Below are 233,215 nucleotides of genomic sequence, written 5' to 3' on the forward strand. Positions count from 1 at the left end.
GCTAATGAAAGGGTACAGAAATATGGTCCCATGGGTTATGGTGAGTCCGAAGGGTGTTATGGCTTTCTCTAAATCTTAAATAATTATCATATTTGTTTTGCTTTGTAACCAATTCTTTTGGGGAACTTCATGTAAAATTAATTCACACCCCAGACAACAACTAATAAACAATTATATATGTCAATATTTGCCTTGAAAGGCTTGAATTGACATGTGCCCTTAACAATGATTCATTCAACATAAATGGGCTTCATGTTATTGATAAATGATAGGCTGCATTTTCCTAGATATTTTGTGAAAATCGGTATGAAGCAAGAAAGTGATGTAAGCCAGCCTACATAATCATTTAAACATCCGTCTGAGAATTGGATTCTTGTAATGTAAGCATGAAAACTATCATCAATTGCATTACTTTGTGTAATGGGGGTCATGATGTGCAGAGAATTTTTTAATCTTTTTAATTTTAAAGATGAATTGAAGTAATCCTTGAGGACTCCTCAAGGATTATTTCAATTCATCTATAAATTGAAAATAGGAGTAAAAATTGTCATTGAGGAGACTTATTTCTTTGAAAGAAAAAGTAAGCTAGTGTTGCAAAAGTTTGATGGATGGCAAGATGGGACATAAGAGCCCTTATTTACTGCCTTTTTAGTAAAATTCTGAGCAGTAGAGAACAAGAGGGGGGTCCTTTTCAAAATATTCTCCGCTGCGGCACGTTATTGTTCGGTTTTGATTATAGAGAAATAGAAGAGATTTTTTCATTGCTTTTCCAGTCTGATGATTTTCATTGCTTTGCCCACAAAGTTTGTTCAGTGTATTCAGGGAATTTCTCTTCTTTTCTTCCCCTTCTTTTTCTTACTCTTCATTTCTGAGCTTGATAAGAGAGGGCATTTATGGTTGGAGACAGTAACTATCCACTCTGAATATATTCATCCTCATAAACAATACATAACACACCTTTGGAGTGATTGATGAGGCTTCAGATCAGGAATTTTACAATTTGTCATTTCAGAGCTGAAATGGAAATCTGTATGCATGGAGACAATCTGATCACCTTGCTTTGGTTTTAAAGTAAACAAGACAAGCCTTTTCTATTCAAATACCCGTTTTTTCAAAAAACCATCTCGCAAATACCAGTTTCTGATTTCTGGTTAGGCCTAGTCCTTGCACATTTTGATTTGACTCTTACAATGATTTAAACGCCCCCTCCATGGATCTTCGATGTCTCAGATATTCTTTGGATGAGCAGAATAAATCTATTCCGTATTGATTGAAAAGTGCATCAGTCATTGCTCTATCGACGACCCATTTAATTCCTGATGGGGCAACTTTCGTTCACTAGAGAGGAGGCTAATGGGCTTGAATAACCCTCTCAAGTCATCTGCACCTTACCATTTGCCTTTCATCTACCCCAGGTGTAATTTTCTAATTTCATTCCAGAGGCTAGACCACAAGTTCATTGATTAGATAATTGCTCTCATCAAGGGATGGCCATTTGCTCTTTTGAACTCCTCGCCACCAGCCTCCATTCACAACCTCCGAATGTTATGTCCAACAAAAGATCTCTTATCCCCGTCCCTTTCAGTTGACTCACCTTGCTTCTATTGCTATTAAATTATCATTATTGGCTTATTGATCTCCCAATGATAGATTAAACTTTTTTTTTCATGTGTTAGTCAATAATCTCAAACAGCATTCATCATCTAAGTAATCCTCATCAAATAAAGTCGGGTGTTTTGAATGAAACTATTAAGGTATGAAAGGGTTAATTAGCCTTAGAGTTTGCAGGGTGTCTAGACCAATATGTTGCATATTTGATGAATCTTGGGAATAATTGATTACTTTCGACCTGTTTTTACATCTGATTAAGTGGAAATGGGCAATTAAGGCTCAGACATTTTGCCGTGGTGTCTAATCATTCCCAGTGCGGCTGATTGTGAAAAACATACTCTGCACAGTGAGCTAAACAACTTATTAGCACTCCTTGAGTTGCCATCTTGTCATCCTGAAAAATAAGTGAAAAATAGGGGTACAAACAAAATTCGGGTTTATGTTTGTAAAAATGTCAAAAGTTTATGATGAAATCTCCCATTAAAGTTGTAAACATAAGAGAGATGTGTGTAGATATTTAGGGAACCAATAATTGATTTGCCGGACATGAATAGGGGAATAATCACTGATGTAATAAAAAGGTTTTAGGACTTTATTTACATGGTATTGAGGGGCATAGAGCAATGGAAATTGATTTATTGATTTATCCATGGTGGATAGTTAGTGCCTTTGTTCATCTGTCTTCAATGTGTTTTGTTAAAGCTTTCTTTATGTCTGCTTGATTCATTGTGTGTTTAAACATGTAATAAGGATGCTTTTTTACATTTCAGTCAGTCTGCCATCTTTAATCACAATTGTAAGTGCTGTGAACAAGAATGAAATTACTAAAGGACTAAAATCAAAATTTCTAAAAAAACATTCTAAATGAGGATTGCAATTTTTCATATTTTTTCTAGATATTAAAAAACATAATGCAGAATGCAATATTGAATTTGTTGTTCATAAAAAAAGGTGTTTTAATGCTGACAGATCCAGCAGTATCTATGTTTTTTTTTTATCTAGATGTAGAAAACATGTAGTACAACCAACCAAAATTAAAGATATTGCTGTGCCTTTGAGCTGGATAAGAAGGGTTGTTTGCTAGCTTTTGGAAGACGGTAAGAGAGAGAAAGAGATAACAAAATAAATTTCCCAGACTTAGTGAAAATAAGAGAACGTGATGACTCATAATGGATTTGCATGAATTAGATTTACATTAGAAATAACACAAAGAAATGCAAACTGTGGAGAAAATAAGAACATTGAGTGTTGGGTTCTTTCACAGGCACCTCTGTTGGTTGAGCCAACTTGACTTCAGGAAGACAATAAGTTCACCCTATCGGTTTCAGCTTTTCGTTTCCCTTGGTGATTAGATGTCTTCCAAAGGCCGGATATTTGATTTTATCCCCTTACACTTTTATCCTCTTGTGTTGCCAGGATGACTTGCTCCTTTTGGGAAGTGTTTGTCTGCAAATATGTTGGTTCAGAAGCGGTCAAGTGTCCAGTTGAGGTTGCTGCTAGGGTTTGGACAGGTCTTGGTGGTCAGTTAGAAGGGGATGGGGAGATGGGACACAAAATGATTCTAGTCTTGTGAATCGTGGCCATCTCATGCCTCTCCTTAATCATTTTGATGTAGACTCCCATTAAAACTCTCAACTATTCAATTAACATACTTTTAAATGTGGACATACGAATCAGAACTATTCCACTTCTCCTTTTTAAATCTGTTTGAGATCATTCTTATGTTGATATACTACACCAACTGAGAAGAACTTAGTGTCAAGTGTTTGTTATGGGACTTAAAACTGGGATGCAAGTGCAAAAGCTGAAACACAATTACCCCAAGCAAATCCTTTTTCAAACGTATGTATTAGATCCTTTATTGAATTCTTCCCTTGTTTTCAGATCAATTCACATGAACATGTCAAAGATGGCTTTTGAATTATTGGTATTAAGCTTAACATGGTGAACTAATAGGGTAGGGTTTTAAAGACACAGAGATGGATAGATGAATGAAATGGTTTAATGCTAATAGCACATCAGACATGCAGACCCCAAATATTCATTTTACCAAGTTAAGGGTAAAAGCAAAATATTACAGAATACCAAACTTGTTGTCAAGAACATACATGTATTTCAATTACAACTTGAGTTGATCTGTTTAACTTGTCAATGAATATAGCATGAAGATTGAAGAAAAATATGAACAACCAAATTCATGCAAAAATGTTAGAAGTGAAAAAAATAGCTTAAGGCCTATCTTCTTAAGGACTGGTGTACTAGGTGCTTTTATTTTCCTCATTGAAGAGCAAATATGATTGAAAAAGCTCTGTAAATGTTGGATTGATGTTGTACAATGAAGAAAGCTTTTATCCCAGACAAAATGGCATTATGCAAGTCTTCGTCTGAAACTGTCAAACATTTTGTTTTCTTTCATACCTCAGCTGGACAAATTGTGCTTTACTTTCCCTCAGATTTGTCAATTTCTTTTCATTTGTCTGTAAGTGAAAAGATCTATAAATACCTCGAGTGGGATATTTAGAGAGTGAGGTTCTTGCCAATATAGGAGTGACAGACATTTCAGATTTAAAGAATGGTGTGGATTTGTGGTCAAGAATTGACGTCATTGGTTTTTGGGAGTGGAGGAAAACACAAGATTGGCAAAATAAGGGATCCTTGATGTTATTTTGCATGTACATTCAGGTCAAACTATGACTTTAGAAGAAATTAAATTTGTGATTGATTGTGATTGTCATATTCCGCATATATATAGTGCTTAACTCATCAGAACGACACCTCTATATGCGCTTTACAGATATATTATTACCTGGTCTTCGGATCCTTGTATGCCTGCATACAATGTATGCACCTTCTCCACTCCCTGGGGAGCATTCCAACAAGCGTTCCTAGACTCAATTGCTAGGCATACTACATAGGCTTTCGCATCCTATCGGGTACCCATTCAACACATGGGGGAGAATGGCAAATTGTAGACTGACGCCTTGCCAAAGGACGCTAGGCCATGGTGGGATTCGAACACTCGACCCTCTGATTACAAGGCAAGAGTCGGAACCGCTACACCACAGAGCTTCCATGGCACTCACATGTTGTGTAGTCTCATGATCTCATGATCTCATCCCCCTTTAGAATACACAGAATTATTTCAATGTACTCAGGATTTAATCAACAAACTTCATCAACTTCATTATCTTATCTTATGCAAGTGAAGTATGCATGAATCACTTAAGTTGTGCATTTATTGGAGTTTTGGTGCTTATTTAAAACAAATCAATGGCCCAAGAGCCAGGACCATTTTATGGGATGACTTTGGCATTATCCCTTTATTTCGTCTTTCCTCCCTAATCCCAGATTCGCCAGAAATCCTATAAAACCCTCCCTGCTCACATTTGTTCTCTAGTTACATGTGCTGTATTGTTGAACTTCAAAAGCTCTTAATCTGGTCTAGGCCAATTGTTTGGTCCATGATATAGGACTAAAGGAGGATTAATGCTGGTCTAGGAATGACTCCTGACTTGAAGTGGAGGTCTTTTCAGGAGAGGGAGATATTAGGAAAGATTAATGGTATTAGGTCTAACCAGTTGATATATTTTTGTTGCAAAACAGTAATAAAGCCCTCTCAGGACTATTGAAAATTTAAATTCATTAGGATACTGGATGCCATCAAGCCAGATTTGCATAAGGAGAGAATGTTACATAAAAGAAGGCTATACATAATTTCATTTTTTTTTAAATTTTATAATTTCTGTCTCTATTAAGTCCCCTTTTTTCTTTGGTGTTTAGCATTCCACAAATCCCATATGGGTTTAACTTAAAATTTACTGTTTAATCACACATAATACTTAATTATAACTGTATGATATTTTTTTGATATTCTAGATCATGAAATTATTTAGTAATGGGTGCTCCAAAGTCAAATGTAGGGATATAGAATTTGCTCTTCAGCGCAAGGGGAAAAGTAGGCCCTGCTCCCTTTTTTCGGGGGGGGGGGGGGGGGGAAGGGGGTATGAAATGTGTCTCTTACACCTTGTTCTCTGTAAATTTGAATAAGGCGGCAGTGTATCCGATCAGTAACCTCTTGTTTGGTCAAATAGCATAATGTAGCCATAATTTGAGATATATGCCTTCAAGATATGTCCTCAGCAATTTGGTCAGCTGGCTGTAGCTTGAAAGAAGTAAGGAAACACAATAACGATCTTCATTCTGGTCAAGGTTGAACCACAAATGGACTCTTTGGTTGAGTTTCTGAGGATTAAGCTCCATTACAATCACACTCTGAAAGTCTGCAATAATTAGAAGTCTGAATCGCATTATGAAATATGATTAGAGATTGTAGTGGATAATAGGACCATAACTATAGAATGGATGATTCAGTTGGCCTTTCTTATGCCCTCTCGAGGGGGCCATATATGCAGTGTAGAAACATTTATTTCTAGAGCTTCTTAAAATAGTTTCAGGGTTACAGTCTCTTGTCCATTTAATAGAGCCACTATGAACTTGTTAAGTCTTTAAAATGGACAAAAGAATTGTGGCAAAATACATAATATGCAGTATGGCATGGCTCCACAGGGTTCGTTGAATAGTGTTTGTACTTTCATAGTGAATAAAGAGTATCTGAAACATATCCTAACCTCTTTGTGGTGAAGTCTTTACTGGTCATTAATTCAGATAGTTCAGTAGAATTTTTATCTTGGTGGTCCATGCAGTCTGAAATCCTCCTTTGCTTCAACCAAGGATTGTTTTAACTCAACATCCAGAGAAAAAAAACTTCATGAAGAAAACTCGCCATGGTCCATGTTTCTCAAATTGTGTATTGCAAATTCTTTTAGGTTTTCAGTATGTTGATATACATCTAAACATGAAACCAAGAATGTTGATTTATTTTGTTTTCAGGGTATATACTGACAATTATTGAAAGAGGATAGAGTTTCCTTAATTCATAAGAAATCTGTCCAAATTCAAAAGCTTGCCATATACTAAGTAAACCTTGACATTTGATAATGAAAGCCCTCAGGTTAGGTGACATGAATAAGTTTTTTTCTAGGAAGGTTTGCAGTAAAGTAAAGTTGAAAAGTTCACAAACTTCTATCAGTGTTTGTAGACTGACATATTCTCTCCATTGGATGATAAGGACAGAACATAATCTAGATGCAAGAGGAAAGGGTGTAAGGTTTGAACAAATTTATCAGACTTGTCAGCAGTGACAGCGGCGAAGTCATCTTCGACTGAGCAGCGGACATGTCAGTTAAAACTCTGGGTCTGCCCTGCTTTTCTTCCTTTTCTCAGTCACCTCCCTCCCATCTTAGCAGCCACTGAGAGTTCATGGCCAGTTTTCTGACTGGTGCATGAAGCGGCAAGCAGGTGGAACATCAAATTCATTTGCCCTGTTGACATATTAAAAAAAATGAAAATAAGAGACTATTTCCACCTACAGATCTCCCTTCGAAAATGCTGTGAGAATTTTAGAATTTGTAGTGTCAGAATCCTTGTCCCTTTTTTAGTCTTTTGTCTTGATGATCAATCTTTGTTGTGTGGGAAATGTCAGTCAGTCATGGTTGGTGCCTGTATAGTTTGGCGTGAAGTTATTGTCACGTTTAATGCTCTCATCATTTGTTTGAGTATAGCTAATAGTAATATAGAGATTAATTTTGGTTGTTCCATGCCATGAAGAGTATAACTCAGTTGTAACATTATATGATCCAATGCCTAGTCATAGTTGACAACAGTAGGTGACAGTTCCCAGGGAGGGCCACATGGCTTCAGATCTGACTAGATGTACCTGGGTTGTAACACCAGACCCGAGGCTCTTATGCCCTGCAGTAGACATGGTAGATGACACATACGTTTCAGGGACAGCCACATGGTTCTTGCCACTACTGATTGTACATTGTTTGCACCAACTAATTTTATGTGTCTGTCATACTCATAAACAGACAGTACAATGAGTAGAGGGTGAATGCACTTTAATGAATCAGTTTCTTTCAAGAATCTTCATTTAATAAGTTAACTTGAAGCTGTGGCTTAACCAATACACCTTTAAAACTGTAAACACTGCTGCCTTCTTTGGAAGGATGTAAGATTTGCTTGTGTATGTGAGTAAATGTATCTAGTATAAAGCGTAACAATTATTGGGGTCTTTAGGATTGACGGAATTTACGGTGAGAAGAGAAGAGAGAGAGAAAAGGGAGAGGAAGTATGGTTGATGCTCCACAACACAGCGCTCACAAAATCAATTGCCAAATGACAATAGATGATAGTCCTGCATCATTAGATGGGTCAGTTTCAATTGGTCCCAAATCCCACTGTAAGCCATAGTCCCACTGCTTCTCCTTCCTTAACCCCTTTCTTTCTCCTCTCGCTCTGTTACCCCCGTTTTCTGATTACTGTTCATTTGTGACATGGTACAATTCATGTTGCAAAATCAATCATTGCATGGTTGACTATGAGGCAGAAATGGATCTGTGGCACTGCCTTGCTCGGAAGTATAAGGATGAAAGTAAATTGAGGCAAATTTATTGGTAAATTGCCATCAGTTTTGTACAAAAATTTAGTAATATTGCATGTATTGATTCATAATGACAAGCTTAGTGAAGTATAAATAGGGGGTTATCCTGTAGGATTGTTATCTAATGAAGTGGTTTTGTGGTTAGGTATCTGTATAACTTCATTTAAATCCTCTTAACTCATAGAGTCTGGAGATTTGTTCAGTTTTGTAGAGCCAAATTAAAAAATAAGATAGTTTGTGTGGCAGTCACAGCTATTGACATTTTCATCTTCCTCTGAGGGAGGGGTGGCTGGGAGGGGTGGCTGGGAGGGGTTGATAACCAGGAAGGGTTCATTGGGTTATGTTAGAATAAATGAACTCTCAGTCCCATACCATATTGACCATTCGATTGAGTTTGTGCAGTAGGTCTAAGATACCACAGACACAAACAAAACGGCTCACACAACAAGAAAGATCACAGTTTCTCACATATTTACTAGAAGTCTCAAGGAAACCACATAAAGAAAATCCCAAATCAGAGACATGAATTCTTCCCAGACAATGCTCAGATTTTGAAGGCGGAGCAAGTGAACAAGGTGAACATGGGAAGCCGCCACATTTTATGTCATTTAATAGAATACATGCATGCCCACATAATCCTAGGTATTGAAGGTTGGAGGGAGATTTCATAAGATTAAAATATGACTCCAATTTAAGAATAATTTGATGTCTTTGTATAACAAGATTGATTTGGCATTGCATTTAACGGTCGTTTTTATAGAATCGTATTTTATGTTCTATATATTGATGCAAATCAATCCTTTTAACAATTTACCTAGCTCTTTTCAAAATCTGTTCCCCTATTTTGTCCCTTTAATTGAGATACAAGATTTGTGTTTTTTTTTTTACCTTGTCATCGCTCAGGAAATTTCACCAGGCAATACCTGTCTAAATGAATTAAGTGAAACTTGTCTGCAAAATGTAAAGAACAAGAAAGCAAAGTGCCCTCTATTTCTGTTGTGAAAATACAGGTGCATTGCTTCCTAACCTTCCTCCTGTAATATCATGGGATTACTGAAACTCCCAAGACAAATTATCGAAAGTCTTTGGTCTAATAAAAGAGAAAGGACTGAAGCATGATTCTTAGACAAACCCTTGATTCTCTTAAGTTTTCCAGAGATATTCATTGGCAAAATGGCTGAATGTCTGAGATGTGAATATTCAAGGAGTTTGAGAGTTGTGCTGAGAGCCAGGAAGGCATTACTGCACAATCCTTTCCACAGATTGTATTGTAGGATGCATGCACAGAATGAAGCCTCTTGCCAAGTCTTGTGACTCTGCAAGGATGGTATACAGAAGAGACAAACAAATGAACAAAACTTACAGTCCATAGGAAACATAGCATAAATGTTTGAAACTCAAAGCTTGAATGAGTATTCTGAAACCTACTGCTCTCATGAATTATCCTTGAACAAATTCTGGGTATCCTGGTATTGGGCGAAAGCTATAGGTCTGAGTGAAGATTTGGTGGGCTAGTAGCTTATACCATGTTAGGTAGTGCCTGCATGGAGATTGTCTTTATGATTGGAAGGTTTTGGGGGTGGGGGACAGAGTTGTGGCAGGGGACGGTTGTCCAGGAACTGTGGCATGAATCATTGACGATTCTAGGCTGAAAATGTGTCTGTTAATCTGGGAGCAGGTGTTGAAGACTGTTACAGGTCAAGAAGGGCAAGATAAGAGTGCCTTTCTAAACGAAACATTGGGAGTGCCTTTGCTTTCACCAGATCAAGGATTTCATTCCCATATTTCTCTTATAGTATTATCTTAAGTCAATTTAATGTCATGTTTATTTTGTTTCTTTAATCAGAATACCTTTGGCTGTACCCCTATCATTGACATAGTAACCATATCCAGTTTACATTCAAAACTTCAAAGGTCATACTCATACTATGTATTGTTTTATTGTCATTCACCACCACACCCCTCCCAATGCCCCCTTTCAATCTCTTGACACCATTCATGAGACCTCTTTACACCCCTGCAATGTGACCATAGTTCCCTTTCTTCTCTCAAAGTGGTATCAATACTCCTCCAACCCCTTTAAATACTAAATAAATCAGTACTCTAAACACTTCCCTTACCCCCATTGAATGGACAGAGATCAATCTATTCCCAATAATCAACACATTTATAGATTATAGACAATGACTCTGCAAACATTGCTCTTTCATGGGACAGAAATGTGCTCTCTGTATCCCCATGTGTGCATTTCGCACCATTCCTGGGTCTTTTGTGTTAACCCCTTGTCCCAAATCTCCCACCAAAAGGCATGACACTTTAGGCAAACAGGCCTTGTGTGATGTATTATTTAGGTTTGTAATTGAAAAAAGATTGAGGTAAGGTGACAAATTGATATTGAAATCAAGTCTTGTTTAGGTTTATTCAAGGCATGGCAACCAAGGAATAAAACACCACAGTTTAATCTGGGATAGTTATAGATGAAAGCTTCTAAAGGTTTGACAAGACAGTATCCTTCATACCTTGGACCCTATCATCAACCAATAGATCTCTAATTAAATGTTCCCAGATTAAGGGTAGGAAGTCAAACATTCCAAGTTAATACTTTAACAAGTAATTAGATTTTATCCCTACCCCCAAAAGAAGAAAAACATTGACAACAACATCTTTCCACAACTAAGCAAGTTTTATGCCAGTCATTCACAATTCTTTCGTAGCATTTTGTTATGTTATGTATCCAACGTAAACTTCAGCCATTCTTTCTGTTCGATGAGTTAACCTGTCACTGCTAGAAGGCTCTTGCCATCATTGATGCCACAGAATCCTTACGGCTTTCTTGCAGGCATCCTTATTATGACCACATCTTCATTTGTCCCCCTGCCCCTTGAAGAGCCCTCCACCTTGGGTCAATATTGACCTGCATGTATCACCAGTTGGTTTCCCCTTCTCACTCCGCCAGGCACTGGGGAAACACTGCAATCTGTTACATGAATTATTTGAAATGAAATATTGCCCGATGAATGGTATACGATCTGTATAGATGATATGATGGGGTCAGCTATGGTTGATATGTATTTTAAGAGCCTATCACTTTATACTATCTGTTTCAGCCTGTATACCAACTCTACCTTTCTGTAGTAGCCTTTCAATATCATATACTTCTAGAATATAACACTCGCTTTTTATATCAGAAGTCTTCAAGCTCTGTAGGCCAATATGATTAAGGATAATTTCACTGGCTTTAGCAGGGAAGCTTGCATGTAGGTTTAAGTGATTAATTATGATTACCATAAGATATTGAGCCCCTATCTTTCATTATCTTATTGAATGAGACAAAGTTTTGCTCAGGTGTGAAATGTAAAATTATCCTGAGAGGAACATCAGAAAGAATATGGTTTATTTCTTGAAACTTTTCAAGTTTTACAGAGTAATTGAGGGTAAATAATAAGCAGTATTCTTTTCTGCTAGGTTTTGATATGAATAGCTACCCCCCTCCTATCAATCAACATTTTGCTTAGAGGAAGAAAGCAATGAGGTGATACTCTAGAAGGAAAATGTTCAGTAGAATATATATATTTTTGAAAAACCATTTACAGGTGCCGAGAGGCAAGAACAAGTCACACTCCCACTGCTTCTGGGGCTTGGGGTGACTTTGTTCTCTGGGCAGCCAGTTAAACGCTTGACTGTGGTCTGTACCCTCAGGGTTTGTATAACACTGTAAATGAGGACTCGTTAAGATCACAACCTCCTGCTTTAATGAGAAAATTATGTGACCCAGTTTGATTGTGAAACAAGGGAAGGACTGTAATACATAAGGGACCAGAAGGACTTGGCTAAAGTCACAGGTTTGGCGATGGGAGTTTGTAGGGGTGTGGCTGATGGTGAAGAGAAGGGCAGAACTTCCATGTGATATGCATCACCAATGATGAGTTAATCATGTCATGCATCAATGATAGTTACATTGTATTATCATATCCTCATGTTAAACCTATCCATCCAGAGATAAGACTTCTTATATTACTCTTAATATGATTTAAACCTCTTTTATTGCAGCCTCTTTAAAAATAATCTCTAACAACATTTATATATGTATCCCCTCTCTTCAACAATCAAGGGCATTATCTTCCTCAAAGCTTTGTCTAAAAAACTACCAGTAACTTCTCAATTGCATTATTTAGTGATCCCACTCAATATATAAATGGCATAAAATCCACACCCTTTTGCTTCTTTGCTTTACCTTGTTCCGCATCATAACCTTTAATCACTCTATTCGGAAGCTTGGCCAGTTTTATATGTATATTTTGTGCTTGAGATTGGGCTGTTACTCTGTTAATTGCTCCCTTGATGACAGTCTTTGAATCACAGTAGGCTCTTTTGAAGTTCTACTGCACTAGCTTTTTTTATTGAGACCCAAGACCAAATGCCCATTTATCTTGCTTGTTAATTGTTGTCAAGGATCATTCTCTTTACAAGTGCATAAGATTGATATCTTCCTTTAGCAGATTAGCTTTATCTAATAAAAGAGAGAGAAAGAGGTGGTGCATTTATTCAGGAATCGTAAATAGAGCTGAAGTTGGGGTTTGTGTCAACATGAGAATGTTGAATTTTGGTAAACACAGCAACAATGGACACAAACAACACACTAATAAAAGACATATAATGAGTGTTCCAAAAATACACAGAGCTGTCTGTGTCCGCTGTCTCAAATACTGAAAATGTTCTGTCTTCTTTTATGACTGGTATCTAGATTGTATAGGAATAGATTTACATGGGTCTGACTGTTCTTTACACTTTTATAAGGTAACAAATCATTATAAAAAGGAATAGAATTAGACAAGGTTTGAGTTAAAGTGATAGACCTTAACAAGGCGGCTTTAGAATTAGCAGAACCTTGCTATTTCATAGAATTATCAAGGTTATGAGACCATACAATAGATTCTTACTGGAAAGAATGGGAAGGCTTTGTCCTGATGAAAAGTGATTGTACATTTTTGCACTACTTATGGTATTATGTGACTTAAGGAAAAATACAAATAACTTAATAAGGGATTGAGAACAATTCTCCACTCATATCTAGGTTGGGACCACCACTTGTGCTTTCTTTGATCCTTTAAATCAATCTCATGTTTTAAGTCTGTCTATGTTTATAGTATCTTGAACCTCATTTTCAAATATTCCAAACTTACAGAAGAAGGTTTGTAAAATGTAAGCTAGTATTGTCTGATCATATCTGTAATAGCTATATGGTCTGATGCTGTGCTACAACCTGTTGTGCCATAACCTGTTCTGCCATTTTCAGCTGCTACCTGCCCCCGATTCCCTGCAAACAAGCCTAATTGACTGGTTTAGACCCCCTCCTAACTTGCAATTACTCTAGTGAGAATTGCATCAGGAGTCTTACCTAGCGCTTCACTGGAGATCAGTCTAATCTTCCAGACCGTCCAGTAACAACACATAAATTTCTGTCCATGGAGTTACAAATAACCTCCATGTTCTATCTACATGATGCAAATGTTCATACGGCAGCAAGGATATGATTTCATGTAATCATGGAAACTTTAATTTGAAAAAAAAAAATATCTGTTTGTCATCGAGTTTCAAATCTGTGTTGATTGATGGATGGCTCTGCGATCGGAAGCTTTGATGTTCTTTATTTAGAGCTCCAACACGACAAATCACAAAAGAAATAAAGATAGAAGATCTGTATGATATTGTCAAGAAAAGGATAGGTATTCGTGCACATGCCCATAAAATGCAATTTTTACCATGCTTGCTATTCTCTCGATGCACAAAAAGTTCAAGCCATCAAAATGAGGAATTCTGATGAAAAGTAAACGATTCAACTCGACTGCCAGACAAATTACCACCTGCCCCTGCATAGACAATACTTGATTACAAGCTGGTAATGAAGTAATTGGACCAAATGGGGTAAATGGGTTACCTTTCCATATCTGCTCCCCTTTGGCATTGGCCCCTCCAAATGGGTAAATTGGTTTTTATTTAGACCCTTTTTGATCCTTTCCTACCAAATTATCCTCATCCACCATTACATGGGGTCTGTTCACACAGACAGGATGTGCCTCTTTATAATTGACTTTTATTAAATACAGTATAAGAAATTTCTGCATGCAATTGTATATGGTGGTAATCAGTATCTTCAATTAAGTTATTTGTATTTTTTCTTAAAGTATCTTTGCACTTGCAGCTCGCTTATTCTTTTTTGCAATTTTTCAACCAAAGGTATGTTCTGTGTTCTTGCTTGTAGAAGCTTTTGCGAGTTAAGGTTTTTATGTAAATTTTGGAAATTTGGATCAGATCTCAGTGCATGTGTTGATCGATGAAAGTTAGCTTTATATGTATAAAAAAACCCGCCTTCAAAGATTCACAATTATTGAGAATTATTGAGAAGTCCAAGCGAGCTTAGTCCTATTTATGCAATATAGCATCCTGTCATCATACAAGTATTGTCACAGCTCTTTGGTCAGCATATGAATAACCCTTTTTTCCATGGGACAGTGTATCTTTTGTATAGCAGACTTTGTGCAGTCATGTGACACGCTTGTTTGTGTGCGAGTTTGCTTGGATGAATTTCCTACTTGTAGTAAGGAGTGGCCATTCAAAGAGGGGGCGGGCTGCAATTATTACACATAATGCAAGGAAAGAGTATTTGTCCAACAACCTCAAGATCTGTGGTATCCCAAAGCTTGACCACTTGGTATTAGGAGTGTTTTGCAACTTAAACCAAAGACACTCCTTAAAGAGTGAATACAGTGGTTAAGAATTGATCACCAACATTGCCTACATTTCTCCTACCTTTCTTTTCTCTGGTGATCATTAAAAACGGAAAAGAAAGATGAAAACTGCAATACCGAGCATGTTAATAATCTTTAATGATATTACCATAACTTCATAAAATAAAATTCCCCAAAAGCCTGAGGAAAAAAGACAAATAAAGCAGATGTTCATACATGTAGGGAGCCTATAGATAATTTCACTAGATTTTTTTCATATAGAAAAAAAGGGAAATAAAGTGAGAAAAGAACAACTGAGAAATGTCTTTAGGATGATAAATTCTAAGCTATTCTTGTGCAACCCCACTCCCTCTTTTCAAGTTGTAAGAGGGAGGATTTTTTTAAGACCCTTGAAATACCCACTCAGACACCTCAAAGTGTGCTGTTTTCACCCACATTCTGCTAATCTGGGTGACGGAACCAGCCATTGTGCGAGGGAAAAATAGAAAGGGATCAGAATAAGAAGAGGCCCACTGTTTGTTACAAAGTACAACCACGAAAATAAACCCTGAAAATCCTTTTATTTAACCACTGAAAGATGTCATATTTGGGCTGAACATTGCATGTTGTCTCATAAAGCAGGGTATTACATCCGTGGTGAAGATGATTCATTTTGGTGTGAGACATTGTCTCTGTATTTAACTCAATTTTGGCACAAGAATTTAATTCATTTCAGTTCATTCATGATTTCCTTATATAGTAAACATGTTCTTGAAGTCAATAAAATTATTTTGAAAACAGAAGCACATGATTATTAAACCCATCATTGTCACAGATTATTTCCAGGATGTCCTATGAATGAATTGCATTGTTATATTTTTAGGGGATATTGAATCTAAAATCCTAACGTTTATATCATTTATTTTCGAAATTTCTGGTGATCATTTAGTTATAAATAATGCAAATTGAAAAATAATCAAAATTGTATAGGTAGCCATCAGTTTTATGTAGTAGTCATCAGTTTTATACAGTTTTAGATTGTCTTGTGCCAACTACATGCCCAACAAACATGTCAGAACGAGGTCTTGCAGTCTCAGTTTTGGTAATGAGCTTGTTGGTTCTAGTGGTTCCCTCCCACTATAGGCGGTTTCAAACCGCCTCGATCACAAGAATCCCCGTTAAATTACGAGAACTTTTTAAGGCTAAAAAATACCCGTTAATTATTCCTGCATTCAGACCGCCCCGAAACACATCCTTCGGGATAAGTTCCCGAAGTTACGAGCATGCGCAGTGTGGTCTGATAAGCAGGCAAGGCGGGAGATTCAAAATCACGAGCCCAGCAGCCACCCACGCCGCCGCGCCCAACGACACGCTGGGATAAAAGTTCCCGTAATTTGCTTTCACATCGCCAAAATACCTGCGACCTTGGAAAAATCCCCACGAAAGTTCTCGTAATTTCGCCAAGTACCTACTATTTAGCGGGTATTTTCTTTCGGGGAGATTACGCGTAGTTTGCTTTCACATTACCAAAATACCTGGTATTTTCTGATCGGGGTAAATTTCCCGATCAGAGAATACCTGGAACTGGCGAACTTCGAGGCGGTCTGAAACCACCACTATGTTACTACATCAATAGAGTGAATGAAACTGGTTTCATTGCTGAGAGAAAAGGATGAATTAGGTCATGTACGTGACCCAAAACATCCCATTCACTAAATCCGGGATCCATTTGTTTCATTGATGGGACCAGTAGATTCACAGATGTAGTGGTGCTTCTTGAACTGGGTCAAAAATTCAAGCAGAGTTGAGGGAGAGGTCTGGCCTGTTCTTTCCTGCCTCCAATCCAATGCTTGAGCAGAAGGGAAGAAGCATACATGAACAAAGAGGGAGGACCTCATCTCGTACTATGAGCGTAAGATTTTAATCTAGGAATCAGGCGGCAGTAAAAGAAAATCAGCCGACTATCCCATGCTGTGTTTGATGCCTCCCACACAAATTTGCAAGTGTGGGCAAAATTTCTGTTCCTGGTAGCAATTCAACCAGTTTCATCCCCCAAATCAAATTTTAGAACTCTCCTGAACATTCCATCCCATCTTGTAAACCTGTCTTATCATTGACAGCGGACCTTCTTTTATTTTGATAGAATTTGCCAAGAGTCGGTATCATCTCCATGGGTTACAGGCGGGTGCGAGGGTTGGGCAGAGTCTGTCCCGAGATGTTCCTGCGGAGTTAGGTTAAGGGTTTAGAAAGCGCACCTTGTCACTGGAGTTCAGCGCCAGGGTCAACACCAAATGCATGAATCCCTATTTGTGACTTGACACCACCATGTTGGGTACGCCGTAACCAGGGGAGGTGGATTTTTTTGCAGCATGTGCAAATATTTGTCAATGAGTTGTAAATGATATTTCGATGTTAACGCTTTATGTTACACTTACATGTGGAAGGCATCTTCTCTGGGGGTTCATTCATTGATCCAATAGAAGAATGAGTTCTGTGAAAGAATTGAGGGGAAAAATGAGGATTCCTTTATAAACACTGGAAGAGCTTTTATGATGGACATGTTCTCTATCTGCTCATATTTTTATTACCTTTGCTCATTTTTTGTCCAATTAATTTAAAGCAAAATTCCTTTGGATCATTGGGCCATTAGAACTCGTTCATGCCATCGAAGCGACTTTGACCGCATCCAAATTTCCAACCATCATCCAAACGAAAAAAAACGCACCTTCTCTTCCTTAGAAAACCCTCACATATGGAATCTATAATTCTTTGACAAGGCTCCCCTTGCGCAACTCTGGCTGTATGGTCAAGTGGGATTAATTTAAGGGTGTATTTCAGTGTTTGACTGGCTTTGTGAAGGACATTATTGGCTTTAGGTCAAGGTCGTTCTGTAGATTTCCTGAAAGATAGATAGGGAGTGTGATGATCTGGTACTTCAGATAGATTTAGATGGTGTCTTCAGCCAACTACCCTCTAAATCACCAGGTTAGGTTGTTCCCTGATTTACTGTACATCATTTAAAGTGAATGTCACTGGGTTTTGTCTTTGTGATGTAATTTAAAATAATACCAGATTTGTTGGTAAAGATTATTATTACTCTGTTTATTATTATATAATCTCTCAGTATCACCATGTCTCCTATTTGCTGAGAGGTGAAAAGGGCACCAAACTAGGTTTTTGAAATAGTTTATCCTTTTGTCTTCATGGTCATATAATTGTAATTTTAGTGCCACCATGAATTCTTGGTCAGTCTGGGAATGCCATTTATTGCTTCGAACTAAAATCCAAGTGGCCCTGATACTTCATGTTTAAAAAATAGCTGGCCGTTTGAATAACACAGGAAAGAACGCCCTTTTCATGCTTTGAAGATTTCAAATATAGAAAATCCAGTAATAAATGACTTTCCGTCAATTGGTTAGGTTGGACCTGGTGCCAGGTTAGATTGACATATTAAGCCCCAAATCCTTTAAACCATTAAATTCTTGACTTAGGATCATCATCATCTCACCTGACTGGTGATATAATCTTAATCCAGTGATATAAGCCTGTGTAATGGCCATCCTCCACATCACATTATTTAGGAGACTGCCAATTCCATGACAGATGAAGTGGGTTGTAGATAACATCTTTTGTTCAGTGTTGTGGGAATTAGTAACGATAAAGAAATTGTCTGAAAAAGTGACAGGTTTTACAATGATAAAATGATTGGATAGTATGTGCAGAGTTAGAATATTTGCAGGGTGTAGAATATGTAGAATATAGTCTCTTGATGGAGTTTTGACAGTTGGGTTTTCTTTGTGGGTTTCTTGAAATGGTCATTTATTACAGGTCTCTAGTAAAAACTCGCCAGTGGAATCAGTTCAAGAATATTTCAGAATGATTTGACCATATTTGAAATAAGTTTGCTTGGGAAATAATGTGGTCGTGTAAGCTTCAAACGAGAGGGGCTTCATGGGTTTTTATTTTCATATTGTTGATAGAAACCTGTAGAACCTTGGGTCTATGGAATGTCTATAGCTCCTGCTGGGGATTTAAGGGGTGACTGGGTATACCATTCACTGGGCACTGTGGGGTGAGGATTTGCACCAATTTACAAAATGAGAAAGCGGCAAATCAGTAGGAGAAAGCAGTGGATCACAGAATAGTGCATTTGGGCAGGTGATTGCATAGAACTTTGTTGGAGCATGGAATAAAAAAATAACTCATCGCTTGGTTTGCATATGCAAGCTTATTTATTGTGCCCCAATTGTTCAATTACTGCCGTGTGCATCCTCTCCATATCCATTGTTGGCATCACCAAAAGATGATGATATAGGATTGGCATTTTGCATAAGTTTTAAGCCTGAGAGAACATTGGACATATACACAACAAACCAAAATATGTAAACATTCAGTGTTTGTGATTTGTCTGGTGACTTAATTTTAAAGCCCTTTTCTTTTTTTCTGAGACAATTTTGGCCTCCCAAATGGATCGTTAATATTCCAAGAAAGCTGATCCATAGAAATAAAATGCACCCAAGTAGTTCTAATCACCAACTGATAATCCAAACTGTCTGGTGATTAATGGGGGAGTGGTTCAAACAATGATATCTTAATTCAGAATATTCTTTGGTCCAGTTCCTAGGCCTGAATAGGCAAGCCGTAGATTCTTGGCTGTCTGGTAAAGGCCCATGAAAACTTTTTTATGTCTTTATTGTCTAGTTTGATGGGTTTAAGCTCAGCCATTTGTGAAAAGTAAATTAAAGCAATTAATTCTTTAAATATTCTCAATGTTGAGATTGGAGGGAATTGATCCGTACATACCAAAATAGATTTATGTTTTGTGTAGATCAAAATGTCCGAAGCTTAAACAGTCAAAATCGATTCGTATTGAGACACAGTATTGGGATTTTTTTTTACCCTGTGATATATAGCATTAGTTCCTCGAGATGGTAATTTTTCAAATGCAGGAGAAAGGGAGAGGGTTAAGTGAGGAGAGAGAAAAGAAAGAAACTGGCGACATCGATTAAGGGATTTAGCTAGTGCACTAGTGAGTAAAAGAGGCTGGATGAATAGCCGCAACTTTTTAAAATCTGAAAAGGAAGTGTACTCTTATCACAGCTTATTACTCACCAGCAAAGGATCTTCACGTCTTGTGGAAAATGATTCTGTGTATGTTTCATGTGTGGTATAGGAATATAGGGATGGGATGGGCTTAAAGGGGTAACTGGGTGGGACAGACAAGAGACAGACAGTAAAGAGAGAGGGAGACAGACAAGAAAAACAATAAAACTGATGGAGAGATCGAGTTAGGAAGGGGAAGGGGAACAATAAAGAAGGCCGAGATGGATAGTCTAAAAGAGATGGATATATTTTAAGGAGGGGAGGGGGTGGCTTTTTTCAAGCATAATACATTAAAATTGAGTGAATAAGGAGACATATATCAGACATTTATTAAATGGCTCCAGACGAGTAACAAAATTCAGAGAGAAGGTCAAAATGTACAGATGGGAAATGACAGTAGCCTGTCCGTCTCTGTGGAGCCAAAAATGATGATTTATGATGAACAAAGAGTTGAGGTTTTGAACTTCTCAATTACATTGTTTTCTTAGAACATTGAATGTTCCTGTAAACAGTCATGAAGACCTCGATTCTAAACTCACATTTCAGTACAAAGCTGCAGAACAAATTTCTATGTTATAGTATTTGTTATGAACAATATTGGTGTAATTATTTCATAATTGTAGCATTACGCACTTGCATTGAATATTGCAAGTGATGAAATACCTCATACTGCACAGGGCAAATACCTTGGTTCAGTTCCAAAATGGCGACAGTTGTAATGAAGGAGTAAAACAAAAATTAGCCCAAAATGGGTGCTTCCTCTGAGGATGTGCTGCCATTTAGCCTGACCATACTGAGGACAGAAATAGAATCAAATCCAGAAATTTGAAGAAACACTTCGCAGAATGGATGATATGCAAGAGTCACGCTAGGCACTGCATCTATTTTCACTAATTTTGGCTAGGCTTCAACAGAGCTCAATTCTGCTGTTGAAAGACAGGTCTATTATTGTGACGTGCACATCCGATCATGGTTATACTCACATTTTGCCCGATTTCCGGCTTTGCTTTTATTTTTTTTAGTTTTAACGACAAATTAAAGAAAATTCATCACTATTTTCCCTCTGTGATAAACTTATCCTTGATACTTTTAATGACATAAGAGTGCAATTCTCCTGAGAAATTTTGAAATGTTAACTTGGAAAAAGTGGGAGAGGAGGCCCTTACATTTTTTTAATTTCATTTAGAGTGTAGTCAGTTGTACCTCATTTTGTTTTTCAGCACTAATCTACATCTGATTTTGTATTCTGTGGTTGCCAAGTAGTGAGATCAAATAGTGATTTTCAAATGTTCTTATGAGTAGCATGCATGTCTTTAGTTTTCAACGGCCGATGACGAAGAAAGTCTATTTCACAACTCGAATGTTACCTTAGATTTATTCTTGTCACTCGTCACTTTGAAATTGAACTTCCTAAGTGAGCAACTTTTCCCGCTTTCTCGTCTCCAATCTTTGTGACGGCTTATGGTAATGAGCCCGGGGCCCCTACTTAGATCAGAATGTTCTGATCAGAAAATCTGATGGAAAAATGTTAAAGAGCTGCTCAATATCTTTTTTAGTATGAATTGATATTTTTTTCCATTAGAATTACCTGAAAAAGTTAGATCTATGTTAGGTTATCAGAATTTATTCAAGATACATTAGGGATGTGCTCCCCAATACCCAATCCCAAATCAAATCAATATTCATTATCAAGCCTATATATCGCAAATGATAAACAGATTTGAACACTGATTTCTGTCTCTATTTTCAGTATTTTGACATCTCCAGCCAGGAAACTCCAATAACTGCTCATATCATTTCAATAATCTCTTGCCTCAGAAACGGAAGGGCATTCGGACAAATCATGTCACGAACTTGAACCCCTGTTTTTTTCCCCTCACAATGAGTGAGAAAAGATCAAATGCAAACAAGTTCTAGTTTTCATGGGATTAGGCTCAAACATTCATATAGAAAAATAGTGGCCAGGAAAAAAACCCAGACAAGTGATTTGTTTCCAAATTATAGTCATTACAACATTTACCATAATGCAGCAATCGTTCTGGGTTTATCAGCTAATTTGAGACAGTTGAATTTTGAAATCAAGTGATTATTTTGAAAAGTTTCTCAATGCGGTTTGCCTAAAAAAGTTGCCCATTTAAAAAATAAAAGAAAGGATTTATGCAATTGTTCTTCCTGCTGTAACTAATACCCCTTACATAAACCCAATTATGCGGCTAATAGCAGCATAATTTGGTCGTAAAATTGGAGGAGGACAAGAGCAATCCACATTATTTTGATGCTGCTATTATCCGCATAATAGCAGCATCGGGACAAAATTTTGAGTTTATGAACGCATTTCCAAATAATGCGGATAATTGCCATGGTGCGGTCACAAGGTCACCCTTTTCCAACACAACCGCATCGGAGGGGGCGTGTCCAGTTGTCATGATGATTATCCGCCTTTTTCAGGACGGGCGCTCGTAAAAATAATGCGGCTTATTTTCGGAGTTTCTGAACGCAATTTTTATTGAATTATCCGCATTACTCTTAGGCGGCTAATTGGAGGATAGGTTTATGAAAAGGGTATTAGGCACCTTTGGATGTTGAGGAAGGGGGAGGTAAAATTGAAAATCAAGACAAATTATCATGTCAGAAATCTTGATGTATGTGGGTACAACGACCTAGAATATTATCAACATACATATCCCCAAAGGTAACCCTATCTGGAGTGGTAGAACCTAAAGGTTTCTATTAACCCCCTCCTTACCATCCTCATACACCACAGTTTGGAGTGATGCGGTTCCAGGAGGGCATGGGTATACTGGTATAGAGTTAGTGGTGGGGGTGACTGTAAGTCACCCGCTAAGCTCTCTGTGACTTCAAGAAATCCTCTGAGCTGTCAGATACTAAGCCTTTCACCTGTCATGCATGGAGAGATGTTGGTATCACTTCTGTTTGAGATGGATTGCAATAAGAAGTCCTCAACTCCATTTTCAAGTTCAATCTAAATTTTTATAAATCAAATAAAACCCTGAGTTGTGGACAAATTCAAGATTCAGTCAACAATTAGATTCCGGTAATTGCCTGACAAATTAAAGTTGCCTGATTATTTTCATTTAATCTATAATGAAAGTCTTTTATTTTATTTCAATAGATTGTATTGCTCGTGTAAAACATTTCAGAATTTTCCCCTCAAAAGAAGTAGCAAATTGGATCTCACCATGAAGCTTGATAAAAGTATAGGCCTACTTGGTGCAGTACTCATCAAAGCTGACTCTCTTTTTTGCATACTATCTTTTTTGCATGATATCATCTATCTCTCCTCTCTGTCACTGAAAAACATGCTTAGACTGTCTTATTATCACTGGCATAGCAACATAAAGGCCTCATTCTTTTCCTGCCGAAAATGGCAAGAATGTAACTCAAGCCCAAGAATCCGGCTTGGTGTCAAGAATTTTCATGTTTTCCCTGAAAATATGAAGCGCTTACAAAGTGGTTTACAGAGGCAACATCATTTCACGGTTCTTCTGCTGCTGAAAAAACAAAATATCAGATTGAAAAAAAAGTATCCATGAGTTTTCACAAAAGCTCTCGTGGGACAACATAGCAATATGAAAAATGTGCAAAAAAACTATTTTAGTATGCTGAGAGCGTAGATATGTTTTAAATGTCAATATGTACACATTCTTTTGAGAAGTGGGTGATAAAAAGTACTATTTCGAGTGGGCGTTATGAAGGAAGGGGGGGGGGGGTGTCCCTAATGCGATTGTTCATTGTTAGGTCCTTGACAATGCATGTTAGTACAATTGATCTATTTGTTACTTGGGAGAAGGTATCGAGAAAATGACGAATTTGCTATAAAATGATTGATTGTCAAAATCCATGCCAAATTTGCCTATTTTCAGGTATTATCAGTCATGAAATTGCCAGTAGGGTCTACACCTGAAAATCATCGTCAAAAATAAGGGGAGGGGGCATGAAATAAGTTTCAAAACATTTTACACTATCATGATTTTCCTCTATATCATTATTTGGCCTTTAATCTCTGCTCATTTTAAAAATCCTTTGTTTGGTACATTTTATTGGCTAGCCAATTTATGAAGTTCTGCTTTTTGTTCACTACAAATTGACAGTCCGTAGAAGTGCCAACCAAAAGGAACAGACACTTATGAGAAGGTTAAATGAGGTCATGTTCATGAAATTTTTAGATTTTGTGGTAATTTACCAAATGCCAAGACTGTCTGTAACCCCTCTATCCTTTTTCAAGGGACTTGTATATTGTCCAAAGGATTGGTTTTGTTTGCCTTCATTTGAAAAATTAAGAAGATTGACACATAATAATATACACCAAATTTCTTTATTAATGATCTGAGATATTTTATGGAATAAGTGATTGATTGATTTAATTTGGCAAGAAACAAAATACATAAATTTTGATGCATCAAGTACTTTGACACGTTAGCCCATGAAAGCCAAGATAAGATTATTTCCCTTGGGATTCTTGTAAAAAAATGCCTTTTGCACAAGTATTTTTATTCTCAATAAGTTCATCTTGCAGAAATTTTAATAAATGTTGAAAATGTAATACGGGACATCAAAATTTCAGAAAATTACTTCCATGTCTGCTGTATTGAGCCAGTTATCAAGCTCCAAAGTTTGGCTACAATGTCATTACCAATAGAGAGGAAATATATCTGAATTATCAAAAACATCTGCGCGTGCATTAGTTACATCTCATTAATCATACAATCAGGGGGTCATTGTGAGGTCATTCTTGTTACCTTCTCCCTCTGTACAATCCACTCGAAAATTGAAACAATTTGCAACGGATAACAAGGAAGAAATTTCATTTACCGTCAATATCCTTAAATTCGCTGCCATAACTTCACGGTGTATTTCTCAAGCAGTTGAATGTGAAATTAATTACAATAGTTGCTCAGAATAATAGCACTGTTAATTTTCCACCTCTGTGATTCTGGAAAAAGGTATTGCTGTCAAATTGGTGCTTGGAATAGTTTTGAATAATGAGTCTTATTCATGTTGGTATTTCAAATGTGATAATTTAAGAAAAACAAATCTGTCTGCCTCACTTTTGTGACTGGTCCTGGAAAGGGGTCCATTGATTCCGAAGGGGAGTGTTTGACCTCATTATTTTCATTGGATGAAAAATATCCAGTGAGAAGCGGGATAACAAATCGTTGCGAAAGTGGGTTGCATAAATCTTGGTAGAGTGTTTGAAGAGCTTAGTGGCAAATGAGCGTGAAATCATCATTAGATCCTGAAGAAATATGGGAAACTTCTGACCTTCCATACATTTGTTCCATACAGTAGTTAAGAGGTAGGACCTGGATGCAGTGTAGGCCTACATACTTGTTTTGAATTTTAACTTACAATTTGTGTACCTATGTTGTACATGGCAACTTTGAAATGAAAACAGATGGAATATGTTCTCATATCTAATGTTTAAAATGTTTTCTCATAACTTTTGTTAAAGTTTTTTTTTAAATAGTGGCACTTTATAGGACCAAGGAGTTGATAGAAACTCCAACAATAGGTTTTAATAGTGATTAGAGCATGCACCCTAGCATTATGTAGGAACTATGGTCAGAGTAATCAATTGAGCAAATCTGTTCTCTGTTGAAACAATTGAAGAAAAACTAAATGGGTGATGATGAAAGATGTCTAATCAACTTGCACATCACTAACCTATTAGGGCACAGTCATTGTAGGTAGATAAGCATAATAGCATGCATCGAGATGGGCAAAACAGACCTTACACTTCTGTATCTGCCAATCATATTCCAGTCCAAACCATCCCCAGTCTGAGGCAAAACACTGGTTCATTGCAAAAGTATTGGTTTCCATGGCGATGCAGGTAGATCCCTGGCATAATTATGTCCAATCATGGTAGATGTCATCTCAGATCTCGGGTCAGAGGTCGTGTAGTAAGGTGGCCGTCCAGTGTTATGACAAGAAGTTCACTCACCTCTGTTCTTGTTGAAAATTTGGCTCTCCTTCGCTAAAATACACAAAACCTACTCTGATGTCCCCATTGGTGGTTTATCCTGGAGGATAGTGGATTATTTAGATTTTCAGGAATGATTATGGCCTTTTATTCTCCTCTCAAATGTCCTCCATGTATATTTACCTTTTTGGCAATATTGGAGTCCATCCTGTCATAGATGTTGATGAAATTATCATGAATTGACAAACACAGAGGCCGCAAGTGAAGCTAGTTTACATAAACACTGCAAGGGGATAATTATTATGAAAAGTGAAGCAGGGACAACCAAACTAAGATAGATTTTCATTGGAAGAGGTCATTTAGTGGATCTAAAGAAGTGTCTTGAAAACCATACCTCAGATTGGCTCGAAGGGTATATCAGAATTTGTAAGCGAGGTTAATCGCTGTGACTGCTAAACAATGTCTTTGGTTTTCAACTGTAGGATTTCTTTACACTATTACTGCAGTGTATTTATATTCATTGAAAACTACGCTATTGATTGTGTATAGAAATGGGTGATTACAATCTCAGGTTTTGACAAATCAAAGGAAATTAGTTGAATGTTGATTTGTTGATAAATATTTACAGTGGGATTACCTTGGTGAATATTTTAGCTGTAAAGAGTGGCAGTGTAGAAGTATTTGTAAATTTATCATTGATGAATACTTGATTGTATGTTCGGTTCTAGTCTGAACAATGTTGGTACTGTAGATAAACAGGCAGCATTATTTTGTGTGTAGTGGAATGGCTGAAACTATAACTGATTTATGATGTTGCTTGTGGTATAATAGCAGCTATACTTCACTCTTTGATCCCATAATGCACAGGGGAGCTGCAGAAAATAAATTGCATTGTGAGTGGGCCTATGTGGTTTTCATCCGCTGAGAGAAATTCCATTTCAGAAGCTGACTCCCAAGTTCAATTTCACAATGCAGGCTCATAAAACTTGGTGGGATACATACAACAAACTCTATAGAAGGGACTAAGGACCGACAATCTGTATATACTTACTAGAATTGCTCACACCCTGAGGGGTTTTGAAAGAAAAGACACTGGAGCGTCTTGTTCTCGGCTCAATGTGTGAGCTGAAAAGGTCACAAAGTCCCTGCGATTAGACCCCGAAATGAAGAAAAAAAAGAAAGAAAAATCTCCAAAGCCCATACTCTTTTTCAGAGTATGTTTGAATATGAGCGAAACCTCGGTTCAGAAAAAAGAACTTGTATTGAGTCTAGACCATTTCCAGTTGGTGATTCACCTTTTGAGCATAGTATAAAGAATATTGGGATGGTTGTAATGGCTGATATATATCGCCTCAAAACATATGACATCACATTCAAAGAATTCTTATTATTAGTGGATTTTAGTGGAGGGAACTTGTCCTCTATTTTTATCCCCCATGTGGAAGTGCTATAGAATTCATTTTCTCTTTGCCTTTTTTTACAAGGGATCTGTGCTGTGGTTTAACCTTACTTTGTTATGAATTTTTGCCTGAGTGGGCTTAGAGTCAGACAACCTTGTAATGTGAAAATGTAAATTAATAAGAGCTAGGACATGTTGCTTCATGACCATGTTTATTCAGCCGTTAGTCCCCCGCATATACACTTGTAGGCATATACAACATTTTGATTACCCAGTACTATTCTTTTATCAAATTCTTATGAAATTAAAAAGAAGATATACAAAACACATTAAAATCAATGAAATTCCTGAAAAGGAGACATAATTCTGTCATAAGTAACATTAATAGAAATGATTTATGATTTTATCATCTTCACCAGTTGTCTGTTGTATGTCAAATACACAGTTTATTGCCTGTCTGATATTATGTCCAGGCAATTTCTCAGATATATCCGAGTATATATTCACTTTTATTGATCATAATATGTGAGGCCCATTGGCACATGTATTTCAAGATTCAGTGGTCCCAAATGGGCAGTAGGAATATTTGGGTACATCCCACCATTCACATAAAACCAGAAGTTCTTATTTTATGAAGTGCTCAGACAAAATTGAATAAGCTGCATAACTGTGCAGAGGTATTGTGTGGGAGGTAAACAAATAAACCACCCCCTTTTAACCAATTTGTTTGAACATTGTGGCAAAGAAAACTGATATGAAAATATGTTGTTAATACAGAGACTTATTAAAACTTTTCTAAGGGATAAGTAGACCATATTAAACTCCTGCTGGGGATGTGGAATGGATAAGAAGAAAAGAAAGGGGATTATAAATATGTGATTGTGGTAGTAGTCAAATCTACAATCCAAAATGAATTTGTAATTGTGAATAAATAGAGGTTGGAGATTTGAAAATATTATGACATTTCCTTCTTTACAAGCCTATGCCTTCTTCAAATAACATAATTTGTTTAAACACTGAACAAATTCAATAAAAGAAGATTTCACCCCTAATTTTAATTTTACAATTCTATATTGTCCCAAGAATATCTTCAAATCAGTAGAGGATGTAATGTAGGTCTCCATGATGTCTTCCAGTTCCAGTTGTGTTGCTATATCATTTTGGACATTCCGATGGAGCCAAGGATTAAAAAAGCGCTTCAAATAGCGATCATTCCTGCTCAATTTGCCTGAGATGGTTTCAAAGAAGGGCAACATTGACTCTCGCTCAAGGAACAGCCCTTCTTTCTTGTCTGGCCAGAGTTTATGGGTTTTATCCCCGGCTCAGACTGGGAGGGGATTCCCAAGTACTTTTCTTCGATGAGGATCGTTGGTTTGGGTTGTGGTAAGCTCATCCTCTCCTGAGGTCTGTTTTTGAACTTGGTCAGGGCGTGGCAGGAACATTAAGGTTTTATTGAGCTGCAGAGCTTGTGTTAAAGGGGTCATCGTCATTCTCTTGGAGCTCAAATTGCATTCATAGTCATTAATCAAACAAGCTTTAGTAATGTCAGATATGAAGTTTTTTGTTCCATATTTTGCCTCAATAAAAAAAGAAGAAAAACAAGCCAATTTTTTTTCCATCTATACATCATTAATGGTTGGCTTGTTACATTTCCATCTAGCTTTTTAGGTCTATATATTTTTTAATATATAAAAAAACTCATTGATGCTCCGATTTTAATTTCATAAGTTTTTTTTTTTAATTTAAAGTAGAATCTTTATGAATATTGTGCTTGCCTGACATGTTGCCCATGTTGAAAGGGTGGTTCCTCTTTGTTCAGGAGAGCAAAATCTGTTGTCATTTACTTTCTGTAGCCTAGAAAACCAAGGTGTTCTGTTTACTGCAGGAAGGTTGTAGAAGCCATCGGAAAGAAGACATGGTTCTCAAAGGTATTGTTTCATGTACAGCAAACACTGATCAACAAAGAAGGTCTTCCTTGACATGATAAATGGGCAGTTTTACCAGTAGAAGGATTCATCTTGGAACAGCTGATGTCTGGAAACCTAGTGGAAATGGTTGCCATGGAGATGCCACCTCTAATTTCCACTTTCAAGGGAGTTACGTCATGGACCTACTGGTCATATAAACCATTTTAACCCTGGCCGAAGCATTATGTCATGTTGTTAATCCCTATCTGGTTTGATTCATCATGGTTTCCATCTCATCTGTGTCCTGTAAATGTAGCAGTAGAACTGCTTCTTTGTAATTAAATTGATTTTGGCTGTGGTCATACTAGGAGCATTATATCTAGCAGGCCTTGGTCTTGAACTAGGGTTTTGATTTATATTTGGTTCGTTTAGGATATTACTTTAACAATTAAACAATAATTTTAATACCAGTCTTTCCATCCCTGCAATCCGTCTGTCTCTCTATCAATAGTAAATCCTCGTTAAGGACTGCGTAAGTACATGAAAGATAATGTGACTTGGGCCTTCATTTTATAAAAAATACATTCACGGGCATGGCATTGGATAATACTAATAAGAAAACAAATATCAGATTCAGCATTGAAGTTCACAGACCACCCATCCAGGTACCTGCCATGGTATCGTTCATGAAGAACATTTTCTTACGATATGTTACTTAAAAGAGAAACACAGAATTACAATAAGCATTTGTTTATAAATCTGGCCAACACGAATATCATGAAGTTTGAAGAATGCGATAGGTTCTTTGATGAAAAGCGATTAGAGAACGTATCAAAGGGCTCATTTCACTGGCAATAATGCTCGCCCAATTTGAACTTGGGATCACCTTGTATGATAATAAAAACTGGCATTTTAATGGGATATTTTCATCAGCCTGATGACACATGATCAGTCGTTGGGTAATAGACCACGATATGCTCTCATACAGTGTACTTGAGCTGTAATAATTTCATTATATAGTATAGAGCTGAGGGAGAGACAATGTTTATCTTTTTGCTGGGGACCTTCAGACAAAGTTTGCAAAAACAAGCCAGTCCCTCCTACGATTATAGAGAGGAAAAAATATTTTCTCTCACTTTTTTCAGTATTTATTATTATTCTCTGTATTGATGTCTTCAAATCTGCCAAAATATTTTGATTTTTGTCTTGATAAAGGGGGATCATGGGTGGGTAGGTTTTGGGGGATTGTTGCTGAAAACTTTGAGCTCGGTTCCTAAGCATGCTTTCTCAGCTGTGTAGTGGCAATGATAGCAGCTAGTCTTCAACATCAGACTCTCACCTATATTTTAAATATATTTCATGTTATCACTATACTCTTCTCAAAGCATAGGTTGATGCATGAATAAATAGTACAGAAGTATCTTTGAGATATTTCGAACGTTTCTGTGAAAGAGATTTCTTGACATCTAGACCCTGTGCGATTGCAATATGTAGGCCTATAGAATAACAAATAATGTTAATAACACAACTTATGTATGTGTATCCATTCTGTAGCATGCACACTATGATAATCATCTTTTTTCCCCCCTGGCTTGCAAATTTTGTAGTGGTGAACAAAAAAATTGAATTTTACTGAGAGCTTACTGTATGAGAGCAGACAGTATATTGAGACTGCTTGAGAAGTCTACGATTTGAACAGCCCACTTTATTGAAATTCATTTGCTGGAATAACATGATTTTGAATGGAGCAGCCAAAGCATACAGAATTGGATTGAAGTATTGCCTACCAGTTAGGATACCCACCACCCAATATTGCTACATCCCCTGAAAGAATCTGAACAAAGGAAAAAGCAGTTCCTTCAAGGGGTGTGAACTTTTTATCAAAACTTGGTGAGACGCAAGATTGAGTGTCTCATTCATTCTCATGTTGAAATTCACCCCAATCTGCACTTGTACTTGTATGATCATGTTTTCATATTTCTTCATAAAAAAAAGTTTTTAAGGACGTCTTAACATTTTTCTTTAATTTCATGGCTTGCATTTCCCTACTGGGTTTGAGGAATGCTTGTTTTCTTTTTGAATAATAACCTTTCGTATGAATTACAAGGTTACTATGTTATGTCTCCATGGCTTTGGTTCATATAAGTATCACCCGTACTCATAACAATCACAAATCATATTCAGTCACATATGTTGACCATGATGTATTCAGCCTTAAGATTCATGTTTTTTTCTTTCATACCCATATGTACCTGGCAGTCTTATGAAAGATTTGTAACTTATAAATCATATATAGAGCAATGCATACAAACTTTGTTTCTGTGTGCCATTGTCTGGCCCGAGGGTATGAAAAGCTTGTCGTGTTTGAGGTGGGAGATTTTCTGCCACACTATGGACAATATTCATATATTTACTCTGTAAACAGTATTTCTACACTTTTCGTGGTTCACTAGTAGCATGTGCAGTCTTGTTCGTAGTCTTGTTCTGTAAAAAAATGAGTAAAATGCCTACCCCTCTTTTTTTCAAGAATCCTTATTTTGCGATAAATTCTATGAAACAGATCTAAAAGTATCACTGTGTTATTGTGGAATCTTTTTGAAAACAAAAGTACACAGTGGTGTAGTTTATGATTTTTTGAATAAAAAAAACAAAGTCAAGGATTTGAGTTCAGACTGCTATGTATGATGGCCCAGCCTTGATCAATATTTGAGAGGTTGGTTGAGGACTATGATTTGGACAAATATTGACCTTTGTAACCTGAGTACATAAATGCAGCACATTATTTCAAAAATTCAATGAGAGTTGGCAAGTTTCACCAAGTTTCAGTCTAGTGAGCGGGGAAGAGTATAAAAAGGATTAGGCTGCCTATGTTAAATGCTTCCCTTAGTCCCTGACAGCTAATGTGCAGGAAAGTTCTCTAAAGGCGGTGTTTTTACCAGCCCGAGTTTGCTCAATCTCGAGATTTTAGCCTGATCGGCCCTCTTCGCGATAAATCTCAAGATTCAAGAAATCCGGTCTCCACCATCGCAAGAAGAGCGATACCTGCTCAAGCGAGGCATCGATGCATTATGGTGTGACGCCGTGAATAAATAATCCTGAGTGCGTGTGCACCTGCGAATTAGCGGGATAATTCGTAAAATAGCGCGCTATTTTGCAAATAATCCCAAATTGACTTGGGATTGCAATCTCGAGATTAATCCAGCGTACTAGCGCGATAATTGCATCTCCATTACAAATAATCTTGAGATTATTCAGACCGGTATAATTTGCTGGATCAGAAATAGCACGCTAATTTTGAAAACTCCGGCTGGTGCAGACGGCTCTTAAGGTGCTCATTATTATTTTTAGCTGAACTGTTTTCCCTTTCAATGTTCTCCAAGATACATTTCCCAATGCCTTCTTTCTATTTTGGCCTATTGTTAATTTGTCAGAAAGTTTTGTGGTATGTTTTCAAGTGCATGTTTTTCAGATTATGTGATCACTTATCCTTGACCTAATGTGGCAAGAACTCATGCATCAAATAGTTTGATTAAACAGCCACCCATTCTGCAAGAGAAAAACAACGGTCTGCAGTCACCAGCATAGAGAACTTTTCTTTAAAAACAATGCATAACCTCATTAGGGGTCATCCAAGCCTCAAATGTCTTCGGAAATTGAGGTTGATTATTGGGAGGGGAACTGAATTATTTGGCTTGCAATTGATATTGAGTGGTTGACCCCGCCTCTTTTGAACGCTGGAAAAAAGGGGATTATGAAAAGACGGATGGAATAGCGAAGAGACAGAGAAAGAAGGGCAGTTTCAGATGGAGTTTGATAGAGAAGGGAGAGATAGATAGAGAGGAAGAGAAATATAAATGAAAAAGGAAAAGGAGCCCAAGTTCCTGGAAGTGATTCACTCCTCACTGGAGACCGTTACCCCTTCTCATATCCTGGTGAGCTGAGTCGAGATGCATTGCTCTACAGGTCTCCATTGCTAAGAAGGGGTATTAACTCAGTCTGACTTATTTCTTACTGAATCTCTGTAAGTTAACATGTGGTGCAACTTAACAATTTTGACTGGCAATGGTGTAGATGAGAGAAAGAATTTCTTAGATTAATGTTTTCCACATGCCCCCTGGCTACACCCATTTATCATACTTTTCAGAGTTATAGAATGGGGACCAAGGATTTAGTCTTGGAAAGTTGAATTTCATTGAGCTTAAATACCCAGTTTTCTCAAGTTGATGTTTATTGGTGAACCCATTTGTTATAAATTAGGATTTTTTTTGACAAAGCTTAATCAAATTATATTCAAGAAATGACTGATTGCCCATTATTCATTCTCCTGTGTAGTATTTCCTTATGATCCTATTGACAAGTTATGGTGTTATGAGCTTCATCAATGACCAAGTTCAATCATGAAGTTACTTTTTTGCTTTGAGCCAGAGGGGTGCTATATTACAAGCATTTAAACACCAGTTTTGTTTCACTTTGAAACAGATAATGATTCCATATTCTTGTGAACCCTAGGACTATTGTTTCCTAATCTTCTACTGATCTTGCTTTCATGCAGTCACTGTGCTTGGCATACCAAGGGGTAATTATGATATTGGCTTTCAGCATATCAGCAGCTGTAATCAGGGCAATTACAAATTACACCGGTCAAGTATAACTCTGACCATATGCTCCGAACTTGGTCTCCCCTGTGTCTCCCCACTGTGGAGACACAGGATGGTCCAGTTTGATGCGTGACTTGCTTGTGGATACTACTCAGCCAGCTCTGGACAGTGTTAGGGGCCCATTGGCCGGAGCCTAGAGGGACGTTACTAAATATCTGTCCTCCCCCTCTCACCCATGGGCTCCAAAGTGGCGGTCAGGGTCAAACGACACCTTTGAAGTGACCAAGCCTTTTTCCCCTTTCCGTTTTCCAAGAGAGATGGAGAAGAGAGAAGGCAAATTTGTATTGAAAAGATCCTCACCTTTGCTAGAAGTATTTTAATATATTTCTTCTCCATAATTACAGTAATTTTGTGAATTTCCTTTCCTCGATAATGTTGATATGCTACTGAGTTAAATGGGAATGAAACCTTTGGAACAAATAGGCTTGTGTAGAAACAGAAAAATCAAAGAATAAGAATAAAGAAAGTTTGAGAAAAATCGGACAAATAATGAGAAAGTTATGAGCATTTGAATATTGCAATCACTAATGCTATGGAGATCCTCCCATTGGCAATGCGACAAGGATGTGTGATGTCACTGATGAACAACTTTCCCTTTGGTGGACTATAAAATACCCTCAAAATGTCCCTTTTTGCTTTTTCTTACGATGATACAAACTCTTTATCCATTATGTATTCTTAAAAAATATGTATTACATGCCCTCATGTAGAAAGAACACATGATCTATGGATAGATGTGATAAAAGAGGCAATTCAAGTGAAATATATACTAAAGTAATGGGGAGAGTTGTTCATCAGTGACATCACACATCTTTGTCGCATGGCCAATTTGCTATCTCCATAGCAATAGTGATCGCAATATTCAAATGCTCATAACTTTCTCATTATTTGTCAGATTTTTCTCAAACTTTTGTTGATCTGTTTCTTTGATTTTTCTGTTTTCACACAAGCTATCTTGTTCCAATGGTTTCATTCTCCTTTAATTGCTCATTGCACTTGTCTGATCAAGAATGGTTCATATTTGCCTTATTCTACACAAAATCATTACATCTCTCAACTTGGTTTTGATCAAAGTATTGCAACAAAAGCCAACTTTGGTAGATTTTGGATAGTCAATATTCCATGTGCGTGCACAATAAAGGTGCCCAGTTGGATACCAATGTTCAAAAGCCCTTTTGTACTAATGCAAGCTGCATTACAATGGGATTGAATGTTAAAGGCAGATGGGTACAGTTACAGATGAACATGTAACACTATGCAGTGATTGTTCTTTGCAATGGTTGGGAAGTATGTACAAAGGTAGCGGTATCTCATCTTTGTCTGAACAATCAATCCAATGCCTTTTCTTCTTTACTTCCTCGCATTTCATTCTTTCCCCTTTGACAAAAAAAAACCACCATCCTTTTATCAATCTACCTGGGAGCCAACATTGATATTCAAGAAAATGAACTCCATGGAAGGGGAAAAAAAGAATAAAACATGGACATAATGTTGGCCTATGGCTGTTCATCTTTCATCGTTGAATCCCTTGTGGCTATGTGTATAAGCAATGAATGCTTTAGCAGGATAAGGGATAAAGGAACATTCTACTTGGTTCTTGTTGAACCCAATTTGCCCTCTTTTCATTTTGTTGAATAGATGGTGATGAAGTCTAAAGTCAAAATCCTGATAGGTTTGAACACCCAGTCAGTCTGTGCCACATGTCAATGTGTGTGCAAATATAACATAGTTATCACTTGCAAGAAATTTGTGTATTTTCGTGCCACCATTTTGATGAGCAAGTTAGAAAAATGATTGGTCAAAGATTAGAATCTTCAAAAATGTACTGAAAGAACAAATATAAAAGTCACACTTTGCATGACTTTGTGGTGAAAATGGGTTTGATTCAATTTGTTAGCTGAAACCTGGCTCCATTTTTTGCCTGTTTGCTCCTTGCATCACAACCAAGAATATATGCTGAATGTTGAAGTCATGTTTGCATAAATGGAAAATATTGAAACATGTTTGAACAGTTGGTGATGATAATCATTTCGATGTTGGGCGCTGACATCAGATCTTCCATGATGTGTTTATTTTCCTTGATTGAAAAACTTAGGAAGCAGACCTGTAGTCATCAATGCCTGATCTGAACTCTCCCCAAACCCTTGGCAGCCTCTCTGAATGTTTAATGGAATGTCCTGATGGTTTCTTGATATCAAAATATAGCAAAGACATGAGGCTAGTTTATGAAATACAGGTGAAACACTGAACACCAGCCTTGGTAGGTTGGATGACTTCGCATGTTTAGGTGTTAAGTCGATTCTGTGGGTATCTGAAATCAAATCCGGGCCCAAATCCACCCCAAATGCGGCAGACGGCTATCGCCTTACGATTGACGTGAGATGGAATCCGTTTCCTCCCCCGTCTGCCAAAAACCAAGCTCTAATATTTTCAGACCAAATCCTTTGTGTGACAATTCTTTGTAGTCTCTAGGTGTGTTTGGTAGACTTTTGGAATTGAACACTGGTCCTGGTAATGAAATATATATTTGCCTGCAATTGTTGAAATGTATCTTTCTGTATTGATTTAAAGTCTACAGATCTGCTAGCTTGTAAACCCTTTTGCTAAAAAGAAATCTGTTGTAAACAAAACATGATGAGTAAAATGTAAAATAAAACCCACCAAAACTAATGACATGTAATTTTACATGAGTGGCAAATGATACTTTTGACTGTTTATTTTAGAGTTTGTCAATGAGGCCCTTTTTCAGAGTTTTCATTTAATATCTTGTAATTGTGGTAGTTGAACCAAGCGAATGGAGAATTTAATATGGACTGAAGAGAAAAATGTTTCTGCTTGCAGTGTATGGTAAAAATGGCAAAGGGGAATTATCCATCTTTCGGCACCAGATGGAGAAAGCAAATGTTCAAATTGAATGATTTGTAAATGAAAACCTGCTCAATCGTGGTAATGCTGTTCATCTGTCTTCGCTCACTCCCTGCCATCCAATGGTACACATGATGACAATATCTCTCGGTGAAGGAGGGAGCGTGAAGCTTTGTAAAGAAATGGACAGAAATTGTCAAGTTTGTTCTGTGAAAACAAATACAGTCATAAAGAGACGGTATGATGTTAAACAAGGCATCCTCCCCCCAGCTGGGAAGATAACATAATGTTGACATGTGACATGGTTTATTGGATCAACCTGGGATCATGATATCATTGCAGACCTGCTTTATGAACCCAAATTTGGATTGGAATCGTAGAAAAAAAAGAATATTATGCTTTTGATTTGAAGGAAGTCCCTGTAAGATTTATACAAGAAGTTTAAGGACTGATAAAGTTGTTAAAAACACTCCAGTCAACTATGATACTGCATCAAAATTTCATTCAGTTATGTAAAATCATTTAATATATTAAAAAAGAGGGAAGGAAGGTGACATAATAAATGAAGGGGATACAAAAAAAATATTGCTTTTGGGAAAAAAGTTGTTGCTAGCCTACAAGTCCTCAAAACAAAATTCCCTCAGTAGACAGTAGTAACATTTAGAATGAGATTTTTAGAATTTCCATCACATTAATTTAGAGGGATTTTCATCTGGTTATATCTAGCTTAAGAGTGACAGGATCTGTCAGTCTGTCTGACAAACTTTCCCATGTATGCCGCAGGCAGAAGAGCAAAAGAGAAGACATACAATTCAACAAATCTTCGAGAGAAAATTGTGTTTTTGAGACTTCACTTGATCTCCATTCTGAACTTAGGATTATCTTCAGAAACTTTAAACTGGTTTTCTCTTGTAGAGTATTTCATTCTCTAACTACTGCTAGTTTCACCTTCATATTATTACTTGATAAATGGCGGGGTTGGGAACTTGGGATAAGGATGAGAGCAAGGAAGTCTATAAGTAAAAGAAGTTTGCTGGTATTTTCCATCTCTTCTGTTTTATGTTGATAATTCCAGTTTTCTTCCCACACTGGGCAAAGTCCATCTAGAATGGCAGTTGATTGTAAACATTAAGATACCCAAAATAATACACCAAGTTGTACCTTAATATGAAGGTCAATTCATATTGATTTTCTTTAACCTATATCATGGTTGTACTGAAAAAAAGGGGTTGTATTGTAAATGACCTTCATAGTGTATTTAGCTTTCCATTCGGCATCTTTTGATAAAACTTTTAATCAAATTAAGTTTAATATCATTTGTAGCTTAAGCGTTTTTATCTTTTATTAATACCTAATCATTTGCTGTTATTTAATTTTAGGATTTTTAGTTAGAAATGCATGAAGATAATCAACTTAACTTTGTTTATTATTTGGTTTTTAGACACTCTGTAAACATTTGTTTAATTGCATTTAGTGATTTGCATCACTAACATTTTGTTAACAAAGAATATCTGTTGACCTGTTGACCGTACCTGCCAAATTTTATCAGAAGTGTCTCAAATCCAGGTTTAGCTTTTAATCTTTTTGTTGCTGTTTAGAAATATTCTATTTTGTGTAGACTGAAAAAAATGGCTTGAAAATCTGGGCTAAAACGACAAAAAATCATATACTGAGTACATCCCATAAGTTACAAATTAAGGCCTCAAAGTTTTTTTTTTCGTTGCGACTGTTTTGCTGGCTTGTGACTCCCCCCTATTGGCCCAAACTTCTGGCTTAAAAGGCAGTGAAGACAGTTTTTGTGTTCTAGGTAGATTGCCATCATTAGATGGAAATAGAAGAAGATAAGGCCAAGATTTTTGATCTGATAAATTGTTGTTGCCATAACAGAAAAGCTCAGTCCCACATACTTTCAATCTGTGTTAGTAATTTTGTGCCATTCATCTGTAACCTATGATGACGGAGACATCTGTTGCAAATGTCATGTCAAACACACTTCAAGATATGTAGGAAGAGAATGCTGACCATGTCTGTTCGCCATTGTTGGTTCTCGGTAGTGGACTGGACTCTTGTGTTGGTCAGTGCTTGCCTGCATCTTGATCCAAGCTACTTAAAGGGGTGGTCTGGGCTGAAAATATTTATATCTTAATGCATAGAGTAGAATTCACTGAGCAAAATGCCGAAAATTTCATCAAAATTGGATAACAAATAATAAAGTTATTGAAGTTTAATGTTTAGCAATATTTTGTGAAAACAGTTGTCATGAATATGCATTAGGTGTGCTGATGATGTCACATCTCCACTTTCCGTTTTCTCTATTATGACACAAAATCATAATTTTTTCATTATTTCATACTTGTGTGAATAATATGTCTCCCTTATAATGAAATAAGTTGCTGCAATAAATATCTAATGCACTAAATCAGTTGCCAATCCAATTTTTCTAGTTCTTGGAGGAAAAAAATTGAATAAACCTAATTTCATATCATTAAATACAAAAGAACAAGTTCAGAAGAAAATGGCCAGTAAGTAGGGTTATGGAGAAGGTTGATAGCTGTATGGACTATGGTAGGCAGATGACCAAAGTCTATTGCGTGGTGACTTCTGTTGGTGTTTGGTATATTTCCCCAAATTTCTCTTGGCTTCTCTTTGACTTTTTGTCTATAATATCCCTACTCTAAATCATGTGGCAGTTGAAAAAAATAGAGAGGTGTATAAATCTGACCAACTTTAATAATCTTGTGAGAACACAGAGATGATCTTACTTGAATGTTGATAGAGGACAGATATTGATCTGTAATTTCAGATAATTTTTCATTCTGCAGTTTGTCCTTCATGCCAATTAGAAACGTATTAGCTTCTGTTTGTCGATGCCGCATTTGGCCAATTCCTGAACCATCTTAATGGCCTTAAGTAATCACGATTGTAATGTGACAAAGATCAGATATACAGATAAGCTTTATATGCCCACTGAAAAAGAAGAAGGCGCTTCTTGTTGAACAAACATCGTAGACCTCTCATCAGTGGTTTTTCGTGATCAGTCACCCTTTGCACTAATGCCTGAGACTCGTTCTTTTGCATCAGGCCAATAATTAATACTTCCATGTTTGAATGTTGTCATGTCGGTTTAACTAAAAACAAACCTATCATCCCTGAGCCGTGCCGGGATCTGGTTATATTTCGCGTCTTCCCCCTCTCTATCTCCCATGCACCTCTTGACCAAGGATCACGTCTGCAGTGCAGACGCAGAGTGGGATAATTCAATCAAGATTTCCCGCCCACCCAAAGTAAGATAACCAAAAAGAAGTAGAGCTCGAAACTTCTTGAGATGTCTTCCGATGTGGTCAAGGAAACGCAGCCTGACATTGCAGTGTCACTTTGATTTCCATTAACTTTGATTTGAATTCATGGGACTGAATAACAGCCAGCAGGGTCAAAGAACTTTTACTGCCTCTTTAGATTTTGTTTTAAGAAATATTTGTCAACAAAGTACCACCTCTAATTCTAATGAATTAAAATGTAAATGACAGTCCTTATCAATAATAGCCACTTTCCACTTCTATTTTCTCTCTGTTTCATGTGTAGACCCCTATCCATATATTAGTGTAAGGCATTTTTATGTATCTATTAAGTATGATTACATTTAATCAATTGCTTATGAAAATTGAATCCTTTTAGTCCAGTGGATCCCAGGAGAAGTCAGAAATGGACCTCTTAGAAGTGTTTGTAGATTCTATTACATGAAATATTCATTGACTTTAAATGTGGATTGCGAAGATGATAAATGTTCCCTTGTGCTTTCTAATCAGCTTTATGTCAGAAGTTATATCAGTAACTTCTGGTGATATGGAAGTTTGTCTGTCGCCCCATGTTTTCATCATGCAATGTTGATATGGAGCATTGAAAATAGAATCATAGGTATGTTCATGTTCATGTATGGGGGGTTAGGACAATTTTTCTACACCTGTTGTGCTGTCTGCTATCCAAAAGAATAGCAAGAAGATCAATTGCTCATATGTTGGATATACATGTGAAGGGTGCAGGGGATAAGGTAGCAATTGTGTGTGATTTGTCAGAAATTAAGATTTTCAGAATTCTTGTCATAGCATAGACCTGAGTTTTCTTGGAAGTGCTTTTTGATTCATTCCTGAATAATTAATCATTGTTTGTAGTAAAACATATACAAACAGCCATCCCTTAACTGTTTTTATGAAATAACATTTTGAAATGACTATTAACAATTAGTACAAAACTCTTTTCTCATCAGATTTAAAGAATGTCGAAGTAGGAATTAGAACTTTAAGATGATTTGACAGCATCAGAGAATGAAAATTACGAGATTGCGTGCAAACTATTTTGAGTAGGCAGGAAACACCAGTTGTTACTGATTACACAAATAGTGCACATCATTATAGAATACATCAGACTAAGAAATACTGAGATGCTGAAATCCCCCAGTGCTGTTTAAACCTCTCACGTGTCATTCTGAGTTCTTCAAAATACCTAATTTCCATGGCTCATTTATGGGAAGGAGGAAAGACAAATAATTAATAGAGTGTGCTGTTACTCTAGAGCTAAAAGGGCATTAAACTGTATATAGTTGGTTTGATAATTATAGCAATGGATGGGTTAATGAAAATTATGATGAGTAAAAAAAATAGATCAATTTTTGTACCTCCTTTATATTTGAGCAGGCCTTTAGGGTGAATTATTTCTGTATGTGTTTCATGATATTGCAGTATCTGAACATCATTTCTAATCCAATGTAGTCAAACATTTTGAACTTATTAATAATTTATTAACAATTTATGCATTGATGAATTACTGCTGAAGACTAAACTTGAAATTATGATAACAGGGCCTGAAAAACATCTATTTTTCAGGTTAAAAAAACCCTTCATTTTTTTGTTTCATTCTCATCATTGAGTGGTTAGTGCATTTTCATTTCCAACAAGACCTGTAAACTGTGATTTGTTTCTAATGTCATTCATTATTTCACAATTTATCCTCTGTATACCACCCATCAGTAAATCAAAATAAAGTGGATTATCACATGAGCAAATTTGCCATGCCACGGTGTGAACCATGATAAAATGTCCTGTAATTATCTAATCACCCCAAAATCAAAGCCATCAAGTTCACCTGCAAACGTTTTAAGAACAGAAATCATAATAGTTATTCCCTGGGCGAGATCGAGGTTTGATAGGAGGGAGCTGAAATTGGAGCGTAAATTTTTCATATCCAAGGTTCGTCGAGATTTCTAATTTGGCCTAATGAATGGAGTGATTAGAAGTTCAAGTTGCGCAGTTGAGATAGAGAGAAAGGTTTATTTATATCTCCTGAGAATAGTAACATTCAAGATCAGTCAAAGGAGAGTAGCATTGGATTCTAGAAAGTTCATGTAGACTGGAAATTGTTCCTTTAAACTTGTTCAAGTTTACTGTTGATAAACTCTTCCTGCTAAAACTTGATCAAGATAAGTCATCTATCTTGAGTGATTTGCTCATCCCTTTTTTTTATTTAGAAACTCATTATTTAGCACACGCAATGGAAATAGCCGGTGTAAAACGACATTTGGGAGTCGACAAATCACTGGCTTATTTTACACATAGAACACAGATCTTGGTATGAATTTAGATAATGTCCTCTGAGCAACAAGGGACCATGTACAGTTCTGGATCAGACCGCCCTGTTGCTTTAGAATGGTTCACAGTACATTTGGGGTGGTCAAAAGTCATGGACTTGTCTTCCATGCACTCTACCTGACTCCATTACACGACTTTCACCTTGTCTGGCTTGTTAACAAAGCCTAATAGGGGGTAAGGTGGGAAGGGGAGGGGGGTTAAGAGTTTGTTACAGGTGTATGACAGTCATAAGAGGGTCCTGAGCTTCTAATTTGATAACTGCTTCGCAAGAGAAGGTCACCGGTGACAGGAAGATGACATTATCTTCATTCACGTTCTATACGAAACCCTTATGGAGCTCAGTCTCCAAGTTCATTTTGTAGAGAATCAGTCCTGTTAAGACTAAATTGTGATGATGAATCAGGAAAGGACAGTGCTTTTGATCGATTTGTCTGTCGGATTTACAATCTGTGATTTCATAGATGTTTAGTAATATATAATCATAGTGGTGGTGATGGGGAAAGTGGGGGGGGGGGGGTATTTTCAAGGAATCATTTGCAAATCTCAAGAATGATTGTCAAATTGAAAAATAATCTAAAAATCATACATTATGTTTCAAATTTGTTTAGATGACTTGTCAATCTTCGTCATTTGATTAGGAACATATCACTAAAATGATTACCATGTGTATCTACTGGTATGTCCCTAAAACATACCAAAAATATCTATTCTTGCCATTCTAGATTTCTGTGAATGCTGGAGTCTTTCCCCCTGACTACTCACATATTACTCCAATATCCTCCTTTTTTGTCTGTGTTTGTTTTGTGAATCATGAAAATCAGAAAGGAAATTATGATTTTGTCCGAACTGACATCCCGCCGATCCATGAGTGACATCTGTTGTCTGCGTGGCCAAAAATATGGTTATGTACAAGGTTCTTTGTGCTTGGGTTTTGTGAGCCTTGCTGAGTCTGTGTGACTTTAACCACATGAATGATTAAACTATTATCACATGAAAGTTGTTGGTTTTGTCATGTGATTGGTGCGTCTGGTGTGAATAATCTTGATAAGACAATGACTGTGTCTTGTGGGACAACTACCTTAATTATGTCGTTAGAGATCTTTTAATTTGAAATTTGTGGATTTTATGAAAATCAGACTAATTCCCATTTTCACTATTCTTTGTTTTTTTCAGGTGATGTCAACAACATGTACATCCAATATATAGTCTACCCCAACGTTGATGCTACTAGTGATACCTTCTTTGTTGAAGTTCGCGATGCAGGTAAGAAAACATGGAGATAGAGAAAGATAAAAAGAGAGAGTGATATAGATTAAGAAAATGAGAAAAGAAAAGAATGGAAAGTTGTCAGAATAGAAAATAAAAGAGCTTTGTTTCAGGGAATTTCAAGCTAATACAGGAATTTATGTAATCTCACCATTTTTTTTTATAATTGATGCAAGATATTTTTTAATTTTCAAAAGTGAGCTATTAGTAAATTTCCAGAATTTATGAATGACCTTACTTCTACTTAAATTTCTCCTTTGGCTTATTAACTCCCAATTAATGTTATCCGTTTACCTTTCAAAAAACTGGATCTCGATCAAGGGAATGTTTGACTCACTTTCACCGTCAGACATTTTGGCACAGACTTTTGCAAATTTGTCAAAATATCAAAATTAAATTTGTTCTTGTGTGTAAATTCTGTGGGTGTACTTGTAGATTGATTTCTTCTTTAAAAGTTGAAGTGGCTTGCTGACAGACATGCGTTCTTATGAAAGGCCTTAAATATTATAGGTTCATTTGAACAGTAAACAATAGAAATAGGAATTATTAATATTTAGTTGAATCAGCTCATAAAAAGAGACATATGAATTGTTCAAACATAAAATAAACCTGTTGTCCGAAGTAATCTATTTTTTAACAAAAGGAAATATAACGCAAAGATTATATTTCAGGACCTTAAAATATAGTGGTTTTGATTTCAAAATCTTTTTAATCTGACATTTTTGGGTCTGAATGTTTAAATTTTCACGCTCCCAATTTATTTTTTGCTCTCAAGTTTTGATATTCCTTTAACTAACAGTTTCCAAACAGATTCAACATCCTTTCTAGCTTTCAGTATGGATCCAAAATGTGTCTTGTTCTTTTAAATGGCTTGAAGCGAACATGAACAACACGCGTCGCACCTGGGTATAATGTAGAAGGGGATCAATTCATGACATCCTGTTTTGTGGCATTTAGGATGAAAATGTTTGTCATCGCCCAGGAGCCGGGGTATTTTTTACTTCTGATGAAAAGGTCGCGGTTTCATTAATCAAGCAAGAAAAGAGAAAGTCTTATACTATTTGATCTTAATAAAATTCAGATTTCTTCCAAACGTGAATTGCCAAGATGTGGGTTTCTTCCCACATTGAGTGATTACAGACTTATAAGGAAGCCGCCAAGTTGATAAAATTAATTTTTTTAATCCGTTTGAGGCTAATTTAGATTCCTTGTAATCTTTGTTTAATCACATTCACAAAACAGTAAGGGAATGTTTCAGTGCCAAGGTAAAATTGTTTTGTTTAAATGCCACTGCAAAAGTAAATAATGTGTTGCAAATAGGCAGCTAGATACTTATCTTCAAAGAGACTGTGCATCCTTTTGAGTAATTAAAGATGCGAGGATTTAGGATAGTCTGTAGGAATATTCTATGGCAATCACCATCTAGTATTATATTTTAAGAATGATCACAATTTAAATGGATAAAAAACAAACAAATTAGATATAAGCTGTTCAATAAATGCTTGTGGTCTAGTGGAGAAAGGAAATCACTTCTTTAAGGTTTTAATGATACTTGTCTGATTCCTCTGCGGAGATGGGATCCCTGATTCAACACAGCCATTGTGTGTATCCCTGTATAAATGGAGAGAACCGCATGGAAGATAGGTCAGAATAAGTCCTACTTAGTATTGCTCCCAGACTGTCCAAATGAATCGAGGCAAAAAATAACCATGAGCTTGTGATATATTTTTTTAGAGCATTTTCCCTAATTTGTTGAGCAAACATGTGAGTTGATGTTCATAGAATACCCATCAAGTCCCTTGTGGAACAGAAAATGAGCAACTGGGAATAGTGCTTGTTATTTATCCTGTTTGTCTGAAAAACATCTCGTCTAACTCATCCTGACAACTAATACCTTGAGTGATCGTTCCCACTAACACCGATATCTTGGGATATGGTGTCTTGCCCAGAATATGCATAAATTTAAAAAAAAATTGATATGGGAGTTTTCTTGGTAGGAATGCAAATTTTTAAGGTAGTGTGGACTGTTCCTATCAAGCTTGACCATCACTTTTATGAAGGTGGTAAACCTCCTCCATTTTGAATTGAGCTAAAAACCTTTTAATGGAAGGTGGAAATTACATACAGGGAAGGAAAGAAGCTGCAATGATGAGCATGCCTTCAAATTGACTTAAGCAACATGGGAGGCCAAAAGCAAGGGGAAAGGGAAACATTAGGGTAAATGATGATAAGTTAGGGGTGTGGTCTTTCCTGCATATCAAGTTATCGCCTAACTGTGCACATGTCAGAGTCATCTTTAAATAGATTTCTTCAGACTATTTATGTTAGATAGGTCTTCAAATAGGGAAGCAAGGAGCCCTGTTAATGTTTATACTATCACAGGGGCAACTGATAATTTGGCCAAATTGGTGGTGGGAAATTCTCTTTAATGACTACTAATGCTAAAAAAATCTCTGAATTGGTTTACCTAGATTTACTAGCTGCTATGAAAAATCCTAAAACTAGATAATAAAATGCTGAAAGTCTATTGAAAATTTAATACAAATATTTTAAAACATTTTAGTTATATCTAATATTCAATCTTTGACTGTGATCAAAAGATGCCTACATTCAACTGTCTAATCTCACTTGGAAATCTCGCTTGGTTATGAAGAATGCCAAATACTGTCCAAAGGGGTAAATTTTTGCTCCCCTAGGTGCTCAGATAAATCCCCTGGGGTGTTCATTTGAGGAACCATATGCCCACCTACATCGAGCACTTCCGCTTCTCTTTCTCCCAAAACTGATTTTTCATTAACAACGTCTGGCTACTAATTAGATATATCACAAATATTTTTTTTCCATAAATTTGATTAGTCAGGTCCGTGCCAAGCCAAAAAATGAGACAGTGTTAGCCATGATAGTGACATTGTGATAAGTAACTTCTTCCTGGATTTGACCCAAACCTAAATTGTGGCACGTTCATTATTTCGGAAGACTAATTTGATTTTTCCTCAATTTTTCAAAAGAGGGTGCTGTTCCACAATTAGTTTTGGATGAAACCAGATATCAATTGTAACTTGGAACTGTCTAACAAGTAACCAGTGCCCTTTATTACATTGGATTACCAAGTATGCACAGGGGAAAGATGTGTTTTGCGGTTTGACTGATATGATGGAGTCTGACTTAAAACGTGTCATTAACGTGACCCCAAGAAATGACTGGGGGCTATCCTGGAAGTTTGCAACAAACTGATGGACAAGTTGGCGCAGTGATTTTTGTTGTAGATCTCAGGCCAGCTGACGTTGCTTGTCCAAGTCTTAGCTCAGTTTCAATTTGTATTCAATTCTTTGGCAGAAGATTCGACTTCTATCCAGCTGGGAATTCTGATTTCTTTTCATTTATGATCCTGATTTGTAGGATATTGTACTTTCTGTCAAGTCAGATTCTTTCTCAGGATCTTCAGAATCGATTTTTTTCATATGATACAAAATTTGTATCTGACAAGGTAGTACAACAAAGATCATCCAGTTATGTAGATACAGAGCTAGATAATGATTTCACCATTTATAGCAAATAAAAGAGCATGTGAATGATAGAACCTGTAGATACTGTAGATATCCAATTAGCATAGGGAAAATAAATCTGACCAAACTCAACTTAATCAATTAATTTACTTATTGAAACTCAGAAGGTATTAGTAGTAATATGTCTTTTGGCTCATGAAAATATAGTACACTGACACCTAGACCGTGAAGATGTTCTTAAAGCCCCCTACCAAGATATTGAAAGTTGTGAACTCACAAGCTATTAGATAATAGAAGGTCAATAAACTTGTCATCCATGCATTACATCATCTGGAATATCCTTGTAGCACATGAAGCACCCAGATGAACCTCATTAATCAGACCATTGTCACAGCTCTGTCATTATACATACATGTATGTGTAGCATTTAAGTCCAATTAAAATGTTGTAATGAATGCTTAATGACAGGAGTTCTTTTGACAGCCCTGTTAATCATCTCATTCATAAAGAATTGCATTCAAGAAGTTAGGATATAGGGTACTGATCTTTATCATATTCTTTTAATTACAATAAAATCAGACATAGATCAGATTATTATAAGTTTATTTATTTAGGCTATCTTCTGTAGAAAGCATAGTAGTCAGTTAACCAGAGGACCAATGTCTTTTAAGTCTTCTCTCTGGGACCCAGTAATTAATGCTAACAAGGCTTATGCTTTCTCAATAGGTAGAAGTCTGGTATATTGTATGTTTATTGACCAGATTGTTATTTTATTTTTATCAGAAGTATTTTCACTGCCAGATTGCAAAGAATAATCACAGTTTGTCGGCTAATGGGTAATCATAGGATTTTTAATGTGGGCTAATGTTTGATTGCTTCAAAATGTAAAGCTGTACTTGTCATTTCATTGAACATGACTTTAGGCAATACTACCTATCATGAAATAGGCAGGTGCTTCCTCTGAAAGGAAGTAATTAAAAGCAATTGAGATAACAGGCCTGTGCCCTCAATGACATTTTAGGAGCCTGTACAAAAGTTATAAAAAAATGAAACCACAGTCTGTTGTGGTAACATCTAAAATTTGCAAGATGAGTTCATACACATTTCATGATTTCCTCTAGAATCTAAAAATAATTAACACAACATAAATATAGTTAGATTACAGATGCAACATAGAATTTAGTGAAGATTAAGCTGACTAGATAACCCAAAATGGTCTACTGAGGTCTTGCTTGGGATAACAAGTAATCTTGATATAGACTGAGGATAAGGGATCTTGATAGGGACAAGGAACAACATATGCCACAGGATGTTATGGTAATAATTAGATAATAAAGTCATTTATTTGATATGAAGGAAGATGAATGGAGTTAAAGCTGTTATTTAAGCCTATAGGTATTAAGTAACTAATTTACAGGGGTAGATGAATAAATGTCCATTTAGTTATCTCCAAGAATGGTGCTTAAGATACCCTGAATGTTTATCAAATCAATAAAAATGATTTTGGAAATTCAATTTGACTCCAGGACCTGGATGCCTTGCATTGAAATTGAATGCTTGAATCAGAGGAAGGTACAAATGCCATGTATTGAGATGTATGATGAATGTTATTTTCGTGGCACTTGGGATTTGCTGATTGGTTCTACGTGAAGGCACCATGAAAATGTGATGCTTATGATTTGGGCGATGATCTGCCCCTGTTACGCAGGCATGTCATTATTCCTTGCCATTTCATTTTTTCTTCATACTCGGAAGGATTTGCCTGAAAACTCGTCAGATCAGGCTCGATGAAGAGTTAGAGCCAGAGATTCCAAATGGCCATTTTGCAGAGTAGGACCCCTGTTACATCTGAGAGATTCCCTACCTCGGGCCGGCCCGGGGCCTACCTCGGGTCGGAAAGAAATCAGATGTAAACATCCCAAACCTACCTCGGGCCACCTTTTAGCGAACCTACCCGAGACCACATCCAGAGGTAGTCTCGGGTAGGTATCGGGCCGGCCCCGGTCCACCGATTCGTAGATGTAAACGCACACAAGCTTTCAAACCTATCTCGGTCCGTTCGCCAGCTGTCAAATTACGTCATAGCGCGCGCTATCCCCTCCCCAGCCCCGTCGTTCTTCGAATGTTTTTGCGGCATCATGAATTGTGATTGATAAAGTCTTTGATTTGAGTGAAAAGAAGCATTTTAAACGTATCTTTTTCAAGTCGATCATATCTTCAACGACTGCTGAGATCATCAGCATTCTTTCAGAATCTCGGGTAACTTCAATTAGCGCGCGCGAATTATTCGGAGCCTAGATCGAGAGCGCCTTTTAAAGGTGTCAGCAATCGGATGCCGCTCGAAACAGTACAGATAGGGCGATAGGGGAGGGAATGAACACTGTGATGTAAACAGACCACATTTCGGACTCGGTCCGTTCGCGAAGCTAATCCACCAATAATCCAGTCAAGGTTGCAAGTGGACTCGGTCGGGTCTCGGGTAGGAAACTTTCAGATGTAACAGGGGTCTAAGTGGACTGACTAATCATCTTTCTTTCTCCAAATCTCCAAATTTTTGAATGCATAAATCTAATTCTACAGTTATGGATGATATTGAAGATGTGGGTTGAAGAGTGGACGTTAATATAAAGAGAGAAAGAATGATAGAAGGGAGGGAAAGGGTGGGAGAGAGAGAGAAAGAGAGAGAGAGAGTGGTAGATGAGAATAGAGGGGAGGGGGATCACAAGAGTAATTTACAAGGGAAGAGATCACTTTCTACAGATACAATTGAATTCTCATTTTGCCTCTTGACCTGTCAATAGGTTGCTGGTGATTCTAAAGATAGAGTGAGATGTAGAATGGCCTAATAACCCTCTAATATCAACCACACACCCCTTATTAGAAAGTAATTATGGGGATGACCTATGGATGAATAGTTCATTTGGACCAGCTAACAGTACAAACTACTCTTGTGTTCATTCCCCTCCTGTCTTGGGGATCTATTTTGTATTGATTAATGGTTTGGGCTCATTATAGATTGAAAGGGATCTAAATGAAAAGAAAAGCTGATGGATAATTGCAACTATTGACCAATTGCTCCCCAAGAATACAATATTGATACAGTGTTACACACAGCCTTTCTCGTTTCTGGAATGGGGGTAATAAAAGTCATTGCACTGTGTATCAGCTTGATTCTTGTCGGAAATGGACCTGCAGTGGTGTAGTTACAGTATTGTGTGCTATTACAACAATGATTTTGATTTATGGAATGAAGTGGACTGCCTGGAGACTAGTTTAGTGCCACTTAATTGTGATTTTCAAACAACTCACAAGTATTAGGTTGGAAAGTAAATAAAATTTCCATTCATTGCAAGATTGCTTCATTTCTGTTTGAATTACTTGATCTGAAGTTATTGCATGATGATGATCACTTTGGTCCCACGTTGGGGTTATTCAGAATGGTTACAATTGCTGGTTCACCAAACTCTGTTAAGCAGGAGTGACTTGAGTGGGCCAACAAACATGGCAATCATTTGGGCACCCCTGGAAGCCCCCTAAAAGAACTTTCAAAATAGACAGCAGGGTTTCTACTGATTAAACCTAATTCATTTGATGAATACAACAGATAATGGCCCAGATCAGTGTAGGGTGCTTCTTTGCGGTGTCTAAAAGGCACCATCTTTCAGATAACATTTGTCAGATAAGGCTTAAATTTCGAGCTCCAACTGAGAAAAATTAATGAGCATGTAATCATTTCATGCAACAAGGCAACTTTAAGAGAGATGCATAGATCCATTAGACAAATGAGAGGAAGATTAGAAAGATACCCCTCTAGGGAAAATCTATATGCATTTTCCATCAAGAATTTGTCTGGCACCATCAATGTATCTCTATTGAGAGTTCACCCTGTTGACTTCTGTATACCATCATACATGTGAAAGCTCTAAATTGATGGTGATCACATATGTATCTTTTCTAAGGTTTCATCTGTAATACCTTCTGTTGAGTTAGAAGAAGTGGATGTTCTCCCGCAGTCTGAAAACTGGAAGTTGAATTGGTGATATGATTGATACTAACAATTCATATCAATCTAAGTATTATCCATAAGATTCACCAAAGCCAGACTGTCCACAGGTAAATGAAATATGAATATATTATCAAAATATTACTGAAGACAAGAAGCATAACAAAGATGGCTCAGGTGATGGTAGGGGTAAGGCCTTACTAGATAGGAGGGCACAATGTAATTTAATTTCTCTGATTTAAGCAATGCAAGGATTGCCTATATAAATTAAGATTCCATTTAACCTTTTGTAAGAAGATATTAATATACATACAAGTGAAATATTTTTCTTATGATATTAAATGTACTTTTTTGGAACTAGAGGATCAAGAAGTAAAAGAATGAAAATCATGTCTATGTCAAAATAAACAGCCTATGCACATTTGAGATATATGAAAATTATCTTTAACAAAGAACCAGATGTGTTTAAACAAACATTGCTACCACACCCCCTTTTCCAGAGATTTGCAAAATTCAGCATAAATACAATACATTTAGAGAAGAATACATTCCAAAATCTGTTTTCGGAGCCATTCTTGAAACATTTTATCACTTTAGAAAAATAGAAGTTCTTTCAACAAGGGTTCTTCATCTATCATGTCCTTGCTTATATTATGTCCACTCATATCTTAACGGTGGATCCTTTATCCTGACTCATCTCTTAAGAAGAACATTCTTTCAGATGAATGAACTCTTGAATGTTACATAATAGAATCACCCTAGACTACTCAAGGAGAAACCGATTTTGAGCTTATGCCAAATACTTATGTCAAATACTCTTCAACTGGTACAAATGTCTCATCTCTTTTAAAAAAGGCTGATCACTGAAACATCTACGAAGAAGTATTTGTGAGGCAGGGAGTAGATTTTTTTTTGATAAGTATCTCCTTTTCTATGTCTTCCCAACTATATATGTTTAATCTCTGAAAAGTTGGCTCTGAATAGAAGTGTTATGGAATTGATAGGGTGGAGAAAATTGGAATAATTGCCTGCAGTTGTCATGCCCAACAAGCACTTACAGCCATCAAACTGCAACTTGGTATAGATCTTACACACCTCTCTTTTTGATTTCTTGTAATCAATTTGATTAGTTTGCAGCTTATGCTTACATTTTATTGACATAATTACAACATTTTCTAATCCTTAGCATTCAGCAGTCACGGACCGATGTACTTTATTTTATTCAAAGGTTTCGCCTGGTTACTTATAGTAGGCTAAAGAAAGTTGCATGAGAAATATGGATGTCAAAATTCATGTTATACTTTGTCAATAAACATAACTAAAGCTGTATACATATTTCTTCCCCAAGTTTAAATTGATGAAAAGGGCTTGGTCCTGACAGGCAGATACAAATTTCTATTTGGGTGATCACGTGATACGTCTTTCTACGTTCTTTCCAATAACTTTATTGTAGAACTTGATAATGTCCAGTCCTACAAATAGCCTTCAGCCTTTCAGCTGTTTGTAGAACACAAAGTATATTGAAGAACAAATTCAGTATCCACATCCAACGGCATTTTTAAAGACCCCCTTTTGAGTTAAGTGTATAATAACATACGCTGCCCCCTTTCCGGTAATTTACACAAACCAGAAATTGTCCCTATTAAGCATGGAGACTCTGACCACCCCTATGTACACCTGTAGAAGGATATCAAGAGGAAATCAAGTCAAGCGGTGAAACAAAACCGAATGTCTCTTCCATCCCAAGATCATGTAGGTCGATACAAGATCCAGTTTCTGTCTCTTCCCTCAATGATATTTGTCTGTTTTTCAATACTATTGTGAATGGTTTGCTGACCAAAGGAAGTGAACAAAATTCAGTTGAACAAAATGACTCATTTATCATAGAATCTCATTGTTGATTTGAGGTTAAAGATGTCTGCTAGGTTAAATCCTGTCATTCAGATGTCAATCCCTTCAGTATTTTCTTTATTCCTCTAGTCATAGAATAATATATATTTTCTATTGGAGGTATAATATATCTACCCTAAGGGATAGTAAAGACTGGAGAAGTCACAATATTCTTCCAGTAGTTTATTTCAGCATTTTTTTCTCTTTGATTTATTTTTTGACTGAAAACACAATGTTGCTTTATCAATGGATGCACAATGAGAATCCTAGTGAATTTGATCCAATTATTATTTATTTGATTGATGTTGGTGTTACCAATCTTCCATGATAAACATTCTAAAGAAGTGTAGATGTAGCTTTTGAGGCACAGCAGCAGCAGGTCCTTACTTGACCCCAGACAACAAAGGTTGCTTCCTCCTATACTTCCAATGCACTCTCAAAATAATATCCTTACCAAGAGAAAGTCTTCACCCCTCCCTGTTACCTTCTCCTCTTTATTATCTCCTTTTCTGATCTGCTATCATCAGTAAGGTATCACTACTCCTTGCTATCATCCCCATCTTTCTATTCATTTAGCTCACACACCCCTAATTTTGACCATATGTCATGTCCCCTTACCCCTGGGGTCAAATGGTGTCCCCATCAGGTCACTGCTGTATTTGAGTAGCTGATCAGTAAAGGTCAAATGGGGCTCCAGGCAGGTAGGGCAAGAAAGGTACATGTTACAGGTCACTTGCTTCTCAAAACATGTTTAGATTACAATGCAGATATAACAATTAGATAAAAGAGAGATGGGGGGGGGGGTGTTGTTGGAAAGAGCATGTATTTTATTCAGATTCATTTGCTCAAACTTTACAATGATGTCAATGTACAAATAGTACTACATGTATGTTGATTGGAGTAATAAACTTGAAAAGAATAAGAGTACACTCTAAATGTTATCTTGATATTGATATAAAAAGCATCGTTCCTTGGTAAAAGCCCATTTTCCTCAGTTGAAGCCACTGTTCAAATGGACGTTTCTAGAGACAGTCAAGCAGTATGGAGTATGTTATCTGAAGCCTCTCTTGTGTCATTTCCTTTGCACCTTTAGAAAAGGAAGGTACTGATAAATATCGGACTTCCCCAGCCTCAAGCCTTGAGATTCTTTATAGCCTTCCTTGGAAACTTTACCCCTTCCCCGTACCCTCTGTGTACCCCCTCCCTTCATATGCTCATTCTCTTTTCAATGGTATTGTGAGTGTTTGGTCTTTGAAATTGTGTGTGATATTAGTCGATTGTATCTCACTTAGCAGCTTCATGCTTTTCTAAATATAGGCGTACATTTAAAAATGTTTCATGATTATAGGACTAACCTATCTCTATGTCTTCTTTACTTGGTCTTTAAAGGTTTCGCAGTTAATTTTTTGGTCATGTTGTGTCTCTCCTCCCATCCCTGCTTCTTCTTGGCCTCCTTCCATCCTCTATCACCTTCCCTCTACCACAACCCTTTTATCTGGAGGTAAACATGGAGAGGGAGGTTAGAGTGAGGTCGTAAGATTTATTCTGTATGGATTGACTAATGTCTGGGGTCCCAGAAACCAGCCAACACCACCATCTCTTGTCCAAATACAAATTTATCATTTATTCCCTCTGTGGTATTCAACTCCTGGCTTGAGCCTAGTCCTTGTACTATGGGGCATTTATTACAGGTGCATGTGTCCATAATTTTCCTGTAGAGTTTTAGGCCTGCCTTAGAATTGTGGTTCATGTATACAAGTATGCAAGAATTTTCTGGCTTATTATTACATTAACTACTGATATGGCTCCCTCTTATGGCCATCATATTTATGGATATTTTCTCTCCCCATTTTGTCAGTTGCTTTAAGTAAGGGATGGCTTTTAACTGTTCAGCCAACCTCATTCATCAAAAACTCAACAACCATTTCTCATGTTCTCTTATCTCAAACACTAAACTTATAATCAAACAAATTTGAATGATAGGATTTGGTATTTCGGAACTCTCATTTTCAATGGCCCAGATAAACCCAAATGCCCTTCCCTTCAAAGGCTTTGAAAAATAAACATCACATATCCTTTTCTTATCTCTTGAAAATGAATGCTTCTGTCTTAAATAAAAATCGGAATAAAGAGCGAAAAAGGATCGTATGCCAAATGATGAAATCTACTCAATATCTCTTACATTTTGTTTTGTTTGGATGAATAAACTTTAAAGCTTAATTGTATAGAAAGGTTATTTTTTGGTCTACCATTGTTGTCAGGCAATATTTATTTTATCTATTCTACCCAAAAAGGTTATTACTATGAATTTCACAGGGACACAGGGTTGATGCTTTGTACAAAGATTGACGGTCCTCTGGCAATGGCTATGAAATTTCCCTTCTTCATTTGATGGATGTTGAAGACATTTTAACCAACCTAGTGGGAGTAGGTCGTATTTTCGTGCAGCCAAATTTGTCCTATTTTCTGACATGACTGATTTGGTCTCACTTCCTTTGAAGAAGAATCCCTTAAAGTGCTGCCAACTACCGAAGAGTCTTTCAAATTGATATCATCTTGTAAACACTTTAAAAAGTCACTTGAGATTAAGTCCACATAAGATATCAAATTTATATGAAATCTGAAATCCCAGGGCTACAGGACAACAAGTTTTATTCTAGTCGTCTACACCCCTCTCTTTCAAGCAATAGTTTGAATGAAAAAAAGATTTAAAGTACTTTCATTGATTGGGACTGACAATAAGAAAGTTAGCACAAAAGAGGAAAACAACCTGTTTGTCAATGCATTCATGATTTCCCTTTTTAAAAGTAGGTGTAAGGAAAGAAAACTTTCAAATAAAACATGAGAAAGGAAAAACTTTTTTTAGAAGAAATTAGACACTATAAAGAAAGATGACCTGAGGCAGAAAACAACTTCTATATCTGTTCCTTTTCGTGTATAATGGCGAACATGAGAGAGTGCTTTCAAATGTGAAAGCGCTATGGTGATATGTGGAAGCTTGAAATTTAGGATGAATGTATTATCCATGGTTGAGGGAAACAAAAAGGACCATGTTCTTTTTTATTACCTTTCTGGAAAAAGAGGCAGAAAGAAAGCATAATTGTCTCTCAATCAGCATGGACCTACTTCGTGTAGTAGGTCCATGGAATCAGCAAATAATCTATATGTTTCAAGACATATCCATATACACTGTATCTGTCTTTCTGTTTCCCCCTCTCTTTCTCTGTTTATGTATTTATTCATTTGCTTGATGCCCACTGGAGAATACTGTCCCCATGTCTATCCCTCTTTCCCAGAGATATAAAGGTGTTCTACATGGACAAAGGATCATTTCTAATTGTTATAATGGTCTAGATTTGTGGCCTGTATGCTAATAAAACTCTTTTGAGGCTAAAGTCATGAAGTTTGAATGTACATGTATTATAATTTTAATTAATGAACAACTCGTTTATTATACCACCACTTACTGCCTCTGCTGTAATGCTCACCTAGATGGCTATTGGGGAGGGCATATCAATATCTTAATCTGTTATCACTTATAGCTTGGGGATGTTTTAAGTGATTGGTTACCTGTCTACCGTGACACCATTCCTGATGGCTTAACCAGACCTTAGGAGCTTTCTCCCCCATCCTCTGCATCTCCCCCTCCCCTCTTTTCACCCCTTGCTTCCTCTTCCTTGGTCACCTTCTTTCTCTGACATCATCCCTTGATGCCTAAACCAAACATTTTCTTCAAGAGATGTCATCCACTACCCCTTCCCATCCTCTCTTCCCTTCCGCTCGCTCTTCATTTCTTCCATCCTCCCTCTCATCCGTCTCATGTGTTACCCTCTTTATCTTTTCCTCTGTGCCATATATGTCTTACAGATTATCTTCCCTTTCTTTCTATCGTTCTTGTCTTTTGCATTGTTGGAAAATTATATAATAGCTTGCACCATAATAGCTCCTTGCTTGCACCATGCAGTAAAATTTACATTCAGTACTTGTGTGACAAACACAATTTTCATATTTCTTATTATGGACTCATAGATGATATCTGTCAACTTTACCCTTTCCAACTTCATATCCTGTTTACTTAAGGTAAAGAGAATCAAAGTAAAGACAACTTTTCTGGTATCTATTTCAAGACATGTAGAATTTTCATAAATTTGGTGGGAGAGGGGCCCAACCTAGAAATAGAATTGATGAGATATCGCTTCTGTCACAAGATTGTTGTCTTGTGTTTTGATAAAAATATCTGAAAATAGAAAACCATGTAGAATAATTATCTCTTTAGAATGTACATGTATATCTTTTTTACATCACCCCTGTAGAATGGATATCCCATTTAGCCCCCTTTCTTTTCTTTTAGTGATATTTGCTAGGCAGAGGAAAACATCTTGCGGTAGTCACCATCAAAATCTGATATTCAACAGATATATCAATAGCATCTTAATAAATTTTCTAAACCAAATGTAGAGGAGAGTCCAACATTCCAAAGTTCTTCTGTTTCCATCTATCAACATTTGTGCCATTTCAAACATACCTATAAAAATTATTTGTAGAAAGAATGGGGGAGGGGGGGGGGGTAGACATAGGTAGGCATAGGTTACATATACCTTCTGGTGAGGTGCAAGAAAATCGGAAATTGAGCTGAAATCAAAGATGCAAAATTTCTTGATTTGTGGAACTTGCTGAGCTTATGGAAAGTAAAGAACTTGGTGAAATGAAATTCTTTGACATCTCTAGGTATAACAGCGACTCAAGGAAGGATCCTTCCAGCTGTTATTTAGACTGTGATGAAGGTTACATGCAATATTATATGTCACTTTTCATCAGTGTTATCTTTAAAAATGCAAGGCTTCTTTACAGACTGTTATGATGACGAGACATAACACTGGAGCTCACGAGTGCTCAATGAATAATGCAATCTTACATGAAAGATATGGCCATCATATCAAAGATGAAAAAAAGTCAGTTGTTCAATAGGACAGTATGAACAATTACATCCATTTGATACATTTGTGAAGAAACGTAATGATCCACAACGTATCATACATGCATTGAATAAATAATGTAAAACTTAGCAATGAAAAGGAATGTGTTAACATGTCTTCCACACAATGTATAAGACTAGATACTTGGTGAGTCACCTACTCTCTTAGGAGAAAGAAATCCTTTTTGAACCATCAGAGAGGCACAAATCAGCTTCTGATATCCCCCATAAGTCTCTCCCTAAATTCTGTTAAAGGAGTTATCCATTTTTAGCTTTCTGTAAAGGTTAGTTTCTAAAGATGTTCCCTGGCACTGTCTGCTTTGGTCAATGTTTGTTTCATCCGGGAATAGATTCAGTTGTACTGGTGTACCCCACCGGTAAATTGCTTTTCACACAGTGCAAAAGGGGCTTTGCAATCCTGAGTGACACTCTATACCAGCTATGGGAACAGACCTAAGGAATAAGGATCCTCTGTCTAGTTTTCGTAAGTCCTCCAGAGACGGACATCCAAACTTGATCACTTCTGGGGTACTATTTTAGACCAGTCTAGTGGTCATGGGAAGGAGACTTCCCTTCTTGTCATTTCCATGTCTAGTCTACAGGGATGTTTAAGCTTATTTCTGTTATTCAAATGATACTGTTTTTATTTCTGTTCGTCCAACCATTGACCATAGATAGAAAGTCCTATCCAAGCATTCAGGATGTTTTTCTTTCATCAGCACATGGAAAGAGCTACAGACAATATTGTGATATCATGAATACATAAGATTTGCTACCAATAAAAGTAAAAGAAGAAAATAGAATAAAAATAAACTAAAAGGGGTCTTTTTTCTTAATGTAGTTTCCACATTTTTGACAATATCTTTGAACGAATGACACTTTGTAGAATGGGGAAAAAAGGAAATGATAGGGAACCTCATATGGCCAACTGTAGTGCTGCTTTGGTGAAAGTGTAAATTACTAGTTATGATAGAATGACTGCTCCTAGATCTTATCTTGCTATCCTATCATCTGTTAACTGTTATTTTGGCCTATTTTCTTTCTTTAACTTCAAGGGATGAAGAAAAGTAATGCTGAGCTTCTGTTTAGTCTAGATGCGATAAGGAATGCATCATGATTAAAAACAGAGGCCCGGAAAGTGAAATGATGTATTCTATTTCCTCAGTTGTGAGGTCATACTTGAGGGTTAGCTTTGTATCAAAATTTGACCTTTTCATAAAATTTATAGAGCAATATACCCATAAAAAGAAAAATATTATTTTCTCTGAAAGTAGATAGAAAGTCAAGATCAAAACCACAGACCAGATGGTCTTCTGAGTGTTATTAGGTGTGAAGAAAGTACTTATGTTTCCATGGCAATATTGGGAGCAGTCACATACATCATTGCCTTCAATGAATCATGATGAAAGATACAAATTGTGGTTTTTACGGAAATTTATGTGTTTGAGTCTATTTGGAAATCTTTGCTTATTGTATATAACATTTTTGGTGGGTCAATGGGCAATAAATGTGCATATTTTGATTAATTTATTTTGTTTAATTTCTGAACTCCACAATGAATATCATTAGGCGAGAAATGTCTTGTTGAATGCTTCCTCTAAATTATGATTGTGTGTCATTGATAGAATAGTATTTGGGTAGTTTATTTTAAATGAAGTTCTTTTGGAACAACTTGTTCAATCAGGATGTGATTTTGATGGAAGTCACAGAACATTGTTATTTCCTCTTTGTAGGATGTTATGACAGTAACTATTATTTGGCCCGATTCACAGACCATAACAACTGCCTACATCCATGACAGTAAACTTGACTGAATCATGAGGAAAAATAGAGATAAAACAAAACTAGATAAAGAAACTTGAGATGCGCGCCCTTTAGGCCGTTCTTCCTCGGTAAGTCAGGAACATAGTCTAGGAAGGATATCCGAAGAGATCTGTCATTGGTTGTGTCCGATCCTATTCCTGTTGCTGTGTCTGTGATTCCAGTTAGTAGCCACAAAGTAATTCTCGGTCTATTACTTCCTCTGCAGGATTTTGGAGGCTTAGAATAGCATGAAAGGGAAGATTGATATTTATGAACTACTGCTATGCAATTAAGAGTTTTTCTTTAAGCGTGTATTCAAACTGAACAATGCAGAAAAAGCTATCCCATTTGTGATTTGAATTGCTAGGCCTTAATGGATTAAGGGATATTTTAGTAAATTTATGCTGATAAAAGTTTTAATTCAAAGGGAAAAACTGTCTGTCCCCCTTAAAAAGTAAAAGAAGGATTGCCCCACTTGAACTGAATGGAAAAAAATCACAAAGAGTAAGGAAAGTAGTTAGGTCAGTGATGTCGAACCCCAAATTTCTGCATGATGCTTATAAATAGAAACCACTTACAGTAAATGATTCTGAGATCTATTCAACATAAATTACATTCTGCAATCTAAGAGAGAGGGCATTCTAAACCTGAATCAACCACTGAATTGATCTAAGTAATGAGGTTCAGTTATTAGATTCATGTTATTATTGATTAATGTTTTTTAAGGTAAAGCAAATTAACTTATACACAACCTAAAGGTATATAACAATCTCACTTGCAATAATGTCAACATGACTTGAATCCTTCCAATTGCAATTGCAATTAAATGCTTGGGCCACTAAACTACACCCATTCACCATTCCTATTTATTCCTTTTATGCTTGCAGCAAATCCAGGTATATATTAGGAAAAGTTTTTTTTAGTATAATGTAAATAAAACCCCATTTTAAGACTCATTACATTGTCTGTCTAAAAGGCAATTTTCTCTTGCTTTTACCATATTCATGCCAGCCCTGTAACCTGCAACCATTTTCTCCAAATAATAATGGATGAACAGAATAGTTGTAGAGCTGACTATGAGTATTCAGTAACAGGCCGCTCTAGGGAATCAAAGTGCAGGAAAATAAAGGGGAAAACAAATGTCCAGAGGTGTTTCGCTCAAGCCGCTTAGAACCAATGACCACTTTGCATAGTTCAGCCTCTCAACAGTTTCCCATTCTTTACTTGAGCTTTTTATTCCAAAGTGCCACTTTTTGAGGCTATAGATTTATGCTGGACATTGTTGTGGATGGAGTGGGATCTTCTGCGTGTTTGTTGGTCAGAAGTGGGGCTTACAAGCACCTTGGTGAATCAGGAAGGTGGCTGCAGAGTAAATAAGAACAATTCTTCTCCATAAACAGGGTGGAAACAACCACTTTACCATAACCTTTCATGTCAAGGTGTCTGCAGTAGACTGTGAAATGCCCTGTGGAAGGAAATAACATCAGCTTTCCATAGGAAGACTGTAAACTATGGGCTGCCATCAATGACAAAATCATCCTTTTTAGCTTTGGAATATTCATTTAAAGACAAGCACAACATATCACTCTTTTGCGGTTTACTGTGTTATCTGTCCCAATCTCCTAGAATTGTTCTAAAGTAAACAAGTATAGTTATTCTTGTAGAGAGGAAGCCACCATTTGCATGTCTTGTTGTGAAGAAGGAATATGGTATCCCTGCCAGTACAAATAACATTTGAAAATGTGGTTTTGGTGAAAGAGCTCTGTTTTAGTGGGATGGGATGGGTGGGGTCAATAGTCCCACAACTTGTTTTGGTCTTTGGTGAAGGATTAGGGCCTACATGAGAGTCTTCTCACAACTTTGTGGAGACACTTGATTTTCTTCTTCAGAGAGGAAAATGGGGACGCTGTCCTTATCAATACCCATGAAGTATAGAAAACAGCTTTGAAACATTTGTTGTAGGTGCATGTTTGTGAGAACATGGCAAGTTGACTTCCCATATGAATTCCTACAGAGAGTGCAAACATTACAACATAATGCTAGTAAATACACTACAGTAGCTTCTTCAGAAACCTCTGATGATTCTATACAAAAGTGCATCAAGCATCATGTATATTTTTTTTACTTCAATGTGGGGCTCATCATTCATTTGCTTTTGTATCAGTTCTTCTTTTCTGTGACAAAATATTTGTTCAAATGATGTTTCGTTTCCTGTAACCAAACCACAGCATCAATCAATTGTAAAAGAAGCATTGTGCATCAATGTAAATGGGCTTATTTGTCAGTGGTATCTTCTGTATTGTGGGAGTATATTGTAGGGACTGTTTCACAAAGGGCGAGACAGAGACTGATAGTTATACTTAAATACGCAGCTTTATACTGTTTAACAAAACAATATTAAAATTAACCAGATCATGAAGTCTGCGTAAAATTAGACAATTCTAAATCTCAAAGATGTATGATGATGTATGAAATGTACCCATTTCCATCAATAAGTGATTCATGTTAGCTGTCTTCTTTCATCATGGTAGTGGGGTACAAAAGATACTCAGGAGAGGTCTAACTTTAGTCTAGTGCTTTCCAGTAAAGCCCTTTCTTAGCCCTATGGGACTGGGTTAATTCCTCTCAATTCCCCATGCTATTTCTCATTGCTATTATTCAGGGTCCCAAATGCCCTTTGTAATCTGTATAAATCATTTCTATTCTGTATGGCTGTTGTGTTATATTGGCTGGAAATAATAGGATGTATTTAATGTTGTAGGAATACATCTTCTGTGTTCAGAATCTTGCTGAATTGTGATAAAGATCTATGTTTAATAGATGATTAAGAAATTAAGATTTTTTTTACAGTTTTTGAAAATATATCATTCAGTACTTAAAGTTTGGTAAAACTAAAAGCAACATGAAGTTTGTTGATGTTGATAGTGACCGATCTGTGTAAATTTTTACTGAGCTTGAAGCAGTGACTGAAACAAGAAAAGACTTCAAAATGGAACTGAAGTAATTAGCATGATCAGTACTGTTTTCTTTGAATTTAGTAGATTCTCAACTCTTTCAATCAGAGATTGATTCTGATATAAGGGACACACAGGAGGCCCAATTCCCCTGTAGATTTGATTTGAATTTACCAGCAAATTGACACAAATTCAGCACATTTGTGGTTGCTTAGCCTCAGGCCTGTTGTAATATACAGAAGACATTTTTGCCAATATAGAGGCAAAAATTGCTTGAACCACTTGAATGCAGCTTTAAATTGAAATTCTATTTCACCCCCTCATCTGCATCAGTTTATCACGAATGGGTAATTTATGGTTTGCAGTGTGTGAGAGGTGTCTAGCAAACAAGTAATAAAGCGCTCTTTTTGAAATATTTAGCTTTATTATATTTTACATCCTGGTAATGTTTGAAGGATTCACTCTTCGTTTGAAATAGAATCTTTTATTGAAATAAACTCATTCATCTTGTAGCTTTTAAAATGTGGAAACATGAAGCCATATGTGAAAGATTATGATTTCCCCTCAAAGTTTCTTGTTATGAACTGAATGACGTTAATGCATGAATGCTGTAGTAATTCAACCCCAATACACAACTTTTACATCTTATTTTGATGGGATTCATATAATCCAAACCATCTAGGGAATCAAGTGTAAATCTATGTCAAACAAAATAAAGAAGGGAAACCAAATTACATATGTCTTTATTCCTGTAGGGCATACTTTAATCGTCTTATCATGGGAATAAATTCCTTTATGAAGGCAACTTTTTAGAGCTGCATCTTTTCTGCAAGAATCCCATATTGCCTCCTTATCACTAAATCTTTTACAGTATTTAGAGACAAATAATAGTTGACCAAAGGAAATTGTAATGTCTTTATTCAAAATAATACAAACGTTTAAATGAATGAGAAACTATGATTGTTAAACCGAAATGAAGTTAAAAGCATCATTACAAAGAGCCTCCATTGGTACAGGGGAATATATGTACATAGCTTGTTACAGCATGAGAAGGTAGGCCTACTTCTACTAGAAACCCTATACATTCAAGGAAATTACGATGGGGGGGGGGGGGTAGTGTATAACTTAGAATGTCATGTCAGTGTTATAATAGAATTTCCATCTTAGTGAATATTTCTTATAAAAATGCATGTGAGTTGAAGAAAAGGGAAAGGCATTGGGGGAAAGCATTGTCAAAGGAGGTGAAAATGTCTCGTAAATCATGTCCACAAAATCACTCGCAAGTTCAAAAGGGCAGAGATTCTTGTTCCATGGCAGTTCAACATTGAAATCTTGGTGTTCAGGTACTGCCAGACAACAGTAATATTTACAAAAATAGGATATTAATTTTCTTGCTTGTGTTTTAGGGATAATGGTGTCTGAAATGAACAGGAAAATGGATTTGACTGTAAGTCATTGCAAAACAAGATAATAAGTATTATAAAGAACAGTTATTTGCATGATAAGCGTAGAACTGATGTTTCCCTGTCGATTGCCTTCAATAGATATGAAGAAAGCATTCACCAGAGATATTGAAGATATACATTGCAATGAAGTCTTGATTTGAGACCATTTTCATGTATCAACAACACCTTTACAAGTGGCAAATAAACCACTGAATAAAAATGAGCTGAAATTAATGTGACAACTGTGTTTTTCTTTCATTTGAGCATTTCTAATATTATTCTAACCTTGTCTTATAAGATCCCCCCCTGCTGAGCAGTTTTAAATGTTATGTTTCAGGTGTAGGCCTACATGATGAGTGGAATCTTTTAGAATGTTGATATCCAGATTGTCACCCTTTTAGGGACGTGGGAGTGATTACATATAACTTATATTAGATTAGTCACAGCCTTCTTTCCAATTTTTGCTTTCATGGTTTCTTCTCGTTGTTTCACACCCCCATAATGTTTTGTAACAAAATTTGTGACATGAATTCATGAAATGTGACTTGCAATCAAATAGTAGGCCTACATTGTGTTACTTAGAATTAAGAGCTTAATGTGGGCACATCCGAATTAGCGATAAAAATTGGTCCTTTGAAAAACTATCTCCTTAGAAACATCAATGTCTTTGCTGTAAATCCCTGTGAGAAATAGATTATCCATATATTTGCTCATTCAGTCTAGACAAGGATTATAGAGGATAATTCTTACAATATGAAGACAAATTTCACATTTTTTGGGGGGTATGCTGATAAGACATTAAACCCATGTTCTTTTTGAAAGCAAATGATATATCTGAAGGTCTGTAGGTCAAAAGATTGAATTCTTACGACCCACTGCCCATCACTGAGCATTTTCTGCCAGGAACTGGGCTTTTTTATTCAGATATTTTTATTTAGGATAATTGAAGTTTTGAAGAATTCATGGTTAGGTTGTTAAACTCTAAAGGCATGCTGAATGACAGCCGTTGCAGTATACAGAGCAAAGGACAGAGCTGGATGGTGTTGAGTTGCCTAACCTTGGCACATCTATTTGTGGATGGCTTATAAGAGTCTTCAATACACTGTCTAATCCACCGTGATAAGAATATTATTGGTGGTTCGATAAGCGATCAGTTACTCCCATCCTATGTTAAATGTTATAGTTATATTGTTCGTTCTGCAAAGAATTTTTAGTGCTTTTGTCATTTTAGCCCGGAACTGAGAATTGAGAAAGTTGAATGATTTTTATATCATCCCTGTCTGGAACTGTTTGAATTTTATACGAAATACTTCAAGATTGGTGGCGTCTTTGATAATTATGTTTGTGTTAGGACCTTCATCTAGTTTTTTTAATACTTTTTTTAAGTATATTGTTGATCGAAATAACACAATTTTTAAGAAACAAACACTTCCAAGAAATTTCCTGTGCTTGTTCTGTGACTTGCAGACAGAAGATTGTGAAACCACTCCAGATAAGTCCTTTCACATATACCTGGCTGCTTCCACTGAATGATTTTCATCAGAGGTTGTTTGACTACTGAAAATGCAATTTTTTTATTGCCGTCATTTACAGCCGTCTGTTGATGTCTCTATTTTTAAAGAATGGATATAAAAGAAAAAGGAATTTTAAATTTATAATATATACAGACACATTCATTTTTCGGAAGGTACATTTCGATGCAGTATTAATATAGCCTTTTACCTAGTACAAATTCCAAGCAAAACATCAAATTAAGAGTCAGAAGGATGTAACTCCCTTGCAATATATGAGTTACCGCCCATTTTGCTCTCTGGATATTAGCAATAAGGTATTAATGACCTCCCTGGCAATTCAAGTTTCGTGGAAGTGTTTGTGATTGCAGACTCTTGAGAAGTCAGTGGGCAGTGGTCTTCGAAATAGTTTAACTTATTGGGTTTTCTTTTTTCTGCATACTGTTTGCTTCATAATTTCTGCAAGATTATTCTGATTTCCCTTGCAGAAAACTCTGTTATCCAAGGTTTTCTTTGTCTGTCCTTTTGAGAATGCGCTGAAAAACCCAGTCCTGTTCACAAAAAGTGACAATAACTGGAGGATTGTTTCTTCATGTTCTGCCCTTTTGATTGTAAATATTTAGAAAGCAGCCATGTGTGTATGTAATCTTATTCAGAACACCTCGTGCATGGTATATGGAAATAGATTCATGCGGAAAGAAAAGAGTAAAAAGGGAACAGGAAGAATTTTGAATTGCCTTTAAAGGACACCAACAGGTTCTTTTCAGATTTTCGCGAGGGAGTGAACGGTGCACCTTGCAATTAAAATATGATTGATAACATGAACCACAAGTTTGGCTTCATTTTCTGAAAAAGGGGTATTGCAACTCCTCATGGAGGTAGATTTAGAAAGTTCACAACATGGTCATGCATGTAATGGAACTAAATTAGAGGTGGGAAAAGTCAAATGCGTGGCATGAAACGCACACCTGATCCATTTTTGTGAAGGCCAAACGTGATCGAGACAGTTATTTTATTACATTTCATTTAAGATTCATTCCCATTCGTGCTTTAATCATGCTTGCAAAATAAATAAAGCTGATTTGTTGTATGAAAAGATGTCATTTATTTCTAATGTGGCTTTAACACCGTTTCTCTCTTTCTCAAGTAGTCTAGTCATTTCATGAACTTTTGAACCCTGAATTTGATTTTGAGCCAAAATTTAGGATTAAGTTTTGTTTAAGATTCCCATCTTACTAGCTTTAAGTAATGTTTACAATTGACAATTTGAATGTCTTCATAAATGTGTGTAAGGGTTTGATTTGTTTATTAATATATTTGTTAACAAATTACCAACTACATTAAAAATGACATGAAATGTAAAGGGAATGTCACAAAAAAGCAGAAATTTGATGGTATTTAATGTTATAGACTGAATATCTTGATCGCGCAAACTTGTGAGCTTTAATTCACAGTGTATCAAACATGCATTGTAGACATGGAAGTCTGCAGAACACATTCAAAATAGGGCTGATTTGGGAGGAATATATCAGTGCTCGCTGTTTTCCTTTCCGCGTACGTCACTCACCCAAAGCCTGAGGACTGTTATTAAAAAACTCAAATTTACAAGGAACTAGACTTTATGAAAGGAGTTGGACTCCATGCCAATTATTTATGAAAATTTAATCTGAAACCTGATTGAGCTATTTTTGGTTTGATCCTGCCTGGAGGTAGCAGGAACAATCTCTGGGTTTCAGTGGCTGTCATTTTAGGAAAGGTAAAATATGGGGTCTTGGGGTACTTATTGCATGAAACATAATTTGGTAACTTCAAGTTTCGTTTGAATCTAATCTTTCTCATTTTCAACTGTAATATGATTTTTTTTTAAATTTCATACCATTTTCTTTCTGATAGTCGTTTTTTGCTATGCTTCTCTGTGTCATTTTGCTCACTCTTTCTTTGTATTTTAACATGACCTCTATACTGACGGGCATGGGGCATTATACCGCCATTTTATGATCTTTATACAGAATGCTCCTATAATGATTTTTTGTGGTTTTTCGGATTTGCTTCTCAGAAAGACACAAAGCCACCTTGACCTGTATGAGTCATGTCAGATAAGAATTAAAAACTTACAATAGGTCTATGAATCAGATAAGACCCAATTAACAGTCTAGGGGCCTGGGAGAATGAAGGGCTGTAGGTGTCTTGCTGTGATTGTTAATGAACAGTGCATTCACATCTTTTAAAAATCAATCATTTATTGTAATATCTTCCTATTCATATTACAGTTCCACTGCAAATATAGCTATTTAGGCAGAAATAAAAGCTCTTTGATTTCACCTATACACCTATTTGGTTTTTCCCTTACCCCTTTCAACCCCAACTTGGACACTTGTATCCAGATGCCAATGAATATGTGCCTTATTTTGAAGAATCTAAAAATATCACTTACAGAAATATTTATACAGCTTTAGTAAATATATATATTCAGTGAATGAATAGAAATAACTGTGGCTTGTGGGAGGATATTGTTGTGCATTGATTTGTTCAGATGACAAACATACAGATAAGTGCTGATGCACTTGTTTGCGAGAGATATAGCTGGATATTTTTGGTCGCCCATTCATGAGTCAGTCGATAATGTTTGTCTGGAATGATTAGCTTGGCCACAACAACAAAAAATATAAATACAAATGTGTAGAAACGCTGTATGACCCATATTTGTCAAACATTGCAGGATGGAAGGCTAGTGACTTGTGGACGTCTAGTCTGTATCCCTCAACTATTTCATACCATATTTTTGATCTTTGGCTTTTATAGTGAAATATATTTTCTTTGCTGGGACAAGTAGGTTAATATAGTAGGATTCAGATGTGGTGTTCATCTGTAGAATGTTGCATTTGTTGTTCTTTGTGGAATGTTTTAAGATGGAATAGAATAATTATTGAAGAAAGAAGCTTTTGTGGGTGGAAGAAATCTGTTGAGGGCTGAATTTCAGACTAAGTAATGAGAAGACAGACTTTCCTTCAGCAAAAGGCATTTATATTGCATAGCCATCTGCTCCATAAGTTTTTGAACTACTTCCTTTCCTGTGCGCTGAACGAGGGCGGTATACTTTATGACAAGGAGGGAAAAAAGGAAAATAAAAATATTTGATGAAAAGAAAAATGTAAATAGGATTAGGAATTGGATATGCTGTATTGATAAGGGCAATTTGGTTATTTACCCAGTGAGAAGAAGGGGAAACCATTATGGGGTTAGAAAAGAAATAAAATGCCTCTAGATATAGGAAGGGTCTGGTATGTCGGGAAGGTTCATGATAGTGTAGTAATAAAAGCTTGTATTGATGAATCCAAAGCCATTATATTTTGCTGAATGGATTCATTGTGAAAAATCTATTGATAGTTTGAAGTTCAAAGTAAAAATATGATTTCCCTGAAATTACATGCAAGCTCTTTGTGTGTTTTGATGTGAAAATGACAGGAGAGTATGAGAGATCAAAGAGCTATTATGGAAAGAAAGAATATCAAAGCTGAAAAAAAATATTGTTTGAATCAAATTATTCAGGCATAGATTCAAAATTACTTATTATTTGTTTATCTTGTTTTGTGCTTGATTTTGTGTTTTATTATGTGCTTATTTGTGTCTTGCTGATCCTTTCACTTGAAAATTGGTTTATGAAGGGTGCATTGACATGAAGTCATTTCATTGCATTGGAAATATTATTTTATGAAGTTTTTTATTACTTGGGTTAAGAATGTAACATTCTTAGAGCTGATGATCTGAATACTTTTGATCATCATTGTTTATTACTTATCAAAGTTCTTATTGTCTATTTTTCTTGTCTCTTTTCATATTCCCACTTTACATTTGGATTGATTTCCTGGCATCTTCAACATATCAGGTATGTACTTGTCTTTCATGCATTAACACCATTTCCGTGGTGGGCTCCCTGTGGTATTTGCAAAGTGCCCTGATATTAAGGCACAAAACAAACAATTTTTAGCTTAAAATAATAAATGGGCATTCATTTGAAACTTTGAACTGAAGTGTAAGTGTCAAGTCTATCTCTTATCATTTGAAATGAACCAAGTTGCAGCAAGATATTTGATTTGACAAAATAATGTTCTGGCTTTCGGCAGAACACATCCTTAGTTTTATCTTTTGTAATTTACCTTGTATTGTTCAGATTCATATGTATTTCCACAAAATCCATGTGTTCATGTTCGAAATCTCAAAGTTTTCCCCTGTCTTGGATAGAGTTTACCCATGACATTTGCCCCTTCATTGAGAGAAATAAAATAGTTCTTAACCTGATGAAGGATTTTATTCACTAGTACTTTGCAACAGTGCAAATTGTGCACGTAATGAATCTGTTTATGGAGACACCTTTGTATTGTTCAATTCTGATGTGAGGCATGTTCCGTGATACTTGCTCTCAGTTTGATGATAGAGATCTTATAAGTATCATGAAGAGTTTAATGGTGTATTATTATCAGGAGGAGATAAATCATTCCTGCAGCACAAATACTCAGACAAGTTGTTAAACACAGCACCAATGCAATGAAAGGAGATTTTGTATTCGGGCTGGCGGGAGGGGAGCGGTGTGAAGTCCTTAAAAACAAATTAGGATCAAAGAAATCTATGACAAGCCTGGTTGGAGCTTATCATAAGGGGTATTATTGCCACTTCTAAAGTATTTCTAAACAAGAATATTTCTACATTAAAGATTATTTTTGATGGGATTCATGGGCTATGGGGTATATCACCTCCAGGGGAAATATGCTGAAATTTTCGTTGGTAAAATTAGAAATTTGAGTCGTTTAATTGAAAGGGATTATACTGGTGACACAGATTTATGCCAGACCTTTAAGGATTTTGAAGTAATTTGTCAAGATTTGGCGGTATGCATATAAAACGATAATTTTTTTTCTGTCTTTTGATGCTAATTCCTAGTGCTTCGGTGTCTGGGAGTTTAAATTAAGAGAGGATTTAAGTTTGAGTTGAGTAACGATTCTTATCAAAGGAGAAAGAATGTTCAATCATGTAATTATGGAGTGTTATTAGGTCTTAATAGCTTTCACAAATGGATAAATACAGTTGTATAATTACAATATGCATTTAGATACTTTCAGGACTTTGATCAGCTGTGTATATCATGATGGCATAGACAAAATTAGGAAGAGAAATCATCCAACCTTTTTTATCAAAGCAAATTAGTATCCATATTCCATGACCAAATTATGGTTGAATAAAGCAAATCAATCATAGGCAAGGAGGACGCTCCTTTTTCTTACCATTATTGAAAAATTTACAAAATCATAAACTGAAATATCTGACAAGGAACCTGTTTCCTTTTTTTTTCGTTTGTGTACAGATTTGCCAATTGTCATATAGTTGTCTATCATTATTTGATTTTTATTAATAAATTTCATGCATCTCGGGCAACAAATATTAATACTTTCCGGAAAAAATATTTTTATAATTCAATATTTGAGCAAACAAATTTCTATTAATCATTTTGCATTCTATCATAATTTTCCAAAAAGGGAGTGTTATTTGAACTGCATAATGTGTGACTCCTCGCCAATGATTCCTTTGTATAATTACATGCAGATAATGAAATACCTTTTTAAAAGACCATAACTTGTCACTAGTCATGCCAGTTGAGGTTTATTTGTTGCTTTGAGTAATAGCATGCTCAAGTGATTATGATCCTATTATTTTGTTGACATGCATGCAAAGTGCATGCTTTGTAATTATGCATACAAGTTGGGTTTCATGGGGTACTGATATAATATTTGGCAACTACTTCTGATGAAAGCTACTTCTGATAATGAAATACATGAAATTGAAGGATGAATTGTCTTTGCATTGGGGAAGGCCCTATGTTGTCCCATAATTGTTTTGTAAGATGGTGAATAGTTGAATGTCACATTTTTAATTGATATTTTATCTCATTAGCCTAAAGCCAGTTGAATACATTGAAATGTTTGCAGAGTACAATTTTATCTGGTATACTCTAATAATCTTCTATTTGGAGTAGACCTACAATTTAACATCTATTTTCATACGTAGCATGCATGAAACTGGAAAGGGTATAAGGAAAGAGGTCCTGTTTAAAAAAACGGGGATGGCGGGTCAATTTTTTGGTTGGTTGCCTTTTGGTGATGATGGGAGCAAAAAAAATTGATGGCCTTTGTAATATCAAATTAGCAATATCCTGTGTGGAAGAAAAATGGGACACGAAGGAAAAAAAAAATGATTAGAAAGATGCAAGTCAGCTGGTATTTCATTCAAATATACAGAGGGGACGAAGGAAGGGAGGGTGGGGGCAGGGTGGAGAGAAGGAATATAGGGGAACGTAGAAGGGTGGGGGGGGTCCAGCTCAACAGACTATTAAGAAAATATTGACATGATCTGATTGGAAGAAGTGTTGATACTAGTTTATTTTCGAGTTGTACCTACCAGTAACTTACAGTCTTGACCCGAGGATGAGTAAAAGGCCATGAATATTCATGATTCACCCAAAGTACTTTTTGAGTATGTAGGGACATTTCAATCCCAAATAAGCTGTTTTCAGTGAATATCGAGTGTTACAGTCAATAGTAACAAAGATATTTACAGTTCCGGTCAGTAGGCAGTGGAAGTTAGTTCAGATATCTGGATCTGTAGAATCTGTGTACATCAGAATGAGTTCGTAGATGAACACCTGTAGATGGGAAGGGGCAACTTGGGAGGGGGGTCGGCCAACTCATTCTAACAGATATCAACCTACCCATCCTAATCCTCTAGAAAAAGCATTAAAAGGAAGTGTTTAGTTCTAACAAGCTTCGATGGGACTGGGAGGGCTATGGGTCATTGCTAATGATGGTTTCGGAGGGGGACCGACTTCCGAAAGTCACCAACTGTCGATTGTACTGACAGATAATGATAGAGTACTTCATGCCCCAAGGGCTCTTGGCATAGTTCTAAACATCCAATTGAATATATCTTTTGACAGTATTCTGTTTCCTGATCATCTTCAATTTAAGGGAAGGTATTTTAGGGGAAAAAATTCAGTAGTTCCACACACTGAAGTTCATGTAGGGTTCCTTGTATGCATCCATAAAATTTTCAGGTTTTCTATTTTCTTAGATCTCTCTGTAAGATTGATCAATTATAATTACTTTGGAGTTTTAAGAAGATAACTGATTTCCCAGCCAACTAAAAAACAACAGTGTTAGGCTAAATACCCAAGGCCACCTGTCATGGGGTATTGAGTTTGCTATGAATTTTTAAATTTCTTTGAAGGTCTTCTTCAGTCATTAAAAATACTACAGATTGATTTAAAACCTATCAAAATAATAAGTTCATGATGTCTGTTTTTCACTGCTTGAAGTTATAAATATCCAGACCTATTTATTATACTTATAGGAACCATTTTCTTGGAATGATTTCTATATGGTTATTAGTTCTAATTTATAAGAGCACGAGGCTTCTGGATTCACCATCCTCAGAACCTTCATATTTGTGTATTTTCTCAATGTATTATGAATCATACCTAAATAAGTGAGTATGAGAAATGAGGTCTACTTCAAATTGAAGGCTTTTTCTCTAGACAATTATCCAAATAAAAATAGGAACTGATAATTTTCAGAAAAGAAAGCCCGGGGGGTGAGCACACGCTCTCAATTGGTCCTGCCCTTTGATGCTTGTCCAGTGGAAAAGAGCCATAAATTGATGGTTTATCAACCGAAAAATTCAATTTCAAGTGTATTCTCTCCCCTCACAATATCCCTGTTTACGATGATGAATTGGAGATTATCAGTTTAGAGACAAGGGGGGATGAGCCAAGGCAGATGGATAGATGATACAAAATTGATTTTTTGATTCTTTATCATCATTTAGACCTCGTAAAGATTATTTTATGGCTTTCTCATCGATTTCCAGAATCAAACCAAAGCTTAGAAAATTACTTTGGCAAGGGATGCTAATAGAAAAATATTACTGTCTTTTTTAATCATAATACCCGAGTTCCAACTTACAATTCATAAAGATTTTTATTCATTATAATAGCCTAGAGCAACCGTACATGTACATTTAGGATCTATATGTCAAGTTGATATACTACCCTCTTGGGAAATTATATATCCTGATGTAGAAAATTGCATTTTTCATAGTTAAAATGTTTCGACATCTCAAATATTGCTTCTACATGTCTAGCTAGCATTTGCCCTTTTAATGACACCATGAACGTTGTCAGATCACATTCTTATCCATTCTCTCATATAATACATTTTTTTTGTCCTGGTCCTCCTTGAATCTTTCTTTGTATTTGCTTTGTTTGGGTTTTGATACTGTGCCAAGCACTGTGAACTGGACCTCGGAATCTAAGGCTAATAATCACCTTATTGTGTCCTAATGATGTCTGAATGCCACAATCACTACGCAGAGCCAGTCAGTCACTCCTATGTACTGGTATTAATCATACAATGATTTGTAGTGAATTGAATTTTTCTGGCATATTGTCTACCTTTTGTGTCCAGTGTTTATAGAAGAGGTCTTTAGCGCCGACAATCCAGATTTTGTATTTCATATCTCTTGATATACTATTAATATATTTGGGGACATTGATAGCAGTTTAGAAATATGTGAATTTCCTGGAGCTAAATTTGACTATTTCTCCAGTCAGACATTTTGATATCTACAGAGTAAGACCAGAAAGAGAAAGGGGGTTATAGTTAGGGGGGAATCAAAAATTTTGTTGTATATTGAAAATTGTTCAGACTTTCCTGTGTTAATCAACAATTTGATAAAAATTTGTATATTTTGAGATTCTCCTGAATTCTTGAAAATATCATCTGGGCTCCGTAACAGAAAGGTTTGCGATGGATTGTAAATATGAAAGAACAGCACTGATTGGTTCCCGGTCAGTATTTTAAACAGAGTGTGCATGTAACGATGATCTTGATTGGTCATTGGTATTTAGCGATTGATTGCAAACCTTTGTCAGCGCTGATGTTATTTAGTCTATAGTTGCAGGCTTTGGTTGACATATAGCTTTGATAACAATGCCTTGGAATGAGATGTTTCTATGGGAATTTTCATGATTTGATAATCAGAGAGCATGGGTAGATTTTCTTGTCATTGGTAGAAAGAGGTAAGTGGAGCCACTCGAATAGTAAACAGACACCCTGTTTGAGTTTGCTAAACTTTCTAGGGTGACTGAATGCGAGACTAACTATGGTCTATCATGACATTGCAAGTTGGAGCAGTTTCCTCCAGGGTTTGACCCTGACTTTGAGGCTTTTCCTACTCCATGTCAACCATTAATGACATGGCCTGAGGAGTAAAAACAATGAGGGAGACAGTCATTGAAGAAAGCCGCCAAGGATGACATGAAGAAGAGAGAGATAGGAGGGGTTAAAAAGTGCAACAATGTCAAAACATGGTCAAGAATGTGGTCTATAGCAAAGCTTGTACAGTATCACTGTAGTATGATACATGTATTGGTCTTCATGACAGAAGAAGGTTGCCCAATGGCTTCCCTCTTGGACATTTCTTTTAATGTTTGGAACATTTAAATTTCCTCGATTTCATTAGGATTTGTAGTCTCCCTTATCTTTTTTGTTTTCTATATGTGACTATTCTGTAAATCAGGCTGTCTCAGTAGGATTGTTGATATTTCGAGCTAATTTTTTTTGGCAATAAAATTTTGAGATAACACTTTAACAGGAGACTGTACGGACTTCATTGGTCTTTCTTCCTTTTGTCTTTTCTTTCTTTCCTTCTGTCAGTATTTTTATATTTTTCTTTCTTTCACTCGCTCTCTACATGGGACACCTCTGGTGCTTTCCTTTTCTCAGCTCAACAATTTTGTCACTGAAAGATTGAGTTAGCATATAGGCCTGTAATGGATTCCTTAATTCCAACCTAATCTTCTCAATAGAAACATGCCTCAAACCAAAATACCAAATACCCAGACGTTACCATACTCTGCATACTACAATTCCTGTGCTTTTTAAACTGTAGAGTGGCCTTCTCGTCGTTCCTTTGCAAATCTGGGGATCTAGTTCAAATCCAACCCCATGTCAAGTTAGTGTGGAATTTCTCTCAGATTTAGGTCTGATCTGCTCAAGGAGCGGAGGTCAGCCAATGGGTTAGAAGATTTCAGAAGTTTATCCCTCCCCCTCTCTGAAATTCCCCCTTTTCCATCCATCTTCTTTTACCAATCATTACAAGCAACCATTGAAAATTGGTTGACATTTGGTGACCTGGCACGTTCCGAGAAACAACGGTTCATTTTGCTTTTATTTACATTTATCCCCTTTTCCCATTCTCGACACCTCCCTCCTCTATTTTTCTGTTTCCTATCTGATAGCAAAGATCAGTGAACTTCAGGGTGATTTTGCATTATGAGGATATCTGAAACTGATCTCCCCCATCCATCGTAATGCATTTAGAAATATGGGGGGGGGGTAATATTTTGGTTTCTACGTAGAGATTTCTTTTCATTTTACTTTTATCTGTTATGGTTAATATTACATGTAGTAATTTGATGTAATTGTTGCACCCCAAACCATAGATTCCCTAGAATCTATCTGTATTCAGATGGCGAGTAGGCCTCTAACTTCAGCCATTAACTTTCTGCTCTTCACATTTTCTTTATACTTCTGAAATTGAAAATGGAGGAAGCCTGTCTGGAGATAAAAGCTAAGAACCTTTCCAGCTGGGTGGGATAAATTTCTCCAACAGCTGACCAGAGCATCCAATTTACAACAGTGTAAATTTCATAATTTGTCTGTAGAGGAATCCCTAGGATCCCAACTGACCCGCTCTTAAAAAAAATCTCCATACTGAGCGCAAGACAATCGCCAATCTCATTTTCATGTCTTTCGGTAGCTTTTCACTCTGCAGGGTCTTGTCTGTTTGGAATTGACTTTGTCTTCATAAGGTGATGATGAAGTGACAAAGAACGAAAGAAATTGTTAAGGATAGACATGCTTGATATTCACGGGTGGTCGGTTGACCCGTTTAAAATTTCTGTCCTCAACTGGGTCATTTTGTTTGGGGTTGTTTGAGTTTTGTTTGGAGTTGTAATGAGTCTTTTTGGTCAATGATTTGATTTAGTTTTGATGTTAGGGAGTTTCCAAGCAAGAAACAGTGCCGTAGATTGCCAAACCATTTGTGGACTATCTTGCAACTTTTCTTGTCTTAAGAAGTTTCTAAGCGTCATAGAAAATAGACAAGGGTTTGCTCTCATAGGTTTATGTTCATTAATAGTTTTCCCTTTCTATCTTTTGATAAATAGAATAGTGTAAATTTTAACATTAAAAAAATGAGTAATCAAATTGATTTTGTATTCTCTTTGCACCTTGTTGATTTATGTCACATATTATTAATGTCATGTGTTCTAATCTATGTTTTACGTGTTCATTATGAACCATGTGATTTTCATCCCCTAACATGGCTTTCAAATCACCAGGACCACATTCAACAATAAGATCAAAGAGATATCTTCCCAGGGGTCTACTTTACGTGGACTAAAATGGTTATCTGATGTTTCAAGTCCTTCAAATTTCCTTCACAATAAATCATTACCATTCGGGCATTTTCAGCGTTCAAAGCTACTTCGGTTGTGAAACCATTGTATGCAATCGATTAGATAGAGAATTGGTCCAGTTTGGATAATATCAACCAAATTCTTGGTATTAAGGTCTCTACTTTCAATAAGAACCTGTCAAATCAAGGTTGATAGTATGATCTCAACTGCAGAGGAGTTAAGTTCCCTTAAAGGAGAATGAAACCATTGGAACAAGATAGCTTGTGTGAAAACAGAAAAATCAAAGAAATAGATCAACAAAAGTTTGAGAAAAATCGGACAAATAATGAGAAAGTTATGAGCATTTGAATATTGCGATCACTAATGCTATGGAGATAGCAAATTGGCAATGCGACAAAGATGTGTGATGTCACTTGTGAACAACTCTCTCCATTACCTTAGTATATATTTCACTAGAATTGCCTCTTTTATCACATCTATCCATAAATCATGTGTTTTGTCTACATGAGGGCATGTAATACATATTTTTTAAGAATACATCATGGATAAAGAGTTTGTATCATCATAAGAAAAAGCCAAAAGAGTCATTTTGAGGGTATTTTATAGTCCACCAAAGGGAAAGTTGTTCATCAGTGACATCACACATCCTTGTCGCATTGCCAATGTGAGGATCTCCATAGCATTAGTGATTGCAATATTCAAATGCTCATAACTTTCTCACTATTTGTCCGATTTTTCTCAAACTTTCTTTATTCTTATTCTTTGATTTTTCTGTTTCTACACAAGCCTATTTGTTCCAAAGGTTTCATTCCCCTTTAAATATTATACATCCAAACTATAAAAAAAACCTGTTTTGACAAATGGGATAATGATATCCGACAAGTGCTGAGATGCAATGTAGGCCTGAATATCACTATGCAAGATGCAGAAAATTATTTATTAATTGATATCCATTAGTGTGGACCTAACTGATCATTTTTCTTTTTTCTCTTTTCTCTCCTTTCCATGTGTTCTTTATGATGTCTACCTTCTTGACCGATGTATCATGTGCATTTTCTTCAAACAGGTGAGTGATTTATGTTGGTAGAATTCCAACAATAGTTTATCTCTCAGGTAATGGATATCTTGTAAAGTATTTCAATTTCTTTGAGCTAGAAGGGAGTTAACATTATTATAATAGTTTAACACTGTTCTTTAGCTTTGTTATTTGGACATGAAAATGGAAAGTGATACTTTGGCGTATACAAAACCACAAAAACTTTAAAATTCAACAAGAAGGCCTACAAAAAGTTTTTAAAAGATTGAAAATAAAGAATCTAGTAAAAATAGTTAATAATGAATTTAGAGAAAAGGAGGCTACAAGTTTACTTGATCATGAAGAAATAAAGCTATTGGGATCATAAATTTTTCCAGCAAGTTTATGATATTCTTTTTCATATAGAAAAAGTGTATACATGTACTGTATTATGAAGATGTTTTCAAAATGGCAACAAGTAATTAAGTAATTAAGGACTTGGACATGAAATGACGTGTAGCGGGGTGACTAAGGCTACTATTAAACCAATTAATTTTTCAAGAATATAGAGAATCATTCGCAAATACAATTACAGTCAAAAAATATGTCAAGTGCATAGCAACGGTTGTATGACGGATGAAACGCTAGAAGTGGCATGAAGGTCGTGATAGGTAGCGCCACCAGAAAGGAAACAGCAAGTTTACCTGCCCTTGTAGTCAACTATCCACCTGCCGATAGATGTAATCAAGTCCACCTGTTGGTACACCTACACAGCAGCATACATGTACTTGGATTTGCCGGGGGGGGGGGGGGGGGCTTGTTGATATTAATGTTAGTGTACTTGTTAATGTTAATAGTAATAATAGGCCTAGATGTGTATGTCATGAATTGATTACCCAATGAAATGTTAGTAGTTGTCTTAAAAGTGATCTAGGCCATTTTAATTTAGTTGGGGTGGTATTTGCTTGCAAGTAAAGTTTTCCTGATAATTCCTCTACTCTAGAACATCAAGGCCATCAGAGCAGAAGAAAAAAAAACCCTAGAAATATTGACTTACCCTTGCACCTGTATGATTTGCATCAACGTCTTACTGATTTGACATTTAAACATGGTCTTATCGTTAACCATAAATCTTTCAAAAAATTGTTTTGTTTTGAAGGGTAGACTTGAAGTTGGGTCAAAGCCATAGTAAACATATATAAAATCAAATTACCCCCACCCCCAGGATGGAAAAAAAAGAAAAGAAATCAGGGGCAAGATAAATTTTGTTAAATTCCTAAACAACAATTTTCTGCTTTCATTCTCGGGCTTTCTGGGAAGATTTCGATTTTTGATTGGTTAAGTAAATTTTGGTGGGAACGTGACTCCTTGAGATTGAAGTTTGATTCTACTCATGGGGATGAGGTTGAGTTTACAGAGATGTTATGACAATGTCTTACACACTCATATTGAATTTTCTTAGAAATGAGGTAGCTTTGTGATTCACCATAAGTTAAAAATATCATATCCTGAATCAAATTATTGAAAGAAAGATAAAAAAGGTTATATGGCATGTTGTAGCATATTCCCCCTAAAAGAGAATATGATAAAGATCTGAATTAGTAAATAGACCAGAGCAAATAGAATAAATGAAGCAAGATGGTCCCAAGGTAGAGTAGGAAAGGAAAATGATATTTGCCGGATATTTAGTAGGGTGGAGAAAGGAATCGAAATACAGTAGTGGGAGAATAAGAAAATCATTTCCGTTCTACAGTGAAGGACGGGAACCCTTCAGCGGTTTACATATAATTATTGCCATCGTCTTACAAGTACAAATGGCTGAGTATTAGGCGGAACGTTGCTGCTACCCTGGCTGACTTTTGTTCCAATTTTCCATGAAGGACAATCTCCTTGGGCCTGTTTCCTCTGCAGCCTCAACCGGGTTATAGGCAAATATCCATGAATTGCATAAATTGTGGACTTTACATTGTAAGTGTTCCACATATTTGAGAGGAGAACAATTCAGAGTTTTGAACGAGACCTTCTGAAATGGGGATTATGGATTGCAAGCAGGCCATGAGATGTTTGCAGTAGTTATAATATCTTGTTGTAATCCGGAGAAAGCTTTGTGCAAAATGGTTGGTAACAATTGCATTAGTACCTGAAGAAATATGAATTTATTATGGGTAATAAATGACGAGACAGTCTTAAAAAGAAACTTCATTCACATTCTTTGGGAAGGGAAGCAAGTTGGGTCAAGCATAAAGAATATTTATTTTGCAAGAAAAAGTAAATAGTCAGAATTGTACAGTCTGGTTAAAAAGGGAAGAATTTCTTGACCTGTTAGATTTGTTATATTAGGCCCTATAGATTGCAGATTAGATTGATACTAGTTGAACTTGTTTGGCAGATTCTTTTATTGAAAAGACTGTTAATTCTTTTGGAAAGTTTGTTATAAATTGATTTTGAAATGGGGAACAAACATAAATGACCAACCATAAGTTGCCCTGTAATTCCTGATCTTTTTAATAAAATGTATCCAGGTCGTATGGTGGTATTAATTTTATATTATTAGCTACCTACTTCTGTATCTGTTTCATTTTATGAAATTCGGCTCTCTAATGCTCTGTAGTTTTCTATGTGTAGGCCCAATTTTCTATAAAATTTGCAGCTTTGTTTCCTCACACTATTCCCTTTTCAAAAGATTTAACGAAATAGAATATATTTCTTGATGATCAGTGTATTTTGATCTTTTCAGTGGAGCAAATGTACCTCGCCTGATGCACGTTTTCTTATCTGAAAGTGATCAAGAAATTTCCCCCTTTGAAGAAGGGAACAATACCTGTTAAATGACCATGAAAGCCCTTGCAAAATCTTTGAAAGGGGTTCATTACTTTACCCCTTTCTTGCCCTGTCCCTTAAAGGAGTTACTGAGCTTGAATGGCAGAAAGTCAAATTCCTTTTGTCATCCAATTTGAATAGTTGATTGATGGTGGGGAAAATTAAAATAAACATCAACGATAAAACGAACCTGTGAAGAACATTACATGGAACACATAATTTGGAGAATATTCAGATATTTCACTTATTGTTGGTGATAAAAGTCCTATTTCTGTGAGGATGCCCATGTTCTAGCTCATATAATAACCTTATTTTTCAGACATTAGTCTTGACAAATAGATGGCTTTTCTGCATGGCCACCTCGAGGATGATATGGATTGATGTCGTACAACAAAGGATTAGATCTCATCCAAAATTTTCTAAGGATCATTTATATGCACAGATAATTATAGCACCGGATATTTTCAAAATTGAGATCCAATATTTTCTATATTCATAAAAAGGACCATTACCCATATACTAGCTAAGGTCATTTGAGTATAGAAAGGAATCAGAAGAAAAAAAATAAATACATGGAGGTGACATAACCAACCTTACAATTTGAACATCCAAGGGTTTGGGAAGGTGCATGTTTGGACAGTTCATTTGAAGACTGTCTAAACTTCAGCTTACCTAGCACTTAATTTACCCTCTAGTTGTATGCAGTTTGGATCAATTTGGCAAAAGAAAGCACCTTGTATGGTGTATTTCTCCAAAGAATCTCCCTGCAAGATCATGACCATGTCAGTGTCCAGTTTGAGGAAGAACTCAAGGAGAAACAAATACAAGACTCAAGGATTCCCATGGTGGTGTAAGGACCTAGAACAACGGGGCAGAACAGAGAGGCTTTCTGACATCATCATATCTCTGTTGTCCAAATATATTTGTTTAGGAATACAACTTAGCATGTCCTTGTTGGTTCCTTAGCACTGCAAGGTCTTCCTCTAGATTGGATGATAGCATCTCAAACAATGCTTCAGTCTCTGTTGATTAAAGCTCTTTTCAGCTCAGAATTAGCTCTCAAGTTGGAGTTGAAGAGTATTGTCATCTCTTTAATGACATTCTAAAGAATTCTCATCAGGGAACTTTGGCTCATCTTGGGTGGCAGTTAACAAATTATCTTTGAATAATAAAAATGCAATTTTGGGGATATTTGCCAAATATGTTTGTTGAGAATAATTGATATATTACAGAAAATGACAACAGTTTTGCCTTATCCATACTTTGGGATTGAATTTGATCTTTGTACTCACCCACAAAGAGTTAAAAGAATCCCTTTTCCACTCCCAGTGGGCTCATACCTCGAATTGCTCTAAAGCTTTACCTGGGATTAAGAAAATTGAGGAGAACATTCATCACCTGCATTATTATTGATGATATTAGTAGAATTCCAGGTTCAATGTATTTTTTTTCTACCCATGAAACAGCAGGAATGCTTCTTTTTCATTGACAGTCAAACTCCTGAATATAGGTCAGTTCTATTTTAGCAGCCATGCTGGATAGCCTCTCCCTATCCTGAAATACACTGTGACGAGGATGCTTTAATTTACAAGTTGAACAATTGTTGCATGCTTAAAGAGCATTTCTCAATTTTTTTCATACAACATAATCGGATGTTAATCCCTGAAAAGCACTATTTGCAGTATGGATTCGGCTGCCTTTTTGCAAGGTATGCGCTGGCATGTAAAATCTGAAATTGTATGGGTTGAGCATACTGATCAAAGGTAGATGAACTCACTCAAACCCTATTTTGAGAAGTAAACTTGCTTTCCGTAGTCTTCCCAGCACCAACAATTAAAACTTGCCTGCTACTTCAGGAGATATTTACAAACTTTATGAATAATTGGAAGTACACCATTATGCACAAAAGTTCAACACCTTCACTAGAGAAGGTATTGATTATAATGTTAACCAGAATCAGGAACCTGTATAATATCACTGGTAATTGGATGTAATTACACTGGCCAATGAGTGTTCCAAGACACAGTGTGAAGTAACCCCCTCTGTTGCAGTTGACAGTATTGTAAGTCTGGCCGTGGGGACAGCTCCTGGTGGTATGTGCCCTCATTTCCTCATTCAAGAATGTGTAAATAGTGACACAAGAACATCTTGGGAATATGTTTGCACTGACAAAACTGATGATATGATGATGACCAGGGATGACCATCAGAGCAATGCTCGGTCAATCAAGATGACAATATCAAATGACCGTTCCCTTCTTGGTCCTCCATTCCACATATTGTAGCCTTGATATCAGTCTTGACCCATCTCATTCAGAGTGTTCATAAAACTGGGAGAAGTGTGAAAGCATATTTATGATCATTTACCCTTTTAAAAAGTTACTTTTATGATAGAACATCCCAAATTTTGCCATAAAACCTGATGGTTTAATGTTCCGGGGGATGTAAATGAGTTTGAAAACAAATTAGGGAGTTGGCTTTGAAGGCAGGCTGTGCAGTTTATCTGTGATGTCCAGGTCATCTCCTGGGATGTGTTGATGTGGGTCCTTGTCTGTTGTCACGGCGATCACTGATAGAGGTGATGATGAGACTGAGGGAGGAGATGAGAGGAGTCTAGATAGCTGGCATCCTCATCAAGGTCTGACCATCACAAGCTACAAACCCTTGAATAAAAAGATAACAAATTACAAGCATTTATTGAGTCATACCGCTTTGATAAAAACACGTTTGTCCTGTCTATTTTCATTGCAGCAAACATAATTTTCCCTACCATTATCAGATTGGAGATTTAGATTGGATAGAACATGAAATGGGGATTTGAATTGATATTATTGTGTTTTATTCAGTGATCAATCTACTGTTATAGAATTAAATAATTTGGTGTTCTTTTTCCTACCTGAGCCATCATCCAGAGGTCATGCTTTTGATGCTCCAGAAAGGTTTGTTTGACACTGTAAATATCAAGATGCCATGAACTGACATTGTTTCAAAAACAAAAAATCGAGAAGTTGCCTCCAGACAAACCTACTCGGTTCTAGAGCATGGCAATCCTCGTCCTCATCACCAAGTTTGTTTTTGTGGGTTGTGTGCATCCCAGGCTGCGGTATGCATTTATTTGAATAGCGTGATTTATCGGCAATGACAATATGAATGATTCCTTGTTCATGTCTCAAAATGGACCAGTAGATGGGGCGTTTGCTTTAGGCTTGCAAATCCCTATAGAATATTTTCTGATCATTTATACTGTATATCACTGCCCTTCTGCCTCTGAGTTGATGGAGATGAGCGGAGAGAAATGTCTGCTTACTAATTGTGATCAAGTCCATTTAGAAAATGCTTCTGTTTGTTTTTAAAAGTCTTCCCCCTCTTCCTTAGCCTCCTGATAGGTGTGCAATGTCAAAGGTCATCTGAAGATGATTTCATATAGAGGTCATGTCTATAGTCTAAACAAACCCTGCATCTTCCTATCTATTATGCTTTTACCCATCATCTTTTAAAGGTCCTACAGGTGTAGACTTTAGAAAATTCTTACCAATTATTTTTTTTTGCATACAAGTACGTGTAGGCCTTTATATATTGCAATATAGACTTCTTCATGTCTATTATCGGAAATATCCTTGGGAGATGTTCAGAGACATTATGTAATTACTTAGATGGACATATGGAGAGATAATGTCATTTGAAATGAAGAGAGATAGATATGTAGGCTTTATAGGGTGTCAATATAGGCCTGATAATTAAAAATATATTTAAACATAATATGAAGCTTAAGATAAACTAAGCACATTTGATTGAAAAGTAAGAATTCCATTGCTGTGGGTGCCAATGCAGAGTGCTTTAATGCACACGAACTTGTTATTAACAGTAATTTCCATTCTGTGTTTATCTTTCCAGAAAAGAGGAATTCATATGATTGAATTATTACTTTGCAATAAACACGCAACTGAACTACGAACTCTTGGTTCTTTCTATCCACCTTTTTGCGGTGAAAGGGAATTTGATTCAGGGGGCTGTTATAAATCTTGTGGAAACAGGGAGATAACTAGTTTGATGATTGTAGTGTTCTGCAGGTCAAAAACATGGGGGGAAAACGTTGTGTCTGGTGCTTGTATGGTACTTGATACCAGCTTTCCTAGTTGGGAGTAAAATTTATGTACACTTCCCTTTTGTTGTGCATGTCATCTTATGTCAAAACAAACAAATGCAAATCCAGTGTCAAGATTGGCTTTTTTGTTGTGCAAAGTAGTTTTAGCTGAAGAAAGGAAGTAAGCTCCTTGACTGAAGCAAATAATTACCTTTTTGATAGTTCAGCTTCTTTTGAAACCTTTTTTGACCAGTTTTGAAGTTGAACAGAATACCCTGCTATTTCAAACAATATTTTGTCAGTGGAACATTTCAGTTAGCATATTATTACATCATATCTCTCATTATCTACATTGAAACATCTCAAGCAGGAAGCAAGCCCTTCATACTTTTTTCACATTTGAAGGTGAAATGTTTGAGAGGATGAATTAAAAAAAATCTTTGTGATATCCTTCATTTATATTTATTTGCCGCGTTTCAATGAAGCTCCTCATTTTAAATCCTGAAACCAGTAGCCCATACAGGTTACTTGGAGATTAAAAGAGTGATTTAACCTTTGATGAGGAAGGATTAAGTAGTAAAATGGCCTTATACCTAATCTGTTATTCTCAATATTAGAACATGTGCCCCCTTGGTGAAATCATTCAACTTTCACTGTGAGTGCACTGCAGAAGGTGTGACCCTTTTCATGCAAGAAGGGCATATGTTTCTGAAATGTTTTCTTTACAATAAGTCATCAAATGCAAGTACCCAATAGAAAATATGACCCTTTTTATTTAGAAAGGATGTGTGGGTGTGATATAATACTTTCAGGAAAGTAAGACATTTATACATTTTACAAAATGGAAATAGACATATCTTCCATGACCACCAACTTATTAGAATATCATGAAAGTTTTCTCTTCACAATTTTTTTTTAAATTCAGGTGTAACTGATCTGGTGCTTTTTCAAATGATAATCACCCCATATATATCAAGGGATAAAGAAATTCCCTGAGCTGTCAAGGGTAAAGTGTATTAGTTCAGGGGTCCTCCCAAGATCAAGGTCAAGCCTTTTGAACAGGTCTTCAAACTTAGAGTCACTATTAATGGTATGCAACCTTTGTCTCTATTTTGTTTTCAGTCCACTTCATTTCGTCCCTTTCCCCTGTACTGCTTTCACACCAAGCAGATCAGAAAAATATTTATATAAGTTACAAGAAGTGTATATCCTTATCTTGTGCACCTGTACTCACCTGAACCAGCTAATTGCGCCTTGTAAATATCATGAATATAGTAATAGTATTTTGCTTTCACCCTGTGGCAATCCCAGGATGTCCTTTTTGAAAGTTATTGTAATTATGAAAAATACCTTAAACTTGGATTTTACTATGCTTACATACTGTCAAAATATGTGGTATTACCACTCTAGACAGAATTCATGGTTTGATCTAGAAAAATACTGGATTTTTTTGTATTGGTTGGGTATGAAAGCAGCTATCGAGATGTCAGAATCTTGGAAGACATCCCATGAAGCACTGTTTAGGATGGTGGGCCAGGGTTCACCATAATGTTTATATTACTGGGACATCCTACTTGAGTAACATCCTCCTAAGATCCCCACTCCCAATCATGAAAATTATGAATTCACAACAAAAAATTCACAGAAAATATGGTAGCGGTACAAAAGTTGATTTTTCTTATTTGAACATTTTTCATATCTTGAGGAAGTCTGAATGTCAGTGAACCATTTTGAACCAACTTGATTGTTCTCATATCTCATGATACATTTAAGGGTGTGTATGTTGACTCATGATGTGGAAATAAGGTCCATTTACCAGTCTCCCACTCTCTTTCTTATTTCTGATGTGGTTAAGATGTGCACTTGGTGAATGCAGTAGACAGAACTTCCTTTTTTGGAGGCAGTGCTCCTAAATAGAAGGATAAATGTTTGAAGAACGTGAGTGGTCGATCTCAACTCGTCAGTTTTCAGAATAGTTTATTGACTTTATGGAGATCTAAATCTGCATTATGATAGTTATGAAATGAAAGTTGCTTCTATTCAAATAGAAAATTATCAGTTTTATTTTACATCTTGCCTGGCATTCTCTGTATATAATATAATACAAGCTCACCCTTATGTCCTCCGTTACTTTTCACTGCTTCTCTTCTTAATACCAAATCCCTTTATTATTATTATTTGTCTGAAGGTGAAAAAGTATGAAAAAGTTCACAAAGTCAGTGTTCTCTTTTCTTTTCCCAGATAAGCAGATTATCAAGACAGAAGTATAATACACCAGTTTTAGTTAACTAGTAACCATATTGATATCATGGTCACACCAATCCCAAAACCTAATTTCTTATCCACCCTATGATCTTTAAATTCGTCAGGCTTCAAGTATTTGGAAAGACTAAGCTGGGCAATTATGTTCTTGCAATATTTTTTTCCTGCAAGATAGTTTGGGTAGAGAACTTAGAGGTCTTCATATTAGCCCCCCCCCCACTCCATTTCAACGAAACAAAATGAATATTGTTGAATGTGTCAACGAAATAGGATGGTTTCCCCCTTCTAAGCTTGACTAATGATATCATGAAGCTGAAGAAAGAGCCAAAAGTGTGAAAGTGGACATTACAAACACAGCTATGTTTCACCGACACATTTCGTCAGGTGAAGCTCTATATGTTAAACATTATATAATTGGAAACGATGGGGGAGAACATTCACTGTATGTTGAGGGGAAGACTCACCGACTGTAATGCCATAATTAGTGAATCCTTACGGGATTTTTTCTTCTTCAGAACAATTATGAGACGGTGTTAACTGACTGACCATGAATGTTTGACCCACAACAATAATGAAGGAAGTATTGTTATTACACATGTTGTCCCAAAATAAGTTACTGCATAAATGATCTATGAAATGAGAAGGAGATAGGGATTACTACTATTCATGAATGTTATGTAATGCATCATTAAATGTTCTGATCATTCCAAGACTCTTTGAACTGCCCTTCTTTGGTTTGGGACAGGGAACATTCTTATTTCCCTCATCAAGAACTACCCAATGAAGTTGACATTATGTTTGGAACATAATATCTGCGAGGGTAAATAAAAATGATCTGTTATCTATCTCTCTACGATCCATTGAGCATGACTATGACCATGGCGGTGTTTTGGTTGTGCCCTCGTTGACCGGAATTCACGTAAGCCGTTAAGTCTTTATGGGATTAGCTTGATATATGCTGAATGCTCAGCTGCCATGGATCTCAGATTTGTTACCCAGGAAAATAGAAGAAATGGGGACTTCCGAGTTCATCCTGTGGAGCCACACTTCCAATAGATATTTTTTTTTGTTCTTTTATTTTATGAAGGTTGAGTGGGAAGAGAGGGAATGGTGTTAAGGTATGCTTTGATGTTCAGCATGGTTAGCCAATCGCATCATGAAAGAAAGATTTTTTTTATAGGGAGAGTGCCAATGGAAGCATGCATAGTTATAATAGGGCATTAAAGAGGGTTAATTTATTCAGCACAAGTTATATATACCAACAGGTACTGCTTAAGTTTCATAAAAACCAAGAAAATGTAGTCGCTCTCTGCTTTCTGCAGAATGTTGCCTTTTCAGTGGTCATGCCAGCCCCAGTTTCCCAGTCAGAATGATAGTAGATAACCTTGCATTCTTTTTTTTTTGGGGGGGGGGTATTGAAAGTTTCATCTAGATCCATCGGTTTTAAATATAAGCTACCTCAACTAATTACAGGGCGCCACTGTTTCACATCAGTGAACTCCATCTTTAGAGTTGGAAAGGATATAATAGACAGTGACTCAAACAAGGTTTGCAGAATTACCAGTACTCTGAACAAACTTAAAGAAAAAACTAAAAAGAAAGTTAGACAGACTGGTATTTGTGGTTATCTGTCCTTTTTGTAACCAGGTAGCATGGATGTGCAAATTCTAGCACTTGTTCTTGGGTGACAATGGCTGCAGAAACAATTATTGATGGTGGATTGGGGCTTTTTTATTCTGCAACCAAGGGTATAAAAGTACTTCAAACTTTGGAGATATTGGGACCACTGTGCTCCAACTTTGTTTGTTGTTGTTGTTGATGTCATTTGGGTGGATTAAAGATGGACAGATTTTTGTCAGGATTTCAGTTGTGGTTTGGGTCATTCCCTTGAGAAGCTTGAATTTTTGATAATGTTCATGGTGGTTTCATGGGTCTTGAGTCTGGTCATTTGAAAGCTTTCTGAGAACCTTTTAAGAAGTCTGAAACACCCAAACAATTTTATAAACATCCTTTATTTTCCACACCGCAAGGTGTAGAAAATCAATGCTATTCAACAAAGAAATTTATTTATTTGTAGTATAGAAATAGCCTTCTTGTGGGTGCTTGGTCAGAATACTGATGATGAAGACTGGAATGTGATGCCTGTTCTTGGTTTGCAAAAGGCACTGGTCATCACGTATGGGGGTACATGTACAATTGCTCTTAGTGGCACCTGTAACAAAATTATCTCTACCATGTATTGTAATGGTATGAAATGCATACAAACCATCCACTGGATAAAATACGTTATTGATGATTAATGCTGAGAAAGGGGAACAAAGTAATTGTGTCTATTCAAATCAAAGCTAAAAAAATACCCTTAGTGACCATATGGAGACAGTGCCCTTACTGTCCTTCTGGCCCCAATGTGCCAAAGAGATGGTAATCATTATCCCATTCCATCATTATCTACTCCACACAAAGTCTGCCCATTTAATGATATCATATATTGTCCTTCTAGGAGATAAAGAGTATGTTGGAGAGTAAACCGTTGAAAAGAACAGTTGGATCTCATCCAGACTTCTCAAGAGCCTTCACTAATGGGACACCCACCCAGTGATACATAACCGATGATGTAGGCCTACCTTATTGCAAGACAGATAATGTTCCTATCAATAGTTCAGGGATTTATACAAGATTGCCAGGAAGATAATAAAATTAACGAAATTAGTGAAAATAGATTGATTGTTCTCTCCTTTACCATATTAGGAAGATGCGGAACATTAAATTAAATAAGACATGTTTTTATTCTTGCCCCACTGCCCAATCTTGTTTGCGAGCCTCACAATATATGCTATTTCACGTCTTTTGATTTGTGTCAATTGATCTTACCTTGGATCACTGACTCATCTTCACCAATTTGATGAATTATACCCTTATTTCATTTAGTTTTATTAACTTCCCAAGGTCATTTGAATTTACACAATCACTCTGATTGATGTGAGTTTAATCAAAGGTACTCCAAAATGCTTCAAAAGCAGTGCATCATGTTTATTTACATTGAAAGATTATCAAACATTTGTATGTTTGGAATGAGTACCAGAAATTTACTTTTTGTGTTACCCAATTAGACAATGTGAAAATTGCTTCAGTCCAATAACTAATCTGGTAATTGGGATAATTTTTTTTTATAATCCCTCACCAATCTCAAACTCAAAGGAAGTAATTAACTGTACTGTGGAGCGTGGATGACCTGTCTGAAAAAAAAGAGCCAACTGAATTTTCTGCGATTACTGGTAGCCTAGTGCAAATAAAAGCTAATCATAGCTTTTCCAGGCTTCATGGCTGCAGCTACCAACACAAATCTGAACCAGATGGGACTGATGAGGTACAACTCTATAATGGTCACATTCACATATAAGATCTAATGGGCTCCCAGTTGGATAGTAGATCATAAGTCATGACCAAAATCTTCACCAAATACCCGTCTGCATGGAAACAAAGCGGGGCACACCCTAATTTCAGTTGTTTTTTTTTACAGCAGTATTATTTGAGTGAAATTGTCAGGTGTTTTTAATAATCCAAAATTACCTGTTACTCCAAACAGGAGTCATACAGGAAACCCTGGTGAGGCCTTGACTTTGACCATGGCAGGTGTTTTACAGTTCCTTAGTCCCACATGTGATTGTTTTCTTCTGGTATGTGAAGTTCAATGCCTCAGTTCCACTTTGTGCTTATGCATGTAATTGATAACACCTTCACTTTGTTAATAACCAGCTGTTACATCAGTATATGACTTGGTTGAATCGATCATAATCCTTTGGAGACCTATTATTAAGGTGACTTTTTTGTTGTTTAAATTTGAAAGAAATGCTTTTTGTTGCTATTTGTATTATTTTATTGGTTCCTGCATGTTGAAAAAATGACTTTGGGAGAATTCTCAAGATCCACTTTCAATGCTTTTTTCCCCATTACTATATTTCAGATAGATACATTCTAATAAAAGGTATGATAAAAAAATATATTGTCTGGGTTACCTGGCCTATCAACAATCATGGGATTCAGATAAATCATTAATATCAGGTTAAGAGAATCCACCTCACTCACTAGTCATGGCTAGGTCCAGGGGAAAGAAACCTACGTAAATTGTGGAGAGATTTGTGAACTACTCTAGAAAGAATGTATGCCCTTTGTAGAGACACTTCATTCACAATAACACTCTAAAACATCCTAACATTGTTCCCTCAGGCTCTGAAAGAATAGAACATGTATTAGGAGAGGTATATCTTGTGGAGCTCATGAAAGGAAACATTTGTCATACAATGTTTGATCAGGAGTCTACTGTTTCCGAAGTTGTTCTACCATGTCCTCGAGTGTTTCTTCCTTGGAAGGTGAAGAACTGTTCCAGCTGTTGATAGAGACTTTCATTTGTTTTCTGGGTGGGATTGTTGGCTGAAACTCCACAAATGTGCTAACTTAGAGGATATTATGTGTGAATTTTCACCTTTCTGTCATGTCACCATTTGACTTTTCTTGAAAGCGATACGAATGAAGTCAAATTGGAAGGTTAATTTTGTAAGAAAATATTGATCACAGCTCCATACACTATTTAAAAAAAATGGAATAAGAATTTTTGTTTGTGTGGTTTGTTGTTGAAATTTTCAGTTTATTCAAGGACTATCTTGGGGAATATACCCTTCATCACAAATAACTGGGGACTGTATCACTTGTTAAATTATTGCAGAGTACATGTGTAGGTCAATGAATAAACGATGTAGGAATCATTTATAAATCAGGCATTGGCATCCTGTTGTCACAGGTAGGTATGAAACATAAATTCACTCTTGAGGCCATGTACAGGAATTGACTTTAGGAGTTAATGTCAAAGGTTTCTTTCCTTTTTGAGCATTCACTGCAAGGATTCCAGACACTGACTAAGAGCAGTATGACAGTCATGCATCCCTGAGGAGAGAGAAAAGAAGGGGGAATTAGACAGTATTCTAGATAATCGGGATCATTACCCTGTCAAACTCTTCTTCATCTTATATTAAACTTCCTATTTATGTTCTGTTTATACCATTGTTCTATCCGACGATGGGTTGGCATGTGAGGTAGTATTGGCTTCGGAAGCAGAAGGGTTAAGATGTAGCAGGATTCATGCTTGTGTGACTCAATTCCTGTTTGGAATAAGAGATCATTGGGGGAGGAACAGTAATCTGCAAAAGAAGACAGTATTTGATATCAGTATTTGATATTTCAGCAGGAAAGTCAGCAGACAGATCCATAGAGGCAATGTTTGCAAAATCGCAGGGATTGTCTTAGAATGTATGTTCTAGATGGAGAGGTTCATGGTTTATCAAATTCTGTAAGGAGGTAATTTACTGAGATTTTCCTTGAAACCATGCTCCCACATTCCTTTGAAAATGGGTTCGCAGTTAGATCAGATGGCAGAGTTCATGTTGAGATGTCATCATATCCGCAAAGATTGCTTTGGATGAAAGCATTGTGCAGAGCCTAGCTCCGCAAATTAAATTATAGGCTGAGGAAAAGAAAGTACCTGATAACATCTTTTGGGGGTTTACGTGCACATCAATACCTCATCATAGTGTGAATACTTGAAGACAGCTTGTAGTGCATTAGCACACATTAGATCAATATGCTGTCAGTTTAGATGACACAGGTTGAGCATTATGGCTTAAAACATGCGTTTGCCCCTCCATATTACCCATGTATCTCAATTTTTTGATCAGACATCGCACTGTCAATTTTCATTTGAATGCCAGATATCTTTGCAGAGTTGTAATTGAAGATGGCTTCTCTTCAGACACACCGTACATGTTAGCCGCCAGAGCTTTCCTGTTCTGCCCAAGGCGATAGATAGTCGCTAGTTTGCATCATTTCTTCTTGCACCCCATCTCAGTAAGCCCCATTTCCAAAACTTCAAGATGGTTTGTAGGTTTCTTGAAATCATTCTTGAGTTTGATTTACGTGGGAGACTCTGTATAGGACAATTTGGTGAATGATGCCATGATTGTCACTGGGTAGGTCAAAAGTCCTAGTTGATTACACTGTGCTTGTCGAAGCCCACAATCTTTATACATGTCCTCTGTCTTCACTTGTGTACATGTTCAGACTTCGCTCCTGACAGCTTGATGAAGGCTTTGTATATAAATATTACGCTGCACATCTTATAAAATAATAAGTTTTGAATAAAAGATGATGATGTGCTATAAAAGAAAACTAGGTGCGTAAATGGACGGTCTGTTTCCAGTAAAAATAGCCGGCTCACCTGGACATCTTTATTAGATGTCTAGGTCAACCTGCTTTTTCCAAAGGAAACCTGGATGTCAGGTTATCTGATGTCTTTGAGGGTCTGGGGATACTCTCTGCATAGAGGAAGTCTTTTATCTTTCTGTCTTTCTGAAATTGGCTATGATATTGCAATAATCTTGTCTTGAAGGGAGAATCTTCCTAGGATGGAATCAGTTACAAATGTTTTATAGTTTCCTTCAGGAAATTGTCTTAATGATGCCTATTAGTAATTTAGTAATGGTATTGACTGGAAGAAAGACAATTTGTATTATCCCTAAGGGGTGGAAGAATGACAGCACAGTTTTCATTTGAAGTTGTGTTGACTAAAATCCATATCTTTAAATAAGCTATTGAATAATTTCCCTTGATGAAGGATTCATAGCCTGAAATGATGCAATGATTAAAAAAAGGTTTAAACTGAACAATAACTCAGAATGGAGTCAGTAATGAATGTGCTGAATTGCTCATTACCTCAAGACTTTGATCATTTCAGTGGGTATCCTGGTAGCAATTTATCAACTGATAAAAACCACATGTCCCTGGGTGACCTCCATTGATTTTGTAATTGTGGCAAGTTCATATAATTCTGGGCTAAAAAGAAGTAAAATTCAACCTGGCACGTCAAACCTAATTCTTCATCTCACGTCTTGGTCTATCAAACCTAAGCCTAGATGGCATAAGTGAAACCCTGCTGTATTTAACAAGCTATATGATATACCCCTCTGTCATAAGATTGCAGAAAGACTTGTCTGGGAATGGGGACATTTTGGGCTGAACTTGATAGGGAATCTTGTATAGGCCATAACCCAAACCACATGGATGTTTTAGTGCGCAAGAGGAACAAAGCACAAAGTACCTTTCACTGTAGCTGACCTTAAACTACCCGTATTACCATGGCAACAACATTTGTGGGTTTGTTGATATTCTCAATGATCATGAAAGAACAGTGATGACCTAGAAATAACATTTGGTTGCTGTAAATTTCTGCCAGCATCTGGAAGAGTTTGCCCATTAAAGATTTTATTTTTCTGGTTCCTCACTGGTTTATTCTTTGTATTCAGTTTTGAAATTGTTCTCCAATTCTTGTTGTCACTCATTGCACATGAAAGAAATTAAAAAAAAAAGATTTTGATGAAATTACAACAATTGCTTTCTTATATATTTGATATAGAATACTTTTTTGTAAATGATAATAATACTTTAACATTTAAATTTGTTGTATATGAGTATATTTATTAGAATGGAGATTTTCACGTCAGATATGAATTTTAAACCCCTTATTTGTCATATGTAGTCTAGACCAGATGAGAACTAATCATAATTAACTGGTATCCTGTTCACTACCTCGACTCTTCCATTAATTCATAGGGGAAGCTTACTCTTTTTGTGAAGTTTCTACTGGTTTTATATTTGAATGCTTTCAATATAAACCCCTTCTCAGATATTAAAATGCTTACATGTAAATCTACTTCAAATTTATCTAATTATAAAAGTCATTTTATTTGATAAGTGGATTTGTTACTGTACAGCCGCAGAACAAAAAAAAATCTGTTTTCTGTAGGTTACCTTGTGTTGGGTTTTCATGCATGAATCATCATATGAAACAGAATTTAATCACTGACTTTTTGAACTAGAGGTTAAGGATTTCTTCTGAAAGAAAGATCCCACTACTTTTAGCATGGTAACAAAAATTTGAATGAGACAGAAGACGATGAGAGGGGAGAGAGAAAGATGTAATTTGAAAAATTGTAAAATTGGATTTGATTCAGCATCTGGGGTTGATTATGTTATGATTTATTGATCAATTTTGTATACATAACCCCTGAGGAATTGTCTGAGTAGAGTAGTTCCAAGGAGACAAAAGATAAAAGAATCCAGGTAAATTGGGGAATGTGAATGAAAGGATGGATCCCATTTTTTTCTGTTTTGATGAATGGTGTAAGAGTCAGTTGACATGGATAATTTTCTCCCATTATGAGCTACCATTATTGCAAAGAATATACAAATGCAAAATTCAATATACGAGGGAATCATTTGATAGACCACCAAGATTGTATGACTATTTATACAAATCGTGGCTTGTGATAAATTTTATGATTAGGCTAAGTTAGATTAAACACAAGTCATATTCCAAGTAAAATAAAGGAATGGGCAGATAAAAGATTGTCATGCTTGCTTTCCACATTCCCAGAGAATATTGCTCTCGGCCAATCAGATTCAAGAATTTCAGTAGCTTTTAACAAATAGCAAAATCACAGACTAATATTTCATGAAATGCTCCCCTGATGGTAGTCTTTTAGTCAGACTACCTGGTACACCTAGATGATCAGATCACCTTACGTTTGCATTAAATAATGGACCATCCCCCCTAAATGGGGGGCTCTGGAGGAAGTTAGCTGATCGATTTCCCCTTCTCGTAATTCCCAACGCCCTTGACATTTATCGCTTTCCCTGGCTGTCTCCCCCAACATGATATTAAATTTAGAGGTTAAAAAGGTTTATGAAGTCAGAAAGAGGATGTTTTTTCCTCTCTTCAACTTTGCATCTTCCCTTTTTTGTATTTCATACTTTCTGAGATTTGTTTATGAATACCACCTGAAATTCAACTTCCTGGTTGAATGTTATTATCCTAGTGCCCCTACAATGTTTTTTCTCAACTATTCAAGTGGCCTTCATATATATGACTATTTTTGTCTACTTGACTACTTCAATCATGAATCCAGATATCTTTAGGAATGAATACTGAATGAAGATTTTATTTGTCAAGCAATTATTATAGTTCAAGTTGATTCCTACTATTCAATGTTTATCTCTCATGAGCAGTGCCCATGATGTTGATCCCTTTAATGCTTACGTCAGTTGTCCATCCTTAGTTACCCTACATAACCTCTTACCAATCCCTTACCCCTACTTGTTAACATGTTATATTCACACCATTGTTACAAGTCCCAATAAGCAGGGGTATTATTCCTTCTAATTGTCCACTAAACTTATTCTAAATTTGCAGAAGCCCCCCTCAACTGACAAACAAACCAGGGCAAACACAGCCTCATGCAAGTCAAACCAGCCCATAAGGGCAGGAACTATATAAATAGAAAAGAGTAAGGAAAAGAAAGGAAAACTTGCATTTTGTGTATTTATGTAAAACTCTTCATTCTGCTTGCTGTGAAACGTAGACACAAGAGTTGTAAATAAAAAGGAAAACGGGCTTGTTCTTCACAAATGAGAGTTAAAAATAAAACTTTCCCTTTATACTCAACACAATCGTTGTGGTACAAGAAAATCATTATGTGCACGTGGTACATTTGTTTATAAACACATTATGATCATTGAACCCCCCCCCCCAAAAAAAAAGGAACGGAAAACGAAGAAGAATTATGTCTTATTTTGATTTTAAAAAAGGTAAAGAGTTACTGCCCCATTTTCTATATGGGTGTGTCTAGGAACTACCACTGGATCATCAAAGCAACTTTTAATAGAAAATCTATATAATTGTAAGGACAGAGGTAAAGGCATGGAATTTGAAAAAAAAAACAACTCTGACATAATCAAATACAATATTTTCAGATCTTCAGTAGATCTATTTTTAAAACATAACCAGTATTGCGATTCTGGTGAAATTTTCTTGATGAAAGGTGGTGTGGTCTTCCTGAAGTGGATGAGGGGAGGAGTCAGTGGACCTTGTTTTTCACGTTTTGCAGTACCCTTTTGAGTTAGTTTGAATGTTTAGGATGGTGGTAAGGGTATACAGATTGTGGTTGCTTAGCAACGGGGGTATTAAGTGCAATATTGGTCCTGCCCTGCAACCATTGCTTTGATCAGTGCTGGACTATCATGATGATGATGATACTAAGTTACAAGATTAGTCCATGAAATAGTTTGTAGAACCTTACAACAGAAAGAAAGTTGTAATGCTGGCTAATATGAGATTTCTTGTGTACCTGTTATCACAATAGCTAATCATGATACCATTCAGCTACACAATAACTCCGTAGAATGTCACACCGATGCTTGATATTCATCTGGTTTGAACAAGAAAGAGAAAAAGCAAAATGGTGGATTACAATGCTGTAAGAGTGTTGATTTTATCTTGCGCAATTGAACAGCGTAAAATGGAAAGTTTGGAACTTTCAATAGAAGCCGAGTTTAGGATCTGTCTGGGCATGAATTGGAAAGGATTTGTAATTTTGTTGGTTGTGTGTGATCCGCAAGTGGCTAATTGAATTGTTGTGTTAGTGAACCAAGGGGCATGGTCTCTCCTACTTCTGGTTTTATTTTTCTTTGGGAAAGAAGCGGTTGCTCAAAGTTATTGCAAAACATTTTGGTTTGCTTCCATGGAATTAATTCTCAGTCTAAATTTTCCTATTCACCCACTATTATCTTGTTTTATTTTTTATTTTTTTTTTATATATCTTCAAACTTTATATTTTCCCATATCATATTATCTGTTAATTTTCCATCTCTCTTGGTATTTATTACTATAGTTCTCTGTCAATCACTCTTTACTGTATCCTATACACTATATTCTCTCTGTATTTCTAAATGTGCCAGATAAGTTGTAGCTCTATGGGACTTATGTGCATTATTTGGTATCAACTGGCGACCAAGCAGGTTAACTCACTCACTACTAAATTCTGGAACTCCCATAGACTTTGTATATGGGCCACCTGGTTCAGGACGGCAATGGGTTTGGAGATGAATTTCTTAAAGAATTACTGCTTAGATTGAAAGGTGTGTCACTGTTTGAGTATCAGCTTTTTCTCAAGTCCTTGAGTTTTCTCAACAACCTCTGTTCCATGTTTGTTGTTAGCATTGGCGAGAATTGACAGATCTAGCCTTGGATAGCATAGCCCTAGACCCGATTAATGCACCCCCAACATTTACCTGCAGACATTTAAGAATCCATCTGAATTTTGGAAGCACTTTTTAAAAAGCAAAACTCAAGATGTATTTGAATAGAACAGTGTTATTGATTTTGGGTAACTTATCTGGTTAAAGAGGAAGATTATGTGCCTCCTCTGTTGTAATATATAAACATTGTATCTAGGGAAGATTTTATGGGAGACAGAATGTTTTTGTAAGGAAAAGAGAATGAATAGGCTGCTTTATAGAAACAAAATTAACTGACCTCTCAATAAATATTGACACCTGACCATTAAGTAACAATGTGTGTTAAGATCCATTTTAAACCAAATTGATGGGAAAGGCATTTATCTGATCTACATAAGGATTTTTTTTAGTAAAAGACTTATTATTTTTAAGGAAGAAAAATAGATCAGACTAGTATTATTTACTTGGTAACTTATACCTGCTATATCTTTTACAACTATTTTTGAAGTTCCACAATTTATTGTCTACAGTGTTGCAAGGATATAGTTCAAGCAGTAGCCTAGGGACGGTCCATCGTATAATATGACAGTTATATAGATTCACCAATTGACCATAATCTACTTATAAATTGATTTATATGATATGGTTATATGATTTGTATCCATTCCACAAACAAGCAATTTCATCCTGCTTGTTTTGATATTCTTTAATTTGTACTCCGGTCCATTTTATTGGCTCCATATGGGCTCCTCTGTCATGACCCATCCTCAACGCACTGTAATGTAAACACGGAGTCGCCACCGAAATGCTTGAAATTGTGCCGGTCACTTCTACGGCCAGTCTTGGCATGGTGGCAGTGTTCATCCGTCCACTTAGCTGTCCAGTGAGGACTTGTCATCACTGTCTTGAGACAAGGGATAAACTTTGGGGAGAGATATCAAATATGTTCAATTCCTCTTCAGTCTGTCTTCGCGTAGGATGAGAGTTTTTGTGCTCCGGATAGCTTCCAGATGTACCCAGGTCAGTCGACCATATTACTCTGGCTATCATTGTCATCAGTGGATCCCTGCAAAAGACAAGTGAGAGGAGACAAATTTAAATTTTGCCCTTGGTATTGGGAAAGTTAGATGATAGATTTGCAGAATCGTTGAAGGAATGACTTCCAGAATAGCTTTTAGCGGCTGGTATCTATCTTCCAGTTTTTAATTATGGAAGATATCAAGGTACTATAGATTTTGTTCTGTTTTTCTTAACTTTAAGAAGACAATGTCATTTCACAATGTGATTTTGACAAATTATGAATGTATTATGAAATATTATTTTTCTCCATCAGGAATCCTATTTCGAAGTGTGTTCCCACCTAATCTTGGCTGCCATTTAAAATAGGTAAAAGGCAGGTGAAAGAATAGTTGTATGCCTATCAAGGCCTGATCTTTCCGTCGATTCCTAATTTTGATATTGAGTACAGATGAGGACTACTTCTGAATCCCCTTGTGGTTCCTAGTCCTTCATATCAGTTCCCTCCTTCCCTTAGCCTACCTGTCTACACCTAGACTAACAAGTTGTTACTGTAATTGAACTGACTGTGGTCTCAAGTCGAGCCGGTAATTGCTTACACTTGAACCTCTTTGAGACACAGTTTGACCCCGACTGGACACTAGAGGGGGTCAAGATGACCACCGGACTTGAGATGGACAGAATGACCTTAACCTAGGGATGACCATCTATTTGTGGAGCTTCCTGAGCACTTTTCAAATTGTAAGGGACAGAGAAAAATGAACAATATTTGTTGCCTGATATCTATTAAACTTTTGGATATTGCAGTTTTTTCTTTGCCACATTCATACTTAATAAGCCTCCTTTTCTTTATTTTTCACTTGATTCACAATTTCTTGCAATGTTTTAGAAGTGTTTTAAACATCAATTTTTTTGTTGATACTTGAATGACACTTCCTTGATTTTTTTTTCAAGACCATTTCCATAACCCTTCCTCTCATTGGTCAATCCCATTTCAGGAGGCAACACTCTACCCAATCAGCCATTCCGTCTGAACTGGTCATGGATTTCACTGGAGAAGGAATACTATGAGGTGAATGAGACTGAGCGATACCTCAACATCAAGCTCGTCCGACGTGGATACCTTGGAGAAACCTCATTTGTTGGTAGGTTTAGATTAAGATTGATTTTGATAGATTTGATTTGTATTGGAAGAAACAATTAACAAGAGTAGTAAAATATACAGTACATCAGTCACTATGCATAAAACTCTAATGATTATTGATTTTTTTTGCCTGTAGGTCTTTTGAGTCCTCTTCCATTCATCCTAAAAATGTTAAATTGCATTGTCAGAAAATATCAATTATTTGATAAATTAGTACATATATCCAAATAGCTGTATAGAACTGGTTTTTAATGGTACTGTGCCCAGTTGAAAACAATTGTATTCTAATACGTGATTTTTATGAATGATTTAAACAAGTTAGTAAAAGAAAGTAGCTTAAATTTGTTTCATTTGTTTTTCCGCAAAGTTTCATCATCTTGTATTTTATATCTACAGGCATCCAGACTGCTGATGGCACAGCCATTGCTGATGAAGATTTCCGTGGCAAGTCTGCCCGCCAGGTGCAGTTCAACCCAGGACAGACCGAAGGATTCTGGAGAGTCCGCATCCTCAACGACCGTCTCTATGAGCAAGCTGAGGTGTTTGAGATTATCCTCCACGATCCCGTGATGGGCGCGTTGGAATATCCCGACCGTGCTGTCGTGACCATCTTTGATGCAGAGGATGGTAAGTGGCAGTGGAGATGGTGATGGTGATGAAGGTGATGATGATGATGGTGATGGTGATGGTGATGGTGATGGTGATGATGATGATGATGATGATGATGATGATGGTGGTGGTGGTGGTGGTGGTGATGATGATGATGATGGTGGTGGTGATGATGCTGGTGATGATGATGATGATGGTAATGATGATGATGAAGATAAAGATGATGGTGATGATGATGATATTTATGATGGGTCTGACTTAAAGGAAGAGAACATGGAGAAGGAAGAAATAAACAATAAAAAGAAAGTTGATTTAAATCATACAAGCAGATAAAACTATCATGGATGGAGAATTTAACCATTTCTAAGAATGATAAAGGAATGATGTATGCCTCACATAACAAATACTCTGAAGTTTGGAGCATTTTTCAGAGTAGGATATGAGATTATACTTTTCTGTGTAGAGCTGTAAGGATGAATATAGATTGACGCAAATGAATGAACGAGTATAGAGACTGGAGGCAGTTGCTTTTCTGCAATCTTTAACATATTTACAAAAAGGCATCCATGCATTCTCTTACGTAAAAAAGCTGTTTGTAATTTATCTTGGTGCATTACTTTCAAAGGGGTAAACAATAATATACAGAAAATGGAAAGCCATCCACATTTTGGCTTTTTGAATATGAAGTGTTTCAAATCCCATTTGGATAAGCTCCCCATTTTTGGCTTCCTGGGACAGTCCGTGCTAAGTCCTGTGATTTATGCAGCCTGAGCTGTCGGCCCAGTGTAAAGTCAAGAGTCAGATAGGATTAAAACCATGCAAATGCAGCTGAAAAGCGGTAGAGCATTATGAGTGATGAATCAACAGATTTTGGAAGAAAAATTGGTGAATATTGTTAAAGAGTGAAAGTGCTGTGGCCTTCTGACTGAGAGGAATGATGGAGGTATATTGGAAAGTTGAAGGGAGGGGGGGAGGTTTGGTTGATAGGGGGTTGGAGCTCGATTCAAACAGATATAATGGCCTATCGAAAGCAAAGCTGTAAGATATTGCTTTTTCTTGTGCCATTTAAAGGTAACATGCCATAAAAGTACTGTAGGCTCAGGGGAAAATATTGATCTGTATAAATGACTTAAAATTAATTGTGTTAACTCGGTTTGTAATCTAAATAGTCTGGCATTCAAGTTTCTTTGAATTAAAAAAGCAGTCAATGATATCTAGACTTCTTCAATAGCTTCATTTCTTAATCAACCAGCCGAAAATGGATGTTGGGGTGGGGATGCACTTAATACTAAACCCACTATAAGCCATTTTTATTTAACCATGGACAAAGGGGGCTCAGAATAGAAGAGGGCCATTATTTCATGCTTGGGGGACCCACAAAAGAGGAGTTCTGGACCTTCTTTGAGGTTCTTGGTCAGAAGAAGACAATCCAAATCCCAGCCTGGAGGAGGCAATTGATCACTATTAAAATAGACCTTAGTTTTCAATAGGGGGTGGGTGGAAAGAATTTAAGGAAGAAGAATTGATCTGTTGGTGCTCTTGTGGGTGCAGGGATGGTGAGCCTGATTCTGGAAAAAAGCACCCCTTCTTTAGTCCTGATGAGCAGGTGAAAGGGAAATTTTAAGAGGAATTTATTGCATCATTGGAAGTATTGATGGTGGTAATGACTATCTTAAGAGATAGAGTTTGGTGTATTGTGGGCTGATTGAATGGTGGAGGATATTTAGATGAGTGATGGAGGATGGTTGTAGTAAAGGGTGGTGGCGCTGGTGCTGGTATCTAAAAAGTATGAAATTAAGAATAAACTAGAGGAATGCCTCAAAAGCAGAATCTTGTCTTCTATTTGCTACAAGATGCTACAAAGAAACAGCTACATCATGACTGCTTAGGGAACATGAAGGGTAGATTTAGGGCAGAAACTGTTCTAATTTCTGTACTGACCTAAAAATTATGAATGCATAACATATTTCTCAATGATACACTGTTTTTTTATTTCAATATGTCTGGCAAATAGAAATCTGATAGCTAGGATGGCTGCTATAATAACATCACGAAAATTATGAGTCCATCGGGAAATCAAAAAAGGATAAAGAGTGGCGACAAGTCAAAAGTATCTCTGTTTTAGGGGTTCAATGCCCTAATACTTTTTTTCAGTGAAGAGGCAGTGAAAAGAGAAATGGGGAAGAAATGAATCGAAAGTGTGTTAAATGTTTTATGTTCATGTTCTGATGAGGAGAGAATAAAGAACATGATCGTAATGTTAAGGTAGAATGTCCCCCAAGATGATGCTTGTCAAAAATATTTTTGAAAGGGAAGGGGTCTATTTTAAGGAAAATTGGATGCCAGCTGTTATAACCTAAAACATTATTTGTTGAGAATATGATTGTTGAAAGAAGAACATTTAAATGGAAAGTAATGATATTTCCTACTTAGTGAAAGTATGAGTTCAAGAACCTGCTTCTTACGTAGAGTTTGGATGTAGAACTTCTTGTATTGATAAATGTAATAAACAAAATAGGATGAAGAGAAATATGTTAGGAATGTCCACATTTTACAGTCCAATGTTTTTTTTTCTCTTGGCTTTCTCCAACTGAAAAGATTTAATTCTTGATATTTCTTTTAGTCAAAATCTTTTGCTGATCGAAACCATGAAACGAGAAAGAAGATTTAGGAGTAATTAGGATGTAGTGATCACCTTATTTGAGCCTTGTAATCTAAATTCTTTATTTGAAGAAGCCCAGTAATATAGGGCCTAGGTGTTCAATTCCCTCCAAGGTTTACAAATTGAGATAAGTGTGTTGATTTTAAAGACTTCCAACCTTGCTTCATTAAAAATGTAGGAATCAAAGTTGCTTAATTCTACTTTTGTGCATTTGGATGATGATACCATAGTCGTGATAAATCGAGTGCCAATCGCAGATTATCAGATTTCAGAGGTCAGATGGTGGTTTTCTGGTAAAATTAAATGAAGAAAAGATGTCATAATGATACCTAAGGTAAGGTACAAACTCTTGATTAATGGACGAAAGAACTATTTATAGGTCTGCAAGGAAAACTTAGCAACCAAAAGTTAGGGAAGACCATCTCTGGATTAATCTTGCACAGTTATTCTTGTACTTAGTGACACCCCGCTGTTACTCAACTGAAAGTGCCCCTTTATCTTGACCCTCTTTCACAGTCCCCTTTTCAACCTTTTTTTTGAGTAGCTTACCATCCCATCTTACAAAAAAATTGCTAAATTCTCACGTCCCAAAATAATTATGGAGTGATTTGATTTGACCAGTCGACAAGTGATGCTCTTGTCTGTTCAAGAATTGGAGATAATCACACACCAAAATCATCAAGGATCTATCCAAGAGGTTACAAGTTGACTTCTTATTGCTGAAATGGGATACCCAGTCCTGCATAATAGTTACGAGGGCTGATAAGTTAAGTGTAGGACATTACAAACTCAAACGCCTGTCTGAACATTTTCATTTGGAATCTGAGTTGGTGTGATTACCCCTTCTTGGTCCTATTTGAAAGTGATATTGGAATAGAGAATGGAAAAGTCATTGAAAGTATAGGATAAGGATGCTGGCCTGGGAATGTACCTTGGAATCAAAGAAAAAGAATTTTTAGGTGGGGTGCAATATCTGTATGATTGCATCGTATCCATTCAAGAAAGAGTAATAGTGGATTTTGATTTAATGTATTTATTTTCTTCATACTATTTTTTGTATTTTTCCAAATCTGATTTAAAATATACTCATTAATTGATAAGTGAAATGCAGTAGTAAGTTTTATCAGCTGTGAATTATAATAAATTAAGAAGAATCTTTTTGAACTTTGTGCTTGATCTAAACAATTTCAGTTCTTATGCTACAACAATTTCAATATTTTATCAATAAATCATCCTTGAAGTTCCGGTAGCAATTAGGGGTGTACAGTTCAGCTGTACTATCAAAAGAAAAGTTCAAGCTGAATGTTGCAATTCACAATGAAGAAAATTTTTTGACTGAACATTAGGCATTCAGAGGTGTCATTCTGAGAGGTGTTGGTATGGTGTCTTGGAAACTTTTTTTTCTTGTATGATCTAGGTTAATTTTGGTGACCATGAACACGTGGGTGAATATTGTTTGTTCAATTCCACCATTGTGACTACTGACTTCACCAGAGTGAAACAGAATGTATGAGCACTATCATGGATGATGAGCAAAATCAGCCAAGTTGAACCATTTGGAAAACATTTTTTTTGGCCCTTCAGTGGATTCAATGAAGTTCAATTTCACCAGTGAAGTATACAGAAGTCTGATTGAAACTAGTTTTTAAAATAAATTTATGTGAATATCCTGACTGAACCCACATTTAGCACATACTAAATATGTGGTTTTTCTTCATTGGGGTTGACTGCTTTCTCAAAGATAATATGAATGGACAAATATGAATGGACAGCTATTTATGAACAAACTCAAATTTGCTTAATGGTTTGCTATGCATACAGAAAAAAAAAAAAAACTTAAATCATTGTTAAATTTGTTCTGGCAAACGTCAAAGTCTAGAGATCTGGGCTAAAGATGTAAGCAAGCTGTAGTAAGAAAAGGATTCAAAGTTTGTGAATGTAATGATGACTAGAAAAGTGTTAGTTGTGGTCGTGGTAATGTAGTAATGATGATGAGTATGAATGTAATGATGATTGCGATAATGCCATCAAGTATCGGTAGTGGTGGTGGTGATGATTTGTTGATGTTGACAGTAATGTGAGATTTGTTATAAGGTGTTCATTCAATTGACAAAAGTTGGACATAACCAAAGTTTTTGTAGGATTTGTGATTTTTTTGAAAGAAAGGCTCTAGGATTGCTTTTTGATAATTCTTGTATCATTTCTTTTCTTTTCAGAATCTGGTGTATTTATTGACCTCCCTGACAACTATGTGATCGAAGAAGACATTGGAGAGTTCCTTGTTCCTATTAGGCGTACTGGAGATCTCTCACAAGAACTCATGGCCAGCTGCTCTACCATGCCAGGTAAAATATAAAAAAAGAAGAAAATTGATCAATAAATATGAATCAACAAACAACATGTTACTGTCATTTTATTAAAATTTTAATACCCAAAGTAGAAAATGGTCATAACAAGTAGGGTTCTGGTGAATAATAGATATCAAAGTCTTGCACCCAATATGACCTTAAGTTAAGCTTGTATGCATAAAAGTTAGTCATGTAAGCATGAGTTAGTCACATAGGCAGAAAAGTCAGTCATGGGGGCATAGTCTATCGGCTTATTCTATTATGGTTGTATAAAATGGGAGGAAACATTAGATGGAGAAGAAGAAGGTTGTTTGAAGTAGGGCAGCTTGCAGTCATTCCATCATTGTATTAGTGACCGATGTGACACTTCATTATCAAATGGTCTGGGATGGATGCGGATTCTCTAAAAAAAAAACCTTTGTGTCGGTGAATTTTATATTTAAAGGGTTGGTCTGTGCTTTTTCATCTGGAATTCATTGGGGTTCATGAAATAGTCATCTAGAAAAAGAAATAGGTGTCATTAAAAGTAGATTTTCATTTATAATCCCATTACTCAAGCCACTATTGTTCAGTGTGGCAGTTCTTCAAAGGCACAGTGTGCTTATTCATATACCCCCAGTATGGGACCAGTTTTATTGCCGAGGAATAAAAGGGTAGGATAAGCAGAGTGAAAATAGAATAATACAGAGTAGAATGTTGGAAGATATTGATGCAGTATTTTTGGCTCCTATCACATTCCTACGGCTTCAGTTAAATGATAGCAAGCCCCACTCTATTGTTTTGGGAGCAAGCTTTTTGTTCTCTCTGTGGTCCATGTCTGCGAGACTTCAATATGCCCACTCAACCGGTACCTTTAAGAAGTCATTCACCCTGGCTATTTCTATAGGGATGAATCTTAAAAACTTTTCTATTGCATCACAATCTTATCTAAGCTTGCATTAAATCAAACTTTACTACAAACCCACTTTCATTCCCTCAACCGATTAAAGGGTACTGTAATCACCCCCTAAAGAACTCCCAAATTCTGTTTGGACCTCAAAGCAATCGCCTAATATAAACTTCCCTAAACAAGTCAATATTTCTCCTAAATATCTTTAAAGTAAGTTCTAAGGTATATTGATTATGTATATTGTTCTGAAAATCAATGAATTAGAGGGTTAAACTGATGTTTATGTCAACCACTTGTTTGTGTCATAAAGCTTAAAATCCAGAAAGATCCAAATCAATAGCATTCTTAATTCATTTCTTCTAAACTCAGAAGATGTTTTAGTAAGGCAGTCACAAAACAAATAAAAACCTATTTGCTAATCAATCGTATTATCTGTCGAACTTGAAATCAATATATTTACAGGATTGAATACTGTCTGGGAGGAGCTAATCTCATTTTGCTAAAGTCCCAAACATTGGTTATCAAATTTTATTTCCCCCAAATGACCACCCTTTTATTGTCCATTGAACAAGTATTTGACTTCTCATCCTATTCCAATTAGAAATGTATTGATCTTTTAAAGATGGGGGCTGAGAACGGCCAATATTTTGGTGACAGGTTGGCCTCCAAAATCAAAGGTCAAAGACTGAAAAGCAACTATACTTGTATGATTTTGATTGATATTATTGGAAAAATTTATTAATTCATATGTTCATGTGAGACAAAAAACCCCCATAATAATGGAATAATGCCATGAGAAGAAAAAAAATCTTTGAGTTTCATACCTATTTATTTGTAGCTTTGGATGTAATGAAATCTGAAGAATATGGTGCAAAATTGTTTGATACCATTCTTCTCACAACATGCACAAAAACTGAAGCAAAGATCACCTCAAGAGAAAACAATAGGAGAAAAAGCTCTGGAGATATAAGGATTAAATTGAGTCCCAATCTTTTGGTTGCCATTTTGCTTCTTGGACTTGGTGAATACCAATAAATGAATGATGATATAATTCTTATTCTTCCCTTTCATGATGACAGGCTCTGCTACCGGATCTGACCCATCCCCAGTCCTCTCATTCTCTGACTACATCAGCCGTATGGAGGAAGACCCAGACAACATGGTAGCCTTCGACAAGGGAGAAGACCTCGCCTACTGCCGCATCCTCATCATCGATGACTCCCTCTACGAAGAGGATGAGACCTTCCAAGTCAAGCTCAGCAACCCAATGGGTGGCAGGATCGGAAACCCCTCAGCAATCAATGTTATCATTGCTGGCGATACCGATGATGGTAAGTATCTGCATGGAACATATACCTGCTTTATATTACTCATACAGAGTATTGACAGTCAAAAGAAACATGGGTTCAACTGGACAAATGAAAGAGAAACAAAGAAAGACATTGAGAATATGAACTTAAAAATAAAACAAAATATCTGAGCATCAAAATGACAAATGATTAACTTAATCACTCAAGAAAAAAAATCAACATTAAGCTAGTAAAAATAGAACACCTTTTTACAATTTTCTGTTTTGCTACACTTTAATAAAAATTAGAGTAGGCCTATATTTTTTCCACTTTCCTCATGACATTGCGTGGAATAACCTGTTAGCAACAGTGAAATGAGGGATTTTCTAAGTTTGAAATCTTCACATATGTTAACATTTCTCTGATGGGATATCATTCCATATTGACAGGATAAAAGTCTTTACCTTAATGTTGAAAGATCTCGTTTGATCATGAGAAGTGATTTTAGGGAGAAAACTATGAAAACATGGGCTGCGTTCAGAGGGCAATCTCCGACTTCCAACCTGGTTCCAAAATGAAAGCCAGGCGCACATTATGTATTGGATCCTGACTCGCCATGACAACATAACACAATCCACATGTTAGGGAACAACATTCATGTTGTGTGGAGGCCCTCATGTGTCACGATTCCACCAACGGCAACCTGCAAGGCTCAATGTGGGGTTGTCAAAATATGAGTCGGCCACCGCTCATGACGCAGGATAGGAATAATTAGACTGACGCGCTGACGCGCTCACAGCAATATGGGTCCGTGAGGTAATATTTATAAGGGCTTTGCAACATAAGGGTCCAAACTTGTTCACACGTTTATTATCTTCCTCATATTAGTTACAATATATCCCATGAATCAAATACATGTACATACAATCGAAGTGACACATTGTGATTTGCCCCCTTTTGGATACAAGGATAAAGTCAAATCAAATATTCAATAATTTTAACTTTTTGTTCAATAAAGTCAATATAGAACAATTATATAATGACAATTAGTAATCTATGATGTTAAACCTACCATTAAATTCAGATTAAAGTTCACAAATTATTGAAGTTCAAATAAAACAAAGACAAATTTAAAATTTTTACAAGTAGATTAATAAAATCATATAGGACTGTAAGTTTTTGACTGAGGAAGAAGAGTTGGATTACGAAATAAGAAGTTTGATATCTGTATTAGGCCAGAGTAAAAAAGAAAAAATGATATCCACGTGTCTTAAATGTAAAAAAATACAGTTTATGGAGGATGTCAACACTTAGATGTGGCAGAATACAATAATTATCCATTGCTGAATTCTTTGAATTCAAGTAAGTTTTAAAAGTAACAAATTGGAACTGATTAATTTCACATGTAGGAAATACACATACCCTTGACATTGTTTTTCTTGTTACAAATTATTCTTTTGAAATAGGTTAAAGGTGATTGAAAGATTTAAACACGTTGGTCAAATACAGCATCCCCCTGACACCCGCTTAATAATAGAAAAAGTGTTTCTAATTTGGGCTTTATGACAGAGAAGGGAATTCAGTATGAGGGATAATCTGCTGCCGCTGGTGACCCTTTAATGCTTCCCCCATCAGAAAGCCATTGTCCCTTCTATCAATCCTATGGATATTTCCATATATTTCATGGCCAGCCACAGGTCTAGCCTGTATTATTGCCCCTTCCCCTGTAATGGCATTGGAAGTTGAAGTTGAGTGACCTCTAAGTTGCAGAGAACAGAAGTGTGACATCAAAAAGTTTTGCCCCACAAGTTATAAAGGCTCAATTTACATGACTCATGAAAAAGGAATTTTAAAAATGACCCCTGAATACAAATGATTATAATTTTTCACCTTTTATTGGTTTATGAAAATAAAAGATTGATTGATTTTTTATTATTAAGCTAATATTATAAAACTTGCCTCAAATGAATTATTTTTAAGTTCTCCACTAAACAATCACTTTGCTGTAATGGAAACTGCTAAGGGTGACGTTCATTCTTTCTAAGAAAGTTGTCAGACTGATATGGAATAGGAGACCAGAATTAAAAAAAAAATGGCAGTCCCATTCCTTTCAAGCATTATATGACAGAAAATACTGCTGGTATAGAAACTCAAATCATTTTGTAAAGTAATACCAAGCAGCTATATTCAAAAAAATGTTGGTATACCAAGTCTAATTAAACAGGATCATGAAATAAGTATAAAATGGGCCTTCCTAACAAAAATACCAACCACTGAGGTCTTACTCCCTGAACAAATAGACTTCATTCAAGATGATAAAAATCAAGCATATTCAGTCCTTTTAAAAAGAATAATACTTGGAACAAAAGGTCCATTTATACAACACTCTAGAAACACTTTCTGCATTGACTTGGTCTATAATAACACACATGCTTTCTCCTCCAATGCTAACCCACAAATCTATCATCAGAACCAGCTCTGTTTATTGCCCAAAGAACATGAACTCCCATACCTCTCCTCATTGTTTATTTTCATGCTGTCTCTTCAGTTAATGGGCCAGACACCCTACCTGCCTTTATTGCTGGAGCCCCTCAGGTCATTCTTAAGGTGAAAGGTCATAGAAGGTCATTTGGTAGCTCTACATTCCCACTTGGGTTCAGAAACATAAGGAATGGCATGATATATATCTCCAAAATGAGCAATTCGATTTGATTTTATAAGATGTTGAGATGTGAATTATAATTTCAAATTACCCTTTTTCGAAACAGGCCTTCCTTCGTTTTTTTTTTCAATTTCCTGATTTTCGAATTTATTTGAAATGATCACAGGTTAGGACAATTTGAAGATGCGCAATATTACTGAGATTAAATTGGTATCCATAACAATTCTAATGAGTACGTCTTATTAGGTACATTGGTTAGTATTTCAGTGTTTATAAATCAATTGAATTTACAGATAAAATGCTTTTGCAGAAAACAAAAACTTGTGATCACAAATTTCTTTTCACAAGCAAGAAAATAAATCATCACACTGTTATTTTGACACTTTGTTCATTCATTATTTGTACAACTCTGAATTATCATCACAGCTACACAAATAGCTGATCTTTGTTTTTGCTCCCCAAATAACATTGCTTGTCGTGACGAAAACCTTCCTGTCAGCTTCCCGATAAAAGTCTGCATCAGCCGGTTGCTTGCCGGTGATGACTGCATGAATAACAAGTGCAAGATATCCACATAGCGTTGTAGACAGATGGAAAGATAGAAGAATAAAAAAAAAATATATTAAGGGAAAGGCACGTGAGCAAAAGCTACCAACCTGCAAGAGGTCAAAAGGAGAAGAAAAAAAATTAAAAGTGGTCAATAGTCGAAACATCCTTGTGCATTTCCCCTCCTGAAATTACCCCGTTAATTCAAGGTGAATTTGTTTAAGTTGGAGAGTTAATGAATAGATGAAAGGTATCGTTTGTATTTTGCCTTTCCTATTTCAAAATGGAAGCACTGAATTGCAGGAAGCAATAATATTTTCTTTTCAGCTTCTGCAGGTTTCTCTTGCACGCTTGAAAAGAATAATATTCAATAAAATCAAATTTATGAGTTGTGCTTCTTTGTAGAGAAAAAAAATCAAATCACCATTAAGCTTAGAATAACTTAGAGTACAGATAAATATGATAGGTTTTAATTTATTTGTTCATGGGTTAAGGACTTTCTCATATGAATCATGAATGTTTAAGTGATTGATGAAGCCATTTCTACCACTGGTCAATCAACTTTATATCTGAAATTAACATCTGAGAACCAATCACCCTACATTTGCCAGACATGTCATGGTAAAAATCATTTTGTGAAAATATTCCTTGTTTAACTGGATCTACCTTTCAAAAGCTTTTTTGAAAAAGTATGAAGAAATAGAATCACTTTTATGTTGTTAGAATCATAAACACGAGTTGACAGTCAGAAGTGAGCTGGTGCATCATATTTATTCAGATTTTGAAATTTGCTTCTTGTAAATGATCAGGGATCTTTGAAAATGGAAGACTAAATTCAAAATTTATTTCTTTAAAAAACAGACAAGCCATGCTTTGATTAAAAAAGATAAAATGAAGACTAACTGTAAGAAGATACGGTAGCAAAATACTCCTGTCAAATTTCACATCCAAAAACACAATTTGTGAAGACTCGACCTGAAAAAGCGAGCATCCTTGTCCCCTGGGCATGATGTGAATTTCCTCGTCCGATTCGCTCATCTTCCCTAATCCTTTGAATGATGCTTTCCTTCCTCAAATTGACTACTTTTTGTGACATCGTCATGGAGATGGGAGCTGAAATTGACAGTTACAAATACACCCATGTCTAGCACGGAAATTGGCAAGTTAAACTTTTCTTTGGAACCCTCTCTCACTTTGTTGATCCATGATATAATCTTCAAAGCATTTACAGAGAACATCCCAAACAAAATTGTCTTTAGGTATTTGTGAGTAGGCACATCACCATTTATCCCTCCTACACGCTTGTCTCCCCCTTTGAACATCAATTAACGTTTGAGGCACATCTGTCAAACTATAAACATTTTACCAAAGCAACATGCATATGTAAACACTTCTAGCCCTTAAATCGTCAAGTTGATGATTCCTTAAATGATAGATAATATCATTCAAAAGTCAATATAAGCAAAGCTTTTGGATTGTCATTGGTTCCCTGAAAAATATTGCCTATTGGCCTGGGTTAAATTGTGGCACAACCGCCTCCACCAGGCCACTTCACCAGGCCACCTTCCCCCTCCTCCAGTCTGCATGCAACTTCATAACAACGAAAAATATCCTTGATGATTCATAAATGCTTTTCTTCCACCCCTTCACATAAATGAAAACTTCCTCTTGATTCTTTTTCTCTCAACCCCCACCCCCCTCTATTCATCATGTCTACCTTTTGGGTTCAATAGTTTCATTTATTTGCCCTTGAACATGAAATAAATCACACAGAGTTATTCATAACCTGAACTCTTTAACCGCCACACCAAACCTTCGACAGTGACACCTACAGACAGTAGCCCCAGTAGCATAACCTTTGAGAGACTCCCCAACTCAAGCTGGGGAGCCTTGGGCGCCATTTCCCCCTCAAGATCCCTTTTAAGTCACTTATTCATTCTGTTTGAACAAGGTCTTAGTATCAAGCAAAATCTTTTGACATTTTGCAGTTGAAGAGGAGAGATATTATATGCAGCAGGGGAAGCAACAAGGGAGATAAGCTAGGATTGTTATCTCAATGTAAATCCTCCTATATCAACAGATTGTAAGAAATATACTTGTTTACATAGTCCATTTTCATATTTTCAAAGGAAATCATAGTCTCCTGAAATGCAATAGGGCATCGATTTCCAAACACTGAACAAGGTAGTAATCATTTTTGGATTTGAATAATCATATGTTTTCATATTTCTATCTTCCTTATAAAACTGGAAAGATTGCAATACGTTTCAATGAAGATTAAAAAGATTCATTTCACAAATTAAGTGAATTCAACAAATTTTGTAGGGAGTATGTACATGAAAACATCATTTATATATATCATCATCAATGCATCAATTCCAAACAAAACACAAGCAGTATGGTAAAAAGGGCTAGATTATGAACAATAGTGAAATGAATACCACAGCAAATGATACTTTACGCGGCAAAATTCTACAAGTGGGATCGCTTCACAAAGTCTCTTTTTCAGTTTAATGACATAACCACTATATGTATGTCTGAAGTAGATCACACTCAACCCAAATTGGTAATGGCTTTTGGTTCTGACAATGAACTTATCATTCAAGATCTGTCAGATCTATTCCAAATCAAGGACCCTTGGTAACCACTTCCAGAGGAGGAGGAGGGGGGGGGGGGGGTGTTGGAGGGTTCTTCCAACCAGCCAGTGTCCCAAATTAGTTTATCTGCCCTAAAAATCGCATCGCATTAGGCATTGGTAATAAGTTCTGCAGTCCTTTTCAATCAGTTATTTGAGGGGGTGATTGGGGTCCATAGGGGCTCATTCCCACCTTCATCACACCTACTGCTATGAACTTTGACCTTGCTAGTTGACCCCGTGTCGCATCCCAGCTTGTCTGCTCACTCAGTGATGAGATGAAAAGGATAAAGAGCGTTGGGAAAAGAGTTTCAAGCAAGTACATTTTGCATTATTTAACTCGATGCAGTTTCTACATTACCATTAGATAGAGACAGATGTTGATAGGAAATACACCGGTCATAAATTGTTTTTAAAATATTAAGTTTTCCAAAGCAGAAACAATTTTTTTTTTCTTCACAGAATACACAAAACAATATTTCCAGGTGACAGGAAATCCTTGAAATTGGTTTACACAAACACATTCGATTCATCATGCATGAAATTCAATGACAGATTAAGAGAAGGAAAACTTTGATCAACAATTTTTTTTCACCATTGATCTGATAATATGACCTTGTACTGAGAACAAGGTATCTCTTTGCAATATTATGATAGAAATCCAGGACAAAAGTGTATCCCCAATCTTCTGGCCCTTGGTATTTTGGGAAACCTCCACATTGGTAACCAAATTCCTTCTTCAAGAGACCTAAATACTAAAGAAATAAACACTTAAGATTCATGATCCTTACAAGATATATCCTTCATGCTATTCCTTAACAGAAACCTGTTGATCTATGAGGACATTATAATCTAAACTTGAGTCTCAAGTCTGATTTACGGCATGGAGGTTGATACATTTTGCAGACACTTGTTAGATAGTTTACAAAATCCACCTTGACACTTGAAGAAGATTCAGTTTCGTTCTGGAATCTTTTCTCCATCATGCTTAAACTATTAGGTCGATTTTGGACATACAAATTGATTCGTCAGTGTGGTTGACATTGACTATTCCAGGTGTCAAATGTGAAAAACTGTTGGTGCATCTGTAAAGTACATTGGTTTTTACTTTTTGCTTTTAAGATCCATATTTAAAATCTGAACTCTCTTTGACATGGCTTTATTCTCATGTTTTCTGTGCCTCTATGTCTGACTGTCTCTCCGTCTGTATTGCTTTGTGTGTTGTCACTTTGCTCTCTCTTACTTTATTCTCTCTGCATTTCCCTTCTCTGTCTTTTTACATGTTGTAGCTCAACAATCTGTCTTTCTGTCTGTCTCTATCTCTCCACATGTAAGTCTAGACATCGGCATACATTGCTTCGCATCTACCTACCAAGTCCTGACTCTAATTTACATTGGCAGTTCCTATAGTCCTGTCCACTTGCTACCCACCACTTTGTTTGCATTTAATTTCTAGACATGTATTGGTGACTGTCATACGAAGGTCAAAGTCCCATTATGATTATGACTAATTTGGCCTGAAACAAATTGGATTATTTGATGGGAAATAGGTCATAAAGCTTGTCAAAAATGCTCTTGAAACAAGTGGACAGAGAGCTTTGTATGTAACATTCACCTCAGACCTCGCTATAAAGCAGATTTGGTTGGGAATTTAAATAAACTACCAAAATCTTTCCAAACATAAAAATCATATTGTTTGCATATTTCATTTATTTTCTTAGAATGAGAGAGAAGTAATAGAAACAAAACAATGCAAAGGATATAGTACAACTCCAAACGTGAAAATGTATGTGTTTTTTTTGCATATTTGTTCTGGATTTTTTTGTAAATCTACAGGAATGAGAAGATAGGAAAGATTTTATTTCAGATTAGTTCTTGTTCTACCCCATGCTCTCCACTTCCAATATAGGCTAACTCTTTGAGGAAATGTTAAAGTTGATTATTTGAAGATTCTATTTCCATACTTTAAGATGCAGAGTGACTTTGAGCCACAAAACACACAAAAAATTGAGCACAAAACACAAAGATTTAGGCCCAGTCACAAGTCCATTGTATTATTTTGAAGGAATATCAATGCCCGGTCACCTACACTTGTTTGTTGTTTGTGTTTTGTTTATGTAAGGTACTCCATCGTGAAGTGGTGCACACTCTTTCAGTCTTTATGTCTCATTTCTGTGGATGTGACTTTCAATAGTAATGGGCATGAATACTGAACAGTGTCGGGAGGTTCAAAGTAGCATTGTGGTTTTCTTTCCAGAACAAAAATAAAAGTTTCTTGAAAAAAAAAAAATGTTTGCACAGGGGTGGCTGGTGAAGAGAGGGAACAAAGAATCCAGAAACCTTGCAAAATATTGGCAGTAATGAGTTGACCATGCCTACAAAAGATAGGTGTGCATTTTGAGGCTTTAGTCAGTGCAAAGAAACAATCGGAAGTGTTCTGAATTGCCAAAATAAGCAAGAGAAATGGCACACAAATACCAGAATATAGCTTTTTTTACCAACATGTAGCTTTGTAACTTAGTGAAAAAAAATGAACTGAATGTGCCCTATATTGTAATTTTTATTAATATTGTCATCATAATACATTATTTGGTGGATTGAATAATGACTGTGCACATTTAAAATGTAATTTCCCATCATCTAGGTTATACTTAAATGCAATGATTTTTGTTTCATCTATATGACTTCTATGATAATCTAAAGAGTATGCAAGAGTGCATCTCAAGTTCAAAACCCCTAACATTGCACACAAATACGGAGCACATGGGCGGTATGTTTGTAACTTGATATGATACCGTTCTCTCATCCCTTCATAAAGTCAAGAAATTTGATTATTTTTACAGGGAGCTGGAAGTATGTAGGGGTCCTTTTTTGGGGTTCCAGGTGGATGAATTTCAAATAATGAGGTTCCCCCCATACCTTAACCCCCATCGGGTTTAGAATCCTAGGGAGGATGCCTGCCAACCTGTTTAACATTTTATTGGAATAAGGGAGAACATTGTCCTCCTGAAAATAGGATGATGTAGGTTTAATTGGGACCAGAACTACATAATGTTTCCCTCAGGGGTTCAGGGGCCCCCATTAAGAGCACATAACATGCACATTCATCTTGGCTCCTCAAAGTGAAATTAGGTGTTCTTCCTAAAGGTTTGGTCCAAATTTGTTCTAGATTTCAATTCAGATTATTCAACCTTCAAATGTTGTTACATTCTCCCAATTTGATGATATCATGTGTGGTCTATTAAATTGATATAAAGCAAATTTTTGAATGGAAATCTTTTAAACCTGTATAATTTAGCCTTACTCATTTTAAGTAATTTTGGATAATCTATCCCTACACTGTAATAGTAAACATTAACAGTCATTGTAACCACAAACTCTATTATGTCTTTAAATTGTGATAAAAGTGTTAATATAATGGCTTTCACAAATAATATGTCATCCAGAATGCAGAGGAATGCATTGAAAAGACACTTTAGGAGATATAAAACCTTGCAACTAAATCCATAAATCATCCATGTTCACAAAATTCCTATCAGAAACTGAATAATATCTCCTTTGTGACAAATTGAGCAGACACAAACAGTTATTGTGTTAGTCATTGATATAGATAGGCCTGTCACAATGTACAAAACCTGATGGAGACCTAGAGATTTTGTAACCCCTTTTATTTGGGTAATTCTATGACTGGCATCATGTTGGTGACCTCCTTTAATAGATGACCTAATGACATTGCATTCAGTCATCTGTAGAGTCTCTGCTGGACTTTGATGTAGATTTGGTGTAAATTGGCAGTGCAAAGCTGCCCATTTCATCAATGCCTACACATTCAGCCTACTTAAAATACATATTACATCACACTTTAATATATCATGCTGTTTTATGAAGTGAAAGCTTTGTGTGGCTGTTACTTTATTTTTCTTTTTCATCTTTGCCCCCAAATGAGCAACTTCTTGACAGTAGGGAACATGACCCACCCCCTCCAAAAGACTAAAGGGCCCCCTCTAATGGTCAAGTTGTGAATAGGCAGGAAACCATCTGTAACCAATCCAGTCTCCTCTAAAATAAACTTGTTTCCTTTATACTCCCTCTCTCACTTCAACCCCCTCTTCCTTTCCCCTATCCCTGACCCCATCAAGTAGTCTTGGCAAATAAGCTCAATTTAAAAATGAATTGTGAAATGCTTATTACCAGAGTAATAAACACAACATAGAATTAATTTCATCAAGCACCTTGAACTAAATAAATTTATTAATTCAGATACATCCAATGCTTTTCATTGTGATTTAGTAGTTTATGAAAAGTATTTGTCAGGCAGTATCGAAGTAAGATATTGCACATATGTTATTATACTTGTACCAGAAAACAGCAAAATGTAAAAACCCTATTAACCTGCTGAGGTCAAATTCTTAATTTGCCAATTAAAAATGTTTAAGCTAGTATTAGATTTTGAAAGAGGAAGGGGGAGCAGACGTATGGGGTTTGGTTGAGGCAAACTCCTGATGTTATCCCGAAATTAGACCTTTCCTAGATGAGCTTCGTAAAAATTTGGGTTAATTAATCCAATAGCCGAGTCAGGTGATAACTGCTTCTATCGGTCTAATTCTGAGCCAATGTGGATGCATACATTCACAATATTGGTAAACATATTTGAATTATCACCTCATAACACCTTGGGTGTTCAATTATGCAATGTTGTTAGTTTATTCTTATTGCCAATATATGAGCTATTCTGAATTGTAAATAGTAAGCAACAAAAAATTAAAGAAATTGTTGCCTATTAGGAAGATGCAAAACATTGACAGTATAATCATCAAGTCCATGAACACAAAGGTAAACAATTAGTGTGATAGTCATATGTTTTTATATCAATGTCATCTTGAAAATGTTCAGAAGTCAGTCATTCAATTGATAAACATGGTTGTGAATTGTAACTGCAGAATTTATTTTCAGAGGCTAAATGTACACATGAATATTGTAGAGCAGATATATAAAAAGGGGATATATTTTAGTCCTCACATTTTCAATAACATAATGTTCATTGAAAATGGAGGACAAACACATCCATACACATAGATATCAATAGTATCTAAAACAATTTCTTTAGGAACAACTTTAAGATTGTTTAGGTTATTCAGTTTATTTGCAATAATTACAAACTTGTATGTCATATGAGTCTTGTCTTGGACAATTTTAAGAGGATAACCATTACATTGAATGTCTATGGTTGATTAATCAAAACCCTACATCAACACCCCCTACCTAGACAAATAGTTATTTGACACCTAGAAAATAATTATGATCAATGAAGTTACTAATGATTCACTTGGTATTAAAGCCAAAAATTTGCATTTACACTCTCTTCCCAATGACAAATTAAAGCTGAGAAAAAAGGATCTATTTATAAAGTAGTTGTGCTAAAAATTACCTGCTTTTCCAATTTAAAGATTGAAATTGATCCCAGACTAAATAATGGCCCCTTGGCAAGTTGAATACTCCTAAAATCTACAACTGTTGGCAATTATTTACTTAGGGTTTGTTAATTTTTCCAACTGAACTGAAGCCTGTATAACTAAAAAGAGGTGATTTGCAAAGATCTTTTGCTTTCAAATCAAAAGGAAGACCCACCAATAATGATTCCTTTCTTTGCCTCATAGGATTTGTTTATATCTAAGGGATAATAATAATTAGTGGTCCCCTGGCTATGATTTTGTGTTAGTCAATATAGAAACACAAAAGCAAAAGCAGAAAATCAGTGTTGATTCAAATTGGCAACCCTTCAAATGTGGAGTGTGATTAATCAGCCAATTAAATATTTTAAGGGGAAGCCATTTTGTGGAAATGAAATAGGGGGGGGGGGCTCTATGTGATTTTTAAAAGCACATGTTAGGTCTTAGAAAGGTGTTTTTTTTACAGTTTAGAAAACATTTTGGTAATTTCTATATTGGCCTGCTTGTTTGCAAATCCATAAATGTCTATGCCATGTCAATAAATTTGATCCACATGTTTTCTTTTCTTATCACCTTACTGCACACACAAACAGATCAGTTCAAATCATTATTAGTTACAAGCATATAACATTGTTAATAGAAAAAAATCAAAACACTTGTTGCTGTTTTATGACACTGTTGATTTAAGATATTATCATGAATATCACTTCGTCCATTGTCTTTTGTCATTTCAATCAATTTATCAAGCGATAAAATCTTGTGAAATCCATACCATGTCAAATTTGGGATCACCTACTCTTTGATGAGCACCTGTGCACTTGTAAGTTATTAATCTCTGAAAACTGTGAGTTGACGTAAATGTGCAATTGAAGCCTTGGTCCCACATATGCCTTTGTACGTTGTCCTTTCAATCAAAATCTCACTGGGAGAGGTCAGTATTGGGTCAGTAAATCTTTGGAATTGATGTAAGAATAATAGTTGAGTGAGATGAGATAGCATACCAGTGAATGGATCGCATCATTGGTGCATGTCATCCCTCTGCTAGAGGCCACTGAAGAGAAACCATTAGCACAAAAAAGGTGGCCTTCTGGCCCAAATTCTGAAATAATGTTAGAGTGAAGTCACTCACAGTTCATCTGAATATTTTATGTGATTCTGATGAAAAGAGGAAGTTATAAGGATAAGAAGAATGGGGTGCAATGCATGGTTTCTGGTTTAATGAATTGGAATGGTCTCTCTCTTCCATGGATGATAAATTTACACCAAAACCCATAATTTTCTCCCTCATTTGATGACATAGAATGCATAAGATAGATTGAAGCTTCAAAAAAGTGTTTTAAACATGTTTTCTAAAAATGAAAGCAACTGTTATATAACAAATCTTTCTTGTAGTGAACATATTATTCTACGTACACCCTCTTTTAAAAGAAAGGTTCAAATATGATTGAATCCTTCTCTATTTTTTTTCTCCAAGAGTATTTGTTTTGTCTATATCATCCATATAGAGTTTACATGTTTAAAATAGTTTGTTTCGTTTCTTTTTATCATGTTAACATTACAATCACATTTTCTGACATCAAGAGATTCAGATAAAAATATGCATGTATTCACATATATTGTCTAGTACAAAATAGAGTAAATGCTGAAAGGTACAAGCAAAAAAGTTCTAATGGAATCATGTTCTTCTTTCATTTTAGTTCCATCATTCTACTTTGGTGAGCCAGAATACAAGGTTGATGAGAATGCTCCATTTGTTGAGGTCACCGTCTTCAGGACAGGAACCGATGTATCCAAGATGGCCTCCGTCACTGTCCGATCCCGTGCCTCCAACCCTGTCTCTGCTGTTGGTGAGTATCCATTGGTTAACCCTTCATAAAACCATTGCTTTTTCGTTATCCATTATGGTATAAGACATGAAAATGATATGTTGCAACAATTTCACTTATACAGTATAAGTATTAGATGTGAAGTTGTGATGGTCACTTGGCTACAATGATATAAAACATCTGCCAACCTGCAAATGTCTTCATAAAGATGTTTATTTAAATAATGTTAACATTCTGATGGTAGTGAAATAGTCCTATGGTTTCAGAGTATTCTATTTTAGAGTCCTTAGGAGTGGTATATATTTTGACATTCTGAAACCTCAGGAGGAGTGAAAGCCTGTTATTCATAGACTATAGAGGGCTTCCTTTTCATTTGAAATGCATCCTGGGAAAAAAATGTTGACATCATTATAATTCCATTACCTGGTTGAGAGCCCACTCCTTAACCCCTTCTCCCATGGGTCATTTTGAAGGATGTAACTTTGGAAAGAAGCTTCATAATGAGATCTAACTTAATGACTTAAATACAGAAAGCCATATTATAGTTTTTAGTTGATAGCAACGCAAACTAATGAGATTGTTTGTTAACTTTAAACGCATCTGCAGGATCATCAAAAATTTACCCTTTTTTGTCCTGTTTATAAGCTTCATTGATCATTAGAACTTTTGAATTGTACTTTCCATATTAAATACGTGATGAATGAGCATTTATATGGGTTTCATGATAAGGGTAAATATCACTTCTGAAAAATAGTGAACAGCATACGTGGCAAGAATACAAAATGCACATTATTTCTCCTTTTGCATAATACCAATTGATAAAGTAAGAGTGCAAGTCTTATTGTTATTACACGATTCCAGACACTCTGCATAGCATCTTCAAAATACTTGCTAAAGTAACAACAGTAGCCCAAAATCCACTAAAGACGAAATCTTTTTGGCTTGAGAGATCTTGGCTTCGAGATCACTTTGAATCAGGGTTGATCTGAAAGTGATTTCCTGCCTAGATTTAAAGGGATTCCCATCACATTATATCATCAAAGAGGGATGTCCAGATCACTATTTCCTTCAATTTTCAATTTTATTCCAAGATGGACATGGTTAGATTGAGGACAAGTGATGCACTGGGATGCATTTTCTAAAAGCTATTTGTCAGTGAGTTTTGCTCACAGCTGTTAGAAGCTCCTGAGATTGTAACCTCTGATTGGTTAAACCAAATTTGTTTTAATTGTTCAATGTCACAAGACATTTTTTTAAAATGCTTTCGTGCCCCTGGTTCTACTCCATTATAAATTTCAAGTGTATAGTATATTGATTGGATAACATGGTACATGGACAGTTGTTGGCTGAATCTAAATTTCTTTCTTTCCCAAATTGATGAACAAATATCCTCGATTATAGAACCATATATTGTATTCTTGGTCAAGTGGGAAATTACTTCATTTATAATTCATAATGTTTATATGAAAAAAAATAATCATGGTGATAATGATAAATACAGACCAAAACTCAACAGAATGGTAGGGTCTAATAGAATATGGCCTTCAAGATTCCTGGGATGACTTGATATAATTTTGTTCATTTCATATCAAATTAATTTCAAGAATGAAGGCATCACTTCCTTTATCATGTTATCCCTTGCCAATAGCCTTCACAACTCAGATACACTGATAATACCTGACAGTTCAGTTCCTTAGTACTAGGGTCTTGACAGACGAGTGCCCCCTCCCATCCACTTTCTGAATTTGGGGCATTTATACTGCTTTATCATGCGATATCTGACTTAAATGCAGAAGCTTGCATATGTCTAGATATTACTGAATATAAATGACAAAATAATATATTTGCCAATTTCATTCATATGGGAATGATATAAGTTACCTGTTTTATATAATGACAATTTATATGTTAAGGTTATGAAGGTTACAATATTTCTCATCTCTTTTGATATTTATAATGATTACCTTACCATCTCATTTTTTATTTCAATTTCCTGCTTCATTGAAAGAAAATTGGTAAAATTACTAATTAATATGCCAGTCTCTCTTTTTATTTCATTGGTATTGTGCTCTACCAGTTATTTAGTATGACGTTGATGCTCTTAGTTCATTAGGGCTTATGCATGAATATGTTGCATGTAGTTTTTTCCCTGATTTTTTTTGGGGGGGTTCATTTCATTTTCATATTGTCTTTCATTTTGCCCACTTTTGTCACTACTATTGTTTTGTTATTACATATTTTTATAAGTGTTGTTTTTGTTGCAATTTTATTGTAAATTTTTTTTTTGCTCATTTTGTCATAATGATAAGGATTTAAGAAAAACTTTCAAGCACTGGGCAATGCATATTATAAGCTTTGAAATCTAGGGGGGGGGGGTGATCATCAAATAATTCCATGTGATATAATGGCTTAATGCCATATGACATTTTGTCATTATGTGGTTTCACACACCTGGGACCTATGTTATCATACTCATTATTACTAACAAGGTGTAATAATTGATGTGATCCATGGAAACAAACATGTGATTGCCCGGAAGCAAATTTGTGGTATCAAGAATCCTATGCCTGATGTTACATGCTCTCAAATAGTAAATTCACCCTGGTCCCAGGTACATGATATCCATGTAGCTTTGAATTAAAGATGAGTAATGCATTGTTAATTAAGAAAACATGTCTAGCAAACCTTCATCCTGATGTCTAATCCATGAGAATCATATTTTTTACAACATACCTGGGAGTGTGTCATGTAGGATTAATCAACACCTGTTCTCCTTACCTCTACTTGACATTTTCCAAAGGTGTTAAAAGGTATTATGTCGTCTTTTAAAAGAATCACATGGGAGTTTAATCTGTACAATTTGAATCATATTCAGAGGTCTACTACTGTATTTTCAAACACTGGTCAGTTTTGACAAAGTTTGATACCACCATGCAATTTGAATTTATTTGGGGGGATTTTTTTTTGTTCTTATTGAATTTGGCCTTCATTTTATATTTTGCAAAGAAAGTCTTTTAAACATTTTCTGTTGTTAATTACAAGGAACCCCCCCCACAGTGACTGTCTATTTATTTTGCTTTGCGTCCATTGTTTACGTGTCAAAATGTTTGGTTGTGAAAGATTCAGAATATGAAACAGGACAGTTGTTAGACAGGCTGCTGATGTTCCTTCATTTAATTTCCTTTTGTTTTCCAAGAAGATTCATGCATGCTTTGTGTTCTAATGTCGCCATTTTGCTGACAGTGTATCATGTGTTAGATTTAGTCAGAATATGGTAGATTAGATTTGTGAATAATAACTTTGAAAGGAATTTCTTCTTTATATTTCAATTTTCAAATGTGTTTTGAAGTTTATTTATGATTGTGTTGGTCATATCTATTCAGTTGTAATCCAATGAATAAATGAGAGATAAAATTTAGTGTTCTTCAGACAAATGATGACATTTGATTATTTTATTTCTTCTGACATTTGATTATTTTATTTCTTCTTTTCAGCTGGTGAAGACTACGCTGGTATCAGCCGCAACCTGGACTTTGCTCCAGGAGTCAACCAGCAGACTGTCAAGGTCTACATCATCGATGACCGTGGTCAGCCCCGTCTTGAGGGACCAGAGACCTTTGAGCTTGTCCTCAACATGCCCATGAACGGTGTCCTTGGAGCCCCATCAAAGACAGTCATCACCATCAATGATACCATCTCTGATCGTAAGTGGAGAGGAATGGGAAGGGGTCACAGAAGATGGGCCGAATGTGTAACAAGGAATAGATAAGAAAGAGTCATTATGGTTAACCAGTTATGGCACAGGACAGTTTATCAGTTGAAGGAGTTGACCATTGGGGGGGGGGAGTCGGAGAAAAGTTATGAGACGGTGAAATTTACTTGTTGTTCTTTCAGGTTACTTCATGTGTAATCAAAGTATTCAGGCTAATTAATGAAGAAAATGACGTTGACTTTTCCTGATCAGTCACCAAAGTACTTGCCTCGCTTCTGATGAAAACAAATATCACTTGTCCAGCCAAGATACCTGTATTCCAGCATGCTACTTGATCAAAACAGTCCCAAGTTTTATCAGGTTGAAAGTGTAGTTGCAAGTATATGAATACTTGCCAGAAATGATCAAACACATTCAAGTTATTCAAACACTGGCAACTGCCCTTTCCTCCCCTCCTAATATTTGTCTTTATTAGATTATGTAATTGCACATATCTGAAAGGCCAGGTGCAATAATGGCGGAGAATCAAGAAAGACAACCTTGTCTTAACTCTTGATGTCTTAAGGCATGAAGCAAAGACAGGCGTCACATCTTAAGTAATGTCAGAAATATGAGGTGTAATACAGGAAATGTTTATTACGCCACATGTTTCTTTTGGATATGCATTAGATAGAGGGAAGGGGGGGAGGTGAGCTGAATGCCACTGTTTTTCAGGTACTTATGATGATTCATGAGTTAGACATAAACACTTGTTGACAGTAGCATCTAGATGATATCTTCAAAGAATGTCAGAGGCATCCATGTTATTTGAAAACCAATATGGGCAGAGAGGATCCAATAGCTCATCTTTATCTCAATTTCTTACTCTAACAATTCCCCAGCCCACACACTATCTCATATCATGTAATTGCAGTCCCCGAAACAACCCTCGGAGACGGAGAGTTCATACAAGAAATTAACCTCAACCACCTAGAATTTTGAGTGGGAGGGGGGTAAACAAGACAGGAGATAATTGGTGGAGAAATTTGAAACAGCTCCAAATTTCCGTCAAAAACATGAAGCAGTCACCTCCTTCCTTCGCAGCCAAACAGTACTTCTATTGGGAACAAATGTGTGACACCTATCATATCGTCCTGAGGGTTAGAATAAGATTTTAACATGAGATGGATAAAGATCTTGACAATGACATGGAACCAGCTTTCTTGATTCTAGTGAAATCCTCACAATCCATTAGGGTATACAGTATTTGAAGAACTATTTAGTCATAGAGCAGTTGGTATGTCACAGACATGTTTTGATATACAGGATTTCCTTCAAATTGCAGGTGCAACTAATTTAGTTACTTTCTGTTTTGAAGTGGAATTTGGGGTAAAATGAGGAATACATACAGGGTAGAAGGGGGTTACAAAGGATATTTTTATGGGTATCTAGTTGTGTTTGCATTTAGGTTATATATTTCAATCAAGCCAACATAATGAAGGCATGTAGATATGTATCAGAGTTTGAGGGTAGTTTATTAATCAAACATGATAGTTTTATAGGCTATTTTTGTCAGGTTGCAATCAAATGATTTTTCATTGTGGGGGATACAGACAATTTAATTTCAACTCGTCACAAAGAGAAGAAAAGTGGCTTCTGTATCATGCAAGCCTTGAATTATTTGAGATGATTATGAAGTAAATACATTTGGTTTTATCTTGATGCTTCCATTAATATTAGTGTTGATCTGCTACCCAAATAAAGTTAACCTCTTGTTAGTAAGAACTTTCCAGACTCTAACAAATCTATGATTTTCCTTTCTCTCCAATTCCAGTGCCCAAGGTTGAATTCAGACACCCAACTTACGAAGTCAACGAGAATGACATCAGAATCACCGCTGAGGTTGTTCGCTCTGGAGATCTGTCTATCGAGAGCTCTGTCCGTTGCTACACCCGGCAAGGATCCGCTCAGGTTATGATGGATTACGATGAGAGACCAAACACCGAGGCTTCCATCATCACCTTCTTGCCTGGTGAGTATGATGATTCAGGGTTCAAACCTCCTCTGGAAAAGTTTATGTAGACACAATGGAAGGACTTTGTTACTACATCATAATGATTGATTTTCTTACAGAAAAATGTTTTGAAAAGTCATAAAACATGCTATTATAAAGACTTAGATCAAGGTGAAAACTTTGATGAACCAGTTTTATTTCTAGAGCAGCTTAAAAGAAAGGTGTAACAATTCTTGTCAACGTTGAACTGGTTTTAGTCTGAACACCCAATGTCTTTGAAATATCACATTTGGTGGAGATGATAAACTTTTGATGACTAGTGCTTCTCTTCTTCATGTAACCGCCATCTATGGGATGGTTTTCATCGAGGTTCGAAGCATGAAAACCAATACACTCTATCATACCAGATGGATTTTTCTTCTTGACCCTTCTAATCATTATCCCCTTCATCTATTTCTCACTCTCAGGTGAAAGGAGCAAGACCTGCACTGTTCTGCTGATGGATGACAATGTCTTTGAGCCTGATGAAGCCTTCCGTCTTGTTCTTGGATCTCCACGTACCGCTTCAGGTGTCCCTGCTGTCGTTGGTGAACAGAATGTAACAGTTGTCACTGTCCACGATGTTGGAGATGGTATGTATATCTAAATAATGGAATGATTGTTATATTGAAAACCTAGCTGAATTATGTAAAGTTCATATTGATAGTTTAAAAGTCTTTTCAACCCCTTACTGTGAATAAAGCTGTCATATCAAGTGTAAGTAGAATTTAAAAAAAAATAGAGCCACTTGCTATTTTCTGTTACAGCAAAATCAACACTATCATGTAGTTCTAATCACTGTTTTTCTCTGCTAATAATGTATGGATTAGTGTGAAAAACAGATCTTTTAATGATAATTTTATGCAAATTTATTGAAAATTTGAGTAATTAATAGTGACGGGGTAGGTTTTGAAATGATATAGATAAACTGAATATTACATTGGTTTGAATTACAATTAGGGAAGCGATGATCTTGACACTACTTTCTTAAATGTGTTTCAATGCAACAGGATATTGGAAAAGAGATGAATTTTTAGAATAGTGCTATTTGAAACATGTGTGTCATTCTTTTCCTTATTTCAATCTGCACAGCTCCAATCATCAAGTTCCCTGAGACCAAATTCAGCATTGATGAACCCACCGATCTAGACTCCGTGGTTACCGTCTCCATCCCCGTCATCCGTATGGGAGACAATACACAGACCTCCATCGTCCGTGTATTCACCAAGGATGGGTCAGCCAGGAGTGGTATCGACTACAATCCTCTCTCGCAAGGTAAGAACTCCAGCTGATTTTCTTTTTGTCAGGAGGTTGCTACATATCCATCTCCCATCTATTTTTTCTTTATCTCGCTGACTTTCATCCCAAATCGCCATCTCATCATCTTTATTACCTGTATCTTTTCCCTCAGTTTCTATGTGTTCCCATCTCTCCTTTTCCATCTCTTTTTCTTCCTCTCTCTACATCCAGCTTATCTTTCCCTAGTCTTTGATCTTTCTATCTTCATAACTTGCATATTTCTCCCCCCATATCTCCCTCCCATTTTTCATTGCCCATCTCCCTTAGCCCTCTTCTCTTTTCTCCTCTCTCTCCTACATGAACTTTGTATCATTCACTTTCTGTTATAATCCATCCCAATTTGGGTACCACAGTCCAATAACCATTCATCAACCATACATTCAATAGATTTCCTTGTATTTAGTTAGACCTTTACATGGTGTATCTAAGAACCAATCTCTTAAAAAACAGTCACTCCTGTACTGCAGGGCCAACCTTAGAAGTTCATATCAGAGTCATTCATAGTCCCTGGAGCTAGTCATGTTTTTACCCCCCCCCCCTTACCACCCATCTACCTTCACCCCTGACAGCTCCAAATCAATCATCCAGGAACAGTTTGTTATCACCATCCAACCATTACTCATAATCCAAAACAATTTCAATGTTTAAAGCTGAGCTGTTGTCTTTTGAAGAAGGGAGTTGGGTCACATAGGTTTGTAATGTAAATATCCCCCTGATTGCATTCTTCGTAAGATATCTTAACCCCTGAATTCCCTTTCCTCATCCTCCACATGGTACTCAGTAAATCAAATTGCTTGTAATAGTACATTTCAGGAACATGCTAACTGCCCATTCAGTTGGAGCACATGAATGTGAAATTGTGCCTAACCTAGCAAGGCTCTCATTTGCTTACTACAAATGTTTTGTCATGATTCGTTTATTTATCAACAGTTAATTCTCAATCTTGTTTACAAAATAATGGGTTCTGTTATTTGAAATGGATGAATTTCAGGCAATGAACATTGTAAACGGTCTATTAATGAATATGGACATTTACCATTGACCCTTACCCTCCCCCGTCTTTATTTCCATGCCAAACATATACCTTTCTTGCTCTCATCATTATGTGTTATTTCCCATGATTCACCTTCTTTGTTCAAACCATATTTTCTCCCTTACTAACAATTAAGTGAGAGTCGGATAAATCCATGTAGGAGGTCATGCATCTTTTCTATGCCCGAGTTGGCATTTATGTGTACCCAGTACTAAGAAATGTAGACAAGAGATAAAGTTAAACGTTTCCTGTATGAGGGGATGGCAGGAAAATGCTAGGAGGCCTTTGTCACGCAAGTTCTTGTGAAGTATTGTTATTGTTGTCTAAATGATGGTGGTGGAGAGGAAAAAGGGATTTGTGGTGATAAAAGAAGAAAATCAGAGGGAAAAGAAGATGAAATATACACAAAAATGTTTTGTGGGGTTTACTGCATGGATATATGTTGTGGGAAAGAAATAAGAAAGAGGGAGAGAATGAGAGGTATTAAGAATTGTTTAAGTGAGAGATGAAAGAGTTAATGAGTGAATAAAAAGGAGAGGTGGGGGGGGGGGGTAGTCTAATGAGACGGGCTGATAGATGGGAGAGATAATCACATGAAAAAAAAATCAGACAGATAATCAAAGTTTATCTCTTTTGCAAAATCTATATGATCTTCATTATAATAGGCCGTTTATGCAGTCATGAAATGTGGAACATTCATTTATAATTGAAGTAAAAGATCCCTAGTTGGGGCAAACAGTAAAGGGGTAAAACATGACATTTAATGGATAAATGATCCACATTAGGGTGTAACCTGCTAGGGATTGGTTTTTAGAATGAGTAACTAGGCCAACGAAGGTGTGGCCAAATTGGCAACCATACGTATTCTTGGATGTGGTAAATTGTTTGGGCTGTATGAATATCTTAATTAAGTTCCATTTCAGAATCTGTGTTATTTTCCTGTATATTTGAAAAAGTAATTCAACACAAAGATGCTTGCTCTTTGTAGATAGAAACTCATTCTCCTGAGTAGGAATTTACTTTTGTAAATCATATCATTAAATGTCAGACAAAAAGACAAGGTATCCTTATTTTGAATGGTTTCTATAATTTCAATATTTGGGGTCGTGCATGCATATAAATGCACAAGATGTATAAAACTATGATAAAATAAAATGTAAAATGTTTTGGAAAGATTGTAGTATTCATTTCAGCATGACCTTTAACCCAGACAGAATACACAGGATAGTTTTCAAAATAATGACTGTGACCCGAATTTCACTATTTGAGCCAATACAGCATACAAATTCTAATTGCATTCAATCTGTCAGTAGTCCCACCCACTGATTCTTGTGTGGTGTCTGTCCATGAAATCTCTGAATATAAATCCCTCAACAGCATAATTGTGGAAATATGAAGAGAAGTATGAGAAAAAAATCAAACATGTTAGCTCAAAACAGCATTTATATCCTCACCCTGCTCATGAATCTCCCCCAACCAGTAATATTACCTCCCCTTAACACTCAGTGCCACTGTTCAGAATATGACCTGTCAATCAAGAGGTCATAAGGTCGTGACCTCTACACTGGAGGTCGGATGGTTTGGAATCCTAAGATGAGAAAGCTCAAAGAGTATCTCGCATATATCTGTCATAATGCAATAATCATTTAAATTTTTGATAGAGGGACTCGAATATGATGAGTGAGCTAAAGAATGTTATAATGGGTCTTCTCAAGACCAAAGGTCAAGGGTCAAATTTGAAGAGGTTTTATGGTGGGGTGGGATAGCTATGTAGCAACTTTTTGATGGATTAAGCTTGTTAAACCTCAGAGACGCCTGAACCTGCCCATGTGCAAAAACTCCACAATTACTCACTGATCAAAACAAATTACTTTGTTAAAGAGACTATTTTACAAGAAGTTTTGCAGTTGTATTAAATAGGTTTTCCCTTTTTTCATAAAAAAATTATCCTTTTTTGAAATATTTTCCCCCATAAGCAATAACCAAAATTTCTTGAAATAGTTTTGGTGACAAGTAAATAGGGAAAATCCTTGAAAGCACTTCCATAATAATTTGGAAGAGTAATGCCAGATTCATTTCCAGTTTTGAAACCATGTAAGCTAAATTGCAGAGGTGTACATAGAGTTCATCTATCACTAAATGACATATCTCATGTCATATCGCTTCCTTTTTGCCAAGTTTGACTTCAAAATATTTTCCATTCCAAAAATCCTGATCTATTTTTGCGATCATTACTCTGAAAATCAGATTAGATTTCCACTAATAGAATCAATTTTGATAATTCTGATCCTTTCATATATTCCCTGTTCTCCTTTGTTGAATGAAAGTTTCCTGCCCCGTGAAATTGAGCATGGCGTAGGGCAAAGTTAAAGTTGGGATAACGCAATCCGTCGTCATGGGGGAGGGGAACGGAAAAACAGACGTCGGTTGACGATAAAATCATTGCCACAGCCAGAGTGGTTTGAGTGGAGTACGCAGCACGTTGCTTGGGCTCTCTTCACAAATTGATCGAATCACAATGGGCAATCTCTGAATCAGTGGAGTTATGAGTTTTTATAACTTCCATCAACAGATGCATAGTGGGACCTCGTCATGCTAATTTGGTATTGAGTACACCGGGGCAAGGAAAAGCAATTTAGAGTGCAGTTTTTGTGGCGAGTTGTTAGTATTTTCGACACAGGCAATGGAATTTCAAGAGCACTCCATGTTATAATTGACTGTACACTCTTACCAAGTCAATTACTTTAATTAACCACAACCACTGTTGAGGGGGGGAAATGTGGAAAGAGTCATGATACATGTAGCTTGTGGGGACATTTATGTGACTATACAAAAGGTCTAAAGAAAAAGAAGGGGAAACTTTTTAAAAACTCTTTTGATTTAAACTAAGGGCAGTATTTTGTAGTGGAGATTGTTGCATATGAAGAAAGTTGTAAAGGAAAATGGGAGTGATCTTGACTGGTATCTTAAGACAATTTCATGTCGCTGGGAAGATTTGGGATGAGAAGACAAGACAGAATATAGGATTGCAGAATAGTTTGTTCTGAGGAAGGTCTTCGGTAACAGCAGAACATAAGTTTCTCAACACTTTCTTGTGAAACTGAAACTGACGAGCCACTCAGAGCTTGTTATCCGTTTGATAGGATAATGAATCCAATAAATTTTATACTGCTTTCAGAAAGAACTTTTTTAGGAAATGAGGGATGAAAATCTAAGCTTCAGAATGACCATTCCCATAAGTATGTGGGTGGAAGACAGGGCTATAGGGAAGGATGGGGGGGGGGGGGGTGGAAAGAAAGAAGGGGTGTTAAGAAAGAATGGGCATGGATAAGAAAGTCCAAAGGGGAGGGAATTCGAAGAAGACAAATATTGTAGAGATAATTGGATACTCATGAAAAGAAGCAATTGATGCATTCATTAAAAATTTAAAAATTATAAGCAGAGAGAGGGAGAGATGAATAGTAAAGGAGGAGAGAATGGATGGGGGGAGAAAAGGGGTGGGGTGAAAGGGGTAGAGCAAGAACATGGTGGGGAACCTTGCCGTCTGTATGCATTACACTCCTCCCAAATATCAGCCATCAGATGACCTTCCAAGAAGCTTTACCCTCCCCTCCTCTCACTTCCTACAATCCTTTCCCTTTCCATCATGAGATAATCTTCATTAATATCAGGACCCCCGTATCCTCTCATCATCGTATTTCATCCGTGATACGCCATTCAAACTTCAAAACCAAGTACGCATAGTTTACATGAGTAATGCCAGGCTGGCCAATCAGTGATAGCAAGTGGTGTACCTTGTCACCCTCGATGGCAACTAGTGAGTAGAAGATGCAGAACAGAGAAGAGAGAAATGCAGTCATGTGACCGCAAGAACGTATCAAGGTCATTACTGAATCACAGACGGCTTGACTGTCACTCAGACATGTATATGTGGTGTATCACATGTTATGTCATTTAGCAAGATGACAAAAAATGGCTTTTGATCTTATGTTCTTGAAAAATATCATTGAAGTTGGACAAAATGAGGGATTATAGTATACTCTTGTACATTTCTGATCTTTTGATATGCATGTATAGAGGATGTTGATTAGGCCTATATCTTATGATGCAAGGGAAATGAAATGTCCAGTTTTTAAGTGAGTCGGCTTTTGTGCAAGGATGGGGGCCAATGCAAGAAGAAAAAAAAAATTTTGTTCATAAACAGAACTTTTATCAGAGGTGTCATAAATATGAGCCTGGATTGATTGGTTATCTTCACTGTTGGAGACATTCACTTCACACTTAGTAAAAATCAAAGATAAATATATAGACCCTCACAGGAGACATTCCTCTCCCATAAACAACAGCTTCATAAACACAATTCCCTATCATCCAGACAAGGGGGTAAAAAGATATCGAAAGGAAAATATCTGAATTATATAAATGATGAAAATGCCAATTTCTCCTCCGTCTTTTGTTTCGTCGTGCGCTGTAGGGCAAATGAAACAAGTGAAATCCTGGGTTTACGGCAAACACGTACTTAAGAGAGCTTACGTAAAGAGAGAGCTTTCATCGTAGTGTCAGTAGATGGGTTGAAAGTCTTAAGTTGACCCATGGTTAATCCTGGCTTACATCTCTTCCTGGTTTTGAGAGTCCTGCATTTTCTTAGGCAAAGGATTGACTCTAGCCTTCCCCCTAGCTGTAGGAACAGGATCAACCAACTTCCTTCATTCACAGGAGGAGGAAAGGAGGGGGATGTTAGCTGAATTTGAGAGAGGGACGGGAGGGGGATTATGGTTTGACTTGTAGCAAAGATGCCCTCCTTTCGGACGACCACATATGAAGCCTGTGTATTACTGTGCAATTGAAGTGTAGTATCAAGTGTATTCTTCTATCTTTGAAAATGCTTTACTGGGTTTGTTATCCTTTAACATACACTGTATATTTTCATTCTTGAGAAGATGAAATGGCATATTTAATAAAGCTTAAAAGAAGATGTCAGAATTGAAAGATATCGAATCTGAAAAGTGGATCAAAGGAACCTCAATAATCTTAGTTTTTTTGCTTGAAGATTTTTGTGTGTCAGCATATCAAACAGATTGAAAACCTGAACTGTAACTTAATGAAAAAATTCTTAACATTGGTGTATCACTACCTGTAGCATAATTAACAATTCTTTTCTGTTATCTTTTTTTTTTACAGTGCTTGAGTTTGGATTCAATGTCACTGAGCGTGTGGTTGAGATTGAGATCCTCCCAGATGAAGACAGGAATGAGATGAGAGAGGCTTTCACCCTTCACATCACCAACGATCAAATGATGATTGCTGATGTACAGGTTGGTATCTTTCTAGAGGTTGTGGGTCAAGACTTGGGTTGTATTGCATGGATTGCTTTTTCAGGAAAAGGTTATTAAGTGCTGCACTGGGCGTGCCTTCCGTTTTTTTTTAAAGAATAGTATGAGTTGATTGTCAGTGAAAAGATGTGGATGAATATTTTTCACCCACATTTTCTGGTCAGGGTATTGGATGTGAGTTTTAATTCTGTTTACATTGCATTGACATAAATGCATCAGAAATAGCTTCAGATACCTTGATTAAGGTAAGAAAAGGAGAAAGTCTGTCTTACCCTTAAGTTTATTGTATAATGTGATCGGTAAAAAGTAGGGTTGGGTAAGCAAGCCCTTCGCTCTTGCACAGTAGCTCGTTGACCAATAAAAGCAAAGAAAAAAAATCTACTCTCTCAACAGATCAACATAATTATCATTTAACCTAGTATAGCATTACTCCCCAAATTCAAACATCATTCATAAAGAATCTTAGTTTTCTGGGTTGATTTCAGAAAAGGAAGTGATTTGGACGTCTTTTGGTAATATTATCTGGATGTTAACATGAAAGGAAAGATGAACCTTCCCCTATGATCTCCTAAATGACCCCAGGAGAATTAGAAAGACGGTTCTGGTAACATTATTGCGCATCCCCTCGCAACCCAGAATGACATTGAAAAGGTTGCTTGTGGCTCATCAAAATCAGTCTGGTGTATTCTTCTTGTTCAGGGAGTTGAGAAAGATATACTGGGGCCCTGCTAAAGGCTGGTGCTTGTTTTTGATAACATTTTATCTCAATGATTTATTTGGGGGGTGCAAGCAAATGTAGAAAACCATTTCCTACTATTCTGAAAGAGCAAGCCTGTCCTGTTTATTTGTATTTTTGTATACAAGGGGCCTGTTGCTTAAAACTTTTGCCATAAAAAACTCTGGCAAAAAATTGCTTGAGAGTTTCTTTTATGCAACAGGCCCAAGGATTATAATGTCATGAAAACAGGAGTAAATTTTGGGTCTTTGATGAATTCAAGTAAGTGTATTGAGAGTAAATCCAATACATTTTCTTTAGAATTATCTTCATCAAGGACATATGTATATGTTATGCTTGTAATATGAGATGTTGAAGGGTAGGAGACATGTAATTCAGTTGATTTATGAAAGAGTTCAGACAAGAATACAATTGGTCGATATGATTCAGTAGTTCAGTGGGTTAGTCACCTATTACGACCGTCATAATACATTAAATACTGCTTTCCTGACTTATTCAGTCTGTATCTGATTCTTTTTGGTTTTAAACAGAGATCCACATCCGATAAATCTTATAAATGGGTTTTTATGGATAGGTTTATCAGCTTAATTTAAATGCTTTGAGATAATCCCCACTTACTTTAATTCTTTGTTATTCTATGATCTTGCCTATGCAAAGATTAGTCAGGCCACATCCTTGAAAAGGCATGGTAAAGGTGGAAAAGATTGAATCTGGCTTCCAACTTTCTTGACAGCAAAACAAATGATGAATTCCCACCCTTGATTGGGATTTTGGAAGATGCATTAATGCAGATGATTGCATTTCCCTCGTTTCTTTTTTCTTATCGTCTTGTGTTCATAGATGAATTCTTCGTTATTGAAACTATTGATGAAGGGATATGAATTTGAATCCTCTCAAGAAAATGAGGGTCATTGTTTAAATCTCCTAAAAAGCTTTTTTTGGGTTCTTATACGGTTGTGAGAAGAATAGGTAAAGAGTTTGATCCTTTGAATAAATCATGATGGTATTGATCCATGACATCAAGATTCTAAGCCTGATGAAAGACAAATATTGTGAAGCCAAGTGAAACATGTATATCCTCTTAATAACTGAAGTATAAAAGACAAGAAAAATCAGTTGGAATGCTCCATTTCTTATGACAATAGTAGTTTGATCTCGAATACAAGAATCACAGAATGTGTATCCAAATAGGTATAGGATGCAATGAGCTATAACTATATATGAAATCGTCTTTGTATTTTACTTTTCAAAACCCATAGTTTACCTCTGTTCCTATAATAGACTCTTGTTTACCACATGACCAATAAAAGAATGGGAATATATTAAATGATTGATTAAAAATAAATCTAATTCCTTTTTTTTTCTCAGATGAACCATGCCATCATCTACATTGAGCAAGAAGGCCAGGCCTCCGGAGTCACCTTCCCATCTCAGCCTGTGGTTGTCTCCCTCCTTGATTACGATGATATCCCCAATGCCAGGACCAACCCACCAAGAGGTTACCCACTCATCTGTGTGTCTGTAAGTAGTCTTAGGAACTTGTGCTTGGAATATATTTTTTCTGGTTTGTACTAAATCATGTTAGAAGAACCCCCCCCCCCGCTCTTGGAGGGTACAATTCATATCCTAGGGTGGTACAATTACTGTGTATTAAACAATTAACTCTTTTTGTAATAAGTGTAGCACGTACAACATGAGTCGGAATATCATTTTTGATGAAAGATGAATATATTCACAAAATTTTTGTGGTTATATATACTGATGTCAATATCTTTGATACAAAATATGAAACACAAATGAACATTGGGTCATTCTGGAGCCATCTTTATATAGGAGACCCTGTTACAGATTTGAAAAATGTGGCAGTTATTCTTTGGGCCAAACTCCCCTAACTAATGGCACTGACTGTATCTGCATTTTCATCTTTTTGTGGGTTGTTATATAAAGCATTTTATATGAATTCTGCCCATTTGATATTATTTGAAATGTTATTCCAATCATTTGTTCTAATGATCTTTATTTTTATCATTCCTTACACAGCCTTGCAACCCCAAATACCCTGACTTTGCTACCACCGGTCCCATCTGTGACTCTGAGGGTCTTAACGACACCGTTACCCAGTTCAGATGGATGGTATCTGCCCCCACTTCAGAGTCTGGTGTGACCTCTCCTCTCAGGCAAACTGATAGTGATACCTTCTTCAGCTCCACTAAGAGTGTAAGTAGTCTATTCCATTTCATTCTATTAAGCCACTGACTACTGAAATATGTAATTCCCATTGACTTTGTTCAGGAACCACATGTTGCCTTAAAAGTATCTGATTCATCCTCCTGTTGGAAACAAATATCGGCCACTGTATTTTCTCTGACCCATTCTCATCATCCCTCTTGCAGATCACCCTTGACAGTGTCTACTTTGGACCTGGCTCTCGTGTTCAGTGTGTTGCCCGTGCCGTCGGATCAGAAGGTGATGCCGGCCGTGAACACCCAAGTAATTCCATTGTTATCAGCACCACAGATGGAATGTGTATGCCACGAGTTGCCAACGCCATCGGTGCCGAGCCATTCACCGCCAGGATGCGCTACACCGGACCTGCTGACCCAGACTACCCCAACAAAGTCCGTCTGACTGTCACCATGCCTCATGTTGGTTAGTATTTCAAATGAGGAGAAAATAAACTCTGAAAGAGTCTTGTTGCAATGTCAGCAGTTTTAGATCTCTTGATGCCTTTCTCACCTTGATACCTGCGTTGACTTCCAGATTCACAAATAAATGTATATATTTAGTTTATTAGGACAGACAGACTAAAAAGGAAATATTAGATGTTCATGCCTTGACAATTGTATAGACATATAAATTAATGCTCTTTAAAATCAACGATATCAATTCAGATTCAAATCACTGAGTTGTTTCTCTTGAGCGAACCTTACATGGAGCAATTACAGGATATTCACTATGTAACAAACCAAATCTAATCCTCCAACTGTCATCTTCTGTTTCTAGATGGTATGCTTCCCGTCATCTCCACCCGTCAGCTATCTAACTTTGAGCTTGCCCTCAGCAAGGATGGCTACCGTGTAGGAACCCACCGATGCTCCAACCTTCTGGACTACAATGAAATCCCAACAGACTTTGGCTTCATCACTGAGGAGACCAAGAACCCCAATGTTGTTGGAGACACCTATGCTTACCAATATTCCCCAGAGCTCCGTGGAGAAGAGACCCTTCGATTTTACCGTAACTTGAACCTTGAGGCTTGTCTCTGGGAGTTCAATGCCTACTATGATATGTCAGAGCTTCTGGATGAGTGCGGTGGTTTGGTTGGAACTGATGGACAGGTAGGTGTTTAGGCAGTCGCCTAACTTTCGACATAAAATAAACTTTATATTTATGTTCCGAGATAAAGGTGTGATATGACTGATAAAGGGAGCAAAGAATATCAAAGCTTACAATTTATACCTCTGGAATAAGTTTCAGGAAAGAACATATTGCTTCATAAATTTGATGTTGAGAATTTAAATCTTGTTAATGACTAATAATCTATTTCTGCTTAAAATGTTAAATTCCTGGGTTGAAATTTGTTATACATGACTAGCAGATTTTCTGTAACATAGGACCTAGATCTGAATGGCTGAAACATTCTTATATTTACAGGTGCTAGATCTTGTCCAGTCCTACGTGAGCATGAGGATCCCACTCTTCGTCTCTTTCGTCTTCCACTCACCTGTTGCTACTGGAGGCTGGAAGCACTTTGACCAACAGTCTACCCTGCAGCTTACCTTTGTCTATGACACCTCTATCCTCTGGCAGAACGGAATTGGATCTCAGGTCACAACTGGAACTCAGTCACTCCAAGGTATGCTAGGCAGAAACCATTTGATTCATCAGTTTGTCAATCTATATTTAAGTTTTTCTATTTGTCTCAGAATTAAAAGAATTTGATTTTGTTTTGTTTTTATTTGTTAATATTTTTTTTAATTCAATTAGCTTTGATTTAATAAAAAATCTTCAAGTAATGAAATTCTATCCAACAAATATCAATTCAAAAAATTGTGTTTCTTTTTTATCCCACTGCTGCCACCAAAAAAGCTTGAATTTGATTATAATTGGTTTACTCACAAATTCACTTTTTCCGTAATCATTGGACTTTTATTGATTGATTTGTTTTATTCATATTCCACATTCACAAAGATGTAGTGACAATACTTTTACTTTAACTTTCATACTTGTTCTTATTCTCTGTTTCTGGTTAAATATCTGATGTGCAAAAAATGTAATAGTATTTGTTTTCTTTTTCTTGCATAGGAAACCTGTACCCAACCAGCATGAGGATTGATGAGGATGGCCGCCTTGTTGTCAACTTCAGGACTGAGGCTCTCTTCAATGGTCTCTTTGTCCAGTCACATCAATGTAAGTCAGCTCTGCAAAATATAGTAGACTACAATTAATTTTTCACCTTGTTTGATGCTTTTGGTCAACTCTTTAAACAGTTTGATTAACACTAGCATCTTATTTCAAGTTTTCTTTCACTCATAATGTTAAAAGCGCTGTAGTTAGCATGTTAGATTTGGCAAATTCTTATTTCATCTCTATTTTCCTTTGACAGCTACCGATGTTGTATCCACTGTGAACTCCATCGATCATCCAGGAATCACCTACTCACTGTCTCTTCTTAGGACTGAACCAACCTATGCTCAGCCTGAACAGCTCTGGCAGTTCGTCTCTGATCTTTCTGTAAGTTGTCCAAACAGTTATTGCCAGTTCCTTTTTGTTCTCTTATTGAATATAATTCAAGTTGTCAACATCAAGTTGATGAAATAAGATCGATCAAGCTATTACAAAGCTGAGAATTACCTTCAAAACATTTTTGAAGTAATTAGCTGATGTATAACAAGATATACCTTTATGATATGAGCTGAAAACTTCTTTTTATTCACAAAGCATATAATAGATTTTGTCTTGATGAAATTCTAAGGGTTTTATACATCTTGTATACTTATAAAAGGAAGACCTCAGCTTATTTTGCAACAACATAAAGTTTCAAAATCCATTCTTATCTTGCCCCAAGTCATTATCATTGATCTTCATCATTGTTCTCTCCATCATACAGGTATCAGACTACAGTGGAACGTACACCATCCAGCTGGTTCCTTGCACCACCCTACCTAATACCGTCTACAGCCAACCACCCGTCTGTAACCCTGAGGATATCATCACCTTCGAGCTCCCCATCAGATTCCAACAGGTAAGTTGATATGCAGAGAACTTTCTTTTTTCCTAGGCCATTGCACATGGTCACCCGGTTGTCCTTATTTAAGATCTTTTTGGAATGAAGGGACTTGAACCCAAGTTGTTACAAAGGTCAAAGCTGAAATTCTTCAATGAGAATGATGAAACTTAAAAATCTTAAATGATTAACATGTCAAATATCTGGAGTCTGAGAATTTATGTAAGCCAAGAGTCTGGTACATGAATATCGAGATTTTTTAGCAACACGGTAGCTGGTACAAACCTACCTTGCCTCGATTAAAGTTTGGATGAATAGAGAAGCTAGATATTGTCTTTCTGTAAGTGGCAAATGCCGCTGCTGAAGGTCACCATCTGATAACATGGTTTTACTTGTATTCTTCAGGTCAGTGACCCAGTTCCCGAGGAGTACAGCCTGAACACTGAATTTGTCCTTGTTGGCAAGGAATCCATCTACCTGTCTGACGGTTCAATGGGCTTCGGAGAGGGCAGTGATGTCGCCTACAACCCAGGTAAGAGCAATTACTGGTTCAACTGTTAAACTAAGTCCAGCTCAAGAAGATAGTGAGTGTTGCATTTAGCCTTTGATGATATCCTGTATTTCTGACATAGGATAATTGCATGAAGCAAAATTGGAACTCCTTAGTTTAGATGCTACATCATGTATTCTGGAAGTTTATTTTTAAGTTGTACCCTGATAGGTGTCTTGAAAATACAAGAAATTATTCATATTATGCAGTATCTAAACCTTTGTGCAGGACCATTGGAGCAGAAATACTGCACTTGTTCATTCCATTGATACAATAAATGGACATATCTGTAAGGTGAAGAAGAGCTTATAAACAACAAACTGCATACAATGGTGCAACTCTGAAAATGGCAAGATGTTGTCAAAGACAAAAGTCATCATTCCAGTCTACATTCAACCCATAATGTACCTTCCAACCAATCTCAAACAATCTCGCTCTCTCTTGATTTTCCAGGTGACACCATCTTTGGACGTATCCACGTCGACCCTGTCCAAAACCTTGGTGCCGGATTCAACCTTGATATCCAGAAGGTATTCCTGTGTACCGGACGTGATGGTTACATCCCCAAGTACAACCCTGCTGCTAATGAGTATGGATGCGTTGCTGATACACCAAACCTTCTCTATGCTTTCAAGATCTTGGTAAGCCATTCGACCTTTTATTTTGTCGTCATCATTTTGTTGAGGAGTGTTTGCCAAAAAGTATATGGTTTAAAAGCTAGGGACTGAACTACACAGGATTTTATGAATAGATCTATACAAATAAATTGAAGCCATCTTAAGATTTTGATGAATATTACACATACAATCACAAAATATTCTTTAGATCTGTATCAAAAGAAGAGACAGAAGTGGAAAAAAAAGTTCTAAACACTCGGACACATGGAGGAAAGCTAGCATGAAGAAGTGTTAGGAATTTCAAATAATTATTGTGCATGCCACAAACTGAGAATATTTTAGTAGCTCTTCAGATATAATAGTGTAGTAAACTTGACAATTATTTCAACACTTTATTTTTCTGCAGGATCGTGGAGCACCAGATACCATTGTGAGAGAGTTCAACGGACTTCCTTTCAACGCTACCCTTGCTATTGATAATGCTGCTGATCTTGAGCTTGTACAGCAGCCAGGTGCTGATGGTTTCAGACTTGCCAGTGATGCTCTCTTTGAGGTCAGTTTTTATCATCACTGTTTGGTTCTTGGGTCTATCACTAAGAGGTTCTTTTGCCATGTCTAAGTTCTGTAGATTTGTGATCTTGAGTTCCCAGCTTAATTATTCAAGTCTGTCTTTCTGGTAAAGATGCTCCATTTGGTTTTAAAACCTGGAGAAGTTTTAACAGCTTTTCTAACTACCTTCACCTGATGCCATCTTTTCCAAAAGCATTGTTATTTTATTAAAGTTCACCAGTATCTTCTGCTTTTTGGTAAAATACCCCACATTCAGATGTTCCTTTAGCCCTTTTCTTTGTTTAAATTGCTGTTTAGAATATATGCTGTTCATTTTCGCATGATTTGAACTTGTTTTATTCAGATGTGTTTGCGAAAATCAAATGATGGGATAGTACAAATCTAATTCCATGTCCGTATCTTGATTTGACTTTAGGTTGACTACGGCCGCACCTGGTATCTCCACTCCATCTATTCTATGCGCTCATCAGAATCATCCGGCATTGGCAAACGGGAAACTGAGCATCACGCCATCTCCAGCCGACAGAGAAGACAGGCCAATTCTGAGGCTCTGGTCGACCCTGCTCAGGGTCAAGGAACCAACATGAAGCGTGTTGCTCTGCAGGGTCCTCAAGATGTCGACAACAACCTCGGTGGAACTTATGAGCTAGCACCTAAAGGCACAAATGTGGTTATGATTGCAGTCGTTATAGGTGTTATTCTTATTATACTTCTTGTGGCACTTGTAATAGGAGTGGTTGTTAGGCGGCGTCAAGCCAAGCAACAACCTGTTGTAGTGGTTAATGGTAGCGCAAAGGTTGTCTCAAATGTCCATTTTGATGACAACACAGAAGTCTAATGGCTATAAACCACTTGGATGTAATTATTCCACACAAAAAATAATAAAAAGGAAAAATATTAATGGCAGAAGAAGATTGAAATTTATAGGGCTTGCAACATTCATTGTCACTTGAGAAAGATCATGATTTTTTTATTGTGAAGTAAAACTTTAAAATGCTGCCGGACTTTTGATACAGATAACCAACTTATTCTTCTCTACTTTTCACCCTAATCTGTAGCAATTCACTTTTTCTTGTCTCTGCACATTGGGAATGAGAAACTGCCATATGACATATATTTCCCAGACACGATGTGATGTATGCCCTGGAAGGATTTTTTGTTTGTAATTTATATATTTGTGTATGCTTTGATCAAATTGTTTTTCTCTAATATATATTTACTTGATGCTATCTTTAGAATGATTACAGAAAAAATACTCTAGGTTCGCCAAGAGGAAGAGGTTGACAAAAAAGTCTTTTATTTTTTTTCTCTTTTTTTAAACAAAAAAAGAATTGTGTGTATTTCATAAAGGTGCTCATTTTGTAAAAAGATATTATAGTCTCTAATTGCGAATGAATTTGTAAGAAATAACGAATACTAGGTCATTAACTTGTAGGCTAGTCAACAATTCATATTGTATTGATATTGGTATATGGAACCCTTGCAGTTTTTATACAAAACTCTCTTTCTCCTCCTGGGCAATTCACTACTGTTTTTATCTTATCATAGTCTCATCTAGTGCAATTTTTTATAGAATAGAATGTGCTTAGCTTTTCTTCTCACATGTTACAATTACACCAACAAAAAAAATTAAGTGTATTTTGACAATTAGTTTCTCAACTAACCGGCTATTTTAATCATGTGTAGATATTTAATGTGATATCATGCAAAATCCTATTGAAATTGTCTTCTTTTTAAAATGCAGCACATGTGTACATTTTATGACAGAAAAAAAGGTTCAAATTTGAGGACACTTGTGTTTTAATGTTTTTATCAACCAATTTCCCACTTAGATTTGAACACGAAACAAGTAGCATTTGTAGAAAGCAATTTGTATAGTATTGTTAATCACTCGCAGTGTACTTAAGCTTATATTAGGCTATTGATAATGTATAGATTTGTTTGCGCAAATTTGGAGCATAAAGTATTTCTTTGATTCAGAATCAATTTAGATCAATTCACTGTATTTTATTGTAGGTAATGTGTATTAACATGAACATTTTTGTAGCATATTCGTTTTTGTATGTAGATTGATATATGCAAAGGCATTTTTTTATATATTCTATGCAAGTCTAAACTAAGCAAACATGATGAGTTTGATCTTATTTTTTTCTGAATTGGTGCTTCTTATTAATTTCAAAATTTCTACTTCTTCTCTCAGAATCCCTATTTATCCTAATATAATAGCCATTGACTTGTAGATAATTCATAACTTATCTTTATGTACCGTTAATGAGCATTTGTTAGTGCCTTATCCCTATTTAACAAAAAAAAACAACAACACACCGTTGGTAACAGGGTTTGTATTATTTAAAGAATTTGGGGGATCTTTGTGTTTAGTAGAATCTCTCTCAATGTTTATATAGTCCATACATTGTTTAATCATGACACCTTCAGCATTTGTATATCATACTTCCCTGTCATATATTTTTGAACAAGATAATCCATTGTGGGTTTCATAGCGTTCAGATGGCTGCATCATGCAGCATATTTACTCTCGTGTGAACCACCTTGCCACTGAAAATGTGTCATTTTGAAGCCACCTATTTCAACGCATTAGTGGATTTAAGGAATGATTGCCACAAATTTTTTACCCTTTCATGTGCAAAATGCTGCAGATGTACATTTTAATGATGTACTTAAACTCATCCCGTTTTTTTTTTGTCGTTTTTTTTTCTTCTGTAAAATTATTTTTTTTACATTGTGTGTGTAACCATTGGCTGTTCTTTGTATGTCTCTTTGTTATAAAATTGTGTTTAATATTTTTCTATTTGTTATATGTTTGAACGAGAGCTTTTGCCCTGTTCGAGAAATCATGTCTGAAAGTGTCGAATCCTCCTTTCAAAGACGGTGATTTTTGTCACAATTTCTGCCTGGATTGACCTGTATTACCCGAGAAATGCAGGATCCGCTGTGAAAATAAATCATTCTGTCACATTTTTTTAGAATGAGAGTCACACCTTCAGACATAGTTTTCTTAACCTATTGTGCACAGCTCAATGTAGACAGATTTAATCCATTCAAATGCACTTCACAAAACTAAAGAAAATAGGACCAGTATAATAGAATCAAGAGCATTATGTAGACAATAAATATAATGAATTTCTCACTGATAACAATCCTATATCTAATTTATTTAAAAAAAACACACACACCTGTCTCAAATGCCTTTACAATATCAGTGTCTTCCAAGCATAATATCTATACACCATAGATAAGGGTAACCCATACTAAATCATGTTTTCTGGCGTTTTTCTGTTTATTGAACCATTTTTGTTGTTCCTTTGTTATCAAACTGCTTAACTTGTATGAATTCATCCTTTTTTTTTACTTTGCACAAGTTAAAGCTATGAGAGACTAAGGAGCCTCTGTATGATTTATTGATACAGTTTATGATTCTTTTAAATCAAACTTGTGCGTAGGCTCGAGGTGGAGGGCTACTATTTTGTATTACCAATATTGTTCAACATGTTAACACAAGGTATTCTCTCCAAATTTCAAACCATCTTAATCTCTACAAAGAGCATTCATAAACGATTGTCATCCTGTCTCATTGTAATGTAATTTACTCCACCTATTCCAACAGAGTTTGAATAGATTCTAATATAATACTTTGAATTGAAGATGGTTCTGAAAAATTGTCAATAAAATTGTATCGGCCTGGCGGGGAAAAAATGCTTCTACTGGTTTATTTTTGTTGTGCTATAGATTATTTATTATGTGGCTAGTATTTACATTTTAAACCCTTGTCCAAACCTTAATTATATGTTGATTTGAATAGGAGTGGAGATGAGAGTAATGTCAGTGTTTGAGGTGAAGAGAGGTGTGCATCAAGGTTCTGTATTGTTACCATTAATATTCACAATTATGATTGATAAGTTACAGAGAGTGCATAAGGTAGTTTGATTAGAGAGATATTGTATGCTGATGATTTCGTTTGGAGGTTTGAAACTGGAAGAAAGCATTCAAGAGTAAATTTTGGGGCAGACAAAAGTTGGATGGAGGGAGGGGGAAGTGTTCGAGAGAGAGGTAGACCCATGTGGCATAGGTAGAAAGTGGGTGATCCCTGAAACTTTTTGTGTGGAAGATGCTAAAGGAGTTGGACGGATGGTGAGATGGTTCCATGACTTTTGCTCTGGCAACAAATTGCTCCGATGGAGAATCTGCATGTTAAGCCAAACGTCAAATCTAACCTCCAAAACTAAATAAACCCTAATCATAATCTTTACATTATTCTGAACAAAAAACTTGATTACAATCCAAACTCTAACCCTTTGCTCTTTTAGGTATTAAGACTGGAGCAAATGTTTGTGTCACCAGTGGAAATGTGTAATGGAGAGTGAAATGAATGATGGGAATTATTTAAGGACAGAGAGAGCAATTGTGAGAGCGATATATTGTGTGAAGTTGGATAGGAAGAAGATGGAGAATGTCATGCGGATTTTACGTTTGGAAAAAGCGGAGGACCAGTTAGCGAAGAAAAATGGAGTATGGCGCTATGAGCATGTGCCTTGGAGGGATAAGGGCTTTTGAGGTCTAGGACCGAGGGAGGGACGGTCAGGGGCAAGGGTGATTACTGTGTGAGGTGAATCTGTTCATGGGGGCATATCCAGATATTTAGACTTGGATTACGGACTTTCAAAACAAATCATAACAATGAAAACTTCATAAAATTTGGATGTGAAATAGAAAAAAAATATCATGAACTTTTTTGTACCTAATTTCTTATGGAATTTACAGTGTTATGCTAAGAGTGGATATGGCATGAAAGGTATATTACCTGAATTATCATTTCAATACTGTATAAAAGACTATTTCATCTTTCCCAAGAGATAGAATGCTCCAAACTAATGATTCCCCTTTAGTGCAAATATCACTCTCTTCACTCTACCTCAATACTAAGCATGACGAAAACCTCCATTTAAGAATACTATACCCGTTTCCTATGCATCAATTCTCTTCTCTAGGACAAATCCTAACTGCCCCAAGTAAGCAATTTAAGTATCAAAACACCCGTTTCTTGACCTCGGTCTGGAGGTAACACAACAGCCCGGGCATATACAGTCACAGCAGGTGGCTACACACGATGGATTTATGGCAATGCATAGAGCTCTATGGGCAATGTGTGAGAACGGTAGCTTCTCTGCAAACCATGCCGTCATTTTTATACTCTTACTTTCCTTATTTTGAGGTTGATTTTCTTCGTTCGAAATTGAACATTGAACAACAAATGAACATTTGATTTCTGAATACAATATGCCTTTGAAAACGTGATTAAATATCGAATACAATAATTTCATTCCGAAGGTCCTACTACAGGCAGAGAAGTCTTACGTAATAGCACAGCTGTTGTTTATCATTTCGTCCTTCGCTCACTGCTCATATACTGGCCTGTGGAGGTGAAATTGAGAAAGAGGGGATTACCTGGCGAAAAAGGGTTGATCGGCGCTTGGAAATGAGTTTTTCGATTTACAAACGGAAAATGGGGTATAAAACCGCAGTTTGCAATCTGAACTGTGGTCTTTCTCCAAACGGGGGTTTGACGTAATGGAAAAACAAAAAGGAACAAGCATTTTATTTAAAAACTAATGCGCTAAAATGTTTAATTCCAGACAAAGTACAAAACAAATATAATAAAACAATACAGAGTTGAAAAGATTTACAAATACTATCAGAATAATAAATGCAAATTGTAAATTAACAAGAGAATTCCTACACTTCCTAATTCTATGAAAATGAGATGAGAAAGAAAACCTTTCAGAAAAAAATTGTCACGAGTGCTACATTTAGTCTGTATTAGCAATTCATGTTTTGGGGAAAAGATCTTTGAATAAATATGTTGTGCTAACAGCTGTAACAGCTGATTTTTCCCTTCAAATTGTGCACATCCAACCATCACAATAGTTAATACTGTGATCTGTATCCTTTCTGTAAACTCAGAATGAGTTTTGGAGCTAGGAAACAATCCAAATTGTGCGTCCAACATCAACATGGGACTTGAAATTACCCAAAGTGAAATGACCCCTTGTGACTTTTGAAAATTGACTATTTCCCTGAAAGGGGTTATCCAGTCTCATTATCAAAGAAAAGTCGGGAAGAGTAGAAACACTCGTAACATGTGTGATAAAAGACAATACTCATTGTGTGCTGACGCCGGCAGTATACAATATGTTTGAAAAATCTTAAAATACCTCCCTCCAGGAAGTGGGACAATAGGAGAAGCAAGATTTTGATTTCAATATGTTCATCTTAAAAGTGTACCAACTACAAAATGAAAATTGCTGTTTGAGGCCATTGGTTTTAGGATAACAAATTTCAGTACTCTCATGGAAGAAATCAGAACCGGATTCTTCACAAGCCATTACATTGACAAGTCCCATTCATTCATCCAGACACTTCATAGAATCATTGATGCTTATACAGAATACAATTAATGTATTTGAAGAGCATGATTTGAATACAATATATTGAAATGGAACCTGTAACAAACTTAACTAGTGTTAAGTGATTGGTACACTTTGAGATGTTCAAAGAATATAAATTATTTCAGGGGTAATAATGATTACTCCTATTTTTTTTTATTAAAGTTCAAGTCCACCTCAGAAAAATGTTGATTTGAATCAATAGAGAAAAATCAGACAAGCACAATGCTGAAAATTACATCAAAATCGGATGTAAAATAAGAAAGTTATGACATTTCAAAATTTTGCTTATTTTTAACAAAATAGTTATATGAACAAGCCAGTTACATCCAAATGAGAGAGTCGATGATGTCACTCACTCACTATTTCTTTTGTTTTTTATTGTTTGAATTATACAATACAGGTGTATTTCAATTTTTACAAATTTGATGATTAGGACCTCCTTGCCTGAAGCACAAAATGTTAAAATAACGGAATTCCACGTGTTCAGGGAGGAATGAAGCTTCATTTCACATGACAATGACGAGAAAATCAAAATATTTCATATAATCAAATACAAAAGAAATAGTGAGAGAGGTCATCAGTTCCCTCATTTGCATACTGACCAAGATGTGCATATAACTGTTTTGTAAAATGAAGCGAAACTTTAAAATGTCATAACTTTTTTATTTTACATCCGATTTTGATGAAACTTTCAGAGTTATGCTTGTTGAATTTTTTGCTTTTTATTCAAATCATGTTTTTGTTGGGGTGGACTTGTCCTTTAACAATTTTATCTTATTTTTTGGTACGACAGGGCATCTTGCTTGTACTGACAGAGACTGCTTCATTCAGTTGAGTTCATATGTGAAGATTTTAGATAATGATGGCCCAAGCACATTAGTGAGGTCCAAACGGGGCCATGGGAGTGTTTCACGAAAGGACTTGTCGGGCGTCATATCCAACATGTTCCATTTTATCTGACAGTTACCATAGTAACAGTACTTCTCAGAAGCCAAGCAAAATCAAAGAAAGATGTCAGGGGAGCGTATCATGAAAGGACTCGGACATTTCATCCAACAAGACGTTTCAACTTACAGTTACCATAGAAATAGTGCTTCTCAGCCAATCAAATTCAAGGAAAGTTGTCAGATCCGACTAGTTGTCAGACACCAAATGTCCATGAAATGCTCCCCTGGTCGGACAACTTGCCCAGATGCACAGAAGTTTCTTCTTTTTCTTTTTCTTGAAATTCGATGGCATTGCCCAATTAAAATCAGAGAACACTATTGTGGAAAATTGATGGCAATTACCTAAATTCATTTCAGCAATAGGAACTTGGACAAATTTATGAAGAAATTGGCAACACAAAGTTCTGGAATTTGTCAACATAACCACACATAATACTATCCCATGGAATCAATTCATGGGCGCTAATCGTTACAAGCATTCATATATTCACACAAATATTAAATTCTCCATTTGAATTGCATTTGTACAAAAGGCGCCTAGGAGAAGGGATGGAGATTTTGTTTTTTGTACATACAAATGAAACAACTGCCCTTTTTCTTCTTGAAAAAGTGCTTCTATTAAAAAACATTGAACTATACAGAGAATGCTGTACACATACAAAGGGCCGCAACCCTGCCCCGCCCCCCCCCCCCCTTCATCACTGGTAAGGAGCGTGCCTGCCATTCAAGAGTTATTATCTGTATGATCAAAGCAGTAATTACTGACATTGATTTTACTCAGGAAAATAAATACTAGACAAATATACTGGATCATCACATTTGAATATAAAAAAACAATTCAAATGTTCAAATGTATTAATTTTCCGTATCCAATAAAAATGGATGATTGTATTCAAGCAAATAGGACTATTAAAATCTCAAGGTTTATCAAAGGGTCATGATAAATAATTTTAAAAACATTTCATTAAAAAAGATTGACAATCATTTTAAGCTGCTGAAATCTATGAATGTTATTGGCTTAAAGCAAATTTATCAGTAAAAATCACTGACACAACACTTCATGATTTGGGACCTGATACCTCATATTGTTCATTAAAAAAAATAACCCTCGCAATTAAAGCTCCGATTGGAAAGGATAATCCCAGTGACACATTCTTGCCCCACTCCCATTGGGCAATAGCAGCTCTTCTTGCAATCGATCCACGAACGAGTTATCTTCAACCTTTGACGGCTCAGCACTGCTTTTCCCCATAGACTCTGATCTTACAGATGGAGGCGAGGGCGATGGGTGGAACATGTGCCAAGGATCTTGGAATATGAGAAAGCACAGAGCTAGTCTTGTGCATCCAGTCTCTTAGTGGGTTAATGATTTGTAGATGGCCGATGTGTCCTTGTCTCCAAGACCCATATTCTTTGCTCTCTTGTATTGCTGCAAGATAAAATGAACAATTCAATGACTTGATAAATGCTGGTTATTTCAAATAATAATAATAATAATAATATAGGGTATTTATATCGCGCACATATCCACCTTGTTAGGTGCTCAAGGCGCTCCTATATTACCCGGCTAAGCTAGGCTACAGGAAGAAATAGTCTAAAAATTGTTGTAAAAAAGTTGCTTTTAATGCAAGTAAAAAGGCATTGTAATCACCAATATGGGTCTATTAATCATAAGCAACATTACAACAAAGACACCACTAACATATCTGTCTCAAGATGGCCACATATCACACTAATTTAAACCATGTTAAGCCATGGTTTCACTTCGTATACAAATGTAAATACTGGCCATCCGGTCTTCCGTTTCATCAACATTTTTGTCTGACAAGTTGTCAGATCTGACATCTCTCCCTGATTTTGATTGGCTGAGAAGTATTGTTACTATGGCAACTGTCGGATAAAATAGGACTTGTCGGATACAACGTCCGACAAGTCCTTACATGAAACGTCCCCAGGTAATATCTTTCTGACTTACCTCATTGACTGCTGATGAGACTGGTAACGGTTGGTCAACCTGCTCTGACATAGCTAGTGCAAGCTTCAGATCTTTCTGTTGGTATTTCAGAGGGAAAGCCGGTGGGTACTTGTTGGCGAGGATTGCTATAGGAATGAAGAAGACGATAACTCATTTAAGGTCTGTCAACGTAAGATGCTGTAAATGCAAGCAACAACATTGTTTGTTTTAAAACACAAGAATCACAAAAGCTGAGATAAGAGCATTACTTACTTGGAGGCATCACTGACTGTGAGAAACATATGCTCCACAAAGTGAATTTTCAGAAAGAGTTGAGTCCCTTTATATATCTGACAATGCTTGGCAACATTTTTCATATTGTTCATATAAATTAAGACAAAATTCATCATTCACTTTAAAGTGTAAAAAGGGTCAGATTCTTCACAAATAAACTCATGACATCACATTAATTCCATGGTATCATTACTCATATCATATGATTTCATAACAGTCAGACCGCAGGTCCCTAGATGCTAATGAGCAAAAAGGTCAGATTCATCCAAATCATCTCGTGGCTGAATCCTCCTTGCAAAATCTTGTGATTCATGAGATTTTCTTTCTCTATAAAGAATTTACCTGTTTTAACCTCAAGTCAAATGAAATATCAATGCACCATCAGATAGAGTAAATGTTACTCTTTCATATTGGTCATATATTTTGTATACAATATTTTGATAAATAGGTGAATTCTGGCCTGAAAATGCACCTCAAAACTGAATTTTCTTCCTCCATTTTCTTTTGCAAATTGTCCAAAACTTTTTTATTTTGTGCCTCAATGATACTTATATCACCACAATTCTGAACTCTGTACTTTCTCACAATGTCACTCTTGATATGTGGCACCTTTTAATCGGGTCAAGATCACACTTTTCCCATCAAGGTACAAAACTGAATAACTGAAAATTTGGAGTAGCATGAAATCCAGAGTTCTGATTGGCTGGATAAGGCTCACAAAACAACAGGCACAGGTAATTTGAGGAGATTACCACATGGGGATTGTGACCTTCCCGTGAACCCAGGCACTGGAACCATTGGTCTCTTTGACCAATCAGAGTGCAGTGTTCTTGACCCGATTAAACCAATTCTTATTTTAAAACCTATACCATTTTAAATCATACATATTCAGCTTTATCACGATCTAAAAATCATTTGGGCTAAAAAAATAATAGTGTAAAAATAACACCTTTTGTCAGGTGAAATTACTTATTTTTTAGCATAGTTTAGATCAAAAGTTTCACATACATTACAAAATCTTTCAATAAATTCAAACACATGACCTGAAAGAATGATTCTTCACAATTATACCAAAATCATGAAATTTGATGTACAATTAGAGCAGCAATGACCCAATGAAAAGAGGTGTTTTGGTCCACATCAAGCTCATTAAATATGCAAAACTTCTCTTGTCATGAATATCACTTGGATGAAAGAAGCCACTTTTTGGGGACCTGCCTACTGACTGATAATTGCAATATCATGTCATGAATTACATTGAAGGATGTCGTTGGCTTTCCCATGCAACTCTGTAACATGATATTGTGCTAGCTTGTTTTCAGTTGTCATAACCATTTTTTCAAAGATTATTATCTAGAATTTAGATTTTTCTTTCCCATTTTTATTTTGATAGCAGATTCTCAGCATGTACAGGTAATGACTAGAATTCCATATGCTTGTTGTGGATGAAGTCCCACTGTAACATAGCCTTGGCCTGTAACATCAAGGTTTGCAGTAAATTGAAAATATGAAAGAACAATTCCGATTGGTTCCAGGTCTTCGTTTTGAATGAAATGTGCATGCAACAGTGATCTTAATTGGCCCATGCATTTTAGCGGTTGATTGCACACCTGTGTTTTATAGAGCCCTGAATTTATCAATACACAAGATGGGCGTTGGTATTCCACCTAGGTAAGATTGGCATGTCCCAACAAACACATGGTTCATCAGGCAGAGATGTATTTGCACAATGACCAAAACAAGCTCAAATCTTCCTTCTAACCTTTTCCTTTTCCACTAATAAGAGGGTTGGCGATTGATCCAAGATTGAGAATGTCGAGAAGAACGCTTTGACTGAGGCCTGACTTATCAGCTAGGGCCATGCCTTCTGCAAAGCTGCACATGACGCTGCCTATGATCATGTTGATGACCAGTTTCATCCGAGCTGCATTACCTGTGTCAGCTACAGGATAGAAAAATACAAAAAATCTTTTTGCATTAGTAGGCATGCAACAAAGAATTCATCATATTGAACTATGAAAATTTGTTACACAAACAGGAGTTATATACGCCTGAAAATGTACATTTCCCCAATATTTTTTTTTTCAAAGTGATATTGCTCCAGCAGTGTTGATGTATAGACACAACTATCTATTAGTGTGAAAACACCATTTACACATTAAAACATAACCTGAAATAAGTTTAGACTATTCCATCCATCCATCCAGGCGGACAGATTAGATAGATAGACAGACAGACAGCTGGATAAATGGTTTATTATTAAAATCCAGACATCATTGCAGCTAAGGCTGAATTGCGATGTATTACAAGGTAATAATGACAAAAAAATATTCAAACAGTAACATAATTACAAAATAAATATTACGGATAAAGTATTGTATTGAAACTAATTGACCAAATTGACCAATTCTACACCTTTCAACCTTTTTCATTGTCAATATTGAAATCTCTGTTTATTGACCAATGGTAAAGTTTTTCTTGTTCAAATTCCATTGAAAACATTAAATACATTTACCCACATCACACATTATCCCTGGTAGGCAAAATAAATGACTTACTAAGATAGAATGCTTTCTTTCCCATAGATTGAAAACATGATTCACACTCGTCAAAGAGTTCTTTATCTCCAGCTGCAATGATGATGAGGGAGCCTTCCATGGCTGGTTGGACGCTACCACAGACCGGTGCCTCTAAGAACCGACCATCCCGTGCTTGAACAGCCTACAAGGGAGAAGATAGGAGTTGTTTTTATTAAAGGGATGGTCCAGGCTGAAAATATTCATATCTAAATGCATATAGTAAAATTCACAGAGCAAAATAACAAAGTTATTGAACTTTAAAGTTTATCAATATTTTGTGAAAACAGTCATATGCACATATTCATGAATATTCATTACATGGGCTGATGATGTCGCATCCCCACTTTCCTTTTTGCTATGTAATTACATGAAATCATAAATGTTTCATTTTTTCATAACGTGTGACTGATGTGTCTCCATTATGATGAAGTAAGTTGCGGCAATAAGTAACTAATACACTTAATCAGTTGTCAATGCGATTGTTTTTGTTCTTGGTAGAAAAATTTTGAATACCGTAAGTAAAGGTCTATTAACCGCACCTTTTTCTCGGTGGGATGGAAGCAAAATTTTGGGGGTGCGGTTTATCCACAGTGACTGGTCTGAGCCAGCCTGATGTAACCCCTCCCGAACATGTAAGACATCTGCCAGTTCACAACACATCGAGTGGCCGGGCGTAGCCGCCCAGGGCAATGTCGTTTTAGAGGGGTATGAGCCGCGGGTAATGGGAAGCGATTATTACGATCTTAATCAAATATTGTCCATAACAAACGCACCCACCTTCATGACACTAATTTCGACTTTATTCTCGATTCAAAGCAGCGAAGTTCCCTGGCTAAGTTCAAAGAGACGCCAAGCATACTCGGTAATATTTTGTCACAGCTGAGCGAGAGTTGAGTGAGCTGAGAGCTTGCGTTGTATTGTGGTTATAGTGCGACTTAAGCTGGCGCTATTCATTTTAACCCCTCCCCTCCAAAGTCCCGTTTCGCCCCAGCTTATTTTTTCTTTCCCGTTTGCTTTTCATAAGATACCATGTACACCACGCAAGAGAGAGACGGCACAAAGCCGTAAAAACAACTGGAAAAAATGCCAATTTCTTTGTTTCTTGAACCTTCCTGTAATCCCGTATCCAAAATTCATGCTAAGACATTGAATGCTAGACAAATTCTGAAAGTGATTGTGAGGTTGTGATGCAAGAAATGTGAATGTTTCTTCCTCCTACGCCGGGAAAGACAGATCATAATTTGATAAGATGTACTGGTACCGCATCGTAGTTTGCAATGTACAAGAACGGCAGTGCTGTGTGTGTGTACACTGTGACTGTGAGGTGAGTGAGTGTGTAAGTGGCCAATATTGTCGGGACCTTTCTTTCTTGCTAACATTTGTAGATGAATTGATCAAGAACAGCAGATAATCTCTTTGGATACTTAAAAATCTTTAACTTGTTTTGTTTCTTCGTACCTCAAATATGCATGTAAATGTGAGGATTTTTTTTTTTAGTCCAAAGTTGGGGTGCGGTTTATAGTCTGTTACTTACGGTAAACCTAATTTCATATAATGAAATACAAAAGAACAAGAGGGGATATGACATCATCAGCCCACCTAATGAATATTCATAAAGACAGGCCTAGAACTATTGCACCCTTGACCGGAATAATGCAAATCTTTAAAATTCAATAACTTCGTTGTGATCCAATTTTGAAGAAATTCAGCATTTTGCTCTGTGAATTTCACTCTATTTATTGAGATTTAATATTTCCAGCCTGGACCATCCCTTTAAAGATAAGTGCCTGAAGGTACAAATTTGAAAACAATACTCTACAGAGATATACAAACTTTGTGAATGGAGACTGGATAGCAAAATCCACAGAAATATTGGCAGGCAAATCAGTGCTCACTAAAATACAATATTTGTTGTCCCTTTGACTTTATTCAATATGGGAAGTTGTTATGGGAAGCAGAATAGATGTACATAAATCTACTCCAATAAACTGACAAAAGTACAGAAGAATACATAGCAACTTTACAGACGTGTCATATTACAAAGAAAAAAATGAGTGTTTTCTTTCAATATGAAGGTAAGAAATGGAACATTCAATTGATTACACTAGATTCAAACAAACAGCACTCAAACCAAATTGTTCTTATAATGAATATTTAGAATTCACATTATCAGATCTCACTATGAGGTTACACTGTATCTTGACAATTTTCTTTGCTATAAAATCTTTTACTCATATTATAAATTTCGTGCGTACTTACTTCTGCAACTCCTGTCACTGTACCAATATCTACTGTTGACATGTCCACAAATGCTTTACCATCACTGATACCATCTAATACACCATTCTCACCAAATACAATCTGTAAAAGAAATGATAGCAGATAACTGAAAATTACATGGTGTTGTAAAAGGTAAATTTTGAAGTAAAGAAGAATCTGATAGAAATAACTGACCTTCAAAGGACAAGACAGGTTTAAATCATAAACATGAAATCATAACAAAGATTTTGAAAATATAGACATCACAATAAAAGTACTTGAGCAATATGATCTTACTGGGTTATACATTTTCTATTGAAGAAATAAATGATATTAAATCAATGCATGTTAAAAAAAAAATAAGAAAGAAAACATAGAGAATAGAATTATTTGTAAGGAAGCCAACTTTGCAACAGAAAACAGGTGCTTCAATTGGGGCTGATGGACAAAATAACGATTTAATCAAATGAAAATGGCATTTCATTAATATATCTTAATCAAACAAATATTTCATTAGACTAGTTTCCGAAATCACAATTAAGATTTATTTTCACATTAATTTTTTTAAATTACATATATAAAGCACAATGTAAATCTAAGCTCTTCATCTCAGAAGGAAAAAGTATAGATATATGAGGAAATATAAATTGAATCATTGTTTTATTTTCATATAAGATAAATAAAAATATGGATATTTCTCACGTGAAATCACTGATAATGATGTAATAACTTACCGCTCTGACTGCTTCTGAATCTGATACCATAGAGAATGTGATGTCACATGATGAAACCAGGTCCGACACTGTTTCAGCTTGACTTGCACCAGCTTTCACAAACTCTTCACACTATAAGATATAACAGAACGACGTCAGGTTAGATCACCTATCAAAAACTACAATTAATGAGCTCTTTTCAGTTTTCACAAGAAGTCTTTTAAAAGTTATTGTTCATTAATGGGAGGATCGGTGCTTTCACTATTCACTAAATTGTCAGCTACATTTACTTGTAGTATAAAAATGAATGCAATATATTTAAGGTTGATGCTAACATTCAAACACATGTGACATTGGCTATTATCACTCTAGTCATCTTATATTGGTTTATATACACTTTCTCCACACCATGGGTAGAGTCTCTGCAAGTAAGTGCTAGTCATACTACATTAACATTGTATTTATCATCCTACCAGGTACCCATTGCAAACCCGAGTAAAGAATAGCAATGTCTAGATTGATGCCTTGCCAAAGGATACTGGTGCCACAATGGGATTTGAACACACAACCTTCTGATTACAAGGCAAGAGTCATAACCACTAGGATACTGTATCTACAATATGTAGCCATTACTCAATTGCAACACTGTTTGTAAAAAAAAGTGTATTTATCTTTTGAATATTGATAATTTTCAGTAGAATATTTAAGCCAATAAATTGAAAATATACATTTACTTCATTTGGTCTGTTTACATGTAACTCCATTTTCATTTCATTCAGTACCCATAAACCTTGAGAAAATGATAGTTTCTTCTATCCTTTTTGCATATTCCCTTTCCAAACATAATGAGATCTTTCACTTTTCTTTTTTGTGAAAGTCAATCTTTACAAAATATACACATTTATATTCATTGGTTAACATATACTTTGCTAGCCTGCAGTGAGTACTGCAAAGTGTAGATATATTTATTTAGTGTGCACATCAAACAATTCTAGTATACTGCCCTCTTGTGGCAGAAAGTTGTACAGCATAGTGAGATTTCCTGGATCTCCCAGAATCATGGTAGCCACAATAATTATGTGATACCCACCCCAAAAAGAAGAAAAAAAAATCAGTTTTCATTCTAAAAGATGCTTCTCACATGATATGTAAAATTGTATGTCGAGAGAAGAATATATGAAAATAATATGTCATTTCAGAAAAAAAACCCTGATTAAATAGATGATGTGATATATGAAACACTGCAACACTATGTGAATAGAGACTCATAAAGACATAAGAAAGTAATATGAAGCATATAATATTCACTTTATTCTTATTATAGAAAATAAAGTGTATAAAAAACCCTGTACATGTATACCTTTTGTGCAATCAAATCCCACTTTAGCACAACACAAATTCATAAAATAACAAAATAATTACAGGAAACAAAAGGAGTATGAAATATGCACTACAAAGCTCTGTAAATACGAGAAGGAAAATAGTGTAGATGTAGATAAGGACATTTCACAGCACTCGGTGTATTAAATACCTCTGTAAAATCTTCTGAGAATAATTCATCATCTGTCTCTGGATAAAGACCATTTGAATCCTACCGGGTCAAAGGAAGTAATGATTAATCTTTATGAAATTCTACAAAGTTACATAACTATTGTTCATAACATCTGAATAATCTCTTCATTTGGCAATCAAAATACATTAGATCCTAAGTGATAAAGATCAAGTACGTGAGTGATATTTAATTTAGAAAAAAAAATGTCAAAATGATTAAGTAATACATGAATGTCTGAAATTTTAGAGTATGCTTGTTGATGAAGAAAAGGTAGATATTTACTTTAGTCTGCAGAGAGTTGCATGCACGGCACATGAAAGAGACTCCACTTAAGTTTTGTCTGAACATTTCAACTGATTTGCTTCATAATTTGAGTGTGAAGACATTTTCGAAGCAATCCTTTGCACAACTTGGCTGTTTTATGTTTTCCTATACAGAAATAACCCGACAAGAATCTTTCTCAGACCAAGACTTTCCATTCAAAATATGATTTTGATAAACCAAAATGTCAGAAGAGTAATACTGATTTTCATTAGTCTTGTATTTTTTTTCAATTAATATTTATCTCATATTGCTTATCTCCACTTCACACATAATACTGATTTTTTTTTGTAATACCAGAGACCAGTCCAATTCCAACCAGGATCATTATTATGAAAGTTCTTGATGTTGGGAGAACATCAGGGATTTCAACTCCCAAGAAAGTACTGAACACAATATACAAGTAAACATTAGTTCGTAGTATGCAACAACCAAAAAATATCAAAATGTCATATTTGTAGCACAAAGTGGATCAAACATCTGCCTATAAATCTTTTTGCCCCTCTACCATTTATTCACAAGCTTTAAATCATGAAGTTTCTACTTTGTTACTTTTATTACAAGCTTTTAAGCTTTAAATATAACCTGCTATATAAAATACTATTTGAATAGTGTTCATTTAAAAATATATAAAGGCAATTAAAGGCCTCCACCCTTTCACTTTAAAATAAAAACCTAAACATTTAAATACCCATTTACACTATGGTCCAAACTTCCACGCATTATGACAAAAATTGAACAGAACTGCAACAAATTTGATGTTGGTACGATAGTGTAAATGGGTCTTCAATACAAAAGCCTTTATTGTATTATGTAATTCAATTATTGAAATTTCAAGGTATGTCAAGGCATTTCAAACATAAGGAGATGCCTTAGCATGGTACAAAATAACTGCCTTTCTATAGTTTGGACAATCAAGCCGGTCAGTGATGAATAGTTCATTTATTGTCCATTTGTTAAAAACTATCCTTTGGATATATGGTACTTCCTTGCACCAGCTCAATATATAATAGCTCCATACATCTTTATTTATTTTTACCTCCCCTTTTTCATCTCCCCCTCCTATGGTATTTGCATTTTGTAAAATCAATGAGAACTTACCAATAATTGTGCTAGCATATTTTTTTCCATATTTTTCAGTACTTTATTGTCCTTTTCAAAATGTAAAGGATAAACCGCTTGAAGGAAACTAGAGCCGGGGAAAGTCCTATGTGAGTTTTAAATTGGTGTTAACATTCAAAGTTCAGTGAAGTACAAGGCGAAAAAAGCTAGAAAATCAAAGATACATAAAATGACCCTAGACAAATTGAGAGTCCAAACCTGATCTTTTTTCAAGAACAAGATATGTAAAGGAAAAGTGAAGAGCTGTTCAGTTCAATGTCACTCAATTGCAAATAAGAGTTGCAAAGTTTTTTTTTCTCTGAAAATACTTAAAGACGAGTCTGTATCAGGCACCGACTGACAAGACGACCCTGGAATATTGATCTGTTTTTATCGTAATGGCTTGATTCAAGTTTATAAACTACAAGGATAAATTATTATTGCTACAGTGAGTACACTTGAGCTTCCCTGAGGCAGCTCTAAATCAACAAGGAAATTATTAAAATTTGTTCTATTACTCCAAGTTACAAGAAAAAAAAGGATCTACATTATTAAAAAGTGCACAAAGAGGAGAACTGTTCACACAGATAAATGAATCTTTAAAAAGCTGTCTTTTTCTTTTCTAAAGGGGGGGGGGTGCAGTGATGTAAGACGAGCAGATTCCAGTTAAACAGGTTTATAAGGAGTTATTTTTATGATGATAAACTTGATTGCGTAACATAATGTCTAATGTAAAGAAGTTTGAAGCAGGCAAAAGAAGACCCAAACAAGTAAAGAATCAGAAAGTAAGATGACAAATCTAAATACAAATAACACAAGCTAAATTTTTTTTCATGTGTCAATTTATTTACAATTTCTTTTGGGGGGTTGGCTTCTATGGGGAATAATGAATGAAAATGAAAAGTCAATGCCAACATTGCAAAATAAGAAACAAAACACATTAAGTATGAGCTGCAGATTTCTTGCATGTCACATGAAACTTATGTTGATAGACTGAATTCAACAGTCTTTCAAGTTCTGTTGAAAAAAAAGGCAAGTTTATTTTAATTGGTGACTTTAGCACGTATTCTGAAGTCAGGTTTAACTTAGACCATGGTCTAACTCTGTGGAAAATTATGGGAAGCCATAAGTGTCAAAATTTTTATTAAAAGTTGTATGTTTCTCATGTTTACTGTGCTCTTTCCTGATTCATCATTGGTGAAGACAATAATCTTTTTATACTTCCTAGATAATTATGAATGATTTGAGAGCCAAATGATCTGAAATATGATATCTCTACTGTTAGTGATTTATGTACATGTAACAATTGGCTATCCATACTTAAACCACAACTTTATACCTGAGCTTAAGTTAAACCCGACTTCAGAATATGGGCCTTTGTATTTATAAACTGATAACTTCATCAACTGGGGACCATTTCATGAAAGTTGTCAGCCCAAACAAATAGCCCCTCCCACTTCCCCATTCTCTGACAGTTGCCATCATTACAATCAGAAGCCAGTCGTTTCTCTATAATCAACGATCATGAATTTAGTCAGCACTGACTTTGGCAGCAGACAAAAGATGACACCACCCACCCTCCTTCCTCTGAATGATGGGACTGAAATAAAACTATGAATATTCACATCTATATATTTTTCATACGTTTCCCATCGGTGACACGACTTTAGCTCCTGCGACAATTGCTCCGGGCTTAATTTCATCCCAGATGAAGGGTTAGTGTTGCAATAGGGTTTATGTTAGATTTAGGATTAGGTTTAGTGTAGGGTATAGTTTTAAACCAAGGGTTTAAGTTGGCCATTTCATAAGTATGTGGAATTTACAGCTGAGCAATTGTCGCCGGAACAAATGTCATGGAACCCTCCCATTAATTAATACTTTTATAGCACCATCAAATCTCACTCATCAGTCCATTACTTGAATTGATATTTCAGTCAGCCCTCAGCCCAACCCATCATTCTTCAAAATAAAAACGATCCCTGGATTCTTTTCCAATGTTGACTCTACTTATTGTGTCACGACATGTACACACAACGTGACAGTGACGTGTGCAATGCTCGACTATTGCAACTTGGACCCAGTTCTCATTGCAACTTGGACCCAGTTCTCATTACCGCACTAAAACTAGCTTAGTGGAAATTAATCTTACATGTAAGGAGAATAGTTGAAGCAGTCTTGGAACAATCTTCCAAACCTGTTCAAGATCGCTTTGCCTTGTTAAACTGGTTTCAGCATTGGTGAGGACACAACACGTTCTTCGGGAAGCGATCTTTGTACATTTTGAGCCCATTACTCCACAAACTATGTAGAATGTCTATTATGTGGTTTAGAATTTTGCGCGAAACATGTCATCTCTACTGAGAACATTCCACAGCATAAAGGCCACTTTACATGAAGTGCATTTGAAAACCACCTTTGGTTGATCAAATGGGAACACTAGCAAAGCGATCTTCCAAACTGGTTTCCTGAACCGATATCTCCAGTAAACTAGTTTTATAAAGTATAATGACAATGGTGTCTTGCACAATGTCACTACATTAAATGAATGATGTCTCTGGAATGGCGCGCACAGGTAAAAGACCAGACCTAGATGCTGCATGTATGTGATTTACCCAAGGTTTGTGCTTCTAAAAAAAGCATGCGTATGGCAAGAATGATATTACAAACTGGATCAAACCATGATTTGTGCCGTTAAAAAATAGTGCGCATGATTTTACAAACTGGCTCAAACGCCCTGTTCTTGGTAAAAAGTAGCAGCTTCTGAAAAGCATACATGCACTACTTTTGAAATATTAAATGTATGAAAATGAAATGCAGAAAAAATTGCATATCATAAAAGAATAGAATGTATGCTTTAAATTGGAATAATAATCGATCTGGTTTCTTTCAAAGTGCGAAGTTATGACCGTCTGCAAACCTCAAAACTTTAAACGCGATTATCTCAAAATCATGTTTTGGAGACCAGCCGAGGTTTGAGCCAGGTCGTAAAATCACTGATGATTTAAGGGACCTCTATGAAAATTTAAAGTCTCATTGAACCTAAAGTCCCCTTTCATTTTCAATTGCATGTGATCACTTGCAATTAATCTCAGTTCTTACTCATGTATTCTACCCCTAGTTTTTTTCTCTCTGAGCTGTGGGGAGGCATTATTACCAATCAAAGTTATTAATGAAACATGCCCTCACCTTCCTTATCTCTTCGTAAGTCAATATTTAATAAAAACGTATTTATGATAAACATAATTGAATGGTACACGCAATCACCACATCTTTCTTTTCTTCCCACCCACCTCACTATTTGCATACCAGCCCACTGTCATTTGCAAAAGAAAAGTCCCTAATTATGCATGACAATAGCTATGGCACACATGAGTGGACGCAGCAAGTGTGATGTCACAAGCTAGTGTGCAGTGCAGTCTTTGCTGTGTGTGTGTGTTTGTGTGTGCAGTACAGCATGGTACCTGTGTGTGCATAAGAGCTGTATTATGTGGAGACGGCATAGCCTGGCACCGGATTTCAATAGTGGTTTGTCTTTTTTCCCCTCAAAGGCTTTTTGATGTTGCTGTACAGCGTTGCATTGAGTTTCTGGTGTCAAAAGACGGACTGCTTCGAATTGAGTACGACCAGTCAACCAACTGTCGCTTTATAGCAAACATCAGTATCGGATCATGTGGTTAAGACTTATATTATAAACGGAATACACCAGCATGATCATTGTAGCAGTGAAATTACTGGCATAAGTTGTTACTATCAAAATGTTATTATCAGAGATGGAGGGGTCTACTGTGATGAAAAGATGGCATAGTCAAAACCAAGGAAGAAAACAGAAATCCAGCTATTCCTTTAAGCAAGAATGACATCAATTTTATATCACAGTAAGTATGCATGCCATTTATATTTTCTCAAAATATTGTTGCTCATATACACATGTAACACAATTTAAAATATATATTTACTTTTGTGGAAATACAGGTGAAGGCCTTCATGTACATGTCCGTAGGCCACCCAATCTCATATTTCAAATGACAGATTTTATTTTCAAAACTATCTACAATATTTCTCACCAGGGAAATGCATGTGCATGCTGAATAAATGTGTTCTAATTTCATTATTTCATGAATTGAAATTCAAGTGAGGACAACACATTAATTTTGCTCATGAAGTTTTTGCCATTAAACATTTCATTAAACACTGTGGATAAAAGAGGAAATGACATTCCATTTTAAATCATCATAACTTATATAGAATATTGAGTCAAATTTAAAATATAGTCTAGTATTGCACAATTGAAATCAACATTTCACACCAGAGGGTACATATGTACAAGAACACACATTAACCTCAAAAAGTCCAAATTTATTTCAATTAGAAATACAATTTGACTGTAGAAAAAGTGATAACCTGTACTCAGTGTAGGAGAAATATAGGGAGAATATTTTAGGAAATATGAGGTAAGAACTAGCATCCAGGCAGGATGCTATTGAAAAGAAACGCTTAATCATGATAATTTTAGGAAATGATGTGACTAAAACAGATAAGGAGATTTTGAATGTTGGATACTACAAATCAAATTTCAAGGAAAGAAAATACAAAAGCCCACAAATACAAAATTGGTTGACAATAGTTCTGATTGAGAATTACTTATCTGACTATGACACAATATCAGGCAATAGCAACTAAAAAAAGATACTTTTTTTATTTATGATACATGTACAGTGCATTTACATGTACTTGAAAAAAAAAATACAATTGATTTGAACAGTTTGGGTAAATATCTGAACAAGTGTGTCAAAAAAATCAGTCAAAAAGATCCTACTTGACACTGACAGTGCACTGGCAAAAAGGACATCCAAGATAATTGCTTGATAGCTTGAATTCAACACTGATTGCTTTTACAGCTTTTTGCAAAATTTTCTACCTGACTTTCATGTACATGCTATTGTAGGCTGCTTGTTCTTCTGTCAAAATCGCTCAAACTACATGTAGTAATATTGAAACACTGACAAGAAGTTATTTAAGTCAAAATATACATGCATACTTTCTGAAGCACATGACATGTCATCATTTTATAACTTTAATCAGTTTATTTCTTTTTCAGTCAGATTCAGTATGATAACACAAATTGGAATTAGAAAAAGCATATCAACTACCAATGTTTAAATCAGTTTCCAAATTATGAAAAAAAATAGAATTAAACACAAGAAAAAATGTCAGACAAACATGTACTCGGCGAATTAGAATAAATGTATTTGCCAAAGCAAAAATAGAGATGGATGAATTGGTCAAACAAACCATAAATAACTGCAACTCATGATATTTGTTCAAGAATACCATCTGACCTTTAAATAAATATGAAAATTAATGGCACTACAAAAACCTACAAAATTTGAATCCTTTAATGCAAACAATGAACCCCTCTAAAATAATACTTGAATAATACTGTATACAGGGGCTAAAGAACGATTTTTAGGGGGAGCATAAAATCACAATGAGATGGTAATTTTCATGTTTTTTGGTACAATTTTTAAAACTGAAAAAGTGGGGGAGGAGGCTCAAACCCCTCCCCCTTCATGGTTCCACAGCCCCTGTGAAACTTCAGTGATAATTTTTATCAATAGTCTTAAAGGGATGGTCCAGGCTGAAAATATTTATATCTTAATACATAGAGTAGAATTCACTGAGCAAAATACCCAAAATTTCATCAAAATCAGTTATTGAAGTTTAAAGTTTAGCAATATTTTGTGAAAACAGCCGTCATGAATATTCATTAAGTGGGCTGATGTCACATCTCCACTTTCTGTTTTCTTATGTTATTACAAAAAATCATAATTTTTTGTATCATTTCATACTTGTGTGAATAATGTCTCCCTTATAATGAAATAAGTTGTAGCAATAAATATCTAATGCACTAATTCAGTTGTCAATCCAATTTTTCTAGTTCTTGGAGGAAAAAAAATTGAATAAACCTAATTTCATACAATAAAATACAAAAGAACAAGTGGGGATGTAACATCATCAGCCCACCAAATGAATATTCATGACAACAGTTTTCACAAAATATTGCTAAACTTTAAAATTCAATTACTTTGTTATTTGTTATCCAATTATGATGAAATTTTCGGCATTTTGGTCAGTGAATTCTACTCTATTTAATAAGCTACAAATACTTTCAGCCCGGACCATCCCTTTAAATTTCTAAATTACAACATTAATGAGTACAGCATATATATGGTCAATATGGTCAATTCAAGTATGCCTGTGGGATCATTATAAAAAGACAAACTTATGTAAGACTGAATATGATACAATATCAGGGTTCATGAGGACAAAAGTTACTTTCACACTAAGTTAAGACCATTAGTTGAAATTCAATTACAAATGCAACCAAAACTATGACGTCTGATGTACATGCACATTGTAAAACATTCAAGTGATTTTTCTTTTTCCTATTTCTCTTTACAGAGAGCAGCAAGGCAAATAATAGAAAGGAAATTAGTTCTTGAGTGGACATCGCAATGCTGAAACTCCAAAGATGGCCGTGGTATTTACGCTAGTTATTCTGAAGGGCATCATGCTCCTGGTCGTGTTCCATGCATATCTTACCCATGGTAAATCTCTCAATGGGTTGTTGGAGAGGAGAGAGGAATGTCCAATGTCATGTACATGTTACAACCGCACAGTCCATTGCAGCTCCATGAACCTAAGGAAAGTGCCTTTCAACATTCCCCCAAGAACAAACGCGCTGTATCTGAACGATAACGCCATCGACAAGTTAGATTTCGGGCTTTTATCAAGACTCAGTAGGTTGGAGGAGTTGCATCTGCAAAGTAATAAACTTGAGGGAATCAAAGAGAAAGATATTGAATTCCTTCCTCAGTTAAGACATGTCGATCTGAGAGATAATCCTTTAGTGTGTGATTGCAGCCTTGCTCAGGTGATGGGAAGGACGTTAGATGATACAAAAAAATTCAATATGATATTGGGGGATACGAAATGTGTTGCACCTATGCAAAATGAGAAGAGACAAGCAAGTGATGTACTGAGAAGACTTGACTGCAGACATCGCAGTAGGAGAGGGGAAATGCAATGTCATCCAAGGTACTGTCTCAACGGTGGTACGTGCATCGAAGGCTACGAAGGGCCATTTTGTGAATGCCCAGATTCTTTTGTGGGTCAATACTGTGAGAGACCAAATTCAGATGTTGTGCGCATCTTTCTAGATGACATCACTGCTAACAGTGTGAAGGTATCATGGAGGCCACCACATCATGTTGATGTAGAGAAGTACTTTGTGACTTTCCGTGAACAGAGCCCTGCAGCCGATCCAAAACACTTTTGGACGCGAGAAGATTATTATATCTTCGTAAGACTAATTCCAGGGTCATTTTACCAAGTGTGTATTATAGGATATTTAAGTGAAGATGATACTCTAGATGAATGTTGCAAGGAATTTGCCACACAACCTCATCCCAGTCGTCCCGAACCTGGATACCCAGACCATCCAGACCATCCTGACCCTCACTTCCCAACTACTGAATCTAGAGACAGGGAAGATGTCATTCACAAAGCAGCTGTTATTCTAGGATCTATCATAGGTGTCTGTGCCTTTTTCATCATCTGCCTGACTCTGGTTTACAAATTCCGTACCCTGAGCAACACCAGGAACTTGGATGGAAGATCTCCTTCTCCTCCGATTGATGCCGAAGCCGAGGCAGAAACAGAGATCTCACAAGCTCCAGGCAGTGAGAACGATGCTGGCCGTGATGTCTTTGTGGTTTCCGTTCCAACTCCAGAACAACCATCAGCTCCACCTGAAAACGAAGTACTTGAAACAGATACTGCAATGCCAGATCCTATCCCAATAAACAGGGTCCTACATGCCCTACAGCCACCGAGTTCGCGAGGGCAGCAGGAGGCACCCTCACAAAACACTGTAGTACTATACCGTCCTGAAAACAGAAACACGGTAGAGGACCTGTCACGGGACAACCCCTCAGGAACAGCACCCTTCTTTATTGTGGCAGACGGCAACCACTACCCTCTCGATCCAGCTCTTTCACAGGTTTTATGCAGTGCAATGTCCAGAAGCAACATTCCTAGACAACCCCTTCCCAATGAACCACCACCACCCTACTCAGAGAGAGCAGAAGATACCCAACTAACCCAAGTCTCAATCAGAAACAGAACAGAGTCTGATCATTTGTCTAATGTTACATGTGAAAGAAACCTTGATGCATCATTGGTAGACACTCTAGAAGAAGACAAATAATTTTACTATTACCTCATCTTGTCTATAAGTAGAGTAAACTATTAAAGAGAGTAGCAACCCTTGCCTCTTTTGGGATATTAAACTTTGTCTATGTACATGTAGCTGTTATTGTTTATAAAAATAGTTTATGCAAGAATAATCAGGAATGAAATAAACAGAGAATCATTTTAACTGCTCTGTAAAAATACATATTTTTCAGCAAGAGTGTGACTTGTGTTCAGTTAAAAAAAAAAATGGAACTCTTGCCTTGCTGGCAAAGGGTCAGTAGGACGTGCATGCGCAATGATTTTCCATTCCTGTGCGAATTGCGCAAGGGCTATAGCTTGAGTGCACACTGTCTGACCAACAAAAATAGGAATGGGAATTTTGTTGCCAGCAACAAACTTGTATTTCTTTTCTAAGACATCTCAGCTCGACTTAAAATTTTTGATATTTCATTACAACAGATGTTATTAATCACTCACAAATTCAATAGTAAAAGAGATATGACAAAGTTATATGATCAGAACTTGGAGAACACAAAGGGCATATTTCTCTTGATGTTTCATTGGGATTTAGCAAATAAATGTAGCAAAAAAAAGGCCCCATTTCATAAGAACTTACAATTTATAGTAACATTGCTATTATCGTAACTACATGTAAATGCACCATGAAAACATTGATTTTATTTGTTTTTTTAAGCCCTGTTACCATGGTTGTTACCATAATGGCATTTACATGATGTAAGTTATCTATGAAACATACCCTTTATAAAGTTTTGGGTTTACTAATTCCTTATAAAAAGGAAATAACGCTTTTTTTAGTTTACTTCATAATACAATTGATTTACTATAAATAAATTCCAAAATATACATTTTGTTAAAATTACATACTGTGAAACTAGAATTAGCTTTTAAAACAAAACATTCCACATAGAGAAAATTTGCCTTAAAAGTTACTTTAAAAAAGGTACTGAAGCAAGCATGTTATTTTTCAGTGAAGTATCAATTGCCTTAAATTCAAATATCTCGTTGAATGTAGAATAACTTATGCAATTTTCAAAGATATATGTCTACTTTGTTGGAATATGTAATGTGTATGTATTCAACTAAGACGTTAGTTAAAATGGGGAAACAAACATGAGAAGAGGGGGGGGGGGGGGTTAAAGAGCCGGCAAGCAAGAGGGGAAAGGGGGGGGTCCTCCATTTTGTGATATTTCATAAGAAGAGTAACCACATACTTCATGCATATAACTATGGTAAAGCCCTGGGTTAAAAACTACAGGATTTTTTCACAAACAAGTGATATGAGAAGAAATTGACATGATTTAGAAGAAATTATCTGTCTCAACTTCGGTATGCAAAAAACTTTGGAGTGTAAAATTGACTTCGGACAACTATTTTTCTTAAATCTTTACATTGATGTGCTTGCCATTGGAAAGACAGTGAAAACAGAAAAAAGCAAAAAGTTAGTCTGGCCATCGATGGGCTAAGACCTCTCTAAGCCCAACTGATAAAATTGGAATAAGCAACAATTTTCCAATGTAAAATGCCCTTTAATAAAAGGTAAAATATATATATCGAAACATTGTTGTTATAACAGTTCATGTAGCTGACATGTAGAGTGAATGTCAATGCAATTTATAACAGAAATCAGAGTAATGTCATGACCACTTAAAAACCTGAATATGTGAAAGCTAGTTTAATTGCAGAACTTGATTTCAACATTCATCATTCTTTTTAAAAAACTACAGAGAGTTGATATTTTTGCATTGAATTTCTAAAATGTAATAGATGGGATAATAATACATTTTGAATAACTTGTTTTGTAAAAACTTTTCACACTTGGTTTGTTTGATTATTGAATGTAGAAACAAAAATCAGGGTCTAGCTATTCTTGAAAGAAAATTCATTCATGTACTGCTTAATGCCAAAGTTTATTACAAATTGATGTGACTTCATATGTAAAAGCGATGTACTGTATTTCTGTTGTCTAACATGTACTTAATGTACTAAAATGAAAAAATTGACTTAGCTTAAAATAATAAAGCTATTTATATTCTGTGAGATTTATGTATTTTGCTTCAAAAGGATTATGGGTTGTGTTGATTGATATGTTAAATTAAAAGAAACAAATCGAGTGGAATATTTGAGTTGTGTTTTTCATTAGAATGTAGTAAAATAAAGTGTTACAGAATTCCATGTAAACCCAGGAGAAGTTGGATTATTTGGTCATACAGAGAGACTGATTTAATTGAATCTCACTTAAAATTAATCTCAAGCTCAAATTAAATATAATCAGTTATTCTTTAAAATCTGACATTTCTGGTCCCAGCACAGAACATTCTGTAGGATATTCAAACCTGATATTCTGCAAAGTTATAGAAATTTTGGTGATTGTAAATCTTCTTGGATATTACAAAAATAAACATTTTGCAAGATGCGAATGTAAAAAAAGTGGCAAAGCTCAACATTCCCGTTTCATGCAGCAAAATTGCACAAAAAAAACGTGCACCATGCGAGTTGTTTTTCACTCGAAGTAGTTTGAAAGTACCTATGAAAGAAAATCAGCTCCCGCCACAATTTGCGAAGCTCCTGAACCTTAACCGAACTTTTGGCAAGTTTCATACTAATTTCAACAGATCCATATCATTTATAGGGTAGAGTACCCCTTTAACTTTGACCAGCAAAAAATATGAGATTCAAGAGAGGAGGGAGAGAGTGAGAGACAGAGAATGTAAAATGGAGGAAAAAATAACTACATCACCAAAATACTTGTGCTAATGAGATGCTGTGAAGTATTATGAGCTCTACATTCACAGATTTATTATTTCTAAGAATAGACAGCTTGTAGCTGGTTAACAAAGAAATTCAATTTGTCTTGGTTGCATTTGAGATATAAATGTATTTTAATATAAGTACATAATGGCCTAAAAATATCGGAGGGCAGACTTTTACTGTTTGTAGAGCCCATTTGTACGTCACATCATCTCTTGTGAACAATGAAGTGATAATGAAAAAAGAACTTATTTCAGGCTTTGAGTGCTCAATACATTCAACATACATTTCATAACTTTTATCAATATCATTATTTTCTTTTCTTCTTTTAATCAAACTTTCACTAAAGCACTTCAAATATATTCCGATACTTTGTAAATAATAAGTCTTTTGAGTTTCCTTCTCCTTCAAGACTTTCTTTAGCAACTGAAGGTGGATTTGAAAGCACACAGACTATTTAAAAACATGCGTGCTGCACAGATATTACCTTACACTCACTCCTCAAGAAGAAAGAAATATTCTCCACACTGCATAATGCTTGAATATCTTAAGGGCCGTAATGGAGTTATTTCCTTTCACCGCTGGTTTTGATACCAGGGTCCCATATTGATAGCAATGGCTGACAGTGATAGCGGCAGGAAATGGAGCAAGGATCTAGGCTTCCCTGGTTACGTTCCTAACATGGTACGACCTGGTACAGACCAACATCAGTCTCCTTCAACATACAGGATTGATTAATATGAGGCATGTTCACATTCAAACTTAATCACAATCTCTTACCCACCAAAGACATGTACAGACCAACATCAGTCTCCTTCCACATACAGGATTGATTAATATGAGGCATGTTCACATTTAAACTTAAACAGAATCTCTTATCACCAGACACATGTACAGTGTACTGACCTAGTCATTCTCCTTCCACACGCAGGATTGATTAATTTGAGGCATGTTCACATCCAGACTTTGTCACAATCTTTAGACTTTATCACAATCTTTTACCCACCAATGTACAGACCTATGTCCGGTCTCCATCAACATACAGGATTGACTAATGTGAGGGATGTTCACATTAAAAGTTAATCAAAACCTGGTACATGTAGGTATAACAAAACATGAAGTGAGCAACATCCATTTGGTTTGATATGTGGCATATTCATATCAAAACTAAATCATATCTTAAGTGTACACAGTACATGCAATATTGATTATGAAAATGCAATGTGATCAGGTACCCATATTACAAAAAGTTGAATGGATTATCAAACTCGAAATGCAATTGATCTAGATTTGTTTAGTGAAGTTTTAGATCAATCACAATTTGAGTTTGATTTTGAATCTATTGCAACTCTATTGTAAGATGGGTCCAGGTATATCAACATTGACCTACTTTAAAAATCTTGACTTGATTTTCGCTAGTAGACCTGCCAACCTCTGGGAATAAAAAATTGTATTTTATGATAAATACACCCCTGTATTCCCCCCCATAATGTATTTCATAATAAAAAGCACACTGCTATGCAGAGAGCAGGCCTGCCAACATTAATAGAAAAAAAGGAGTCCCAATCGCGGCATGCGCTCTCGACGCGGCGCTCAAGCTGCAGGCAAGCTAAAATGCGCACTGCTCTTGCAGATGAAAATAAAATAATTGAAACATGTGTATACTTCACCCTGGTTTTAACAAAAGAATGAAAAAAAGTTAAGTTACCTGAAATAACATTCATACAATAAGTTAACCATATTTGTGTAAGTTCTATGAAAAAGAGACATATAGAGATGATTTTTTTTCTCAATAAATAACGATCATGATTTTTTTCTTCTTTAAATCGCATTTTTTTAAAGGAAAAATGTACTGTCGTATTTTGGTTGCAAAAACGTACTAGTTGGCAGCTCTGCACTAGCTCCATGTATGTTTAATTTTCAATATATGTTTTTTCCCTGATCTAGTATTTATAAAATTCAATATTAAAGAAAAGTGACACACATTTCAATATACTGTATATCTCTCTCTTTGTTAAAGGGATGCTCCAGGCTGAAGATATTTATTTAGAATAAAAAGAGCAAAATTCACAAAGCAAAATGCTGAAAATTCATTACATGCACTTCATTGCATGCACTGCAAGTCCTGTTTCAAAATAAATTCAATTGCAAATATACAGTTCACGCTCTTTGATACCCTATTCATAAGTAAACTGACACTGGACTGATTACAGATCCAAACAGCATATATGTGTTTGATAATCTAGATTCTCACTTTCTATACAGTCAGAGTACATTTGAAGGGGTACTCAGAAACTTTGTTGCTATTATGCTAAAACATTAGGAACTTTGAAGTTGCTTTCAGATATTTATACATGTACACTGTACAAGGCCCATGTTTATTAAAACACAGGTTTGTTGTTGACAAGAAATGCAGAAATTCAAAGACAAATTTGTTCTTAAAAAAAACCAATGAATTGGCACCATTTTGATAGCTTGCAACAGACAATTTGTTGAATTTGGCATCAATAAATTTTCATAAGACAGGAACCTGTTCAATAATTTTCAACAATAATAAAAGTAGAAACATGTTATTGGTATTGCGCAGTGCATTTCTTACTTTTTCATCACGACTTTGGACAACAAACACGCTAGGGCAGTGCAGCTTTAATCATCAAATATACAAATATTGTTCACTTCATTACAGGAAAGAAATACATGTATATTGGTGCTATATTAAGAAGGAAATCAAAAGGCAATTCATATAGATATTCCAATACTGTGAACTGATATATTGCAGGTTGATTTATGGATGAATAATTATCCCACACAATGCCATGGTACTGACTGATGTCTAGTTACTGAATATACACTTGCAGTGTTCCCTTTCACACTAAGCAGGACTCATGACATTTGAGAAACCATATATTACATGTAACTGTGATGATCAAATATTGATTTCATAAAAATCAGATGAAAATAAGAATGTTATCATTATGGCATTTGAATGGTTTGCCTGCATGTACATGTACATACTTGCCAATCATCCCGATTTTGGCGGAATCATCCCGATTTTTTATTGCCAATTCCGCATTACGAATATCAACCCCGTAATTCCGATTTTCATTAATTTTTACATTGGTAATATTGAAAAAACGGCTGGAGCGAAGATTAGATCAATCTGAAGCTTGCGGACAACTGGATATTGCGATATCCCAAGTAGCATTATTTTTCCACTAAACTGAACACACCCTTGTACGTATTTTTTCACTTTGCCTATGTCACATGGCGCGCACATTGCAGAAGCGCGTGCAAACACAGCTAGAGCGACAACACGTGCTAATACACGACGTCGCGAGCACGAGTACATCTCGCTGCTAATGTACCCAGGCTAGGGAGCTCCGGCGGTTTGCTGGAGCTCCCTGGGTTACCGCGCTGCAAGTGCATAATACGTATGTGCAAACGTAAGATCCAGCTCAACGATCTTCGGACTAATGGCCAAAGGATATAGTTTTTCTGTGGAATTTAAAGCCAAAATTACAAATTTAGTGTGTGGAAACTGGATACCGTCGCCGATGCATCGTTTGGATTGTGAATGTAACTGTGATTCCAATCGTTATACAGACAGTGCATGAGTGCAGTGGGCAGTACAACACAGTGATAGTGAGTACCGGTACCTAGCCCAGAGAGTCTGGCCCGCTTCGAGGGTCGGAGCTCCCTGGGTTAGTGAGTACCGTACCGGTGCATTTGCAATTGCATAATTTAAGTTCATGTGTAAGTTACATGTGCATTTAGACAGCTACTGTTAGTCTGTTTTCGTCAAAATGAGCAAACCCAAAATTATTTAGAAATACAAGAAGGAGTATTCTGAGAAATATCCAGTTATTATTGTAATGGAAATACATGTTTTTGAAGTCTAAAAAATTGGTACAATTTCATGAAATGAATCCTGTTAATTTTCATGTTTCATTACACTGGGACAAAATTAAGATTTTTTTTTCCTTTGTGGACAGGTAAAAGGCACTTCAAAAGTGAAGGAAAACCCAATTCACATTCTAAAATTCCAAAAATTTCTAACCGTGGCAGGGGGTACCCCCACACCCTTCCTACGCAAAATGTCACACGCTCGTTACTCTGCATGAAAAATGGATTCCTCTTTTTTTTTTCTAAAGTTGGCAAGTATGCATGTACATCTATTCATTTTTACAAAATGCTGATATGCACATCCTGAGCAGTACTCAAATTAGTGAGCTGACAATGTTACACAATCATCGCTTCTTTTGAATAATATTACCGGTACATTAAATATTTCATTTTCGGTGTAAATTTGACATTAAAAAAGCTCTTTGCTAAATTGCAATTATTATGTTCATTTCAAATGTTTCATGGTGGTGGATCAAAGTTTTTCATTATTGGAGGAAAAAAGTTAATACTCAGCATAAATAAATGAATGATAATGCCCAGTACAGATTTACCAGTACTAACATTGTACTCATTGCTAAATAAGATTGCATTAATATGTCAACACTTTTTTTCATTTTTAATACTGATTTTATAAAAAGAAAAAAAAAACAAATTTTCCATAACATCTTCAATGTCACGTCATGCTGTAGTACTCTGGTGTAAATTGTGTTAATTTGGTTTTATTATTTTGACAACCAGTATTCAGCACAGTTCATATCAATGAATTATGCAATGCATGGAAAAGTTCATTAAAGTCCTGAGCTACCAACCATTCGTCAGTGGAAATGTCACGCTATATTCCATTTTGCAAATAAAATAATCTTATCTTTAACCTTGACAGCCCTTTAACCTGATAACATAACCCACTTAAAGATGGATCACAAAGAAAAATATGACTCACAAGATAAAATTGGTTTATCTATTAATAGATATACAAATACTTCTAATAAGTATAGGTTGAATTATTCAAAAAGTTTGATTAAAAGTTTGAACTTTAGTTTCATCGCCTCATATGCTTGGAGGTTCAAGAATAGTTAATGTCTCCTCTTTCATCATTGCATCTTACTGTACATGTAGTTTCAATCTAAAAAACAACAACAAGCGAACAAACAAAATCAGAGTAACCCCGATGGGTTACCTATTGAATCACTCTACGCACACGCAACCATGTACTTGGCTTGTGGTCATTAGTTTTATTTCAAATGTATTAAGTAATTATAATGCAAATGTTTTTTCAAATATAAGTACAAACCCTAAGCTGGGCTGTAACTGAGTCTTTCTTAATCCAGGAGGGTGTTTCATAAAGCTGATCATAGGATACAAATGACTTTAAGCACGACTGGTGACCCCTTCTTGTGCTAGATGATACATCCCTATGTCATTCATTTAGGATGCAAGAACATGTTCCAGTCGTTCATAAAGTTGCGCATAACTTTAGGAGCAGCTTTATGAAACACCCACCAGGATATTTTTCTTTTGAGAAGCCTGTCACTAATGCCCCATTCTCAAAATTTCTATAAATTTGCTAAAAATGTAAAAACATGAGGACTTGACATTCATTCTTTTCTACTGGTTTCTGGCATCAAATCTCATGCCAAAATGACTTCATTCTGGTATATTCAGCAGGTGCTTTCATGGCTCAAAGATAATCCACATTTGACCTTTGTGATGTTGTTGTTCATGTACACGTATTTGAACAGATAATCATTTGAATATCGCAACTGGTGTACACAAAATGGCATACAGGAATGACGTTACTGTTGTATTCATACATGTACAGGAATCTTGCCATGTTAATATTTGCAATTCCCAAGAGATTTTGAATGTCAGACTGATGGAGAGGTATACCTTACCTTTTTCAACTGTACATGCATATATACAACAATTACCTCAAAGGTTTCTAAGAAATGCAAGTCATTTAACAGCTTTCTTTTAAAAAAGCAACAAATAATCAAGCTCCAATGTATGCCATGCTTTAATGCACCAAGCAGACAGAGGAGTAGAGTGACCAGTGCAGCAAGAGAGATGGGGTAGACCAAGGCTATGCTTACCATAACAAAAAGTTGATTTGAATAAAAAGAGAAAAATCCAACAAGCATAACACTGGAAATGTCATCAAAATCGGATGTAAAATAAGAAAGTTATGACATTTTAAAGTTTCGCTTTAATTTCACAAAACAGTTATATGCGCATCCTGGTGAGTATGCAAATGAGGAGACTGATGACGTCATCCACTCACTATTTCTTTTGGTATTTTATTGTATTCTAAATTTCTCCTGTTTGTCAAGTGAAACAATGATTTATTCCCCCTGAACATGTGGAATAAGCATTGTTCAATACTATATGGTGCAGTCAAGTCGGTCCTTATTGTCAAATCTGTAAAAAATCCAATATCATATTATTCAAACAATAAAAAACAAAAGAAATAGTGAGTGAGGGACATCATCGACTGTCTCATTTGCATGTCACTGAGTTGTGCATATCAATGTTTTGTGAAAAATAAACGAAACTTTAAAATGTCGTAACTTTCTCATTTTACATCCGATTTCGATGAAATTTCCAGTGTTATGCTAGTTTGATTTTTCTCTATTTATTCTAATCAACATTTTTCTGGGATGGACTTGACCTTTAATAGGTGGGACAAATTGTGACATGCATTTTCTACCATGGATATCTAAATGACTGCCAAGTCTGAGACAATTCTTGTGTGCAGTCTTTGCAATTATGATTATTTAGATGGAACGGTAAATTTGATTTTGAATCTTGGACAAAAACAATTGGGTGCCTGGGAAAAGGAAAATTGCCACCGATTACCAAAACTCAATACTGCGAATAAGCACAATAAAGAACAGAATTTATAGGGTTCATCCCCCCAAAATGAATTAGTGGAGTTGACCATAAATGAGCTGAATTACAGCGTTAAGTGTTGAATGAAAGATAACCTACTTACCTAATTTGTGTTTGTACAAGTGCACATTTTGTGAAGATAGGTTATTTCTTTTAATCTGAGTTTTAGGAAAATCAAATGCTCTTATTTACTCAATGACCAATCAAGGATAAATGTTTTTATTAACAGAACTTTACAGCAGTGATAATGTTAAAGGCCCATCATTCACTGAAAGGCACTAGACCACATACATCTGTTGCTTCACGGGTATATCATCAATGCATAGATCTCTTGCAAAACAGTAGGCCCTTTTATATTTGCAGCATGTCTATGCTTCATACATATGTATTTACTATTCTCATTATCAAATATTCACAATGAACATATCAGGTATGATTATCAATTTTTTTCCCAAGAGCTTTTTTACATTCTTCATGACTAAAAATATTTTCTCTCCTAGATGCATGCATAAAATAATGTGTCTTTTGATTTAAATGGCATCAACAAGTCTTTCAAATTTTCTGAGAAAACAAAATCTCATAGCATTTTGTAACTCATATCATAACGAGCTGCTTACGGATGACATGACAAGTAAAAAAAAATGCAATGCTGTTATTTCATGAAGTACATGTATTTTTGCCGAGCCTAATGAATAAAGATACCTATTTTAAAGCTTTTATTATTAAGACCCCACATGACTTCAGGATAAAATCCCCCTTAATGTTCAGATAAAGGGGCTGAGTTTCTGAATGGGATTTGAATAATGAATCTTAATAACCATAGTCTGATGTTGCATCAACTTAACCAACTTACCACACACAGCCATCAACAATGATCTATACCATTCATGAACACCTTTCATTTACCCATCAAAGAATTAGTACTTAAAAAAAAAAAAGAACAAGACTCTAGAACTTCTTATACCCCTTTCATAAACCCATCCTCCAATTATCCGCCTAAGAGTAATGTGGATAATTCAATAAAAATTGCATTCACAAACTCCGAAAATAATCCGCACTATATTTTTTTACGAGCGCCCGTCATTAAAAAGGCGGATAATTGTCATGTCAACTGCACACGCCCCCTCCGATGGGGTTGCGTTGGAAAAGGGTGACCTTGTGACCGCACCATGGCAATTATCCGCATTACTTTGGAAATGCATTCATAAAGTCAAAATCTGGTCCCGATTGGCTAGTCCTGATGCTGCTATTATGCGGATAATTGCAGCATCGAAATAATGCGGATAACTCTGGTCCTGCTCCGATTTTACGACCAAATTATGCGGATATTATCAGCATAATTTGGTTTATGAAAGGGGTATCAGAATCAAGATCATAAAAAAAAGAATAGGAAAGCTATTGAAAACTGAGAATTTTCTGAAGGCTAAGTCTGAAGCTCACAGAAACGCCCAGACAATAGGCTATCTAGTGAAAATACAAGAATTTCCAAGAAAAAAAAAAAGAGGGAAAGCATGAAATATGTGCATATGTACTATCTTAAACAGAAAAAAATTCTATAGAGCATGTTTGAAATGCCTCACAAAATCCATCTAATGATATGTTGATAAATTGTCATATTTGAGAAAAAATGCACGTTGATAATCACATATTAATTCTTTGCTTGCCATTTCCAAGTCCTTTGCACTATTTAAATTGGTGTTTTTTTTATTGTCCGATAGACAAGCCCCTGATCATGATCCTATCAGTATCTTGGAAGACAGTCAGAAAAAAGTGATGAATTGTTTAAGAAGTAAACTTTTGAGGTGCAGTCCTCAGGACAAAAGCTTTATGACACGTTATCTCTCTCCTCTACAATTCAAAGTTGACTACCAGTATCTAATGCTTCAGCAATCAATTTCATATGATAATAACAGCTGGATTTATAAAGCGCTTTTTACCTAAAGCACTCAGCATTATTACCCAAACTTTAGAGCTGTGCTGCCATATAGGCGCTGAAGCATTCATTTCAAGGAATATCTTCCAATCAGTATCCATTCACCTCACCTGAGTTGAGTGCAGCACAATGTGGGTAAATTTCTTGCAGGAGGAATACGTCATGGCTGGGAATCGAACCCACGTCCCCCAGATTGAAAGACGAGAGTCATAACCACTAGACCACATGATGTTTACAAGCATTCAAAGACTGTCTAAAATTTTGATAATGTATAAAATTGAGCATTGAATTATTTATCAGATTCAGATTTTATCTTTCAAAGAACCTCTCATTTAAAAGAATATTTCATGTTTATCTGACAGTGAATTGAAACTTTGGATATCAACTGACCAACATTTAATACAGGCATGAATGATTAACTCCAAAGGCAAACCAACCTGTAAAATTTTGAAAAATGGTGGAAATCATTAAATATTGCATGATTTTTTACCAATATGAATCAATGTACCACAGATGATCAGTCATATGTTTTAATATTCAATAAATTTATTATTTATTTATTAAAATATCTTTATACAGGATAGCAGGCTCAGATTAACTGTTTTTCAGCCTGGTCCTGTTAACATAAAAATAACAATATATACATAACAAATAAAAAAGTATCATTGGGTTCTGTAATGATCGAGTTCAATAACATTTAAAATTAGAATTATTACAAATACAAAATTGTTCAAAGATAACATACACTACCAGTCACAATTCCCAGACTTACCACTTTCTGCCTCAGCCAAAATCCAGCCGAAACGGGCAATAGTGATTCAAAAGAATGGTGACTGGTATTGTATTAAACAATAAACATGCAGGGTACAGCAGGGCTCGACATTAACAGTGGCCTGGTGCAATATTCTTTGTGGGCCACCAATAATATGAAATTGATGATTTTGGTGAACCCATCTGGCCACCAAGATTAAAAGTCAGTGTGGAGCCTTGGATACACAATGCATTGAGTGTCATCATATCGCGAAGCATTAAAGTTCTAGAAATTACCCATACATGGCCTAACAGTAGGCACTTTCAATATTCATTGCAAGCTCTATTATTCTAATGATCAAAAGAGTATTAAGCTCTTACACATGACAAAACTGTCAAACTTCATCTCTTTGTTTTTGCATTTTTATTGACAATAACCAGGATGTTGTCACATAATTAAAATACGGTACTTAAAATTTAATTCAGCCTTTGAATACAGATTGCATCCGACAAGAGCTATTTATAGCTCAGAGGGAAAGCTTACGAGAAAATGAAAGAGTATATATTTAGAAAAGAGAGAAAGAGAGAGGAAAAGAGGTAGAGAGTTGAAGAGACAGAGACTGCAAACGAAAACTGGTGAGAAAATACTATATTGGGGGAAAACCCAGCTACATGTTTGAGTCAAATATCAACAGAGGTCCAATGAACTCAACAGAAGAAATACAATACATTATATAACCTACACACAACAAAAATTACACCAGACCATCAAAAAATGACTATACACCAAATGGACAATATACCATCATCAAAGGAAGAAGATACTATGTAACACAACCACTTGTTACTCTCAGTGTACAATTCAATTCTTGTGCAATAAAAAAAAAAAAAATAGTGGTGAAGGTTTGAGGAAAACCCATCATAGATTAAGTTATTAGAATGATCAGTTTCTGATTCGTGACAACAAACACAAGCAGCTGCCCCATGTTATGTGATATTAATGCATAAATTTATGTTTTCTAATGGTTCATGATGGTTTTGTCTCTCATCCATATTTATATGACATTAACGTCATGTCAAAGGTCAACTGTCTATATCATTAAAGGTCATGAAGAGGTTACAACGCGCGCATACACGCACGTTAAAATTCAAATAATCAAAATCACTTTTTTACCAAAGCAGAGTACGTTTCAGGTCATTTTAAGCATTTCAAAAATTTACACGCGTGTTCTCGCGTGTAACGGCAGTACGCACTACAGAATCACTTTTTTTTATTAATGATATAATTTTGAGCAATTTGATAACTTGATAAACCTTCTACGATCAGTAATAAAGGAATTAACCTCCATCAAAGTCTACAGCACCCGCACACACGCTCTCTCACCATAGGCCATATATGTGCAAAAACATGCTCATACACAATTTATTATAGCTCCTCAGAAAATCCCCCAATTTTCATTTCATATTCGATAGAGTATGAATCGTACACGTAGATATGATTTCATGTCTTATTTGACCCTTAATAATGTCATGACATCATCAAAATGGCGTCGGAACTCAAAATTATCATTTTGCATGTTATGATGTCATCAAAATTAAACAAATTTGACTCTTACTCTGTAAATATTGGTTGATTTTCGCCCAATTTTTGATATATTGTAGCTGAGGTCTTACTCTTTCTGAATTATTGCCTTAATTTTTCTTTGGAAGGAACGGATCGTCCTGAAAAATGGCAATTTATAGAAGCAGGTCATTTTTGCTCATTTTACATGCTATCCCTATGAGAGATTACTTTTTCTCAAAAACTGGATTCTATATTCTTCTCTTTCGTGAGCTGTATCTCCATTGTTTATTATCGGCTTTCGCTGAGCTTTGAATATGTTGTTGCTGAGATTCTAAGCTTTCGCACCTGTGTCCTTCCTTTCTGATCAGATGCCGGGATCATGCCCAAATTTCACTTGCAAAATTGAGCTTCAGTTTCTCAAACTTTACTTACATGTAAAATTTATTGGAAAAAGTGTAGCTCAATTGGTAAGGCACCAGACTTACATCTCAAGTGGTCATGGGTGCACCGGTTCGAGCCTACGGGTGAAAATTAGTATTCCCCCCTCTTTTTTTTCCTTTTCACCATTTCGCACTTGTATGGTCCTTTATGACCATTACAAGGCATAAAAGTGAAATATCGCACAATAAAAGATATCAAAATTCCTTTTTTCATACCTTTTCACACAACTTTCTCATTTCATGTTTTTCAAAAGTTATCAACACATTCTTTTCAGAATATCAGTTCAGTTTTCATCATGATGATCATTTTGATCTGAATAAACATGGCGATCATATTCATGATCATGAGAATCAGAGACAGATCACCTAATTCATCCTATGATGAATTAAAATCCAATTTTCTTATTATTTTTCTGCTATTATTACACTAAACTAATTGTCAGCATGTATTTCCCTTTAACATGGCACTCTGAAGAATACATAGAAAAGGCCATAAAACAGTGCAGCCATGACAATGACACAATTAAGTGGAAGCACTGCAAGGGCAAGCAGTTTGGATCGTAATCTAGTATACCATGGATTGAACTCCTTCCACACAGCACAAGTGATCAAGTGACTTTTTAATTTTCTTATTTCATTTTTATCAAGGCAATGTAGTACATGTATGCCTCGTAATCAAGTTAAAAATCTCTTGTTGGGATGCTCCCCAGGAAAAGAAAGTGTAAACATTACAAGCAGGAAAGTCACATCCGATGACTGGGGTAATAATATATCTGAAAGGTGCTTAGAGTCATTGCTCTGATGTATCAAGGACTACACAAATATGGATTATTATTATATGACGTAAATTTGGTAACATGAACAAATGCACACGTACCATGCTCTTTCACCAGTCTACATGTTCACCTCCACTTTTAGAGTTTTTATTAATCAATGATGTCATTAAATGATCATCAAAACATGTCAAAGGAAGAAGATGCTAGATATCTCCAGACATGAAGATGAGCTTCCATGTAGATTGGGCCCTCGCTTTTCTGGTACTGGAAACCGATTAGTTTGCCAGAGATTTTGACACACATGTTGTGAATGGAAGCTTGAAAATGGTTTCAAGACATTGATCCAAGGACAAATTCCTTCCATGCATTGAGTGCTGGTGGTGGCAGCTCAAGATTAAGCTGGGGGAATCCTAAAGGCCACCGCACACCTTACGACCTGACTGGTCTGCGACTGGCTTGCGACTGAGTGAGGGGAGATGAATCGCAAGGTAGCATAAGCCTCGACACCGCACACCTTGCGATCCGATCTGCGACTCACGCATGCGCTTTTTTGCTTTTTGGCATAGCAACTGAGAAAGTGCGCTAACTACTGCGTATGCGCGTTGTTTATCATATACGCGTCGTGCAACTCTGCTGTCTTATTGGCTGGAAGTTGGAATGAGCCTGCGATCCAGCCATAAGGATTCGACATGTCAAATCCTTCTGATTTTCCTTGCGTTTTGTCTCTGATCGGTCTGCGACTCTCAAGCTGACAAGAGCTGTGACGTCACATCTCCCTTCACTCAGTCGCAAGCCAGTAGCCGACCAGTCGGGTCGTAAGGTGTGCAGTGGCCTTAACAGTAAGACATGGAGTAGTCATATTTAGATAGATGGTGCTATATACATTGTAAATGCCTTTGCCTAGTATTATCATTATCATCATTTATGGTGTGTGAGATGTCTCGTACAATAATACAACCTGGGAGTATTGTCTTGAGTGTATCAGAGACTGCAAAATCCCATCAACACTTGAATGGCAGTCACTCTCATGTCAAGGGTGCATATGCTGCTTTGGAAAAAGATATCTCCTTAGCAAATATATTGTGTGGGACAGTAATTTTAGTAATAGTAGAGAAGTGAATATTATTAGGGGTAAATGGGGATACACATTTATCTTTTTCAAGTATAGTCCAAAGTAACCCTGATTGACTGCAGACAAATTGCTGTCCAAGAAAAAAAAAGAGAGTTACCCTGATAGGGCGAAAATATTATGAGAGGGGCCTGCTACATCTTGGTTTCTATAACCCCAAACATGTACCCCTGTGTAATAGTTGAACAACAAAAGTATGCTATTGCAAGTTGGGCTCTGATTGTCAAGTAAGCAGCCTCATGATGGTAAGACAGGAATGATCTCCGATGGTTGCTAGCATACATTTGCTCAACCACAACTCTTGAGTCATGCAAACTTTTATGCAACCTTAGATGTTTTCTTTATGATTTTTATGACTTAAAAAAGGCTTTTAATGATTAATGCAACCTTAGAGATATAGCGGTATTACAAGAAGGCAACCAGTAAATATGTCATGAAGCAATTGTAACAGTGAATATCTTAGGAAAAAAAAAGCTTGGCGAACACATGCTAAATACTGAGAAATGGATTGATGAACAGATTGACGCATGGTTTTGTAGATTTGGATTCGCTTTGATTTTCATGACTTTCACTGTGTTTTTTTAGAAATCAATTTGTTTGGGCCTGAAAACTTGTGTTTTCTGTGAAATACTGTGAATTCTGTGTTCTTCGAGAATTCTGTGAAATTTTACCCATTTCCAAATCACAGTAACACAGCCTGGGGAGAAATGAGAGGTGATCAAGGATTCTTACCTTTTCTGATGTCCTGTTCCAGACAGTGACGTCGTGACCTGCTTTGATTAGATTCATTGCCATACCAGTACCCATTAGACCAAGACCAATGAAACCGATCCTATCATCAAAGGTGAGAGATGTAAATTGTTAATCCAATTACAAACATCAATCTATCGCCAACAACAACTGAGCATGCATATATTTCTTGAAAGAGGACAAAATACTAGACACATTTGTCGAAAAAATGATCAAGGAATAGCAAAGTTCGGCTGTTTCTTTAAATTAATGCTTGAAGCCTTGAATTCATTGATTTTATTAACGGACATTTTACAGGCTAGCTGTTGCACTTACTCAACACTTCAATATTCTATCGTCTTTCTGAGATAGTATTAACTTACTTTTTCTCTGTAGGTTTTATGTCTTTCTTTGCTGTCTCTCCTTTCTGAGCAAGATGAGCTTGAAAACTGTTGTACAAATTGAGGGATAGGAACGACATATCTGAACGGGCCTTCTTACCAGGAGCTGCTGTACTTGCACCCGTACTCGGCTGAACAGGAAGGAGAAAGCAAAAAACGCACAATTAACGGTTATTGTTTGTACAATAAAAAAGAAAGGCATACCACACGGTTCTATACTAGAGGTATGACACAAAGACTGTTTTTTTTTTATTGTTAAAGAATGGCCAAATTATGAAGGGGGGGGGGGCTAATGCAAATGATTCAACAATTGCTATTCTTATTCAGAGTGCAAAATATTATGTGTCTAAAGATAAGAGGTTGATTCAAATCGAGAGTCATTTGCACTCTTTTCCTTTCTATGGCATGAAATTTCATTGCGAAGGATTGACCGATTGTCTAGCTGTATACAGAGCTATAAATCTTCAAAACATACATGTGTTAATAAAAAACAAGTGCTCTGATATTTTGGCCGAATCAGTGCATGATATTAATGATTGGTCAAAACCAGCTATGAACTATCTTTGATCAGCAGCTCTAAACTATAATTTGTAAATAAACTTTCGGCATTACTCCTATGAATTTTTTTCTGACTTCTGATTTTCATTACAGATCGAGCATGCGATCTTAAACACATAGGGGCATTTTCACAGTAACTGACGTTACACAGCACAATTTTACACACTTTTCATTGTGTGTATTATGCTTAAAAGCAAGCTCCCATCATTTGTTGTTTTAGAGATAACCATACACACAATGAAAAGTGTGTAAAATTGTGCTGTGTAACGTCAGTTACCGTGAAAATGCCCCTATGTGTTTAAGATCGCATGCTCGATCTGTAATGAAAATCATAAGTCAGAAATTGAGCTTTGCAAAATAGATGGACCTTTGTGTGATGATTTATTGTCTAATATTTACTTCATCCCCTAGAAAAATAAAACAAATAATTTTTAAGTTATAATTTACAAATAAGGTGAGTTATTTTGGATGTTAATAGGCTCCGTTTTGACAAGCAAAGCCGAATGACAACTCACCAAGGCGAGGTGACTAGACTGGGATTTATCTCCTGTGTAATTCAAATCATTTTATCACAGAATAGTGATATCTGTAGGGGAAAAATGTGCAATACAAATTGCACATGGTGGGAGTCACAATGGACCCTAACAGTTTCCCGACCATTGCGTTGATTTTCTTCCCATACCATGGGTATGGAAAAACGTGGTACAGAAAATAAGATCCAACTTGGGAATTTGAAACTGTACTATTTTCAAGGCTTGTTTTTTTTTAAATGGCAAGCGGAACTCCAGCATATGGCGCTAGGGTGCCGCTGAGTTGTTATCGCTCGGCAATAATTTTTGGGGCGACTTCCAGATTTCATGTCGGGAGAAAGCATGATTTTGGGTGACTTCGAGGGCGACTTAAGGCATTTCCAGGGCGAATTCACCCACCGCCCCCGTGTATTTTTTCCCCTGAAGCATTGTTAGTACAGTTGCAGATACAAAATTTGACCAGCGGAATTGACACAAAGTCTATGGGGAAATGGAATTTCCATTTTCAGGCATGCTGAAACTGAATTTAAGATTTTCTGAAACGTAAAAGGCAATTTTTAGAAACGGAAAATCACTATCCCTTCTCAACCAATTCCATATTAGCTTTTCAATCATCAGCAAAACTTTGGATTTGCTTGAGCTAGCTGGATTACTGTGTAGACATTTATTAACGAGTGCCAGACTGATTGCACTGTAACGGTAAGTAACCCACAGTCATCACCTGCCACGCTGCTGCACTGGTGTGACTGTGAAAAGAATGACACGGCCATGTTCAATCTTCTTCCGCTCTCAGATTCTTGGTGAAAAATATGCATATCCCATGTGCTGTAGAAGCACAAAGCAGTTAACATTTAATCAAACATCGTCCCATCATTGTTAAGTTTTCCGGCGAAGGACCAAGGTCACAGGTGTATTCGGCAAGTAAACTGGCAGTAACACTCATGAAAACCTGACAAGCAACAGACGACAGCTTCTGAAGAAAGTGAAGATGTATTATCGTCAACCTCATCACAAGGTCTGGACACTGGATGGAAAAGTAAAAATCAAGACTCCTGACAAATTGTACACCATAGCAACAGCTACTGAATGGAGCAAACATCTATACCTCCAATCTGTAAGTAAACATTAAGAGAGCGAAGTTGGCTCAGTCGGTAAAGTGTCTGCCAGTCGAACCAAAGATTGTGGGTTGGAGTCCTCCCCGGGCGGATGACTGAAGCCAGTGCATTGTGTGTAAACGTCTCCCCTATGTTTCATAGATGCTGGCTATGTTGCAGTGGAAAACACTCTGTCCCTCGGATAGGACGTTAAATGGAGGCCCCGCGTAGAGGACAGTCACTACCTTTGCACATTAAGAACCCACTGCACTACACGTATAAGAGTAAGGGGAAACCCGCTGTAGTGGTCCACCTGTACTCCCCCAATCAGTTATATCAGGAGGAGAGACCTGCGGGTCACATTGATTCAGTTCGCTTTTCGCCTCCCAGGCACAGGTGATGCCAAACAAATAGACATAATAATGAATAATTATCACTGACGCTTTAGGTGATTAGCATATACTGTTTTTTTTTCTTTTCTTACACTTATGATGTAAACTAACTCTTTCATCTTGAAAGATTACCAACGTTTTAGATGATACTGGTCTTTCAATTTATAATTCTATACATGTATAACACACGTTGCTATGGTTGACAATGTAAACGACTCTAAAGTTCTATTCAGACTGTGGTCGCCTATGTCATATATGTGGTTACCAACTTTTTTCTACACTTCTTTGTCATCACACATTTTTTTGTGTTTTCAAAATCTTAATCTGTTCTTTTTACGATGTAAATGAATGAATAAATGATTGATAAAACTAAATATACAGGATTTAACAAGGCATGAGCAATTTCGTGTCTTGCCCAAATAACCAAAAGTATTGTGATTTGCATGGGCACGCAACAGAATTGTATCAAAACTACATTGTGAAATGACTGGGATGGAATAACAATTGTCATAAGAGTCTTGCATGTTACTTCAATGTTGACCTCAAAATGACCTTTGACCTTACAATATGATCTCTGATTGCGCCACGACATGAAGTTCTCCTCAATACATCTACAACCCAGGTTTGGGTGAAAAGTAACTTACGGTTGCAGAGTTATGTGTCATAAGAAAGTCTTGCATGTAAACTTTAACATTGACCTGAAATTGACCTTCAACCTTACCATGTGACCTCCGACTGCAGCATTACATGCAGGTCCCTAAAGTCCATCTACCATCTAAGTTTGGTTGAAATGTCACTTACTCCTCCCATCCTCTCTACCGCTTACTCCTCCCATCCTCTCTACCCCTTACTCCTCCCATCCTCTCTATCCCTTACTCCTCCCATCCTCTCTACCCCTTCCTCCTCCCATCCTCTCTACCCCTTACTCCTCCCATCCTCTCTACCCCTTACTCCTCCCATCCTCTCTACCTCTTACTCCTCCCATCCTCTCTACCCTTACTCCTCCCATCCTCTCTACCTCTTACTTCTCCCATCCTCTCTACCTCTTACTTCTCCCATCCTCTCTACCCCTTACTCCTCCCATCCTCTCTACCTCTTACTCCTCCCATCCTCTCTACCCCTTACTCCTCCCATCCTCTCTACCCCTTACTCCTCCCATCCTCTCTACCCCTTACTCCTCCCATCCTCTCTACCCCTTACTCCTCCCATCCTCTCTACCCCTTACTCCTCCCATCCTCTCTACCCCTTCCTCCTCCCATCCTCTCTACCCCTTACTCCTCCCATCCTCTCTACCCCTTACTCCTCCCACCCTCTCTACCCCTTACTCCTCCCATCCTCTCTACCCCTTACTCCTCCCATCCTCTCTACCCATTACTCCTCCCATCCTCTCTACCCCTTACTCCTCCCATCCTCTCTACCCCTTACTCCTCTCATCCTCTACCCCTTACTCCTCCCATCCTCTCTACCCCTTACTCCTCCCATCCTCTCTACCCCTTACTCCTCTCATCCTTTACCCCTTACTCCTCCCATCCTCTCTACCCCTTACTCCTCCCATCCTCTCTACCCCTTACTCCTCCCATCCTCTCTACCCATTACTCCTCCCATCCTCTCTACCCCTTACTCCTCCCATCCTCTCTACCCCTTACTCCTCTCATCCTTTACCCCTTACTCCTCCCATCCTCTCTACCCCTTACTCCTCCCATCCTCTCTACCCTTACTCCTCCCATCCTCTCTACCCCTTACTCCTCCCATCCTCTCTACCGCTAACTCCTCCCATCCTCTCTACCCCTTACTCCTCCCATCCTCTCTACCCCTTACTCCTCCCATCCTCTCTACCCCTTACTCCTCCCATCCTCTCTACCCGTTAGTCCTCCCATCCTCATGATTCTCTTCCATTATCTACATTTCTTTCCTCTTATTTTTCATCTTCCCCTCATCCCCCTTTTATTTCTTTGACATGTCCACTTCATCTTAGCTTTTAGCTTCTTTAATCTAAATGTTAGACTTTTTCATACTTTTAAAACAAAAACTGCGTACAGAAAAACCAACCAAGACTAAAGTTGTGCAAAGTCTCAAAATCATTGGTTGGAAATTAAATAAAAACTTTGATCTACAAGATTTGCTACTGACCAACCAACCGCCAATCTGCCTGCTCAATTTATCTGCCGACACCTATACAACCATTAATGTGTTATGTGGGGTGTACTCGGTGACCAGAAATTCACAACATAATATGCTCATATTGAATAGGCGTAAAGCAAAATGAATATGCCTACCCTCTTTTTTGGTGTTGGTTTCTTGGCGACCTCTCCATCTTCCAAGGTTTTAAAGGGCCTTCCCCGCTTCTTGGGGGATGCAAGAGGTGTATTGATCTTGGTGAAGGGGGAGCTGGAATTTGACCCTTTCCTCGGTGAGCTACCGGGAGATGATGCTGACTGTGAGGAGTTTAACTGGAAAGAGAAGAGAAACAGAATTCAATTCAATTTATATCCACTTTAAAAAGCAACAATATATACAAATCAATACAATGTTCAATACATATAAGTATAGTGGGGGATCATGTAAAGAACAAATGATGGCTTATTAAAATGGCCCCTCACAGTACAAGAAAACAAAGATAAAATAACATAAATGACAACAATGAATGATACAAAATAAAGGAGGGAAAGAACAAACAAATTCAGATGTTACAACCATAGGAGGAATATAATTGGAAAGAAAATAGAAATGCAATTCAGATGTTTATATTGTTAATCAACATCAAACATGAATTGATTTGCCCAACTGTTACAATCACCAAATTGTAGCATCATATTTGTTTTTATCAAAACTTGTGTGCATCTGAATCCATTTTCTATTCATCCATACTTGAAATCTAGATGTGCATTTTGTATTGACATGTAATTAATACAAATTTCCAATGTAAACATTACTTACTGAATTGAATTTAATGACGTAAGGATGAATTTAATCGGCAAGAGAAGAGAGAGATAGAATTTATCTAAACAGCAAATTTAAGTTAAAATTCATGACTGAACATTTATATACCATTGCCCCTCTGTCTATCTAACTATCTATCTAATACATCACAAAAACTCAGAAAAACAATTCTCCCAAATAAAATACATTTCTCTAATAAAAAAAGAAGAAGAAAGTTTGTGATGTCTCACCTTCTTCTTCCCTGCCATAGGTTCTCTGGAATAATCTTTAGTTGGTTTGCTGATAGACTTCAAGAAAATATCATCATCGTCATCATCATCATCCGATGGAGGGTGGTAGGGGGAAGTGGTCTGGCCCTGAAGAGATGGAGAATTGAGAGAAAATGTTTGGAAAAATTTATCTTTTCATCCTCCTTTTCTATTACATGTCTTAAATTATAGTAATTACAGGGAAAAGTAACCTGAAAGTGCACCTCCCTGCTGATATCTTCTAAGATGCCATTCTCACTACGTTCCTAAAACTAGTTTAGTGGAAATTAGTTGAACGCGAAGTGGGAACGGTCAAAGCGGTCTTGGAAAACGATCTTCCAAACCAGTTGGAAAACCACCTCGCGGTGTAGTTTTCAAGATCGTTTCGCTTCGGTAAACTGGTTTTATCGCACGTGAGGACAAAACCGTTCTTCGGGAAGCGATCTCCGGATATTTCGAGCGCGCTACTCCATATGACAGGTGTAGAATGCCAACGCTGCAGGTTCAAATTTTGCGCACGTGTTACTCCCATGAGAGCGTTTCCATAGCAACAAGATCGCTTTACGTGAAGTGGTTTTGAAAACCACTTTCGTGTGATCAAGTGGGAACGCTAGAAAAGCGATCTACCAAACTGGTTTCCTGAATCGGTTTCCAGTAAACTAGTTTTAGAAAGCATATATGTAATGAGAACAGCTTTTAAAACTTTAATATTTCAGCAAATGAACAGCTACTCCTCATATATAATACTACTCCTAAAAGGCATTTGTGAAGCCCTATACATCTATGAATTTATTTCTTCCATGATGCTCAGAATTGGAAAAAAAACAAGGTGAATTTGGATTAAGGATTGCTACATGTACATACTGGTACAATAAAAAGAATGAGATCTCACTTTATATTTTCAAGGAAATTATACTTCAGTAGATTGTCGAGCTTTCAATATTTGAGGGGAGACGAAAGGACAGCAATTGACCATGTGCAATCTTACTGCAAGTTTCTTTTTTTAAGGCAAACAAGAGCTTGGTCACCATTCTGCTACTACATGTATATGTAGAGGTCAATGGCCTATAGCATAAGTCAGTTTTGAAAATAAATACTTCTATACTATATGTACTCATTTCATACCTACACTGAAAATTAGTGTACGGATGTAAGTCACAAGTAGAAAAAGCAGACCTTCTTCTTTTTTACAGTCCTAACTCTGTCCTGAGTGGTATTCCATTAATGGTTTTAATGCAAAGGTTTATGCATAACAGATAAACTGTTCTTGGATGCCAAAGCACATTCGTAATCATTATTATAGTCAGGGGTGTGAGTGATCACAAATTAAATGAGTTTAAAATGCTGAAGAGTGTTGAAAAAGAGCTGAACTTGACAGAGCCCTCAGCCTTTTGCACACAGAGCAAAGCCAAAATATGCTGATATCATAACATGATAATTGAAACCCAAAAAGCTGAAATCAGCTAAAATGCTAAACTCTCACAGCCTTGTAAAGTTCAAATCCATATCTAAAAGAGAGAATTTCTTACAATCGCCCGAGAACAGAGTAAATAAATCATCAAGATACCAAAATTCAGTCCCCCTTTATTAAACGAAAAAGAAATAATTGTTTCTCAATAAGCACAAGAACAGGTTCACAGTCATATGTAAAGGCTTACTTTGGTGAGAAGCAACTTTATGAAACACATCCCATTTCATCACAATCTTAACATACATTGAAACAAACTGATTTAATAAGAATATACAGTATTATGAACTCAAACGTCACACTGTGAATAAAGAGAACTTAGTAAATAAATGAAAAACAAATGTTAAGAAAGAATTCTTAATTGCATGCTGTCAAATTCAATGCAACTGGCATTACAATATCTGAAATATGATACATGTTCAACTTCTGAAAGTTTACATAATGCACCTTTCATTACAAATCGAATAACATCATCCAATGATAAAAAAAAAACACAACCATTGATACCAAAAAACATGATCCCCTCTCTATCTTTAGACCTCCTGTGCAATATATCAGCACCCTTCTTTTAAAAGATGTTGTTTAATTTTGTTTTTATTTTTTTTCATTTCAAATGTTACACATAGTTTTCCCATACTGCCAACCAATTATGGGCAATATGAACTGATATTAACACACATCACAACATAAAATCTAAATTCATATTCAATTGTAATTTTTGGCAGCCTTAATACAGATATAATTTGAATATGATTACAGTAGTTTAAAAAGTAAATAAATAAAGCTATTTGAGGAGAGATTTCATTGTTAAAGAGAAAATAAAGATCTGTGTTTAGACTAAAAGAAAAAAAAAGAAAATACACAGTATAATACCAAACAAAATTTTTAAAACCATCATTGACACCAATGAGAATCAGGGGGTAATCCCAAAACTTTTGTATTTCACTGACAGAAAAATCACTATTATGAAATTATCATTCTTCACCAAGGAATTAAAGGTCGAATCCACCCCAACAAAAGCTGATTTGAATAGAAAGAGAAAACTAAAAAAAGCATAACACTGAAAATTTCATCAAAATCGGATGTTTATTAAGAAAGTTATATTTTAAAGTTTTGCTTAATTTTACAATAGTTACATGCACATCCTGTTTGGTATGCAAAGGAGGGGACTGATGACATCGCCCACCCACTATTTCTTTTGTATTTTATTACATGAAATATTTTTATTTTCTCGTCATTGTCATGTGAAACAGTTTCAATCCTCCCTGAACATGTGGAATTCCATTATTCTTAAGTAACATTTTGTGGTTCGGGCAAGGAGGTCCTAATTGTCAAATTCATAAAAATTGAAATATTGTATAATTCAAACAATAAAAAACAAAAGAAACAGTGAGTGACATCATCGACTCTCTCATTTGCATATTACTGAGTCGAGCATAAAACTGTTTTGTGAAAATAAGCGAATCTTTAAAATGTCATTATTTTCTTATTTTACACCCAATTTGATGAAGTCTTCAGTGTTATTCATGTCTGTCTTTCTCTACTTATTCAAATCAACTGTTTTCTGGGATGGACTTGACTTTTAAAGGGAAAATCCACTCAGATGATAAGTTGGTTTTAATTAGAGCAGAAAATATAGAAAAATACTAGTGAAGGTTTGATAAAAATCCATTAAAGAATAAGAGATTTATGAATCTCGAAAATATTTCAATTTGTGATGTAGTATGCAAGCATATTTTTTTTGTTGTAGAAGAGGGTCAGAAATGATATATCTGATGGTATGTTCCATGCATGCATAAAAAAATGACACAAGGTGGATCTGCTCATCTGTGATAACACAAAACCAAAATGTTAAAATTCATAACTTAACATTTAATGGATATTCATCAAACCTTCACAAATAATTTTTTCAAATTTCTGCTTTTCATTAAAACCAACTATCGCCAGGGCGAATTTCCCCTTTAAATCAGATCTGTATTTGTTTGGTGGAAACAGCCCCAGGTATCCAAGAAGCCAAAATTTGATACTTGCAAGGAAAATAACCCCAAGGGATTGATGTCTTTAGTTTGTGCAAGAAAAGCAAGCAAATGTGAACTACAAAAACATAGTTGAATGTAAAAATTGAAAACTTGAAAGCCCAATGGGACAACTCTAATTAGTATTAGTATCAAATACTGTAGCATTCACTGACCTCAGCTGGTGTTCCTACTGATTGCTCATTTGATTCCATGTCAGACTATAAATATAATAGAACAAATATTATGTAGGTGCTCCCATGGCATCTTTAACCCTAAATACACTGGGCTATTTCAACACCTAATAAGACTGGGGTGGGGGGGAGCTGATTCAGCCCCCCCCCCTTATGATCTCGGCCATTGATCCTGCAATCACGACAAAAACTAGCACGCGTATTACCCATGGCATAATCTACAAAAATATAAGATCAAATTCTGCGAAAAATGTCATTGCTAATCATTTATGCAAATTAATGCACAAAATCAAAAGTTTGCTCTAATTAACAATATAATGCCCCTTAAATGCTATTTTTGGTTAAAACTCTCTTTATAAGAATCTGATAAAATGTTTCTTAAAAAATTTCAACATCACATTTAATTTCTTGTGTATTTTATTATTTTCAAATATTCTTTGTTTTTTTTATTAATGGAAATGGTCGGGGACTTAAATTTGACCATAAACAAGGTGAAATTAATTGATTTAATTAGTAAAAGGAAAAATAATGAAACACATATGAAATTTGGCTAAAAACACAATTTGCATTGGATATGTACACAAATTTACGATTTAGAGCAATTTCGAGTATGCATGCACTCATGAAATGTTGCGTAATTTCGTAATCGCGTACCCGAGGGTCGCAACTTTGTTCTCAAAAGTTGCGCAAGACTTGAAAGTAAAAAAGTCAGCGAGCGACGCAGTTGAAGAGATTGGCGTGCCGGAGTTATCCTGGAAAATGTCGAGTGGGGGGGGGGGCTGAATTAACCTACCCCAGTCTTGTTACGGTTAAAGATCATCAAGAAACCTGCAGGCAGGACTAACTAGAAAATGGTCCAGGGGCCGTTTCATAAAGCTATTCATAAGTTAAGAGCGACTTTAAGAACGACTGGTGATCCTTTGATATTCACCATTAAATGTTCATTTATTATTATTCAGAACATGAGAATGGATCACTAGTCATTCTTAAAGTCTCTCTTAACTTACAAACAGCTTTATGAAACACCCACCAGTTCTGGGGCCTGTTGCAGAAAGAGTTGCATTTAAACGCGAGTCAAAATGTCAAGCGCAAGTCTCGAAATATGGGTGCTTCATTGGCTGAAAATCAAGTTGCGCAAGATTTTTCTACTTGCGTTTGATTGCAACTCTTTCTGCAACGGGCCCCTGGTCTTCTGAGTAGCATTTCAGGAAACATCTTGTCGTTGGGTGATGTTTCACCAACAAACTTCCTGTGAGCCAATCCGATGCTAGGTCATCAGTACCTTGTATTAGTTCTCAGTGAAAGTCACTATTGGTTTCTGGAAATACATGTACCCCTGAACATATGAAACAATTTCAGCAACATTTTATATCTGTTCATGCCAAATCAGTAAATAATTTGTCTTGTCTGTAGATCTCAGAATAACATACTACTTCAACAATTGGCAAGTAAAAATGAATTATTAGAGTCTTTAGAGCTTGAAGAGTGATTGGATAATGTTATGCAGAGTATGATTTCTATGATCCACGCTATTATATTTGCTTGCTTTTCTGAGTTTGGTAAACATTTAACATTGCTACACATCAATAAAGAATTCACATTTAGAATAGACTAAAACACTGAAACACCAGAGAAAAATAAAATTCTTAGTGCACTGGAAAAAACTGGTTTCTTATGTGTACTAAAAGTGAAAATATCAAGATTTTCTCAGTGTATTCTTATTGGCAATTATCAATGGTCTTTGTCTGCCGGGTGCTTTAACCCTTTGAACCCGATAGGCCGGTATTCAGCCATGTGACTTCAAAAGCATGGATTCTAAATGTCAGGTGATCTTCTAAAATGATGTCATCTTTCTAGTACGTGTAGGAATCTTTAGTCGATAATTCGGCAATGATTTCGGAAGGATTTAGCTTAAAAAATGGCCAAAATATGCCACTTTTTTGTGGTTGCTCGTGTCGTATGTGCGGTAACACACAGTGTAATACGCGGGGAGTCACGTGCTTACTATGGGGAAACAATTGGTATATCTGACTTTGGTGAAAACAGTGATTTTGAGCCCAAAACAGACACTTAATTTGATATTTCTGATTGTAGACTAGGTCTACGAGAAGCCAAATACCTTCAGCCGGCTCGGTCCGGGTACTAGCGGGGGGAAGGTGCCGTTGGGTCCCGAATCATGGGGGATTGTGTGAATGTGGTCGAGAAGTCATTTATGTGCAAATAATGCAGGGTGCATGTCACGGCCGCCCCTAATAATTCCGGGTTCAAAGGGTTAAAATGTAAGTTTTGGATGTTTGAGTGCGAATTGAAAATAATCATTGGCATTGTTCAATGGGAGCAGGCCCTGGAGTCTATTTCTAACAAGAGCTTGCAATTTCCTTTCTGAAGCCCTGAACAATATACCACATTTTATGCCACCAAACACTTGACCATTTAGATAATAATAATAATAATTATACTTGCTTACATAGCGCTTAACACTTACTTTGTCAGAAGTCTCTAAGCGATCTACAGTATATATGCAGCATAATTACCCTGGCTTTAGCAGTGCAGCTGTTACGTGCGCTGCGTTTCAAGGAATAAATTCCTGCCAGGTACCCATTTACCTCACCTGGGTTGAGTGCATCACATTGTGGATCAATTTCTTGCTGAAGGAAAATACGCCATGTTTAGGATTCGAACCCACGACCCTCTGTTTCAGAGTCCGGAGACTAATCCACTGGGCCACAAGATCTCATCCTAGGCATTAACACAGCACCAAACTCAGCACAAAGTCAGTACCACATGATGCAAGTGAAAAGTGTTTACAGAGCACTGAGGATCGCCCTTACCTTGCTAGCCTGGTTCTTGACGATAGCCTCTTCAATGGCATCTATGGCCTTGGTGAACTTGGCTCCCTTTCCTGCCTTAGAGAGAGTGGCTTTGTTCTCTTCGTAATGCTTCAGACTTTCCTCCTTCACCCAAGCGCTAGAGGAAGAATGGTGAATCGAAAGTGGCTATATACCATCTTGTCTGTATACATTGGGTGATTTCAAGTTTGGTGTTGGCCTTGGTGTTGGTGTTGAAATTTTGATTGCTTCCCCTAGCTCCAAAACTTATTCAGAGTTTGTAAAACTGATTCAGATTACATTATTGACATCTCAACAACGAGTGAGTGACTTTTGGGGACCATTCTCATTTTATGTTTGGTGTTATAATCGTGTAAAATTTGACCCAACACCAACACCAAAAGGTCAACACTGAACTTAAAATCACCCATTGTATTTGGACTGGGAGCATGGGTAATTTTCAATGAAATCCTTCAATCAAATCAAATCAGTTTAAAATATTCAATTTCAATACATCAATACTGAGTTTCTACTGTAGAAACCAAAATGGCCACCATAAACAGTCCATAAATTCTTTATTGCTTCTATAGAATACTAGATTTTGTCTCCCTTATTCATTATCAATTACAACAATAAAATTTTAAACAAAAAAGTAATTACTTTTAGACATTTTAATATTATACTCACTGGTCTTCAGTCCCAAAGAAGAAGACAAAGCGAACAGCTTTCTTGCCCGCTGGCTTCTTAACATTCTTCCATGGCTTTACAATCTGTAAGAATAAAAATAATATCAAATAGATGTGTGGTTTTCATAACGAATGCAAATAGAATATCCTGAAGGGGTTTCTAGTAGTTCAGCCTGAATAATATATAGGGATGCCAGTTGGAATTGATCAGAAGGCCTGAAAATCACCTAGAATACAATATTTTGTACACAAAAACGCTAAAACTATGGCCTGAAAATAAATTGACAAAGCCTGAATTCAGGCTTTTGCCTGAAAACTGGCATCCCTGAATATACCCAAACACCATGAAATAGATGATTGTGGCTAGACTATTACAGGGAGAATGAATGAAATGAACTACGTCCCCTACAAACTTTAACTATTACATGAGGAAATATGCTACCTTAAAGCGATACTTTTAGCTGAAGAGTGGATTATTCAGTTGAAAATATGACAAAGAATATCAAAATTGCATGCTAATTTATTTGCATAAGGAACTGAAAAGAGTAATATCTGATGTATAAATCTTGAAATTAAGTTTGATCAGACAATTGCCTGTTACAAAATCATCTCAAGAGTCCACAGTGTACATGCAAATAACATACATTCTGCAATGCTCTGTAGAATGTGGGGTGGTTGCCTAATCCTACACTAAAATGTTCAGACACTTCTTACTTATTCATTCATGCTGGTTACTTTCTGTTCCATAATTATGATCATAAAGATGCATAAAAAGGAAATTAATACTTACTCTTCCTGGCCAGGCAGGGAAGCTGCTCATCTTGGCCCTGTAATAGAAAAAAAGGGAGAGAATTGAATGAAATGTATTATAAATGTAGAATCACTGGCACTCAAAATATAAACTTTCACAGTGAAATACGTATAATCTTTTTAAAATTTGAAAATGATGTACTGCTTCTATTTTAATCATAATTCATGAGGACCACACTGTGAATTTCTGTTAAAAATAAATTGCCAAATTAAGCATGTGACTACTGTATGAGCAGTGAACATCCATGACAAGGCCTAATTAAAAAAAAAAAATTGGGTAATAAAGAGCTTCAATACAGCATTATATCTACATGTATCTGGAAATCAAAGCTGCTGACTCAACCGGCTCATCACTCTCCTTCAAGCTTAGTGAGCAAAATCACTATCCAGGAAATTCTAAAATATATCCTAAAGTGAGAAGGACCATTCATCTCACTGATGACATTATAGCAAGGTGGGAAGAGAGCACTCTAGCCTTGCCTTTCTCAATTAGTGTCAATATCCAATCGTTTTTATGATTCACTTGATCGAGACAGTATGTACGGGGGGCCGTTTCATAAAGCTGTTCATAAGTTAAGAGCGACTTTAAGAATGAATGTTGATCCTTTCTTGTGGTAAATGGTATTTTCATTGGAGATGGTTTAGCGCGAGAGATCATCAGTCGTTCTTAAAGTCGCTCTTAACTTACGAACAACTTCATGAAACGGCCCCCGGTTAAGAAGGAAGAATACACTCCATTTTGCTGCCTCCTGTATTTTCTTCAACCCAGCTGGACAAAATGTATTTCAACAGATTCTCAATTAAGTATTCTAGGAATGCCTTGCATCATACTTCTTAGATGAGGACAATCAATAAACCTTTACATCTCTTGTCCTTTTCCCACATCCTACTCTCTCCCAATCTGCAACTTGCCTCTGCTCTACTATATCCTTCAAATACATGCCATACTGACAGTTAGGAAAAAAACCTAAATTTTGCATTCGTCAGAGATCAGAAGTATCAGAACAGTTGAACTACTACTAAATTCAGACTATAATTTATTTTTTTTATTTTTCTACATTCATTGATGTGTACAAACATGTTTGTAAAATCTTTGGAAAACTTTCGAAATTGGGGTTTGCCAACAATTGCTAAGTGATATCTATCAATCACTTTAGCCCACTCTGCAGTCCAAAGACCAAACAAGGTATTATGCTTTTGTCCTTGTAATGTCCTCGTGCTTGGTCTACTCATTTAATTCAAGTTCTTCTGTAGTTTATGTGATCTCTGACCATAGTGGACAGTAGAGTCACCAGTATGAATATGAGGATTTCTTTTATCTATTTATTTAATTTAATTTCCAGGAACACAATTACACTCATTATAATATTCAGTACATTTACATAGAAAATAATAATCATACAATATTCAAAATACAATATCAAAATTAAAGAGAAAAAAATACAGACTAAAACAGGAAATAACACCAGCTACAATGTAATGCCTGGGATTATCAAAATAAATCAAATTTCTGTAAGAAGACTCTGCTCATTAGCTAATGATAAAAAGAACATTATCATTAGAATACACTTCAAAATTATGAACAAACAACAGAAAACAGAGAAATAAATTGGTCTACAAGTTTATGAAAAAAGGAAGGTAGAAGAAAGAATGAAAGAGGAAAAGAGAGAAAAGAAGGAGACAGAAAGAGAGAGCGAGAATGAAAGAAAAAAAGAAAAATATAAATAAAGAAAAAGAGGGAAATAAACAAAGGACAAAAAAGGAAAGAAAAAGAGAAGAAAAGAAAGAGAAAAGTAAAGCCAGATAACAGTGAAAAGGAGGAAAAATAATGAAAGCAAAGTTAGAAGAGAGAGAGAGGCTGAGAGTTAGAATGGAAAAGGAGAGATAAAATGGAAGAGGGGGAGGCAAATCATATCTTTATGCATGTTTTGGAGAATGTTCGATGGGTTAAGAAAAAGAAATTAGTGATTAAAATGCCTTTCCAATCGTTGGCATGTTACTCAAGATCTCTCGCAAGACCATTGAGAATTATATTGACATTTGGTTCTGAGCACAGATCCCTTTCAGAACTAGGAATAATTTCCCAGAAGCGGGCAAAACTATGAAAGCAAGTATATTCTAAGGCATTACAGCAGGCAAATTCATGAGTAGATAATTTAATGTACCTAATTTCCTAGAGTCTTGATAAGATTGTCCATGTCTCTGAGCTGAGAACAGCTTTTTTTCCCTTCCCCCTGTATGACATCTATGGCACTTACAGAAATTGGGAGAGAGCTAAAAATAGATAATTTGGTGACCTCAACTCCCCCATTTTGCCAAATGTATTTTTTATCATATGCAGTCCACCTACATTCTTGTTATGTAAACTTGTTTACAGGAAAGACTTTCTTATGTCCCCTCCACTAATTCAAAAAATATTTCTCCAAAACCTCATTCTTTCGTTCTCATTTTCTTCTTACTTCTGGTTGGAACTTGGATTTGAACCTCTCACTGCAAAAAGAGGCATCTCCTGTCTGTTGCCTTACTAAGCTAGCAGGAATTGTTGAAAGCCATTGGTAACTTTCATAACGGTTATCGTGTGTGTGTGTGTGTATTTTGAGTTTTGTCAGACGTGTATCAATCAGATATGATTATTTACGTCTGGGACCGACCTTTTACGTCACCATCCGAAAGACGTGACCAGGGCTCGAACCTCGTACCTCTGCATCAATTTGTAACTTCCCCACAGCTTGGATTACAGGCGCACGCCACAACGCCCAGCTGATATTCTGACTAGTCTACTCTGCAAGAGTATTGGGAATTTATTTTTCTGACTTAATAAACCCATGCCATTGGGAATTACACACACACCAGATTTTGACAGAATGAGAGCCACATTTTGGTACATATCACTTTTCCTTCCTGAATCTCTAAGATATATGTTAGATAATTCTCGATAAACCTTCATATTTTTAAAAATTTTAGTGGAGGGTAGCCGGGAGGCTTCTGGGGAGTAAAAGTCATAATCTACGTAGGCTTACTCCCCATTGACGCCTGGGACGCCAAGGTATATTCACCCACGTATGGCCATAAAACCGGAAACTTTTCTAAAACCTGAAGATTTCTACTTTCCCTCTAAAAGATCTAGCCCTAAAACATGTACAAGGGGTTCCACTTCATTTCCAACAGTTCTGCGATATCAATTTCGTTTTTAAAGAAGAAATCATTTAAAAAACGAGAAAAATGTTAAAAGAGCTTACGTCTGTGTTTACGTCACCATCTCGATTTCTTTGTCTTCTGCATGGCGACAGCGTGCAAATCGCGCAATTTGGTGAATTCGCATTCATTGCTGAATTGGGATATCCGATATGACAGAAATTGTTGAGAAACGACAGTTATTCCTGTCTAACAATAGGGTGTCTGGAGAAAAAAATTATTTTTCTTATTTCAAGAAAATATCACATTTTCTTTGTGAATTTGAAAAGAAATGACCTTCAGACTTACAGAAATGTAACATTTTTGAAAAAAATCCAATTATTGGCTGCAAAAAAGAAGAATGAAATTAGGTAATTTTTCAGCATTTCTCTGCCATAGACTGTGTAGTTAAGAAATGGACACACACAAATCCAAATTTTTAGCTTCCAAGGGCTGTTATAAATTTATTATTAATGCCAAAAACTTGTCCATAAAGAGTCAAATAGGATTTTTTATGCTCTTTCTGATGGTATGATTTTTATAAAGATTTGGAAACCAGATCACAATGAAAAATTGCGACAAAGTGAAAAAATTGTGCAAAACAGAAATTTCATTTTCCCATAGAAAACGCATGGGGAAATGGCAATCTCAACACACACAAAAATAAGGGTTTGCAATTTATCTCTAAATCCTTATTTAGAATGATCATATAAACTTGTCCTTACTGTCAAAAGAAGCCCCTGAATTTTCTCTTTCCATACATGCCAAACACAAGTTAATTATCAATTCAGATCACATTTTTCTAATAGCCTGAACTTCCCGAAAAATATGTGCCACATTTTCCCCTAAATCAGCCTGTTTTATGCTGACACTTTTCAGTGTGGCTTCAGACACCCTACTAACAATAGGCATGCTTGCCGTGCTGCGCAACAATATAGGCCTAAGACTAAAGCAAAATTTCATGAGAAGCTCCCCGCATCCAGTTCAAGTGCCAGTTGCGCCGCTCCAAGCAGCTCGGCAAGCGCAAGCGGGTCATCAATAATTTTGAGTTTTGTCGGGCGGGTGCAAAAGTGCACTTTACTTGTGCCACTTTACTTTACATACTAACATACATTACAAATATATTATAGGAAACTCTTATCCAATCTTAAGATATATACAATCAACAGTCACGGAGAAGCTGCACTACGTGTACGGTTACATAGGCCATTAGGGATTTGGGAAAAATTCGCACCGCACCGACGGCGACGCGTCTTTGAATCATAAACCGTGAGCTGAGCAGCAGCAAGGGCCAGGCCAAGGCACGCGTGGGACTATTGAAAAAGCAAACAAGAGACGCTACAATGTGAGGAAGCAAATTTCAAATTCTTACCAAACCAGGTCCCCTAGATCAAAGCTCTTAGCGTCCTTTTCCTTCTTAGGAGTCTCAGCATCTTGATCATTGTCATTTTCAGGTGGATCTGAGCTCGGAACTTCCATTTCTTCGGTGGTTTTAGGGTCAACTTCTGCCTGTGGTTCCGCCATTTTTGATAATTTTTCCAAATTTCGCGTGCATTTCGCGTGGGTTGATGTACCCCATCTATCGGCAGATACAGCACAATGATGACGAAAAGTTTTCTGCACGGAAAAACAAAATTGCTTCTCATTTCCCCCCCCTCGATATATAGCCAGATTTGGGGCTATCGACTTTTGAAAGAGGTGACATTTCGTACTTTATTTTATTTGAAAAATGTAGGATTCGGTCATGTCTTTATGACATTACTAAGGCAACATTTTGAAATCATCTTACAAAATAAATATTCAACCATGTCATTGTCTTCAGTCTGACTTTGCCGGAATATGATTTATGAAAATAATGCATGTAAAATTTATAAATAGGGAATATTTGGTTAACGATAGCCAGCTCATGGGTATTTTATCCTGGTAATAACTATTTTCAAAGCCCGTCATAGAATAAAAAAATACAAATTTAAAATTTCACTGTTTAGGCTAAGGGCCCTAACCTTTTATTTCTTCTCTCCTTTTTCTGTCTTGGTCGGTTGACGGGCATGGATGATCTCCCCACCTTACTGAAACTGTGGGGTATACTATAGGGAGAGTGTAATAAAATAGACTTAAAGCCGATATTGTATCTATTATCCTTTGGGCAATATGTTTTGAAAGTCATTTAGTCGGGAGTAATGAATCGCCTGAATCCCTGAACAATTTATTTACCGATCCTATGCCAAGTCAGTCTTACACACACTGCTGAAATATCCTCTTAAATAAGACATTAAAAAACGTACCGAAGGAATATTTACCATTTTATGAAGCACCGTTTGTGTGAAATCAAAGGAAATAGATATCAAGGTGCCTAAAAGAGTATACCATAGGCTGAATTAAGATTTTCTTTTTAAAGAGTAGACATTAACAAATTTGATGTGATGGAGGGGATTAAAAGGCCATATTGACCTATCAACATGATCAAGGTCAATCTCCATTTCTCCATTCAAAAAATTAATGGAATACATACATTACATTATGAGAAAAAATACTTATAAAGATTCTTTCAAAGATATTTTGAAAAATAATTAAGATTTTTGATGTGATATGGATGAAGTTTAAACAGGGAACCGTCAAGAGTCGTATAACAGCTAGAAAAGTCAGATAAAAACACCATAAGATTATGTTTCCGAGGCAGTGCTTATTATGACTCTTAACTAAACGGTAGTCAAGTATACACAGGTGGATAATTGTTCTCGTCGAAGAGACAAGAAAATAATTATATAAGTACATGGCCCACTGATCGACTCTAGTCATTTGACGATTTTGCCATTTCCGGGTAAGACAAATGAAGAGTACAAGAGTGCAAATGACTTGTACGTCTTTTCTGGGGCCATATTTAGCAATCAAGTGTTTTGAGTGTTGGTCTAAAATAGCGCCAGCATTAAAAAATGGACACTACGTCATTTCTGCTAGTCATAAAAATCCAATCGCCTTTTCCTGTCGGTTACAAAGCGTTGTACACACACACAAAAAAAAATTACCATTTGTTCCTCCCGTTAATTGCCCTGAAGAAAAAAAATCTGCATCTCAAATGAACTTTAAACCTGGAAAAAACCCTCGAACGAATCCTTTACCATTACCTTCTGAACTAATACACCACATTCCTTATATAGGCCTACTCTTTGTCTTCCGATTGTTATATCATCCTATGCACAATGTATTTTTATTTGGTTTGGTATGTCATCGTAAAAATAATGTAGATGGTTTTATTTCAAAAGACCACACTATCCTAACATTTTGGACCAAGTTTTCGTACTGAAATCAGTGTTGAATTTCGTTCGTCATGTCAACTGTCATTATTCTCGGAGTATGTAGTCAATAAATTGATTCTGAAAGAGCGCCCTCATCAAAATTGAACGTAGGCTGTCGTCTGCTAGAATTTGTGAAGGAAGGGGTATTACGATGGAAGCTTGGTTTTAGAGTGTTAGATTGTGAACACTAAATGCTATCTGGTGGTGCAATATCAGCTTTTCTCTCTGTTTCTAATCATTGATTTTTTTTCTCATTTAATTTTTTTTTCTTCCTTCAGCTTTACGGCATTTAGAACGTTAATGACAACTTCATGTAAGGCCTATTTTTTTATATTTATTTAAGCCTGTCCCATCCATAGAGATACATCTCTATGGTCCCATCTTTGTGTTCCAGATCAATGAGTATTAATTTTTGTTCTTGTATGAATATTTATTACGCCTTCAACTAGGGTTTATATGCAAAACATGTATAAAGTGATCTTAATAACATCTGTTTGTGCATGAGAAATGACTTCTTATTCTACTTTGATTTTTTTTGTGTGTGTGACTAGTTATGATACTGGGCGAATAATATAAGAAATCGACTTATTGCACTTTTGTATTTTGAGTATAAAGTCACCTATGCAAAAGATAAAACATGGGCTTGAGGTGTAAAATATGTATGCAGTTCAAATGGATAAATCAATTATTCCCAGCATGCTTTCTGTGGTCAGGGTTTTTAAAATGGACAAAGGCGTCATCGCACACACGGCAACACACATCATCGCAATCCGATTCTACCGTCTATGTGATGTGATGCCGCATTGTAGAAAATTCTATTGTTAGAAACTTCAATGAAATTTCCTTCTCTTGGTGTTCAATGCAAGTGAAACGAAAAGAGAGGCCAAGTAACGTCACTTGAAGCCTTAAATCAAGTGATTGTTTGGTTATCAGATTTTTCTATTTGATCAGGAGCGCTGAGGAAAGAGCCAATACACAAGGCGCATATTGCATACCAGATTTAATTCAAGTATGTTTGCCAATATGGGATTCTGATCGCATTGGTGACAATAAGAGGAGGAATACGTTGAGCTCTGCTGCCATCACTTTAAATATTTCGTCGGCTGTGCCGTATTTTTAGACCAAGCTCCTCGGGAAGCTCCTACAAGTACGCCGTGGTGGTTCATTGGCTATGCAAGCGGAGAAGTGCTGGCTGGTACGACAAGCCGGAGCTAGCCTGCGCCTATAACAGGATTTAGTCACAACATAAAGTTGAAGTTACTACCAATTTAAAAGCTTATAAAATTGGTTATTACCTAACTCCGATTGAAAATTATAATTGTGAAAAGTGACATTTCTAAACGATACGCGTAAAGTGGAACCAGTCGGGGGAACCAGTCAATCGTTGCCCCGAGTTCGTCGGGTCACGAAGCGGAATCTAACTTTGTTTAGCAACCAAGCAGAAGGCAGCTGGTATAGCGTTAGCTGGCTGGTTCTGCGCATCAAGTCGGGTTTCCACCTTTTTTTCGCGGACGATCATAATGATGATCTTCACCTAATAACTCACTTCAATAAAACCCCATTCAATCTTTGGAACGATGAGTTATATCTCCTGTCCCACGTGAAAGGTCGATATTGTATACATCCAGAATTTATGACCAGATACTCCAGATCGCTTGAGACGAGTACATCATTCTGTCTACCAAGGGCTACCAACAAACTCTGGCAGTATTTACCATTGAGTTGGGTTTTTACTCGAGTTGAATACATGTAGGTGGAACATAAAAACAGACAACTGTGGAACACCGTGGAATATCTCCAGGAACCAGGAATACAATATTCAGGGTTTTTTTCAGGTATAGTAGTGTTATTGTCTTTTAATGTCTGTGCAAAAGATAAAATATTGATGGTGGTATATATGTTATGGTGGTGATAGTCAATACATGCTTGTATTTCAACCCTGCCCTGTGCATCAAAACCTGCCCAAATAAATTCAAATTTTGTATTCTTAACAATAATGTTTGTGCAATTTCGTGTACAAGAAAAACAATTGTTAAAAACTCATTTTGTATAATTTTTATAGGGAAAATTGAATGGAATAAAAAAAAATGGAAAATTGAATATAAATCGATTTCTCATTATCTCATTCGGCCCTCCATTACATATTTTCACCACAATCCACTTTCCCCAATATGACTCTGTCTTCCTTTTCTACTCTCACACCTTGGCTTTGTAATGGACTTACTCCCCACCATGCTCATACCACACAATATTTTACCCTCAAATTCCAAGAACAATGAACTCATTTAACAGCGATCGATATGGTAAGACTTTTCTTGCCAGAAATCGAGACGGAAGGTGAGAAAATCAATACAATCTTGCACGCCATTCATGTTATAATAGAAATATTGATTTGAAGGAAGATTCTGAGTAACCAACTCTGAGAATTTCGAAATACATCTTAGCGAGGTAGGTAAATATGTCATCAAAATTCAAATCAAAAGTAAGCTCTTCAAAATCTTAAAAATTTATCTATTTTCAATTAAAACAAATCGATGGGAAAAAGGTAAAGCATAATGAAATATGAAATATGTTTTTAATTAAAGTTGTAATATTGTTTCCTCTCTGTTACTTTCTCACACCTTTCGTTATATCCCTTATGAAATTAATATGATTCATATAACCATAACTTGAATACGATGTCATTCACAAAGGATGATAATCAGAAAAAGCATTGTCTTCAAACATTGTTTAACAATCAGCATAAGTTAGAGTGAATGGCCATACAATGTCTAATTGTTTTTTTAAATCATAAATTCCCAAGTTCTAGCCATCAGCCATCCCTCTCAATTTTTACTTGTGCCGGCCTTGATTGCTGTCAGAAACTTCACTTAGAGATTAATACCTCTAAATCCTTAGTCTTCTTAGTAAGAGAAAATAATCGTATATTTTTTTTAGTTTTGTCAGACGTGTATCAATCAAATATGATTATTTACGTCTGGGACCAACCTTTAACGTCATCATCCGAAAGACGTGACCAGGGCTCGACCCACTGCATCAACTTGTAACTTCCCCACAGCTTGGATTACAGGCGCACGCCACAATCATCTGAACAACCCCCCCCCCAAAAAAAGAAAAATAGTTGAACCTCTTCACCTGAAGATTTAATCCTGCACATCAAAAGCACGTAAAGGATCAAGTTTATATGGGGGCACCTCCCCATCATATTGTCTCGTTCAGCTTGAAAAAAAAAGGTTTTCTAATTTTCCATTGTTAGGAGTTTATGGGCGTGGGTGTGTGCACGTGATTGTTTTATTTTTTAGGGGCATGGAAGTTGGGAAAAGGGGGGCGTACTGGTGTAATTTTATATAGGACCTTTAATTTTTCGTGGACCGGTTTGGTGGAAAGATGAAATTCACATTTTACTATCAATCTCACATATTTTTAAAAATTTAATTATATGAATACAATCAAATTCATAAAGTATCAAAATCATGTTTATATTTGATTATATGGGATATTTGTACATATGCCCAAAATTATATCGATCCAAGTGAGCTAGGCAATCAGGCGATAAAAAAGATACCACGACGATTGATTCTTTTTATCGTTTCGATCCCTTCTCGATTGTCATGTCGTTTTATTTACCCTGTGCAATTTATATGATGGGGATACGCCCCCAACCCCCCCCCCCTTCGCTACGCCACTGCTGCCCATCAAAAGATTGTATGATTGTGTATTGACAAGACAAATCCAGGTGCATGGGCACACAGCACGGTTTGCAAACAACTCGATCGATGTACATATTATATGTATACAACGTGCTTAAACTAACCAATTTAGAAAGAAGCGTTGCGTGTACCTATTGTTGAAATATGATTTAATTTTTGAAACAGCGGATTTTGAGAGAATGAAGATGCATTGTATATAAAAAAAGATATTTACTATGAAGAGATGTTGCCAGAATGCGGATGCAATCCGATATGAAGATATAGAAGAGAGATGATATGGAGAGGGGACAATAAAATAGGGGATGGGTGGTATATGTCAGTGGCGCTGAGCAAAAAAAATGGAGGGGGCCAGATATGGCGTATTAGGCAATATTCGTAAAAAGTTGCCAGAGAGGCGAGCGAGCAAAAAAATGACATTTTATTATAGAAACAAAATTTTGTGATAGATAATAATATCATATTTCAGCTTTCTCTCTTTCCCTTTCGTTCCTTTTCTCTGATTTTTTTTTTCTTGGCCGCGATTTTTTTTTTTTTTTTTTTTGGGGGGGGGGGCAAGCTCCCCCAAGCCCCCATCTGAACGCCACTGTTATGTGTTGTATAAACAGGATATTGCTGACCATATTTATATCCTTCATATAGGGTCATTGTGACAATTTGAAGAATCTATAGACCCTAACGATTATGATAAAAACAAAAATCTTGGAGAAACATTTGACCAACAGAGAAAAGTTTCTATGAGAGAATGCTTGTTCGATCATCGGCCATTTCCCATGATATTTTCGACTGATATTCGCACTTGCGAATGGGTGATAAAACTCTCTTTGAACTTGATGGGTATTTACTGGTGGCATTATGTAGAGTGACCATGATTATTCTCAAGGGAGCCCCCCCCCCCACACCGACTACCATTCAAAGTGACCCTCTGCAAATACCATGATATTGTTGTGCGGTTTATATGTGAACAAACACTGGGGTCGGGGCAAGGCTTTTGAATAAAAAGCAAGTGTTTTCTCTTCTCAACGCCTGCAGGTATGAGGGTGTATATGGGGTGATGGTGTAAGCCGTGACCTGAACAATTACTGTTTCTTACTCCATCAGTCTTTGTACTTTTTTAAACCGCGGTTTGTAAATATGAAATTAGTGTGTTTACTCTGTAAAATGTGTGGATTATTTGTGTCAATCACTGGCAATTATTTGAAGTCTCTTTTTTGAAAGAGCACATGTAGGCATATAGACTTTGCGCCCATTACAATTCCCTTAAACATGTTAAAGAGGACGTACAGTTTTTTTTTATACAGCATGACCCTGTCATTGTCGGCCTGTGGTATGAACAATAATGTTGTCGGTATTAAGTATAATTACGTTGGATTAAAGTCCTTGTTATCATTCCCAACAATCATATTTATTTATCATAAAAAACATTCATATTAATAGATGGATAATGCGTATTTGTTATTTTTATCACATTAACCCATGCACATAGTTATGAATATCATACTGAACTCAAACCCATTAATGATAAACATGAATGCAGAGTTGAAAAGGAAGGGCCAATGCGATTATGGTTGATACTCAGAATTATTCTAAGACAAGGTAAAGGTTGGTATGTAACTGTGGAGAGAACATTGAATGGAACAGCAAACGCGAAGACCGATTAATGGAATTCTTTCCGTGTAGGGTATATTTATGAAAATTGATATTGCGTTGATAAGTATCGTCATCTTTATGACCATCCCTGATGATGTAAGATCTAAGCATACACTGTAAAAACTGTGGTGTTAAAACTGACACCAATTGGTGTTAATAGAGGACCACACCCTGAGGTGTTAAAATATATTGAACATAACACCAAAGAGTGTAAATGTAACAACCATTGGTGTTGTAATAACGTAGGTGTAAAACTAACACCACCAATTTAACACCGGTGTAAAATAAATGGTGTGGTCCTCTATGTACACCGGTTAACACCACAGTTTTTGCTGTGTAAGAAAGCAAAAGTGTTCCCGGTTTCGCCCCCTCCCATGCACCCCCATATTCATTCATGGTGAAAAATGGTGAAGCAGCTCAACTATGCAGCCTGGGAGAAGGGGGGGGGGGGGTGGTGAAGGAAGAACAAAAGAAAGAAAGATGAAGGAAAATACTTTAGAAGTTACGTTGCAGTTGAATTTGGAAAATATGAAGAAAAGATGAAGGAAAATACTATAGAAGTTACGTTGCAGGTGAATTTGGAGAACATACATTTTGGGGAAAATGTCACGATCATTTTCTCTGAAAAAGCAAACAATTATGAAGATTTAATATATTTTGACGAATGGAAACAAACTCAATCTTATTTTCATATTTTCTACATTGTTACCTACATGAATTGTATATTTATTCTGTTTTATATACTTCTTCTAAATGTTTTGAAAGTAACAAAGATTTAAACAGTGAACGTGCTCAAAGAATGATAAGACTGCATGTCAGAGCTCTGAAACTGTCATGACAATCTTTAACAGTTTAAGGGTTGTTTATTTTTGCCTTGTTGGAAAATAGGAACGTGTACTAGTATACTGAATATTGCAAAATTAAAAGAAAAACAATGACTTTAGGGGAAAAAAGGACCCCAGATCTAGATACATAGACATTGCCTCTAGGAATATAGGAGCTCCTTTACAAAATATCTTACCCATCGTCATTTTTTATACGAGTTATTTCGGACATTATTTCAAAAATTTGATAAATATTTAATATAATTCAGGTTATTTCCAATTGATACGTAAACTGATGAAGAGTAAAATTTTACTGACAGTCCTCGTGCTATGTGTCCATATCCTTTGTAATCGGTCGAATAAAAAAGTCCCCTCGCCGATCTATGAAAAAGTGCATTTATTGTTTCGTGTGACCCAAAAGAAAGAGAGTGTCGCAGTCACGAATATCCTATTTACTTGCACTTTCTTATAAAGATTTAGGTTTTTTTAAAGAAAACTTTATACCTTGGAGGTCAGTTTTCATTCATCCTGTACGACGGATGAGGTGAAACGTGAAATCGATGTAAAGAATTAATATTTGCTTTGATGACTTTGTTACGAAACACCAAGTTTTAAGCTTTCAAGCGTCTGTTTGTTTACAACAAATTATTATGAAAAAAAGAGAGAGAATAAAATCACAAAGTAAGGCTAAGATATTTTCGTTGAATATGTGATTGTGAGCCTACACTCATAAAATGTCGTCTATCTTTCCATCGGCCTTTAAAATATTTTATGGAATGAATATTTGTTATTGTTGTTGTTGTATGTGAATGATTATTCACCTGGTCCTGGTCCTTCTATGCATTTTACCGGGAGAATTTGATAAATTGGCCTCTTATTCCGGCGAGCAATCATCCCAGGATCATCACAGTCGATCCCCTTCTCCTGTTATCGTGGTTATACTCGGAGACGGGTGCCGACGCGTTGTTTGGAGTGCTTTATGATGGGCGGTATCTATATCATTATGTAAAACATTCCTTGATTGATAGAGTACTTATTTCATACAGATTGTGATTCATATGTGTGGTTATGCATCCCACCCCAGTACAGTGGGTCTACGCCCATAAACCTTCTCAACTTTATGTTAGCCCTTCGTAGCTGCATCACGCTGTTCTGTTTCTAAAGTGAGCAAATGTAAAAACAAATTTATTTCACCTATGCACACCCATCGTCTTCACTATAAACCTTACAAACACACACGGTTCAACACCATTTTGTGCATGCAGTTCAAACACACATTTTGTGAGCATTAGACCAGAAATAATAATGGTAAATAGAAGTAATATACAGGTGCAAATCCACACGGCGAAGCTTTGAAATCTTCAAGTCCAAAGTTCATGAATAAGTTTACCATGTCGGTATACAATTCAATCATTTCTGTGATCCAAACAGTTCTTTATTGCAGAAAATTAGTTTCATGCGTTGCCGGTCTACTAATTTCGGGGGGGGGGGGGTAACCGACTGGTTTTGCTTGTTTAGAGCGACAAAATTATATATGATCTGTCTTTGGTCTAGTCAGACAACAAACATTTTGCTGCAATTGAAAAGGAATTACAATGTATAATGTATGTCGTAAAAATATCATATACCTGTCAAAATTTGTTTGTGTCTCCCGGAAAGTCTGCCTTGTTATTCACAATGTTACTTTCCATTTATTAGCTTAATCAATTTTTAAACTAACGGCGCAATAAATTGGGAATAAAATTTATGACACTTATCATGCTTATATATTTCATGATAACATTGGTATATTGTTTGTGTAAACATAAAATTGTACTTCTGAATGTCTGATGTCACTCTGATCGAACGGCGTACTTTATAAAGAGGCGCCACATCAAAATAGACGTTCTGAAGTATGTTTTACACATAAAAGGAGAGGATTTCCTAACATCTCATACGATTGATTTATATTAGTAGGGAGGATATGATAAAATTATACACCATTTAGGGTCTATTATGGTTATCTTTTGGAGTTTTTTAAGAAATGACCTGCCGGATGTTTTATCTTAAAATGTCTGGTATATCCGACAGTTACCATGGTAATAATCAGAGGTCCGTGCCTCTTGGCCAATGAAGGACTCAAGTTGTCAGACGACAAACTTTTGACGAAACACGGCTCTCCACATTCCTTTGCAATGAAATGCCTTAATCCGCACTTGATTAAAATCATTTTGTAATTCAAAGTGTGTGTAATCTATAACAGCACAGAAATTATACGGAATTCAGCTTATGATTGATTTAGATACATGAAAACAACATTGGTACACAATAGAAAGAAATCTCAAACATGTATCATTCATCTAAGCATACAATGTTTTGAGTGAAAACTGACATAACTTGGTTGAAATTAGGGCGGAAATAACGTTACATTAATTGGAAAAAAAAGATGGGTACAAGGATCTAGCATGTTAAATTCAAATCAAAATCAGCATATCACACTTTTTATACATGTAATTTATCAATTTCTTTAAAAAGTAAAGCAAGTTCTTTCCCAAGACTTTGTGACTTGATTTAAATCATAGAATCTGATCTTCAACTTGAAGATCTTAAAAGCTATCCGTGTTCCCGCGACACCTTGGAATGCTGGTGAAAACTTCAAACAGTTGTCTGTGAGTGATTTACATCAAATGTTTGGCTAATTAGTAACGAGGGGGCAAATATGGCGACGATGTAATGTTTGCTTTCGCAATCGAGGGAAGCTAGACCTCCGCAACCTTGGATAAATGGCTCTCGAATGAAGTTTTGCATGTTTTTCATTATTTACATGTTCAAGTGCACGAACGCCGACGCGTTGGACTAGAGAATGTCTTTAAATCATTATGTGAATGTCTGTTAGCCTCAGTTCCAAAGAATTAACAAGAAATAAACATTGCTTTAATAAAACAAAGTATTGTTTTTGTTTACTTTAAATTTGATCATGAGGGAAAGTCACAGAAATAATTTTACATTAAGGAGGTAAAGGAAAACTGTCAATTGGATAAAAAATGCAAGCTGACATTAAACTTCCCATCTCAGAGTTGAAGAATAAAATAATTAACATTTGGTATTTAACCACTCATATTCAGTCCGATTTGATATAATTATTATGATGAATTTTATACGGGGTTATGCTTTGAGAGGGATATCACAGTCAATATTCGAATGATATTTACAAAAAATAACATTTTAATTATGCTGAATTAATTTTGAATTAGCGTGGACGATTAGCACAAGCGCAAGTAGTATAGTATGAAGTTGTATAGTAATTAAACTCAGTTTATTTCAGCTGAGACCAAATTGTATAGGTTATACACCAAAGTAATAATACTCCACTTTATCACAGAGATGTGACAATAAATGAAATTACACAATACTTAGGTAGATAGTTATGTATAAACCTCTTAAAATCCCAAAAAGTCCCTCTTATTCCTGTACGGATTTGTATTTTTTACCTTGATGTACAAACTATATACGGAGTACCCTTTTCTTTCTAAAGTTGTAATTTGCCTCTCGGTTATTTTTTTAGTTTGTCTTTTGATGTTCTCAAAAATATAAATAAAAAATTCATGAATTCATATCTTAATTCTTTCTCTTTTATGTATAAAAAATTCGTGCGTCTTATCAAAGGCATTTTATTACCTTTATTATATTATGAAAACGGATTTTCATAAACGTATCGATAAGTATGTATGCATTTGATATAACTATATTTGCTCTCGTATCTATTACCCTACTTTTGACCCATTAAAGATGAAGATGTGGACTTAATAGAGCTGTTGACTTCAGTGGGGGTCATGGGGCATATATCTATATTAGATCACAAATGTGTAAAGGAAGAATCTATTACATAAAAAAGGTTGTATTTTTTGTGATATTACATTTAACTGGTACCCCCTTCAACGTAAGGCCTGTTTATTGGCATATATATAAACTTATACCTTGGTCACATTTGCTCTAAGGCGGCCGTACGGCTAGTGGAAAACAGTCGTTTTAACATTTTTTGGTTTACCAACTACATATAGGCGGTTTGCATGAAAATTAAACGACTGATTTCGATTCGCCGTACGGCCGTACTTATGAAGTGTAGAGCATTTACAAAGTGCCAAATGCACATGGGTTTTGAATATGAATTCTATCTGGTATATAATTGTGTTTTGTGTAGTATGAAAAATAGACAATTCCCATCATTGTGCCCACTCGCTCCCACTACCATCTCCCCCATCTCTCTCTGTCTCTACCGTCCGTCGCCCCCCCTGTTAATGAACAAAGAGACAATAATGGATGGAAGCTATGGTTTTCACCTTTGAACCCTGACAACCCCAACCTGGTATCGATATCGTCAATCGATGATTGACGGTTTGTTGACGTGATCTACGGATCGTCTGCAAAGAAGATCCCTCGTCAGAGACGGTTCGCTGACACTTAAGAATGCCAAAGCAGAATATTCCCAAAATATTATACAGCTGACATTGCAAAATGCATATCACATACATTTCCCAAAGATTAGTATGTCTCCATGCTGCATTGCTGTTCCTTTAATCCATTTCATTCTAAAGCATAATGTTCAATTTTGAACAAAATAAAATCGTCTTCTCAAGTAAAGAAATTATCTGCGTGGTTTGACATAAAATCGTCTTCTCAATGGGAGTAAATGTTTTATTGATGCGTGTATTTTGACCAATACAAATCGTCTTCTCATCGATATGAAATATAAATTTCATCCTACTCAGAATGTGTGATATTAAAAATATAATGCGGTTCATCACTACATGCAATTTTAAGATGGTGATTAGTCGGTCTTCAAAATAGTTTTACAACAATACGGTACCCGGTTACAAGGTATAACAATCGTGATATTTAGAAAGATATAATAGAAGAGAAAAAGGAGTAGAGGGTAGTCCATTGAAACAGTTATTATTCCCCCCCCAAAAAAAAAAAACAACGAAACAAAACAATAGAACAAGAATATGTTATGACAGAACAATATTTTCATAGTATTATTACCACCCCTTTACAACCAATGGCTCAAATTAAATTTACAACTGTAATATGAATGCAATCCTGCATCATTGTGCTAATAAGGTTGCCAAACTTCCAAACTTAATAGTTAAGAGGACACATCTGATATTGAATTAGCATAATCTAGGAGGTGTGAAGTTTACATTAGAAAATAATTCCTCTCATTTAGGCGAAGTGGATAAATATATAAAGAAGACCGGTAAATACGACTCACATAAAGCTTCTTTCCTATCTGTTATATACAGCTAGATGACATGTGTGATTTTCTTCTTAATTTAGGTAACATTTACTTAACACTTGAAGTTTGTGTTATCCCCAAACGATGTGAAAATCAGGTTTCCATCCAATTAGAAAAAAGGAGGATTAAAAGCTAATTTCATTATGTTAAGTGTAAGCCTTGACGTTCCTTGGGAGAAATTTCTTGTTCCATTCTTGCCACTTAATGAAAGTTCTTATAAGCCTAACAGATGTTGTAAAAACTTGTGCCAATATCGAATATCTTTTTTCTTAGATGCGAATCAAGTGATCTGTGATGCCAACTTTGATCTGTATCCCGTTACAAATTGGACTCGAGCTAGCTTGATGCATCGCATTGCCCCTGATCACCCCCCCCCCAAAAAAAAAACGCCCAACAATATAGCTGTATGTATATGCATGATATACATCCATTCATTTTTAACAAACAAACTTTGTTTGTGAAAAAGGGCAAAGGGTGCGGAGCGGTTGAATAAAAAGGAAGAAATAAAAATAGCAATAAATCTTTACCACCAGCTGACGATAAAAATCGGAGCCGATCACCAGTATCGATCGATCGCGAGCGTCGGTTGACCGTCTGCATTTCCACGTCTTCCCTCAAAGAACAATACAAAATGAACAATACCTGTCGGCGTCAAACCAATGTAATTGGTAGAATACTATCATTATTTATTTGACATCATAATTACCCATCTGCATTCATACATCTGTCTCCATTATTTTTTCAAACTGTGGGGTTTGATTACCAGATTGACATTTATGTCGATATTTTGCTGTAGGGGCATTCAGGGCGAAGCTCTAGTCTGAAAATTATGTGAGGGCTGTGAAATATTTGAGGCATAGACCTAGGTCATGAATCTAGAATGTGTCTGTGACTCCAAAGTATTTATTACTGGGAAAATTCAGAGATGTATACGAGTATTCATGTAACGAGAGAGAGGTAAATCATGAAATGATAAATAAGGGAGATTACCGTGTGCAAACTCTTTAAAGTCCCTTTAAATCCATTCCCTGGTTAGCCTATAATCAAAGAGTACAAGGACATCATTATGATTATTGAATTTAAGGAAATTCATTTTCTATCACTGGAATGATTGTTTATCATACTTAAAATTAAATTATTTTCGATTTAACACATTCTTATGTATCAGTGACCATGTCCTCGATGAGTACGGCGAGGGATTGATGTTGAAGACACTTTTGTCCTCATGTGAAGAACACAAAAGAGTAATTAGTGGTCTATACCATGAATGGTGTCCTTACCGTGGAAATGGTGATGAAGGAGTCATCAATCGTTCGTTCATTCACCCCGTCTTGAGATTCTATGTCAGACAGAATGGTTTACTTTTTATATCATGTAAAGCTGGATTTGAGAGCTTTAATAAGTGATGAAAGTGGTAGCAGTTTCGGGACTCGGAGAAATACGGTTCATGAAAGTTACATTCATAAGCAATGTCAATCGAGAAAAGGGCGCGAAAATAGTTCATGGTGGAAAGTAAGTATATAAACATTGCGGTCAATTGGAATAATGAGATTTTTTTTAAGTTCTTCAAAAATCAGAGGAAAATATGTTTCCTGCTATGTGGTGGGAAGATAAACCACTTACAAAAGAATATGAATAATATTATATTTGTGAGTGGAATTCAATACGAATTCTATAAAATGGATGTACGGATATTTTAATGGTTAATTCTCAGAAACTCTATCACTGTCTTATCAAAAAGGCGTATAAAGTTGATAACGGTTTCGTCGCTTTTGTCATTTTATAGGCATCACGAAATTGAAAATTAGCCCCATACGCTCTCAATATGCTGTAGTCTATACCCACATAGAATGGGTATAAAATTTCGACGACGAATTAATTAGTGATTAAAGCTATACCGTGATGGGCAAAGTGCATTTCGCCCTTGAAATCAATTCGATAATTGATATTCTTGATGCATTAGATATTATCTCCCTTCGATCAGGTAATTTCATCCGATCGATGCTACGTCATTTCGTCACTATGTGCAGGAAGTCACTATTAGCGAGACTGAAGGTTATTTCGCAATTAAAGAGAGAAGATGAAAATGGTACCAAGTTGCAGATCGTCCCACTTATCCGAATTCGAGAATATTTGTTGAAATAGAATTTTGATCAAACATATCGCTAAAAGGCCATGCTTGGATTAAGAATGCATACAAATATTTCAGATATGCAGATGTGTATCATTATCTATCATACCCCATATTATATTATGATATCTTTAGGTAAAGTACAGAATTGTGCGAACAATATGATAAGAAAAATGTCTGTAAATATATTTCATATAAACTCTAAACTAATATAACCCGTTACTGAATTGGTTACATTACTTGCTACAATAATAATTGTTAAGCGCTTTGAACGGTTACACTTCGTATTTCCGAAGCTTCGTAATTCCGAAGGTTCTTTATTCCGAAGGTTCGTAATTCCGAAACACGTAAATTGCCTATACCTCGATGTTCGTTAATCCGAAAACGAAAAAGGGTTCGTTAATCCGAACATTTGTGGCGTAATTCCGACGATTCGTTATTCCGAAGGTTCGATAATCCGAAAACGAAATAAGGTTCGTTGTTCCGAAGGTTCGTTAATCCGAAAACGAAATAAGGTTCGTTGTTCCGAAGGTTCGTTAATCCGAAAACGAAAAAAGGTTCGTTATTCCGAAGGTTCGTTGATCCGAAAACGAAATAAGGTTCGTTTTTCCGAAGGTTCGTTAATCCGAAAACGAAATAAGGTTCGTTAATCCGAAAACAAAATAAGGTTCGTTTTTCCGAAGGTTCGTTAATCCGAAAACGAAATAAGGTTCGTTAATCCGAAAACAAAATAAGGTTCGTTAATCCGAAAAATGAAAACCGGGAAAGCAGAGGCAAGGGGAGGGGGGGGGGGGGGCGGGGGACACTGTTGCCGTTCAATTATCATATGAGGATGGGAAGGCAAGGCGGCCGAACGAATTTTCGTTGGGGGTAAAGCCAAAAAATGAAACTCATACGTCAAAATTGGGACTGTGGTGATATTTTCACCTTAAGATTATCATCTGCTTGAAGTCATTGTCTGTTTGATAGTGATTAAGTAGAGAATAACTTTTTTGAAGTGACTTCTTATTATGGCAAAATGTATATTTAGGCTTTATTTTTCGGGAGAGAGTATAATGAGCGAGCGGCTTGGTAAAACAAATTCAAAGGTGAAGTTGTATAACGTTTTTTGTGGTCAGTTATTCTTAAAATGGCATTATTGCGAGGTGTTGCGAGCGTGAATCACAAGCTAAACTTTATGTTATTTCAATAAAAAATGAAAATTAGTTTTTAAAAATCCGAGCAGATTTCTGCTGTCATTAAAAAAATGTGCATCTAACTAAAGAATTAACACGAGCGCAAAACGCGAGCTTAAACATACTGACCAGAAAAGGAACCTGTTAAAGAAAGCATTTAGTGACCTCTTTAGGATGCATACTTCACCAATCGAATGAGAGTGCGAAGCGCAAGCTGAAATTTTTCAATATTCCAGCCTGAAAACTTAACTTAACTTGTATACTTTAAAAAGAGTATTTTATTTCGAAAAAACATGAAAAACGGCATATTTATTTTTGAAAAAGGAACTTTCCCATTTTGGAAAATATTAATTCCCCTGTTTTTTATTCCATTTTTGATGCCCCCTGCCTCCCTCCCGGCGGATCCAACTTTCGTCAAATAGAGGGGGGGATTTTGTTTTTAGCCATATTTTCCTTGATCGGCAGTTTAAAGTTGATTTTTGTTTGTTTCTTTGAAAGGGTAGTCCTAACAGTCAATAATTAGCTTTATCCTTATAAAATAAAGTAAATATGTAATAACATGATAAACCCTTTTTAAATAATGCGAGCGCGAGCTATATTTTTGTTAATATGATGGGCAATATGTTTGTGATCTTCAAAGCGAGATGCCTATGTAACTAAATTTAGATAATAACTGCTAGCAAGAAGCGCGAACAGAATTTTTAAATATATAAGCTCTGATCTGATCTAAAGGGGACATTTTAAGAACTTTTGCAGTTAGCCATGAAGACGATGCGTGTTTCAGCCAATGGCGGCGGAACGTATTTTTTTTTTGGGGGGGGGGGCAAAGTAAAAAAAAAGGGGGGCCAATAGGGGCAATTTGGTGCAAACGAATATTTTCACCATTAGATTATCATCTGTGTAAAGAGGTTGTGTGTTTTTGTAGTAACTAATTGAGCACAATTTTTTAAGTGATCACTAAACATGCTAGTGTTATATATTTACGTTTCATTTCTGCGAGCGTAGAGAGCAAGCGGTTTGGGGGAAAAAGTCAAATCTGAAGATGTAAAATTCACCTTTTTGGTCAATACTGTGAAAAGGGCATCCTTGTGAGATGTTGCGAGCGAATCACGTGCTCAAACTTTTGGAAATTTCATGTGGGCCTAGAATGATGATATTGATATAGATATCATTTACCCAGGGAAGCCACTTCAGTTCTGAAAACTATTCTCCCAGCCATTATTATTTTTTTACAAGAATGCTATAGAATGTCCAGTTTTCAGGTTGGAAAATCGGAAAAATTTGGCTCACGTTTCTCGCTCGCATCAAGTATTGTTTATTGAGGAACTCATTCTATTCCTGGTTACAAAAAAGAAGTATGAAATGTCCAGTTTTCAGGTTGGAATATCACAAATTTTAAGCTTGCGGTTCGCGCTTTCATTATATAGTTCGTGAGATATATATTCTATTCATGAGTCACTAAATGCAGTCCTTAAAAGATTACTTTCTGAAGCCTGTTGCATAAAACTTTTTACCTGAGAAAACTCTGGTACAAACTGAAAACTAAGGTTAGTCTGATTTCCGCCAATTACTTTAGCACAGGGCAAAAACTCCTGTAAAAACAACCTGAGTTTTCTCAGGTAAAAAGTTTCATGCAACGGGCCCCAGGTCAGTATATAAACAAATTACAACTCGCCCTCGCATTAATTCTTTAGAAAGATACACATCTTTCTCACGATTACAAAAAATGCTCCGAATGCTCACTTCACGTCTTGTTACATGAAATGTCTACTAGTTTCAGCTTGCGATTCGCGCTTTCAACATCTCACATGGATATTTATTAGTATTATTTTTATTTTTATTACCAGCAGAAGCTGTTATTAAAAATGACATCCCCTCCAATACAAATCCTATTATCTAGAGGTTGCTCGCACGCTTCCAACACACTTGATCCCCTGCATCTTTAATTAAACCATTTGCTTATAGGCGGCAATTGCTCAGATAAAATCGAAATTAGCCTATGCTTGATCAGGGCGCCATTCTTAATGAAATACATGCTTTGGCCCCAACACACATCATCGATCGTTATTACTATCATTGCATAATATCGTGTATTCTTGTAATGACAACATCGTTTTTGTTACCAAAATGAATTATTTTCATTTTCGGAAATACGAACCTTATTTAATTTTCGGATTAACGAACCTTATTTCGTTTTCGGATTAACGAACCTTATTTCGTTTTCGGATTAACGAACCTTATTTCGTTTTCGGATTAACGAACCTTATTTCGTTTTCGGATTAACGAACCTTATTTCTTTTTCGGATTAACGAACCTTCGGAATTACGAACCTTATTTTGTTTTCGGATTAACGAACCTTCGGAATTACGAACCTTATTTCGTTTTCGGATTAACGAACCTTCGGAATTACGAACCTTATTTCGTTTTCGGATTGACGAACCTTCGGAATTACGAACCTTCGGAAATACGAACCTTCGGAATAACCGAACCTTCGGAATTACGAAGCTTCGGAATTACGAATGTATGCGCTTTGAACAGTCGTAGATTGATAAAGCGCTATATAAATGTCAATTATTATTACAAAAAAAATGTTCTTCTCAGTCACGAAATATAGAGCGAGGTCATCTTCAGATTACAGTATTGTCTTTCGGCTTGTACAACCATGTCCACTACCTTCCCAGCCTCAGTCTGTCGATTGTTAATTTGTCACTGATGTCACATCTTCCTTTGCTTACAATCCGTTAACTTATTTACTCGCTTGCATAATTATGTGACAATCGTTATTTCCGTTACAATCGTTGATTGTGTGCTACTCTGTGTATTTACCCTTGTTCATCTATCTTAATGTAACATAAAATTATGTACATAAGTACATTTCACCTCATACGGACAATACACTCTGCACATTCGTGATCTTGTTCTCCTTGAGTTTTAAGTGTTACCTACCTTCGTCACAAAAGTTGCATCGTTGCACTACAAGTATCACCAAAACCGTTAAGGCCCCGGAGTTGCAGTGTTATAGACCACACATTTTTATTTAGTTTATGACATCTGTGACGTTGTTATCAATACATCGCAACTTTTGTATCTTTTATGACGATGGTTTGGCTCAATCAAACGTTATGTTTTTAGGTGACAACCACGATCGCACAAAGCAACAACCATTATTATGTTCAGTCACTATCGTTACGCCACAACTGGGCATTGTGGCGTGCGCCTGTAATCCAAGCTGTGGGGAAGTTACACATTGATGCAGAGGTTCGAGCCCTGGTCACGTCTTTCGGATGGTGACGTTAAAGGTCGGTCTCAGACGTAAATAATCATATCTGATTGATACACGTCTGACAAAACTCAAATACACACACGTTACCTCGTTGACTTGAATCATTATGCCGAGTATAGGTGCCGTGGCCGAGTGGTCTAAGGCGCCTGGCTATACATGGAAAGTCCGGGGGTCGATCCCCTATGCCCGTGAGCAAAGCATTTAATCTACAATGCTCTTTTATCTTGCTTTCAAATAAATGGAAATGCTATATGCATTATTGGTAACTAGGTGTGCACTTGTTTAAAAAAAATGGGAAACAAATTATGCATACACGAATAGGCTAATCTCGTTTTCACAGAATTGAATTTTGAACATGCGATCATTCAATGTTCAGTTCCCATCTAGGTGTCTACCAATTTCGTAATTAGATGCATGGGAAGGAATGCGTGCTCTGGAGACCTGACCATGAATTTAAAATCTCACAATCTATCAAGTTTGAAGCTGTTAGCATGTGCCATATATCTTCATAGTGAATTGGATAATTAATCAAGTCTCCAGCGCGCATTCATAAATACTTCAGCATGTAATACTTGATCTAATTGATTTATATTGCAACATCAGGTACGAATCGTTACGCGTAGTGGTCATAATAAACGAATTTAATGTGACATAAAATTGGAAATGTATGTTCATTCGATTTGTTCGACAGCCCGTATTTGAATTATGCGATGATCCATGTATAGCATGCATGGACGTGGTTTCATAATGTGTGGTATATTCGGGGTGCTTGAAATTACATGATCGATGCACTTTCATTATATACATTGCGTCTTTTCACACCAGTTTTTACTTTAACTATATTAATATTTAGTGGGGTCCGGGATTTCCACTCCTTCTGTTGTATACTTTCAGCCTAAATGATTTATTAATCAAATTATGTACACCTCAACTAATCCTTTCTTTTGTCATCTGCCACCCCAATTGTTTGTTTAACAACTAAAGCTTAAAACTATCAAACCGAAAGAATAAAACGGACAAATATACGAAAGTGAGCGGGAAAAAAGAGATAAAAAATGAGGGGTGAGGATAGAATGCCAATTACGTTATACCTCTGTTGCAAAAATATAGTGTAAAGAAAAAAAGCGTAAATTGGGAGAACAGATTCCGATTGGGGTAGAACCAGTATGATAACATTACATCTACCTCTTATATGTTCAGATTATTTTCTCACAATTCATCTTCTCTTAGGCGCTGAGCCCCCTCTGCTCCTATAATTATGAGTCTCGCCCTTTTCCAACGAGCAACACGTTCCTGAATGTAATTAACGATTACACTAGTACTTCACACCTATTTGTTAGGGGGTAATGGTGATTGATACACCGAACTGGGCACTTTCTCATTAACCCACTTCCAGCCAGGCAAGGCACATCGGTTCATGTAAAGGGAGTTTTCTGGTCAAACGGCTCTCGAAGGGTTAATCGCCTTTTGTCAGACAGCAGAGCCGATGTTTCCTGGTACGTCAATATGACATGTAATTTGTGCTTTCAAATGCAGCGGAATTATTTGATAGAAAGGTTTTAATTTCGACAAAATGTGAAATTGAAATAGAATTTTACATTGAATTGTAAGAAGATACAATCAATCAAAGTATAAGACTAACTAACAGAGAGACTGCTGGAAAGGGTGTTCCCATGGCGCCAACCTATATTTCTGATAAAAACCCAACCAAAATATAGGAGGGGACTTGAGCCCCCATTGCGAGTCCCCATGCAGACTACAATATTCATATTAGAAGTTCTTCACATTGAAGGGGTGTAAAGAGCTCTGTCTTGAGAATGGATGAGTTAAATCGGGGATGCCGTGTTTCCTTTCAGTGGCCGATTATCAATATTTAGATAGCGTCTAGGTGTCACCAAGGTCAAGTGTATAGAATGGCCGATGAACGGGTGAGGACACACCGGGGAGGTGTGGAAAAGAGGGAGTGAGTTGTGGGGTGTGGGGGTGGGGTACCATTGTTGAAGGGAAGGGGTAAACTAGACATAAGGGAGGGCGGATATAGAAGCACAATATCAAGAGAGGGAAGATGGGGACTATAGGCCTCTATTGATGACAGAGAAAGGGTTATGGGGGAGTTACGTGCACTTACTCATGGCGAGGCCTATATATCAAAATAATTTGAATACCCTGGACCTGGTTTATATATATATATCATCTCAAAAGCTTTAACGTATTATCATTTTCAAGCCAAAGAAGATATATTTTGTTCATAAAAATTACCTATTGGCATTGATATTTTATCAATCCATTTTACTCCATATCTCCAATTTAAAAGGGCTGTGTAGAATATGGAGAGAAACCACGAACTACTCTCTTGAGTCTGAAGGGGTGAACTAGTCTCACAAAACAGGATTTCAAGTGGTGAAACATACTAGATTTGCACCATGATTGCATTTTGATACAATATACACCGAGCGCGCCAAATGTGGTCTTGTTGACAGCAATTGTTATTTGTATGCGAGGAGAAGTTAGGAACATTTGTGCTCTGATGACAAGACAATTTTTTTTTCTGCGTGTGTATGTCTGCCTCAACCCCCCCCCCCTCCTCCAGTGTATTTTGCGAGGCCAGTTTTGGGGTGCAGTTTAGCATGTTCAGAAGAAATCGGGAGAAAAGTTTAGCTAATATATAGGCCTATATGTGGTTCGAACTCTTCAGAAATTAGACCCAGATGTTGTATTGTCAGTTGTAGATTTATATTTTATCGACATTTCAGAGTCAGATCGAGTATGTACAAAATATACCTATGATAAAATTGAATCATAATTTCAAGTTTAAATATAGCCTATAGCTACACACCCGAAAGGATATGAGAGGCAATTGTTGCAAAGCACATGAAAGGAGGGAGTTATGATGTGACTGAATACCACCATTTTACGTAAGATCTTATGTCTGTTAAAATGGTTTACTGCCCGTCCACCCCTCGCCGTCTTCGTAAGATGTGAGTTTGGAGCTCCAGGAGCTTCAAGTGTGTTTGAGAGGGGTAATAACTGGGTACTGAATGGGGTACGAAAGAGGTATTCAGGGGTGCAGTAGATATCCACCCTGCAAACACTTGGGCCGACTTAGCGGGGCAGGTGTCGAGTAATACCCCCTTGCTCTCCTCTCCCTCGAGGCCCTCACAAACCCTGTTGACCCCTTTTTCATTCATGGAGAGGGCGACCGGAGGACAATAGGATACTTCTTTTAGGGTGAAACTGTTTCAGAGTGATTGAATATAACCCCAGGGGCGGATCCAGCCTTCGCCAATAGGGGGGGCCCGGAATTTTTTCAGCCATATTTTCCCCGATCGGCCGCTCGAATATGATTTTTGCCGGGATTTTTTGTTTCTTTGAAGGGGTAGTCCTAATGGTCATTTTTTATGAAACATAAATGTGTAATACCATTACCCTTTATATTTATACAATGCGAGCGCAAAGCGCGAGCTAAATTTTTTGGAAATCTTATGGACTTTTTCATAAAATTTTGAACATTCTGGGAAATGTTTGTTTTCCTGAAAAAAATGCGTATGCAAGTTTATACGAACGTAAAGAGTGAGCAGAAATGAAGTGATGGAAAAGGTACTGTTAAATACTTGCTTGCAATTAGCCATGAAGACGTTACATATTTTTGAAAATCAAATAATGCGAGCGCAAAGTGCGAGCCGAAATTTTTTGACATTTTTACCTAAGGAATGGAAATTCTTAGCACTTTTCGTAACTTAACAGAATAGGTATATAATTTAATGTGCGAGCATCATTAGATTTCATTCGATTCATGATGTAGCCTCATTAGATTTATTTATTTCCGTTCAACAATTTTTTTTTTTCAAAATACAATCAAAGTAACAATACATATTCAATATAATAGATAATACAGACAAATCAATGACATTTCGTAACAAATGTTGAATATTTGTTGTAGTAATTTTATCAATGAAAAGAAACAAGAAATGAACGGAGGGACTTGCCTAGAAAAGCAAAAGCTTGTAGAGAAGGCAAGGCCCTAAACTTAGTTCAATACTAATTATAAACAAACTATATATACAACAGGCTCTTAGAATAATTTTTCAAACACAATTCACATCACACACAGATATACTATTCTTCCAAAATAATATTTATTTATCTTTTCCAACTCGCCCAATTTATGTATAAACTAAACAAAGATGAGCACGAAGCGTGAGCAAAACATGTCGATATTTAGACCTACTGAGTAAGAGGGGATCTTCCTTACATTAATAATGCGAGCGCAGAGCGCGAGCAGAATTTTTTTGTATACGTTTTGAACTGCTCGAAATTGTACCTGTTATGGACTGCTTGCATTTAGCCATGAAGACGATACATATTTTAACATTCAACTATTGCGAGCGCGAAGCGCGAGCTGAAGATTTTTGACCTTTTTTACCTGAATAATGGAAATTCTACGCACTTTTTGTAATCTTGGAAGGGCTCTATATAAACTGAACTTTATTGATGCGAGCGCGAAGCGCGAGCGGAACAATTATGGGCACTCTTTTCATGTTTTGTAAATCATGAAAAGGATAAGTTATTGTCAATTTTCATACATTAATAATGCGAGTGCAAAGCGCGAGCAAACACTTTTTGATATTGTGATCTGAAACTGGATAATGATTTAAATAGAGAACAATCTGCGTATCTGAACAAACGTGTGTTTTAGATTTCCACCTAGAATTTGGGTATTCTAAGTACCTTTGTATCATGAAAATCAATAAAGCGAGCGCAAAGCCGAATTTTTTTGACATTTTTACCTAAGGAATAGAAATTCTTAGCACTTTTTGTAACTTAACAGAATATGCATATAATTAAACATGTGAGCACAAAGCGTGAGCAAAAAATATCGATATTTAGACCTACTGAACAAGACACTCTATTCAATTGGTTTTGTAAATCATGAAAAGGATAAGTGGGGATCTTCCTTACATTAATAATGCGAGCGCAGAGCGCGATCAGAAAATTTTTGTATACGTTTTGAACTGCTCGAAATTGTACCTGTTATGGACTGCTTGTATTTAGCCATGAAGACGTTACATATTTCAACATTCAAATATTGCGAGCGCGAGCTGAAAATGTTTGACCTTTTTTACCTGAATTATGGAAATTCTAAGCACTTTTTGTAATCTTGGAGGGACTCTAAGTATATAAAGTAAACTTTATTGATGCGAGCGCGAAGCGCGAGCGGAAAAATTCTGGACACTCTATTCATGTTTTGTAAATCATGAAAAGGATAAGTTATTATCAATTTTCATACATTAATAATGCGAGCGCAAAGCGCGAGCAGACACTTTTTGATACTAGTATTGTGATCTAAAACTGGATAATCATTTAAATAGAGAACAATCTGCGTATCTGAATAAACGTGTGTTTTAGATTTCCACCTAGAATTGGGGTATTCTAAGTACCTTTCCTATCATGAAAATCAATAAAGCGAGCGCAAATTGTGCATAAGATGCATGACAATAATCAATGCGAGCGGAAATCGCGAGCCGAAATTTTTGATAAACTGTCATAGTTTGATTTAGAATTAATATTGGGATGTACATTACTCACTAATCAAAATGCTAGCATGCAGCGCTAGCTGATACGTTTCGACAATCTGACCTGAATAGGGATATTTTGAGAACTTTATGGAATACAGGAAAATAATAGGTACCTGACAAATCAAATTTTGCGAGCGCGCAGCGCAAGCAGAAAATTATAATATTTAGACCATAATACAGACATTTTTACAGAGCACTTTTTAAAAATCAATTTGTAAATCAAACAAAGTAATGAAAGGTCAATTTCCCAGCTGAAATATGTTGAATATTGACTTCAAAGTTTGATATTTCAAGCTCCATATTGAGCAAGATATGCAAATCCCCTAAAAGACAATGCGAGCGCGAAGCGCGAGCGAAAATTTTATATCCTAACAAATAGATTTTTCAAAAAAAATATTTTCAAAGTCTTACCCTCATGTTATTTTATTCAATCATGTTCCTCTTATGTTTGCCTTTCTTCTTTTCTCCTCTCTTTTCCCTTCCTTTTCTTTTTTGCTTTCTTATTCCCTTTTTTTCTTTTTTTGCTCCGCCAATAGGGGGGGGGGGGGGGGCCCGGGCCCCTCGGGCCCCCCTGGATCCGCCTATGCCCCCCGCCTTCTTCATGGGCTATCGTGTCAGTACTAGGGTAGGAATATCTGAACACAATTTTTCAGATTAGAAAAGGGGTGGCTAAGGGGATTTGGAGTTGAAAATGGATACAGGACGTATATTCGAATGATTTTTTACTACAAGGTAAGCGGACGGGGGGGGGGGGGGTGGACTAGTGCTGGTGTTGGTATATGCGAAGATGTTTGTGGATAATGTGAGTCAAATATCGCCACCGGCATGTATGAGCTTAATTTATGAATACTCCCGAATAAAACTCGGTCAAGTCTTTGAAAAATTTTATTCATGCAATCGTTGTAGGAGTATTCCATGTGAAATTAAAAAAAAGTTTTCTGCGGTAGATGCGACATGATAACATCAAAACGCAAAGTAAAAAAAATAAGATGAAAATAAAAATAAGTACATAATGAATGGGGAGAAGAGAAGTGAGAAAAGTCATATTTTCACACTAATTGTTAATTGCTATAAGAGATTATAGCTCCATGGATTAACCACATCGTCCTGCAATACAGTTCTTCCGTTGATATATATTTATTTTATATACAATCTTGTTTTTTTTATCAATGTCAGGAAATAAAGGAATGTTCTTTATTTTGCTGAATTGTACAGCTGCGCGTCAACGATTCATTTGTTTCATTTTGACTAGCAATTTAGTTTGTAACAACAAGTCTTGTCTACGGTTATGAGTGTGGCTTAGAAATAGGATAAAAACTTTTATTTTGAGAATAAAATGTCCATCAATCCTTGCTGTAATTGGGGTAATTCAATTTTCACCTTTTAACATACTGATACGAATCTACAGTAATTTCAATTCTATTTATGGATTTGAAATATTATGTCAATATAAACGTGAAGGACTAAAATGTGATAAAAGACAAACTGTTTGACGGATGCATTTTTTTAATTGTTTCGGATTGGATGCTCTATTCTGATGTAGAACTGTAGACAATAAAATTCTGTAAATATCTTTAAAACACAAGTACGCAAAAACATACACAAGGCAGTTGTTGTGGATGTCCTTTTCATTTTTTTTTTCATTTCTGAAAGACAAAATACATAGGAAACACTTTAGATTCAATTCAAAGCTATAGCACACAATTTATATTCGATTTCTAAAGATTATTCAAGAAATGATAATAGTACTCAAAAGATGGACAAACGTGATTAATGCTGGAGGCTTGTAAATATTTGATTTAATTTGATTGGAGATAAAATCAGCATTCATGCCATCTTAGATAACTATTTCAGTTTTCAAAATCAAACTCTCCCACCTTGTGCATTACCGTTCTCAATCCTATCTCATATACATCTCCCACCCGACAATACCTCAAAATCGTCTTTTATCAGATTAAAATTCGAAAATGACATTCAAAAAGAAAATCCTTCTTTTGACAAAAAGCTTATCTGAACTCCCAATCACCCCTTCCAGCGACTTACACAGATCCCATTAAAGAATTATCAATAGCGCGCTGAATGATATTGGAATAATATTGGAATCAAAATGGAGTACAATGCCTGAAAATTCTTTGATTTACGAGATGAATATAAGAGAATTGGCATATATATATTTTTCACGAACGAACGGCTGGGTTGTTGTGGAAATTGGGAGGGTATATATTGTGTTTTTGTGTCCATATTTGTTTGATTTTAGAAGTCATGTATCAAAATGAGAAAGGAGACATTCGTTTTATTTTTGATGTTTGTTTAATGTTAAAAGTCATTTTGTGGTATTGTGTGAAAAGCAATGATTTGGGGATACAATAAATCGTATTGAAAAAGAAAAAATGATACCTCTATGTGCACTGGTGTCTGTATAAACAATAGATAGGGATTACATGGTTAATATACTACAAGTACTCAATGGACAGTTGATTCTTTCGACAAAGAATCGTAAATCTGAAAACCGATTAAAGTTTATTTACAATACTACATATTTCTTGACGTCATGTCAAGATGTATATGATAATAATCTATTGTTCAAGGCCAGGTCTCTTCATGGACCTTGAATGATCAGTCGTGGAGGTGTAATACCAGCCCATACCACGCAAACCCACCACACTGTAATCCTTCCTTAATCAATTAATTGATAATTTTCATAATTATGCTGTTGACTTCTGATATGCGAAAAGTTGGATATGTAATTTAGATATAGTACTCGACTTCCACTCCGCGCTGCTGTGTGGCAATATCAAAATACGGGTATGAATACGACTATACCCATGACAAAATAACAGTCATGAAAAAAGTTTTGAAAGCTCGAAGTCAAATGGAGCTTGCATTGTTCTCCAACGAAGTGTTACAAGATGAAA

General features: G+C 36.2%; 3 protein-coding genes across 5 annotated transcripts; 2 read left to right on the top strand and 1 right to left on the bottom strand.

The window, feature by feature from the left end:
- Positions 1–100,528: 100,528 nt before the first annotated feature.
- LOC446166 (embryonic blastocoelar extracellular matrix protein precursor) lies at positions 100,529–146,440 on the top strand. Its single transcript, XM_041605225.1, has 22 exons — positions 100,529–100,702; positions 101,098–101,328; positions 106,189–106,317; positions 108,289–108,540; positions 121,489–121,638; positions 125,112–125,321; positions 127,143–127,340; positions 127,790–127,954; positions 128,454–128,636; positions 134,875–135,008; positions 137,131–137,283; positions 137,803–137,979; positions 138,156–138,411; positions 138,766–139,100; positions 139,417–139,618; positions 140,068–140,172; positions 140,369–140,496; positions 140,873–141,007; positions 141,395–141,521; positions 141,993–142,180; positions 142,563–142,709; positions 143,142–146,440. Exons 2-22 carry the CDS (start codon positions 101,271–101,273, stop codon positions 143,562–143,564), a joined length of 3,855 nt encoding a protein of 1,284 aa, XP_041461159.1. The 5' UTR covers positions 100,529–100,702; positions 101,098–101,270; the 3' UTR covers positions 143,565–146,440.
- A 3,498-nt stretch (positions 146,441–149,938) lies between these two features.
- On the bottom strand, positions 149,939–204,948 carry LOC121412420 (putative oxidoreductase GLYR1). Of its 3 annotated transcripts, XM_041605233.1 has the most exons (16): positions 204,756–204,948; positions 200,190–200,226; positions 199,401–199,483; positions 198,717–198,852; positions 195,868–195,912; positions 192,191–192,316; positions 191,297–191,470; positions 186,429–186,577; positions 186,049–186,148; positions 159,468–159,527; positions 157,958–158,068; positions 157,224–157,325; positions 154,944–155,106; positions 154,148–154,327; positions 152,113–152,237; positions 149,939–151,566 (listed from the first exon to the last, which is right to left on the bottom strand). In XM_041605233.1, exons 1-16 carry the CDS (start codon positions 204,905–204,907, stop codon positions 151,492–151,494), a joined length of 1,818 nt encoding a protein of 605 aa, XP_041461167.1. In that variant the 5' UTR covers positions 204,908–204,948; the 3' UTR covers positions 149,939–151,491. The 3 variants fall into 3 exon arrangements, with proteins under 3 accessions (XP_041461167.1, XP_041461180.1, XP_041461174.1); XM_041605246.1 differs by lacking the exon at positions 159,468–159,527; XM_041605240.1 differs by lacking the exon at positions 195,868–195,912 and having other exon boundaries at positions 204,756–204,947.
- Positions 164,216–170,508, top strand: LOC121412442. Its single transcript, XM_041605256.1, has 2 exons — positions 164,216–164,785; positions 167,373–170,508. Exon 2 carries the CDS (start codon positions 167,443–167,445, stop codon positions 169,177–169,179), a length of 1,737 nt encoding a protein of 578 aa, XP_041461190.1. The 5' UTR covers positions 164,216–164,785; positions 167,373–167,442; the 3' UTR covers positions 169,180–170,508.
- Positions 204,949–233,215: the final 28,267 nt, after the last annotated feature.

This window comes from Lytechinus variegatus, chromosome 1, assembly GCF_018143015.1.
Source record: "Lytechinus variegatus isolate NC3 chromosome 1, Lvar_3.0, whole genome shotgun sequence".
Classification (NCBI taxonomy): Eukaryota; Metazoa; Echinodermata; class Echinoidea; order Temnopleuroida; family Toxopneustidae; genus Lytechinus; species Lytechinus variegatus.

Bases quoted from the DNA above. Each gene is read 5' to 3' on its own strand.
- LOC446166 (XM_041605225.1), top strand. From the start codon at position 101,271: ATGGGCGCGTTGGAATATCCCGACCGTGCTGTCGTGACCATCTTTGAT. The intron at 125,322-127,142 runs GTAAGTGGAGAG...CTCCAATTCCAG, and splicing joins CAATGATACCATCTCTGATC to TGCCCAAGGTTGAATTCAGA. The intron at 139,619-140,067 runs GTATGCTAGGCA...TTTCTTGCATAG, and splicing joins TGGAACTCAGTCACTCCAAG to GAAACCTGTACCCAACCAGC.
- LOC121412442 (XM_041605256.1), top strand. From the start codon at position 167,443: ATGGCCGTGGTATTTACGCTAGTTATTCTGAAGGGCATCATGCTCCTG.
- LOC121412420 (XM_041605233.1), bottom strand. From the start codon at position 204,907: ATGGCGGAACCACAGGCAGAAGTTGACCCTAAAACCACCGAAGAAATG. The intron at 191,471-192,190 runs GTGAGACATCAC...TTCTCTTTCCAG, and splicing joins CTATGGCAGGGAAGAAGAAG to TTAAACTCCTCACAGTCAGC. The intron at 152,238-154,147 runs GTTAGAAGGAAG...TCATTCCTATAG, and splicing joins TATTAGTGGAAAAGGAAAAG to CAATCCTCGCCAACAAGTAC.